Genomic DNA, 256733 nt, shown 5'->3' with positions numbered 1-256733 from the left:
TGAATTATGAATACTTTAAAATGGCCATAACTCCTTAAATATTGAGTTTTCGGCGTTTTTAGCTATTATTTGTGATCACTTTTTTAGGGTTGAATTATTGAATACTTTAAAATGGCCATAACTCCTTAAATATTGAGTTTTCGGCGTTTTAGCTATTATTTGTGATCACTTTTTTAGGGTTGAAGTATTGAATACTTTAAAATGGCCATAAATCCTTAAATATGAGGTTTCGGCGTTTTAGCTATTATTTGTGATCACTTTTTAAAGTATGAATTATTGAATACTTTAAAATGGCCATAACTCCTTAAATATTGAGTTTTCGGCGTTTTTAGCTATATTTGTGATCCCTTTTTAAAGCATGAATTATTGAATACTTTAAAATGGCCATAACTCGTTAAATATTGAGTTTTCGGCGTTTTTTAGCTATTATTTGTGATCCCTTTTTAAAGCATGAATTATTGAATACTTTAAAATGGCCATAACTCCTTAAATATTGAGTTTTCGGCGTTTTTAGCTATTATTTGTGATCCCTTTTTAAAGCATGAATTATTGAATACTTTAAAATGGCCATAACTCGTTAAATATTGAGTTTTCGGCATTTTTAGCTATTATTTGTGATCACTTTTTAAAGCATGAATTATTGAATACTTTAAAATGGCCATAACTCCTTAAATATTGAGTTTTCGGCGTTTTTAGCTATTATTTGTGATCACTTTTTTTAGGGTTGAATTATTGAATACTTTAAAATGACCATAACTCGTTAAATATTGAGTTTTCGGCGTTTTTAGCTATTATTTGTGATCCCTTTTAAAGCATGAATTATTGAATACTTTAAAATGGCCATAACTCCTTAAATATTGAGTTGTTCGGCGTTTTTAGCTATATTTGTGATCCCTTTTAAAGCATGAATTATTGATACTTTAAAATGGCCATAACTCGTTAAATATTGAGTTTTCGGCGTTTTTAGCTATTATTTGTGATCACTTTTTAAAGCATGAATTATTGAATACTTTAAATGGCCATAACTCCTTAAATATTGGGTTTTCGGCGTTTTTTAGCTATTATTTGTGATCACTTTTTTAGGGTTGAATTATTGTATACTTTAAAATGGCCATAACTCCTTAAATATTGAGTTTTCGGCGTTTTTAGCTATTATTTGTGATCACTTTTTTTAGGGTTGAATTATCGAATACTTTAAAATGGCCATAACTCCTTAAATATTGAGTTTTCGGCGTTTTTAGCTATTATTTGTGATCACTTTTTAGGGTTGAATTATTGAATACTTTAAAATGGCCATAACTCCTTAAATATTGAGTTTTCGGCGTTTTAGCTATTATTTGTGATCACTTTTTAGGGTTGAATTATTGAATACTTTAAAATGGCCATAACTCCTTAAATATTGAGTTTCGGCGTTTTTAGCTATTATTTGTGATCACTTTTTTAGGGTTGAATTATTGAATACTTTAAAATGGCCATAACTCCTTAAATATTGAGTTTTCCGGCGTTTTTAGCTATTATTTGTGATCACTTTTTAAAGCATGAATTATTGAATACTTTAAATGGCCATAACTCCTTAAATATTGAGTTTTCGGCGTTTTTAGCTATTATTTGTGATCACTTTTTAGGGTTGAATTATCGAATACTTTAAAATGGCCATAACTCCTTAATATTGAGTTTTCGGCGTTTTTAGCTATTATTTGTGATCACTTTTTTAGGGTTGAATTAGTGAATACTTTAAAATGGCCATAACTCCTTAAATATTGAGTTTTCGGCGTTTTTAGCTATTATTTGTGATCACTTTTTAAAGCATGAATTATTGAATACTTTAAAATGGCCATAACTCCTTAAATATTGAGTTTCGGCGTTTTTAGCTATTATTTGTGATCACTTTTTAGGGTTGAATTATCGAATACTTTAAAATGGCCATAACTCCTTAAATATTGAGTTTTCGGCGTTTTTAGCTATTATTTGTGATCACTTTTTTAGGGTTGAATTATTGAATACTTTAAAATGGCCATAACTCCTTAAATATTGAGTTTTCGGCGTTTTTAGCTATTATTTGTGATCACTTTTTAAAGCATGAATTATTGAATACTTTAAAATGGCCATAACTCCTTAAATATTGAGTTTTCGGCGTTTTTAGCTATTATTTGTGACCATTTTTTTAGGGTTGAATTATTGAATACTTTAAAATGGCCATAACTCCTTAAATATTGAGTTTTCGGCGTTTTTAGCTATTATTTGTGATCACTTTTTTAGGGTTGAATTATTGAATACTTTAAAATGGCCATAACTCCTTAAATATTGAGTTTTTGGCGTTTTTAGCCATTATTTGTGAGTTTTCGGCGTTTTTAGCTATTATTTGTGATCACTTTTTAAAGCATGAATTATTGAATACTTTAAAATGGCCATAACTCCTTAAATATTGAGTTTTCGGCGTTTTTAGCTATTATTTGTGATCACTTTTTTAGGGTTGAATTATTGAGTACTTTAAAATGGCCATAACTCGTTAAATATTTAGTTTTCGGCGGTTTTAGCTATTATTTGTGATCACTTTTTTAGGGTTGAATTATTGAATACTTTAAAATGGCCATAACTCCTTAAATATTGAGTTTTCGGCGTTTTTAGCTATTATTTGTGATCACTTTTTAGGGTTGAATTATTGAATACTTTAAAATGGCCATAACTCCTTAAATATTGAGTTTTCGGCGTTTTTAGCTATTATTTGTGATCACTTTTTAAAGCATGAATTATTGAATACTTTAAAATGGCCATAACTCCTTAAATATTGAGTTTTCGGCGTTTTTAGCTATTATTTGTGATCATTTTTTTAGGGTTGAATTATTGAATACTTTAAAATGGCCATAACTCCTTAAATATTGAGTTTTCGGGGTTTTTAGCTATTATTTGTGATCACTTTTTAGTGTTGAATTATTGAATACTTTAAAATGGCCATAACTCCTTAAATATTGAGTTTTCGGCGTTTTTAGCTATTATTTGTGATCACTTTTTTAGGGTTGAATTATCGAATACTTTAAAATGGCCATAACTCCTTAAATATTGAGTTTTCGGCGTTTTTAGCTATTATTTGTGATCACTTTTTTAGGGTTGAATTATTGAATACTTTAAAATGGCCATAACTCCTTAAATATTGAGTTTTCGGCGTTTTTAGCTATTATTTGTGATCACTTTTTAAAGCATGAATTATTGAATACTTTAAAATGGCCATAACTCCTTAAATATTGAGTTTTCGGCGTTTTTAGCTATTATTTGTGACCATTTTTTTAGGGTTGAATTATTGAATACTTTAAAATGGCCATAACTCCTTAAATATTGAGTTTTCGGCGTTTTTAGCTATTATTTGTGATCACTTTTTTAGGGTTGAATTATTGAATACTTTAAAATGGCCATAACTCCTTAAATATTGAGTTTTTGGCGTTTTTAGCCATTATTTGTGAGTTTTCGGCGTTTTTAGCTATTATTTGTGATCACTTTTTAAAGCATGAATTATTGAATACTTTAAAATGGCCATAACTCCTTAAATATTGAGTTTTCGGCGTTTTTAGCTATTATTTGTGATCACTTTTTTAGGGTTGAATTATTGAATACTTTAAAATGGCCATAACTCCTTAAATATTGAGTTTTCGGCGTTTTTAGCTATTATTTGTAATCACTTTTTAGGGTTGAATTATTGAATACTTTAAAATGGCCATAACTCCTTAAATATTGAGTTTTCGGCGTTTTTAGCTATTATTTGTGATCACTTTTTAAAGCATGAATTATTGAATACTTTAAAATGGCCATAACTCCTTAAATATTGAGTTTTCGGCGTTTTTAGCTATTATTTGTGATCATTTTTTTAGGGTTGAATTATTGAATACTTTAAAATGGCCATAACTCCTTAAATATTGAGTTTTCGGGGTTTTTAGCTATTATTTGTGATCACTTTTTTAGTGTTGAATTATTGAATACTTTAAAATGGCCATAACTCCTTAAATATTGAGTTTTCGGCGTTTTTAGCTATTATTTGTGATCACTTTTTAAAGCATGAATTATTGAATACTTTAAAATGGCCATAACTCCTTAAATATTGAGTTTTCGGCGTTTTTAGCTATTATTTGTGATCACTTTTTAGGGTTGAATTATTGAATACTTTAAAATGGCCATAACTCCTTAAATATTGAGTTTTCGGCGTTTTTAGCTATTATTTGTGATCACTTTTTAAAGCATGAATTATTGAATACTTTAAAATGGCCATAACTCCTTAAATATTGAGTTTTCGGCGTTTTTAGCTATTATTTGTGATCATTTTTTTAGGGTTGAATTATTGAATACTTTAAAATGGCCATAACTCCTTAAATATTGAGTTTTCGGGGTTTTTAGCTATTATTTGTGATCACTTTTTTAGTGTTGAATTATTGAATACTTTAAAATGGCCATAACTCCTTAAATATTGAGTTTTCGGCGTTTTTAGCTATTATTTGTGATCACTTTTTAAAGCATGAATTATTGAATACTTTAAAATGGCCATAACTCCTTAAATATTGAGTTTTCGGCGTTTTTAGCCATTATTTGTGATCACTTTTTAGGGTTGAATTATTGAATACTTTAAAATGGCCATAACTCCTTAAATATTGAGTTTTCGGCGTTTTTAGCTATTATTTGTGATCACTTTTTAAAGCATGAATTATTGAATACTTTAAAATGGCCATAACTCCTTAAATATTGAGTTTTCGGCGTTTTTAGCTATTATTTGTGATCACTTTTTAAAGCATGAATTATTGAATACTTTAAAATGGCCATAACTCCTTAAATATTGAGTTTTCGGCGTTTTTAGCTATTATTTGTGATCACTTTTTAAAGTATGAATTATTGAATACTTTAAAATGGCCATAACTCCTTAAATATTGAGTTTTCGGCGTTTTTAGCTATTATTTGTGATCACTTTTTTAGGGTTGAATTATTGAATACTTTAAAATGGCCATAACTCCTTAAATATTGAGTTTTCGGCGTTTTTAGCTATTATTTGTGATCACTTTTTTAGGGTTGAATTATTGAATACTTTAAAATGGCCATAACTCCTTAAATATTGAGTTTTCGGCGTTTTTAGCTATTATTTGTGATCACTTTTTTAGGGATGAATTATTGAATACTTTAAAATGGCCATAAATCCTTAAATATTGAGTTTTCGGCGTTTTTAGCTATTATTTGTGATCCCTTTTTAAAGCATGAATTATTGAATACTTTAAAATGGCCATAACTCGTTAAATATTGAGTTTTCGGCGTTTTTAGCTATTATTTGTGATCCCTTTTTAAAGCATGAATTATTGAATACTTTAAAATGGCCATAACTCCTTAAATATTGAGTTTTCGGCGTTTTTAGCTATTATTTGTGATCACTTTTTTAGGGTTGAATTATTGAATACTTTAAAATGGCCATAACTCCTTAAATATTGAGTTTTCGGCGTTTTTAGCCATTATTTGTGATCACTTTTTAAAGCATGAATTATTGAATACTTTAAAATGGCCATAACTCCTTAAATATTGAGTTTTCGGCGTTTTTAGCTATTATTTGTGATCACTTTTTAAAGTATGAATTATTGAATACTTTAAAATGGCCATAACTCCTTAAATATTGAGTTTTCGGCGTTTTTAGCTATTATTTGTGATCACTTTTTTAGGGTTGAATTATTGAATACTTTAAAATGGCCATAACTCCTTAAATATTGAGTTTTCGGCGTTTTTAGCCATTATTTGTGATCACTTTTTAAAGTATGAATTATTGAATACTTTAAAATGGCCATAACTCCTTAAATATTGAGTTTTCGGCGTTTTTAGCTATTATTTGTGATCACTTTTTTAGGGTTGAATTATTGAATACTTTAAAATGGCCATAACTCCTTAAATATTGAGTTTTCGGCGTTTTTAGCTATTATTTGTGATCACTTTTTAGGGTTGAATTATTGAATACTTTAAAATGGCCATAACTCCTTAAATATTGAGTTTTCGGCGTTTTTAGCTATTATTTGTGATCACTTTTTAAAGTATGAATTATTGAATACTTTAAAATGGCCATAACTCCTTAAATATTGAGTTTTCGGCGTTTTTAGCTATTATTTGTGATCACTTTTTTAGGGTTGAATTATTGAATACTTTAAAATGGCCATAACTCCTTAAATATTGAGTTTTCGGCGTTTTTAGCCATTATTTGTGATCACTTTTTAAAGTATGAATTATTGAATACTTTAAAATGGCCATAACTCCTTAAATATTGAGTTTTCGGCGTTTTTAGCTATTATTTGTGATCACTTTTTTAGGGTTGAATTATTGAATACTTTAAAATGGCCATAACTCCTTAAATATTGAGTTTTCGGCGTTTTTAGCTATTATTTGTGATCCCTTTTTAAAGCATGAATTATTGAATACTTTAAAATGGCCATAACTCCTTAAATATTGAGTTTTCGGCATTTTTAGCTATTATTGTGATCACTTTTTTAGGGTTGAATTATTGAATACTTTAAAATGGCCATAACTCCTTAAATATTGAGTTTTCGGCGTTTTTAGCTATTATTTGTGATCACTTTTTTAGGGTTGAATTATTGAATACTTTAAAATGGCCATAACTCCTTAAATATTGAGTTTTCGGCGTTTTTAGCTATTATTTGTGATCACTTTTTTAGGGTTGAATTATTGAATACTTTAAAATGGCCATAACTCCTTAAATATTGAGTTTTCGGCGTTTTTAGCTATTATTATACCCTACAACACTATGTGTTGGGGGTATTATAAGTTTGATTGGGCCAGAATTTATGTAACACCTCGAAATATTGGTTTCCCATATAGGAAAGTATATATGGATGTTCCTAGCTCGCCGAGCTGAGTCGATCTAGCTATGTATGTCCGTCCGTCCGTCTGTCCGTCTGTCCGTCTGTCCGTCTGTCCATGTTAATTTGTAATCACTCTACAGGTCGCAATTATGGCCCGATCCTAACGAAATTTTGCACGAAGGTGGGGTTAGGGTCAGAATAGAACCCTATTTCTTTTGGAGATGATCGCCAAATGTTTAGGGGTTGAAATGGACCAAATACTGAAAAATGTCGGATTTTGCAGTAGCTATACAGGTCGCAATTATAAACCAATCGACGGGGAATTTCGCATGTAGCTAGAGTTTAGGGAGGGGAAGAAGCCTACCAATTTGGGTGGTCATCGGATAATATTTAGCAGGTAAAATAGACCATATCTTTTGTGTTGAAAAAATTCAAAATTTTTCATTAGACCGCGAATATTTTAAATCCCGGCGAAATCACAAAGCCATGACAAGGCTACTTCTGACCATTACATTGATGTTAACATCCAACAAATCGGATATATAGCAAAATATGTGCGATATATATGTTTATCAAAGAAGATATGCTTGAAAGATCTCTCATATGTCGAGAACGGCTGAACTGATTTCGACAGTTCTCATTAATTCAGAATGGCCTCTTGGCAGGAAAGAAAAAACGTCTAAAAAATCGCATAAAATTATCTCTCTAAAGATGAAAATATTGATTTTGTAAAATTTTCTCATATTTTTTTTTAATTTTGTCATATTTTTGGCATATTTTCATTTTGAATTAAACATTTGGTAATATTTCTACAGCTAACAAAACTAAGTAGTTGGGATATCAGGATATCATAAACAGATCGCATTTATGGCCCGATCCTTACGAAATTTTGCATGGAGATAAGATGAGGGTCAGAATAGAAGCCTACTCTTTTTGGAGATGATCGCCATATATTTAGGGGTTGAAATGGACCAAAAAAACTGCAAAATTGTCTGCAGGTCGTAATTATTGCCCGATCCTCACGCACAATTGAATGGGGGTTACCGGACATTACAAAAGCCAAGCAGTTTTGGATGGCCATCCAAAAATATTCAATGTGTGAAATAGTTTGCCAATTTTTGTGGACAAAATACGAAAATGTCCATTCCAGTGACTTTTTGGAGAATTCAGAAATACAGGAAAGACGCTCTTCTGACTATTTCGTTAACCCTGATTTCGTTGAAGAATATAGACAAATGTCTGTTTCTCATTTCTTTGGGATATATTGGTTCCAGATCTAGGAAGACCATTTACGTGCAACATCTACCAATAAATTGGAAATGAGCAAATTAGTTTAAGTTGCTATTATTCGAAAATTAGAGAACGGAACCTGACGGTTTTCTTTTATTATTTGTCACAAAATCTTGAGGAATTCTTTCGAGTATGTCGCCTATATAAACTGTATGGTTTATTATAGTGTTGTAGGGTATTCAACGGTCGGCCCCGCTCGACTGTAGCCTTTGCTTACTTGTTTGTGATCACTTTTTTAGGGATGAATTATTGAATACTTTAAAATGGCCATAACTCCTTAAATATTGAGTTTTCGGCGTTTTTAGCTATTATTTGTGATCCCTTTTTAAAGCATGAATTATTGAATACTTTAAAATGGCCATAACTCGTTAAATATTGAGTTTTCGGTGTTTTTAGCTATTATTTGTGATCCCTTTTTAAAGCATGAATTATTGAATACTTTAAAATGGCCATAACTCCTTTAATATTGAGTTTTCGGCGTTTTTAGCTATTATTTGTGATCCCTTTTTAAAGCATGAATTATTGAATACTTTAAAATGGCCATAACTCGTTAAATATTGAGTTTTCGGCGTTTTTAGCTATTATTTGTGATCACTTTTTAAAGCATGAATTATTGAATACTTTAAAATGGCCATAACTCCTTAAATATTGAGTTTTCGGCGTTTTTAGCTATTATTTGTGATCACTTTTTTAGGGTTGAATTATTGAATACTTTAATCCCTTTTTAAAGCATGAATTATTGAATACTTTAAAATGGCCATAACTCCTTAAATATTGAGTTTTCGGCGTTTTTAGCTATTATTTGTGATCCCTTTTTAAAGCATGAATTATTGAATACTTTAAAATGGCCATAACTCGTTAAATATTGAGTTTTCGGCGTTTTTAGCTATTATTTGTGATCACTTTTTAAAGCATGAATTATTGAATACTTTAAAATGGCCATAACTCCTTAAATATTGAGTTTTCGGCGTTTTTAGCTATTATTTGTGATCACTTTTTTAGGGTTGAATTATTGAATACTTTAAAATGGCCATAACTCGTTAAATATTGAGTTTTCGGCGTTTTTAGCTATTATTTGTGATCACTTTTTAAAGCATGAATTATTGAATACTTTAAAATGGCCATAACTCCTTAAATATTGAGTTTTCGGCGTTTTTAGCTATTATTTGTGATCCCTTTTTAAAGCATGAATTATTGAATACTTTAAAATGGCCATAACTCGTTAAATATTGAGTTTTCGGCGTTTTTAGCTATTATTTGTGATCACTTTTTAAAGCATGAATTATTGAATACTTTAAAATGGCCATAACTCCTTAAATATTGAGTTTTCGGCGTTTTTAGCTATTATTTGTGATCACTTTTTTAGGGTTGAATTATTGAATACTTTAAAATGGCCATAACTCGTTAAATATTGAGTTTTCGGCGTTTTTAGCTATTATTTGTGATCACTTTTTAAAGCATGAATTATTGAATACTTTAAAATGGCCATAACTCCTTAAATATTGAGTTTTCGGCGTTTTTAGCTATTATTTGTGATCCCTTTTTAAAGCATGAATTATTGAATACTTTAAAATGGCCATAACTCCTTAAATATTGGGTTTTCGGCGTTTTTAGCTATTATTTGTTATCACTTTTTTAGGGTTGAATTATTGTATACTTTAAAATGGCCATAACTCCTTAAATATTGAGTTTTCGGCGTTTTTAGCTATTATTTGTGATCACTTTTTTAGGGTTGAATTATTGAATACTTTAAAATGGCCATAACTCCTTAAATATTGAGTTTTCGGCGTTTTTAGCTATTATTTGTGATCACTTTTTTAGGGTTGAATTATCGAATACTTTAAAATGGCCATAACTCCTTAAATATTGAGTTTTCGGCGTTTTTAGCTATTATTTGTGATCACTTTTTTAGGGTTGAATTATTGAATACTTTAAAATGGCCATAACTCCTTAAATATTGAGTTTTCGGCGTTTTTAGCTATTATTTGTGATCACTTTTTAAAGCATGAATTATTGAATACTTTAAAATGGCCATAACTCCTTAAATATTGAGTTTTCGGCGTTTTTAGCTATTATTTGTGACCATTTTTTTAGGGTTGAATTATTGAATACTTTAAAATGGCCATAACTCCTTAAATATTGAGTTTTCGGAGTTTTTAGCTATTATTTGTGATCACTTTTTTAGGGTTGAATTATTGAATACTTTAAAATGGCCATAACTCCTTAAATATTGAGTTTTTGGCGTTTTTAGCCATTATTTGTGAGTTTTCGGCGTTTTTAGCTATTATTTGTGATCACTTTTTAAAGCATGAATTATTGAATACTTTAAAATGGCCATAACTCCTTAAATATTGAGTTTTCGGCGTTTTTAGCTATTATTTGTGATCACTTTTTTAGGGTTGAATTATTGAGTACTTTAAAATGGCCATAACTCGTTAAATATTTAGTTTTCGGCGTTTTTAGCTATTATTTGTGATCACTTTTTTAGGGTTGAATTATTGAATACTTTAAAATGGCCATAACTCCTTAAATATTGAGTTTTCGGCGTTTTTAGCTATTATTTGTGATCACTTTTTAGGGTTGAATTATTGAATACTTTAAAATGGCCATAACTCCTTAAATATTGAGTTTTCGGCGTTTTTAGCTATTATTTGTGATCACTTTTTAAAGCATGAATTATTGAATACTTTAAAATGGCCATAACTCCTTAAATATTGAGTTTTCGGCGTTTTTAGCTATTATTTGTGATCATTTTTTTAGGGTTGAATTATTGAATACTTTAAAATGGCCATAACTCCTTAAATATTGAGTTTTCGGCGTTTTTAGCTATTATTTGTGATCACTTTTTTAGTGTTGAATTATTGAATACTTTAAAATGGCCATAACTCCTTAAATATTGAGTTTTCGGCGTTTTTAGCTATTATTTGTGATCACTTTTTAAAGCATGAATTATTGAATACTTTAAAATGGCCATAACTCCTTAAATATTGAGTTTTCGGCGTTTTTAGCTATTATTTGTGATCACTTTTTAGGGTTGAATTATTGAATACTTTAAAATGGCCATAACTCCTTAAATATTGAGTTTTCGGCGTTTTTAGCTATTATTTGTGATCACTTTTTAAAGCATGAATTATTGAATACTTTAAAATGGCCATAACTCCTTAAATATTGAGTTTTCGGCGTTTTTAGCTATTATTTGTGATCACTTTTTAAAGCATGAATTATTGAATACTTTAAAATGGCCATAACTCCTTAAATATTGAGTTTTCGGCGTTTTTAGCTATTATTTGTGATCACTTTTTAAAGTATGAATTATTGAATACTTTAAAATGGCCATAACTCCTTAAATATTGAGTTTTCGGCGTTTTTAGCTATTATTTGTGATCACTTTTTAGGGTTGAATTATTGAATACTTTAAAATGGCCATAACTCCTTAAATATTGAGTTTTCGGCGTTTTTAGCTATTATTTGTGATCACTTTTTAAAGCATGAATTATTGAATACTTTAAAATGGCCATAACTCCTTAAATATTGAGTTTTCGGCGTTTTTAGCTATTATTTGTGATCACTTTTTAAAGCATGAATTATTGAATACTTTAAAATGGCCATAACTCCTTAAATATTGAGTTTTCGGCGTTTTTAGCTATTATTTGTGATCACTTTTTTAGGGTTGAATTATTGAATACTTTAAAATGGCCATAACTCCTTAAATATTGAGTTTTCGGCGTTTTTAGCTATTATTTGTGATCACTTTTTTAGGGATGAATTATTGAATACTTTAAAATGGCCATAACTCCTTAAATATTGAGTTTTCGGCGTTTTTAGCTATTATTTGTGATCCCTTTTTAAAGCATGAATTATTGAATACTTTAAAATGGCCATAACTCGTTAAATATTGAGTTTTCGGCGTTTTTAGCTATTATTTGTGATCCCTTTTTAAAGCAAGAATTATTGAATACTTTAAAATGGCCATAACTCCTTAAATATTGAGTTTTCGGCGTTTTTAGCTATTATTTGTGATCCCTTTTTAAAGCATGAATTATTGAATACTTTAAAATGGCCATAACTCGTTAAATATTGAGTTTTCGGCGTTTTTAGCTATTATTTGTGATCACTTTTTTAGGGTTGAATTATTGAATACTTTAAAATGGCCATAACTCGTTAAATATTGAGTTTTCGGCGTTTTTAGCTATTATTTGTGATCACTTTTTAAAGCATGAATTATTGAATACTTTAAAATGGCCATAACTCCTTAAATATTGAGTTTTCGGCGTTTTTAGCTATTATTTGTGATCCCTTTTTAAAGCATGAATTATTGAATACTTTAAAATGGCCATAACTCCTTAAATATTGAGTTTTCAGCGTTTTTAGCCATTATTTGTGATCACTTTTTAAAGCATGAATTATTGAATACTTTAAAATGGCCATAACTCCTTAAATATTGAGTTTTCGGCGTTTTTAGCTATTATTTGTGATCACTTTTTAAAGTATGAATTATTGAATACTTTAAAATGGCCATAACTATTGATAATATTGAGTTTTCGGCGTTTTTAGCTATTATTTGTGATCACTTTTTTAGGGTTGAATTATTGAATACTTTAAAATGGCCATAACTCCTTAAATATTGAGTTTTCGGCGTTTTTAGCCATTATTTGTGATCACTTTTTAAAGTATGAATTATTGAATACTTTAAAATGGCCATAACTCCTTAAATATTGAGTTTTCGGCGTTTTTAGCTATTATTTGTGATCACTTTTTTAGGGTTGAATTATTGAATACTTTAAAATGGCCATAACTCCTTAAATATTGAGTTTTCGGCGTTTTTAGCTATTATTTGTGATCACTTTTTAAAGTATGAATTATTGAATACTTTAAAATGGCCATAACTCCTTAAATATTGAGTTTTCGGCGTTTTTAGCTATTATTTGTGATCACTTTTTTAGGGTTGAATTATTGAATACTTTAAAATGGCCATAACTCCTTAAATATTGAGTTTTCGGCGTTTTTAGCTATTATTTGTGATCACTTTTTTAGGGTTGAATTATTGAATACTTTAAAATGGCCATAACTCCTTAAATATTGAGTTTTCGGCGTTTTTAGCTATTATTTGTGATCACTTTTTTAGGGTTGAATTATTGAATACTTTAAAATGGCCATAACTCGTTAAATATTGAGTTTTCGGCGTTTTTAGCTATTATTTGTGATCACTTTTTAAAGCATGAATTATTGAATACTTTAAAATGGCCATAACTCGTTAAATATTGAGTTTTCGGCGTTTTTAGCTATTATTTGTGATCACTTTTTAAAGCATGAATTATTGAATACTTTAAAATGGCCATAACTCCTTAAATATTGAGTTTTCGGCGTTTTTAGCTATTATTTGTGATCACTTTTTTAGGGTTGAATTATTGAATACTTTAAAATGGCCATAACTCGTTAAATATTGAGTTTTCGGCGTTTTTAGCTATTATTTGTGATCACTTTTTAAAGCATGAATTATTGAATACTTTAAAATGGCCATAACTCCTTAAATATTGAGTTTTCGGCGTTTTTAGCTATTATTTGTGATCCCTTTTTAAAGCATGAATTATTGAATACTTTAAAATGGCCATAACTCCTTAAATATTGGGTTTTCGGCGTTTTTAGCTATTATTTGTGATCACTTTTTTAGGGTTGAATTATTGTATACTTTAAAATGGCCATAACTCCTTAAATATTGAGTTTTCGGCGTTTTTAGCTATTATTTGTGATCACTTTTTAGGGTTGAATTATTGAATACTTTAAAATGGCCATAACTCCTTAAATATTGAGTTTTCGGCGTTTTTAGCTATTATTTGTGATCACTTTTTTAGGGTTGAATTATTGAATACTTTAAAATGGCCATAACTCCTTAAATATTGAGTTTTCGGCGTTTTTAGCTATTATTTGTGATCACTTTTTTAGGGTTGAATTATTGAATACTTTAAAATGGCCATAACTCCTTAAATATTGAGTTTTCGGCGTTTTTAGCTATTATTTGTGATCACTTTTTTAGGGTTGAATTATTGAATACTTTAAAATGGCCATAACTCGTTAAATATTGAGTTTTCGGCGTTTTTAGCTATTATTTGTGATCACTTTTTAAAGCATGAATTATTGAATACTTTAAAATGGCCATAACTCGTTAAATATTGAGTTTTCGGCGTTTTTAGCTATTATTTGTGATCACTTTTTAAAGCATGAATTATTGAATACTTTAAAATGGCCATAACTCCTTAAATATTGAGTTTTCGGCGTTTTTAGCTATTATTTGTGATCACTTTTTTAGGGTTGAATTATTGAATACTTTAAAATGGCCATAACTCGTTAAATATTGAGTTTTCGGCGTTTTTAGCTATTATTTGTGATCACTTTTTAAAGCATGAATTATTGAATACTTTAAAATGGCCATAACTCCTTAAATATTGAGTTTTCGGCGTTTTTAGCTATTATTTGTGATCCCTTTTTAAAGCATGAATTATTGAATACTTTAAAATGGCCATAACTCCTTAAATATTGGGTTTTCGGCGTTTTTAGCTATTATTTGTGATCACTTTTTTAGGGTTGAATTATTGTATACTTTAAAATGGCCATAACTCCTTAAATATTGAGTTTTCGGCGTTTTTAGCTATTATTTGTGATCACTTTTTTAGGGTTGAATTATTGAATACTTTAAAATGGCCATAACTCCTTAAATATTGAGTTTTCGGCGTTTTTAGCTATTATTTGTGATCACTTTTTTAGGGTTGAATTATTGAATACTTTAAAATGGCCATAACTCCTTAAATATTGAGTTTTCGGCGTTTTTAGCTATTATTTGTGATCACTTTTTAAAGCATGAATTATTGAATACTTTAAAATGGCCATAACTCCTTAAATATTGAGTTTTCGGCGTTTTTAGCTATTATTTGTGACCATTTTTTTAGGGTTGAATTATTGAATACTTTAAAATGGCCATAACTCCTTAAATATTGAGTTTTCGGCGTTTTTAGCTATTATTTGTGATCACTTTTTTAGGGTTGAATTATTGAATACTTTAAAATGGCCATAACTCCTTAAATATTGAGTTTTTGGCGTTTTTAGCCATTATTTGTGAGTTTTCGGCGTTTTTAGCTATTATTTGTGATCACTTTTTAAAGCATGAATTATTGAATACTTTAAAATGGCCATAACTCCTTAAATATTGAGTTTTCGGCGTTTTTAGCTATTATTTGTGATCACTTTTTTAGGGTTGAATTATTGAATACTTTAAAATGGCCATAACTCCTTAAATATTGAGTTTTTGGCGTTTTTAGCCATTATTTGTGAGTTTTCGGCGTTTTTAGCTATTATTTGTGATCACTTTTTAAAGCATGAATTATTGAATACTTTAAAATGGCCATAACTCGTTAAATATTTAGTTTTCGGCGTTTTTAGCTATTATTTGTGATCACTTTTTTAGGGTTGAATTATTGAATACTTTAAAATGGCCATAACTCCTTAAATATTGAGTTTTCGGCGTTTTTAGCTATTATTTGTGATCACTTTTTAAAGCATGAATTATTGAATACTTTAAAATGGCCATAACTCCTTAAATATTGAGTTTTCGGCGTTTTTAGCTATTATTTGTGATCATTTTTTTAGGGTTGAATTATTGAATACTTTAAAATGGCCATAACTCCTTAAATATTGAGTTTTCGGCGTTTTTAGCTATTATTTGTGATCAATTTTTTAGTGTTGAATTATTGAATACTTTAAAATGGCCATAACTCCTTAAATATTGAGTTTTCGGCGTTTTTAGCTATTATTTGTGATCACTTTTTAAAGCATGAATTATTGAATACTTTAAAATGGCCATAACTCGTTAAATATTTAGTTTTCGGCGTTTTTAGCTATTATTTGTGATCACTTTTTTAGCGTTGAATTATTGAATACTTTAAAATGGCCATAACTCCTTAAATATTGAGTTTTCGGCGTTTTTAGCTATTATTTGTGATCACTTTTTAGGGTTGAATTATTGAATACTTTAAAATGGCCATAACTCCTTAAATATTGAGTTTTCGGCGTTTTTAGCTATTATTTGTGATCACTTTTTAAAGCATGAATTATTGAATACTTTAAAATGGCCATAACTCCTTAAATATTGAGTTTTCGGCGTTTTTAGCTATTATTTGTGATCATTTTTTTAGGGTTGAATTATTGAATACTTTAAAATGGCCATAACTCCTTAAATATTGAGTTTTCGGCGTTTTTAGCTATTATTTGTGATCACTTTTTTAGGGTTGAATTATTGAATACTTTAAAATGGCCATAACTCCTTAAATATTGAGTTTTCGGCGTTTTTAGCCATTATTTGTGATCACTTTTTAAAGCATGAATTATTGAATACTTTAAAATGGCCATAACTCCTTAAATATTTAGTTTTCGGCGTTTTTAGCTATTATTTGTGATCACTTTTTTAGGGTTGAATTATTGAATACTTTAAAATGGCCATAACTCCTTAAATATTGAGTTTTCGGCGTTTTTAGTTATTATTTGTGATCCCTTTTTAAAGCATGAATTATTGAATACTTTAAAATGGCCATAACTCGTTAAATATTGAGTTTTCGGCGTTTTTAGCTATTATTTGTGATCCCTTTTTAAAGCATGAATTATTGAATACTTTAAAATGGCCATAACTCCTTAAATATTGAGTTTTCGACGTTTTTAGCTATTATTTGTGATCACTTTTTTAGGGTTGAATTATTGAATACTTTAAAATGGCCATAACTCCTTAAATATTGAGTTTTCGGCGTTTTTAGCCATTATTTGTGATCCCTTTATAAAGCATGAATTATTGAATACTTTAAAATGGCCATAACTCCTTAAATATTGAGTTTTCGGCGTTTTTAGCTATTATTTGTGATCCCTTTTTAAAGCATGAATTATTGAATACTTTAAAATGGCCATAACTCCTTAAATATTGAGTTTTCGGCGTTTTTAGCTATTATTTGTGATCCCTTTTTAAAGCATGAATTATTGAATACTTTAAAATGGCCATAACTCCTTAAATATTGAGTTTTCGGCATTTTTAGCTATTATTTGTGATCACTTTTTTAGGGTTGAATTATTGAATACTTTAAAATGGCCATAACTCCTTAAATATTGAGTTTTCGGCGTTTTTAGGGTTGAATTATTGAATACTTTAAAATGGCCATAACTCCTTAAATATTGAGTTTTCGGCGTTTTTAGCTATTATTTGTGATCACTTTTTAAAGCATGAATTATTGAATACTTTAAAATGGCCATAACTCCTTAAATATTGAGTTTTCGGCGTTTTTAGCTATTATTTGTGACCATTTTTTTAGGGTTGAATTATTGAATACTTTAAAATGGCCATAACTCCTTAAATATTGAGTTTTCGGCGTTTTTAGCTATTATTTGTGATCACTTTTTTAGGGTTGAATTATTGAATACTTTAAAATGGCCATAACTCCTTAAATATTGAGTTTTTGGCGTTTTTAGCCATTATTTGTGAGTTTTCGGCGTTTTTAGCTATTATTTGTGATCACTTTTTAAAGCATGAATTATTGAATACTTTAAAATGGCCATAACTCCTTAAATATTGAGTTTTCGGCGTTTTTAGCTATTATTTGTGATCACTTTTTTAGGGTTGAATTATTGAATACTTTAAAATGGCCATAACTCCTTAAATATTGAGTTTTCGGCGTTTTTAGCTATTATTTGTGATCACTTTTTAAAGCATGAATTATTGAATACTTTAAAATGGCCATAACTCCTTAAATATTGAGTTTTCGGCGTTTTTAGCCATTATTTGTGATCACTTTTTAAAGCATGAATTATTGAATACTTTAAAATGGCCATAACTCCTTAAATATTGAGTTTTCGGCGTTTTTAGCTATTATTTGTGATCACTTTTTTAGGGTTGAATTATTGAATACTTTAAAATGGCCATAACTCCTTAAATATTGAGTTTTCGGCGTTTTTAGCTATTATTTGTGATCACTTTTTAAAGCATGAATTATTGAATACTTTAAAATGGCCATAACTCCTTAAATATTGAGTTTTCGGCGTTTTTAGCCATTATTTGTGATCACTTTTTAAAGCATGAATTATTGAATACTTTAAAATGGCCATAACTCCTTAAATATTGAGTTTTCGGCGTTTTTAGCCATTATTTGTGATCACTTTTTAAAGCATGAATTATTGAATACTTTAAAATGGCCATAACTCCTTAAATATTGAGTTTTCGGCGTTTTTAGCCATTATTTGTGATCACTTTTTAAAGCATGAATTATTGAATACTTTAAAATGGCCATAACTCCTTAAATATTGAGTTTTCGGCGTTTTTAGCCATTATTTGTGATCACTTTTTAAAGCATGAATTATTGAATACTTTAAAATGGCCATAACTCCTTAAATATTGAGTTTTCGGCGTTTTTAGCCATTATTTGTGATCACTTTTTAAAGCATGAATTATTGAATACTTTAAAATGGCCATAACTCCTTAAATATTGAGTTTTCGGCGTTTTTAGCTATTATTTGTGATCACTTTTTTAGGGTTGAATTATTGAATACTTTAAAATGGCCATAACTCCTTAAATATTGAGTTTTCGGCGTTTTTAGCCATTATTTGTGATCACTTTTTAAAGCATGAATTATTGAATACTTTAAAATGGCCATAGCTTCTTAAATATTGAGTTTTCGGCATTTTAGCTATTATTTGTGAACCCTTCTTAAAGCATGAATTATTGTTCAATGTTTAGTATTTTTTGGTCGGAAGGTCCTTAAATAGATTTTCATAAAAGTCATAATTTTTGGTCCATAAACAAATCTTAAACAATTTGATGTCTTGGAAATATTACAAATCATACTTTTTGTTGTCTATTGAAAGAATTTTCTGGGGAAACATTATTTTTTTTAAACAAATGGCATATACCTCCACTTAAGAAGATACCATTGTGAGCTAATAAAACTGCAACCAACTTCAGACTGCTGTCATTTCTACGCTACTCGTCCGACAGTTGCTAAAATTATTCCAGTAACAGCGCACAAAAACATTTTTGTGAGAATTTTCCAGAAAAAATGCTATTCGTGGTGGATGTAAAAATTATGGCGTTTGACATTGTTACAGGTTTTTTATCTCACCCTGTATATACAAATATTGACATTTTTTTAAGATGGTTCTATACCCCAAGTAGACTAAATACAGGTTTCTAGCCAAATAGATTGGAAAATGTAGTCAAGACCCTCGATATATGTAAAATTGGGAAGTAAACTTACAAGGCCGCCCCTCCAAAACAATGTCCTACACTGAAATTTTTTTGACGAAGGGGTTTTCTATCCCCTTAGAAACCAAAATGCTAAATAGGGTCTAAATCAATTGGAAAATGTGATCAAGGTCCTTGAAATAGCTGGACTGATGTATTCCACTTCGCTGACTTGTTTCGCAAGTTATGAGACATAGAAGTATGTAATATGTTTATCCTTTTTAAGCAGAAGAGGTGTTTGGTTGGTGATAACTGGTGATAACTCTAAAGAGGGGATATCCGATTGGGTCCAAACTTGGTAGATCGTAATATTATCATCGAACTTAGAACGAGTTTCGAAATAGGCAATATCGGTCCACTTCCTCTACCAAATTTAAAAAAAAAAAACAAAAAAAAAAAAAAAAGAAACAGGAAGTTCGGCCGGTCCGAACTTTGAATGCCCTCCACCATTTGGAACGAATTTTGCAATTCTCAAAAACAATAAAATCCTTTAAAAATTCTGTTAAAATCTTAAAAATACCGAATGTAGCTGTTACATTAGGGTCTATACGATGACATGGACCTGCATAGGTAACTTTTGTCATAAGCCATTACAATATTCAAATGCGAAACTTAACAATAAAACAAAAACAAAACAAATCGGTTAATAATGTAGCTAAAATCGCCAAAAGACCGAATATCGGGAAGAACCGTTATATGGGGGCTATACGAAGACGTGGACCTGCACAGACAATTTTCTGTATTTGGCTGTAGTATCCATTACGAATTTTAAATGCCAAATTTGAAATAATTCCGGTGAATAATGTCGCTAAAATCATCAAAATACCGAATATCGGGAGTTACCGTTATATGGGGGCTACACCAAAACGTGGACCTACATGACCCATTATCAATACCAAAAGTCCTGCAGACATAACATACATTTGAATGAAATTTTATCAATCTACTTCAATTCGCTCGGAAGCTAGAGTGATTTCTACAGACGGATGGACATCGCTAAATGGACATAGAATCTTATGCTGATCAAGAATATATATATATTTTTCCTCCATTTGACAGTGCCACCTGTTGCCCAATAATTCCCCAACCCCTCCAGATTAGCTTTTCCTAATTTCCTACATGCGTGCTACATTATTTACACATTGTACAAACATTTTTTTCATTTAACCAGCCGATGAACTATTTAATATTACATTTAGCTGTGGCTCGTATTGGCAGTGCTGACATCAATCATCGTACGACCCTAAGGACACGACAATTAAATATTAGTTCAAATTAACAAAGTTAATATTAATTGCACGTAGAGCCCACAAACACACATACACCCGCCCACCCATCAAATAACCTGAGACAACAACGACCATGATTTATAGACACACACATTTTAATGGAGATTCTCGCTCCCAAGGATTCGTGTAATGGGAAAAGCAACTGGTTTCTCTCGGGTTTTTGTGTCTATTGTTTTGTTTGTGGCTGTGTGTGCGTTTTTCATTTATTATCCCAATGTCCTTGTAAACATTTCGTATACATTGGAAATCTGATGCAAGGTATTCTTTTTCACAGTAGTATCCAGCCATGCTTTGGGACTGTTCTCCTTGTCTGTGTGAGTGAGAGTGTGTTAGTTTTTTTTTGGTTTCCTTGGTTTATGGCAACGCACATTTGGAATGTGTAAGAGCACAGGGTATACAAACATTTGTTGTTATTCTTTTTCTTTCCTTTTTTCCTCTTTGTGGTAGTCTCTGGTCTGAGTTGGGCTGTCGTCATCACTGCCATCATCGACAAAAATCATTGTCTTCGATGAATGGCATGGTTCGTTGTTGTTGCTTCACCTTCCTTGCCACCTCCTCTAGCCAGCCAGCCAGTCATCACAACCATCACTTGCCCTGTATATGTGTGTGTGTGTGTGTCTGGGCCTAATACACATTTTCAAGAGACCCGAACCCATCCATGGCCTATCTAACAGCCAGTCATCAGTTTGTTGTGGTCTCTCGCCAAACACTGAACGCATCTGCCGAGTAGTGAGCAAATTCGGTTCGGTTGTCTTTTTGGCGCTGATACGTTTGTTACGAATACGATACTGCGACGTAATTAGTTTTTGTTTTTGGGCACAACAGAAATTGCATTGCAAAAAAATCATTTTGATTTTTCGAAAAATTTTTTTTTTGGCTCGGATACTTGAATTTTCTCTTGTCGTCCGCTTGGCCGATTAAAATACGCTTATAGTTATGTGAGTTTTTTTTGTTTTGTATTGTGTCGCCGTAAATTAGTGTTTTTCACTTTCGTTTCCTTTGGTTCATTGATTTGGGTTTAGGTGTGTGTGTGTGTGGGAGCAGTATGCGTGTATGTGTGTTGGTATGAAAATAAATTTGATTTTAATTCCAAAATTTTGATAAACGGTCAGTTACACTTTTCAAAATGAAAAATCATTACAGGAAAATAAAATACGTTTTAATGTCGCACAGTGGGGTGAGGTCCTCAAAAAATGGAGATTTATTTAGGGAAGCTTTCTATCACTTTGAAATGTTGCTCAGAGATTGTTATTTATTATTATATAGTACCCCTAGTATGTTTGGTATTAAAAATGGGACATATCGGTCCACGTGTCGGTATGGCCCGTACATAGCGTTGCTCCTGATTTTTGCTATTTTGAATGAGTGGGCCGATATATTCCGTCTTCTCACAAGACCTTGCGTCAAAATTTTAACCGTTGTGGTTGAGGTTCCAGAAGAAATGGTCCGATCTGTACCATCTTTAAAACAAATCTTGTGTTGATAGAAGTATTGGGATGTGCCGATTTTCTAAGTATTCGGATGCTCATTTCGCGTTCTATGTGCTTAATGGTTATTCCACATCTTGTCCCATTTTGGGAAAGGAATGACCAGAAGTAATTGCCCGTTCAATCCGTTCTTCATACCAGACCTTGTGTTAGTGAAAATATTATAAAGTTCGAAATTTGAAGATAATGGGACTCTTAGATCAAATTTTATAATTATTCAAAATTTTGTGGGGGAGGTACCAGAAGTAGTGGTCCGATATCTACAATCTTCACACCAGCTCTTCACTAAGTTGAAATATTGAGATGCATGAAATTTCAAAAGAATCGGATGCTCATTTCGCTTTTTACGAGGTTAATGGCTATTCAAAATTTTGACCCCTTGTGAGGGATGTACCAGAAGAAGTGGACCCATACATTCCATGTCCACACCAGATCTTTAAGACAAAAATATTATGTTACGTATAATTTCAAGACAGTCGGACTCTAGCCTCACTGTTTATAACATTTATAATTATTCAAAATGTTGACCCTTTGTGGGGGAGTTTATTGTTGGAGTGGACCGATATTGTCCATTTGCAAACTTGATCTAGAACTGATGGAAATTTTAGAATTTGCAAAGTTTGAGAAAAATCGGATTATCCTCGAATTTTTTAATCGTTTTGGTTATTCAAAATTTGGACCCTTTGTGGGGAAGGTACCAGAAGGAATAATCCGATCTGCACCATCTTTACAACAGATCTTGTGTTGAGGGAAATATTGAGATGTACGAAGTCTGAATGGAATCGGATGTTTAGCGTTTTATTAGCTTCAGGGATAATTAAAAATTTTGACCCTTTGAGGGGGAGGTCCAAGAAAGATTGGACCGATATATTCCATATTTCTGTGGTCACAAGCAATAACCGCCTAAGTCGACTTAAGAAAGATCTGAGATATGTATGCTATCTTATTGAACTAGCAAAACTAAACATGTGCGTGAAATCCCCATTTCTCTAGCAAAATTATTTAAAAAGATATAAGTAAAAACATATTGACATAAATCGTAAAGAAACCCCATTACATATACAATAACCGCCTAAATATACTTCCGACCATGTTTCTATAATATATTAATTTTAATAAATAGCCTATAATGGGTTAAGCTGTTTTTGCATATTTTTTGTAAATCGTACTGCAATAAAGAAGAGAGTTTGCATAAGAGCTTATGTAGAGATAAATGGATATTGCAAATTGAGAATGATTAAGAACACCTTCTATCTCTACATAAAAGATTATTGCATGTAGCTTAGTATGCTAGAAAGAGAGCAATATCTACATAAGCGACAATTGCACATGGCACATGCTCTCAGATTTTGTACAAATTACAGTTAGGCTTTTATAATAAAAGCATTGTGTCAAATTGATTTCAGTTAAGCCATTTGGTCTAAACGTACAGAAGAGGAAATAGTGTTAAAAAAAATATTAAAATATAATTCGGTAAACAATAAAGAAATATAATATGGAGAACAGCGAAAAGAAGCAGAAAGTAGATTATGTAACAAAATAATAAAATGGTGAACAAAAAAAAACTGTATTACTTAGTTGTTTGAATTTTTTAAATAAAAAGATCGTGATGAAGGCAGTCGCATGAGTTTTTTGGGAAACGAAAATTCTTTGCAAGACAACGATGAAAGTCGCATGTCTTTTTCAGAAAGCAGTAATGCTGAATTGCCATTAAATTTTTTTCTACCCAACTACATACTGAAGTTGAAGAAGATAAGTCAACTTATCATGAAGAAGGGCATTTTGGCGGTGATGATATAGTTCAAGATCCTGACTACGAACCTTCAATTCGAGATGATGATAGTAATTGCAATGATATGGAAGACGACGTGGTATTCAACGAAGCTCCAACTACATCCCTAAAAAATTATTCGCGGAAACTCTCATGCAAAAACAGAAACCACGGAAAAACGTATGTAAGTGCACTCGGTAAAGTTGTGCCAGAGAGAAAATTTCAACCTCTGTCCCGTGACTGTCGAATGAAGTGCAAAGCAAAGGTACCGCAGTCATTTCAAGAAAGCATATTTCGAAAATATTGGTCTTTGGGTACTTACAATCAACGAATTTTATATATTGGATATCTGATTGATATCAACAACAAAAAATTCAAAGTTTACAAAATCATCCCGAAAGGCCACGTGAATGAAGATTCCAGTGCAAGTATGCCAAAAATGTTTCCTGCAGTGCTTTGATGAAAGTTTTGTGAAATCTGTTTTGAAGAAGAAACTAGATTATCCTCATAATGAGTTATGCGACAAACGTGGATTAGGTGACGGATGATATAATTCAACTTATTACGGACCACATAAACAGCTTCCCAAGTTATGAAAGTCACTACACAAGGAAAGATACAAATTGCCTACACCATTCTTCAGAAACTCAATAAGTTTTTACAAAAGGCAACTTTGGACGTATAATTTAACCATTCATGACTGCACAACTGGTACCCCACATTGCTTTATGTGGCATGAAGCGTTATCTGCTCGTGGTGGCAACCAAATTGCATCGTGCTTGTTGAAGTTTTTAATCAATCTTGAACAAGTTAATCACACTATTTTTTATAGCGATTCCTGTGTGGGACAAAATAAGAACTCATTCGTATGCGCAATGTTCATATTGGCTCTTAAAATCAATCAAAATTTAGAAACAATAGATCATATCATAACATTTAGAGCCTGGACACACACATATGGAATGCGATGTAGATCATTCTGTAATAGAAAGGAAAAAGAAAAGGACAGACACTCAAATACACCATCCTCACGACTGGTACAATTTTATTAGATGTGTAGGTACTAAACATAAATTTAAAGTCGTTGAAATAAATTCAGAGGATTTTTATCATTTTTCGCTATTATTAAAAACAAAGTTAATGTGGAGAAACACTAATCAAGATGGTGAGAGATTTGTTTGGAAAAATATTAGATGGCTAAGATATAGAAAAACTAATTTTGGAAGAATTGAATATAAAACCACATTATATATAAATGCTTCCTTCCAAATCTTAAATTTGGTAAAACGCGGTATTAATTCAATGAAGAGAGACGACTTATATTTACTAAACGAGTGTGTCAAAATCAAAAAGAAAAAAGATCGGCTTGCTTTACTTCCATTTATAAACACATGTTTTCACCCTTTTTATAAAAGTTTACAAACACAGGACTGTATTGATGTACATCCAGACTTAGTCGAAGATGAGCCAGACATAGAATGAAGTAAATTAATATATTCTTTAACCTTCCAACGGCTTTAGTAGTAATTAGGTTAATTTTTCTTTAAATAAAATTTATGGAAAAATAATGCACTTCTTATGTATGAGCAATTCCTTTTATTTTTTTCAACACGAACTATAAATAATCAAAAGGCCTAAGTTCAGTACGAGGAAATTTTCAATATGCAGTACCCGCCTAATTCGATATATGTCAGGCAACAAATGCAATATTACTTTACAATAAAGACATAAGTCGAGATACTCTTTGCAAATTCCCATTTTCCATTTGCAATAACCATGTATGTTTTTGTTTTTAAAATATCTTCTAAGTATATGAGATTTCCACTACCGTTTTTATTTTTAGCATTGCCTGTTTAATAATCTTTGATTTAGCATAAAATTTGTTCTCATGCTCTTTCTTAAGTTTTTCAGAAACTCATTTGTATATAAAAAGTGATTTTTCTCCAAAGCATGATTTTCGACTTAGGCTGTTATTGCTTGTGACCACAGATTTAATAAAAAATATTGTGATGTGTGTAAATTGAAGAAAGTCGACCTAGTACATCACATTTTATCAGAGTTATAATTATTAAAAATGTTGACACTTTGTGGGGGAGGTATCAGAAGGAGTGTGCCGATATATCCCATATTCATAGCAGATTTTGTGTTAGTAGAAAACATGGAATGTGTGAAATATGAAGAGAACCGGATGCTTATCTCGAATTTTATAATCGTTTTGGTTATTTAAAACTTGGACCCCTTGTGGGGAAGGTACCAGAAGGAATGGTCCGATCTGCACCATCTTTACAACAGATCTTGTGCTGAGGGAAATATTGAGATGTGCGAAGTGTGAATTGAATCGGATGTTCATTTTGCGTTTTATATATTCAAAATTTTGACACTTTGTGGGGGATGTACCAGAAGCAGTGGACCGATAATTCCATCTTTACGACAGACCCACATGGCCCATCTTGACCCCATATAACGTTACCCCCCCTCCCCCCATATTCGGTAATTTGATGATTTTAACGACATTATTTACCGAAATTTTTTCAAATTTTGTATTTAAAATTCGAAATGGATATTACAGCCTATGACAGAAAATTGACTGTGGAGGTCCACGTTTTATAACCCCCATGGTATCTCCCTATATTCGGTATTTTGATGATTTTAGCTACATTATAAACAGATTTTTTTCAAGTTTCGCATTTGAATATTGTAATAGCTTGTGACAAAAGTTGCCTATGCAGGTCCACGTCGTCGTATAGACCTTACCGGCTACATTCATTATTTTTAAGATTTTAACAGAATTTTTAACGGATTTTATTTATTTTTTTTTTAATTGTTAAATTTGTACCAAATGGTGGAGGGTATTCAAAGTTCGGACCGGCCAAACTTACATCTTTGTGATACTTTTTTTTATGTTTTTCTGTTGTGTCTTTCTCTCCAAAAGTGCGCCGAAAAGAGATGACCGTTATTGATAAAGTTGGGACCAAATAGTAAACTCCCACCAACAGCTATTGGGTTCATATGTCAGACAGCCAGGTAGAGGAGAGACTCTGGATTTCATTCAAAGAGAGTTGGGCTCAAGTTCAGGAGTCTGCCCAATTATCCGTTATTTTAATAATGTACCCGTTTTTGATCCTCTCTAAAGCCATAAGTCTATAGGTGTCAAGATGCAAACCATTGTTTGGCGTCACTTTCAAATAATCGTTTACAAACGCCACGTCGTAGTTCAAGGTATGGCAGAGGCTTTGCAAATTGTAATTTTCATTTTTGTTTCTTTTGTCTTTCGTCTTAATCCAATTAATGTTAATTGTCCAAAGAAAATCGCCAAGTAATCATTTTTTTTTCAACTTGTCGGTCAGTCAAGGAAGACCTTCAAGTGTTCATCAAGAAAATGGATGTGGCGATGCTATTAGTGGTTGTTGGTGTTGTTGTTTTTGCTGTTATAATTAACGGATATTATTTAACAATAGCAAGTGGTGGTATTTGTAATCAGAATTAATTTGTTCAATGTCTAGAAAATTTACTAATTTCAATGACATACGAAATTTAATATTTAATTTTCGAATTGTTATTGAATTGATTTTAGGATTGGTTAATTGAAGGAATTTTCGAAATTGTATTAAAATTAATTTTGAAATTGAATAATGAAAAAATTTAGTTGTTTTAAAATATTTGTCACTTTTTCAGTAGAATTTTAATCGATCGAGTAACGTGAATTACTACTGCCAACAAGCTGGAAAAAAATGTTAACGATTCTAGACAGAAAAAAATGCAAAATTTCAATTTTTTCAATATATTTTTATTCATTTATTGCCATAGGTAAATGGTAAAATAATTTTTTTGCAAGCGATGATGGAAGTAAATCCCATCATTTCCCATGTTGTTCACTACAATTTTAAGATACAATTTATACAATTGCAAAATATCGGAATTTAATAACAACACAAGTTAAAAAGTATCATTCGATTTTAACGACAGCATACCATCAGCCTGTGTCAGCTAAAAACATGTTAAAAAGCAGTAAGTTCGTTCCTCCATTATTTGGAACGAATTTGGAAATTTTCAAAAAATAAAATCCTTAAAAATTTCTGTTAAAATTTTAAAAATACCAAATAAAGCCGTCATATTGGGGTCTATACGACGTGGATATACATAGGCATTGTTTGTCATAAGCCATTACCATATTCAAATTCGAAACTTGAAATAAGCGGTGAATAATGTAGCTAAAATTATCAAACTATCGTATATAGGGAGGTACTGATATATGGAACCTGAACATGCATAGGCAATTTTCTGTCACAGACTGTAGTTCCCATAACGAATTCTAAATACGTAATGGTGAATGGTGAATAATGACAATAAAATCACCAAAATACCGAATATAGGGACGTACCGTTTAAGGGGGCTATTTGGAAACGTAGACCTACATGGCTCATTTTCTGTCTTAGGGTGTAGCATCCATTTCGAACTTCAAATACCAAATTTGAAACAATTCCGGTGAGTATTGTACCTAAAATCATTAAAATACCGAATATAGGGAGGTACCGTTATATGGGGGCTATACGAAGACCTGGACTAAGATAGAAAATGTTCTGTCACAGTCTGTAGTTCCCATGACGAACTCTAAATACGTAATTTGAAACAATTCCGGTAAAAAATGTCGCTAAAATTATCCAAACACCGAATATCGGGAGGTAACGTTATATGGGGGCTATACGAAGACGTGGACTTGCACAGACAATTTTCTATCTTAGGCTGTAGTATTCATTTCAAACTTCAAATACCAAATTTGAAATAATTCCGGTGAATGATGGCGCTAAAATCATCAAAATACCGAATATAGAGAGGTACCGTTATATTGGGGCTATACGAAGACGTGGACTTGCACGGTCAATTTTTTGTCTTAGGGTGTAGTATCCATTTCGAACTTCAAATACTAAATTTGAAACAATTCCGGTGAATAATGTCGCTAAAATCATCAAAATACCGAATATAGGGAGGTACCTTTATATGGACCTACATGGCCCATTTACGAAATGAACCTGCCTTCTGGAAAAATAAACATGTGTGCAAAATATTAGTCTTCTATCTCAGTTCATTGGAAAGATAGCGTGATTACAATAGACAGAGAGAGATAAAGACAGACGGACAGACAGAGGGACAGAAAGACGGACATGGACTTAGAATTTTACGCTGATCAAGAATATATATACTTTGTTGGGTCTGACATGAGTATTTCGAGGAGTTACAAACGGAATGACAAAATTAATATACCCTCCATTGTATGGTGGAGGGTATAAAAATGGTTTAACTTTCATTATGGTTATTGAAAAGGTTGACCCTTTATGGAGGAGATTCCGTATAAAAGGTTCCTTTGTGTAAAGGAGACATTTATAATTTTATTTTTTTGGGAATAATTGTTAATCATAATTTTAACTTTTTTGTGGGGTACGTACGAGAAGAAATGAGCCGATAAATTCCATAGTCACCTCAGATGTCTGGTTGACAAAAATATTTAAATATACCAAGTTTTACTAGATCCTTTGCGGTGGAGGTACCAGCAGGGGCAGGTCGTTATCTATAATTTTCACACTAGATCTACACCAGAGAAGACCTGCTGCTCTTCTATGAAAAGGGGTTCTGGTCTTCTATGAGCAGACCTTCTGGTTTTCCATTCCACATTTGGGCAGCGAGTGAAGGTTTCATTGGCCGTTCCTAGCTTTATTTCCAGCGCACAAAATCTCCGGATACCAATCCGTTGGACTATTGTGTCTGGAGTATCTTGGAAAGCAAGGTTGGCACTAAAAAATGCCAAAATGTCGATCATCCCAAGGAAGCGCTTCGCCGGGAATGGACCAAAACACCGCAGGGCAACATTTGGGCAGCGTGTGAGGGTTTCATCGGCCGTTTGATATTATTATCTAAAATGTTGACCCGTTGTGGGGGAGGTACCAGAAGGAGTGGTCCGATATATACTATCTTCACATCTTATTTTGTGTTGGACATAATACTGGGATGTGAGAAATTGGAAGGCCATTGGACTCTCACTTCAAATTTTATATGAGTTGTAATTATTCGAAATTTTGACCCTTTGGGGGAGGTACATGGTGGAGTGGACCGATATTGCCCATTTGCCCATACCTTACCTAACACAGGCTAAAATATTTGGATTTGCAAAGATTTACAAAGTTGGATGGTTCTTTCGTATTCTGTACTGTAAATTATTTTCTTTGAAATTATTTTCTGGCCTTGTATGGGGGAGGTACTAGAAGCAGTGGACCGATATTGCTCATCTCCGAACTCGATCTAAGTTTGACAATAAAAATACGATGTACCAAATATGAATCAAACGGATAGTCTCTTCGAGCGTTATCGTGCGCACCAGCCAGGCTGACAGACGGACATCACTAGATCGACTTGAAATGTCCTGAAATGGCTTTGGCCAAAGCGACCTAGGATCTAAGGCAGTTTCAAATGATATATACCCTCTGTAGCCATTTGGCTGGGGGTATAAAAGACATTATTGCACGAGGTTACTTTCCTAATTCTATATTCTATTCTATTTCATAATTCTATATGAATAAGTAGTAACTCCCCCTAATTAGTTCGTCTGGAATTTTACAAAATAGCCTTTTTTGCGAAATCACAATAACATTGCCTACTACCTCATTTTTGTTACTCTCACACACACAGACGGCTTAACATCACAAGAGTAAAGAGATAATCTCTTGAAAAGCAACCAAAGGAGTTCAATGTGACCTTCATTCATTAGCTGATACAAAATGCTTAGTTTTTTTTTTTAATTTGACCTGAAATGTATTTCCCTGAAACCCGATATAATTAAGACCTTTCTACAACATTTTTCCTAATTTCCCAACAAATTTAACCTCTAACCAACACCTGACATTTAAATTAATTTCCTACATTGCCTATTTAATGCTCAATTACTGCTTCAAATAATTTCTTCCAACATTCCAATAATGGTCTCCCTTTGCCTCCGGCTCGACAAAGGAAACGACGACAGTCATTATTATTATTTTATAATAAAACTTTTCTTTGAATTTGTAGTTGTTGTTGTTGTTTGATGTTGGCATTATGCCATAATTGTTCATTTCTTCCTTTTTCTTTCGTTGCAGTTGTTATTTCGAGTTCATCGGTGAAAGGGATTTATTAATTCGTGGAAAAGAAGGTAAGTTTAGCTCAGATTTCTATTTTCTCAAACAACAATTTTATAATTGGATATTATGAAGGCAGAGGGGGGGCAAAGGGTGGGAAATTGGTCTTATTATTAAAGAGACAAAGTAGAATAATAGTAGAACTTATGTATAAAAAAAGCCATGGGAAAGGGAGAGAGAATGAGATATCCTCTCCTATGAAAGAAATAAACGGAAGTCGGGCAAATAAATACTGTTGGCGTATGAGCAACTTGAGTTAATATAAAATAATAAAATATATATTACGAGGCCAAAAGAATAATTTTTAAGGACCAGAGGCGTGGATTTTTAGAACAATTTTCAAGGACCAGAGGCGTGGATTTTTAGAACAATTTTCAAGGACCAGAGGCGTGGATTTTTAGAACAATTTTCAAGGACCAGAGGCGTGGATTTTTAGAACAATTTTCAAGGACCCGAGGCGTGGATTTTTAGAACAATTTTCAAGGACCAGAGGCGTGGATTTTTAGAACAATTTTCAAGGACCAGAGGCGTGGATTTTTAGAACAATTTTCAAGAACCAGAGGCGTGGATTTTTAGAACAATTTTCAAGGACCAGAGGCGTGGTTTTTTAGAACAATTTTCAAGGACCAGAGGCGTGGATTTTTAGAACAATTTTCAAGGACCAGAGGCGTGGATTTTTAGAACAATTTTCAAGGACCAGAGGCGTGGATTTTTAGAACAATTTTCAAGGACCAGAGGCGTGGATTTTTAGAACAATTTTCAAGGACCAGAGGCGTGGATTTTTAGAACAATTTTCAAGAACCAGAGGCGTGGATTTTTTAGAACAATCAAGGACCAGTGGCGTGGATTTTTAGAACAATCAAGGACCAGAGGCGTGGATTTTTAGAACAATCAAGGACCAGAGGCGTGGATTTTTAGAACAATCAAGGACCAGAGGCGTGGATTTTTAGAACAATCAAGGACCAGAGGCGTGGATTTTTAGAACAATCAAGGACCAGAGGCGTGGATTTTTAGAACAATCAAGGACCAGAGGCGTGGATTTTTGAAGAATATCTTTCGTGGACCAAAAGAATTATTTTTAAGGACCAGACGCGTGGATTTTCAAAGAATATTTTTCTGAGAAAAAAAAACAAAACATTTTTAAGGACCAGAAGCGTGGATTTTCAAAGAATATTTTTCTGAAAAAAAAAAACAGAACATTTTTAAGGACCAGAAGCGGGGATTTTCAAAGAATATTTTTCTGAAAAAAACAGAACATTTTTAAGGACCAGAAGCGTGGATTTTCAAAGAATATTTTTCTGGATTTGCGTGGATTTCCGAAGAATATTTTTCGGGAACGAACAGAACAATTTTAAAGAACCAGAAGCGTGGATTTTCAAAAAATATTTTTCTGCATTTTTAGAGAATATTTTCCTTGAATTTTACACAATATTTTTCTGGGAACCGAATGCCTCTAAAACGTGGATTTTTAAAACCCAGAAACGTGGATTTTTAAAGAATTTTTTTGCGAGACCAAAAGGACAATTTTTATGGCCCAGAAACGTGGATTTTTAAAGAATTTTTTTGCGGGACCAAAAGGACAATTTTTATGACCCAGAAACGTGGATTTTTAAAGAATTTTTTTCCGGGACCAAAAGGACAATTTTTATGGCCCAGAAACGTGGATTTTTAAAGAATTTTTTTCCGGGACCAAAAGGACAATTTTTATGGCCCAGAAACGTGGATTTTTAAAGAATTTTTTCCGGGACCAAAAGGACAATTTTTATGGCCCAGAAACGTGGATTTTTAAAGAATTTTTTCCGGGACCAAAAGGACAATTTTTATGGCCCAGAAACGTGGATTTTTAAAGAATTTTTTCCGGGACCAAAAGGACAATTTTTATGGCCCAGAAACGTGGATTTTTAAAGAATTTTTTCCGGGACCAAAAGGACAATTTTTATGGCCCAGAAACGTGGATTTTTAAAGAATTTTTTCCGGGACCAAAAGGACAATTTTTATGGCCCAGAAACGTGGATTTTTAAAGAATTTTTTCCGGGACCAAAAGGACAATTTTTATGGCCCAGAAACGTGGATTTTTAAAGAATATCGGAAGACCTCTGAAGTGTGGTTATTTTAATAATATTTTATAATATTAGGCATTTATTTTGATGCCACGGTCGATTAATATGGCTGCGACCATCACCATGGCCGGCGCTTGAATTCTGGTGGCCAACCGAAGGTACACATTTTCAGCTGATCTCTTTGGGAAGTAACAACGAATGTTTTCTCATCGGAGTAAACCAAATTCGTCAGTTCACCACTTTCGGCCAACCGAAGCAACTCTTTGAGTCTATTTTCTTTCTGTTGCGGTGCGGCGTAAGTTCTCGAACTTTTTGGAATTTCAATGGCTTTACTCCAAGCTCATTTTTCAATATTTGCCGAATGGAATATTGCGATATTTTCAGCTCACAAGCCATTTTTCCGCCATTTTTCGCTCCTATACTTTTCGCATCATTTCTGCTGATGTTGCTGTTTTCTTTCGTCCACTTCCTTGACATATGTCGGGCTACGCTATCAGTATCACGGTAACGATTGATGATACGAGACGCAAAAGATTTCTTCACATTTAAATTCTGGAGCGCTCTAACGATAGCCACTTGTGGTTTTCCAGCCAAATATAAAGAAATCACACTATCACGCTTGAATTCCATCACGAATAACTTTTTTTCTGGAAAATTCTCACCAATATGATTTTGTACGACCTGTAACTGGTATAATTTTAACAGCTGTCGGACGAGTGGTTTGGAAATCTCACACTTTTTATATACATCCCTTTTTTCTCATTCATTGGGCCCAAAAAGTGTAATATAAGCTGAAATTGAATGAATATTGATGAATATCGGTTCAGACACATATGTCTCCGCAAATTTAGTAGAAATCGATTCAGAGGAGGATATACCTCCCATATATTAGTTGCTTTTGGCTTTAAATTATAACAGCTTTAAATGCAAAACATGATTTATTTTTATGGCTAGCTCTACTAAATGTACAAACTGGTGTATGGTATCATAAAGTCGGCCGGCACAAAGTATATATATTCTTCATCAGCATAAAATTCTATGCCGATTTAGCGATGTCCGTCCGTCTGTCCGTCTGTGGAAATCACTCTAGCTTCCGAACGAAATAAAGTAGGTTGATAAAATTTAACTCAAATGTGTATTATGTCTGCAGGACTTTTTGTATTGAAAATGGGTCATGGACGTGGACGTGGACCTACGTCTTTGTATAGGCCCCATATAAAGGTACCTCCCGATATTCGGTATTTTGATGATTTTAGCGACATTATTTACCGGAATTGTTTCAAATTTTGTATTTGAAGTTCGTAATAGATACTACAGCTTAAGACAGAAAATGGGCCATGTAGGTCCACGTCTTCGTATAGCCCCCATATAACGATACCCCCGATATTCGGTATTTCGATGATTTTACCGACATTATTTACCGGAATTATTTCAAATTTTGTATTTGAAGTGCGTAATGGATACTTCAGCCTATGCCAGAAAATTGTCTATGCAGGTCCACGTTTTATAGCCTCCATGGTACCTCTCGATATTCGGTATTGGGATGATTTTAGCGACATTATTTACCGGAACTGTGTCAAATTTGGTATTTGAAGTTCGAAATGGATGCTACACCCTAAGACAGAAAATTATTTGTGCAGGTCCAGGTCTTCTTATAGCCCCCAGATAGTGGTACCTCCCAATATTCGGTATTTTGATAATTTTAGTGTCATTATTCAATAGAATTGTTTCAAATTACGTATTTAGAGTTCGTTATGGGAACTACAGTCTGTGGCAGAAAATTGTCTATGCAGGTCCAGGTCTTCGTATAGCTCCCATATATTAGTACCTCCCTATTTTCGGTATTTTGACAATTTTATGTACAATACCCATTGGAATTGTTTGAGATGTGGTATTTGAAGTTCGTAATGGATGCTACAGCCTGTGACAGAAAATTGTCTATGCAGGTCCAGGTCTTCGCACAGCTCCGATATAACGGTACCTCCCTATATACGATATTTTGAAGATTTTAGCTACATTATTATTCAAGTTTCGAATTTGAATATGGTGATGGCTTATGACAAACAATGCCTATGTAGGTCCACGTCGCATAGACCCCAATGTAACGGCAATATTTGGCATTTTTAAAATTTTAACAGAATTTTCTAAGGATTTTATTTTTTAAAAATTTCTAAATTTGTTCCAATTGGTGGAGGGTATTCAAAATTCAGTCCGGCCGAACGTACTGCTTTTTAACTTGTTTTGTATTTAATTTAAGAATACTGAAGATCTACAATTGGTATTTCACTCTAAGCCACAACTCCGTATTGCTTACTATTTCATGTGATAGGGTGCGCTCGAAGAGTACGTTTTAAAGTCTACTCTCCTTTTTTATTTTATGACATTTCGATTATTGAAGCATGACACCGACCATATCTCTGATCAACTTTATGATGGAGGTTATAAAAATTAAAATTTCTCCTTGGTACAACATTGCGTATAAGTGCTGACGTTGTTCATACGCCCCTATCCTTGACATGTATTAAAACAATTTCTACGCTTTACTTCCTAACATTGCTATATTGTAACAAAACTTCATTTTCAGGTCCTTCAACAGTCGACACGTGTACCGTTTATCCGACACTTTACCACATTCAATTAATATATCAATCATCATTAATCTGACAATTATTTCAATGGACATTTTATGCGGTTAAATTATTAACCACTTGAGTTAATTATGTCAATAACAGCTCGTATTGGACATCAGAAAACAATAATTGTCAAATGATTTGATAGCCTGCGTCAAGGACTCGTTTCTGTGCCACAAATTACTGTAATTGAAATACTGTAGATATTAATTAAATAAATTGTGGCCTGCAATGGCCTTCATATTCTGGGTGATAAGTCAAAATGGGGAAAAGAATTTCCAGAGGAAACCTAGTCTGCCTCAAATATTTTAGGGAGAGTGTGAGAAGTCCTGTGATTTCAGGGATTTCCTAATTATTTCCTTCTGACCACCCAGATAGCACCCCTGAGAAGTCCTTTCACGCTCATGCCACGTTTTCATGTATGTGGCCCTGACTCTTTTGCAAGGCTTCACTGTCAATTAAATGCCATGACAGCTGTTTTCCCACTTAACATAATTCCATTGCCGGGTAGTAGAGCTGATGGATATGAATGCCAGCCATTGTTGCTGTCATCAACAGTCAATTTGAAAACAAATCAAAACTGGTATCCTTTCATGGATCTCCTCTTCACACAGCTGCATATATTCCTATTCAATTTTGTTGCACTTGATTGTCACCAGGTATGGTAGATACCAATAAATGAGAAAGGGGGGGGGGGAGAGGAATAGACAATATTGTCCTTATCCCCTTCTTTTGCTGTTGACAACTGACAAAAACATCAGCAGCAGCAGCAGCAGCAGCAGCAGCAGCAGCAGGTTAAATCTCAACACATTCTACGGATATCCTGTTTTGGAGTGTCTGCCAGAGCATTCATTGATCCATTATCATTGACATTTTCTGTTTGTCAAGCAAAGGCATGATTGGATGGCTGGGTGGCTGTCCATGGATGATTTGATGCCCTGAAACAATCGAGAATGTTCGGAATAAATAGCAAGTGTCAAACTATTGTTTTAATTGTATTGGCGATTTGTATGTGTGTATGTGTGTGTGTGCATGAGCATATGATTGCTCCAAGCAATTATTGTATGGAGTTTTGTGGACACTGTGGGACAGTGTTGGAAAAATAAAAAAAAAAAAAAAACAGAAGGAAAATGTTTCAGAGATCTCCCTCTCGCAGCATATAAATTGAAAAGCATTTTTATGGACCGTAGACATATAAAAAGGTGTGTATAGACGCTTACAATGGCTTTTAATATAAAGAACTTTCAGTTTTTCTACACAAAGTCCATCCATCTTGTATTCCATACGGGAAGACCTTTTCGACATTCATACAAGAAAACCTTCTAGTCCTGCACAGAAAAATAAATTTCATTCTTCTATAGGAGAAAATCTTCAACTCGAGAATTGCACCCCTTTAGACTCCGAGTCGAAAAGAAGATCTTTTGGTGTTCTAAACCAAAAGACTTTTGATCTTCTGAACCTGAAGCCCTTCTGGCCTCCCACAAAAGAGAACTTCTGTTCTTCTATAGAAAAACACCTGTTTGGTCACCTATAAAAGAAGACATTTTGGTCTTCTATAGGAGAGGGTCTTCCGATCTTCCATAGGAAAAAAACCTTCTGCTCTTCTATGGAAGAAGACCTTCTGCTCTTCTATGGAAGAAGACCTTTTGCTCTTCTATGGAACAAGAAGACCTTCTGCTCTTCTATGGAGCAAGAAGACCTTCTGCTCTTCTATGGAGCAAGAAGACCTTCTGCTCTTCTATGGAAGACCTTCTGCTCTTCTATGGAAGACCTTCTGCTCTTCTATGGAAGACCTTCTGCGCTTCTATGGAAGACCTTCTGCTCTTCTATGGAAGACCTTCTGCTCTTCTATGGAACAAGAAGACCTTCTGCTCTTCTATGGAGCAAGAAGACCTTCTGCTCTTCTATGGAGCAAGAAGACCTTCTGCTCTTCTATGGAGCAAGAAGACCTTCTGCTCTTCTATGGAGCAAGAAGACCTTCTGCTCTTCTATGGAGCAAGAAGACCTTCTGCTCTTCTATGGAACAAGAAGACCTTCTGCTCTTCTATGGAGCAAGAACACCTTCTGCTCTTCTATGGAGCAAGAAGACCTTCTACTCTTCTATGGATGAAGAAGACCTTCTGCTCTTCTATGGAGGAAAAAGACCTTCTGCTCTTCTATGGAGGAAAAAGACCTTCTGCTCTTCTGTGAAAGAAGACCTTTTGCTCTTCTATGGATGAAGAAGACCTTCTGCTCTTCTGTGAAAGAAGACCTTCTGTTCTTCTATGGAAGATGACCTTCTGCTCTTCTATGGAAGATGTCCTTCTGCTCTTCTATGGAAGAAGACCTTCTGCTCTTCTATGGAAGAAGACCTTCTGCTCTTCTATGGAGCAAGAAGACCTTCTGCTCTTCTATGGAGCAAGAAGACCTTCTGCTCTTCTATGGTAGAAGATCTTACGATCTTCTCTAGAAGAAGACCTCCTCTAATTTCCACCCCATTCAATATACTTTTAATGCCCTCCACCATTTGGAAGAAACTTGCAAGATGTGAAAAAAAACTGTCGAAAAAGGGCTATACGAAAACAAGGGCCTGCATACGCAATTTTTTGTCATAGGCTGTAGTATCAATTAAAACCTGAAATACGAAGTTTAAAACAATCCCGTTAAATAGTGTAGCTAATATTACCAAAAAACCGAAAAAAATGAATTGCCGTTATGTGTGGGGTACGAAGACGTTTTTTATACAGGATGTAGTACCCTTACGAACTACAAATACGAAATTGGAAACCATTCCGGTGAACAATGTAGGTTGTATGCGAACAATCAAAATTCCGAATATAGGGAGGAGCAGTTATATGCGGGCTATACCTAAAAGTTGACCTATAGAGCCCATTTTTAATATCAAAAGTCCTGCAAACCAAACACACATTTTAGTAAAATTTTATCCACCTACTTCAATTCGTTCGGAAGCTACAGTGATTCCCACAGACGGACTGAGTGACAAACAGACAGACGGGTATCATTAAATCGACATAGAATTCGATGCTGATCGAGAATATACGTATATACTTTGACAAACTTAATATACCCTCCATACAATGGTGGAGAATATAAAACAACACTTACAGACGAAAAGAACAGCAGCAGTAGCCCAGCATCTCCCCACCCAAGCTCAAAGAGGGGTTTCTCCAAAGAAAATCTCTCAAAACGGCATGACAACGAACAGTTAGTGTCACTGCCGCCGTTATGGTAGTGCCATGGTTGAGAAAAAAAAAAAAACATTCCAAACTTCTCGAACATTTTTCGTTGACTGAATTATTTGAAATTAAATAAACAAACAAAAGGATCGGATTGCCCCGATGCAGTTGACAGCAGCTACAACAACATCAACACCCCACCGCAAAATGATTGTTCAAAGTACAGAGTTGGCTGTGTTGCCAGCGGCTGCATGACAAACCTATTTAAACATGTCAACACACGTACATACAATCGGACATAGCTAGAGAGCCAGTTCACAGCTAAATATAATGTAGAACAAACAATGCAATTAATTCGGTGTAATTATTGTCAATTGATATGTGTGACAGACAGCGTTTAAAAAAAAAACGAAACCGAAACGAAACCGATTGTTTCGAGTTGTTTGTTGTTGTTGTTGTATTACAAATATTGCAGTGAATACGAATATTTATATAAATTTTGAAACTCATATTGACTAAATTTAGGCAAATTTAAACGAGTCAAAAAATCACTGTCGAAATTTTTGGAAATATAAGGAACAAGTTAAAAAGAAGTTAGTTCGGGCCGAACTTCAGACCATTAGGAACGAATTTGGAAATAAAATCCTTAAAAAATTCTGTTAAAATTTTAAAAATACCGAATATAGCCGTTATATTGGTGTCCATACGACGTGGTCCTACATAGGCATTGTTTGTCATAAGTCATAGCCAAATTCAAATTCAGAACTTGAAATAAACTGGGAATAATGTAGCTAAAATCATCAAAATATCGTATATAGGAAGGTACCGTTATATCGGAGCTGGGCGAACACCTGTACCAGCATAGACAATCTTCTGTCACAGGCTGTAGCATCCATTACGAACTTCAAATACAACATGTCAAGCAATTTCGGTGGACCGGCATAGATAATTTGCTGTCACAGACTTTAGTTCCCATTACGAACTTCAAATACCAAATTTGAAAAAATTCCGGTGAATAATGCGTGCAAAATTGTCGCCTTCTATCTCAATTCGATCGAAAGAAAGCGTGATTACAACAGACGGACAGACAGACATCGCTACATCGACTAAGAATTTTACGCTGATCAAGAATATTTATACTTTGTTTGGTCTGACATGAGTATTTCGAGGAGCTACAAACGGAGTGACAAAGTTAATATACCCTCCATAGTATGGTGGAGGGTATAAAAAATTGCTCTGCGGTATTTCGGTCCAATTCCGGCGAAGCGCTTGCTTGAAGTGATCGACACTTTGGTATTTTTAGTGCCAACCTTGCTTTCCAAAATACTCCAGACACAGTAATAGTCCAACGGATTGGTATCCGGAGGTTTTGGTGGCCAATGTGCGCTGGAAATGAAGCGAGGAATCTCATTTTGTAACCATTCTTGGATGGCGCGTGCTGAGTGCGATGGTGATGCATTTCCATCATCACCATCGCAGTCAGCACGCACCACTTAAGAATGGTTACAAAATGAGGTTCCTCGCTTTATTTCCAGCGGTCTGCGGCCAAAATGATTGCGTACCGAAGTCTTTAATACACCCTCTAGAATATTTTCGCGATAATATTCGGCATTTATTCGATTAATACGAGCGAAAAGCGACCATCGGCTGTTTTGGCGGCCCACACCATCACCATGGCCGGCGCTTGAGTTCTGGTGGCCAACCGAAGGTGCACATTTTTAGCTGACCTCTTCGGCAAGTAAACACGATCATGTTGTTTGTCTACAAACTGCTGGACAACGAATGTTTTCTCATCTGAGAAAACCGAATTCGGCACTTCACCACTTTCGACCAAGCGAAGCAACTCTTAAGCTCTTTTGAGTCTATTTTCTTTCTGTTGCGGTGTAAGTTCTTGCACTTTTTGGAATTTCAATGGCTTTACCCCGAGCTCATTTTTTAATATTTTCCGAATGGAGTATTGTGATATGTTCAGCTCACAAGCCATTTTTCGGCTGATGTTGCTGTTTTCTTATGTCCACTTCCTTGACATATGTCGGGGTACGCTAACAGTATTACGGTAACGAGCGATGGTACGAGACACAAAAGATTTATACACATTTAAATGCTGGACAGCCACTTGTGGGTTTCCAGCCAAATATAAAGAAATCACACTATCACGCTTGGACTCTACACGAATAACTTTTTTTCTGGAAAATTCTCATCATAATTAAAATCATCAAAATAACCAATATCGGGAGGTATCGTTACGGAAGGAACTAATATATGGGAGGAATATCCTCCTCTGAATCGATTTCTACTAAATTTGCGAAGGCATTTGTGTCTGAACCGATATTCATCAAATCCGATTCATTCAATCCGATTTGAGCTCATATTACACATTTTAGGCCCAAGAAATGTGAAATCACATGAAGATATATATGGTAGCTATATCCAAATATGAACCAATCTCTATAAAAATTTTCGTCTCCTTGTCTTAAAAAATTTGACGGAGTCTCACGAAAATTGTCTTAACGCCACAGACATTCATTCCTCAATTTGTTAAGGAAAACTTGCTTCTTTCCTCAATAACTTTGTTTTACCAAAAATATCCTCCACCAAACATTCTAGATATTCATATGTTTGTAAATATGTATGGTCACGTGCCACACATCTTCAAGTGGTTGCATGGCTACATGTTGCACATTGCCAGTAATTGAAAAACATCCAGAAACTACTTTAACGAGGTTAAATGACGTTGGTTTTCCAGAATATATCTCTCACGGTTTGGACTTTAAACATTGAACGTCATAAACGGGGAGCGCCATACATGAATGTGAATTAACATTGGATTAATGCGGAACAGTGGAATAAAAAAGAGAGTAAGAGAGAAAGAGAGAAAGAGAGAGCGATGAGGAATGGATGCTGATGGAAGCAGTGGTGATTAAAAAAATTCCACAAACCATGGCAAAATATTAGGAGAAATATTTAATATTTCAATACAGATCATACCACGGCAGGGTAGCGTTTTTAGACCCGTTCAATTGACAGAGTCTTATGTAAAATGCCTCCTCAATATTTTTTATATCCTCTACCATACATAGTATGGAGGGTATATTAAGTTCGTCATTTCGTTTGTAAATCATCGAATTTCAGACCTAACAAAGTGTATATCTTCTTGATCAGCGTAAAATTCTAAGACGATTTAACCCCCGTCTGTCCGTCTGTTGTACTTGTACGCTACAGTCAAAACAAAGAAAGGTAGATAGCTAAAATTTTGCCCAGATCAGTCTTTGGTCTGAAGGCAGGTCAGGCTCGAAGATGGTCCAAGAGGGCCCCCATATAACGATAATTTGATGATTATAGGCAAATTTTTCAATAAAATTTTCTGCAAATCCACAAAAGGAGTTTCTTCTTTAACTCCTGCAAGAATATTTTCTATATACCCACGATATCGTATATCCCCCATATAACCGTACCTCCCTATATTCGGTATTTTGATGATTTTAGCTACAGTTCTCAATGGAATTGTGTACAAATCACTAAAGTTTTTTTTCAGAATGTTACCCTCTGGAAGAGAAATGTCTATATAGGTCCACGTTTATGTATAGTAGGAGTAGTTTCAAATTTCGTATTTAGAGTTCGTAATGCTAATAAATAATTGTCTATGCAGGTTCAGGTCTTCGTATAGCCCTGATATAACGGTACCTCCCTATGTTCGGTATCTTGATGATTTTAGCGACCTTATGTACCAGAATTGTTTCAAATTTCGTATTTAAAGTTCATAATGGATACTTCAATCTATGAAAAAAAAAAAACTTATGCAAGCCCACATCTTCGTATAGCTCCCATACAACAGTACCTCGCACTATTCGGTATTTTTATAATTTTACAGACATTCTAGACCGGAATTGTTTCAAATTTCGCATTTGAAGTTCGTAATGGGTATTACAGCCTATAACAGAAAATTGTCTCTGCAGGTCCACGTCTTTGTATAGCCCCCACATAAGTGTAGCTGCATATATTCGGTATTTTTATGATTTTAGAGACATTTTCGACCGGAATTGTTTTAAATTTAGTTTTTAAAATTCGCATTGGGTACTACAGCCTCTGAGAAATGCGTATATAGGTCCACGTCTTCATATAGACCCAAACAACGGAACCTCCTAATATTCGGTATTTTGATATTAGCGACATTATTCAACGGAATTGTTTTAAATTTCGTAATTGAAGGTTATAATGGGTACTAAAGCCAAAAAAAAAACAAGTAAGCAAAGGCTACAGTCGAGCGGGGCCGACCGTTGAATACCCTACAACACTATAATAAACGATACAGTTTACATAGATACTCGAAAGAATTCCACAAGATATTGTGGGTTTCGTTCTCTAATTTTCGAATAATAGCAACTTAAACTAATTTGCTCATTTCCAATTTATTGGTAGATGTTGCACGTAAATGGTCTTCCTGGATCTGGAACCACTATTTCCCAAAGACCTATAATCTCTCAGAAGTGGCAAAAGACTAACATTTATTATTGGTTTTTGACTGAAACGCATCTATATGAGATACAGACATTTGACTATATTCTTCAACGAAATCAGCGTTAACGAAATAGTCAGAAGTGCGTCTTTCCTGTATTTGTGAATTCTCCAAGAAGTCACTGTAATGGACATTTTCGTATTTTGTCGACAAAAGTTGGCAAACTATTTCACACATTGAATATTTTTGGATGGCCATCCAAAATTGCTTGGCTTTTGCAATGTCCGGTAACCCCCATTCAAATATGCGTGAGGATCGGGCGATAATTACGACCTGCTGAAAATTTTGCAGTTTTTTTGGTCCATTTCAACCCCTAAATATATGGCGATCATCTCCAAAAAGAGTAGGCATCTATTCTGACCCTAATCTTATGCCCATGCAAAATTTCGTAAGGATCGGGCCATAAATGCGATCTGTATATGATATCCTGATATCCTAACTACTTAGTTTTATTAGCTGTAGAAATATTTCCAAATGTTTAATTCAAAATTAAAATATGCCAAAAATATGACAAAATTGAAAAAATATGAGAAATGTTAGAAAATCAATATTTTCATCTTTAGAGAGATATTTTTATGCGATTTTTTTAGACGTTTTTCTTTCCTGTCAAGAGGCCATTCTGAATTAATGAGAACTGTCGAAATCAGTTCAGCCGTTCTCGACATATAAGAGATTTTTCAAGCATATCTTCTTTGATAAACATATATATCGCACAGATTTTGCTATATATCCGATTTGTTGGATGTTAACATCAATGTAAAGGTCAGAAGTAACCTTAACATGGTTTTGTGATTTCGTCGGTATTTAAAATATTCACGGTTTAATGAAAAATTTTGAAAGATATGGTCTATTTACCCGCTAAATATTATCCGATGACCACCCAAATTTGTAGGCTTCTTCCCCGCCCTAAACTCTAGCTACATGCGAAATTCCGTCGATTGGTCTATAATTGCGACCTGTATAGCTACTGCAAAATCCGACATTTTTTCAGTGTTTGGTCCATTTCAACCCCTAAACATTTGGCGATCATCTCCAAAAGAAATAGGCTTCTATTCTGACCCTAACCCCACCTTCGTGCAAAATTTCGTAAGGATCGGACCATAATTGCGACCTGTAGCGTGATTACAAATTAACATGGACAGACGGACAGACGGACGGACGGACGGACATACATAGCTAGATCGACTCAGCTCGGCGAGCTAGGAAGATCCATATATACTTTCCTATATGGGAAACCAATATTTCGAGGTGTTACATAAATTCTGGCCCAATCAAACTTATAATACCCCCAACACATAGTGTTGTAGGGTATAACTACTCATGTATGTCCTCGTCTTCGTAGAGTCACTCTATTTTATTTATTCGCAATTTTTTTCAAAATTTTGAACTTCCTTGCAATTGGTGGAGTGCATTGAAAGTTCGGTCCGGCTAAACTTAGGTGCTTTTTTTAATTTTATTAATTAACATCGGACCACTTTTTCTGGTATCTTCCTCGCAAGAGGCAAACATTTAGAAAACTTTGGATTCCATTTCGATTGACCGATTGAATTAATTATACCCTCAGTCATATGGCTACAGAGGGTATATATCATTTTATACGGCCAAAACGGCCCCATCGAAATAACTTTTTTAGACTCTAGGTCTCTTTGGACAAAATCCGTTCCAGGACATTTGGAGTCGATCTAGGGATGTCCGTTCGTGTGTCTGTCTGGTGTAATAACGAAGGGAGTATACGATTTGGTCCAAACGTGGTACACCGTAATATTATGATCAAACTTAGATCGTGTTCGAAAACGGGCAATATCGACCCACTCTTTCTAGTACCTTCCCCACAAAAGGTCATAATTTTTAAAGAAAATATTTGACGGCACAGAAAAAGAAAAGATCATCCGATTTTGGTCCAATTTTGGAAATCCTAATATTTGTATCAGTGCTAGGTCAGGTGCGAAAATGGACAATATCGGTCCACTCCATCAAGTACCTCCCTCACAAAGGGTCAAAATTTCGAATATTTACAAGTCTTTTAAAAGTGAGATGCAAGTATCCGTTTGTTTTCAAATTAGACACATCACAATATTTTTATTTTCCCAAGATGTGGTGTAAAGGTGGAATATGTCGGACCACTCCTGCTGGTACCTCCCCCACAAAAGGGTCAACATTTTCAATATCCATGAAGCTTATAAAACGCCAAATTAAAATCCGATTTCATTCGGACTTGGCACATCTCAATATTTCCATCAACACAAGATCTGTCATAAAGATGGTAGAGTTCGAACCATTCCTTCTGGTGCCCCCCCCCCCCCCCCCCCCCCCCCCACAACGGGTCAATGTTCTGAATAACTAAAACGATCATGAAAACCGAAATAAGCATCCGGTTCTCTTCATATTTCACACGGCCCATTATTTCTACTTTCAAAGAAGGACCTTCAAGGAAATGCAGATTAACAAACTTGGACTTTTAAAGAATATTTTTTTCAAGGACTCATGACCTAAAAACCTAGATTTTTTTAAGAATATCTTTAAAGGACCTACAAACCAACAAACGTGGATTTTTAAAGAATTTTTCTTTTAAGGACCTACAAACCGACAAACGCGGATTTTTAAAGAATTTTTTTTTCAAGGACTACAAACCGACAATCGCGGGTTTTTAAAGAATTTTTTCAAGGATCTACAAACCGACCAATGCGGATTTTTAAAGAAGGACCTTCAGGGACCTATATGCCAACAAACTTCGACTTTTAAGTAATATTTTTTTCAAGGGCCTAGAGACCAAAAAAACGGATTTTTAAAAATATTTTTCAAAAAATAAAAACCTGGATTTGCTAACAATGTCTTCAAAGGATCTACACACCAACAAAGATTTTTTAAGAATTTTTTTTTTCAAGGACCTACACGTCAACAAACCTGGATTTTTAAAGATTTTTTTTTTAAGGACCTACAAACCGACTATCGCGGATTTTAAAGAAGGACCTTCAGGGACCTACTTGCCATTAAACTTCGACTTTTAAAGAATATTTTTTCAAGCAACTTGAGACTCAAAAACAAACGAATTTTTAAAGAATATTTTTCAAGGACCTACACAACGCCAAAATTGTATTTGCAAATAATTTTTCAAGGATCTATAGACGAAATTATCTGGACCCAGGCAACAGCAAACGTTGATTTTTAAAAATCGATCTTCAAGGACCAACAGACAGAAGATACTGTGAAGATGGAATATATCGGTCTACTCTTTCTGGAACCGACCCACAACAGGTCAAAAGCACAGACTTTTTAAAAATAATGTGGAATGCCTGTAAAATAACATTTTTAAGAAACTCTTGAAAAGGTTGAGGATTTTTAAGATTTTTTTGTTTAGGAATCTCCTCACCAAAAGTCGTCAAGGATCTTTTGCTAACAACTAAAAGATATTTTTAAAAATATTCTTAAGTTTTCCCAGTCAAAATGATGGGGTTTCTGAGGATTTTCCCTAAAAAGCCCAATTTTTTTAAACATTTTTGATTTTTTTAAGGATTTTACGCTCAAAAAATTTTGTTTTTTTTTTATCCTTTTTCATTGAAAAAATATAGTGTTTTAATTTAATTTTAGAACTTTTTGGCCAAATTTTTTTTTTCAATTTTTTTTCGGACTTCCTGTTGTGGTCCTAAATCGTCTTCTATGCGTTTCATGTTTCGAAAATAAAAAACAGTTGTACCATGGTTTTATACATTTTCATATTTTTCCACTTTTCTTTTCAATTCGTTTCAATTGAAGTCAATGTTTGATTTAGATGTCAACAATTGCTGTGTGTGTGTGATTGTCCCCCTTTACGTCCGACTCGAAATGGAAGAATTGAGGAAATGGCTGTCATGCTACTGCGATTGTGTAATTTCACAAAAATAATTAATTCCATAGAAATTATGTAATTCCATATTGTTAATACATTGGAAGAAACTTGGCCACTTCTGGCTGTCATTGGCTTAAGGTTAGGCCGAAATTCTTCGAATTGTCATGTTTTTTGTTTTGTAGGTGTACAAATAGTAAACTTTCATATTTCGTTCTAAGAATGTTATGCGATACTCTGTGTTATGAGACCACTGGGAGGTTGGGGGTTCACAGCACCTTGAATGTAGGCATCAAGGAGATGGGAGAAAAAAACAACAGCAAAACAAAAACACATCGAAAATTATGCGAAACGTTCGGTTGTGTCAACAATCCTCGATAATAGAATCGGTGACATGCTGTGGCTTTTGTTGTTTTCAATTAGTTTTTGTTTTTGTAATTCCAGGTGAACACTTGTGGTGATGTAATTGTTTTTTTTTTCTTTAAGGCATGAGAGGTATTGAAGAGGGAGGGAGATTATTTGGGCAGTGGGCAAATTAAAAAAAAAATAAAAAAACAATACAAGATTTAAATTTAAACAAGTAAAAAGACGGCCCGGGTTGGTCCGAACTTTTAATACCCTCCACTATTTGGAACGAATGTGGCAATTAAAAAAAAACAAAAGAAAATCCGTTAAAATTTCTGTTAAAATCTTAAAAATATCGAATGTAGCCATTATATAAGGGTCTATACGACGACGTGGACCTGCAGAGGCAACTTTTGTCATAAGCTCTATTCAAATGCGAAACTTGAAAATAAATCGGTGAATAATGTAGCTAAAATCACCGAAAATGTCGAATATAGGGAGTTACTATTATGTGTGGACTATACCAAAACGTGGACCTGCAAAGACAATTTTCTGTCATAGGTTGTAGTATCCATTACGAACTTCAAATACCAAATTTGAAACATTTCCGGTGAATAATGTCGTTAAAATCACCAAAATACCGAAAATAGGGAGGTACAATTATGTGGACCAAACGTGTACCTATATGACCTTTTTTTAATACCAGAAGTTCTGCAGACATAATATACAAATTTTATCAACAACCTTAATATATCCCTCATACTATGGTGGAGGGTACACAAATAGTTTCTCAAGGACCTACGCACCAACAAATAGGGATTTTAGAAGAAGGACCTTCAAGGACCTTATCCAACAAACATGGATCTTTAAAGAAGGACCATTTAGGACCTTCAAACCTGGACTTTTAAGGAATATTTTTTCAAGGACCCACACACACACACAAACATGGAATTTTTATAGAAGGACCATCAAGTACTTACACACAAAAAAGGAAGGATCTTCAAGGACCTATTCCAATAAAACCTGGATTCTAAAAAAGTATCTTTCAAGGGTCTACACACCAACAAACGTGGATTTTTAAAAAAGGATCTACAAGGATTTAGAGCAACAAACGTGGATTTTTTTCAAAGACCTATAGACCTAGACTACCTGGATTTTTTGCTCAAAATATGTTTTCCTAAACCTACAGCACAACAAACTTGTATTTTTAAGGAATATTTTTTCAAGGATCTATAGACCCAGAAGAGCTGGATTTTTTCAGAATATGTTTTCCAGAATATACAGACCAACAAACTTGAATTTTTAAGGAATAAATTTTCAAGCACCTAGAGACCAAAAATACAGGATTTTTAGAGAAGGACCTTTAAGGAAATACAGGCTAACAAACCTATTTTTTAAGAAAATTTTTAAGGACCTATAGACCCAAAAACCTGGATTTTTAAAGAATATTTTTCAAGAACCTTCACACAAACCTACGTGGAATTTTAAAGATTATTTTTTCCAACGACCTACACAACACCAAAGCTGGATTTTTATGGATTATTTTTTCAAAGACCTCTAGACCCAAAAAAAATGAATTTATTTGAGAATATTTTTCAACGACCTACACACCAACAAACTTGGATTAAAAAAAACCGGAATTTTAAAGAAGGACCTTCATATTTTTCAAGGAGCTATAGACCTAAAAACCTGGATTTTTTTTAACAATATTTTTCAAGGACTTACTCACCAACAAAAGTGTATTTTTTAAGAATTTTTTTCAAGGACCTACACACCAACAAACGTGGATTTTTAAAGAATTTTTTTTTTCAAGGACTTACACATCAACAGTCGTGGCTTTCCAAAGAAGGGCCTTCAAACACCTACATGCCAACAAACCGTGATTTTTAAAGAATATTTGTTCTAGAACCTGGAGACCAAAAAAAAAAAAGTTTTTTAAAAAATATTTTTCAAGGACCTACCCACCACCAAAATTGAATTTGCAAAGAATATTTCAAGAACCAATACCTAGATTTTTTTAAAAATATTTCTCAAGGACCTACACAACAATAAATGTGGATTTATAAAAAAGGACCTTCAAGGACCAACGGACAGAAGAGCTGGATTTTTAAAAAATATTTTTCAAGGAACATTTTTACAAGCACCTACAGGGTGAGATAAAAAAACTACAACAAAGTCAAATGCCATAATTTGTATATATTGTTTTTTTAAATTTTATTGAATGGAAGCAAAAAATGTCGGAAATAGCAACAAATTTTAGAATAAGTTTAGATTTGTTCGAATTGGCCACCTTTGGCACGAATTATGGCCTTCAAACGGCCAATGAAACCGTCACACGCGGTATTTTGACCCATTCCCGGCGAAGCGCTTGCTTGAGGTGATCGCCACTTGGGTATTGTTTAGTGTCAACCTTGCTTTCCAAAATACTCCAGACACAATAGTCCAATGGATTGGTATCCGGAGATTGTAGTGGCCATTGTACGCTGGTAATGAAGCGAGGAACTTAATTTTGTAGCCATTTTTGAATGGCGCGTGCTGAGTCCTATTGGAATGTCCAAGGTCTGCGGCCAAAATGTTTGCATGCCCAACTACACCCTCTAGAATACTTTCGCGATAATATTCGGCATTTATTCTGATGCCAAGGTCGAGTAATAGGAGCGGAGAGCGACCATCGGTTGTTATGGCGGCCCACACCATAGCCATGGCTAGCGCTTGAATTTTGGTGGCCAATCGAAGGTGCACATTTTCAGCTGACCTCTTTGGCAAGTGAACACGATAATTTTGTTTATTTACAAACTGCTGGACAACGAATGTTTTCTCATCGGAGAAAACCAAATTCGGCAGTTCACCACTTTCGGCCAAGCGATGCAACTCTTTGGCTCTTTTAAGTCTATTTTCTTTCTGTTGCGGTGTAAGTTCTTGCCCCTTTTGGAATTTCAATGGATTTCAATGAATTGCATTTTTCAATATTTGCCGAACGGAATATTGCGATATGTTCAGCTCCCGAACCTTTTTTCGGCCACTGCGACGCGATAATATTTTCTCATCGGAGAAAACCAAATTCGACAGTTCACCACTTTTGGCCAAGCGAAGCAACTCTTAAGCTCTTTTGAGTCTATTTTCTTTCCGTTTGGGGGGTAAGTTCGCGAACTTTTTGGAAATTCAATGGCTTTACCCTGAGCTTTTTTTTCAATGTTTGCCGAATGGAATATTGCGGTACGTTCATCTCTCGAGCCATTTTTCGGCCACTGCGACGAGGTTTCCATTAAGTCGCTTCTTTGCTTTTCGAACCATTTCTGCTGGTGTTGCTGTTTTCATCCGTCCACTTCCTTGACGTCTGGCTACGTTTCCAGTATCATGGTAACTAGCGATGGTATGAGACACAAAAGATTTATTCACATTTAAATGCTGGAGTGGAGTGCCAAATATAAAGAAATCACACTATCACGCTTGAATTCCATCGCGAATAACTCCGTTTCTGGAAAATTCTCACCAAAATGCTTTTGTAGGCTTGTAAACAATATAATGAGCTATCACTGGAGTAATTTGAACAGCTGTCGGACGAGTGGCTTAGAAATCACAGCAGTCTGAAGTGGTTTGCAGTTTTTTTTTTATCACACCCTGTTTAAAATTTTTGGGAAAGTTCTATAGGACAACTTTTTATTATTTTCCAAGAGATTTATAAAAATGCGTTAAATCTATAACCCAGATTGCTTACTTACATTTTTCCCTCCTCCAATACATTTCCGGAAATGTCAATTGCATTCCTTGCATCTTCAAATCCTCCCACACACAGAGGTAAAGTTCAAACCAAAAACCACAATTCTTTGCATTAAAAACACACTTACAACTACAACTACAACAAAAAATTCAATGTTTCCCCATAATTATTTAATGCAATGTAACAAAGCCAAAAATAACAAAAAAAAAAAAAAATTAAATATCAAGTGATAAAAATTATGGTGTCAGCAGAAGGCAGCAACAAAACAGCTGCAAAGAAAACAAACGAAAAAAATCGGAAAACCACGAATTACAAAATCCAGTTCGTCAAACGACCACAAAAATGTAATGAATATTTAATGAAGTGACAAAAAGCAAAAAAAAAAATGATATCAAAAAACAAATGCAATTTTTTAAGAAATTGAATAAAAATAATTCAATTTCAAAGAGTTAAAGAGAGGGAGAGAGAGAGAGAGCGCGTTACAATTTTTTCGTTGAAAACATGGCAGAATTTGAGAGGATGGGCTAAAATATGTTTAAGAGAACATATGTGATTGAAAATATAGCAGCGTTTTAATTAAGTGATGCGAAAGTAATTAATAGATCCTTGAATATAACTTTCTGGAATTTTAATGATTATTTTTAAAATGTGCTTTAAAAAATCTTAAAAGATGCAAAAATTGCGTTCCATGAATAAATTCGAAATAATGCTAATGACAACAAATGATGGTCATTGGAAATTTTTCGAAAGAAACGGTCTTTGAAAAAAAGTCTTAAAAATATATTATTGAAAAAATTCTTAAAAATCCTCGAAAAAAAATTTCTTAAAAACAAACAGATTTATTAAGCAAATCCAACAACAGAGTTCCTGAAAAAATTGAAAAATTTGGAAAAACATCCTAAAAATGCTAATTAAAAATCCACATTGAAAATTGTTTCCAAAAGAAAAAAAAAATCGGTAAAGAAAGTCTTAAAGTCGGGCGGGGCCGACTTTATGATACCCCACACCACTTTGCATATTTAGTAGAGCTTCACATAGCAAATAAAATTTGTGAAAAATAAATCATACCAACTATGATTATAGTAATAATTAAAAGTCCAAAAGAACTAATATATGGGAGGATTATCCTCCTCTGAATCGATTTCTACTGAATTTGTCGAGGCATTTGCGTCTTTTCATACCGGGCTTGTATTATCCATTTGGTACACAATTAACTTGAAATCGGATAGATATATATGACAGCTATATCTAAATCTGGACCGAACTCGATAAAACTTGGCAAAGGTATTTCTGAGCTGTATTTCCTATATTTCCCCAAATATTGTTGTTACAGAGTGCATATTACGGCAGCGGAGGACAAAAATAACAAATCGGATGAACAATATATATGGGAGCTATAGCTATATCTGAACCGATTTCGATCAAATTTGGCATACTTATTTTCAGGCTTTATTAGGTTGTATGTCCAAAATTCCATACTATTACACGAATGGTGCACAATAAACGGCAAATCGGACGAAGATATATATGGGGGCTACATCTAAATTTTTGCCGATTATCTCCAATTTTAATAGGTTTCGTCTTTAGGCCAAACAAATGATCTGTGCAAAATTTCATCTGGATAGGGCGATAAATGCGATCTGTAATTTGTTTACAAAAATACATGGACAGACAGATGGACGGACGGACCTGCATAAATCGACTCAGAATGTGATTCTATGCAGATCATCAAAATGAACTATGGGTCTATCTCGTTTCCTTTTGCCTTCTACAAACAAATGCACAAAGACATAATACCCCGACCACTTTGTGGTGTAGGGTATAAATACACGTATGAGGTCAAAAAAAAAAAAGGAAAAAAATTCTTAAAAATGAAGTTACTACAAACAAATTCTTAAAAAAGATCCAACAACAGGGTTCCTGAAAAGTTCTAAGTAAAAATCCGAAGTAATTAAAAAAAAATTAATTAAAAAAATCCACCAACGAAGACCGTGAAGTAAATGTTTAATCCACGAATGAGATCCTTGAAAAAATCTTAAAATTCTCTTATGAGGTAACTTAAAAAAAATGGTCCCTTATAAAATTCATAAAAATCCACCAATTAAGTTCCTGAAAAGAATAACATTAGGTCATTAAAAGATTTCACAAAAATTCGGGATACTGAAAAAGAAATCCTGAAACGTCTCATTCGATGAAAAAATCTTAAGGAAATAAACAGTCCCGAAAACATAATTAAAAAAGTAAAAAAGCTGTAAGTTCGGCCGGGCCGAACTTTTAATACCCTCCACCATTTGGTACAAATTTGGCAATTTCCAAAAAATAAAACCCGTTAAAAATTCTGCTAAAATCTTTAAAATACCGAATGCTTATATGACGACGTGGGCCTGCATAGGCAACTTTTGTCATAAATTATTACAATATTAAAATGCGAAACTTGAAGAAAAATCTGTTTATAATGTAGCTAAAATCATCAAAATTCCGAATATGGGGGGTACTGTTATATGGGGGCTATACGTAGACGTGGACCTGCACAGACAATTTTCTAGCATGGGCTGAAGTATCCATTACGAACTTCACATACGAAATTTGAAACAATCCCTGTAAATAACGTCGCTAAAATCATTAAAATACCGAATATCGGGGGTACCGTTATATGGGGGCTATATGAAGACGTGGACCTACATGGCTCATTCTTTGACTTTGGATGAAGTATCCATTACGAACTTCAAATACCAAATTTGAAACGATTCCGGTAAACAATGTCGCTAAAATCATCAAAATACCGAATATCGGGGGTACCGTTATTTAGGGGCTACAGGAAGACGTGGACCTGCACAGATAATTTTCTGTCTTAGGCTGTAGCATCCATTACAAACTTCAAATGCCAAATGTGAAATAATTCCGGTGAATAATGTCGCTAAAATCATCAAAATACCGAATATCGGGAGGTACCGTTATATGGGGGCTATATGATAACTTGGACCTACATGGCCCATTTACAAACTTAACCTGCCTACTGGGAAAAAATACATGTGTGCAAAATTTTAGCCTTCTATCTCAATTTGTTCGAAAGATAGCGTGATTACAACAGACAGACAGACAGACATACGGACATGCCTAAATCGTCTTAGAATTTTACGCTGATCAAGAATATATATACTTTGTTGGGTCTGACATGAATATTTCGAGGAGTTACAAACGGAATGACAAAATTAATATACCCTCCATAGTATGGTGGAGGGTATAAAAAAATGAAGAAAGTCTTAAAACAATCCACAAATGAGAAATCTGAAATAAATCTTAAATCCACGAATGGCAACTGAAAAATGTCTTTTAAAAATATTCATAAAAGTCCACCAGTGAGGTTTACCGAAAAAGGATTAAAGCCACCAATGAGATCTTTAACAAAATAAATAAAATTATAGAAAGAGGCTCCGTAATGAATGTACAAAAAGTTCTGCAATGAGATCCCTGAGACAAAAATCGTAAAAAAATCATTAAAAATCAAGTCCTTTGTAAAACACATTTAAAGCATTCATGTTCATTGAAACACAGCTTCGAAAAAACTCCACAAATTTTCCTGAAAGTATGAAAAATTAAAACTCATTAAATATAAGTTACTAGAAAAAAAATCGAATGAATTTAAAACCACTACGAGTATTGCTTTGGAGGTTCTTGTGGAAATCCAAAAATATCCAATGTTATTGGGTTTAAATTTAAAATCAAAAATATCGCTTAAATTTCATTAAAAAATGAAAAAAAAAAACGGATTGGATTGGAAGTCATTAAAATACTCCCAAAAGTCTAAAATTATTGAATAATTGGGTAACATGTTTCTGAAAAAAATATCCCTAAAAATTTTGGAAAAAGAAGACTACAAACAGATATCACAGGTGTACATTAATTCATTTTTATACCCTCCACCATAGTATGGAGGGTATATTAAGTTTGTCATTCCGTTTTTGACACCTCGAAATATACATTTTAGACCTCACAAAGTATATATATTCTTGATCAGCATAAAATTCTATGTCGATTTAGCGATGTCCGTCCGTCTATCCGTCTGTTTAAATCACTCTAGCTTCCGAACGAAATGAAGTAAGTTGATAAAAATTTATCCAAATGTGTATTGTGTCAGCAGGATTTTTGGTATTAAAAATGGGCCATGTAGGTCCACGTTTTCGAATAGCCCCCATATAACGGTACCCTCCGATATTCGGCAATTTGATGATTTTACCGACATTATTTACCGGAATTGTTTAAAATTTGGTATTTGAAGTTCGTAATGAATACCACAGCCTAAAGCAGAAAATGAGTCATGTAGGTCCACGTCTTCGTATAGCCCCCATATAACGGTACCCTCCGATATTCAATATTTTGAAGATTTTAGCAACATTATTTACCGGAATTGTTTCAAATTTGGTATTTGAAGTTCGTAATAGATACTACAGCCTAAGACAGGAAATGGGCCATGCAGATCCACGTCTTCGCATAGCCCCCATATAACGGTACGCTCCGATATTCAGTATTTTGAAGATTTTAGCAACATTATTTACCGGAATTGTTTCAAATTAGGTATTTGAAGTTCGTAATAGATACTACAGCCTATTGTCTTTGCAGGTCCACGTATGGTACCTTCCTATATTCAGTATTTTATTTATTTTAGCTACATTATAAACAGATTTTTTTTTTTCAAGTTAAGCATTTGAATATTATAATATATTATGGCAAAAGTTGCCTATGCAGGTCCACGTCGTCGTATACGTACGGCTACATTCGGTATTTTTAAGATTTTAACAGAATTTTTAATGGATTTTATTTTTTTGAAAATTGCCAAATTTGTACCAAATGGTGGAGGGTATTCAAAGTTCGGCCCGACCGAACTTACAACTTTTTTACTTGTTTACTATAAAATATTTAGTTTTTGTGAAATTTTAATATTTTATTTTATTACCGTCAATAACAGCTGCTAGACGTCTATGCAAGGAAGACATTCAACTTTCAGTTATATCGGGTGTCATTTCAGACCATGCTTGAATTAGTGATGGTATTCGGGTTTTTCATAATGTCATACCCCAAACATAATCTATGGGATTAAGGTCTGGCTACGGGAAAGGTGAATTCATTTGTCTTGGAACATAATAAAGGAGCCAGACTCGGACTACGTGAGCTGAATACTTCCGATCATTTTCTTGTTGGAAGTTCCTTTAAATGTTTCTCTAGTATACTCTTATATAATTATCGGTCCATAGTGATCTTATAAAAATTAAATCTCCCACTCCAAAAGTCGCAAGTGTCGTCAAATTCTCACACTGCCACCAATGGGTTTAACTGTAGTTATTTTATTTTTGGGATCTAGTGGAGTGTTCCCCAAACTTTTGATCGATCATAACTTCCGAAAATGTTGTATTTGCATTCGTCAGGTTTTGTACTGAGTATTAGTCAGAGACTCACGCTGGTTTCGACTTCCCTGTTCCGAACGTTCTTCTCCTCTTGAACTTTCCTTCATATAAGTTCTATTGTTCAAAAGAATTCCTTTAGTTATCAGTGTGTTTTGACTCTCTTATGACACAAAAAACTATATTCCACAGCTATTATTTTCCTCTTCATTGTCAATCTTCGCATGACTAGGCATCGAGTCATGATGAAATCATTGTTTTTGTTTTCTGCAAAACACACCCATTCAATGAGAAAAAAAGGAATTATATGGCAACAAAACCAAACGACCTCAATAGTTCCTCACCCCTTTTTACACAATCCACAGCATATTTGCCATTTGCCAAAAAAAAAAAAAAACAACAATTCAACTCAGAACATTTCTGTGTAGTTTATGTTCATGGAAAATTCTAGACCAAACGACCGCCCGACGAACGGACAGACCGAGGCCATACATAACTTCTGCCTTACATCTGTTCCATTGAGAATCCGATGCTTCTCCACCCCACCCGAAAAATACACTTGTAAACGAAACCGGCAAAAAGTGCATAATCAATTATTCATTTGGCTATGCAGGCTCGGACTCTTTGATAATGAGAGGCCGGGAGAGAGAGAGCGGACTCCCTCTCCCTCTCACACTTTGTTGATTTTTGGATACATAAAAATATAATAGATGTGTGGGGCCAACACACAACATAGCACATGCGCTACTCTTGATATTTCTCTGCAAAGGAATGTGTGTGCGAGAGAGAGAGAGCGAAAGAGGTTATATGAAGGGCTCACAGCTATACCGAACTAAGTCATAAAAACATAATTCCAAGATAGTTAGAGGTAAAGTAAATGTACTGCAATTAATTTCTGGAAGCAATATTTTAGTCTACCAAAAGAAAATGTAAACGTCTATATTCAAAATTAACTAATGATATAAAGTTAAAAGAAAAATAATTTAAATATATTACTAAAAAAATATTCAAAAACAAAAAACCTGCTTTGGTTCGTTATTACTCTGAATAAAATTTGAAGGTTTTACAGCTAAAGCGAACCAAGTCAAAAAAATAAATAAATTGTTCATTTTATGACTAAATATTATTGATGTTTCGCTTGTAATAAGCAACTGATGTTGATAGCTTTGGAAAAGGCAATGCTTTTTGAATGTCGAAAGTACAGAAATAGTGCTCATCAGATGGCACTTCTGTATTCAGTGAGTCTCGAGCTAGCTGTGCTGCTTTTAAGTGAAGTTCCTTTTGCCAAATTAAATTTGTATTTTCGTCTTCATCGAATTTTATTTTCATGTTAAGTTCATCACATATTCGAAAGTTATCCTTATTCGGTCAGTGCTCCAGTGGTCCATTCCAACAAGTACCTCCCCCACAAAGGGTAAACATTTTGAATAATTACAACTCTTATAAAATGTGATGAAATTTTCCGATTGTGTTCAAATTACACAGATCAGAATATTTTTATTAACCCACGCTCTGCTGTGAATATGGAATATATCGCTCCACTACCTCTGGTATCATCCCCACAAAGGGTCAACATTTTGAATATCCATGAAGCTCATAAGATGCGATATTATTCGATTTCATTCAGATTGGGTACATTTCAAAATTTCCTTCAACACAAGATCTGTTATAAAGATGGTAGAGATCGGACCATTTCTTCTGGTACCTTTCCACACAGGGTTCAAGATTTTGAAAAACAAAACTGAAAGAAAACGAAATAATCATCCAACTCCCTTTAGATTTCACACATACAAACATTTTCGCTAACACAATATTTGTTGTGAAGATGGAATATATCTGCGAACCACTTCCGGTACATCACCCACAAGGGGTCACAATTATCAATGCCTTTATCTGTCATAACTTGCGAAACAAGTCGATGATTCTTTACAACTTGCTATATCTAAATATTTCTCTCAACCAGAAACATGAGATGAATATGGAATAATGTAAGATTTTCTTGTAATTGTGCCCATACTATTTTAATGTGTATTAGGAAAAAGTATATCAAATAAAAAGCAGTAAGTTCGGTCGGGCCGAGCTTTGAATACCCTCTACCATTTGGAAAGGATTTGGATATTAAAAAATACTTTTAAAAATCATAAAAATACCGAATATAGAGAGTTATCGTAATATGGGGGTATATACGAAAATGTGGACCTGCACAGCCAAGTTTTGTCATAGTCCATTACAATATTCAAATAGGAAACTTGAAAAAATCCGGTAAATAATATCGCAAAAACATCATAATACCGAATACGAAATATGAAAAAAATTGGTGAATAATGTCATTAAAGTCATCAAAATACCGATCATTTCCAATACCAAAAGCCCTGTAGACCAAACACACATCTGAGTAAATTTTATCAACCTACTACAAACGCCTCGGAAGCTAGAGTGATTTCCACAGATGGACAGACAGACGGATGGACATCACTAAATCAACATTGAATCATTGCTGATATCTATATATACGCTGATTCAAAGTGAAACACACTGACTTGGTTCATTTTTGCTTTGAATAAAAACGAAAATGACAGTCGTGGACTTAGGTTTTTTAACGTTATCTTTGGAACGAAACACTTTTTGACATTGTGCTTTACAGAGTAAACAGAGTTGCCATATGCGGGGACATTGGCACTAGTTTCGGCATTTTTTATTTTTCATGACTTGGTTCGGTATAGCAGTGAGCCCTTCATATTGTTGAGAGGGATACTCTTTGAAAATTAAGCAAACCCGTCTTGGCCACACACTGGGTTAAATCTAAATAATTACCCAGCCATGTGCAAATTTTGCAAAGAAGAATGGGCAAGGAATTTCAATCGAATGTAAAATAAACTGGTTCAAGCAACATCTAGAAGAGATTGATAAAGGGATGGAAAACGTGAAATAAACGTGACAATTTCGTGCCAGCCAAGGAAGAGAGAAAAGACAAGTCGTATTGTGAAATTCAGAAGTAATGCTAATTCAGTGATTTTTTTGCAATTCATACAAAGCAAATCAATTGATTTATATAAAATTTACAGTTGTCAGAAGAAATAAAATAAGATACAAAATATGTACCTTTCCTAACCAAAATAGCAGAGCAGTAAAACGACATTGAAAAACAAAATTTGTAATTTAGAAGCACAGCACCATTATTTCTGAAAAAAAAAGAAATTAGAAAATATATATTTCAATTTAAGTCAACAACATTTTACAAAATCACATAAAATCGAAGAAATATTTGGAAATAATAAAAAATGTATTGGGGCCTATTCCAAAACGGGTACCTCCATAGACAATTTTATACTTCAAGGATTGTCATCTACCAAATCTTCTAAATACCGAATTTGAAACAATTTCGTGGGTAGATGTGACTAGGATTGTTTAGTTTTGTAGAAATTGTATTTGTTATATAAATATTTTGTACTTTGAATGTAGTTCTTTAAATTCTTATCTCTATTTTATTTGTCTTTTTCGAAGAATGTAAATTAATTAAATAAAGAAAATACTTAAGATGTATGTTTTTACCATATGCTAGGCTTATGGTCGGTAATAAATAATGTAATAAATGTCACGGCCATAAATAGAGGATATAAAAGGGTCGATTACAAATAATGTACGTTTCGTTTCTTCCCGCAAATGCATGTGTAAATGCATTAGATGTAAGGTTTAGTGTAAAGAAAATGTTTTAAACAGAGTTCCCTTTCAGCCACGGAACCAGAAACATCATTTCGCGGCGTTTTCCTTTTCGTTTTTTAGTTACACCGTTTTGTAATGAGGTTAGGAGTCGACCTCATGAAAGATTCTCAAAATACCGAATATCGTTAGGTATCGTTATTTATGCGTTATAGCAAACCGTGGACAAAAATTTTCAATGTTCTGCGCTGGAGCTAAAACCCATTATGAACCAAAAATACCAATTTTAAGACAAATCGGTGCAAAAATGTGGCAAAAATCATCAAAATACTGTACGGAGTTAACATTATGTGAGGGCTATATGAAAACATGGAGCTATACATATCATGTTCCGCCACAGGGGTCAGAGTCCATTATGAACTACAAATACCAATTTTTGGACAAATCCGTGGAAAAATCATGAAAACACCGGCAATCGGGAGGTACCGTTATAAGGTGGCTATACGAAAACGTGGACCTATACATACAATGTTTCGCCACCGGAGCTAGAACCCATTTCGAACTACATATATCAATCTGTAGATCATATCGTGGAAAAAATGTGCCAAAAATTTACCAAAACGTGGACCTATAAATACAATGATCCGCCACCAGAGCTAGAACCCATTTCGAACTACAAATACCAATTTTTAGACAGATCCGTGAAAAAAATGTGGCAAAAATCATGAATACACCGAAAATAGGGAGGTACCGTTACATGGTGGCTATTCCAAAACGTGGAACCATATATTCATACCAACCATCCTAGACACAATACAAATTGTTCTGCCAATTAAGCTCTACATCAAATAAGTTGGGCTGTATTGTGATTTCAACAGTCAGACAGACGGACATTGTTAAATCGACGTTGACTTTTATACTGACTATGAATATACACTTGTGCTCGTACAATAAAGACTCTATCTCCAAACGATATATGCAGTAGATTTTTTAAAAATAACTTTTTTGTTAAAAAAAAAAATAAAATAAAAATGGAACAAATTAACGAAAATAATATATTTTCTAGCAAAAAAGTAAAAAATAAACTCAAAACAAAAATGGCACATTAAATTCATTTTAGAGTGCTCACACAAATAAGTCATTGGGACAAAAATATCGCAAACGTAATTTTTTTTAGACTTTATGAAATTCAAGCATTCTTGTGGTAAGTATGTTCTAGGGAATCCTTTTCGTAATATAATCTCTGCACACCTCTTACCCATAGAACTCACAAAGCGGAGTAGTGCTTTGTTTGCAGATTTTTTAGCCGCAGCCGACCGTTTTATGATGCACCAAAGATTTTCAATGGGGCTTAGATCGGGGCTCTGGCGGGCCAATTAACAAATTGTAAACAGTGTTTCGGGTCGTTATCCTGTTGAAATATGTAGACTAAGGGTAAACCATCGGAATAATCCCCTCTTCATTTTCCTATAGGGTATGTCTACGAAGAATATTTAGGGATGTTACAAACGAAATAACAAAGTTAATATGTCCTCCTTTTCACGCTGGAGGGTATATTGAAGATGCCACTGTGAAAAAATGCAGTGGCTACCAATTACATTCACAAAAAGCGTGCTATATATTTTTCGGCCACTGCGACGCGGGTTTTGATCAAGTCGCTTTTTTACTTTTCGAACCATTTCTTCTGATGTTGCTGTTTATTTCGCCAACTTCCTTGACATATGTCGGGCTACGCTACCAGTATCACGGTAACGAGCGATGGTACGAGACACAAAAGATTTTTTCACATTTAATTGCTGGGGTGCTCTAACGATAGCCACTTGTGGTTTCCAGACATATATAAGGAAATCACACTATCACGCTTGAATTCCATCATGAATAACTTTTTTTTTCTGAAAAATTCTCACCAAAATGCTTTTGTGCGCTTGTAAACATTATTACGAACTGTCACCGAAATGATTTTAACAGCTCTCGGACGAGTAGCTTTCAAATGACATCAGTCTTAAGTTGGTTGCAGTTTTTTCATCTCACCCTGTATTAATATCAAGAGCGTCCTAATAAAACACACCATATATAATGTCAATTTTAATGATTATATGCCCAATATATTATATATCGTTAATCGCTAAGGATGGGCGCCACTTCCTTTAGAATATTAAGTTTTAACGCTAACTTTTCTTCATAACCTATTTTCATTACTAATTCGATAAATTTCAACTTTTCCTTCTTTCTAGTTAAAGTGCGATTTTCAACTGTCCACAAGATGACAACACTGGCGGACTTTAACTAAATAACAGTGTAAGAGCAAGAGATTCATTCATGCCATTCATCGAACAAGCAAACAAAACACAAACGAAACTCACATTAAACAACAAAGAGAAGTAATGTTTTGTTGCTCATCCACATACAGTCGGTGTGTGAGCGTAACACCGAGAGAGCGAGACAGAGAGCACATGAACAGTTTTGAATTGCAGCACACATAATTTGTCTGTCAACTTAAGTTTACAATTCAGATACAAATCGTGATTCTTCAACGTAACACAGCAAAACGAAACAAAGCGACGCCATAGCAGCAGCATATTTTACGCCTTAAAAAAATCAAAGAAGCAAAATAAATTGAGAGCAAAAAAAAAAGCAAACACAAAAAAGAAAGAAATATTAAAATATTTGCTTTGATAAAAGCCAAGCGAAAGAAATAAAACAAAATCAAATACGAATACGAAAAGAGAGGGGTGCAGAGAAAACAAAAGCAAAACGAGACAAAAATAAACAAGGCTTTTGTTTAAACCAATTTGGAATTCAAACAAAAATAAAACATTCATGAAAACGTGAATTCATTTAATTTATCGATTATTTGTTGTCGTTGTTGTTCTTCTTCGCCTAACACAAAACGAAAAAAAAAGAAAAATTACGAAAGACCATCCATCCGTTCCAAACAAACGACGCTTTATACGAAGTGAGTGTGTGTGTGCGGCGTGCGTTTGAGTGTGCTTATTATTTTTCGGTCGTCTCTTTTTTTCGCCACTTCGTGCGGTGGGTCGGGCCACTTTGTTGGTTTTGTTTTATACCGATTTTAAACAAATGACAAAGACGTGAATAATACCAATTAAGGTTATGTTGTAAAAACAAAAACACGACACAAGAAACAAGAAAAATTGGCAACAACCGCCTTCAAACGAACGCAGCGAACCTGGGAAAACTACTTCAACTAAATTTTCCTTAAAAGTTACAAAAAAGCTCATAAAAGTGAAAATTTATGCCAAACCGAATAATGACAAATAATTAAATTTGAAATTTAAGTAGCTTGTATCGTTTTTCCTCCGTAGAAGGAAATCTCGGAAAAGGAAATCCCACAAAAACAGCAACATTTTTTCACGAACCTAAACTAAATGGCTGCCTTTTTTAAATCCTTAACGAAAATTTGGACTTTTTAAGTTTCGCTTTTCGTTACCGAACAAAACTTTCGCCTAAAGCGATTTAAACATTTCCATGTTAAGATATCGCCTCGTGTCGACTCATTTCTTAAAACAGCCGTAAATTGTTTAAACTCGGTGAGAACTCCGCACAGAGAAACCAGAGTAGATTAGTAGATATTTGTTACATGGATATATTCAATATTTGTTAACCCGAAACAACAACAACAACTATAAGAACAGCTGCAACAATCAATCAAAAATCTAATACTTTGCCTTGAAAAGCCTAAAAGTTTGCTGGAAACAAGTAGAGAGTTTGTTAAACGGCCTGAAAGTATGCTTCACAACGGAAATAAGTAATAGGAAATAGCATTACAGGCACACCGGAAGGCCAAGAGCAGAGAAAAGGGCAAAGCCAGAGAGAAAGAGAGCCGGTGAGTGAGTGGGCGAGAGAGTGTGGCCGTGTGTGAGTGAATGCTCTGCAAAAGGCATCACCAGTGAAGAGGGAAAGAGCCTTCACTTTTGGAAATCCGCCAGAGCAAGTAAGCCCGAGGCAAGCAATTGTAAGAGATTGGGAAGTGAGAGAGAGAGAAAGAGAGCACATAAAACTCTAAGCAGCTATATAATTTACCAATCGATTGGATCTCCTGCCTATCCCAAGCTAATAGCCTAGCCTTACCCAACGAAACATCTAACGCACTGTTCATTACAGCCATCAACATTGGTCATTAGCAACAAACGCCAGACTAGAACCTGAGCACGGATATTGGCTAGCATTCAATCAACATCATCATTGTCATTGGCTTAACTAATATTTTCCAATTGCGAGTGGAGCACTGTAACCTTTGATCCATACAATTTCAGTGTCATTGTAGGATACGCAACCTCATCTGCATCTCTTGCAAACAACCCCCCGATTGCAAGCCCACAAGACATCCAAGTCATTACTTGCCCTTCGCCAGACTTCTTTCCCAAAAGAGTTTCAATAATTTTGCCACAACGTATTCGTTAAAAGTTTTACACTTTCTCAACGATTATAATTCTCATTTAATTAGCGAAAATGTGCAGAGATCGCGATATGATTTTGCCATAGATCAACGTAATCGCCAATACAAGGTTAAGAAAAAAATCAAAATCAAGTAAAGAAGAGCGTAACCAACCAATACAAATTTCTCCACCTGACATTTACTTCATCGGTTGGTTGGAGAGCTAACCCTAAACTAACTAGGAAATCGAATATTCGAATTCGTTTCTAAGCTGTGAATTAAAGAAGCAACTCCCACCCTCCCCAAAAACCATGTGACTGCAAATCGTAAAATTTGTTCAATACACGAAAAAAAAACGCCATCTAAGCCGCCTTCCAAAGGGAGAAATTTTTGCAACGCCTAAAACTAGGCAACACTATTTTAACACATTTCCCAGAAAAAAGGAGGCAAAGCCGTAAGGAAATTTCACACGTAAAAAAGAACGCCAAACGGCTGCTACATAGAAAAGGTGTGAAAAAAGAAAAATAATCACAAGTGAAGTGAAAAAAAAAAAAAAAATAATTATCATCACTGTGTATTTGTGAGTGGGTGTATCAATGTGTTTGAGTGTGTGTGTTCATGTGCGGCACATATAACGTAATTGAGAGAAAAAAAAAATAATCAAACGGGAGTTACACACACACAAAAGAAAATCTTACCAACGACCAAAAAGTACATACGAATAAGCATAAAAATATTCGTACGAAAACACGAGGACGCAACAACAACAAAAAAGATAAGAGAAGAGATAGAAGTTTCGTTTTCGATACAACGACTTCATCAACTCGATAAAGTGATATAATTTTCTGTTTTAATTTTGTAATTTTTTGAATTACTTGGATTTTTGCCGTTTTTTGTATTTTTTAACACTTTTTTTAAACGGGCAACCCCAATACTCCGATCATCAGTTGGGTCCAGAGAAAAAGCAGCAAAATTGAAGACTTTGTAAGGAATTTGTGGAAGTCTGTTAAGGCTTGCGTTGTAAGTATTTCATCAGAATTTTGTAAATGTTATGTGATAAGTAGTTTTATTTTAGCATTTGGTTTCAGAAGACATTAAATAATATTCTGGAACTTTTTGGAAGTTCTAATCGTTTTCCTAAAAAATTAAAAAAAAAATTAGGAAAATAATTCAAGAAAAATGTAATTAAAATAAATATTGGTGCCACACTCAGATGCGTTATCCATTTTTGCTAAGAATTAAATAAATTATCACCATATTAAAGAAAAAACGTAATTTGGGAAAAACATTTTCAAATCTATCTGGATATTAGTTTTTATACCCTCAGCCATATGGCAAGAGAGGGTATATATCATTTGATACGGCCAGGACGTGTCTCATCGAAATAAAGGTTTTAGATACTAGGTCTCTTTGGACCAAATCCGTATCAGGACATTTGGAGTTGATCTAGCAATGTCCGTCCATCTGTATGGCTGGTGCGCACGATAACTATCGAAGGGAATATTCGATTTAATAAAAACTTGGTATATCATAATATTATTATCAAACATAGATCAAGTTCAGAGATGGGCAATATCGGTCAAATTCTTCTGCCACATCCCTCACAAAAGGTCGACATTTTCAAAAAATATATCTTATCGCAAAGAAAGAAAAAGGATAATTCGATTTTGCTTAAACTTTGCAAATCCAAACATGGGTCAGTGCTAGATCATGTGCGAAAATGCACAATATCGGTACACTCCATCAATCACCTCCACCACAAAGGGTCAAAATGTTGATAATTATAACCATAATAAAATGTAATGTGTCCGATTGTCTATAAATTACACATATCACAATATTTGTATGGTGTGAAGATGGAATATATCGGTCCACTCCTTCTGGTATCTCCCACACTAAGTGTCAAAATTTAGAATATGAAGCTCATAAAACACGAAATTAACACCCAATTCCATTCAGACCTGGCACGTCTCAATATTTTCATCTACAAAAGATCTGTTATAACGATGGTAGAGATCGGGCCATTCATTCTGGTACCTGCCACACAAAGGTTCAAAGTTTCGAATAACAAAAGCGATTATTAAATCCCAAATAACAACCGGTTCCCGTCATATTTCACACATCCCATTATTTCTACTTACACAATATCTGCTGTGAAGATGGGATATATCGGTCCTCTCCATCTGGTACCTCCTCCACAAAGGGTCAGTGGTTCGAATAAGCAAAACGATTATAAAACCCGATGTAAGCTTCCTGTTCTTTTCAAATTGAACACATCACAATATATTTACTAACTCAAGGTCTGGTGTGAAGATGTCATATATCGGTCCACTTCTTCTGGTACCTCCCCCACAAAGGGTCAACATTTTGAATATCCTTGAAGCTCATAAAATACGAAATGAATATCTGATTCCATTCAGACTTGGTAAATCTCAATGTTTTCATCAACACAATGCCTGTTATAAATATGGTAGAAATCGGGCTATTTTTTCTGGTATCTGCCCCAAATAGGGTTCAAGATTTTGATAAACAAAACGCTCAAAAAAAGCGTATTTATCATGACTTGAGAAACAAGTCAGCGTTTCTTTACAAATTGCTGTATCTAAATATTTCTCTCAACCAGACACCTGAGTTGAATATGGAAATTATGATTTCTCATAGCATTGGATATAAATGTTCGGTTTTCTTGTGATTTTGCCCATACCACTATTTTTATCTATATTAGATAAAGTATGAAAATGGAACGCTTCGTTCGACTATATCGTGTACCTCAAGCACATTGTAACATTTTCTAAAAATTATCACATATCTCATATAAAGTGAAGGAAGTAATCCCAACCTGACACGTCGCAATATTTATATTTAGGTGCGAAACCGTCACACGCTGCGCAAATGTTTTTCTGCGGTATTTTGGCTCATTCCTGGCAAAGCACTTGCTTGAGCTGATCGACACTGTGGTATTTTTTAGTGCCAACCTTGCTTTCCAAAATACTCCAAACATAATAGTCCAACGGATTGGTATCCGGAGATTTTGGTGGCTATTGTGCGCTGGAAATGAAGCCAGGTGGCGCGTGTTTTGATTGCGATGGAGCTGAGTCCTGTTGAAATATCCAAGATCTGCGGTCAAAATGTTTGCGTGCCCAAGGCTTTAATATACCATCCAGAATATTTTCGCTTTTACTTGATTCCTCGCCTGTTCCATCACTTTTGTTTTAGGAATTCAACCTCTTACCTTGATATCCCAAATACAAATGTTGCTTTCATATTATGACCAAATTTCAATGGAAATATTTTGTCATTAAATCTCTAATAAAAAAATAATTTACGCTGCAATTTTTGCCTTGAACCAATTTTTCCCCATTTTAATTATTGCCGATACATATAGACAATGACCATATTAATTACATCAATTATTTCTCAAAAATTTCTATAGAAACCTCAAGTGTTGAAGTACAGCAGCAACAACAACAATTGTGTTTATAATTGTCATTGATTTCTGTTTTATTTTTTTTTTTCGCTGACACACAGATAAACCTCAATTTCATCAATTTTAATTATAAACAAATAATTCATGTTTGTTGTGCATGAATCATTAACGCAACACTTGTCACACACAATGAACTAAAAAAAAAAACTTTAGCCATGATCTAATTTCCTTCAAGTTGAATGACCTGAACGATACACGCGCGCTCTGCAACTAAATGCTTGCATTATTAAATATTTAAGCCTAAAAGTAGGCTATTATTTTTGTATGTGACATACCGTGAAAAGTAGGCAATCATTTGCTGTTGTTAATGGCTTAATTTTTAAATAGTTTTGTTGGGTATATTAAGGTGGATTAAATACTTACACTCAAATTTTGAGGAATTTAGATGTGTACAAAATCTTTGGAGAGCGGGTGAGGTGAGTCGCTGGAAAAATCTAACAATTAAAAATAAATATTTAAAAATTATCACTTTCACAGCGGCAATAAAATATCACATGTGTACAATTCGGTGATTTTGTGCGCTCTCGCATAGGATAATGTGTTAGATAATAAAGGTTATGACCCACACACTCAAATATAATGATGCGCTCCGTAGATATGCAAGACCAGATGAATAAAAGGACAATCAGTCCTGAAATGTTCTCCATTCAATATTAGAATAGATAAGAACAAGGAAAGTTTTGGTTTTTCCGACAAGGAAAGTTTCCCAAGCCTTGACTTATGATTATTAAAACAGACGAGCTTTTATGGCGGAGGTTCCGAAGCAGTTGGCCAATATTGACCAATTCGTATCTGACCTAAGACGTATATAAACATTACAACATGTCAGATTAGGACTATAACGACTACTTCCTATACTTTACATGAGATGTGTACAAATTTATGGAAAATGTGGAAAATGTGCACGGTAGCAGATAGATAAGAACAAGGAAAGTAGTTTTTAGTCGGTTTTTCCGACAGATGTATACCCCAAGCCTTGACTTATGATTATTCAAACTAATGAGCTTTTATGGGGAGGTTCCAAAGCAGTTGGCCAATATTGACCAATTCGTATCTGACCTAAGACTTAAATAATTACTACAACATGCCAGATTAGGATTGTACCGATTACTTCCTATACTTTATGCGAGATATGTGCAAATTTTTGGATAATTTGGATAGACATGCGCGCGGTAACAGATAGACGAGAACAAGGAAAGTAGTTTTCAATCGGTTTTTCCCCAAGCCTTGACTTATGATTATTTAAACTGATAAGCTTTTATGGGGGAGGTTCCGTAGCAGTTGGCCAATATTGACCAATTCGTATTTGACCTAAGACTAATATAAATATTACAACATGTCAGATTAGGACTATATCGACTACTTCCAATACTTTATATGAGATATGTGTACATTTTTGGAAAATGTAGAGATGTGCGGGAGATGACAGATATAGCGGCCGAAGCATTCCATTTTCATACATCATCTTATACAGAAAAAATATTAGTATTGGTGCAAAATTTGAAGGAAATCGAACATTAATTTCCAATTTTATGCGAAATCATAAATCCCGATAAATTCCATATTCAGTTCAGGTTAAGAGAAACATTTGGATATGTTTGGATAAGTAATGGCAGATATAAGTATTGAAAATATTGGCCCTTTGTGGGTGAGGTACGAGAAAATATATATAACCTTCATAACAGATCTTGTGTTAGCAAAAATGTTTGTAAGTGGATGAAATTTGAAGAGATTTGGATACGTTTTTCGTTTCCCATGAGGGTTTTGTTTTTGGAAGGTCTTGAACCCTATGAGGAAGAGGTAAAAGAAAAAATTACGCGATATCTACCATATTTTTAACAGATCTTGTGTTGATTGAAATATTGAGATGTACAATGTGTGAATGGAATCGGATGTTAGATCCGCGTTTTATGAGCTTCATGGTTAGTCAGAAATTTGACCCTTTGTGTGGAAGGTACCGGAAGGAGTGGACCGATATATGCCATCTTCAAACCAGACCTTGGTTTTTTTTTAATAAAAATATTGTGGTGTATGTAATTTGAAGATAATAGGATGCTTATTTCGGATTTTATAATCGTTTTGCTTATTCAAAACTTTGACTCTTTGCGGGGGAGGTACCAGAAGGAGAGGACCGATATATCCCATCTTTACAGCAGATATTGTGTTAGTGGAAATAATGGGATGCGTAAAATATAAACGGAACCGGATGTTATTTCGAATTTAATAATCCCTTTTGTTATTCGAAACATTGAAACTTTGTGTGGGAGGTACCAGAAGGAATGGCCCGATCTCTACCATCGTTATAACCGATCTTTTGTAGATGACAATATTGAGACGTGTCAGGTCTGAATGGAATCGGATGTTAATTTCTTGTTTTATGAGCTTAATATTCAAAATTTTGACCCTTAGTGGTGGAGATACCAGAAGGAGTGGACCGATATATTCCATCTTCACACCAGACCTTGCGTTAATACAAATATTGTGATGTGTGTAATATATGGACAATCGGACACTTACATCACATATTATAATAGTTGTATATATCAAAATTTTGACCCTTTGTGGTGGAGGTACTTGATGGAGTGGGCCGATATTGTCCATTTTCGCACATGATCTAGCACTGACGCATGTTTGGATTTGCAAAGTTGAAGAAAAATCGAATTATCTTTTCTCTTTCTGTGCGATAAGATATATTTTATTGAAAATGTCGACCTTTTGTGAGGAATGTCATAGAAGAATTTGACCGATATTGCCCATCTCCGAACTTGATCTAAGTTTGATAATAATAATGTGATATACCAAGTTTTTATTAAATCGAATACTTCCTTCGAGAGTTATCGTGCACACCAGCCAGACAGACGGACGGACATCGCTAGATTGACTCCAAATGACCTGAAACAAATTTGGTCGAAAGAGACCTAAGGTCTAAAACCGTTATTTCGATGAGGCACGCTTTGCCCGTATCAAATGATATATATTCCCTCTAGCCATATGGCTGAGGGTATAGCCAGAATCGATTCAACAATCGAGCCATAAGGTTGTGTCCCCTTTTCTTGCTGTTACATGTGATCCTGTGGAACCGGATAGAGAACCGAATTGATAACCGAAGTGCATGGTTGTATTCCCCTCTCATTTTGTACAAAATGCAATGCCGGAAAGAGATTTTATGGTCCAATAGATACAATAGAAGACTATTGGTGTATAATCCATATTGCAATGCTGAAAAAGCTTCCAATGATTGGTAAGGAATTATAAAACAAGTAAAAACAAGTAAGCAAAGGCTACAGTCGAGCGGGGCCGACCGTTGAATACCCTACAACACTATAATAAACGATACAGTTTATATAGGCGAGATACTCGAAAGAATTCCACAAGATGTTGTGACAAATAATAAAAGAAAACCATCAGGTTCCGTTCTCTAATTTTCGAATAATAGAAACTTGAACTAATTTGCTCATTTCCAATTTATAAGTAGATGTTGCACGTAAATGGTCTTCCTAGATCTGGAACCAATATTTCCCAAAGACCTATAATCTCTCAGAAGTGGCAAAAGATTAACATTTATTGTTGGTTTTTTACTGAAACGCATCTATATGAGATACAGACATTTGGCTATATTCTTCAACGAAATCAGCGTTAACGAAATAGTCAGAAGTGCGTCTTTCCTGTATTCCATCCAAAACTGCTTGGCTTTTGTAATGTCCGGTAACCCCCATTCAAATGTGCGTGAGGATCGGGCGATAATTACGACCTGCAGAAAATCTTGCAGTTTTTTGGTCCATTTCAACCCCTAAATATATGGCGATCATCTCCAAAAAGAGTAGGCTTCTATTCTGACCCTCATCTTATCCCCATGCAAAATTTCGTAAGGATCGGGCCATAAATACGATCTGTATATGATATCCTGATATCTCAACTACTTAGTTTTGTTAGCTATAGAAATATTACCAAATGTTTAATTCAAAATGAAAATATGCCAAAAATATGACAAAATTGAAAAAATATGAGACAATTTTACAAAATCAATATTTTCATCTTTAGAGAGATATCTTTATGCGATTTTTTTAGACGTTTTTTCTTTCCTGCCAAGAGGCCATTCTGAATTAATGAGAACTGTCGAAATCAGTTCAGCCGTTCTCGACATATAAGAGATTTTTCAAGCATATCTTCTTTGATAAACATATATATCGCACATATTTTGCTATATATCCGTTTTGTTGGATGTTAACATCAATGTAAAGATCAGAAGTAACCTTGTCATGGCTTTGTGATTTCGCCGGGATTTAAAATATTCGCGGTTTAATAAAAAATTTTGAATTTTTTCAACACAAAAGATATGGTCTATTTTACCCGCTAAATATTATCCGATGACCACCCAAATTGGTAGGCTTCTTCCCCGCTCTAAACTCTAGCTACATGCGAAATTCCGCGTCGATTGGTCTATAAATGTGACCTGTATAGCTACTGCAAAATCCAACATTTTTTCAGTATTTGGTCCATTTCAACCCCTAAACATTTGGCGATCATCTCCAAAAGAAATAGGGTTCTATTCTGACCCCAGTCCCATCTCCATTCTAAATTTCGTGAAGATCGGGCCATAATTGCGACCTGTAGAGTGATTACAAATTAACATGGACAGACGGACAGACGGACGGACGGACATACATACATAGCTAGATCGACTCAACTCGGCGAGCTAGGAAGATCCATATATACTTTCCTATGTGGGAAATCAATATTTCGAGGTGTTACATAATTTTTGGCCCAATCAAACTTATAATACCCCCAACACATAGTGTTGTAGGGTATAAAAATAGCCTTTATATTGGGGTCTATACGAAGACGTGGCAACTTTTGTCATAAGCCATTACAATAAGCAAAACGACGAATGTTGAAAAATAAAACATCCTGTGAATATTGTAGCTAAAATCATCAAAATACGGAATATAGGGAGGTACCGTTATTTCGCGGCTATACGAAGACCTGGACCTGCATAGACAATTTTCTGTCATAGACTATAGTTCCCATTAGGAACTCTAAATACGAAATTTCAACTCCGGTGAACTATGATCCTAAACTCGTTTAAATTTCGAATAACGGGAGGTACCGCTGTATGTAAGCTATACGATATCGTGGACCCAAATAGACATTTCACTACCAGTGGTAAAGTGCTTAGAACGAACTTCTAGTATGGATTTTTAGACAATTCCATTGAAAAATGTAAGATTATAAAAATACCGAATATCGGAAGGTGTCGTTATATGGGGGATATACGATATCGTGGACCTATAAAGATAATTCTCTTCCAGGGGATAAAGTACTCACAAAGACAATTCCGTTGAAAAATGTTATTTCGATGAGTTAAAAACGGAATGACGAACTTAACATACCCTCCATACTATGCATGGTGGTGGATATAACTAGTGGAGAAGTATATAACCTCTATATCCTTTCATTTGTTTTTAAATTCCAACCGCAAAATTGGGTGTTAAATGCCCGGCTATTAGTCACCTTTTCGTCTTTCTAAAAATATTCATTTAATTTAATTTGATCCGCTTATCGTTTTTGTTTTAATTTTCTAAACTAACAATAACTTCATAAATCACAACAGTTAATTAATTAAATGCCGGCAAACAGTTATAATGCCAATTTAGCGGAACAACTCATTTGTGTTGAGAAACGTGTAAAATGATATTGGAAATTATATGCAAACGATATGCCCGAGCAGCACGAATGGATTTGTTGTTGTTGTGTTTTTTTCATACTTTCCATGCATTTCCATTAACATTGTTAAATTTGCAATGAAAATGCATTCCAGCTAACTAGGCTAATATTGGCGTTAGAACCATTGTTTTGAGAGTCCTGAAGGAAGTGATGCCAGTATTTGACTCTGTGTTTGTTTCTGGCGAATGAAGCGGGTTTTGCAGTTGTGTATTTTTTGCTTAACCAGCTATTTAAGTCCGAATTTCCAAAATACGATTCGGAGTGTTCTAATAACCAATTAATTACCCCCGAGTAAAAAGATCTTGTTAAGTAAGCCAATATTACCTATACCATATGCTACAGGTGATTGTACCAATCTGCCATTAGCTCTCATAACTCTCTTTCTTCCAAAAAAGGATTGAGTGTCAACATTGAACTAGATGGAGAAATTCGAATCTCTTTTCCAAGTAATTCATATTCGTTTGCATAGAAGAATTTCTGAGTCTGATTGTAATGGTATGTAAAGTACCATGTAGGGGAAGTATTCAGATCGAATATCATATTTAGATCGTGTATGCAGATGTGTTATCCATTGCTCGACAGGACAATAGTAATTGAATACCGTTTTTGAGGAATACGTTTTTCCCACCCACTTTATTGTTACGTTTTTTTCCACATTACCCTTAGCCATATGGCTAGAAGGGTATATGTCATTTGATACGGGCAAAACGTGTCAGTTTTAGATCCTAGTAACAGTTTTAGATCCCAGGTCTCTTTGGACCAAATCCGTTTCAGGACATTTGGAGTCGATGTAGTGATGTCCGTCCGTCGGCTTTTCTGTCGGCTGACTATTGCGCAAGATAACTCTCGCAAGGGTCCAAATTTGTTACAGCGTAATATTATTATCAAACTTAGATCGAGTTCGGAGATGGACCCTTCTGCTACCTCCCCCACAAAAGGTCGAGATTTTCAAAAAAAAAAAATGTTTTACTGCACAGAAGGTGAAAGCATAATCCTATTTTGCTTCAATTTTGCAAATCCTAATATTTGCATCAGTGCTACGTCAGATGTGAAAATGGGCAATATCAACTACCTCCCCCCCAAAAAAAAATTTCTGGTACCTCCTCCACAACAAGGGTCAAAGTTTTAAATAACCCAAACGATCATAAAATCCGACATAACATTCGGATCTCTTCATATTTCACACATCAACTTCTTCCTATTAACACAAGATCTGCTGTGAAGATGGGATGTATCGGTCCCCTCCCCCTGGTACATACCCTAAAAGGGTTCAAATTTTGAAAATCATATAGCTCATAAACCGCGAAATTAACATCCGATTCCAAATAGACTTGGTACATCCCAATACTTCCACCAGCACAAGATCTGTTATAAAGATGGTAGAGATCGGACCATTCCTTCTGGTACCTCAACCACATATGCTGAAAATCTTCTGGTTATGGACTAAGATTACGTTATCCATTGCTCAACGGAACAATATTTATAAATGGTGATTATCCTACACGACGACGATTGTGAAAATGGGCAATATCGGCCTACTGCATCAACTATAACCCCCCACCCCCAAAAAAAAAAGGTCAAAATTCTTCTTGTACCTCCTACACAAAAGGGTCAAAGGTTTGAATAACCCAAACGATCATAAAATCCGAAAAAAAAACATTCGGTTCGCTATATATTTCACACATCCCCCTTCTTCCTATTAACACAAGATCTACTGAGAAGATGGGATGTATCGGTCCCCTCCCTCTGGTACATACCCTAAAAAGGGTCCAAATTTTGAAAATCATATAGCTCATAAACCGCGAAATTAACATCCGATTCCAAATAGACTTGGTAGAGATCGGACCATTCCTTCTGGTACCTCCCCCCATGGGGAGGGGTAGATATTTGGAAAATCTTCTGGTTATGTACTCAGATTATGTTATCCATTGCTCAAATCAGGACAATATTTATAAATGGTGATTGTCCTACATATAGCATCATATCCTTCGACCACGATTGAGTGTCAGGTTTAACAGGACAAGCGTTAGAAAAAAGCGATTTTTCTATTTTTTTCAAACCAACAATAAAAATCGCCCTTTAATTTGTTGGTCCTTTCCAAGGCAAGCCAAGTTATTAGATAAAAATTTCGTAGAAAAAAATTTGCAGAAAGGACCCTTGAGATTTGCTTTTCCCCGAGAAAGCTTCTCGTGGTATGTAGACTGGCATTTGAGAGTTTGAATATAAAGAATATTATTTCAGAATCAACCATATTCTGAAATTGTCAGCGTATGAAGAAGACGAGAGTTGTCATTATCAATCTAGTAGTAAATCAAGAAACATTCACCCGAATTTTGCCGAATTTTGAATACCCTCCACCATTTAGAACGAATTTGAAAATTTTCGAAAAAGATAACATTCGCCAAAAATTCTGTTAACATTTTAAAAATACCAAATAAAGGCGTTTTATTAGGGCATGTACGACGTGCAGCTGCATAGGCATTGTTTGTCACAAGCCATTACCATATTAAAATTCGAAACCTGAAATAAACGGTGAATAATGTAGCTAAAATTATGAAAATACCGTTTATAGGGAGGTACCGTTATATAGGAGCTATACGAAGACTTGGACCTGCAAAGACAATTTTCTGTCACAGGCTGTAGCTTCCATTACGAACTTCAAATACGACATCTCAAACAATTTCGGTGAGTATTATACCTAAAATCGTCAAAATTCCGAATATAAGGAGGTACTGATATATGGGGCCTATACGAAGACCTGGACCGGCATAGGTAATTTTCTGTCACGGACTGTAGTTCCCATGACGAATGCTAAATACGTAATTTGAAACTACTACGGTGAATAATGTCGCTAAAAATCATCAAAATACCGAATATTGGGACGTACCGTTATATGGGGGCTATACGAAGACGTGGACCTGCACAGACAATTTTCTGCCTTAGGCTATAGTATCCATTTCGAACTTCAAATGCCAAATATGAGACAATTTCTGTGAATAATGTCGCTTAAATACCGAATATCGTTAGGTACCGTTACATGGGGGCTATATGAAAACGTGGACATACATGGCCCATTTACGAACTTAACCTGTCTACTGGCAAAATAGATATGTGGGCAAAATTTTAGCCTTCTACCCAATTCGTTCGAAAGATAGCGTGATTACAACAGACAGACAGACGGACATGGCTAAATGATCTTAGGTCATTATTTCGATGAGTTACCAACGGAATGACAAAACGAATATACCCTCCATAGTATGGTGGGGGGAATAAAGGAATAATTGGGTGGCTGCGAATAGGTTAAGTTAGATTAGTTTTAATAGTATTTAAGGAACATATTTTAAAAACAAGTAAGCAAAGGCTACAGTCGAGCGGGGCCGACCGTTGAATACCCTACAACACTATAATAAACGATACAGTTTATATAGGCGAGATACTCGAAAGAATTCCACAAGATATTGTGACAAATAATAAAAGAAAACCATCAGGTTTCGTTCTCTAATTTTCGAATAATAGCAACTTTAACTAATTTGCCCATTTCCAATTTATTGGTAGATGTTGCACTTAAATGGTCCTGCTAGATCTGGAACCAATATTTCCCAAAGACCTATAATCTCTCAGAAGTGGCAAAAGATTAACATTTATTATTGGTTTTTGACTGAAACGCATCTATATGAGATACAGACATTTGACTATATTCTTCAAAGAAATAGTCAGAAGTGCGGCTTTCTTGTATTTGTGAATTCTCCAAAAAGCCTCTGGAATGGATATTTTCGTATTTTGTCTACAAAAGTTGGCAAACTATTTCACACATTGAATATTTTTGGATGGCCATTAGAAATTGCTTGGTTTTTGCAATGTGCGGTAACCCCCATTCAAATGTGCGTGAGGATCGGGCGATAATTACGACCTGCCGACAATTTTGCAGTTTTTTGGTCCATTTCAACCCCTAAATATATGGCGATCATCTCAAAAAAGAGTAGGCTCCTATTCTGACCCTCATCTTATCCCCATGCAAAATTTCGTAAGGATCGGGCCATAAATGCGATCTGTATATGATATCCTGATATCCCAACTACTTAGTTTTGTTAGCTGTAGAAATATTACCAAATGTTTAATTCATAATGGAAATATGCCAAAAATATGACAAAATTGAAAAAATATGAGAAAATGTTACAAAATCAATATTTTCATCTTTAGAGAGATATTTTTATGCGATTTTTTTAGACGTTTTTTCTTTCCTACCAAGAGGCCATTCTGAATTTATGAGAACTGTCGAAATCAGTTCAGCCGTTCTCGACATATAAGAGATCTTTCAAGCATATCTTCTTTGATAGACATATATATCGCACATATTTTGCTATATATCCGATTTGTTGGATTTTAACATCAATGTAAAGATCAGAAGTAACCTCGTCATGGCTTTATGATTTCGCCGGGATTTAAAATATTTGCGGTTTAATGAAAAATTTTGAATTTTTTCAACACAAAATATATGGTCTATTTTACCCGCTAAATATTATCCGATGACCACCCAAATTGGTAGGCTTCTTCCCCTCCCTAAACTCCAGCTACATGCGAAATTCCGCGTCGATTGGTCTATAATTGCGACCTGTATAGCTACTGCAAAATCCGACATTTTTTCAGTATTTGGTCCATTTCAACCCCTAAACATTTGGCGATCATCTCCAAAAACAATAGGGTTCTATTCTGGTCCAAGCCCCACCTACATTCTAAATTTTGTGAAGATCGGACCATAATTGCGACCTGTAGAGTGATTACAAATTAACATGGACAGACGGACAGACGGACAGACGGACGGACGGACATACATAGCTAGATCGACTCAGCTCGGCGAGCTAGGAAGATCCATATATACTTTCCTATATGGGAAATCAATATTTCGAGGTGTTACATAAATTCTGGCCCAATCAAACTTATAATACCCCCAACACATAGTGTTGTAGGGTATAATAACAATCCGAATCGAAGCTACATCCAAAGAATAAAGTTCTGCTTTTCTTCTCACTAAAATATTTGGTCCTTCGAGCCGGATAAAGAAATGAATTGGCATCCAAAGAATAAAGTTCTGATTTCCTTCTCACTAAAACATTTGGTCCTTCGAGCCGGATAAAGAAATGAATTGGCAATCGAAGAGCGAAGTTGGACTCCTTTCTGGCCTTTCTAGAGGTGAAATATAATATTGTTTCGATAAAAGTAGTAGGGGAACTTTTTTGGATCAGTCACTGTTACTTTCGTTGAATTAACGGCATGAATGTTATTTTTTTAGGGCGTCAATAGCGTTTCCCACGGGTTTCCCATAATTTACTCAGAATAGTGGTGCAAAATATAGTCTGGCCGTTGTTTCGTCGACCAGGGAAACTGGTATTCGTCGAGGGAATTGATATTCGTGTCCGGCAATATCAGTTCCGATAAAAGTTTCGATAAAAGTAATAGGGGAACTTCTTTGTGACCGATCACCGTTACTTTCATCGAATCACTAAGTCATTAACGACATGAATGATATTTTTTTGTAGGACTTCAATAGCGTTTCTCACGGGTTTCCCATAATTTACTCATAACAGTGGTGCAATGTTATATATAGTCTGGTATTGGTATTCGTCGAGAGAATTGATATTCGTGGCCGGCAATATGAGTTCCCTGGCACAAATATCAAATGAAAAATTGTGGTTCACTTCAGGCTTTCGACCAGCAAATTAATAGCGAAACCCCGTCCTATTCTGACAATTTTTAATTACCAACCTTGGAAACCTTGGAAATATATTGACCAGGAACGAATACTGAAAACTAACTAAATAAAATCAAATCACTGCCAGTTAATATATTGGTTCGGTACGTTAAAAATTTCTCCCAAAAACAAGTTCTTTGTTCGCATTGGATGATGTAATGCCGAAAAGGAATCCCCCAAATAATTTTTTTTTTAAATATTGCAAAAAAAAAATTAAACCCTAACAAAGGGTTTATTTCAAAACTTTTTTTGTTTTGAGATTCTATTTTAAGTCAAGGCCAATGCTCTTGAAAATCATAACAAGATACTTGGTTGCCAAGTTCAAAAGAACAACCACAACAAAAAAAAAAGGAATAAAAAAACATAACCAACCCGTTTAATCAAATAAGTGGAATTCTATATTAAGCCTGATGGGTCTCGGAACTGTCATCTGCAATAAAAAATCGTTTTATTGGTTCTTTGTTAGAAAAAAACAAATGAGAAGAAGAAGCTGCTTCCAGACAGTTCTTGCTCCTTCAATTTATGACAGTTGCAGGCCTCTTGTCATCTTCTGCATTCTTTCTTTCATTTTTTTCTTTTTCAAAATAAACCTCTTTGTGGTCACGACACGACAACTAAAAATAAATCACCTCCATGCTCGGCTAGAAATAATCTTTCTTTGTTTAAACAATTTCTATTTTAATATCTGCAAAGGACACTACAATGACTGATTTTATTTCATTAGTCACCGTTTACATTTTGCTGGCACTAAACTGCTACAAATTTATAAGGGATTACAGGATGACACGAAAAAACTGCAACCCACTTCAGACTGCTGTCATTTCTAAGCCATTCGTCCGACAGCTGTTAAAATTATTCCAGTGACAGCTCATTATATTGTTTACAAGCCTACAAAAGCATTTTGGTGAGAATTTTCCAGAAAAAAAGTTATTCGAGATGGAACTCAAGCGTGATAGTGTGATTTCTTTATATTTGGCTGGAGAACCACAAGTGGCTATGGTTAGGTTATGGTTAAATGTGAATAAATCTTTTGTGTCTCGTACCATCGCTAGTTGCCTTGATACTGGTAGCGTAACCCGACACAAGTCAAGGTATTGGACGGAAGAAAAAAGCAACATCAGCAGAAATGGTTCGAAAAGTAAAGAAGCGACTTTATCGAAGCCCGTGTCGCAGTGGCCGAAAAGGGCTCGTGAACTGAAAATATCGCAATACTCCATTCGGCAAATATTGAAAAACAAGCTCGGGGTAATGCCATTGAAATTCCAAAAGGGGCAAGAACTTACACCGCAACAGAAAGAAAATAGACTTAAAAGAACTAAAGAGTTGCTTCGCTTGGCCGAAAGTGGTGAACTGCCGAATTTGGTTTTCTCCGATGAGAAAACATTCGTTACCCAACAGTTTCTAAACAACCAAAATGATCGTGTTTACTTGCCAAAGAGGTCAGCTGAAAATGTGCACCTTGGGTTGGCCACCAGAACTTAAGCGCCGGTCATTATGATGGTGTGGGCCGTCATAACAGCCGTATTAATCAATAGCTAAAATATTCTGGAGGGTGTATTAAAGCCTTGGGCACGCAAACATTTTGGCCACAGACCTTGGACATTCCAACAGGATTCAGCACCATCGCACTCAGATGCACGCGTCACTCAAGAATGGTTACAAAATGAGGCACTAAAAATGCCAACCTTGCTTTCCAAAATACTCCAGACACAATAGTCCAACGGATTGGTATCCGGAGATTTTGGTGGTCATTGTGCGCTGGAAATGAAGCGAGGAACCTCATTTCGTAACCATTCTTGGGTGACGCGTGCTGAGTCCTTGGAATGTCCAAGGTCTGTGGCCAAAATGTTTGTGTGCCCAAGGCTTTAATACACCCTCCAGAATACTTTAGCGATTGATAAATACGGGTGAATTGGTCGATCACCTCAAGCAAGTGCTTTGCCAGGAATGAGCCAAAATAGCGCAGAGCAACATTCGGGCAGCGTGTGATGGTTTCATAGGCCGTTTGAAGGCCATAATTCGTGCCAAAAGTGGCCAATTCTAACAAATCTAAATTTATTCTAAAATTTGATGCTATTTCCGACATTTTTTGATTCCGTTCAATAATATTTAAAAATTATGGCGTTTTGACTTTGTTGCAGTTCTTTTTTATTTCACCCTGTACACTTGCCTTGCTTTTATCGGAACACTTTCAGCTGTTTTCTTTTTTCAAAATTGTATTTTATTATCATTACTTTGGATATGACCTGACAGACTTTGTTGTTTAGTTCTGCAATAATTGTAAATTGGAATTGTCCTTAAGGACAATGAGGTCATACACATGCCATAAACATTTTTGGTTTCAATTCACTTTTGGCGTCGTCCAAAGACTTTCATTTGTCCTCAGCCATTATTCGAGGCCGCAATATTAGAAGCTCTTCATTAGCATATTGCCATGGTTCTCAAAATACAACAAGAATGTACCATCAAATCTATGAATGTTGTTTGGAACACATCGAAATGTTCGTCGAGGGACATTATATGGTTTGAAGGTCTTAAACGAATAGGGATTAGGTCAGAATTTTGTTGAATGAATTAAGTAAATAATGGAAGGTGGAAGGACCGGTAGAAATTGCAATATTTTGTTCGTCTGGCATTTTTGGCTTAAAAAATTATGTTCGCATTCCAATTTTTTGTACCCCCAGCCATATGGCAAGCAAAACGTGCCTCATTGAAATAACAGTTTTACACCATAGGTCTCTTTGGACCAAATCCATTTCAGGACATTTGGAATCGATCTAGTGATGTCTGTCCATCTGTCTGGGTGGCTGGTGCCCACGATAAGGGAGTATCGTAATATTATTATCAAACATATATTAAGTTCGGAGATGGGCAATATCGGTCCACTCCTTCTGGTACCGCCCCCACAAAAAGTCGAAATTTACCAAACAAAGTTTCACTGCACCGGAAGAGAAGGAATAATCCGATTTTGCTCCAACTTTGCAAATCCTAATATTTGCATCGGTGCTAGGTCAGGTGCAAATATGTATGGACAATATCGGTCGACCCCATCGAATACCTCCCCCACAAAGGGTCAACATTTTGAATACCCATGAAGCTCATAATACGCGAAACTAACATCGGATTCCATTTAGACTTGGTACATCTCTATACTTCCATCACCACAAGATCTGTTATAAAGATGGTCGATATCGGACCATTCCTTCTGATACCTCCCCCAAAGGTCAAAGTTTGGAATAACCAAAACGATCATAAAATCCGAAATAATAATAAAATATAATGTAAGGTCTTCTAGACATAAAAACCCCTTTGGAGGTTGTCAACCTATGGACGTGTGGAAGAATGCAGGGTTTTTAATACCTGAGGAAAATTGGCTATCTATAGAAGATCCCTGGAATTGTCTACATCTTTTGATCTTTGAAATTTCCTCTAGACATAGAAGTAATTTTTTTAAATCCTCTTTTTATAGGATACCTTTAGAAGATCCTATGTCAACAACAGACCTTTGCAAGTTTCTCAATGTTTGAATGACATGGACTTTGGAAGGACCTCTACCAATAAAAGGTCCTTCGAGCTTTCCCTTTTTATGTACGAAATTTGTATGGTCTTCCAGATATAAAAATCCTTTTGAAGCTTTTTAACCTATGGACCTGTGGAAGGAAGCAAGGATTTTCACCGATAGAAAGTCCTTGAAGATTTTCCGTCTTTAGAATATCGGAAGAAAATCGTCTATCTATAGAAGATCCTTGGAAAGGTCCACATCCATAGACATTTGAAAACTTCCTCTAGATCTAGAAGAACTTTGAAATGCCATTAAAAAAAATTCTTCTAATTACAGGAGTCCGTTGGGAGATCCTATGTCTACAACAGACCTATGCAAGTTTCTCAATGTATGAATGACCTTTAGAGAATATGTTATCTTTGGTAGAACTATGGAAGAGCCTTCTAACTTCCCCGTTGTAATTTGTAAGTTCTTCTAGATATAAAAATTCTTTTGGAAATTCTCAACCTATGGACTTGTGGCAGGAAGCTGGAATTTTCACCTAAAGATGGTCCTTGAAGGTCTTTGGAGTGTCTAAGAAAAATCGTCTTTCTTTAGAAGAACCTTGTCCAAATGTCCACATCTTTGAAAATTCCTCTAGACATAGAAGCATTTTTTTAATCTTCTTTTTATGGGAGTCCTTCGGAAGGTACTATGTCTGCAACAGATCTTTGGAAGTTTCTCCGTGTATGGATGTTATGTTAGCTATAGAAGGACTTTGAAAGGACCTCTATCTATAGAAGGTCCTTTCATCTGCCTTAATCTATAAAATTTGTAACATCTTCAAGATATAAAAATTCTTTTGGAATTATTTAACCTATGGATCCGTAGAAGATAGGACGACTATAAAAAAATTCTTCAAAAATGAAAAAATCTCCGAAAGGTGTTATATCTGCACAGTAACTTTGAGTCTTGCAACTTTCTATAACGATAGAAGCCCTATAAAATGAGTCCTGCAGATTTAGACGACCTAGGGAAGATCCGCAGGATTAGAAGACGTTGTATATGGGCCTATCTGAGGACTTATGGAAGGAAGATTATTTTTCTGTAGGTCCTCTGTGAGAAGAAGCCCTGTAGAAAATACTGCGTATTTAGAAAACCTGTTGGAGGCACTCTATCTATAGATCCTTATTGGAAGATTTTTTACCCATAGACAACCTTGTAAAGGTTTTTTAACTAAAGATGACCTTGGAAAGATAATTTATCAATAGGAAATATTTTTAAGATTCTCAAAGTATAAAAAGGAGGTGTCACTGACTTTAGTGAGATTCTCTTTCTATGGGATTCTTCTGATTTTCCAACCCCCTATCCATTAGAAAACCAGTAAAGAAAGTCTTAAAGTCGGTTGGGCCCGACTTTATGACACCCTGCACAACTTTGCTAATTGATTAGGGTTCCGCATAAGAATTAAAAGTTTTTATGGGAGAATTCAATCATACTCGCTATGATTATTATTATAATTTAAAGTTCAAAGGACTAAATATGCCGAAGCATTTTTATCTTTTAAATTCGGAATTGTATTGCCCATTTGGTGCACAATTAATTTGAAATCGGATAAAGATATATATGGGAGCTATATCCAAATCTGAACCGATCTTGATAAAATTTGGCAAAGATATTTCTGAGCTGTATTTGATATATTTCCCTGAATATCGTTGTTAAGGCTGCGGGTAACAAATATAACAAATCGGATGAACAGTATATATGGGAGCTATAGCTATATCTGAACCGATTTTCACCAAATTTAACATACTAGCTTCTAGACTCATTTCGGTCGTAAAGTGTCAAATTCCATCCCATTTGGACAAATATTAGACGTTTGGTGCACAATCAATGATAAATCGGACGTAGTTATATATGGGAGCCATGTCCAAATCTGAACCGATCTCGATAAAATTTTGCAAATGTATTTCTGAGCTGCATTTGATATATTTCCCCAAATATTGATGTCACAGAGTGCATATTACGGCTGCGGAGTACTAAAATAACAAATCGGATGAACAATATATATGGGAGCTATAGCTATATCTGAACCGATTTCAATCAAATATGGCATACTTATTTTCAGGTCCAATCTGATCGTATGTGCAAATTCCATACTATTCGGACTGATATTACACGTTTGGTGCACAATAAAAGGCAAATCGGACGAAGATATATATGGGAGCTATATCTAAATTTTGACCGATTCTCTCCAATTTCAATAGGGTTAGGGAATGGATGGACATGCATAAATCGACTCAGAATGTGATTCTATGCAGATCATCAAAAGAAACTATGGGTCTATCTCGTTTCCTTTTACCTGTTACAAACAAATGCACAAAGACATAATACCCTGACCACCTTGTGGTGTAGGGTATAAAAATGTTAGGCCGTGAACCAAATTTCGAAAATTAAATTCCTAAAAATTTTAAGCTGAAGCGGGATCAAATTTGTTTTGTTGAGTGTGCTTTGTTTACAACTTGTTTTTGTTTTTTTTTGTTTTTGAACAAAAACGGCAAAAAATCATGGGGGTATTCCGCTCATTCTAAACAGCTGCCAACGGGAATGAAGTGTCTTTGGTGATTGTCTAATGTACTAATTCCATCAAATGTGACGAGAGCTCCTTAGCCCGCTCTCTCTCCTCCGCTCCTCCTCTCTCATGACATAAGAATGTCGTCGCACCATAATAGCAGAGCGAAGTGTCAGCCACAGATCACCATATAAGGCGGTTTTAGTGCGACGATATACCATCCAACCATGTCATCATGAATTTCATTTGTTATGGTCGCCTCCCCTGGTGGATAGACGGCCTTGTGAAAGGAAATATAAATAAGGCCGGTCGGTGGTGGTCATGGCTAGGCGAATTTATTGCTTTTGTTGTTTTCTTATGAAGTCCCAAGAATTCCATTCATAAATGAATGAGGCGAGCAAAACAACAAAAAGAGACTGTTTGTTTACATTTTGCATTGTTGGAATAATTTTGAATTGAAGAAAAGGAAGGACAACAACAATATTTTGCTGATCCATGGAATAGCTGAAAAGTTGGTCATACGCAAAAATATTTCTGGATGAAATTCGAAGATGATGCAATGAAATGGATATTTCTTCTTCTTATGTTGTATAATCTAAATGTGGAGCAGAAGAATTCTCATTTGGGTTTCTGTGAGATTTTCAAAAAAGGAGGAGCGTGGAAATGTATGCCGATAGAACAAGTTAAAAAGTGTCAGTCGGCCAAAAGGTGAGATGAAAGAACTGCAACCAACTTCAGACTGCTGTCATTTATTATTCCAGTGACAGTTCATTATATTGTTTACAAGCGTACAAAAGCATTTTGGTGAGACTTTTTCAAAAAAAAAAAAAAAAAATATTCGCGTTGGAATTTAAGCGTGATAGTGTGATTTCTTTAGGTTTAGGCTATCGTTCGAGCACACCAGCATTTAAATGTGAATAAGTCTTTTGTGTCTCATACCATCGCTCGTTACCCTGATACTGGTAGCGTAGCCATAAGTCAAGGAAGTGGAGGGAAGAAATCAGCAACATCAGCAGAAATTGTTCGAAAAGCAAAGAATCGACTTGATCGATACCCATGTCGCAGTAGCCGAAAAATGGCTCGTGAGCTGAACATATCGCAATATTCCATTCAGCAAATATTGAAAAATGAGCTCGGGGTAAAGCCACTGAAATTCCGAAAAGTGCAAGAACTTACACCGCAACAGAAAGAAAATAGACTCAAAAGAGCTAAAGAGTTGCTTCGCTTGGCCGAAAGTGGTGAACGGCCGATGAGAAAACATTCATTGTCCAGCAGTTTGTAAACAAATAATTTGATCGTGTTTACTTCCCAAAGAGGTCAGCTGAAAATGTTGTGCACCTTCGGTTGGCCCCCAGAACTCAAACGCCGGCCATGGTGATTGTGTGGACCGCCATAACAGCCGATGGTCGCTCTCCGCTCGTATTAATCGAACATGGCATCAAAATTAATACCGAATATTAAGGCGAAAATATTCTAAAGGGTGTATTAAAGGCTTGGGTACGCAAACATTTTAGCTGCAGACCTTTTGACATTCCAACAGGACTCAGCACCATCACACTCAGCACGCGCCACCCAAGAATGGTTACAAAATGAGGTTCCTCGCTTCATTTCCAGCGCACAATGGCCACCAAAGTCTCCAGATACCAATCCGTTGGACTATTGTGTCTGGGGAAGCAAGGTTGGCACTAGAAAATACCAAAGTGTCGATCACCTCCAGAAACCGGGCATTCGGGCAGCGTGTGGCGGTTTCATTGGCCGTTTGAAGGCCATAATTCGTGTCAAAGTCGACTAATTCGATCAAATCTAAATTTATTTTAAAATTTGATGCTATTTCCGAATTGTTTTGCTTTCATTCAATAAAATCAAAAAAATACATAAATTATGGCGTTAAACTTTGTTGCAGTTTTTTGTATCTCACCCTGTATATCCCCAGCCTATGTCAGTTTATAAACTAATAGTTGCCCAAAATTATGATTATTCCAAATGTTGACCCTTTGTGGAGGAGATATCGAAGGAATGGACCAACATATTTTATGACATATGTGATACTGATAACAATATTTGGATATAAATTCCATATTCACTTGTCAAGTTAGTTACCCTTTGTGGGGGAGGGTACCACAAGGTGAAGACTGATATCTATTATTTTCACAACAGAACTTGCGTTAGTATTAATATTGGAATATGAGAAGCTTGAAGGGAATCGGATTCTTTTTTTTCGCATTTTTTGAGAGATATAATTATTCCAAATGTTCACTCGTTGTAGGGTAGGTACCAGAAGGAGTGATGCGATACATTCCATCTTCACACCATATCTTAAATTATCAAAAATGTTGGGATGTGTAAATTTTAAGAGAATCGGAAAGTTATTCCGCATTTTATGAGGCATATAATTTGTCAAAATTTTTACCGTTTTTGTGGAGGTACCAGAAGACATGAACCGATATATTCCGTCTTTACACTAGATCTTGTGTTCATAGAAATATTGGGATGTGAGGAATTTGAAGAGAATCTGATGGTTATTTAGGCATTTTATAAGAGTTATAATTTTTCAAAATATTGAACCCTTGTGGGGGAGGTACCAGAAGGAGGGGACCGATATTGTCCCACATCATACCAAATCGTGAGTTATTATAAACATCGGTATATATGGAATTTGAAGAGAATAGGAAGCTTATTTCGCATCTAAAGAGAGAGATAATTATTAAAAATTTGTGACCCGTTGCGGCGGAGATAACAGATGAAGTGGACCGAAATATATATATTTGGACCCTTTTGAGGTGGGAGGTATCAGAAGGAGTGGACCGATATGTTCCACCCTCGAATCTGATTTGAAGACAATCGAATGCATATTTCACATTTTATGAGAAATATAATTATTCAAAATATTGACCCGCTGTGGGGGATGTTCCGGAAGGAGTATATCGATATACCCCATATTCACACCAGAAAAAACTGCAACAAAGTCAAACGCCATAATTTTTACATTTTTTTTAAGTTTTATTGAATGAAAGCAAAAAATGTCGGAAATAGCATCAAATTTTCAAATAAGTTTAGATTCATTCGAATTGGTCACCCTTGGCACAAATTATGGCCTTCCAACGGCCAATGAAACTGTCACATGCTGCTCGAATATTGCTCTGCGAAATTTTGGCCCATTACCGGCGAAGCGGTGCTGAGTGCGATGGTGCTGAGTTCTCTTGAAATGTCCAAGGTCTGCGGCCAAAATGTTTACGTGCCCAAAGCTTTAATACACCCTCCAGAAAATTTTCGCGATAATATTCGACATTTATTCTGATGCTACAGTCGAAAAATACGAGCGTATAGCGTCCATCGGCTGTTATGGCGGCCCACAAAATTACCATGTCCGGCGCTTGAGTTCTGGTGGCCAACCGAAGGTACATTTTTTTTAGCCGACCTCAAGTAAATACGATTTGTTTACAAACCGTGCGAATGTTTTCTCACCGGAGAAAACCAAATTCGGCAGTTCACCACTTTCGGCTAAGCGAAGCAACTCTTTAGCTCTTTTGAGTCTATTTTTTCTGTTGCCGTGTACGTTCTTGCATTCTATGGAGTCTCAATGGCTTTACCCCGAGCTCATTTTTCAATATTTGCCGAATGAAATATTGCGATATGTTCAGCTCACGAGCCTTTTTTCGGCCACTGCGACGTGGGTTTCTGTCAAGTCGCTTCTTTACTTTTCGAACCATTTCTGCTGATGTTGCTGTTTTCCTGATGTCGGTAACGAGCGATGGTAAAAGACACAAACAATGTACTCACATTTAAATGCTGGAGTACTCTAACGATAGCCACTTGTGGTTTTCCAGCCAAATAAAAAGAAATCACACTGTCACGCTTGAATTCCATCACGAATAACTTTTTTTCTGGAAAATTCTCACAAAAATGCTTTTGTACGCTTGTCAACAATATAATGAGTTGTCATTGGAATGAGTGTAAAAGCTGTCGCACGAGTGGCTTAGAAATGACCGCAATCTGATGCAGTTTTGTTTATCTCACCCATATGACTGCAGAGGGTCATATGGCTGAGGATATAACAAGTTCATGAATGAAGTCCTTGAAAAATTCTAATATTTTTTCTCGCGAAAATTCAGAAAGTCCTTAAAAATGTTTATCAAAAATTTTAAATTTTTGGTAGGAAATTTTTTGAAAAAAAAAAAAAAAAAAAAAAAAAAAATCAAAAAAACAAAAAAACATTACAACATTTTATTTTTCAATTTTTTAAATTTTTATAAAAATGGTATCTTTTTTGGACATATGTTAACTGGTCATAGCCTAAAATAATATAAGTGGACGGACCAAATAACACATTTAAACTTTTAAATATTAATAACATTATTTTTTTTTAATTTATTTTAATTTTTTTTAAAATAAAAATAATTTTAACTGAAAATAATTATAAATAAATTAATTTTTTTTTGTTCTTTATTTTAGGTAAGTACATTTATGTTTGGATTCAAGAAGTCATTCATTCGTAAGTAGACATGAATTTATTTTAGAAAAAATCCGTTTGAATTTCCTCGTTTTGGCTAAGGGACTATTTGGCATGGAAGGTTTTTTTATTGGGAGCTTTGTTATGTTCATTTTCGGAATTGTGTCATCTTAAGTTATCTTCTCAGATTCCGTTCCGACACCTTGTGATAAAAAAAAAATTATAAATTATGGGAAATTTACTTACTTTACTTCCAGATGACATCCTTATCTAACAAATTGCGGGGAAGAGATCATAATCTGATGTGATGATGAGGTATTTTTGATCATCTTGTTTTTTTACCCTCGGGCTGGAGAGTCTATATATATCATTTTATACGCCCAAAAAGTGCCTCATAAAAAAAAAAACGGTTGTAGGCCGTAGATCTCTTTGGACCAAATCCGTTTCAGGACATTTGGATTTGATCTAGCGATGTCCGTCCCTTCGTCTGTGTGTCTGTCTCTAGCACACGATAACTCTCGAAGAGAGTGTTCGATTTGGTCCAAACTTTTTAAATTATTATCAAACTTAGATAGAGTTCGGACATGGACAATATCGGTCCACTCCTTCTGGTAACTCCCCCACAAAATGATCAAATTGAAATTTTCAAAGAAAATATTTTACTGCCCAGAGAGAGATAGAGAGAGAGAGAGAAAGAATAATCCCAGTTTGTTCCAATTTTGCAAATCCTAATATTTATATTAGTGTAGGTCAGGTGCGAAAATGGACAATATTGGTCGATTCCATCAAGTACTTCGCCAATAAAAGGTCAACATTTTGATTACTAATAACTCTTATAAAATTTGATGTAGGAGTTCAAATTACACACGTCACAATATTTGTATTAGCCTAAGGTCTGGTGTGGATATATCGGTCCACATTTGGAATAAATCGGTCCAAACCTGCTGGCACCTCCCCCATTAAGTGTGAAAATTCATGCAGCTTATAAAGAGCGAAATTCACATCCGATTGCATTCAGACTTGGTTAATCTCAATATAACCATCAACACAAGATCTGTTATAAAGATGGGAGTGATGGGACTATTTTTCTGGTACCTAACCCCCCCCCCCCCCCCAGGTCTAAATTTTCAATAACCAAAACGATTATAAAATTCGAAATAAGTATTCGATTCTCTTCATATTTCGCATATCCCATTATTTATACTAACACAAGATGTTCTGTGAAGATGGAATGTATCGGTCCACTCCTTCTGCTGGTACCTTCCCCACAAAGGGTCAAAGTTTTGAATGCCCATGAAGATCATAAAACGCGAAAATAACATCCGATTCCATTCCACCTTGGCATATCTTAATATTTCTATCAATACAAGATCTGTTATAAAGATGGTAAAGATCGGACCATTCCTTCTGGTACCTCTCCCACACATGGGGTTCAAGATTTTGAAGAACAAAACGCTCAAGGAAAGCGAAATAAGCAACCAATTCTCTTCAAATTTTCCAAATTCAAACATTTTTGCTAACACAAGATCTGTTGTGGGTGAGATTAAAAAAAACTGCAACCAACTTCAGACTGCTGTCACTTCTAAGCCACTCCTCCGACAGCTGTTAAAATTATTACCGAATTTGGTTTTCTCCGATGAGAAAACATAAAAGTGTTTACTTGCCAGAGTGGTCAGCTGAAAATGTGCACCTTCGGTTGGTCACCAGAATTCAAGCGCCGGCCATGGTGATGGAGTGGGCCGCCATAACAACCGATGGTCGTTCTCCGCTCCTATTAATCGACCGTGGCATGCCACCCAAGCCATCCATAAATGGTTACACAATTAGGTTCCTCGCTTCATTTCCCGCACACGATGACCACCAAAATCTTCGGATTCCAGTCCGTTGGACTATTGTGTCTGGGGGGAACAAGGTTGGCACTAAAAAATACCAAAGTGTCGATTACCACAAGCAAGCGCTTCGCCGGGAATGGGCCAAAATACCGTAGAGCAACATTCGGGCAACGTGTGACGGTTTCATTGGCCGTTTGAAGGTCATAATTCTAAAAATTATCACATATCTCATATGAGGTGAAGGAATTAAGCAATGGAGTCCAAACCAGGCACGTCGCAATATTTATATCATATATATATATTTATGTCCAATACGAAATGGTCAATATTGGCCTATTCCTTTGGAACCTACTCCAAAGAGTGCCAACAATTTTAATAATCATAAGCGTGTAATCAATATTTTAAAATAATCGACCATTTGCTGATTGGGTATACATCTGTCGGCAAATCATTTGATGGAGCTGATAAAAAAATCGCATCTTTCCCTCTTTTTTATGGCAGTAGTCTAACAATGAGTGGGTATGTCCCATCCAAACTAAAATAGAAACATCTGTAAATTTTTTCGGTGATATCACTCAATTGTGCAAACAACAAAAATTTCCACAAAATTAGTTTTGTAAGTAGGTGGTGGCCCTAAAGCACTAACAACCAACCCAAACCACAGAATCTTGAAAACCGATATGGCTTCCACGTGTTGTTGTTTTTGTTTCAATTTCGCTTTTTTGTGTGCCACAAAAATGCTGAAACATTTGTTTTACGATTCGTGATGTCACCGCTGGTACACCAAACTGGAGCTATGCAAATTCATCCCTACAGCTATGCCTACAAACAACCATACATACATACATATATGACTACTTATGTCGTTTCCTTCTCAACCGCACACAACGGATGAGGAAAAATCTGTGAATGGCACGGAATCTAAATTAATAAATGTTTTGTCAATAAAGAAAACAAATGATTTTTCGTTCTTCTTCTTCTTCTAGCTGTTGTTGTTGTTGTTTTTTGTTGTTGCCATTTTCCAATAGTAAAATATTCCACTGGAGAAACAGTTTTTTATTATTGGTTCATTAAAGTGTTGTTTTCTTTCCATCAGCTATTTTGTAGTGGCCACAGTGTCTTTGGGTGGGGAAAACACGAAAACGTTAACTGGGCAGAGGGAAATTTTATAGGTATTTGGTGATGTTATTTTGGGATAGTAGATCTTCTATGTATTACCTGAGTTTCCTTTATGAATATAATACTTTTTATTATAGGATATAAGTCTCTTAACGGTTCTACAATGGATGCAAGAAGAAAGAAGCTCCAGAAAGAAGTCTTTCCAGGGACCACTAATGGTTATATGTACACTGAAGACTTGTCAGGGTCTTGTACAGACAACAGGCCCTTTAAGATCTTCTTCAGACAAAAAAAATTTCTTGGATTCTTAAAAAACGGAAGACCTTTCAAGACAAAAAGAGCCCCATGGCTGGACTGATTTTTTACGATTATTCGACCTTCGATATATATCCGTTACGATAACTCCCAAGTCGGCCTTCAGCTGGTCTATGGAGAGGATGTCTCCCAAGTCGGGAGACGATGTCTCCCTAGGCGACCTTCAGCTGGTCTATGGAGACGATGTCTCCCTAGGCGACCTTCAGCTGGTCTATGGAGACGATGTCTTCCTAGGCGACCTTCAGCTGGTCTATGGAGACGATGTCTCCCTGGGCGACCTTTAGCTGGTCTATGGAGACGATGTCTCCCTAGGCGACCTTCAGCTGGTCTATGGAGACGATGGCTCCCTAGGCGACCTTCAGCTGGTCTATGGAGACGATGTCTCCTAAGTCGGCCTTCAGCTGGTCTATCGAGACGATGACTCCCTAGCCGACCTTCAGCTGGTCTATGGAAACGACGTCTTCCTAGGCGACCTTCAGCTGGTCTATGGAGACGATGTCTCCTAAGTCGGCCTTCAGCTGGTCTATCGAGACGATGTCTCCCTAGGCGACCTTCAGCTGGTCTATGGAGACGATGTCTTCCTAGGCGACCTTCAGCTGGTCTATGGAGACGATGTCTCCCTGGGCGACCTTTAGCTGGTCTATGGAGACGATGTTTCCCTAGGCGACCTTCAGCTGGTTTATGAAGACGATGTCTGCCTAGGCGACCTTCAGCTGGTCTATGGAGACGATGTCTCCCTAGGCCACCTTCAGCTGGTCTATGGAGACGATGTCTCCCTAGGCGACCTTCAGCTGGTCTATGGAGACGATGTCTCCTAAGTCGTCTATGGAGACGATGTCTCCCTAGGCGACCTTCGGCTGGTCTATGGAGACGATGTCTCCCTAGGCGACCTTCAGCTGGTCTATGGAGACGGTGTCTCCCTAGGCGACCTTCAGCTGGTCTATGGAGACGATGTCTCCCTAGGCGACCTTCAGCTGGTTTATGAAGACGATGTCTGCCTAGCCGGCAGCTCGTCTGTGAAGACGACGACTCTCTGGCCGGCCTTCTGCTCGTCTTTTGAAACAACGAGACTCGGGCCGGCCTTCGGCACGTCTTTGGAGCCGACGACTCTGGGTTCGTCTATGGAGAAGACTCCCTGTCCTCCACCTCTTCAAAGGACAAGATTACCTGTCCTCCAACTTGTCAATGAAGAAGACTCCCTGATCTCCAGTTTGTCTATGAAAAAGATTCCCTGCCCACCAGCTCATCTATGGAAAAAACCTCCTGTCCTCCATCTCGTCAAAGGAGAAGGTTCCGTGTCCTTCAGCTCGTCTAAGGGGAGACTCCCTGTCCTCCAGATCGCCTATGGAGAAGACTCCTGTTCTCCAACTCGTCTATGAATTTGAATTTCTGTCCTCTATCCCTACTATATATAAGACTTTCTGTCCTCCAGCTTGTTCATTGGGGAGACTCCCTATTCTTTAGCTCGTTTACGGAGAATACTCCTGTCCTCTAACTCCTGTATGTAAAAGAGTTCCTGTCCTCCAGCTCGTATATGGAGAAGACTCCCTGTCTTCCAGCTCGACTTCAGTTCGTCTAACGACATCCTGGCCTACATCTTACTTCTACAAGTTTACATGAACTACTGCTACTCTAAGACGGGTCCCGAATCTTGTAAAGGATTCTGGGCTTAAGTTTTTCTATTGAGTTATTCAATTTTCTTGTCTTCAACTCATTTATAGAATAATCTACGGTCTTCAGACCATCCATAGAAGACTCCTTCAACCATGGCTATAGAAGAGCTTGCTTTCACAAAAGATCGAAAGGTCGGGGAGTCTTAGTAGAGGAGTAGAAGACCATGTTGTCCGCTATAGGTAAGCTGAAGAGCCTTTGATGCAGCTGGAGGTGAGGTAAAGGAGAAGGAAACGTCACCTCTAGCTGCATGAAAGGCTCCTCAGCTTATCTATAGCAGACATAATGGTCTTCAACTCCTGTATGAGAACTGTCCAACCTCCCGTTCTTCTGCGGAAGCATTTCTAACCTTCAGCTCTTCTTTGAGCTGTCCTTGCTTACATCTCTTTTATAGAGACCATTTCCATTTGGCTCATCTCCCTCTTTCTTTGTTTTATTTCTCTTAATTCTTTTCCACATTCCCCCTCTTATATTCCCTTCCTAAACACTGTGCTTCATTTACTTCCCATGCCGGTAATGAAATCGAACCGCATCGTCAAAACAATTCCGAACATGTCACGTTTGCATTTCTGGTTTTCAAGAATAAAAAAAGAAGCAAAAAAACTGTCTACATTTTTTCCGTTTTGCTGTGTCGAGAAAAAACCAATCATGTTGACTTCATTATTATCATCGTAATCAACGCCTCCGCAACATCATTATCGTTTACGGTCTTCATCATCGTCTCCATGGGTATCTTCATTTATTATCGAATCGAGTTATTGAACGGAAAAATACTGTCTGTAAACATGTCATTAATTTTTAATGGTTTGTGTGACGCAAATCTTCTGCTCTCCGAGTGTTGGTGTGTATGTGTGTAAATGAAGTCATAACCCTCTGTCTCTTTTTATGTCCGTTCATTCGCTTATCCATTGATCTTCTTTTTGTCACTTCCCAGTTTTTTAGTTGCGAAAAATCTATTATAAATTAAGTAAATATTTTGTATTGATTGGAAAATTGTCATGAAGAGTCTGTATTTTATCATGAAACCATCGGGCATGGTCGAATTGTGGGATTCGCTGCAATTAATTGTGTGGTATGCCTGAATATGAGATAAAAATACGGATAAAAAATATCTCAGATGAAGGTGGAAATTTGTCAGAAGTACAGCTCGCTAAACTTAGTTAAGATAGGTCACTATCAATGATAAATATAGAGGGTGCTCCACATCAGTGATAAGTTAAAAATTCACAGAAAAAAATTAAGATGGCGCCCAATGTGGGACAGCCTCAATTAAAAATTTAAAATTCACGTATGTGCCCGATGTGCGCCACCACCAATAAAAAATTGCAAATTCAATAGCTTGAGATGACGTTCGATGTGGAACTTTTTATACCCTACACCACATAGTGGTAAGGGTATTATGTCTTTGTGCATTTGTTTGTAACATGGAGAAGGAAACGAGATAGACCCATAGTTACTTTTGAGAACCTTCATAGAATCACTTTCTGAGTCGATTTATGCATGTCAGTCCGTCTGTCCGTCCGTCCGTCTGTCCATGTATTCTTGTGAACAAAATGCAGGTCGCATTTATTATCCAATTGAGATGAAATTTTCCAAACAATATTTTTTTGGCCCAAGGACGAACTCTATTGAAATTGGTGAGAATCGGATCAAATTTAGATATAGCTCCCATATATATCTTCATCCGATTTCGGGTTAAATGTGCACCAAATATCCACTATCAGTCCAAATTACCTGAATTTTGGCACACCCAACCGAGTTCGGCCTAGAAGCAAGTATATCAAATTTGGAGAAAATCGGTTCAGATATAGCTATAGCTCCCATATATATCTTTCATCCGATTTGATCTTTAAGTCCCTCACATTCCTACTATGCACTCCACAACCGTGATATTTGGTACCAGGTATTAGATGAAGCACAGAAATAGCTGTTTTAAATTTTTATCGAAATCGGTTCAGATTTGGATATAGCTCCCATATATATCTTCATCCGATTTCGGATTAATTGACCACCAAATGGCCAATATCAGCCCAAATGACCCGAATTTTGGCACATGTGGCCGAGATTAGCCTTAAAGCAAATACAACTAATTTGGAGAAAATCAATTCAGAAACAGCTATAGCTCCCATATATATCTTTATCCGATTTCGGGTTAAATGTGTACCAAATGTCCACTATCAGTCCAAATTACCTGAATTTTGGCACACCCAACCGAGTTCGGCCTAGAAGCAAGTATATCAAATTTGGAGAAAATCGGTTCAGATATAGCTATAGCTCCCATATATATCTTTCATCCGATTTGGTGTTTAAGCCTCTCACATTCGTAATATGCACTCCACAAGAATGATATTTGGTACCAGATATAAGATACAGCCCATAAATAGCTGTTTGTAATTTTATCGAAATCGGTTCAGATTTGGATATAGCTCCCATATATATCTTCATCCGATTTCGGGTTAATTGTGCACCAAATGGCCAATATAAGTCCAAATGGACTGAATTTTAGTACATCGGACCAAATTCAGCCTAGAAGCAAGTATAAAAAATTTAGTGAAAATCGGTTCAGATATAGATATAGCAACCATATATATGTTTCATCCGATTTAGAGTTTTAGTCCCATACATTCGTAATATTCACTCTACAACCGTGATATTTGGTACCAGGTATTAGATGGAGCACAGGAATAGCTGTTTCAAATTTTATCGAAATCGGTTCAGATTTGGATATAGCTCTCATATATATCTTCATCCGATTTCGGGTTATATGTGCACTAAATGGTCAATATCAGCCCAAATCACCAGTCTAGAAGCTAATACGTAAAATTTGGAGAAACCCGGTTCAGAGATAGCTATAGTTCGTAAAATGCACGATAGAATTAGATAGATTTTGATTTTGTACCAAATATCTCATAGAGCTCTGAAATGCCCTGTATAAACCTTTTTACGAGAGCTCTACTAAATTTGCATAGTGGTGTAGGGTATCATATAGTCGGCGCCGCCCGACTTTTGAGCTTTCCTTACTGGTTTTATTTTTTCAATAACTTGGCATGGCGCCCAATGTGGGGTAAAATCAATGATATGTTGGAAATTCAAGATTTTTTGTTTTCAAAAAACTTGGGATGTCGCCCGACGTAAGGTACTATCAATGATAAGAAGGAAATTGAATGAACATCTATATTTTTTCAATAAATTGAGATGGCGCCCGATGTGGGGCACCATCAATGATGAATTGAAAATTCAATAGCTTGAGATGACGTTCGATGTGGGGCACTAACAATGATAAATTGAAAACATACGGAATAATTATATTTTTTTTTTCAATTGCTAGGGATGGCGCCCGATGTGGGGTAACATCAATGATAAGATGGAAATTGATAAATTGATAACTTTTCCAATAACTGGCGATGGCGCCCGACGTAAGGTACTATCAATGATAAGAGGAAAATTAAAGGAATATCTCTATTTTTTCAAAAAATTGAGATGGCGCCCAAAGTGGGGCACCCAATGTGTAGCAAATTCTATGAAAAATCAGGAATTCAAAAAACTTTTCAATTTTTTTCAAAAAACTCCGGTTGGCACCCAATGTAGGGCACCATCATTGATAAAACATCTCTATTTTTCCAACAAATTGAGATGACGCTCCGTGGTACTATCAATGATACATAGGGAATTGAAGGACCATCTCTATTTCTTCAATAAAATGAGATGGCGCCCGATGTGGGGCACCATTAATGATAAATTGAAAATTCAGTAATTGAGAATGGTGCCGAATGTAGGACACCATCAATGATAAATTGGAAATTGAAGGACACATCTCTGTTTTCTTAATAGCTTGGGATGGCGCCCGATGTGGGGCACCATTAATGACAAATTGGAAATTCAATAACTGAGGATGGCGCCCAATTAGTTATTGGAAATTCAGGAAATATCTAAAATTGCTAAATAATCGAAAATAAATAAGTTTGTTGTTATTGTTGTCCCTTTGCACATACCCACTCGAACACTATAACACCTAAAAATTTTTCCTTATTAAGTTGTCATGGCATGGCATGATCTTGACTTTATGCTGATATAAATATTCGCAAGTTCATGTAAAATTTCCATTAAGGTGTTAAATATTAATTTGCACATCTCAGTTTTTTGTTGTTGCTCCATTCATTGCACAGCCCAGTTGTGGCTATCGAATAAATGAAATTGTTGTCTCTGCTAATTTCATGTTTATTGAAACATTAACACTTCGACAAAAAAGACTATTTTTGATTGGCAAATTGTGGGAATTTGATACGGGAGAGAAATTTTTCTTTTTTTTTTTCAAATCAAATTCGTAGCTATTAGCAATTGCTGTTATCACCTGATTATGTGCTTGGCTGCCATATTCACATAAATAGCTTAATTAGGCCGCGAATTGAGACCTGGAGCTAATTGGCTTCCATAGAATTCGAGATTAGCTGGTTAAAAATAGTCTGAGGAGACAGACATGTTGTTGATGGATATCAGTTTTTTTTTTTCATTGATTTTATGAATGGAGACTATTTTTGGAATGGCGTAGATATTTTTAGGATATTGAGAGGCGATTTCGTGTTTGGGTCATTAGACATTTTGAGTATATAATATTACTTTACACGTAATGTTTAGACAATATTATGCAACAAATTATTTTTGAAAATTAAAAAAAAGAAGAAATCGGTTCCGAAGCAATAGCATAAATTCCTTAAAAGAATTTCGTGGCAAAAATGTGGGGAGGGGGTTGGGTGTGATGTGAATCACTACTCCGTCTGGAAGAGTGGATTCTGGGGTCACTTCAAATAACAATATCTGATATATTTGGCTTTTTCAGAGCAAAAAAATACATCGAGCTGGTGAGGGGTTTTCCGGATTTTCTTAACATTTTCTAGAAAAAAAGTATCAGTATTTTAAATAAAGATAAAGTAGATAAAGTGGAAATTGAAAAAAAAAAAAAATGTCGTAGATATTCCGAAGCAATTTCGAGAACTTTAATCACAAAGTTGAACGTTTTGAAAATAATTAGAAAAAGAGTTAAGACCCAATAGCGTTGAGTTGCTGATGAATTTCCAGGAAATATATTTAAGCCGAAAGCCTGAAAATTTAATGAACTTCCAGAACAAGTTCCAAGAAATTTCCTGACCAATGGCTTAGTTGATGTGAGGTCACCATCCATGATAAATAGGCATGGTGCTCCAAAGCCTGCGCCACACAGAGATAAGTTGAAAATTCATAGACAATTTTCTATATTTTCAATAACTTCAGATGGCGCCCGATGTGGGGCACAGTGAATTATATATCGAAAATTCAAGGAACATTTTTATTTTTCAATTAGAAGGGGGAGTGGCGCCCAAAGTAGGTCGCTATTAAAGATAAAAAGGGAATTGAAGAAAGAAATTGAGATGGCGCCCGATGTGGGGCAACATCCATAATAATTTGGAAATTCAATGAAACATCTCCATTTTCTTAATAGCTTGGGATGGCGCCCGATGTGGGGCAACATTAACGTAAATAAATTGGAAATTCAATAACTGGGGATGGCGGAGGACTCTCAAACCGTTTTTTAAAAAAGACCAACAGTGTGGTATTTTTGGAAAGCTTCAACATCGATTTGAAAGAACATTCAAATCCATTTTTGAAGAATATCCTACATCAATAGCGTGGACTTTTTTCGATGCTCTTTGGACTAAGGCTTTCAAAAAAGATTTTAATAGACTTTTAAGGCGTTTGAAGGATAACCAACATTTTTTTTATCGCTTTTGAAGGATTTCCAAGACCAACACTGAAGGACATCGTAGCCAAATTTGAAGCACTGATCCTTCGGAGGACTCTCAAACTGTTTGATAAAAATCCTAAACCAATAGCGTGATTTCTTTGGAGAACTTCAAGATCGATTTTGAAGGACTTTCAAAAACTATTTTTGACTACCACGCTACATCAATAGCGTGGACTTTTTTGGATGGCTTTCAAAAACGATTTTTAAAGACTTTCAAGGCCTTTGAAGGATATTCAAAAAAAATTTTAGGCTTTTTAAGGATTTCCAAGACCAAAATTGAAAGACTTCCAACCCAAATTTGAAGGAATTTCAAGACTTTCAAACTGTTTTTGAAAAAAAAAAATTCAAGACCAATAGCGTGGTTTCTATCGTGAGCTTTAAGATTGAGTTTAAAGGACTTTCAAGGCCAATTTTGAAAGAAATCTAAGACCAACTTAGAAGGATATCCAAAACATTTATCGCTTTTGAAGGATTTCTATGACCAGTATCGAAGGACTTCGTTGCTTAGTAATAACCACAACTTTTTATCGCCTTTAAAGGACTTTCTACCCAAATTTGAAGGATTTTTAAGACCAAAAGTCCAATTTTGAAAGAAATCTAAAACCAACTTAGAAGGATATCCACAACATTTTATCGCTTTGGAATTATTTCCAAGACCAGTATCGAAGGACTTCGTAGCTTAACACTACCCACAACTTTTTATCGCTTTGAAAGACTTTAAGACCAAAAGTTTTGATTCCCCCTAGGACTCCCAAAGCGTTTTTTTAAGTATATTCAAGACCAACTTAAAAGGACCACTTTTTAAAAGACTTCCAAGACCACTTTGGAATAACTACCTACGACAATTTTAAAGTACAACTTATTGAATGACTTTCAGGACCCCTTTTAAAGGACTTCCCAGATCAATAGGGTTGGTTTTTCTACTACGAATTTGAAACAACTTTCAAGTTCAACTTTTTGAAGGACTTCCAGGACCCGTTTGAATCGATTTTAAGGATAAATATTACTGTGCGAAAATATGCTGAACCAAGACTAAGCTGTAGAACGTTTTCTTTTAAATTCAAATACCCTGAAGGCATGATTCATTGTTGGACGTATTTTTGTGTTAGCGTGTGATGGATTCGTTGTTGCTAAAGCTACCTTACACCGAATTCAAAAATGCCTGATTGCCTGATTGTATCTTGAGTCTCGTCCCTTCATCTGTGGAAGAAAAAAATGAAAGACTTCTGTCTATAGAAGGCCTTGTTTCCAAAGAATAGCTTCAGAAATTCTACTATCTTTGATATCTTCTGTTAGCTATATCTGAATATTTCTCTCAACCACAAAACTTGAGATGAATATGGAATTTATGATTTCGCATAAAATTGGAGATAAATGTTCCATTTTCTTGTAATTTTGCCCATATCAGTATTTTTATCTGTATTAGATGAAGTGTGAAAATGTAACACTTCGATCGACTATAACTGGTATCTCTCGGACATTTTAACACTTTCCACAAATTATCGCATATCTCATATAAAGTGAAGGAAATAGTTGGTATAGTCCAAACCTGGCATGTCACATATTTATTTAGGTCCGATACCAAATGGACAATGTTGGCCCACTCCTTTGGAACCTGCTCCATAGAGAGTCCGAAATTTGAATACTCATAACAGAAGTCAAAATATATTTAAATAATCGAAAATCTGTCAGCAAATCCTGCTGATACTTTTAAACTTGGTTTTATATTATATAGATATAGGATTAAGTTTGTCATTCCGTTTGTAACACCTCCAAATAGACGTTTTAGACCCCCCAAAGTATATATATTCTTGATCAGCATAAAATTCAAATCGACATTGAAGATGTCCGTCCGATGTGGAAATCAATCTAGCTTTCGAACGAATTGAAGTAGATTGATAAAATGTTGCTCAAATGTATGTTATGTCTGCAGGATTTTTGGTATTGAAAATGGGCCATGTAGGTCCACGTCTTCGTATAGCCCCCATATAACGGTACCTCCCGTAATGCGGTATTTTGATGATTTTAGCTACATTATAAACCGATTTTTTTTTCAATTTCCGCATCTGAATATTGTAATAGCTTATGACAAAAGTTGCCTATGCAGGCACACGTCGTCGTATAGACCCTAATATACGGCTATATTTGGTATTTTTAAGATTTTAACAGAATTTTTAACGAATTGCCAAATTTGTTCCTCCAATTGATGGAGGGTATTCAAAAAATTATCTATAATATTAATAATAGACACCTTTTTTACTTGTTACTTGTTTTATCTGATTTTTTTCATTTTCTCACGTCCCAAAAGATTGCTACAAATTTTCCAGAAAATTACGTTTGCTTGCTATCAATTAACAGACACAAAAAATTAAATTATAAAAATGTCTGTTTATTTCCAATTTAATTTAAAAAGTTGTATTTTGTTTGGTTGAGTTTACCCCCGCCGGCGTGACAGACACAATGGCAGCATTTTATTGGGCTTTTGAAAGTTGTTTGTATGCAGCAGCCAACAGCCGGTAATAAATACCTACAACAACAACCGCAATAAACAAAAAAGCGTTAATTACTACGTCCCATGTACTTAGCATATGGAGAGCAGCAACACCAACACCAACAACCACAACAACACCAGCACCAGCTAAATAGTCACAAACGTGATAAGCAAGCCAAGTTGCGGTTTTACATTTACAAGTCTCCATTTATTTGTTTTAGAAACAAAGTGAAATAAACTGCCTTGACATAATTTTATGCAAAACAAACAAAAAAAGCAATAATTAAAATGCATTGCAGGGGGTTGGTTTGTGGTGGAAAAGGGAGGGTTCTGAATAGAAAACAACTCAGGTGACACTTAGCTCACAGATGACACCAGGGATTGTAAAACTTCTGAAGTTATTCTTTGCATACAAGCCAGAAGTCCTTCATTTTTATACCCTACACCACAAGGTGGTCAGGCTATTATGTCTTTGTGCATTTGTTTGTAACAGGTGATGATCTGCATAGAATCACTTTCTGAGTTGATTTATGCATGTCCGTCCGTCTGTCTATGTATTTTTGTAAACAAAGTACAGTTCGCATTTATTGCCCGATCCAGATGAAATTTTGCAAAAATCATTTGTTTGGCCCAAGGACGAACCCTATTGAAATTGGAGATAATCGATCAAAATATATGTTCGTCCGATTTACCTTTCATTGTGCACCAAACGTGTAATATCAGCCCGAATAGTATGAAATTTTACACATACAACCAAATTAGACCTGATAATAAGTATGCCAAATTTGATCGAAATCGGTTCAGTTATAGCTATAGCTCTCATTTATATTGTTTATCCGATTTGTTATTTTTGTCTTCCTCAACCGTAATATGCACTCTGTAACAACCATATATGAGAAATATGTCAAATACAGCTCAAAAAAATAAAAAAAAAATTATGGAGATCGGTTCAGACTTGGATATAGCTCCCATATATAACTTCGTCCGATTTACCTTTTTTTGTGCACCAAACCTCTAATATTTGTCCAAATGGGATGGAATTTGCACTTACGGTATGTCAAATTTGGTGAAGATCGGTTCAGATATAGCTATAGCTCCCATATATATTGTTCATCGGATTTGTTATATTTGTTACCCACAGCCGTAATATGCAGTCCGTAACAGCGATATTCAGGGAAATATATGAAATACAGCTCAGAAATATCTTTGCCAAATTTTATCAAGATCGGTTCAGATTTGGATATAGCTCCCATATATATTTTTATCCGATTTCAAATTAATTTCGCACCAAATGGGCAATACAAGTCCGAATTTAAAAGACACAAATGCTTCGGCATATTTAGTCCTTCGAACTTTAAATTATAATTATGATCATAGCGTGTATGATTGAATTCTCCCATAAAAAACTTTTAATTGCTATGCGGATTTCTACTAAATTTGCAAAGTGGTGTAGGGTATCATAAAGACGGCCCCACCCGACTTTAAGACTTTCTTTACTGGTTTTTTTCATGGATGATGGGACGAGGCTCAAGAGACCATCAGGGTTTATGAATTCGAAGTAAGGCAGCTTCACCAAGAATGAATCTTGCCTTCAGGGTAGTTTATTAACTCATAAGGGTACATACATTTAAAAGAGAACTTTATACAGATCAGGCTTGGTTGTAAAGAATAGCTTTGCCAAATAAAACTATTGAAAATTGTTACCCTTTGAAGGGGTTCGCAGATATCTGTCATCTTCAAAACAGATCTCGTGTTAGCAAAAATGTTTGTATGTGTGAAATATGAAGAGAACCGGATGCTTATATCGGATTATATAATCGTTTTAGTTATTTAAATCTTTGACCCTTTGTGGGAGAGGTACCAGAAGGAGTGGGCCGATATATTCCATCTTCACACCGGACGTTGGATTAATAAGTATATTCTGATGTCTGAAATTTGAAGACAATCGGATTCTTACATCACATTTTATAAGAGTTATAATTTTTCAAAATTTTGAACCTTTTTTGGGGGGAGGTACCAGAAGGAATGATTCGATTTCTACCATCGTTATAACAGATCCTGTGTTGCCGAAAATATTGAGATGTGCCAAGTCTGAATGGAATTGGAAGTTAATTTCACGTTTTATGAGCTTCATGAATGTTCAAAATGTTGGTCCTTTATGGGGGAGGTACCTTAAGGAGTGCGCCAATATATCTCATCTCCACAGCATATCTTGTGTTAGGTGAAATAATGGGATGGGTGAAATTTTAAGAGAATCGTATGTTTATTTCGGATTTTATGCTCGTTTTGGTTATTGAGCCTTATGTGGGGGAGGTACCAGAAGGAATGGTCCGATCTCTACCATCTTTATAACAGTTCTTGCGTTCAGGGAAATATTGATTTGTACCAAGTCTGAATGTAATTACATGTTAATTTCGCGTTTTATAAGCTTCACGGTTATTCAAAATTTTGACCCGTTGTGAGGAAGGTACCGGAAGAAGTGCACCGATATATCCCATATCCACACCAGATTTTGTGTTAGTAGAAATAATGGGATGTTTATTTCGGATTTTATAATCGTTTTGATTATTAAAAACCTTGACCCTTTGTGGGAGAGGTACCAGAAGGAATGGTCCGATCTCGACCATCTGTATAAAATATCTGGTGTTTATGGAAATATCGAGATGTTGATGATTTTAATTTCGCGTTTTATGAGTTTCTTGGATATTCAAAATGTTGACCCTTTGTGGGAGAGGTACCAGAAGTAGTGGATCGATATATTCCATATTCACACCAGACCTTGGTGTAATAAAAATATTGGGAGGTGTGCAATTGGAAGGCACTCGGACTCTTACATCACATTTTATAAGAGGTATAATTTTTCAAAATTTTTAACCTTTGTGGGGGATGTACCCGTAAAAATGGTCCGATTTCTACCAACTTTACAACAGGTCTTGTGTTGATGGAAATATTGAGATGTGCCAAGTCTGAATGGAATCGGATGTTAATTTCGCGTTTTACGAGTTTCTTGGATATTCAAAATGTTGACCCTTTGTTGGGGAGGTACCGCCGATATATTCCATCTTTACACCAGAACTTGGGTTAATAAAAATATTGTTAGGTGTGTAATTTGAAGACAATCGGACTCGTACATCATATTTTATAAGAGTTAAAATTAATCAAAATGACCCTTTTGTGGGGGAGGTACTTGATGGAGTGGAACGATATTGCCCAATTTCGCACCTGATCTGATGCAAATATTAGGATTTGCAAAGTTAGAGCAAAATCTGATTATCCTTTCCACTTTTGTGCCATAAAGTATTTTTTTGCAAAATTCGACGTTTTGTGGGAGAGGTACCAGAAGGAGTGGACGGATATTGCCCATCTCCGAACTCGATCTAAGTTTGACAAAGATATTACGATGTACCATGTTTGGACCAAATCGGATACTCACCTCGAGAGTTATCGTGCCATCAGCCAGACATATAGGCAGACGGACGGACATCGCTAACGACTCCAAATGCCTTGAGAGAGATTTGGTCCAAATTGACCTGGGGTCTAAAACCGTTTTTTTTTTTTCGATGAGTTACGTTTTGGCCGTATCAAAAGACATATACCCTCTGTAGCCATATGGCTGAGCGTACAACAAATAGACGAATCTTCTCACCTACTTTGAATGCTCTGTTCATTAGAGCCCATATCCTTTTAACATCCTTAGGATATATCATCCAAAATATAAGAAGAAAAAAAATAGAAATTGGTGTATCTCGGAGTAAAAATATTGCAATGTCTGGTTAGACCTAAATTATTTCCACTAGACACACACACACACATGCGATGACAACTTTGTTGACTGACATTGCAGTTGAAAAATAAACAAATGTCAGGATGAGGTCAGCCACAAGTGTTGTTGAGATACAAAAAAAAACAAATATTTGAAATATTCTTTATCTTATCATATTCAATTAAGCCTTGGAAACAGATGGAGGTTGAAAGGACAGTGTCATAAAAATTAGATCATCTTTACTTAACATCACCTTTTCCACAATAAAATAATTTCTTGAGGTATTCTGTGGGCTGAGGAATTCGAGGATGTACTTGTTCAGTGTTTTTTTTTTTCATTACTTATTATAATAGTATTCTAATAAAATGCCACGCAAGTTTATTGAGCCAATGATTTTTGTTTCGGTAATAAATCTCTAATCGCCTAATTAATTTCAGCGAAAACAATTCATAAAAATTATGGAAAAATTATTATTTGTTTTGGGCAGTTATCTCTTCTTCCAATCGATTTGAATTAATGTTTATATCATGGTTGATGGTTAAGCCTTAAGGGTTTTCTGCGGTCATATCATTTTCCAGGACATTTCGGCTGTCAAAGTTGTTTTTTTTTGTCTCCACAGTCTTAGAAAACTTTTTGCCATTTGTTTTTAGTTTTTGTTGTGTGTTTTCTTTTTTTCTTTCCACTTCTAGCCACCAATAACTTTTCACGCCAGTTCAAAGTTCAGCACGTGTTTCCTAAGGCTATGATTGGGAGGAAAATATAGATGGTCATGCCATGTCAAACAAACATTTGCAAAGAGAGGAGGATGAAAGAGTAAGAGAGGAAAGGAGATGAAGAGAGAGAGAGAGAGAGAGAGAGAGGGTGCAGAGGGATTTAAGACTTTGGCAAATATTTTATTGTTATTGTTATTATTGTAAACATCAAAATGAGTTGGGATTTTGGATACAGCGTGGCGCCCAATATAATTTACTGTGCAAAAGAAAAAAAGTTCGCCACCAGGGTTTCAATTGACAAAGACCTTCCAAAAGCCTTCTATTGACAGGGGTTTCCAAGATTTCGTTGGACAAACGACATTCCATAGGCAAATTTTCCTTTAGAGGTATTTTATAGACAATAAACCCTACAAAGTTCTTCTATAAATAAATATCCTTTCAGTCCGCCAAAGAGAACTGATGTTCAAAATATTTTCGTAGAGAGCAGGTTTTTCAAAGGACCTCTATAGACCAAGGAGATTTCATAGTTTTGCTATATAGGGAATAAGTTCGATTGTTCCCATGAGCTTTTTATACAAAGGAGATATTCTTCAGAACAATAATATCTTCTTGTCTCACCTGCAGAGACAAGTGATTCTGCAGTTGCAGAGTTTTTTTATAGCAGAGGTTATCTATAGTAGAGGTTTTCTATAGCTGTATTTTTCTATAGACAGACGACTGTATATAAGTATTCTGTAGGTAGAAGACTTTCCAAAGGCCATCGACATAGAGGGGTTGTATAGGAAGATGACCTTCTTAAAAACATTCCCAAGTTTTTTTCTTAGAAAGAGAGAGAGAAAGTGAACCTACTTAATGTCTCCTTCTGCAGAGATAGGACCTTCTTAAGGTTTTCTTCTCTATAGAGTAGACCATCTGAATACCTTATCCGCTAAGAGGGGACCTCTAATTTGAGGAAACCCCTATTGAGAGAGAATTTCATGGAAGGCAGACTTCTTTTAAGAGAAGATCTCTATGAAGTGGAGACTTCTGAAAACTTTTTCCATAGAGACAAGACCATCAAAGTGTATTTTTCTATAGAAATGAGACTTTCTTCATCTCTGTTTCTGCAGAGAAAAGTCTGCACATTTGCCTGGGGAGAGAATACCTTCACTATTATTTTCTGTAGAGAAGCGATAATCTTAAGGTTCTCAATGAAGAATAGAGATCTTCTCTCTTTAGAGGATCTTTAGGTGATCTTTTCTCCATCAGTCATTCCACTAGACTTTATTCTATGGAGAAAAGATCCCCTAAATATCCTCTAAAGAGAGAAGATTCTCTGTTGACATAAGGTAGCAGACCTTTTACATATCCTCTATGAAAAGAAGGCCTTTAAAAGAAGAGGGAAACGTTGTTGGCTTTCTATGAATATAAAACATACTAATAGCCACCTTTGTAGAGAAGACCTGTTGAAGCTCCTACAAATGACATTTGGAAGGCCTTTTGTAAAGAGAAACCCTTCAGAAGATCTTTTATAGAATTGACCTTCTGCATAGAAAATGTTTCTTAAAAGAGAGAGGGAATTGGAAAAGTCTTCTGTTGAGAGGCCGGTGGCCATCTATAGTGAGGAAACCACTGAAAGACATTCTATGGAGATATAGCTTACAAAAGGGTTAAAGAGAGGTTGAAGAGAGGGGGACTGAAATATCTCCTATAGGGCAATGACCTCCTGAAAGGCTTCTGTAGAGAGATAGGAAGAAGGCCTTCTGGGGGTCTTCGATAGAAAGAAGATTTTTTGGGTAACGTTCTGTAGGGATTCCTTCTTATGGACATCTATGGTGAGAAAACTTCTGAAAGACATTCTATGGAGATATAGCTTCCAAAAGAGTTAAAGAGATAAACAACTGAAAGATCTTCTGAAGAGAGGAGATGACTTAAATATCTCCTATAGGGAAATGACCTCCTAAAAGGCTCTGTAGAGGGATAGGAAGAAGGCCGTCTAGTAATCTTCGATAGAAAGAAATTTTTTGGGGGGATAACCCCTTCTTAAGAATTTCTGTGAGGAGAGGTTTTTGGAGAGGTATTCGCTAGAGGGTACATCTTTAATATGATGACCCCAGGAATTTCTTCAATTGGGAGAAAACAAACTAAACGGCATCTTTAAAGCGAAGACATTCTTAAGGGCGACTATTTTCCTCGAAATATGACATCTGTAGTCGTGACATCTTGTTAAGGCCTACTATAGTAAGAAGTCCTTCTAATTGCGAACATTTTTTTGTTTTGACAAAGATCCTTCAGAAGTTCTGTTAATTTCGTCCGTTATAAGCTTCATTCAAAAGTTTGGCCCTTTGTGGTGTCGGTACCAGAAAGAGATGACTGATTTATTCCATCTACACATTAGACCTTGGGTAAATAAAAATATTGTGATGTGTGTAATTTGAAGAGAAGCGGATGCTTCTTTCGGATTTTATAATCGATTTGTTATTAAAAACGTTGACCCTTTGTGGGGGAGGTACCAGAAGAAGTGGCCCGATCTCTACCATCTTATAAGCATATATTGAGTTGATGGAAATATCGAGATGTGCCAAATCTGAACGGAATCGGATGTTATTTTCGTGTTTTATGAGCTTCATGAATACTCAAAATTTTGACCCTTTGTGGGGGAGGTACCAAAAGAATTGAACCGATATATTTCTTCACACCACACCTTGCGTTAATAAAACTATTGTGACATGTGTAATTTGAAGACAATCGGACTCTTACATCACATTTTATAAGAGTTATATTTATTCAAAATTGTGTTCCTTTCTGGGGGAGGTACTTGATACATTGGACCTGACCTAGCATTCACGTAAAAATATTAGGTTTTGCAAACTTGGAGAAAAATTGGATTTTTCTTTCTCTTTCTGAAATTGATTTGGTCAAAAGAGACTAGGGGTCTAAAACCATTATTTTGATGAAGCACATTTTGTCCATATCAAATAAAACTAAATACCCTTTCCAGACATATGTATGGTTGGGGGTATAAAAATGCATTTTTGAAAAGTTTTCGAAATATCGAAATGGTTTACCTTATTCAAATGCCGCTCAGTGTATTTCCGTATAACACATGTCTGCTAAAAACTTAATTTTTATTGCCCCCCAAGCACATTGTTTTCCTCTCTTTTCGTGTTTGTTGTTATTGATTTTTGTTTCGTTTGCTTTTCTGCAATGCCATTAGATTAGAGATCATGGCTGTGTTGCGCTTGCGCGTGTGACCACTTTATGGTCACCACCCGCACATGGTCGGTGTCATTTGCTCGAGTCTTGTCTCAGACCCAACCGGTTGGTTGCTATGAGGTCTTTTTATTTTGATGATTTGCATGGCTCAAGTTTCTGTTTTTTTTTTCTTTTTGATTTCTCACATTTGTGGGTCAGAAACAACAGCAATAAAACAATGCCGAAAAATAAACAAATCTATGCTTTTGATTTATTAACGTCAACAAAATAAATGATTTTGCATTGGAAACAGAGAAAAAGAGTTTCTTTATGATATCATCTTATCGCGCTGCGAAGCCAGCCATGGCATCAGACATCATCATCAAATGAATGGAGTTCAAAGACCTTTGTAACCATTACATTTTCGGTTTGTATTTTTGGCTATCTTGGATTTTGAAAGTTGTTTTAAAAATAGAAATCTTGAGACAAATTAAATACGCCATGCATAAATTAATTACTTTTATATGGAGCCTTGATTTGTGCCTGTAATGGGCTATGAATTGGGAATCCCCTAGACCCAATTAAAGCTGCAATAAAATTCGGTAATTGTTATTGTCGATTTTGAAAAAAAATAGCAATTTTTGCCGAAGTCGCTTACTTGCTTTCAATTGGAAGCGGGGAAGTTTAAAACAAAAATTCGTTTCAATTTGAGATACTTTAAAACGCGAACTTTTTTGAGTTTTGCCTTGTTAAGGCGAAGATCATATGTTTATGATTGATGTGTTTGTTTCTCTTTCTTTTTTGTTCAAGGGCTTATTTCGATGAATAAGAAACGATTAAAAAATAACTAAAATTTTCCATATTTTCGAAACTAATGGAACATTTTTATGAGGATGGATTGTAACATATGATTGCAGAATGTCGAAAAGGAGCAGTGGATCCCGTGGCACATATTTATATTTAATTTGTCCTGATGAAGGACAAGTGTTTTTTTTTTTTCTTAAAATACAGACCCGGCTACCCTAATACTTGAGTATTTTTTCGTGCCAACCTTGCTTTCCAAAATACTCCAGTGACAATAGTCCAACGGATTGGTATCCGGAGATTTTGGTGGCCATCGTGCGCTATAAATGAAGCGAGGAACCTCATTTTGTAACCATTCTTGGGTGGCGCGTGCTGAGTGCAACACGGCCAAAATGTTTGCGTATCCAAAGCTTTAATACACCCTTCAGAATATTGGGCATTTATTCTGATGCCACGGCCGATTAATACGAGCGGAGAGTGACCATCGGCTGTTATGGCGGTCCACACCATTACCATGGTCGGCGCTTGAGTTCTGGTGGCCGACCGAAGGTGCACATTTCCAGCTGACCTCTTGGGCAAGTAAACACGATCACTTTGTTTGTTTACAAACTGCTGGACAACGAATGTTTTTTCATCGGAGAAATCCAAATTCGACTGTTTACAATTTTCGGCCAAGTGAAGCAACTCTTTAGCTCCTTTGAGTCTCTTTTCTTTCTGTTGCGGCGTTAGTTCTTCCACTTTTTGGAATTTCAATGGCTTAACCCCTAGCTCATTTTTCAATATTTCCGAGTGGAATATTATAATATGTTCAGCTCACGAGCCATTTTCGGTCACTGCGACGCGGGTTTCGATGTTTTCTGATGTTGCTGTTTTCTTCCGTTCACTTCCTTGTTGTCGGGCTATGCTTCCAGTATCACGGTAACGAGCGATCACGCTTCAATTCCATCACGAATAACTTTTTTCTGGAAAATTCTTAAATATTTAAATATTTCAGAAGAAGAGGGTCGATAATCACATTAGATCTCGAGATTTGTCATACTTTTGAGATACACTTGGTTCAACTCTTTAAACTATAAGTACCCAAAATGTTGTTAATGTTTGTTATACGTACCCAATATGTCAAACCTTTGTGAGGAAGGTACCCAAAGGAGTGGACCGACATAACCCATCTTCACTCCAGAATATTGCGGTGTGCCGAGTTTGAAAATCGTTTCGCGTTTTATGAGCTCCATGGTTATTCCAAATGTGGATCACTTTGTGCGGGAGGTACCAGAAAGGGTAGACTGATATATTCCATTTTCACACCAGAACTTGTGTTAGTAGAAATCTTGAGATCTGGGAAGTTTTGAATGAATCGGCGGCTCATTTCGAGTTTTATGAGTTTGATGGTTGTTCAAAATGTTGACACCTTTGTGGGGGAGGTGCCAGAAAGGATGGATCGATATACCCCATCTTCACATCTTCACACCAGAACTTTCGTTAATGGAAATCTTGGGATGTGTGAAACTTTGAATGAATCGTCGGCTTATTTCGCGTTTTATGAGAGATAAAATCATTTAACGTTTTGGCCCGTTGTGGGGGAGGTAGTAGAAGCAGATGTTCGCCATATTCCATCTTTACACCTGATTGTGTCTTGGGAGAAATATTTGGGACTTGACGAGTTTGAAAATAATGCACGTTTCGCGTTTTTTTAATTCGCGGTTACTCAAAATTTTGACATCATTGTGGGAGAGGTACCAGAAAGGGTAGACCAATATATCCCATATTTACAAGAGAACTTGCGTCCCCCGTTGTGGGGGAGGTACCAGAAGGGGTGGTCCAACATATTCCATCTTCACACCTGATTGTGTTTTGGTAAAAAATATTGAGATATGTCAAGCTTGAACACAATCGCATGTTCATTTCTCGTTTTATAAGCTGCATGGTTCTTCAAAATATTGAAACGTGGTGGGGGGTGGTACCAGAAGAAGTGGACCAATACATCCCATCTTCACACCAGATCTTGTGTTATCAAAAATGTTGGAATATGTAAAATTTTAAGACAATTAGACGCTTATTTCGCTTATTATAAAATGTATAATTATTTCGCAATTTTGACCCTTTGTAGGGGTGGTACCACAAGTAGTGGACCGATATTGGCCATCTCCTCGAACTCGATCTGAGTTTTGGATACTCCCTTCAAGAGTTGGCTTTAGAAAAAAGGTACTCAATTTGGTACAAGTTCTGTCTGTTCTATGCTAAACCATTCTATACTATTCTAAAGTCTTCTATTTCTATTCTATTTTTATACACTCCAGCATACTATGGAGGTTATATTAACTTTTTCATTCCGTTTGTAACTCCTCGAAATACTCATGTCAGACCCAACAAAGTATATATATTCTTGATCAGCGTAAAATTCTAAGTCGATTTAGCGATGTCCGTCTGTCTGTTGTAATCGCGCTATCTTTCGAACGAATTGAGACAAAAGGCTAGAATTTTGCACACATGTTTATTTTTCCAGTAGGCAGGTTAAGCTCGTAAATGGACCATGTAGGTCTACGTTTTCATATAGCCCCCATATAACGGTACCTCCCAATATTCGGCGTTTTGATGATTTTATCGACATTATTCACCGGATTTGTTTAAAATTTAGCATTTGAAGTTCGAAATGGATACTAAAGCCTAAGAAAGAAATTTGTCTGTGCAGGTTCACGTCTTCGTATAGCCCCCATATAACGGTACCTTTCGATATTCGGTATTTTGATGATTTTAGCGTCATTATTCCCCGGAATTGTTTCAAATTTGGCATTTTAAGTTTGAAGTGGATATTACAGCCTTAGAAAGAAAATTGTCTGTGCAGGTCCAGGTCTTCGTATAGACCCCATATATCAGTACCTCCCTATAGATGGTATTTTAATGAGTTTAGGTACATTACCCACCGAAATTATTTGAGATGTCGTATTTGAAGTTCGTAATGGATGCCACAGCCTGTGACAGAAAATTGTCTACGCTGGTACAGGTCTTCGCATAGCTCCAATATAGCGGTACCTCCCTATATACGATATTTTGACGATTTTAGCTTATTTCAAGTTTCGAATTTGAATATTGTAGTGGCTTATGACAAACAATGCCTATGTATGTCCACGTCGTATAAACCCCAATATAACGGCTATATTCGGTATTTTTAAAATTTTAACAGATTTTTTTAGGAATTTTATTGTTTGAAAATTTCCAAATTCGTTCCAACTGGTGGAGGGTATTCAAAGTTCGGCCCGGCCGAACTTACTGCTTTTTAACTTGTTTCTATTCTATGCTATTCTATTCTAATATATTTTTATACCCTACATCACATAGTGGTAAGGGTATTATGTCTTTGTGCATTTGTTTGTAACATGGAGAAGGAAGCGAGATAGACCCATAGTTACTTTTGAGGATCTCCATACAATTACTTTCTGAGTTGATTTATGAATGTACGTCCGTCTTTCCGTCCGTCCGTCTGTCCATGTATTCTTGTGAACAAAATGCAGGTCGCATTTATTATCCGCTTAAGATGAAATTTTCCAAAGAACATTTGTTTGGCCCAAGGACGAATCCTATTTAAATTGGAGATAGTCGGTAAAAATTTAGATATAGCTCCCATATACATCTTCGTCCGATTTGCCTTTAATTGCGCACCAAACGTGTAATATCAGCCCGAATAGTATGGAATTTTGTACATACATCTAAATTAGACCTGAAAATAAGTATACCAAATTTGATCGAAATCGGTTCAGATATAGCTATAGCTCCCATATATATTATTCATCCGATTTGTTCTTTTTTTGTCCTCCGCAGCCGTAATATGCAACCTGTAATCACAATATTTGGGGAAATATATCAAATACAGCTCAGAAATACCTTTGCTAAATTTTTATCGAGATCGGTTCAGATTTGGATATAGCTCCCATATAAAACTTCGTCCGATTTACCTTTTATTGTACACCAAACGTCTAATATTTGCCCAAATGGGATGGAATTCGGCACATACGACCGTATTGAGTCTAGAAGGTAGTATGCCAAATTTGGTGAAGATCGGTTCAGATGTAGCTATAGCTCCCATATATACTGTTCATCCGATTTGTTATATTTGTTACCCACAGCCGTATGCACTCCATAACAACGATATTCAGGGAAATATATCAAATACAGCTCAGAAATATCGTTGCCAAATTTTATCAAGATCGGTTCTGATTTTAATATAGTTCCCATATATTTCTTTATCTGATTTCAAATTAATTGTGCACCAAATGGGCAAAACAAGTCCGAATTTAAAAGATACAAATGCTTCGGCATATTTAGTCCTCTGAGCTTTAAATTATAATCATAGCGTGTATGATTGAATTCTCCCATAAAAAAATTTTAATTGTTATGCGGAGCTCTACAAAATTAGCAAAGTGGTCTAGGGTATCATAAAGTCGGCCCGCCCGACTTTGTTTTTCTATCCATCGATTATTGTCCACATTTAGAATATCATTTGATTTTCAATGATTCCGGCAACATAAATGAATAATAAAAACGTGGGCCCCAGTTGAGTTTTCTTCACCTTTACCTTGTTTCGCCTCTACCACCTCAAACTCTAATTAAATTATCAAACACATATTTTTTTCTTCCTATCTCTTCTAGTTGTTTATTTACGTAGCTTGGTTACGGCATATAAAAATAAACCCGAATTTCATTCTATTTTTAACAGAAATGCGTGATTTCAACATTTGACCCTTTCGTTGGGCGTTTGCTTAATTAAATTATATAGTTGGTGTTTTTTTTTTTTTATTTATATCGTTTTTTTGCGTAAATAGTTCTATTTGTTTTTCCTTTGTTTTCCGCTGCCAATAGAACGATGAACGAATGAAGCAACTGGTCCGGTAGTTGTTAGTTTGGCTGAACTCGAATTGCAGTTAAACGCCTAAAATTATATCATTTTCTTGGGGCAAAAAAAAAAAAAAAAAAAAAACGACCAGCCAGAAAGTTGTTTTTTGGCCAACGTTGCCATTCTTCTTTTTTTTCGGAAAAAGGTCAAATAAAAAAATTGGTCGAGATTTTCGGAAAGATTTTCTTAGTTATTTTGAATACACTTCAATTGGAATTTTAAATACATTTGTTATGGGGACTTGTTGTTATTTTTGGGGGTTTTTTCTTTTCGTCGCTTTTCTAAAAAAAAAAAATGAAAGAAAAATTTTAAAGAAAAAAGTCAATTTTAAAGTAGCTCCATGTCCGTTTTGTGTTTTTCAATAATCTTGATATGGCAAAAAACAAGTTAGAACGTATTAGCCGGTTTTGCCGACAGATGTATACCCTCAGCCAATGTTATAATAATTCAAATTGTTGAGTTTCTATGGATTAAGTTAAATTGTCCATTTCGATTCGGGCCTAAAAAAACATGATGTAAATATTGCGACATGCCAGGTTTGGTCTTTATCGACTACTTCTTTTACTTTATATGAGAAAATCTTGAAATGTGAGTGAGGTACCAGATTTCGTCGACCGAAGTTTTCCATTTTTAGACTTCATCTAATAAAGATAAAGCATGTAAAAAAACATTAAGTTCGGCCGGGCCAAACTACAGGGTTGCACATATTCGACGGAGCCATGTTTTTTTTTTGTTTCGACGAGGCTTGTCCGCAGGCAACATTCTTTGCGTCAATTGAATTTTGTACGGGAACAAATGCAAATCAATGCGAATAATCCGTTGTAAAGTGGACCGAGCCATGCCCAACTGCTGAGAACGGCGTTTTTGGGATGTTCTTGGGGTCCTCTCAATACAGGCTTTTATATGGCCTCTTCGGATTAGAAAGAGCCTTACCAGTCGAAATTTTTTCTTATAAACGCTTAATGGTGTTCTTAGAAGGCGCACTTCTCACATTTTTTAATGTTTTAAAAGCACGTTAAGTTTTCACAATTGTCTTCTTCTGTTGAATGTAAATTTCAACTATTTCAGAGCGCTCGCGTGGCGTGCATTGGTTCATGGTAAAAATCTGCTTGGACTGACGCTTCAAACGCGGTATGTCATTAAGCGATGTGACATCTCTGTCAAAAGTTATGGCGTTGCCAGATGGGTCCGTCGAATATGGGCAACCCTGTATTAATACCCTCCAGTTTAGGGTAAAGGAACATTAGTGCCCATTATGACCCACATATACGAATTTTTAGACATATTCATGGGAAAATGTGCCATAAATCATCAAAATACCGAATATCGGGAAATACGGCTATATGGGCCTATACAAAAACGTGGACTTATACATACAGTGTTTCGCCAAAAGAGCTAGCACCCACTAAGACCAACAAATACCAATTTCTAGACAAATCCGCGAAGAAATGTGGCAAAAATCATTAAAATGCCGAATATCGGGAGGTACCGTTATATAGGGGCTATACCAAATAGTGGACCTATTATGACCTACAAATACCAATTTTCAGACAAATCCGTGAAAAAATGTGGCAAAAATTATCAAATTACCGATTATCTGGAGGTATCGTTATATGGGTACTATACCAAAACGTGGACCCTTCCATGCAATGTTTCGCCACCGGAGCTGGAACCCATTATGACCAACAAATTCTAATTTTTAGACAATTCTGTGAAAAAATTTGAAAAAAAATAATCAAAATACCGAATATCTGGAGGTACCTTTATATGGGGGGTAATCCCAAGGCGTGAACCTATACATGCAATGTTTTGCCACACGAACTGGGACACGTTATGACCTACCAATTGCCAATTTTCAGACAAATACCTGTAAAAAAATTTGGCATAAATCATCAAAATACCGAATATCGGGAGATACCGTTATATGGGGAATATACCAAAAAGGTGGACCGATATATCTTATTTTCAATACCAATCATCCTAGACACAATACAAATTGCTCTGACAAATTTTGGCGCTCTACGTCAAATAATGTGGGCTGTATCGTGATTTCAACAGGCAGACAGACAGACAGACACACAGACATTCAGACAGACGGACTTAACGGTGTCTTAAAATAAATTAAAATTTTATGCTGATTATGAATATATATACTTTATGGGGTCAACGACGAATATTTAAGGATGTTACAAACGGAATGACAAAGTTAGGGTATATTAACTTTCCAAGGTGGAGGTTATAAATATTGGTATGGGCAAAATCGCAAGAAAATCGAACATTTATATCCAATTTTATGAGCAGTCATAAATTCCGATTAATTCCATATTCATTGCAGGTTTCTGGTTGAGAGAGATATTTAGATATAGCAAGCTGTAAAGAATAGCTGAATTGTTTTGCAAGTTATGACCGATAAAATTATTGAAAATCGTGGCTCTTTTCGCAGATATAGATGATTTTCATAACAGATTTGGCGTTAGCAAAAATGTTTGTATGTGAGAAATTTGAAGAGAGTTGGATGCCCATTTCGTCTTCTTTGAGTATTAAGTTTTTCAAAATCTTGAACCTGATGTGGGGGAGGTACCAGAAAAAATGATGCGATCTCTTCCATCTCTACAACAGATGTTGTGTCAGTAGAAATATTGAGATATACAAAGGCTGAATGGAATCGGATTTTAGTTTCGCGTTTTTAAGCTTCATGGATATTCAAAGTGTTGACCCTTTGTAAGGGGGTACCAGAGGGAGTGGACCGATATATCCCATCTTCACAGCAGAAATAGAAATTAGTAGAAATTATGGGGTTTCGGAAATATGAAGTTAACCGGATGCTTATTTGGGATTTTATAATCGTTTTGGTTATTCAAAACGTTGACCCTTTGTGGGGGAGGTACCACAAGAAATGGTGCGATCTCTATCATCTTTATAACTGAGCTCTTGTAGATGGGCATGTTGAGATATGACAAGTCTGAATGGAATCTTATGTTAATTTCGCGTTTTATAAGCTTTATGGATATTAAAAATTTTGACCCTTTGTGGAAGAGGTACCAGAAGGAGTGAACCGATTTATTCCATCTTCAACAGACCTTGGGTTAATAAAAATATTGTGATGTGTGCAATTCGAAGACAATCGGACTCTTACATCAAATCTTATAATTATAATTATTCAAAATTTTCACCCTTTGTGGGGTAGGGAGTCGATTGATATATCCCATCTTCACAGCAGATTTTGTATTAGTAGAAATAATGGGATGTGTGAAATATGTAGAGAACAGGATGCTTATTACGGATTTTATGATCATTTTGGTAATTTAAAACCTTGGTCCTTTGTGAGGGGGGTACGGGAAGGAATCATGTCGGTAGAAATATTGAGATGTGTCAAGGCTGAATGGAATCGGATGTTGATTTCGCATTCTATGAGCTTCATGAGTATTCAAAAATTTTACCCTGGACCGATATTGTTCATTTTCTCACCTGACCTAGCACTGATGGAGATATTAGCATTTGCAAAGTTGGAGCAAGATCAGATCATCCTTCCTATTTTTGTGCAGTATTTTTTTTTTTAAATTCGACTTTTTTTGTGGGAGGTACCAGAAGGAGTGGACCGATATTTTTCATCTCCGAACTCGATCTAATTTCGATAATAACATAACGATGTACCAAGTTTGGACCAAATCGGATACCGTGGGCACCAGCCAGCAGACAGACAGACATAGCTGGATCGACTCCAAATGTCCTGAAACGGATATGGTTCAAAGAGACCAAGGGCATGAAATCGTTATTTCGATGAGGCTCGTTTTGGCCGTATCAAATGGTAAATACCCTCTCTAGTCACATGGCTAAGGGTAAAAACAAACTGAGACTCCAAAAAAGGTCGAATAAAAAAATTAGTCGGGATTTTCGAAAAAAAAAAAATCCTAAAATATTTTGGATATTTTAGACTTTTTTGGGTACAAAAAATTGAAAAAAAAAAATGAAAAAATAAGAATATTGAAATTTCTTCTTGTTCTTTTCTGTTTTTTAGTTTTTTTTTTTTTAATTTTTCTAATCAATAATCTCGAAAAAAAATATTTGCATAAATTGTGAAATTTGGCAACCACAACGTCCGTCGTCCATTGCCTACACACAGACACACACACACACACACACATTCTCCGTTATCTAGATATTGACATTAGATAATTGCATATTTGTTTTTTTTTTGTCGGAATGACTGTCTAAAAGTTATTGTAAACTGTCTTCGGACCTTTTATTGTTGTTGTTGTTGTTTTAGTTCGTTTCGACGACAATGTTTCCAAGTGGATGGCATGGCAAAACAATTAAACTCTGTTAGCCAAGTCAATAATGCATGCAACTGAACATCCAAGAGACTTGGCTATTAAGTACAGGGTGGTTATCTCAAAACGTAATCGTGGGTATTTTTCTGGTAATTGGGAAAGCAATTTTTATCATTTCGTAACGTTTTTTATACCCTCCACCATACTATGGAGGGTATATTAATTTTGTCATTCCGTTTGTAACTCCTCGAAATACTCATGTCAGACCCAACAAAGTATATATATTCTTGATCAGCGTAAAATTCTAAGACGATTTAGCCATGTCCGTCTGTCTGTCTGTGTGTCTGTCTGTCCGTCTGTCTGTCTGTCTGTCTGTCTGTCTGTCTGTTGTAATCACGCTATCTTTCGAACAAATTGAGATAGAAGGCTAAAATTTTGCACACATGTATATTTTGCCAGTAGGCAGGTTAAGTTCGTAAATGGGCCATGTAGGTCCAAGTTATCATATAGCCCCCATATAACTGTACCTCCCGATATTCAGTATTTTTATGATTTTAGCGACATTATTCGCCGGAATTGTTTCAAATTTGGCATTTGAAGTTCGTAATGAATACTACAGCCTAAAACAGAAAATTATCTGTGCAGGTCCATGTCTTCGTGTAGCCCCCATATAACGGTACCCCCCGATATTCGGTATTTTTATGATTTTTGCGACATTGTTTACCGGAATCGTTTCAAATTTGGTACTTGAACTTCGTAATGGATACTACATCCTAAGTCAAAAAATGAGCCATGTAGGTCCACTTCTTCATATAGCCCCCATATTACGGTACCCCCGATATTCGGTATTTTGATGATTTTAGCGAAATTATTCAGCGAAATCGTTCCAAATTTGGTGTTTGAAGTTCGTAATAGATACAGCAGCATAAAACAGAAAATGGGCCATATAGGTCCACGTCTTCATATAGCCCCCATATACCGTACCCCCCGATATTCGGTATTTTGATGATTTTAGCGACATTATTTACCGGGATTGTTTTAAATTTCGCATGTGAATTTCGGAATGGATACTTCAGCCCATGCCAGAAAATTGTCTGCGCAGGTCCATGTCTTCGTATAGCCCCCATATAACGGTATCCCCCATATTCGGTATTTTAATGATATTAGCTAGATTATAAACAGATTTTTCTTCAAGTTTCGCATTTAAATAGTGTAATAACTTATGACAAAAGTTGCCTATGCTGGCCCACGTCGTCGTATAAGCATTCAGTATTCTTAAGATTTTAACAGAAATTTTAACGGATTTTATTTATTAGAAAATGCCAAATTTGTACCAAATGGTGGAGGGTATTAAAAGTTCGGCCCGGCCGAACTTACAGCTTTTTTACTTGTTTTTTTTCTTTTGTAAAATTAAGGATTAACTTTGAAGTGTATTTTGGGATTATTTGTGTGGTCGGGGTGTGTGGCTGTGTGATTTGTTAATTATACCCTACACCACAAGGTGGTCAGGGTATTATGACTTTGTGCATTTGTTTGTAACAGGCAAAAGGAAACGAGATAGACCCATAGTTCATTTTGATGATCTACATAGAATCACATTCTGAGTCGATTTATGCATGTCCGTCCGTCCGTTCGTCCGTCTGTCTGTCCATGTATTTTTTGTAAACAAAGTACAGTTCGCATTTATTGCCCTATCCAGATGAAATTTTGCACAAATCATTTGTTTGGCCCAAGGACGAACCCTATTGAAATTGGAGATAATCGGTCAAAATTTAGATATAGCTCCCATATATATCTTCGTCCGATTTACCTTTTATTGTGCACCAAACGTGTAATATCAGTCCGAATGGTATGGAATTTTGCACGTACGATCAGATTGGACCTGGAAATAAGTATGCCAAATTTGATCGAAATCGGTTCTGATATAGCTATAGCTCCCATATATATTGTTCATCCGATTTGTTATTTTTGCCCTCCGCAGCCATAATATGCAACCTGTAATCACAATATTTGGGGAAATATATCAAATGCAGCTTAGAAATACCTTTGCTAAATTTTATCGAGATCGGTTTAGATTTGGATATAGTTCGCATATATAACTTCGTCCGATTTACCTTTGATTGTGCACCAAACGTCTAATATTTGCCCAAATTGGATGAAATTTGGCACTTACGACCGAAATGAGTCTAGAACCTAGTATGTCAAATTTGGTAAAGATCAGTTCAGATATAGCTATACTCCCATATATACTGTTCATCCGATATGTTATATTTGTTACCCACCGCAATAATATGCACTCCGTAACAACGATATTCAGGGAAATATATCAAATACAGCTCAGAAATATCTTTGCCAAATTTTATCGAGATCGGTTCCGATTTGGATATAGTTCTCATATATATTTTTATCCGATTTCAAATTAATTGTGCACCAAATTGGCAATACAAGTCCGCATTTAAAAGATACAAATGCTTCGGCATATTTAGTCCTTTGAACTTTAAATTATAATAATAATCATAGCGTGTATGATTGAATACTCCCATAAAAACTTTTAATTCTTATGCGGAGCTCTACTAAATTAGCAAAGTGGTGTAGGGTATCATAAAGACGGCCCGCCCGACTTTAAGACTTTCTTTACTGGTTTAAGTTATTTATGTTTTGTCTGAAATGTTTATTTGTACAAGTTTATGGGTCATTTACTTTGGATCCAGAGGCAATTGGGGTTTTGAAGTTTCCGCATTGAAAAGATGTATACCTCCAACCAAGGTCCTTCTAACTTTAAAAGAGTAAAAGTGATTTACTGACTGACTTAACGATTCATCAACGCCCAGACGAAACGGTTGAAGCTAGAATCTTGAAATTTTGGATAAGGATCACTCCTGCTCCAAAGGGGTCAAATAAGGCTAGGTTTTTGGAAATTCGTACTAGAAATATGGCACCCTTTGTATTTGAGGAATCAGTAGAGCTAGAACTCTTAAATTTAGAATGAGGGTCACTGATAGAGTGTATGATAGATGTACGAGAGGGTTTTTGGAAATTCGCACTATTAGTGTACGAAAAGTACGAAATTGTACAATATTTGGTATCATTTCGTATCACTTGAACGTTTAAAACTAAAAACTTGAAATTACGATTGGGAATCAAGGTTTAGGAGTAGAGTAGGGGAAGGAGAAAGTTTTGGAAATGCGTACTTATTTACACGAAAAGTACTAATCGGTACTAAATTCAGTACAATTTGAATTTGGGGGAACGGAGGAAGTAGGAAACCTGAAATTTCAAATTAACATTATTAGCGGAGTGTACGATTGGGATATGAAGGAAGTTTTCGAATTTTTGCACGAAAAGTACTAAACGGTACTAAAATTAGTACAATTCGAATTTGGGGGAACGCCTGAAGCTCGAATCCTAAAATTCGAAGTTAACATTACTGGTGGAGTGTAGGATTGGGATATGGAGGTAGTTTTCGAAATGTGTACTTATGTGCCCGAAAAATACTAAATAGTACCAAATTTGGTACAATTTCAATTTCGTTGAACCGATAGGGCTGAAATTCTAAAATTTTAAAATAAGATTACTATTGCATTTTGGGACTGAGGAATGTAGGTGGTTTTGGACATTTATATATATGTGTACTAAATGGTACAAAATTTGGTACAATTTAAATTTTGAATTAATCGGTAGAGTTGGAATCGTGAAATTTGAAAATAAGATTTCTATTGGATTGTAAGAGTAGGTAGTTTTGGGAATTTTTACTTATGTGTCCTAAAAGGTACTAAATTTGGTACAATTTACATTTTCGGTGAACCGGTAGAGCTGGTAGTCTGAAAATTGAAAATAAGATTACTGTCGGAGCGTATGATTGATATATGTAGATAGTTTTGGAAATTTGTACTTATATGTACTTAAATGTACTATATTTGGTACAATTTGGATTTAGGTGAACCGATAGAGCTGAAATCCCGAAATTTGAAATTAAGATTACTGTCAGAGTGTAGAATTGGGTTATGTTGGAAGTACTTGTACTTATGTGTACTAAGTGGTACTAAATTTGGTACATATTGAAATTGTGATGAACCGATAGTGCTGGAATTCAGAAATTTCTAATGAGACACAATGATGGAGTGCGGGTTAGATGTACAAAAGAGTTTCCAGGAAATTCGAAATTAGAGGTTACAAAAAGTTCCTAAAGTTTTAAAATCGTACCATTTGGTAAAAACTTGACATTTGGTATTAGAATCAATGTTGGAAAGTAAATTTGATATACGAAGGAGGTTTTCAAAGTTTGTACTATGTGAGCGTATGTGTACTAAATGGTACTAAATTTGAAACAGGTAAAGGGATAAAGCTGGAATTTTGAAAATTTGTGTTGGCGACCCTGTTGGTGGTTGGTTTGTGATAAAAAAGTGGGTTTGGGAATTGAGTACGAAAAGTACTAAATAGTACTATATTTAGTACAAGCTTGTATTGGATGCACAGATAGTGCATGAAATATGAAATTTGATATAAGGGTCGCTGTTCAGGTGTGGTATGGATATGGTTTCGGGGATGATACTACAATTGTACGAAAAGTACTAAATGGTACTAAATTTAGTATTGGATGAAGGGATAGGGCTGGAATTCTCAAAAATTGGAAATTGAGGCCTCTATTGGTGCCTGGAATTGAGATATGGAGGTAGTTTTGAAATGTGTACCATAATTGTACGAAAACTTGTAAATGGTACTAAATTTGGTATTGGTTGAATGCAAAGGGTTGGAATCCTCAAATTTGATATAGATGTCACTGTTAGCGTCTGTGATTAAGATATGGGGGTGCTGTTGGAAATGTGTACTACAATTGCTCGAAAAGTACTAAATGGTACTAATTTTGGACCATTGTTGGCGTCCAGGATGGAGAGATCCACAAAAGGTCGAAATTTTCAAAAAATGTATTTTCTGCACAGAAAGAGAAACGATAATCCGATCTTGCTACAACTTTGCTAATCCTAATATTTGCATCAGTGCTAGGTCAAGTGCGAAAATGGACAATATCGGTCCACTCTATCAAGTGTCTCCGCCACAAAGGGTCAACATTTTAAATAATTACAATTCTTTTAAAATGTGATGTAAGAGTCCGACCGTCTTCAAATTTCACAAATCTCAATATTTTTATAAACTCAAGATCTAGTATTAAGATGGAATACTTCGGTCCACTGCTTCTAGTACCTCCCCCACAAAAGGTCGAAATATTGAATATCCATTAAGCTCATAAAACGCGAACTTAATATCCGATTCCATTTAGACTTGGCACATCTAAATATTTCTATCAACACAAGATCTGTTATGAAAACTGTAGAGATCGGACCATTCCTTCTGGTACCTCCCCCACAAAGGGTCAACGTTTTCAATAACCAAAACGTTTATAAAATCCGAAATAAACATCAGGTTCTCTTCATATTTCACACATCCCACTATTTCCACTAACAAAAGATCTGTTATGAGGTTGGGATATATCGGTCCACTCTTTCTGGTACCTCCCCCACAAAGGCTGAAAATTTTGAATATCGATGAAGCTCATAATAGCGAAATTAACCATTCAAGACTTGGTACATCCCAATATTTCCATCAACACAAAATCAGCTATAAAGATAATAGAGATCGGACCACTTTTTTTTTGATACTTGTCCCACAAAAGGTTTAAGATTTTGAAAAACAAAACGCTCAAAGAAATCGAAATAGGCATTTAACTCTCCTCAAATTTACAAACATTTATTTATTATCATTTATTATCTGCACATATATCTGCGAACCCCTTTTTGGTACCTCCCTCATAAAGGGTCTCAAAGGTTTATGAAAATGTTGCATTCGTATAAATTTCCTTTGGCATGTTTAAATTTTCGCTTAATTAAGCTAAGAGATTTTATTTCTTCATTACCCATTCGCCGGGGTCGTACTCTGTAGTTTATCTATGAATTTATAGTGAAATACAATTCCACAAAAGATATCTATGACAGACAGCTGGCCTGTGGTTGCCAAGAGACCAAGACTCCCAATGCAATTGATTCATGTCATTGTTGTTGTTCTTGCTGTTGCTAACTTCTTCGTTAAAGAGCAAACAAGTTTTTCAAATCGCATTCCATTCCAAGATCCATTACTTCTGGCCCCAAAGAAAATCACGTATTCTGGCCAATTGATTGGTGGGAGGGGGGGGAGAGTTTAAGGCTTACAATGGCAACAAATTACTAGCCATTGACGTCATTTGATTTGTAATCATTTGCTTCTTTCATTCATTCTGCTGCACAAAATAGAAAATAAGATTGCATTCATAAAGCGATGGAAAAGTAAAATTTCCCAACCACACCTCTCCCGCCACCTCTTTCACCATTTCCCAGCAACTAAATAATTAAATGGATATGTCGATGGTGGTGGTGGTTGGTTGGTCATTTCGCCCGGATTAAAATCAAATCAAATTGTTTGCCATTCTCTAAACGGACTATGGATATATTTCAAGAGGGCTCTCTTTATTATGACGGTATAATTTTGGCCATAAACAATTTGTGGCCATCACATGATTTACAATTGTTTTTTTTTTTTTCTAATATTTTTTTTTTTTGCATTAAAGTCAATGTTAATTACCCCCCAAAGCCCTAATTATTATGACGGCAATAAAAATGGCAGCTCATCGATAATAAAAAAAAAAAAAAAATACCAATAAAATAATTTGAACTAATTGCAGTGGAGTTTTTGAACAGCAAATCTGTTATATAAACAATCAGATTTTTTTGTTTAAAGTTATTTTTATACCCTTCACCACAGCTATAGTTAAGAAAGGTATTTAATTATACCAAGTTTGAACAATATCGCCGAATTATTTCGAAGTTATGAGAGATATAAATATTCAAAATTGTGATCCTATGTGGGGGAGGTACCAAAAGTGTTGGACCGATATGTTCCATCTACACACCAAGTTTGGTGTTGATAAAAATATTGGGATGTGTGAAATTTACAGAGAATCGGATGCTTATTTTCCTTTTATGAGGGTTTTATAGCGTTTTTTGTATCCTCCACTATAGTATGGATTGTCATTCCGTTTGTAACACCTCGAAATATGAATTTTGGACCCTACAAAGTACATATATTCTTGATCAGCATAAAATTCTATATCGATTTAGCAATATCCGTCCGTCTATCCGTCTGTCCGTCTGTGGAAATCACTCTAGCTTTCTAACGAAATGCAGTAGGTTGATAAAATTTTACTCAAATGTGTGTTATGACTGCAGGACTTTATATCGAAAATGGGCCAGCGAAGATGTGGACCTAGTCTTCGTATAGCCCCCATATAACGGTACCTCCCGATATTGGGTATTTTGATGATGTTAGAGACATTATCTACCGGAACTATTTCAAACATAGTATTTGAAGTTCGTAATGGATACTACAGCCCATTATAGAAAATTGTCTGTGCAGGTCCAGTTCTTTGTATAGCGCCCATATAACGGTACCTCCCCATATTCGGTATTTTGATGATTTTAGAGACATTATCTACCGGAACTATTTCAAATATAGTATTTTAAGTTCGTAATGAATACTACAGTCTATGACAGCAAATTGTCTGTGCAGCCCCCATATAACGGTACCCACCGATATTCGGTATTTTGATGATTTTAGCGACGTTATTTACCGGAATTGTTTCAAATTTCGCATTTGAAGTTCGTAATGGATACTACAGCCTATGACAGAAAATTGTCTGTGCGGGTCCACGTCTTCGTATAGCCGCCATATAACGGAACCCCCGATATTTTCATGATTTAAGCGACATTATTTACCGGAATTATTGCACATTTTGTATTTGAAGCTCGTAATGGATACTACAGCCTATACCAGAATTGTACCTCCCTAGATTCGGTATTTCGAAAAAGATTTTTTTGAAGTTTCGCATTTGAATATTCTAATAGCTTGTGACGAAAGTTGCCTATGCAGATCCACGCGTCGTATAGACGACGACTGCATTTGGTATTTTTAAGATTTTAACAGAATTTTAACGGATTTTATTTTTTGAAAATTGCCAAATTTTTACCGAATGGTGGAGGGTATTCGACAGGTTTTTTTACTTGTTTTTATTCAAAATGGTGACCCCTTTGTGTGGGAGGTACCAGAAAAGCTGGGCCACCACAACTGAACTTGTGTTAGTCAAAATATTGGAATGCCTAATGTTTAGAATGAATCAAATGATTTTTTCGAATTTTAAAAGAGATATAATAATTCAAATTGTTGACCCGTTGTGGGGGAGGTACCAGAAGGATTGGTGCAATTTATTCCATCATCACACCAGGCACATTTTTATTACAAATATTGGTATGTGTTGAATTATAAGAGAATTGGATGCTCAATTTGCATTTTATGATCGTTTTGCTGATTCAAAAAATTTACCCTTTATGGCGGAAGTACCGGAAGTTATGCTCCTTTTTCTACCATATCTACAAAAGATCTTGAGTTAATAGAAATATTAAAATGTGACGATTTTCAATAAGATATCGTATTCAATTCATGGCTAATCAAAATTTTGAGCCGCTGTGGGGGAATTACGAGAAGATGTAGACCGACTTATCCAATCTTTACGCGAGATCTTGTGTTAATAAGAATATTAGGATGTTTGAAATTTGAAGATGATCCGTCTCTTATTTTTCATTTATATGGATTATAATTGTTCAAAATTTTGATTCTTTGTTTTGGAGGTACTTAATGGAGTGGGTCGATATTGCCATGTTCCAACTTAAACTAGCACTGAGAAAAATATTAGAAGTTGCAAAGTTTGCACAAAATCGAATAGTCCTTTCTGGTTCTACAGGGTAAATAATTATACCCTCAACTACGTGATCGAAATAACGGTTTGAGACCCTATGTGTCTTTGGACCAAAGCCATTTCAGGATATTTGATGGGGTCCGTCCGCCTGTATGGTAGTATCAGATTTGGTCCAATCTTGGTACAATAATATTATTATATCTATTATTATTATCATATTTAGATCGAGTTCGGCGATTGGCAATATCGCTCCACTCCTTCTGATACCTCCCTCCACAAGATTTCAAAATTTTCAAATAAAATATTTGACTGCACAGAAAGAAAAGCAATAATACGATTTTGCTCCAACTTTGCAAATCCTTATATTTGCATCAGTTTTAGGTCAGGTGCAACAATGAATAAAATCGGGCAACTCCATCAAGTACCTCCCCAACAAAGGGTCAAAATTTGGAATAATTATAACTCTTATAAAATGTGATGTAAGAGTCTGATTGCCTTCGAGTTTCACACAGCGCAATATTTTTATTAACCCAAGATCTGGTGTGAAGATGGAATATATCGGTCCACTCCTCCTGGTAACTCCCCCACAAAAGTTCGAAATATACATGAAGCTAATAAAACGCGAAATTAACATCCGATTCCATTAAGACTTGGCACACCTGAATATTTATATTAACAACAGGATCTGTTATAAAGAATGACCATTACTTCTGGTACCTCCCCCACAAAGGGGCAAAGTTTTGAATAACCAAAACGTTTATAAAATACAAAATAAGCATTAGATTCTCTTTGTATTTAACACATCCCACTATTTCCACTAACACAATATCCGTTGTGAAGATGAGATATACATCTCATCTGAGATATACATCTGTCAACAAAACCGACTGATACATTTTAACTTGTTTTATCAGGTTTTGATGAAGGGGTCCACTCTGTCTGGTACATGGCACGCATTTGAACATTTTCCAAAAATTAGGCCAATATATGGTACCCTGTAATATTTATATTAGCCTCAGGTTAAATAACGTAAAGTCAAAATATATTTTGATAAACGAAGGTTGGCTGAGGGTAGACATCTGTTGGAAAAATTGGCTGTTACTTTTTAACTTGTTGCCATTTAATTAATTTGTCTTAGATAACCTCTAACTTCCAAACCCTCCCCTCCCTACCCTGTTCGATTGCAAAGCAAAATTGACCACACTTGTCGTTTCCATAATTAATTAGGTTTGTATTTTTAAACATTTAACACCATTTTTAGACAGGTAAATAATTTCTTTAAATAGAAAATAAAAAAAAATTAATACATTTCTGGCCTCTATTATCTTGCATTTGGCCGGCAAAATGATGATGTTGTCTGGCACGCGAATATTCTCCTCCTCCTCCCTCTCGCAGACAACAACACACAACAAAATCTTTCCAACAATCCGTCCAACGATTAAAAACAATCGAACAAACAATGGAAGATTTATTAACTTCCCCTTTCACCATTTTAAGAGTTTTTTCTGTGCTGCTACAAAAATAACATTCGGAAGCAAAAAAAAAAAAAAAACAGTAAGCAAAGCTCAAAAGTCGGACGCGGCCGACTATATGATACCCTACACCACTATGTACATTTAGTAGAGCTCTCGTAAAAGAGAGGTTCTGAGCTCTACGTGATATCTGATACAAAATATGACTATGGTAGACTGCATATTCCGAAAGTTGGAGATTTAAACAGCAAATCGGATGAAACATATATATGGGAGGAAATTTGAAATTCTTGCTTTTATGCTAAATTCGGTTGAAGTGCGGAAATCCATTTGGACTAATATTAGCCATTTGGTGGACAATAAACCCAAAATCGGACGAAGATATATAGGGAAGCTAAATCCAAATCTGATCCGATCTTGCTAAAATTTGAATCATATATTGCTAGGCAGAATCAAATATCTGGTATCAAATATAATTTTTATGGGGTGTACAGGGTTGTCCATATTCGACGGACCCATCTGGCAATGCCATAACTTTTGACAGAGATGTCACATCGCTTAATGACATACCGCGTTTGAAGCGTCAGTCCAAGTAGATTTTTACCATGAACCAATACACGCCACGCGAGCGCTCTGAAATAGTTGAAATTTACATTCAACAGAAGAAGTCAATTGTGAAAACTCAACGTGCTTTTAAGACATTAAAAAATATGAGAAGTGCGCCTTCTAAGAACACCATTAAGGGTTTATACGAAAAATTTTCGACTGGTAAGGCTCTTTCTAATCCGAAGAGGCCATATAAAAGTCGACCAAGGCGATCGGCCGAGAATATCGCTGCTGTGCGAGCAAGTGTTGAGAGGTCCCCAAGAACATCCCCAAAACGCCGTTCTCAGCAGTTGGACATGGCTCGGTCCACTTTACAACGGATTATTCGCATTGATTTGCATTTGTTCCCGTACAAAATTCAATTGACTTGTATTGCCATTTGATATATATGGGAGCTATATCCAAATCCGAACCGATCTCGATAAAATTTAGCAAAGGTATTTCTGAGCAGTATTTGTTATATTTCCCCAAACATTGTTGTTACAGAGTGCATATTACGGCTGCGGAGGACTAAAATAACAAATCGGATAAAATATATATTTGGGAGTTATAGCTATATCTGAATCGATTTTCACCAAATTTGAAGCACATGCTTGTAGGCTGAATTCGGTCGTAGATAACAAAATTCACACCATTTAGACTGATATTAGCCATTTGGTGCACAAGAAACCTAAAATCGGATAAAGATATATATGGGAGCTATATCTAAATTTTGACTGATTTTCACCAATTTCAACAGGGTTCGTCCTTCAGCCAAACAAATGTTATTTAGAAATTTTTGTCTCAATCGAATAATAAATGCGACCTGTATTTTGTTTACAAAAATACATGGACAGACGGACGGACGGACGTGCGGACAGACAGACGGACATGCATAAACCGACTCAAAGTGTGCTTCTATGCTGATCGCCAAAAGGAACTATGGGTCCATCTCGTTTCCTTCTCCATGTTACAAACAAAAAAAGCACAAAGACATAATACCCTGACCACCTTGTGGTGTAGGGTATAAACATGAAAATATCGATGTTATCGCACCTTGCCAGCGCACTTGTAATGACAGCTCGATTAGATCGAATTCCAAATATAATGGAGAGGTTTTTTTGTTTGCGAATTCGGGGAATATCAGGGTTTTGTTTGTGATAGTCTCGTTCTCTCTCTCTCTCTCTCTTCGTGTGTGTCTGGAACATTGATGGATTATGTTTTGGCGGGGCGGAAAGTTATGGGTATTTTTCAAGTACTGAAAGGAAAATTTGTGAGATATGAGTCTAAATAGTGTGAGCAAATGTGGTTTGATTGCAAATAAAAGATATTAAAAGATATAAAAAAGTCATACACGTGCCATTCCCAACCCTCACTAAAAATTTCTTTGCAAAATTTGTCCTCCCAAAAAATAATAAATAAATTCTCCACAAATGACATTCTTGTTTTTTGCGTGAAATATTGTTTTTTTTTTCTTCTATTAAATAAAATACATATAAATTAAATTGGGTTCATCACTTTTCGATCAATCTTAATTTAAGACTATAAATAAATGCGTCTTGACAAAAGAATGAAAAAAAAAAAAATAAATGCCAAAATGAATTGCTAATTATAGTGTTCGGAAACATGCCACCCCAAAAAAAAATCCAAAAAATAAATTCTCACCATCTGACTTTGACAAATGATCACAATTGACGTCAGTCAAAATAAAAGATATATTAACCAATTAACTAGGAATTTCGCAATGTCTACATATTTAATTAAAATTTAATTCGATTTCACAAAGGCTTTCGGTAATTATAGTCTACTCAATTTTTATTGATTGATTTGAAATGAATATATTCTTTAAGGATACTCCAGAGCCAAAGGCATGGAATCTTATTTTATTTTATTTTATTTTTTTTTTTTTTGAAGAGCGGTTTTATAAAAAATAAAAAAACCAGCTAAATTCGGCTGGGCTGAACTTCTAATACCCTCCTTCATTTGAAAGAATGAAACAAAAATCCGAAGAAATTAGGTGTGACAGTTATATGGGGCTATACGAAATCTTCGTCCTCTACAGCCAACTATCTATCAGAGAAGGTGGTGCTGGTACGAACCCCCACCCCCCAAGTTTGTGATAATTCTGTTGGAAAACGTAGCTAAAAACCCCAAAATGTCGCATATAATATAGGTATCGTTACATGGGGGCTATACGAAGACGTGCAATTGTAGAGACAATTTTCTGCCATAGGAATCTATTACGAACTCTAAATTTCGAACTTCCAATAATTTCAGTAAAAAATGTGGAGAAAATCATTAAAATATCGACTTTAAAGATATACCGTTGTATAGGGGCTAAACGAAAACGTGAACCACTGTAGGTAATTATTTAGAAAAGGTGGCGATGTCCATTATGATTACAAAATACCAAGCTTGAAATAATTCTTTTGGAAAATGTAGCCATAATCCAAAAAATACGGAATTCCACGGAGATACAGTTATATGGGGACTATACCAAAACCTGAAAAACAAAATGCCAATTTACAGGAAATTATATTCTAAAAAATTTGACTTCAACCGACAAAACACATGTCTAAATCGACAAAGAATTTTATGCTGATCAAGAATTAATATATGTATATTTGATGAAAATCGGTTCAGATATAGCTATAGCTCCCTTATATATACAGGGTGAGATGAAAAAACTGCAACCAACTTCAGACTGCTGTCAATTCTAAGCCACTCGTCCGACATCTGTTAAAATTATTCCAGTGACAGCTCATTATATTGTATACAAGCGTCGAAAAGCATTTTGGCGAGAATTTTCCAGAAAAAAAGTAATTCGTGATGGAATTCAAGTGTGATTTTTTTATATTCGGCTGGAAAACCACAAGTGGCTATCGTTAGAGCACTACAGCATTTAAAAGTTAATTAATTCGTTTGTGTCTCGTACCATCGCTCGTTACCTTGATACTGGCAGCGTAGCCCGACGTCCAGGAAGTGGGCGGAAGAAAACAGCAACATCAGCAGAAATTTTTCGAAAAGTAAACAAGTAAAAAAGCTGCAAGTTCGGCCGGGCCGAACTTTTAATACCCTCCACCATTTGGTACAAATTTGGCGATTTCCAAAAAATAAAATCCGTTAAAAATTCTGTTAAAATCTTAAAAATACCGAATGCGTATACGACGACGTGGGCCTGCATAGGCAACTTTTGTCATAAGTTATTACAATATTTAAATGCGAAACTTGAAGAAAAATCTGTTTATAATGTAGCTAAAATCATCAAAATACCAAATATGGGGGCACCGTTACATTGGGATATATGAAGACGAGGACCTACATGGCACATTTTTTGACTATACGAAGACGTGAACCTCTACAGACAATTTTCTGGCATGGGCTGAAGTATCCATTACGAACTTCACATGCGAAATTTGAAACAATCCAGGTAAATAATGTTGCTAAAATCATCAAAATACCGAATATCGGGGGGTACGGTATATGGGGGCTATATGAAGACGTAGACCTATATGGCCCATTTTCTGTTTTATGCTGCAGTATCTATTACGAACTTAAAATGCCAAATTTGAAACAATTCCGGTAAATAATGTCGCTAAAATCATCAAAATACCAAATATGGGGGCTATATGATAACTTGGACCTACATGGCACATTTTTTGACTTATGATGTAGTATCCATTACGAATACCAAATTTGAAACGATTCCGGTAAACAATGTACTTAAAATTATCAAAATACCGAATATCGGGGGGGGGGGGGGGGGGGGGTACCGTTATATGGGGGCTACACGAAGACGTGGACCTGCACAGATAATTTTTTGTCTTAGGCTGTAGTATCCATTACGAACTTCAAATGCCAAATTTGAAACAATTCCGGTGAATAATGTCGCTAAAATCATCAAAATACCGAATATGGGGCGTACCGTTATATTGGGGCTACATGATAACTTGGACCTACATGGCCCATTTACGAACTTAACCTGCCTACTGGCAAAATATACAAGTGTGCACAATTTTAGCCTTCTATCTCAATTTGTTCGAAAGATAGCGTGATTACAACAGACAGACAGACGGACATGGCTTAATCGACTTAGAATTTTACCCTGATCAAGAATATATATACTTTGTTGGGTCTAACATGAGTATTTCGAGGAGTTACAAACGGAATGACAAAATTAATATACCCTCCATAGTATCGTGGAGGGTATAAAAAGAGACTTGATCGAAATCCGCGTCGCAGTGGCCGAAGAATGGCTCGTGGGCTGAACATATCGCTATATTCCATTCGGCCAATATTGAAAAAGCTCGGGGTTATGCCATATTGAGCTCGGAGTAATGCCATTGAAATTCCAAAAAGTGCAAGAACTTACACCGCAATAGAATAAAATAGACTCAAAATAGCTAGAGAGCTGCTTTGCTTAGCCGAAAGTGGTGAACTGCCGAATTTGGTTTTCTCCGATGAGAAAACATTCGTTGTCCAGCAGTTTGTAAACAAACAAAATTATCGTGTTTACTTGCCAAAGAGTCCAGCTGAAATGTGCACCTTCGGTTGGCCACCTCAACTCAAGCGCCGGCACCATAACAGCCGATGGTCGCTCTCCACTCGTAGTAATCAGAATAAATGTCGAATATCATCGCAAAAATATCCTGTATATATGTTTCAACTACTTTTTTGTTTCTAATAATATTTTTTTTTTAAGTTTTTTAAGTTTTAAGGCAAAGATATTTCCTATTTTTTATATTTTTTTAAACAAAATATAAACGTAAATTAAGTATTCTTGAAGTTAACTTAAACATCTAATTTTAATGGAAGTCCATTTCAATTTTGAAATACCAACTTTTTTAAAATCAAACCATTTTTGCCATATTGAATACTAATTTAATTTTTTCTTCCTTCTTTCTAGGTAAGTACTTTGGCATTTGATGTCCAACAATAACATAAGTTACGTTTCTGTAAGTTTATAAAATATTTTCTAAATTCCTTTTTTTTAATTTATACCCCCAGTGCCACAAGTTAAATTACCCCTTCCATTATGTTTCTCATAACTATACAATTTATCTATGAGATACATGCAAACTGAGTCTGTGTTATGCACTGCATAACAAATTCATTTTCGTTCTCTTTTTGTCTCCCTCCCAAAGAAACATTCTCTGTTGACATGAAAATATGTTTTCGATACTCTTGCTATCGAGGAGAGAATATCGAATGCAAATGAGGCAGATATTTTGTGTACGTGCTAGGAGTCATCTGCGCCAAACAGAAAATTCACAATATTGCCCAGACGATGCGTAAGGCCATGCAGAAGGTTTGTTTCATTGATTGAAATAAATTTATATACAAAAATCGACATTTTATATTTAATTTTTTTTTTCATCAATGAAACCGATTACATGGCCTCAAAGGGGGAATATTAATAACTGAAATTTAGTTTGTACAAGTTAAAAAGTATCCGTCTGGTTTACCCTTGGCCTAGGTCAGTATATTAAAAGATGTTCTGCCATCCATTATCTTGTTTTTCAAAATGTTGACCCTTTATGGAGAAAATACCGACAAGTTAAAAGTTGAATACCCTCCGCCTTTTGGAATGAATTTAGAAATTTTCAAAAAATAAAATCTTTAAAAAATTCTGTTAAAATTTTAAAACTTCCGAATATAGCCGTTATATTGGGGTCTATACGACTTGGACCTACCTAGGCATTGTTTGTCATAAACCATTACCATATTCAAATTCGAAACTTGAAATAAACGTTGAATAATGTAGCTAAAATTATCAAAATATCGTATATAGGGAGGTACCGTTATATCGGAGCTGTGCAGAGACCTGGACCAGCATAGATAATTTTCTGTCACAGTCTGAAGTATCCATTACGATCTTCAAATACTACAACATCTCAAATAATTTCGGTGGGTATTGTACCTAAACTCATTAAAATACCGACTATAGGGAGATGCTGATATATGGGGCATATACGAAGGTCTGGATCTGCATAGTCAATTTTCTGTCACAGACTGTAGTATCCATTACGAACTTCAAATGCCAAATTTGAAACAATCCAGGTTAATAATGGCTCGCAAAAATTATCAAAATACTGAATGTAGAAAGGTACAGTTCTGTCATAGGCTGTAATATCCATACGAAATTCAAATACAAAATTTGAAACAATTCCGATGAATTATCTCGCTAAAGTCATCTGCCTTCCGAATGCCGAATATCGGGAGGTACCGCTATATGGGGGCTATATGAAAACGTGGACCTACATGGCCCATTTACTAACTTAACCTGCCTACTGAAAAAACAAACATCTGCAAAATTTTAGCCTTCTATCTCGATTCGTTCAAAAGATATCGTGATTACAACAGACAGACAGACAGACGGACGTCGCTAAATCGACTCAGAATATTACGCTGATCAAGACAGACAGATAGACGGAAATGGTTAAATCGACTTAGAATTTTACGCTGATCAAGAATATATATACTTTGTTGGGTCTCACATGAGTATTTCGAGGAGTTACAAACGGAATGACAATGTTAATATACCCTCCATAATATGGTGGAGGTTATAAAAATTACAACAAAGTCAAACGACATAATTTTTACATTTTTTTTTTTTAAATTTTACTGAATGAAAGCAAAAAAAGTCGGAAAAAGCATTCAATTTGAGAATAAGTTTAGATTTGTTCGAATTGGTCAACCTTGGCACGGATTATGGCCTTCAAACGGCCAATGAAACCGTCACACGCTGCCCGAATGTTGCTCTGCGGTATTTTGGCCCATTCCCGGCGAAGTGCTTGCTTTAGGTGATCGACACTTTGGTATTTTTTTAGTACCAACCTTGCTTTCCAAAATACTCCAGATACAATAGTCGAAAGGATTGGTATCCGATGATTTTTGTGGCCATTTTGCTGAGTCCTGTTGGAATGTCCAAGGTCTGCGGCCAAAATGTTTGCGTGCCCAAGGCTTTAATACACTCTCCAGAATATTTACATTTATTCTGAAGTCGATTAATACGAGCGGAGAGCGACCATCGACCACAGTTATGCGGCCTACCATGTCCCACACAATTACCATGTCCGGCGCTTGAGTTCTGGTGGCCAACCGAAGGTGCACATTTGCAGCTGACCTCTTTGGCAAGTAAACACGATCGTTTTGTTTGTTTACAAACTGCTGGACAACGAATTTTTTCTCACCGGCAGTTCACCACTTTCGGCCAAACGAAGCAACTCTTTAGGTCTTTTGAGTCTATTTTCTTTCTGTTGCAGTGTAAGTTCTTGAACTTTTTATACCCTCCACCTTGGAAAGGAGGGTATATTAACTTTGTCATTCAGTTTGTAACATCCTTAAATATTCGTCGTGGACGCCATAAAGTATAAATATTCATAATCAGCATAAAATTCTAAGTCGATTGAACGATGTCCGTCTGCTTGTCCGTCTGTCTGTCTGTCTGTCTGTCCGTCTCTCTGTCTGTCTGTTGAAATCACGATACAGCCCACATTATTTGACGTAGAGCGCCAAAATTTAGCTATTTGCATTGTGTCTAGGATGGTTGGTATTGAAAATGATACCTCCCGATATTCGGTATTTTGATGATTTATGCATTTTTTCATGGATTTGACTGAAAATTGGTATTTGTAGGTCCCTGAGCGAGTGGCACGTTGTGGTATAGCATACCGATATTCGGTATTTTAGTTTTTTTTTTGCCACATTTTTTCACGGATTTGTCTAAAAATTGGTATTTGTGGGTCATAATGGTTTCCAGCTCCGGTGGCAAAACATTGCATGTATGGGTCCATGATTTGGTATAGCCTCCATATAACGGTACCTCCCGATATTCGGTAATTTGATGATTTTTGCAACATTTTTTCACGGATTTGTCTGAAAATTGGTATTTGTTGGTCATAATGGGTCCTAGTTCGTGTGGCGAAACATTGTAGTTAAAGGTCCACGTTTTGGTGTAGCCCCCATATAACGGTACCTCCCCATAATGGGCATTTTAAAGGTTTTTGCCACATTTCTTCTAATGTTTCTTTTACCCTAAGGTGGAGGGTATTAAAAGTTTGGCCCGGTCGAACTTAATGTTTTTTTACTTGTTGGAATTTCAATGGCTTTACCCCCCAGCTCATTTTTCAATGTTTGCCGAATGGAATATTGCGATATGATCAGCTCACGAGTCATATTCCGGCTACTGCGACACGGTTTTCGATCCACTCGCTTCTTTACTTTTCGAACCATTTCTGCTAATGTTGCTGTTTTCTTCCATCTACTTCCTTGACGTCGGACTAGGCTACCAGTATCACGGTAACGAGCGATGGTACGAGACACAAAACCTTTATTCACATTTAAATGCTGGAGTGCTCTAACGATAGCCACTTTTGGTTTTCCAGCCAAATATAAAGAAATCACACTATTACGCTTGAATTCCATCGCGAATACTTTTTTTCGCTTGTAAACAATATAATGATCTGTCACTGGAATAAATTTTAACAGCTGTCGGAGGAATGGCTTAGAAATGACAGCAGTCTGAAGTTGGTTGCAGTTTTTTCATCTCTCCCTGTAAATATTGTGGAAAAAGTACCAGAAGGGGTAAGCCGATATCTTTAAGGTTCACACCGGAACATGCGTTAGTAAAAATATTATGATACAGGGTTGCCCATATTCGACGGATCCATCTGGCAACGCCATAACTTTTGACAGAGATGTCACATCGCTTAATGACATACCACGTTTGAAGCGTCAGTCCAAGCAGATTTTTACTATGAACCAAAACACGCCACGCGAGCGCTCTGAAATAGTAGAAATTTACATTCGACAGAAGAAGTCAATTGTGAAAACTCAACGTGCTTTTGAAACATTAAAAAATGTGAGAAGTGCGCCTTCTAAGAACACCATTAAGCATTTATACGAAAAATTTTTGACTGGTAAGGCTCTTTCTAATCCGAAGAGGCCATATAAAAGTCGATCAAGGCGATCGGCCGAGAATATCGCTGCCGTACGAGCCAGTGTTGAGAGGTCCTCAAGAACATCCCAAAAACGCCGTTCTCAGCAGTGGGGCATGGCTCGGTCCACTTTACAACGGATTACTCGCATTGATTTGCATTTGTTCCCGTACAAAATTCAATTGACGCAAAGAATGTTGCCGGCGGACAAGCCTCGTCGATTGGAATGGGCCCAAAGAGTCATGGGTCCGTCGAATATGGGCAACCCTGTATATTAAATTTAAAGAGCATCTTATGCTTATGTCACATTTTGTAGAAGATATAATTATTAAAAATGTTTACCCCGTTGTGGTAGAGGTACCAGAAGGAGTGCTCTGATATATTCCGCCTTCATAACAGATCTTCATAACAGATTCCGCCTTCATAACAGATCATTATTTGATAATAGGTTATCTATCGATTTGGAATGTCTTTTATTCATATAAGTTTTCGGAAAGTTTTCAATTTTTATGAGATAGCAACCAAACAGGATCAAATGTTTGATTCTTCTGATAACAAAAAAAAAAAAAAAAAAATTACTCATCATCAACCAAGTGACAAAATTCTCACGTATTGTCAGCGGAATTAAGATAACAAATTATCATTTAAATGGACTAAACTGGCATGAATATCAATTGAATTATAAATCGAAATGTTCTTCCCCCTTTGGTTTTAGGCCTTTTAAGCAAAAAAAAAAAAAAATTAATAAATAAAAAAATAAAAAAACAAGTAAGCAAAGGCAACAGTCGAGCGGGGCCGTCCGTTGAATACCCTACAACACTATAATAAACGATACTGTTTATATAGACGAGATACTCGAAAGAATTCCGCAAGATATTGTGACAAATAATAAAAGAAAACCATCAGGTTTCGTTCTCTAATTTTCGAATAATAGCAACTTAAACTAATTCGCTCATTTCCAATTTATTGGTAGATGTTGCACGTAAATGGTCTTCCTAGATCTGGAACCAATATTTCCCAAAGACCTCTAATCTCTCAGAAGTGGCAAAAGATTACAGACATTGCACTATATTCTTCCACGAAATCAGCGTTAACGAAATAGTCAGAAGTGCGTCTTTCCTGTATTTGTGAATTCTCCAAAAAGTCACTGGAATGGATATTTTCGTATTTTGTCTACAAAAGTTGGCAAACTATTTCACACATTGAATATTTTTGGATGGCCATCCAAAACTGCTTGGCTTTTGCAATGCCCGGTAACTCCCATTCAAATGTGCATGAGGATCGGGCAATAATTACGACCTGCTGACAATTTTGCAGTTTTTTTGGTCAATTTCAACCCCTAAATATATGGCGATCATCTCCAAAAAGAGTAGGCTTCTATTCTGACCCTCATCTGATCCCCATGCAAAATTTCGTAAGGATCGGGCCATAAATAGGATCTGTATATGATATCCTGATATCCTAACTACTTAGTTTTGTTAGCTGTAGAAATATTACCAAATGTTCAATTCAAAATGAAAATATGCCAAAAAATATGACAAAATTGAAAAAATATCAGAAAATGTTACAAAATCAATATTTTCATCTTTAGAGAGATATTTGTATGCGATTTTTAGACGTTGTTTCTTTCTTGCCAAGAGGCCATTCTGAATTAATGAGAACTGTCGAAATCAGTTCAGCCGTTCTCGACATATAAGAGATCTTTCAACCATATCTTCTTTGATAGACAAATATGTCGCACATATTTATCTATATATCCGATTTGATGGATGTTAACATCAACGTAAAGGTCAGAAGTAACCTTGTGATGGCTTTGTGATTTCGCCGGGATTTAAAATACTCGCGGTTTAATGAAAAATTGTGAATTTTTTTCAACAAAAAATATATGGTCTATTTTACCCGGTAAATATTATCCGATGACCATACAAATTGGTAGGCTTCTTCCCCGCCCTAAACTCTAGCTACATGCGAAGTTCTGCGTCCATTGGTCTATAATTGCGACCTGTATAGCTACTGCAAAATCCGAAATTTTTTCAGTATTTGGTCCATTTCAACCCCTAAACATTTGGCGATCATCTCCAAAAGAAATAGGGTTCTATTCTGACCTTAACCCCACCTACACTCTAAATTTCGTGAAGATCGGGCCATAATTGCGACCTGTAGCGTGATTACAAATTAACATGGACAGACGGACGGGCGGACATACATAGCTAGAACGACTCAGCTCGGCGAGATAGGAAGATCCATATATACTTTCCTATATGGGAAACCAATATTTCGAGGTGTTACATAAATTCTGGCCCAATCAAACTTATAATACCCCCAACACATAGTGTTGTAGGGTGTAAATAATAATATTAATATTTTTTTTTAAATTGTTCTACTCTCTGTGATATGGCTACAGACGATATATATCATATGATACGGCAAAAATGTGCCTCATCGAAATAAAAGTCTCTTTGGACCAAATCAATTTTAGGACATTTCTACTCGATCTAAGAGGGTCCGTCCGTCCGACTGCCTGTCTGGCTGACGAGTACGATAACTTTCGTTTAATCGATATGGTCCAAACCTGGCACGTCACAATAATTATATCAGACACAGTTCGTATGTCAGATAGAAAATATTGACCCACTCCTTCGGTATCATCGCAATGAATAATCAAGTCAAAATATATTTTATTATCAGTCATATGCCGAGGGTATATATCTGTCGACAAAACCGACTGCTACTTTTCAACTTCTTAAGCCATTTCTCATGGTTTTTTTGTGGACTGATATTGACGTCACAAGCCCCTGAAATATAGTGGCATTAAAAATGGACAAATTCATGTCATAACGCTTATGACGTCATATTGTGTGTAAAGAATATGTTGTAAACAAATGTATGTTAGTAACGGTTACGAGGACATCTAGATGGCCCGCCAAATTAGTTTTATTTTCGAAAATCGGGTATAGCTTCGGCTATGTAGCAAATGTGGTCAATATTTTCTTCTTCGTTTTTTGTTTTCTTTTTTTCTTTTTTTGTGAACAAATATTCGTTCAACATGGTCCGATAGCGTAACTGCCATTCCTGGCTAATTTTGGAAGAAAAATGTCCCAATTATTTCTCTGCACAAAAATTCGAATACACAGCCATATTCGTTCAGCGGTTGGATAAAACTAATTATCATTTAACTTTGAAATTAGCTATGTGTTAACTTGAACGGAATAAGTGCTTGTTGGAAAAAAAAACCAAATTGGTGCCTGACAAAATTTCAGATGTATACAAAAAAAAAAAAAATCGTAAAGACTGTTGTTTACTTTTCGAAATGCGTCAGTAATGGAACTTTGGTCTTGTACTTTGATGATAGCATTAAAAGTCGATTAAGTATTAAATCGGAAAAAAGTCCCCATTTCTGCTTTGTCAGGCTACATTTGCAGATGTGTTAAACAAAAAAAAAACGAGTTAAAAAGTATCAAAATTTATGCGAATAATGAATATGTCTCCCTTTTGTGAGGAAGGTACCAGAAGGAGTTGGCCAATCAATTCCATATTCAAATCACATCTCTGGTTCTGAAAAATAATAAAACAAACCAAGTTTGAGAAAAATCGTTGACTTGTATGGCAATTTATGATAGATATAAGTATTGAAAATTGTGACCCTATGTGAAGGAGGTACCAGAAAAGGTGAGCTGACATATATCATCTTCACACCAGATTTTGTGTAAGTATAAATCTTGGAATGTGTGAAATTTGAAGCGAATCGGATGCTTGCTTCGCATTTTGTGAGATTTATAATTATTCAAAATTTTGAGGTACCAGAAGTATTAGTCCGATACCTACCATCTTCACAATATATTTTGGGTTAGTAGAAATTTTTTAAATGTGTAAAATTTAGAATTAATCAGTAGCTTATTTTGCCTTTTACGAGAGATACAATTATTCCAAATGTTGACCCGTTGTAAGGGAGGTATTTTATACCAGAAGTAGTGGCACATCTTCACATCAGATCCTATGCTGATAAAAATATTAGAATGTGAGAAATTTGATGATAATCGGACTATTATTTGACATTTTATAAGGGCTATAATTACTCCGAACTTTGAACCTTTGTAGAGGAGATACCAGAAGGAGTGAACTGATAATGCCCATTTTTGTATCTGGTATAGAACTGATGAAAACATAAGGATTTGCAATATTAGAGCAAAATCGGATGATCCATTCTCTTTGAAAGAAGCAAGATATTTTATTTAAAAAAAAATATCGTCCTTTTGTGGGTGAGGCACCAGAAGAAGCGGATCGATATTGTCCATCCCGAACTCGGTCTATGTTTTATAATAATATTACGATGTACCAAATTTGAGCCAAATCGGATACTCCGATATCATGCGCAACAGCCAGCCCGGTGGACGGACAGACACCCTTAGATTGACTCCAAATGTCCTGAAATGGATTTGAAATCAACGAACTTTACGAAAAGTACTAAAATGTACTAAAAACTCCCTACTTAGTATTGGCCAAACAGAATGATCTAGAATTCTTAAGTTTCAATTGAGGGTCACAGCTGGCGCTCAGGATAGACGTAGCAGGGGTGAGTATGAAAGTTGGAAATTAAGTTTGAGGTGGTTTTGAAAATGTGTACTAAGTTCGCGAACTGTACTAAATGGTACTAAATTTGGAATGAAACAGGTTTAGAGTGAAGCGATGAAGGTGAATTTATGAAATTTTCTATTGGGCTTCTTGTTGGTGTTAGGTTTGTGATAGAGAGGTACAAGAGAGGTACAATTTGGCTTTGGGTGAACAGATAGTGATTGAAATTTGAAATTTGGTATAAGGGTCGCTGTTCAAGCGTAACCTGGACATATAAAGGTGGTTTTGAAAATGTGTACTATGATGGTTCGCTAAGTACTAAGTGGTACTAAATAGGGTATTGGATGAGATAAAATTCTGAAATTTTGATATTTTGGCGAAGAGATAGGGCTGAAATCCTCAAATTTGATAATAAGGGCTGTGTTGGTATCTGTACTTAGTTTTGCAAATACGTACCATAATTGTTCGAAAAGTACTCAATGCTACTGAAGTTCGTATTAGGTGAAGGAATAGCGCTGAGATCCTGAAATTTCACATTGATGTCACTGTGGTTGCGAGAGGGAGCTGGATATGCGTACTATAGTTTTACTAAATAGTACTAAATTTGGTAATTGGGAAATTAAAGAGCTCAAGTCCGGAAATTTGATATTAGAGTCAATTTTGGTCAAAAGATTGTTTTCAAAAGGATGTACTAAAATTGTTCGAGAAGTACTAAATGGTACTATATTTGGTATAGAGTGAAGGAATAGAGCTGGAATCCTGGAATTTAAACATGGATGTCACTGTTGGTGTCTGTGGTCGAGATATGGGTACCATAGTTGTACTAAATGGTACTAAATTTGTGAATGGGGGAATTACAGAGCTTAAACTCTGATTTTTGATTTTGAAGTCACTGTTGGTATCTAGGATTTACAAATGGTGACGTAGAATTAATTGTGGGCAGAAAAAGCGTATGTGGGTCCATTGTGCCACGATTTTACTAATATCCTCCTTGGGTAACTTCAAAATGGAAGTTTTTGAAGACTTTTTTGAGAAAAAGGTTAATATTTTTTATTAAACTTTCCGAAAAAGAAAAAACTTGATGAATATATGAAACCTTAAGATTCTGAAAACTTAGTAGGATGAATGAAATTTTGATCAAAAAAAAGATTTTTTTTTTAATTTAAATACATCTGCTCTATATAAATCCAGATCTCCTCCATTGTATCTCCGATGTCTCGTTTAAGTATTTCAAATATTTTTTTAATTTTTATTTCTTCAAACATTTTCTTTTATATCCCCTATAGAAATCACTTGAGATAATGCTGGTATGGCCGTTGCAATTTGATAGAGCTGGGCCATAAATTACACACCCCCTTTTCGTTGGGCTTATCTTTACACAGTTATTGTTGTTATTATTATTTAATCGCCATGCAATAAAAATAATAAAAAAAAATGTTGCAAATTTTATGGTTGAAATGCACTCAAAAGATCGCTTACAGCTGCTGACTGTGGAGATCTGTAACCCTCGTGATCACATCACTGTGAAGATAAGTGAAAAAAAGAGAAATAGAATTGTGGACAAGAAAAAAAAATCAAAATTTTAACGGTTCGAAATAATTAACATCCTCCCCAGGAGGAGAGAGATTTCACTACTGAGATTAAGTATTTATGACACAAAAACTTATCTGGAATAGAGGGTCGAGGAGGAGTATGACCGTTTGCTGTGGGGATCATGTCAGAAAATTTTTCGGACATAATCCCCACGGAAAGGAAACAAGGCCTAAGTTGCGTTTAGGGGCTTTGCTCGTATTGACCTGAAAGTTTCAATACGGCAAATTAATTTTTCCGTAAGGGAAATACCCGAAAATGGACCCATTGTTGGGTATTAAGATCTACAAACTACATTACAGCCTACACTCTTGCTATTCCAAAATGGTACCAAATGTGCTGTATTCTCTTGTAGTTCCGAAGATATTGACTTTAAATGTCCCATAAGGGGTCCATGTTTGACTTTTTATGGGTTTTTGAAAAAGTTCCTGTACAAAATACCAATTTTGCTCTATTGTTCCGGAACCGGTTCAAACTACCACATCATGTGACCGCCCATGTTACCTATTTTGTACATATCAGTTTTTAAGAACCGGTTAAAACCCGGATTTTGTTTCCGAACTTTCTTATCAAATAACCGGGCAACCGGGTATTTGGACCCTACCCCCATTCTATTATAGGGTTTTTGACCGAAAAAAAGATTAATAATCCCCATAATTTAAATGAGGTATGGCACGGCACCATAAATTTTTCAGGACCCGATACCAAAGACATTTCATAGTTTGTCTGTAGATTAAACTCCCTGCAATGGTCTTCTTTAGAAAATACATCTCTTTAGAAATCACTCCCTTTTTTAGAGAAGAAGTTTTTTTTAGAGGACTTGATTAGACCAACGATGAAGATACCCTATAGACAGAAAGTCATTGATAAAAGAAGACTTCCTGCAGGTACTTGAAAACGGAAAATTTCCTGAATTTTGGTCCTAAATGGGCAGAAGAGCCATAGGGAAGGTAATTTTTACCCCGAAGGCCTTCTGATGGTCAATTTTATACAGAAGAACTTCCAAAGGTAATTTTAAGACAGAAAAAGTTGTTTGTGGTCTTCTATGGACGGAAAGCTTCTTGTAGGTCTAGACAGATGATCTTCTGAAGGCATTTTATTGATAGAAAACCTGCTGAAGCCCCATTTTGAAGAACAGGACCTTCTCAAGACCCTCTTAGACAGAACGAATCATGGACGAAAAGCTTCTTGAAGGTCTTTTATAGACAGATGATCTTCTGAAGGCATTTTATTATTAGAAAACCTGCTGAAGCCCCATTTTGAAGAAAAATACTTTCTCAAGGCCCTCTTAGACAGAAGGCCCTAGGACGTTCCTCAATAGGAAAAAATCATTCTTCTATGGACGAAAAGCTTCTTGAAGGTCTTTTATAGACAGATGATCTTCTGAAGGCATTTTATTATTAGAAAATCATTTTAAGAAAAAGACTTTTTCAAGGCCCTCTTATCGTTCCGAAGTTCCTTTATTGGCAGAAAACCCTCTAATGTCCTTTATGGAGATAACCTTCTGAAGGTCCCTTTTAGATAAAAAAAACCTCCGAAGGCCTTTTTAATGAACTTTTTTATACCGTCAGCCTTTAGACTGCAGAGGGAGGGTATATATCATTTAATATGACCCAAAAGTGCCACATCGAAAAAAGCGGCATTAGACCCTAGGTTTCTTTGGACCAAATCATGTATAGGACAGTTTGAGTCGATCTAGGGGTGTTCATCCATCCGTCTGGCTGGCTGGCGGGTGCGCAGGATAACACTCAAAGGGAGTATCCGATTTTGTCCAAACTTGGTACATCGTAATATTATTAACAGATTTAGGTTGAGCTCGGAGATGGGTAATATCGGTTCACTCCTTCTGGTTCCTCTCCCACAAAAGGTCGACATTTTTAAAGAAAATATTTTTCTTCTTGGAAAGAGAAAAGATCACTCGATTTTGGTCCAACTTTGCAAATCCCAATATTTTTATCCGTGTAAGGTGAGGTGCAAAAATAGAAAATATAGGTTCACTCAACTCAAATACCTTCTCCACAAAGGGTCAAAATTTTGAATTATCGTAACTCTTACAAAATGCGAATTAATAGTCCGATTGTCTTAAGATTTGGCACATCCCAATATCTTTACTAACAAAAGCTCTGGTGTGAAGACGGAATATATCGGACTTGACCTTCTGCTAACTCTCTCCATAACAGGTCAAAATTTTGATTAATAATATGTATCACAATATGCGAAATAAACATTAGATTCTCTTCAAAAATCACATATCCCAAAATCTCTATTAATATTAACTCTGTTGTGAAGGTGGGATATATCGGACCATTCCTTCTGGTACCTCCCCCACAAGGGGGTCAAGATTTTGAATACCTATGAAGCTCATAAAACAGGAAATGTGTATCAGATTACTTTCAACCTCGACATATCCCAATATTTATATTAAGATCTGGTGTGAAGATGGTACTTATCGGCCCACTGCTTCTGAATAAAGCTCATAAAACAAGCTTCCGGTTCTTTTCGAACCAACCATCCATTCTGTTACCGCATCTTAAAAACATATGAAAATCTTACACATTTTAAAGGTCAAGGGACCTCTTAAATAGCAGCGCCTGTAAACAAATATCAGTGATTTACGATTTGCCCTCCATTTTCTCCAAAAAATCGAATCGAATCGAAACAATTCGGTTCATCAGAATTTCTCACAATTTTAAAATTTTTTCTTAACTTGCCCGTATATGACGTATTGCCCACCCTCTTGCAGGAAAACAACGTCATATTGCATTTCGTAAATATTTGCACAGAACGGCCGGACAGCTGGATGGCCTGGGACGTGTATGGCTGCTCTGGGTGGACACACGCCTAGCTCAATGACCAGAAATGAATGCCTTTTTAAGAATAAAGTGTGAATATCCGCACTTAGCTGCTAAAAGGCATTCTCTTCGTTTTAATAAGAGGTTGGCTTTTACATTCCATTTTCAATGGAGGCCCATTGTCTGGGAAAACCAGACACGATCGGTTAGGAACAACAACAACAACAATAATTTCCAAGTATTTGTCAGACTTTTGGAGATCACACCACCGGCGATGGTTGATTACTCATGGCCCCGTTTTGCAGAACTTGTCTTATCCAATTAGTAATGGGTTTAAGCCAGTTAACAAACACCACCCCCCCCCTCCCCTCCACCACAACTACCATCTCCAGCTGTATTTAAGGCAAATAACTAATTACTTGTTGTTTTATTGCACCTCCACTCCGATGCCAATCTAGCGCCGTCTATTATCTTGTTATCGTTTTCGAGTAGAATAAACAAATTAAATTTCCCGCCATCCCCTCTTCCGACTCCTACACCCCCATAATTTGGAGGTACTACTCTCAAAACACTTGAGATGTTTTTTTTTTTTTTTTTGAGGGTGATCCAAACCACCCCAAACCAGATGTTACCAATCTGATCTAGACGGAAATGCGGCTGCGGCTGGTTAACGCTGAAGGTGACGACACCTCGACTTGACTTGATGTGTGAGAAAAAAAGGACTGGAACTTGTGATGTTGCCTGTTTTCTTAAAACACGTTTCGGCTTGTTTACTCTTGACGCTTTACTGCCTTAAAAGGTGGGATTATGGTAATATATCATATGATGATGCTCAACCAACCCAACCCAACCGACCATAAAGTTAACTGGAATAATAGATAAAGTGTTGTAGATGTCAGGCAGATGCTCGAATCTTGAAAACAACAACAACAACAAAAAAATGGGTTTTATTGAATATTATCACATTTGTAGTTGCATTGAGTAAATATTTTGTAAATGTTATGAGGTAGCTATCTCAGCCATTAGAGGCTGGTGAACGGGGTACTTTAAAAGAGTCTAATGGCAATGTACCTGGAAATTATAGTTGTCAACTAGTAAATAGAGATAAGGTGGGGGTATAAACAGCTGGGCTATTTAAGTATGGCCGTGGATATTTTTTTCACATGCTCCAGTTTGCCACTTGATCTAAAACATCAATACTCCGATAAAAATTTGGAAAAACTAATTTTGAAAATTTTGGATTTAAATATCAGGAAGATCTTATAGTTTGGAGACATGGTGTTTTTTATATCCTCAGCTATGTGACTACGGTCAAAACGTGCCTTGTTGAAATAAAGGTTTTAGACCCCAGGTCTCTTTGGACCAAATCCGTTTCAGGACGTTTGGAGTCGATCTAGCGATGTCCGGCCTGGCTGGTGCGCATGATAAGTCTCGAAGGGAGTATCCGATTTGGTCCAAACTAGATACATCCTAATATTACTATCAAACTTAGATCGAGATCGGAAATGGCCAATATCGGTACACTCCTTCTGGTACCTCCCCAAAAAGGTCGGAATTTTCAAGAACAAATATTTTACTGCGCAGAAAGAGAAAGGATAATTTAATAATTTGATCCAATTAATATTTGCATCAGTGCTAGGTCAGGTGCGAAAATGGACAATATCGATCCACAGCATCAAGTACCTCCCCCACAAAGGGTAAAAGTTTTGAATAATTGTAATTTATAAAATGTAGTGTAATGTTCCGATTGTCTTCAAATTTCACACATCCCAATATTTTTATTAGCCCAAGGTTTGGTGTGAAGACCCTTTGTGTGGGAGGTAACAGAAGAAATGGTCCGATCTCTACCATATTTCTTACAGATCTTCTTATTGATGGAAATATTGAGATTTTCCAAGTCAGAATGGAATCAGATGTTAATTTAGCGTTTTATGAGCTTCATGGATATTTAAAATGTTTTGGGGGAGGTACCAGAAGTCCGATATAGTCCATCTTCAAAGCATATCTTGTCTTAGTAGGAATAATGGGATTTGTCAAATATGAAGAGCACCGGATGCTTTTTTTCGGAATTAATATTTGTTTGGTTATTCAAAACGTTGACCCTTTGTTGGGGGAGGTACCAGAAGGAGTAGACCGATATAGTCCATCTTCACAGCATATTTTGTGTTAGTAGAAATAATGGGAGATGTGAAATATGAAGAACATCGGATGTTTATTTCGGAATCTATAATTGTTTTGGTTATTCAAAATGTTGACCCTTTGCTGGGGGAGGTAACAGATGAAATGGACCGATCTCTATTTATTACAGAACTTGTATTGATGGAAATATTGAGATTATCCAAGTCAGAATGGAATCGGATGTTACTTTCGCGTTTTATGAGCTTCATGGATATTCAAAATTGTGGCCCTTTTTGGGGAAGGTACCAGAAGGAGTAGACTGATATAGTCCATCTTCGAAGGATATCTTGTTTTATTAAAAATAATGGGATATGTGAAATATGAAGAGCACCGGATGCTTATTTCGGAATTTAAATTTGTTTTGGTTATTCAAAACGTTGACCCTTTATGGGGGAGGTACCAGAAGGAATGGCCCGATCACTACCATATTTATAACAGATCTTGTGTTGATGGAAATATTGAGATGTTCCAAGTTTGAATGGAATCGGATGTTAATTTCACGTTTTATGAGCCTCATGGATATTCAAAATTTTGACCCCTTGTGGGGGAGTTGGCAGAAGAAGTGGACCGATATAGTCCATCTTCACACCGGACTAGGGATTATTAAAAATATTGTGATTTGAAGACAATTGGTCTCTTACATCACTTTTTATAAGACTTTCAACTTTTCAAAATGTTGACCCTTTGTGGGGGAGATACTTGATGGAGTGAACCGATATTGTCCATTTTTGTACCGGACCTATCACTGATGCAAATATTAGGATTTGCCTCTTTGGCCCAAAATCGAATTATCCTTTCTCTTTCTGTTTAGTAAAATAGTGTATTTGAAAATTTCGACCTGTTGTGGGGTAGGTTGCGGAAGGAGTTCCATTTCCGATCTCGATCTAAGTTTGATAATAATATTACGATGGACCACATCTCTCAACACTCTCTTCGAGAGTTATCGAACGAAAATGTCCTGAAACGGATTTGGTCCAAAGAGACTTGGGGTTTAAAATCATTATTTCGATGAGGCACATTTTGGCCTTATCAAAAGATATATGACCTCTCTAGCCATATGGTTGAGGGTATAAAAATCGTCGTCTATTTTCTAAATAGGTTCTGTGTGACGGCTCTAAAGTAGGTTTTTTTGGGAGAAAAGCCACGAAGGTGAAGGACTATGATATGATCTGCATAGAATATACCTTCTATAAGGTAAGTATCTCTAAACATTTTATTCAACTGGTTCTCCACATAGGGAGAAGACTTTCAACAAGATATCTTCCTTGAAGATTCTAAGTAGATTTTCTATAGAGCGATATCCTTTAGGAGATAATCTTTAGAGATAGTCTTCTTAAAGGAAATACCTTTTGTAAGGTCTTTCATGTAATAATATATTCCTTAAGGGGGTCCATAGTTAATTTGAATTGTCCTATGAAGAGAATTTTTCTATGGAGAGAAGGTATTTTATAAGTCTCCTTTGAAGAGGACTTTTATGAGGCCCTCGTGTGGAGCAAACCTTTATTAGATCTTCTATGTAGCCGTTTTTTGAGAGATCAGTTACAAATTAACTACGAACGTGCCTCCGGAAAATTTGTGAATGTGTTCTAAGGACTAAAGGCTGCTTGAACGTCTTTTTTAGACAGATAATGTGATCTGAAGTTCTTGAATGAGAAAAACAATCATTGAAGTTCCTTTATAAGTGGAAGAATTTTTTGAAGATCCTTTAGGGGTAAAAGACCTCTTGAAGTATTTCTAAACTTCAATGAGCCTCTTGAAGACCCGACCTTCTGAAAGTTATCTATAGACAGAAGACCTTCTGAATGTAATTTTAAGATAGAAGACGACCTTCCTTAAATTCTTAATACACAGACCCTTGCACCGTTAAAAAGTTCTCTATAAATGGAAAATTCTTTTATAAAGAGGAGATTTCTTAAGTCCCCTTTTAGTCACAAAATCTTCTATAAGTTCTTTGTAGGCTGATGTCATTCTGAGGGTCATTTATTAACAGAAAACCTTTGAAATTCTTTTGGATTTTTAGACACGTGACCTGTTAAGGGTCCTCATTTAGCAAATGACCTTATGTATGTTATCTATCTGAAGACCTTCTATAGACAGAACATTTTTGTCTACATACTAAAGATTTTTTAAAGGCTCTCTAAAGGTGGAAGCTTTTATAAACAGAGAATTTGAAGGCTATGATATATAAGGATTTTTGCTTGTGCAGGATACTGCTCTACAAATTATGTTATTTTTCTCTTAATACTCTATGGATAGACGAAATTTTCATTGGATCTTCTATTGTGCAGAACGCACTTTGGCCATATATTTTTATACCCTCCACCATACTATGGAGGGTATATTAACTTTGTCATTCCGTTTGTAACTCCTCGAAATACTCATGCCAGACCCAACAAAGTATATATATTCTTGATCAGCGTAAAATTCTAAGTCGATTTAACCATGTCCGGCTGTCTGTCTGTTGTAATCACGCTATCTTTCGAACGAATTGAGATAGAAGGCTAAAATTTTGCACACGTGTTTATTTTTCCAGTAGGCAGGTTAAGTTCGTAAATGGGCCATGTAGGTCCACGTTTTCACGTCCACGTTTCCCATATATAAATACCTCCCGATATTCGGTATTTTGATGATTTTAGCGACATTATTCATCGGAATTGTTTTAAATTTGGCATTTGAAGTTCGAAATGGATACTACAGCCTTAGACAGAAAATTGTCTGTGTAGGTCCACGTCTTCATATATCCCCCATACCGCGGTACATCCCGATATTCGGTATTTTGATGATTTTAGCGACATTATTTACCGGAATTGTTTCAAATTTGGTATTTGAGATTCGTAATGTATACTATGACAAAAAATTATCGTTGCAGGTCCAGGTCTTCGTACAGCCCCCATATAACGGTACCTCCCAAAATTCGGTATTTTGCTGATTTTAGCGTCATTATTTAACGGAATTGTTTCAAATTACGTATTTAGAGTTCGTTATGGAAACTACAGTCTGTGACTATGCAGGTACAGTACTTCGTATAGGCCCCATATATCAGTACCTCCCTATATTCGGTAGGTACAATACCCACCGAAATTTTTTGAAATGTCGTATTTGACGTTCGTAATGGATGCTATAGCCTGTGACAGAAAATTGTTTCGAATTTGAATATTGTAATGGCTTATGACAAACAAGGCCTATGTAGGTCCACGTCGTATAGACCCCAATACAACGGCTATATTCGGTATTTTTAAAATTTGAACAGATTTTTTTTTTGGACTTTATTTTTTGAAAATTTCCAAATTCGTTCCAAATGATGGAGGGTATTCATAGTTCGGCTGAGCCGAATTTTTTTAATTTTTGCTTTTTAACTTGTTGTTGTTGTTTTTTGCATGTCTTTCTCAAACACAATAACATCTATCATATATTTTTTTTTTTGTAAATTCTCTTCCCATTTGGTATTCCCATCAGGCCATCACGGCTGGGGAACATAAACAAATCATAAACCCGAGTGAATAATGTTGTGCGTCATTTCGGGTTTGTTTTGTTTTGTTTCGTTTCGTATTTTTATGACAAACAAATTAAATTTTTTTCTTTATGCGGACATGTGGCTTCCAGTCATTAGTTTTTGTTGTTGTTGTTGTTGTTGTTGTCTTTTGATGGCTTTTTTGTCTGTTGGTTTAAATTACCTCGTGACGATGAGTGAATGGAGCAATGGGCTAGAGATCAATTGGAGCTGGACGCATAGCCATAAATACATAAATACTTACATACAAACATACATACGTGCACACAGCAGTTATGCTGCTATTGTTGTCATTTATTAGTGAGATCCATGGTTCAATGTCACTTTCTGCATACATACATACATACAAATGAATGTATGTATGTATGTTTGCATGAAAGTCTGAATGAAATGTGGCGCTCTTGTGGGATGTTGACCCATAAAAATTAGTTTGGGTGCAAACTCATTGATCATTTTTTCAAAAGCAAAAAAATCGACGAAGAAGTAGAAGCTCGTTTGACTCAATTACCGCTAAAAGCACAGTTTTTTCTTCTGAGAACCTCTTTATCGAATTACACCCTCAGCCATATGGCGGTATATATCATTTAATACGGCCAAAATGTGCCTCATGAAAAAAAAAAACGGTTTTATAACCTAGGTGTCTTTTGACGAAATCCGTTTGAGGACATTTGTAGTCGGCCTAGCAATGTCCGTCCGTCCGTCCCTCTATATGGATGGTGCGCACGATAACTCTAGAAGAGAGTATCCGATTTGATCCAAACTTGGTACATCCTAATATTGTTGTCAAACTTAGATCAAATTCGGAGATGGGCAATATCGGTGCACTCCTTTTGGTATCTCCCCCACAAAAGGTCGAAATTTTCAAAAAAATAAATTTTCTGCAGAGAAAAAGAAAGGATAATCCGATTTTGCTCCAATTTTGTAAATCCTAATATTTGCGTCTGTGTTAGGTCCGGTGTGAAAATGGAATATATCGATCCACTCCTCTCGGTACCTCCCCCACAAATGGTCAAAATTGTGAATATCCATGAAGCTCATAGAATGCGAAATTAACACCCGATTCCCTTCAGACCTGGTTCATCTTAATATCTCCATTAACACAAGATCTGGCATAAATATGGTAGAGATTGGGCCATTCGTTCTGGTGCCTCCTCCACAAAGGGCCAAAGTTCTGAATAACCAAAACGATCATAAATACCGAAATAAGCATCCGGTTCTCTTCATATTTCACACATGCCATTATTTCCACTTACACAAGGTCTGATGTGAAAATAGTAAATATCGGTTCACTCGTTGAGGTACCTCCCCGACTAATTTTTCAAAATTTGGAAAAATTATAACTCATATAAAATGTTATGTAAAAATCCGATTTTCTTTAAATTACACACATCACAATATTTTTATGGGCCTAAGGTATGGAGTGAAGATGGAATGTATCGTTCTACTCCTTCTGGTACCTCCCCCACAAGGGGTCAAAATTTTTAAAATGTAAGAAGCTCATAAAAAGCAAAATTTATTATCCGATTTCCTTCTGACTTGGCACATCTGTCAACACAAGATCCATTACGAAGATCTGAGAAATCGGGCCATGTCTTCTGGTACCTCCCCCACATAGGGTCAAAATTTTGTATAAGTTTAACTTTAATAAAATGTTCACAATATTTTTATTAACTCAAGATCTGTTGTGAAGATCAGTCCCCTCCTTCTGGTACCTCCCCCAAAAAGGGGTCAAAATATTGAATAACCAAACATATCATAAAATCTGAAAAAAAGCATCCGGTTCTCTCCATATTTTACACATCCTATTATTTCCACTTACACAAGATGTGATGTAAAGAAAGTATATATCGGTCCATTCCTTCTGGTACCTCCCCCACAAAGGGTCAAAATTTTGAATGTGCATGAATCCCATAAAATGCGAAAATAACATGCGACTCTATTCAGACTTAATACACCTCATTATTTCTATCAATACAAGATCTGTTGTAAACATGGGAGGAATCAGAACATTTCTTCTGGTATCTAACCCACCCCCCCCCCCCCCCCCCCATAAAGTTCAAGATTTTAAAAAATAAAACGTTTCACAAATCCAAATATTTTTGCTAACGCAAGATCTGTTGTGAAGATCTGCGAACCCCTTCGGGTACCTTACCCTCAAAGGATCACAATTTTCAATACTTTTATCTGTCATAACTTGCAAAACAAATCAGCGACTCTTTGCAACTTGCTATATCTAAATATTTCCATCAACCAGAAATCTGATCTTATTACGGATTTTATCGAAATTTAATATTATGCCTTAAATTTGATCTAAATGTTCGATTTTATTTTAATTTTTGCCCATACAAATATTTTTTTATCTGTATTAGATGAAGCATAAAAATGGAATACTTCAGTCCACTATATCTGGAACCTAACGCACCTTTTAATATTTTCTAAAAATTATTACATACCTCATAAAAAGTGAAAAAAGTAACCAATGTAGACCACAGCTTGGCACGTCGCAATATTTATTTTATATTTATTTAGGTCCGATACGAAATGGACAATATTGGCCCATTCCATTGGAACCTACTCCATGGAGAGTCCAAAATTGGAATCACCATAACAGAAGTCAAAATATATTTGAATAATCAAACATTAGCTGAGTATATATATCTGTCGGCAAAGGCGACTGATATTTATACCCTACTACCCTGCATTTGTTTGTAACAGTTAGTTCCTTTTGTTGATCTGCACAGAAACACATTCTGAGTCGATTTATGCATGTCTGTCCGTCCGTCTGCACATGTATTTTTGTGAACAAACTACAGTTTGCATTTATTACCCGATCCAGATGAAATTTTGCACAAATCATTTGTTTGGCCCAAGGACGAACCCTATTGAAATTGGAGATAATCGGTAAAAATTTAGATATAGCTTCCATATATATCTTCGTCCGAATTGCCTTTTATTGTGCACCAAACGTGTAATATCAGTCCGAATAGTATGGAATTTTGCACATACAACCAAATTAGACCTGAAAATAAGTGTGCCAAATTTGATTGAAATCGGTTCAGATATAGTTATAGCTCCCATATATATTGTTCATCCGATTTGTTATTTTTGTCCTCCGCGACCGTAATATGCACTCTGTAACAACAATATTTGGGGAAATATATCAAATACAGCCCAGAAATACCCTTACTAAATTTTATCGAGATCGGTTCGGATCTGGATATAGCTCCCATATATAACTTCGTCCGATTTACCTTTTATTGTGCACCAAACGTCTAATATTTACCCAAATGGGATGGAATTCGGCACATGCGATCGAATTAAGTCTAGAAGCTAGTACGTCAAATTTGGTGAAGATCGGTTAAGATTTAGCTATAGCTCCCATATATATTGTTCATCCGATTTGTTATATTTGTTACCCACAGCCGTAATATGCACTCCGTAACAACGATATTCAGGGAAATATATGAAATACAGCTCAGAGATATATTTGCCAAATTTTATCAAGATAGGTTCAGATTTGGATATAGCTCCCATATATATCAAATGGGCAATACAACTTCGAATTTAAAAGATACAAATGCTTCGGCATATTTAGTCTATTGAACTTTAAATTATAATTATAATCATAGCGTGCATGATTGAATTCTCCCATAAAAACTTTTAATTGATATGTGGTGTAGGGTATCATAAAGTCGGCCCCGCCCGACTTTAAGACTTTCTTAACTGGTTTTTTAACTCGTTTTATTGTCAGATCTGGCAGAAAATGTCTAACCTGTATCACCCCTACTTGGTAACAAGTTTTGAAATTTTCTCCTCTAGACAATTTGTCGTCAGAGTATCTAAACGGGCCTAACTAATTCGGTTAATCATAAATACATACGTCTATAGGTATGTTTTTAAAAAAACACGTTTAAACAATAAAAAAAATTCACGCCACTCATTTGTGTACAGCGTTTGAAAAACGTAAACAATTTTTTTATTGGGCTTTTATTTAGTTTTTTTCTTTCTTTTTGTTTATGGATGTAAGCTTCAGACTTATGATGGGATCTTATGATGCGCGATCTATAAAAAGGGATCTAAGAAAAACAAAAACAAGAGACACAGAACAATAAGAAAAAAAAGAGGAATAATAACGTCAACTGAAAAACAACAGCTTGTTTACTTGGTATACACTATTGTTTTTTTAATTTCTTTAAAATGTACTAACGTTCTTCAAATGTACGTGTTTCTTGAATACATACCTATGTTTGTAAATATGTAGAGGTATGAGTACTTCTATAAATCCATATTTAAATATTTGCAAAAAATTATCTAATCCCCGGATGACAAGTGGTAGAATTGATGACCAGTCTGATATACAAAGGAAAAGAGGCTCTTATAAACCCCCTAATCAGACTTCTGTATACACGCACACACACACATATATATTTATATACATACGTACATTTGGGTATGTGTAAACAATTGTTTGACTTTGTTTACCATTGGATTGCCTCAATGCATTTGTGCATACAGCTTAAGGCCCATGGCTCCCCACCCACCCCCTACTAAAATTGTCAATGAGAGAGTACAGAGTACACTATTCTAGATACTCACGCTCATTTTTGGTTTTACTGCTCTATATAATTCTCTTCTTCTCAGATATCATAAATATTCTCTAGACTCCAAGCCAAAAACAAAAGCAAAACATTTATTGTTCTACCTTTGTCAATTTATCAGTTAATGCAAACACACACATACATATCTACATAGATAGGCTGTAGTAAATCAATAAAGACATTTTATGCACTTAATTGGCACTGTGGGTTGTTTTCATTAAAAAAAAAAAAAAAACATTTTTTTTAATTAAAATCGACTTTGACGTAATTTTATATCCTTCACCAAGTGAGGACTTAAAGTTTGGCTAAAATCGCTGTCTTCCCGCACAAGTTGGAGATGGCTAGACAAGGTCGTATTCTATGAGAAGACTTATTCATCTTCTATGAGAAGACCTTCTCGTCATCTATGAGAAGACCTTCTCGTCTTCTCGGAGAAGACTCTCTCGGCATCTATGAGAACACCTTCTCGTCTTCTCGGAGAAGACTCTCTCGGCTTCTGTGAGAAGACCTTATCGTCTTCTATTGAAGATCTTATCGTCTTCTATTGAAGACCTTATCGTCTACTATTGAAGACCTTATCGTCTTCTATTGAAGACCTTATCGTCTTCTATGGAAGACCTTATCGTCTTCTATGGAAGACCTTATCGTCTTCTCTGAGAAGAGGTTCCGTTCTTCTATGAGAAACCAGTTTCGTCTTCTTTGAGAAGACCTTCTTGTCTTACCTGAGACGACCTTCTACTATTCTATGAGAAGACCTTCTCGAGACGACCTTCTCCTATTCTACGAGACGACCTTCTCCTATTCTACTAGACGACCTTCTCCTATTCTACGAGACGACCTTCTCCTATTCTACTAGACGACCTTCTCCTATTCTACGAGACGACCTTCTCCTATTATACGAGACGACCTTCTCCTATTCTACGAGACGACCTTCTCCTATTCTACTAGACGACCTTCTCCTATTCTACGAGACGACCTTCTCCTATTCTACTAGACGACCTTCTCCTATTCTACGAGACGACCTTCTCCTATTATACGAGACGACCTTCTCCTATTCTACGAGACGACCTTCTCCTATTCTACGAGACGACCTTCTCTCATTCTATGAGACGACCTTCTCCCATTCTATGAGACGACCTTCTCGCCTTCTCTGAGAAGACCTTCTCGCCTTCTCTGAGAAGACCTTCTCGTATTCTATGAGAACACCTTCTCGTATTTTATGAGAAGACCTTCTCGTATTCTATGACCTTCTCGTATTCTGTGACCTTTTCGTCATCTATGAGAAGACCTTCTCGTATTCTATGAGAAGACCTTCTCGTATTTTATGAGAAGACCTTCTCGTTATCTCTGAGAAGACCTTCTCGTCCTTACCTTATCTTCTTCTCTGATAAGACCTTCTCGTATTCTCTTAGAAGACCTCCTCGTCTTCTCTGAAAAGACCTTTCCGTCCTCTCTGAGAAGACCTTCTCGTCTTCTCTAAGAAGACCTTCTCGTCTTTTCTGAGAAGATCTTCTCGTCTTCTCTGAGACGACCTTCTCCTATTCTATCAGAAGACCTACTCGCCTTCTCTGGAAGACCTACTCGCCTTCTCTGAGAAGACCTACTCGCCTTCTCTGAGAAGACCTACTCGCCTTCTCTGAGAAGACCTTCTCGCCTTCTCTGAGAAGTCTTTCTCGCCTTATCTGAGAAGACCTTCTCGCCTTCTCTCAGAAGACCTTCTCGCCTTCTCTGAGAAGACCTTCTCGTCTTCTCTGAGAAGACCTTCTCGCCTTATCTAATAAGACCTTCTCGTCTTCTCTAAGAAAACCTTCTCGTCTTCTTTGATAAGACCTTCTGCTCATCCATGAAAAGACCTTCTCGCTCTTCTCTGAGACGCCCTCTCATTTTTCAAAAACATAGAAAATCGGTCATCAAAGAGAAGCCCTTCAACTTTTCTATGAAAAGACCTTCTCGTCTTCTAAGAGAAGACCTTCCAAGACCAGTCTTCTTAGAGAAGACCTTATCGTGATGCTATTGCTCTTCTAAAAGAGGATCTATCTTATCGTCTTCCTTCTGCTCTTCTATGAAAAGACAATTTTCTCTTCTATAATAAGCCATTCTGCCCTTCTGCTCTTCTATAAGAAAACCTTACCTTCTTCTTTGATACGACCTACTGATCTTCTAGGAAAAGACGGAGACTCTCTTGTTTATGAAATTATCTTCTTGGCATCTATGAAAAAATCTTCCGCTTTTTCAGCCTAACTTTAGAACTCGTATTGTATTTTTAACATTTCCATGGAGTTGAAGTCAAAACAACAAGTCTTTCTTACAGTACATGGGGCGTGTGACATTGGCTACCAACCCCCAAAACAAACGATTTATTTCTACAGAATTTTCAGGAAAAAAATCCGGAAAGTCCAGTCCGCATATTAATTATTATTTTCCATTCTATAACTCTTTTAATTAGGTGTGTGTTTGCAGTTGTTTAAACAAAAGACCGAAAAAATATAAACATGTAGCTGCCTGCGTGTGTCTGTTTTGAAACCTATTTTTAATTAAGGAAAAATAATCTATTTTTGTATCGTGGCTTATTTTTGTTTGTCTTCAATATTTTTCGTCAATAAAAGCCAAGCGGCGTCGAGTGGATGAGTGACAGAGTGGCATTGCCATGACAAAGGAAATATCCAAGTTTGGCTTGGCTACCTGCGTTAATTGGCTCGCAGAAGCATTGGAAATTTCCACTCCACTTGGATTTTAAATTTGTTTTGAAAATAAAATGAATTTTGTCGTTTTGTGTTAATCTCAGGCCACTGTGCCTCTCTTTTGGTTGGATGGAATCACGGTAAACAAATCAAAGGCAACAAAAACAAAACCCAACACACACATTCGTACTCACGTACACATGATGTGAGAACATAAGCCGAAGTTTTGTTTACAAAAATTTACCATGCCATGCATGGGTAAATAAACGAAGACAACGACGACTACAGCACAACGAACACGGCCAAAGATTGGGGAGACCGGCTGTCGGCAGGCCTGCCACTAATTTCTTTTACTTGATGATGAGCATTTGAGAACAGGTAGCTAGGCTGGCGTAAGAAAAACAACAACAGCACCGACAAACAAGAATAAAATAAACAATGGCCCAGAGAGGTAGTGTTATGATAAGGCGCCATAGATAGAGAGAGAGGGAGTGAGAGCCAAAGAAAAGAGCTGATATTCCATTTTGTTTGAGAACAATGGAAACTCGTGTTTTTGTTTTCGCATAGGGAGCGGAGAATCTTCGTTTAACATTGGAGAAGTTTCTTGGAAACGGTGGCCGATGGTTGTCGGTGGTTGATTTGCTCTCATTTCGGTGGGTGCGTATGTCTAATGCTCTGTGTGTGTGGCATGTCTCACTAGTGTGCTGTGTGTTATCTTATGGCGATCACTTTTTTCGTAGGCAGGCGCAGTGCAAAAAAGAAAAACAGTTCGGGAGACCGGCAGCTGCAGAGGGTTGGCCGATCTTTTTTTGCATATATTTTGCCTTGACTGGGAGAAAATGTAATTATTTGTGTTTTAGATTTTGCACAGTGAGGAGCACTGTGGCAAGTTGAAAGAGCAAAAATATAAAATTTAATAAAAAAAAAAACAGTGAAGAAAAGATAAAAATTAAAAGCGATTAAATTAAAATTGATTGAATTAAATCAAAAATAAAATAATAATAAAAAGACGGGAAAATCAACTTTTAAATTGATTAAAAAATAAAGAAAAATTGTTATCTCTAAAAGACAAGGCAGAAATCAAGACTTAAGAAAAAATCATGTTGTTAATGGTAATTTTGCAATAGATAAAAATTAAAAAAAAAAACGACACACCTGCTAACTAATCCAAATAACAACTAAAATTTAAAAAACGTAACCAAAAAATAAAAAAAACAAAGAAAACTTATAAAATATCTTTACATAAGTTATAACTGCATGAAATAAGTTTTTTTTCATCTCTTAAATTGAATTTAATTAAATTCAATTGCAAGTGAATGTGAAGCAAAGGCAATTTCAATTTTTTTATCTTTTTTATTAAAACTGACAGTGCCTAATAAAAAAAATCACAAGATAACCGACATTGCTGTTTTGATATTGAAAAAAAAAATGATACAAAAATTACAAATCTGAGTGCATGCTTGAGAAAATAATTGAAAAATTAACAAAATAAAAAATATAAAAAATTGTACATAGCCCTACTAATTGCCCTGTGATAACTGCAACCACAACTACTAACAACAACAAAAACCACAATGACACCAAGGATAATAAGCTATTTTTTGGTATGCACTTTATTTTAATTTGTTATATAAGGATATATTTATATTTGATAAAATTATAGAGGAAAAAATTGAAATTAAGAGAAAATTAAAGAAAATCTATAAAAAAGATATTTATAAAAAAATATACTGATGTATTTTTATTTATTTTTTAAATTTTTTTATATATTTTTTTTAAATTTTTTTAACAAAAAATTAAAAAAATATATATTTAAAAAAAAAATTAAAAAATTTATATAAATTTTTATATATATATTTTTTTTTTAAATGAAAATTTTGTTTTAAAAACAAGTAAACCAAGTTGAAGAGTAGCAGTCGGTGTTCTCGACAAGTGTCTACCTTTAACCAATGTCCGTTTTTATACCCTCAGCCATATGGCTACAGGGGGTGTATATATCATTTGAAACGGCAAAAACGTACCTCATCGAAATAATGTTTTAAGACCCCAGGTCTCTTCGAACCAAATCCGTTTCAGACTCCGTTGGGAGTCGATGTAAGGATGTCTGTCTAACTCTCGAGGGGAGTATCCGATTTGATCAAAACTTAATACATCGAAATATTATTGTCAAATTTAGATCGAGTTTAGAGATTGGAAATATCGGTCCACTCCATCTTGTACCTCCCCCCCTCAAAAAAAAAAAAAAAAAACTCAAAAATTTCACAGAAAATAATTCATCTCATAGAACAAGACAGGGTCATTAAATTTGGTTAAACTTCTGCAAATGACAATATTTGCATCAGTGTTAGGTCTGGTGCGAAAATGGACAAATGGAAGGGTCAAAATTTTGGATAATTTTTAACTCTTAAAAAATGTGATGTAAGAGTCCGATTGCTTTTAAATTACAAACATCGGAATTCTTTTTATAAGTCAAGGTCTGGTGTGAGATTGGTATATATGTGGGTCCACTCTTTCCAGTACCTCCCCCACTACGGGTCAACATTTTTAATATCCACTTAGTTCGTAAACGCGAAATGATCATCGAACACGGCACATCTCAATATTTCAATTCAATTTGAAGAAAATCGGTCTTAAAATTTATATTTTATTAGAGTTATAATTATTTAAAAATTTGACCCTTTGAAGGTCTTTTGAAGTTGCTGTGAAGAAAGATACGTCAAAATGTGGACTTTTACTAGGCATTTTCCACCAGGTGGTCTTTTTTTAAATAAATCTCAAAAATCTCAAATTTCAGTAATTTTTGTTGGAAAAGTTGACTAGGACTTATGGCACAATCTGGGCCTACACGGAAATTTTTTTCTGTGAAGACCTTCTAAAAGTCTTTTAAAAGCTGAGGACCGTTTAAATTGGGGTCTAAAGACCGAAGACCTTTTAAACATCTTCTTTGTTTTTTCGAAGCTCCTTGGAGGACAAAGACATCAAAACGTGGACCCTAAGTAGGCATTTTTCGCCGGTAATAAATCTCTAAAATTTAAAATTACAATCGTATTAGTTGGCAAATTTGACTAGGACTGTAAAAATCGTCAAACCCGTACTATACCTGCTATGATACATATAATCTGGGTCTACACTGAAGTTTTTTTTGAGAAGAATTTATAAAATTAGCAAACCTAAGTTCAATTCTAAAAATCTTGTTGGACCGAAGGCATTTCGAAAATTCAAAAAGACTTTCTACTGGTTCTTAAAAAGGAACATTTTTTCAAAGGTTTTTAAAGGAAGTAGATTTGTTGAAAGATGCCTAAGGACCGAAGGCTTTTTAAAAAATCTTCTGTAGACTGAAGGCCTTTCGAAGTTCATTTGTAGACAGAAGACTCTGCATAGGTCCTTCAAAAAGAAAAGAACATTTTTTCAAATGTTTTTAGAGGAAGCGGAGATCCAACCTTCTTATTTATTTTATGGACCGAAGACCTTTCGCAAATCTTCCATAGACCGAAAATCTTTAGAAAATCTTCTCTTGACATGATTTCGCTTAATTTCTCCTAGCGAAACAGGGAAGAGATTCTTTTATTCACAAGTACTGTTTGGCGGCTACAATGAATACCCTTAGAAGGTCTTCAATATGCTGAAACATTTTCTTCAAGTTTTCGGGAGGTTTTCTTTCTGGAGACTTATTTAAGTTTTTTTTATTGGCCGAATACCACCTAAAGATATGTTCTATGTACTGAAGATATTTTAAATGTTTGCATATGATCTCTAAACGTCTATGGAGATCCTTTAAAGGGGCTGCCGCCAGCGAAAGACTTTCAAAAGAAGAAAATCATATTACGATTGGCGGCAAACCTTCGGATTCTTTGAATACCTTCGTTCACCCCCACAGGCAGCTCTCTTTAAGTTGCCTAAAAAGGCTTATTTGGAAAGGCCTATTGATTTCCCACCTTTAACATCGGTCCTAAATGCTCCTTTTAAGTCGCCTATAAAGGCTCCTTTTAGGACGCCTATAAAGCCTCATTTTAGGAGGCCTGTAAAGGCTCATTTTATGAGGCCTATAAAGGCTAATTTTAGGACGTCTACAAAAGCTCCTTTTGGGACGTCTATAAAGGTCCTTTTAGTACACAAAAAAAACTCCCCTCACGACGCCTATAAAGGCACCTTTTAGGACGTATATAAAGGTCATTTCAGGACACAAAAAAAGGCTAATTTAAAGACGACTATAAAGGCTCCTTTTGAGACGACTACAAAGCTCCTGTAAAGGCGTCTTTCAAGTTTCCTATATTGATCCTTTTACATCGACTATTAAGGGCCATTTTACTTAAAAATATAATGTTTAAGTTGCCTACAAAGACTCTTTTCAAATCTCCCATATAGGCTCTTTTCTAGGTCCATTATACAGCGCCATTTAAATTGCCTAAAAACAAAAAAAAAATCCTCTCAGGTCGCTTAAATACATACCTTTCAATTCACATGTGAGGATGCTTCTTCAGGTCTTCTAAACAAAGACCTTCTTCAGATCTTCTAAACGAAGACCTTCTTCAGGTCTTCTAAAAGAAGCACTCTTTCGGGACTTCTAAATGAAGACGTTCTTCAGGTATTCCTTTTACATAGCCTTTTTAAATATTTTTTTCCGGTAGCGGTGACCTGTAAAAAATCCTTAAGGGCAACCATGTTGTAGCTCCTTAAATCAAAGAAAAATCCTCCTAATCCTAAGAATCTTTTCAGTCTCCCTTCATTCACATGCAAAACCCTATTTGAAGTCTATTTTCAAGTCGTCTTTATTGGCGACTAACCTTAGTTAATTCTAGAAGAACAGTGTCTCGTATACTTAATGACTAAGCTTGCAGATATTACTCATACTCAGTGAAAATACTTAGCGATATGCATATCAATTTCGATTATGGCCAAAAAGTTATCAGTTCCAACACCTCGCTCTATTTCAATAATATTAAATTGATAGAAAATCGAATTTTCCGGTAATTTCTTCTAGAAGTTTTTTAATTTTTTTACAATGTTACACCAGAACATTTTCAAACATCTGTGTAATTATTTATATTTTTTTCTTTCTATTCGTCCACTCTTATTTGCTAATAAACATCACTTGTCTATGACATTAATCATACGTCTCAGCGGACATTTGAAAGTTTCTTAATTCGTCATTAAAAATCTAGAGAATTGTATTGGGAAAATTGAAAAAAAGAAATGCATTCAAACAACGCCCATGTGGGAGGAGGTATTGACAAATGGATGACATGATATTTGGTTGTTGGTTTTTTTTTTTTTGCTTGAAAAATAATTAAATTTTGTTTCGAAACAAACCAGCAGCCTATAATAAAGAAAACTATTCATGTAATGAATGTTTATATTTTTGTATTAATGGCCGGGCCATAATAAGTTGTTGCATTGCCGTTGGCAAGGCATTGCAAATATTTGCTGTAATAAATTATAATGGAGAATAGTATTTTTTTCTCGACATGGCACTTGGGAGAAAGTATTCAAAGAAAAACTGGAATTTGTTTTTTTTTTAATTTTTCCATTTTGAAAAAAAGAAGGGACTTTGAAGAAGACAGTAGGATAGGAAGAAAATAAAATTGTAGGAAAACAAAAGGTATTTCTATAGATGACAGGGGGTCTTCTCGGAGAAGACCACAGGTAAGCAAGAAGAAGGTCTTCTCATAAAAGACCATAGGAAGACCTTCTCACAGAAGATCTGAAGAAGGTGTTCTCATAGAACACCAGAGTATTTTTGTATAGAGTATCAGAAGGTCTTAATATAGGAGAACCAATGGTTTTCACATAAAAGACCAGAGGGTCTCCGTTAGAAGACCAAAGGGTATCCGCCTAGAAGACCAAAGGGTCTCCGCCTAGGAGACCAGAGGGTCACATTTGAGAAAACCAGAGAGTCTTCTCAGAGAAGATTTGAAGAAGGCCTTCGTTTAGAAGACATGAAGACGGTCTTCTTTAAGAAGACCTAAATAAGGTCTTCTTTTAGAAGACCAGAAGAAGGTCTTCTTTAAGAACACTTAAATATGGTCTTCTTTTAGAAGACCAGAAGAAGGTCTTCTTTTAGAAGACCAGAACAAAATCTTTTCATAAAATACCAGAAGCTCTTCTTATAGAAAAACAGAAGAAGGTCTTCTCATAGACGACCTGAACAAGGTCTTGGTTAAGAAAACAAGCAGAACGCCTTTTCAAAGAAGACCAGAAGGTCTTCGTTTAGAAGACCTGATGAAGTTCTTCTCATTGAAGATCAGAAGGCCTTCGTTTCAAAAAGGCAAGAATGTCTTCGTTTAAAAAGACCTGAAGAAGTTCTTCATTTAGAAGACCTGAAAAAGGTCTTAGTTTAGAAGACATGAAAAGGTGTTTGTTTAGAAGACGTGAAGAAGGTCGTTGTTTTGAAGATCTAAAGAGGGACTTTGTTTAGAAGATCTGAAGAAGGTCTTTGTTTAAAATACCTAAAGAAGGCATTCGTTTGTTCCGAAAAGGGCAGAAAGTAATTTCCGAGAAGGGCAAAAGGTCTTCTCAGAGATGGGCAGAAGGTCTTCTCAGAGAAGGGCAGAAGGTCTTCTCATAGAAGACCAGAAGATCTTCTCGGAAGGTCGTCTCAGGACAGAAGGTCTTTTAGAGAAGGGCAGTAGATCTTCAGAGAGAAGGGCAGTAGGTCTTCTCAGAGAAGAGCAGTAGGTCTTCTCAGAGGAGAGCAGTAGGTCTTCTCAGAGAAGAGCAGTAGGTCTTCTCAGAGAAGAGCAGTAGGTCTTCTCAGAGAAGAGCAGTAGGTCTTCTCAGAGAAGAGCAGTAGGTCTTCTCAGAAGAGCAGTAGGTCTTCTCAGTAGGTCTTCTCAGAGAAGAGCAGTAGGTCTTCTCAGAGAAGAGCAGTAGGTCTTCTCAGAGAAGAGCAGTAGGTCTTCTCAGAGAAGAGCAGTAGGTCTTCTCAGAGAAGAACAGAAGGTCTTCTCAGAGAAGAGCAGTAGGTCTTCTCAGAGAAGAGCAGTAGGTCTTCTCAGAGAAGAGCAGTAGGTCTTCTCAGAGAAGAGCAGTAGGTCTTCTCAGAGAAGAGCAGTAGGTCTTCTCAGAGAAGAGCAGTAGGTCTTCTCAGAGAAGAGCAGTAGGTCTTCTCAGAGAAGAGCAGTAGGTCTTCTCAGAGAAGAGCAGTAGGTCTTCTCAGAGAAGAGCAGTAGGTCTTCTCAGAGAAGAGCAGTAGGTCTTCTCAGAGAAGAGCAGTAGGTCTTCTCAGAGAAGAGCAGTAGGTCTTCTCAGAGAAGAGCAGTAGGTCTTCTCAGAGAAGAGCAGTAGGTCTTCTCAGAGAAGAGCAGTAGGTCTTCTCAGAGAAGAACAGAAGGTCTTCTCAGAGAAGAGCAGTAGGTCTTCTCAGAGAAGAGCAGTAGGTCTTCTCAGAGAAGAGCAGTAGGTCTTCTCAGAGAAGAGCAGTAGGTCTTCTCAGAAAAGAGCAGTAGGTCTTCTCAGAGAAGAGCAGTAGGTCTTCTCAGAGAAGAGCAGTAGGTCTTCTCAGAGAAGAGCAGTAGGTCTTCTCAGACAAGAGCAGTAGGTCTTCTCAGACAAGAGCAGTAGGTCTTCTCAGACAAGGGCAGAAGGCCTTCTCTCAGAGAAGGTCAGTAGTTCTGCTCGTTGAAGTATCGTTTTAATGACCAGACATATTCCGGCCTAATTGTACTGAATTTTCCCAGACTAAAAAATATCTGTACCCTTATGTCAGATTTAATAAATCTTTTTTTTTGTAATTTTCTTAATCGCTTCAAACACCCTGTGTTACAAAATTACATTTCTCAAAGTTTCCAATTACAAAATATTCCATATATTTTTTGCTATTTCATAATCGAACAGATGTCACTCAACCTAATTCTTATTCAATACCCTCTTTCCCTCCTCTCCCTCCTTCTCAAACTTGTATAAGATTTCCTCAATTTCACCTCCCTCCCAGCTAATCATTATTGGATAATTTGCAATTGAAATTAAGGAAAGAACAACAAAACAAACAATAAATTAAGAATTGTAAATAAAACAGTGCGTGTTTCTCGCTATAAATTCCGCAATGGCAAAAAAGGCGAAAAACAAATATTCCGCCACTTAAAAAATGAAAATTGGAAACAGTTTCGTTTCAAGTCGCCTCAATTAGTGCCGATTAAATGAAATGATAACAACAAGTCCATTAATATCGTCATTTGCCTCTTAGTCATTAGGGGTTTGGGAATGTGTGTATCGCCCTTTGATAATTCTCATTCTGATAAGGCGTGCGTACCTGTTACCAGCTAACGCACTTTAAATCACAGAGTTGCCATCAAGAAATTGAATTCGATAAGTTTTTTTTTCGTTCTTTTCAATGCTAAAAAATTTAACATTTTTTTTTGAGATAAGATTAAGGGGCAAAGAAAATTCCACAGCCTCGAGTGCCATAAAAATAATGTCTGGCCGAATTAGTCAATTTGTTTTCAATTAAAGTGATTACCATTGCGACAATGACTAATCATGTTTTGCTAGAAATTGGGAATTGTTCTTTTTATTTTTTATTAAAAAGTATTGAATTTAGACTCACTGAAAAAAAAACAAGTTAAATAGCAGCTGAATTCGGCCTGGCCCCCCACAGTTGAAAAAAATTTGAAAAACTACAATTTTTTTCGAAAAATACTAATTGAATAAAAACCGTGGAAAACCATTGCCATAGGCTGTAGTACCCATTAGGTCCTTCAAACACGAAATTTGAAATAATTCCGGTTTAAAATATCTCTAAAATAATAAAAATAGCGAATATTGGGAGGTACCGTTTTATGGGGGTTATATGAAAACGTGGACCTGGACCAGCATGGATAGTTTTCTGTCATAGGTTGCAGTACCCTTTACGAACTTCAAATACGAAATTTGAACCAATTCTGGCAAATAATGTCTCGAAAATCCTCAAAATACCGAATATTGGGAGGTATCCTTATATGGGGGCTATATGAAAACATGGACCTGCATGAATATTTTTTTGTCATAGGTTGCAGTACCCTTTATGAAGTTCAAATACGAAAATCCAAACAATTCTGGCAAATAATGTCCCGAAAATCCTCAAAATACCGAATATTGGGTGGTATCCTTATATGGGGGCTATATGAAAACGTGGACCTGCATGGATAGTTTTTTGACACAGGTTGCAGTACCCTTTACGAACTTGAAATACGAAATTTGAAACAATTCTGGCAAATAATGTCCATAAAATCCTCAAAATACCGAATATCGGGAGGTACCCTTATATGGGGGCTATATGAAAAAGTGGACCTGCATGGATAGTTTTCTGTCATTGGTTGCAGTAGCTTTTACGAACTTAAAATGAGAAATTTGAAACAATTCTGGTGGAAGATGTCTTTAAAATCATAAAAATACCGAATATCGGGAGGTACCCTTATATGGGGGCTATACGAAAACGTGGACCTGCAAGGCCATTTTTTTGTCATGGGTTGAAGTATCCATTACGAACTTCAATTATGAAATTTGAAAAAATTTCATTGAATAATGTCGCTTATATCATCAAAATTCCGAATATTGGGAGGTATCGTTACATGGGGGCTATAGGAAGACATGCACCTACATAGACAATTCTTTTCCAGGAGGTAAAGTACTCAGAAGGAACTCCTTGTGTAGAAGTTCAGATAATTCCATTGAAAAATGTGACTAAAATCGTCACAATACCAAATATCGGGAGGTATCTTTATATGAGGGCTATACGAAGACGTGGACCCGTATAGACAATTTTCCGTCAGAAGTTGAAGTATCCATTACGAACTTCAAATACGAAATTTGAAACAATTCCGTTGAATAATGTCGCCAATATTAAACAAATACCGGAAAAAAGGGAGGTACCTTTGTAGGTGTGCTATACGAAAACGTGGACCTGCAAGGCTATTTTTGTCATAGGTTGAAGTATCCATTACGAACTTAAAATATGAAATTTGAAACAATTCCGGTGGAAAATGTCTTTAAAATCATAAAAATACCGAATATTGGGAGGTACCTTTATATGGGGACTATAAGAAAACATGGACCTGCATAGGTAATTTTTTCTCATCGGTTAAAGTACCCATTACGAACTTCAAATAGAAAATTTCTAGACCGGAAGAACATCTGTAAAATTATAAAAATACCGAATGTTTGGAGATACCATTTTTTGGGGACTATACGAAAACAGGGACCGACATGCCCCATTTACGAACTTAATCTGTTTAGGAGCAAAATACACATGTGTGCAAAATTCTAATTCTTTGTCCGCAAGATAACGTGCTTACAACCGACAGACAGACGTCACTAAATCGTCTTAGAATTTTACGCTGATCCAGAATATTTATACTGTGTAGGGTCTATCCTGAATACTTCGAGGTGTTACAAAGTTAATATGTGCCCCATAGAATGATGGAGGGCATAAAAATATGTAGTCCTACATTGCGTATAAGTAATATTAATAAAGGTGCAAGGTGGGGTATACTTTCTGCATTAATCATACGCACTGTTGCCATTTTTCAGAACTTCGCATGTAGACGTATGATTAATTTGAATATCATTAATGATAGTTACACTATGGCGTATGACTAATATCAATTTAAGTTTCCTTATTTTTTTTTTTTTTTTTATTTTGAAATAAAAATAGTTATCAATAACAACTTTCCTCTTTTTCTTCTCTTTTGCAGTGCGGCATGCGCCATCCTAACACTGGACTAAGTGAAGACGACCTAAGTCGTCTTACCGGTTCATCATCTTCGTCAGCATCTTGTCGTAGTAATAATTGTAATTCCACATCCTCTTCTTCCTCGTCTTCGTCGTCGTCCTCGGCGTCGTCGTCATCAGCGTCGTCGTCTTCATCATCATCGGCTTCGTCGTCCGGTGCCAATACTCCCGAAGAATGCAAACATATCAACAAAAGTAACAAAAAACATAATTCGCCAAGCAAGCATCACCATCATCAGCATCATGTCTCCACCATACCCTCGGAACATTTGGAGAATAACAAAAACACACAACACCATCACCACCACCACACTCACCATCAACAACAATTCAATTCCACCTATCTACCGGAAATCATCAACCCCTTAGAATGGCAGAAATCCCGTAAACGTAAGGAACGCCTGGACAGCACCTCGTCTACGATCCAGGATCGTAAATTACAGCGTTCGAATAGTGAAGAACTCTTGCCACCAGATGGCACTAGGTTGCAAAATAACAATAATGTAGCATCGACACCGGCCGATTTGGGGGTGAATGCCCTCAAGTCGTCGCTGAAGAATGTCGAAAATATTAGGCGTGTCTCATCGGAAGATTTCAAGCGCACTCCCTACGAGGTCTACGAACAGGAGCTGCGCGGCGAGCCCCGAGAGCTGGACGATGGCAACAGTTCCATTGGTCATTTGGGCAAAACTTCCGATGAGAATGATGGCAGTTTGGCTAATCGCCAACAACGGCAACAACAGTCATGGACTGTGGGTGTACCCATCAAGGATATGACCCGTCGTTCTCGGTATGAGACCAGTCCAGCCCGTTCACAGCGTCACTCACCCATCAGGGTGTGTTTCAGCAACGGCAATGGCAGCAAACAGCAGCATCGAGACAGCGATGACAGTGAGTGTGAACATGAACGTCGCCGCAGCAGCGAACGTTTCTGCAAATCCCGGGCCCCACCAGGACGCAAGGCGTCCGGGGTCACCAAGAAATCCACCAGTTCCACCAGTGCCATGAAATATTTGCCTTCCAAGCTGAGCGATGAAAATGTCTACAAATACGATTTGTCAGCACTGAAATACGAGAGGCGTGGCTTCATCTCCAAGAAGTCCTCCCAACCCCCGCAGGAGAAAAGCAACAACAACGACTTGAATGACAATAATTTGATTGATTTCAACAGTGGCTCGTCGGTGACGAGTGCCACCACCAACAAATCTATGAGCAAAAATCTCTCGCCAACGACTTCATCGAATGGGTCCACAGATGATGTTCATCACACGGTGACCGCTCCTCCACCACCTCAACCAATGGCCTTACAGAAGACTTCAACATCGACCTCATCGGCCAACAGCAGCAAGAGCAACAGCCAGAGTAGTCTACACAAAGTTCCCCATACCATCTCAGCACAGGAATCACTGCCATGGGATCGTTCCGTGCCCGAAGACCAAACTCCTGTCTTGAGTCGTCGCTATGCCACTGTGAGGCCCCACTATGTCGACAGCATTGATACAGCGGCCAAGCTATCCAAGGTCAAACCCTATCCCCAGCCGCATTTGAAACAAAATCCCATGACGGCCCAACTGCTGGCCAACGATTTGGACGATGATGATGTCATGGATCCCAGTTTGACCAATTTCCGTGCATTTACCACGTTGGAGAATATCAAGACTCGTGAGCTAATGCAACAGGTCTTGCCAAATGTAATGTCCTTCCAATCGCCCGAGGAACGTATGCGTCAGATAAATAAACGTGTAACGGCTTTAAAGAAAAAATTGGGTCAACTGGAGGATTCGTATGAACAAAAATCGGGTTATAAACCCTCACAGGCTGATCGTTTGAATGACAAATATATGAAGAATATTCTCTCCGAATTGAGTAAGCTGCGCAAGGAACGCCACGAATTGAAGACGGATCCAATGTCAGCCCTGGGCCTTAAGGTCAGCGGTGGCATGGATGCCGAGCAGAAATTGCAGAAAATGAAGGTGACGCTAAGGGAAATCGAACAGGTGAGTTAAATGGGGAAGAAATTGACATAAAATTCGAAAAAGTTTTGGGTTGAAATTGCAAGAACTTTAAATAAAATTACATTTAAGAAATAATGTAGTTGTCCTTGAAGAAAGAGGTCCTTGAAGCAAATATTTTGAAGAAAGTCTGTGTTTTTCGGGGCATGATGGTCAAAAATACCGTTTTTCTTTTGGGAATATACCTCTTTAACTGCTTTATTTTTAAAATATGTCTACATAAGAGCCATTACCTTAAAGAGTGCCCTCAAAGTTACTATATCCTGGAGAATGAATACTTAAAGCAAACTTTACATAATGGAAGAGTCCTTTAAAGTATACTTTCTTAATGAAAGGTCCTCAAAAGTACCTCCCGAAAGGGTTCAAAGGGTTAAACAAAGGCGACTTATGTTTAAGAAAGAGTCTTCAACAGTAAAAGGTTTCCTGAAAATCACACTTTGTATTAAGATGGGCTCTCTCAGGAATCGATTTCTATGGAATGGGTCCTCAACTGGAAAAGGGTCCTTAAAATAACATTTTCTTGGAGAATAGGTTCTCATAAGAACCAATGTTTATGAAAAGGATCTTCAAAATAGGTGAGAAAGAATTCTCAAAAAGTCATTCTAACAAATTCCTTTCACGCTTCGAATTCCGGGAGTGCCTGAGGGAAAGCCCTTTAAAAATTCAAGCTTAAAACTCTAAGGGTGCCTCAGAAAAATTCCTTTAAAAAGTATGCTTAGATTCTGGGGATGTCTTCAAAAATCTCCTTTAAAAATCTACGCTTAAAATCTAGGGGTGTCTTCAAAAAATGCATGTTTAGAGCTCTGGGAGTGGCTCAGAAAATTCCTTTAAAAAATCCACACCTAGAGATCTGCGAGTGGCTCATAAAATTCCTTAAAAAAATCCACACCTAGAGATCTGCAAGTAGATCAAACAAATTCCTTTAAAAATCCACGCTTAGAAATCTGGGAGTGGCTCAGAAGAAATCCTTTAAAAATCCACGCTTGGATCTTTAGGAGTATCTCAGAAAAATTCCTTTAAAAATTTACGCTTCGAAATCTGGGAGTGGCTCAGAAGAAATCCTTTAAAAATCCACGCTTGGATCTTTAGGAGTATCTCAGAAAAATTCATTTAAAATCCACGCTTAAAGGTTTGATAGTCCCTCCAAAAAAAATTACTCTAAAATCCTTGCTTAAAGGTTGAATAGTCCCACCAAAAAATTTCTTTTAAAAATCCACGCTTAGAGCTCAGAAAAAAATCTTTAAAAATCCACGCTTAGAGCTCTGGGAGTGCCTCAGAAAAAAAAAAAACGTTTAAAAAATCCACGTTTAGAGCTGTAGGGGTGCACAAAAAATACCTAAGAAATCCAGTCCTCAAAAAAAAATCCTTTAAAAAAACCCAGCCTAAAAAATCCACGCCTCAAAAAATTCCCTAAAAAATTCACGCCTCAGAAAAATTCCTTAAAAAATCCTTGCGCCGGAAATATTCCTTAAAAAATCTACGCCTCGGAAAAATTCCTTAAAAAATCTACGTATCGGAAAAATTCCTTAAAAAAATCATGCCTCGGAAAAATTCCTTTAAAAAATCCTTGCCTCGAAAATATTCTCTAAAAAATCCAGGCCTCAAAAAATGCCTTATAAAAAATTCCTTAAAAAATCTACGACTCGGAAAAATTCTTTTAAAAATCTACGCTTTGAGCTCTAAGAGTGTATATACCCCCAGAAGGATGCTCCCTTAAAAATCGTTGGAAATGTGACCCGAAAAACACACATATTTAATGAAGTGTTGCTCAAATCCTTAATTGGAGAGAGAGGCTTCATAAGCATCTTCAAAAAATCCCTTTCTTGAAGAAGGGGTTATAAAGTGCACCCATTTCTCCGCCTTTTCCTAATACCAGGCTTCTCAAAAGGGAGCCTTTTAGGAGAAAGAGGTGCAAGTCATATAAATGGGCCTCTCAATAACACTCTTCTAAGCGAAAGGCCTATAAAAGAGTATTTTCGTAGAGAAAGGATCGATAAAAAAACTCAGCTTAAAGATATGATTTTCAGGAGCTAGTCTTCATAGAGAAAGGGTCCTTAAAAATCAGTTTTTAAAATAAGATCTACATAAATCTGGGATTCCTAAAAAGAATCATCTTTTCTGCATAAAAAAGGGTTTTTTAATCCCCTTTCTATAAAGTAGGCATACCTGGGCATGATCTCAACACCTGGATGCCTTACCAATACTTTTCAGCTGCAAAATCGCCATCACGTCACATTGTGATGTAATCTTCCGCATTTCCCTATTTCATTTCTAAAACGCCATTTGTTAAAGTGCATTTTGAAAAACAAAACCAAAAGCAAGAACAACAACAACAGCACAATAAAATCCCAGACTCATTTGGCACATAAAATATGGCACTTCAAATCAACAACAGCAACAACACTAGCTGGCCGCCAAGGTCTTTTGCGTCTTTTGTTGTTGTCCACTCTGCGACCTTAGCAGGTTCGTAGACAATACAATTTCGTTTATTATACCCCTAATATTTTGTATCTTAATCCCCAAAAAAATACATGGTCTCCCCCCTTTCCATCTCCGCCGCACCTCTATAACATGGGATGGTGATTAGAAAACAAATATTGGAACTATGTCAACATGCTTGGAATTACGTTCAAGGCACTTTAAGAGAAGTGCATTAAAAGTGGCGAGGGGGAGGGTAGGAATATTTTTTTCTCGCTTTTCTTATCTGAAATGTTGGAAATGGACGATAAGAACCCAAGGGGTATTACAAAGAAATTTATGAGCTAAACAAACACGCTCGGCCAGAGCAGAATCAAAAAATTGAAAATCAATCACTGCCTTTGGACAATTTATGCAAACAATTAACAAAATGTGATCAGATTTCACACATTTTCAGGGGCCATTAAAAGAGAGCGAAAGAGAGAGAGATAGAAAGGAAAATTGAAAATTCACACACAAATGTCAATCAATCATTGTTTATTTATTTGGTTATTTTGTAGACATGTGTTAATATCCACAAAACACTTAATTAAGGCAAAAAAAAAAAAAAAAAAACACAAAAAAATGGAAGAACATGAAAACAGAGAACTGTCTCATTTTTTCTTCCCATTCTCTGGAATTCCATTGTTGCCGAATTCCGTTTTCATTGCTGTTTTTGTTTAACCCGTAGATATTTTTTGGCAAATTACGCAGTAGCGTCCCCGCTTGACATCTTTGCTCTTTAACCAAATCCCCCTGCGGAACCTCCCAAAAAAAGGTGGCATCTTCATTATCATCAGCATTGGCTGGGCAAGAGATTCCCATACACATATATGTATATGTGTATGTCTGTATATTTACCATGTATATATATTTTGTGTCTGGCCGTAGCACGAGATTGAATAGCCGCCAAATATAAAAATCAAAACAAAATACCAAAAGAATAACAACAACAACTACCCCGTATTGTTTTCTATACATACACTTTGCATATATTATATGCGTACATACATATATTTATATTATTCAAAGTATACAACTGACAAACAAACCTACACGTACTACTCACACGTCGTCCGAGGAATTTGGCCAAACGACGAGGGTCGTGCCATTCATCATCCTCGGCGCACATCTGGCATAATGACATTTTCGATTTTTTTTAAAAGGATGGTTTTAGAACAGATGCATATTTCGATTAGTTACAAACAAAATGACAAACTTAATATACCCTCCATACTATGTCTGATGGAGGGTATAAAAATTTAAATTAAAATTTTTAGGAAGTCCAGGTCATTGGGTAAACACTTGCTTATATGAGAATACTAGCAAGTTGCCCGCTACGTTCACCTTAAAATTGTAGATTCGTTTCAATTGTTTGTGTTAGTAATTTTTCTACCCTGGTAAGGGTATTATGTCTTGGTGCATTTGTTTGTAACATAGAAAAGAAAGCGAGATAGACCCATGGTTACTTTTGAGGATCTTCAAAGAAAAACTTTCTAAGTCGATTTATATTGAGATGAAATTTTCCAAACAATATTTGTTTGGCCCAAAGACGAACCCTATTGAAATTGGTGAGAATCGGTTCAAATTTTTATATACAGCTGCCATATATATCTTTTGGGTTAATGGCCAATATCAGTCCAAATGACCGGAATTTTCGCACATCCAATCGAATTTAGTCTAGAAGCAAGTACAACAAATTTGGTGAAAATCGGTTCAGATATAGCTACCATACCTACAGGGTGGGATAAAAAAAAGTCAAATGCCATAATTTTTACATTTTTTTTATTTCTTTTTAAATTTTTTGATTGAAAGCAAAAATGTCGGAAATAGCATCAAATTATGGTCTCAAACGGTCAATGCAACCGGCACCCGCTGCCTGAACGTTGCTCAGCGGTATTTTGGCCCATTCCCGGCGAAACGCCTGCTTGAGGTGACCGACACTTTGGTCTTTTTATTAGTGCCAACCTTGCTTTCCAAAATACTCCAGACACAATAGACCAATGGATTGGTATCCGGAGATTTTGGTGGCCATTGTGGGCTGGAAATGAAACGAGGAATCCGATTTTGTAACCATTCTTGGGTGGCGCGTGCTGAGTGCCATGGTGCTGAGTCCTGTTGGAATGTCCAAGGTCTGCGGCCAAAATGTTTGTGTGCCCAAGGCTTTAAGACACCCTCCAGAATATTTTCGCGATTATATTATGCATTTATTCTAATGCCACGGTCGATTAATACGAGCGGAGAGCGACCATCGGTTGTTATGGCGGCCCACACCACACCATCACCATGGCCGGCACTTGAGTTCTGGTGGCCAACCGAAGGTGCACCTTTTCAACTGACCTCTTTGGCAAGTGCACACGATCATTTTGTTTGTTTACGAATGTTTTCTCATCGGCGACGGAGAAAACCAAATTCGGCAGTTCACCACTTTCGGCCAAGCGAAGCAACTCTTTAGGTCTTTTGAGTCTATTTTCATTCTGTTGCGGTGTAAGTTCTTGCATTTTTTGGAATTTCAATGACTTTACCCTGAGCTCATTTTTCAATATTTGCCGAATGGAATATTGCGATATGTTCAGCTCACAAGGCATTTTTCGGCCTCTGCGACGCGTCGGTCTCGATCAAGTCGCTTCTTTACTTTTCAAAAAATTTCTGCTGATGTTGCTGGGTTTTCTTCCGTCCACTTTCTTGACGTCGGGCTATGCTACCAGTATCACGGTACGGTAACGGGCGAGGGTACGAGACAGAAAAGATCTATTCACAATTAAATGCTGGAGTGCTCTACCGATAGCCACTTGTGGTTTTCCAGCCAAATAAAAGGAAATCACACTGTCAGGCTTGAATTCCATCACGAATAACTTTTTTTCTGGACAATTCTCATCAAATGAGCTGTCACTGAAAAAAAATTTAACAGCTGTCGGATGGGTGGCTTCAAAATGACATCAGTTTTCAGGATTTCAACTCAATTCCTGAACCCAAAACCAAATTTAGTACTTTTCGCTTAATTATAGCATACATAACTAAAACCATCTTTATATTTAAATTCCAGATGCCAACGGAGACCTCAATAACAAATTAGAGGATTCCAGCTCTATTCCATCATTCAATACCAAATTTAGTACCATTTAGTACTTTTCGTACAATTATATTACACATTTTCAAAACCACGTTCATATCTCTGTCTCAAATACCTTCCACCTCAATTCAATCATACAATACCAAATTTAGTACCATTTAGTACTTTTCGTACAAATATAGAACGCATTTCAAAAACCACCTACCTCCTTATCTTAACCACAAATACCAACAGTGACATCTATATCAACTTTCAGGATTTCAGCCGTATACATTGACTCAATACCCAATTAGGTATCATTAAGTACTTTTCGTACAACTAAAGTCCCGATTTCCAATGAACAGCAAACCAAATACCAAATTTCAGATTTCAAGCATTATCACATCACTTGTTGTAGACAGGTCCTAAACCTCCTCCTTATCACAAACCTGCCGACAACAAGGACCCTAGTACAATATTTCAAAATTCCAGCTTTATCCATTCACCCCAAACCGAACTGTTCTAAATTTAGTACCTCGCACTCTTGGTACACATTACCAGAATCATCGTCATATATCAAACTTATTTTCCAACATTGATTCTTATATAATATCAAGTTTTTAGCTCCATCCGTTCACAAAATGTCAACTGGTAAAAATATAGAACTTTTCGTAATCTTAAAGTTCGAATTTCTTAAATCCCTTTGGTACAGCTGTGACGCTCATTCGAAATTTCAGAGATCCAGCTCATTCCATTTGTCCAATAAAAATATTCACTTTTTAGTATTTTTCATAACCTTTTCGTACGAATTTCCGAAAACTCAGCCTTGGAAGATAGATTCGAAACGTAAGGTTTGGGGATCACTGCTGTGACAAGAGTCCTCAAAATAACAATTTCTTAGGCAAAGGATCCCCACTTCTTGTTATAGAAAGGACCTTCAAAATGCATCCTAAATTATTGCAAAGGACCCTCCCTCCCTTTGTTTAGAAATATTAATAGTTATATTTATGAGAAAAGGAGAACACAGATTTTCTTCAGGGAAGGTTCCTGCTTTATTCCTGTACTTGGAAGCATTCGAACGATATCCCCACTTAGAATATGATCGCTCTAACGCTCTGTGTGCGGCTATCTGATTCCAACAGAAAACCCCTCCACGTAACTGTACACCCCCTATTTTCCTTGACATGGAGTTTCTTTCATGGATCTTGTGTTCCTGGAATATTTTCCTCTATTTGACTTCTAGACAAAGAATATAATTCCATACCATATTTCAAAAAAACACATTTCCAAATATTTAAAAATAATAATTAAAGTATTGTCTTTTGTTAAAACAAATATTTATTTTCACTTAATTATGCCTCTCAATATCGGAATTTAAATTAATAACTCTCCTTTCTAGAGAAAGGAAAACGAAACATGTTTTCTTTCTTCGTTTCTTTATTGACATTTGTCTGTGTTTCTGTTTTAAGTCGTATAGACAAGTTGCTTAATTATACCGGAAATAAAAACAAAAACGAAATGAAAAATATTTTACAATTACATAAATAAAAATTAATTTCGTCAACCTCATATTAAGCCCATCACACCTCCCCCCCCCCCTTATTCACCAAAAAATAAAGCAAACGAAAATGAATAACTTATTTAAATAGACACAAAAGGAGGCTGACAAAAAATTCTGATAAACAACAAAAACTTGTATTGTTGCAAAAAAAACAATAACAACAACAAAATAAACAATTGCAATTTTTGATTGAATCATAAAATTGCCAAATTTATTATTCCGACACACGAAACTCAATGAAATGATAATGATGATGATGATGATGATATAAACAATAATATATTCTACTATCATAGATGAATATTTAAAAAATCCATATATATTTCGAGGAAGGTGTAGAAGAAAGAGGAAGAAGGTATAAATACATAAATCTTTTATTGGCTGCTGGCTGCTGTTTGTTTATAAACGCCAAAGACCTACACCAAAACGTTTGTCTTGCAAAAGTAATTAGAATTCATGAAAACAAAAAACAATATTGAAATGAATAGAAACATGTTTTTCGATTCATTCATAATTTCATATTTTTTTTTTTGTTTTGGAAATTAAATTGGTTTCTGTTGAATTTAAAACAACAAACATAACAATAACACAAATAATAACAAGTGAAAAAGCTGTAAGTTCGGCCGCGCCGATATCTGAATACCCTCCACCATTTGGGACGATTTTGGTCATTTTCGAAGAAAAAAAAAAAAAAAACAATAAAATAAAATAAAATCCGTTAAAAATTCTGTTAAAATCTTAAAAATATGTCTTTACCACGACCTGGACCTGCATAGGTAACTTTTGTCATAATCCATTACAATATTTAAATGCGAAACTTAAATAAAAAAATCGGTAAAAAAAATGTAACTAAAATCATCAAAATACAGAATATCGGGAGGTACCGTAATATGGGTGCTATACGAAGACGTGTATCTGCACAGACAATTTTCTGCCTTAGGCTGCAGTATCCATTACGAATCTCAAATACCAAATTTGAAACAGTTCCGATGAATAATGTCGCTAAAATCATCAAAATGCCGAATTTTGGGAGGTACCGTTATATGGGGGCTATACGAAGACGTAGACCTGCACAGATAATTTTCTGTCATAGGCTGTGGTATCCATTTCGAACTTCAAATATCAAATTTGAAACAATTTCGGTAAATAATGTAGCTGAAATCATCAATATACCGAATTTTGGGAGGTACCGTTATATGGGGGCTATACGAAGACGTGGACTGCACAGATAATTTTCTGTCTTAGGCTGCAGTATCCATTACAAATCTCAAATACCAAATTTGAAACAATTCCGTTAAATAATGACGCTAAAATCATCAAAATACCGAATTTTGGGAGAAACCCTTATATGGGGGCTATACGAAGACGTGAACCTGCACAGATAATTTTCTGTCTTAGGCTGTGGCATCATTACGAACTTCAAATACCAAATTTGAAACAATTTCGGTAAAAAATGTAGCTGAAATCATCAATATACCGAATTTTGGGAGGTACCGTTATATGGGGGCTATACGAAAAAGGGGACCCGCACAGACAATTTTTTGTCATAGGCTGTAGTATCCATTACGAATCTCAAATACCAAATTTGAAACAATTCCGGTGAAAAAGGTCGCTAAAATAATCAAAATACCGAATATCGGGAGGTACCGTTATATGGGGTCTTTACGAAAACGTATACCTGCGCAGACCATTTTTTGTCATAGGCTGTAGTATCCATTACGAACTTCGAATGCCAAATTTGAAACAGTTCCGATGAATAATATCGCTAAAATCATCGGAGTACCGAATATCGAGAGGTGCTATTAATTGGGGGCTATACCAAAACGTGGACCTACATGACCCATTTTCAATACCAAAAGTCCCGCAGACATAATGGAATGAAAAACTTAATATACCCTCCATACTCCATAAAAATACCGAACCACATGTGAACGCAGAGGGTCTAAGTGATCGCCGAGGATGAGAATTATATTTAATTTTTTTTTTATTAAAGCAATTGATATACCAGGCCGAGATTTACCAAATGATAAATTTCGGTTGAATATGAAAAAAATCTATCCAATTTTGGCTGGTATTACATATATGGTGGACAATAACCCTACAATCGGATGAAGATCTATGTCGAAGAGATATAAAAATCTGAACCGATCTCGATGAAATTTGGCATAGGTATTTTTGGAGCTGCATCTGATGTCCGGTAACAAATATAATCGTTGTTTAGTGCACATTATGTATATGACGGACTTTAACACCAAACCTGATGAAACATATATATGGGTGCTATTGCTATATCTGAACCGATTTTCATCATTTTAATGAATTACCTTCTAGACTGAATTTAGTCGTAAGTGGCAAAATTCAGGTCATTAGGACTGTTATCAGAAATATTGGTGCACAATTAACCCGAAACACAATGCACACACAATGCACAATTAACCCGAAATCGGAAAAAAAAAAAAATATATATATATATATATGTATATATATGTAGAAACTATATCTAAATCTGAAACGATCTTGACATAATTTTAGACACTTATTTCTGAGCTGTATCTTTGTGGGGTGCAAATTACGCATTACGCAGACGGACGGATGGACATGTATAAACCGATTCAGAATGTGATTCTCTGCAGATCATCAAAAGGAATTAAAGGTCTATCTCGCTTCCTTCTCCATGTTACAAACAAATGCACAAAGAGGTTTAGGAAGTTGTGGTGAATCGTATCAAACTTATACATCCGAATTTGCAGAAACTTGCCGATATAGGGCCTCGTTTTGGAAAAAAGACCTCCTGATTTGGCTAACTTCAATTCGGTCTAGGTACGATTTTTCAATCAATTTGACTATAACATGATATCATACCTTGCGATTCTATTCCGTATTCAAATTTGTATTTATGTTTGTATGTTGTTGTTGTTTTTGCCTTTTTTCAACCCCCTTATTTCCCATCAATATTCATTTGATAAGAATTGTGAATGAAACATGTTTTGGCCATTTCCCATTCGTTATTTGTTTTGATTATTTGCGTTTTTGTTTTGTTCTTGTGATGAAATTCTCAATAAATTTTGCAACATTAATTATGCTAAGGGATAATTGGGCGAAAGAAAGAAAGAAAGATAAAACAAAACAGAAACGAAAAACAAATGGGCGAAATATTCAATTAGACACGTTTAGATATTGGCGCAAAGGTGCAAATTTGTGGGTAAACAAAATAATTAATCATTTCGATTTAGGGTGAGTAATTTCGTTGAAGCAAAAAAAAAAAAAATGGGGAAATGTCAAAGAGAGAATGAGAAAAAAAACTATTGAAATACGGAATTTGAATAGGTCTTAGATGGCTTTACTTTTGTAAAAAACAATCTGATAATAGGATTAAAACCTATTTTTACTTGGAATATAATCTTTAAATGGAATACGCAAGGATATAAATAATGACTAAAGGCTTTTAAAAGCAATTCTCCTCCCTCGCCTCTCTAACTAATACAGGGTGAGATAAGAAAAAAACTGCAACAAATTCAAAGGCCATAATTTTAAATTTTTTGAAAGCAATAAAAGAAAAAAATGTCAGAAATAGCATCAAATTTTCGAATAAGTTTAGATTTGTTCGAATTGGTCACCTTGAGCACGAATTATAGCCTCCAAACGGCCAATGAAACCGTCACACGCAGCCCGAATGTTGCTCTGCGGTATTTTGGCCCATTCCCGGCGAAGGTGTTTGAGGTGTTTTAGTGTTAACCTTGCTTTCCAAAATACTCCAGATAGTCCAACGGATTGGTATCCGAAGATTTTGGTGGCCATTGTGCGTTGGAAGCGTTGAAGCAAGGAACCTCATTTTGTTGGCGCGTGCAAAGTGCGATGGTGCTGAGTCCTGCTGGAATTTTCAAGGTCTGCGGCAAAATGTTTGCATACCCAAGACTTTAATACACCCTCCAGAATATTTTCGCGATAATATTCGGCATTTATTCTGATGGTCGATTTATACGAGCCGAGAGCGAATATCGGCTGTAATGGCGTCCCTAACCATCACCATGACCGGCGCTTGAGTTCTGGTGGCCAACCGAAGATGCACATTTTCAGCTGACCTCTTTGCCAAGTAAACACGATCATTTTGTTTGTTTACAAACTGCTGGACAACGAATGTTTTGTCATCGGAGAAAACCAAATTCGGCAGTTCACCACTTTCGGGCAAGCAAAGCAACTCTTTAGCTCATTTAAGTCTATTTCCTTTCTGTTGCGGTGTAAGTTCGTGATCTTTTTAGAATTTCAATGGCTTTACCCCAAGCATATTTTTCAATATTTGCCGAATAGAATATTGCGATATGTTCAGCTCACAAGGCATTTTGCGGCCACTGCGACGCGGGTTTCGATCAAGCCGCTTCTTTACTTTTCGAACCATTTCTGATGATGTTGCTGTTTTCTCCACCGTCCAGTTCCTTGACGTCGGGCTACGCTACCAGTATCACGGTACGGTAACGAGCGATGGTACAAGACACAAGAGATTTATTCACATTTAAATGCTGGCGTGCTCTGACGATAGCCACTTGTGGTTTTCCAGCCAAATATAAGGAAATCACACTATCTCCTTGAATTCCATCACGAATAGTTTTTTTTTCTGGAAAATTCTCACCAAAATGCTTTTGTACGCCTGTAAACAATATAATGAGCTGTGGAATAATTTTAACAGCAGTCGGACGAGTGGCTTAGAAATGACAGCAGTCTGAAGTTGGTTGCAGTTTTTTCATCTCACCCTGTAGAATTCATGTCATAAAATCCTATTACAAATCTTTTAGGCAATGTCCATAAGTAAATGGTGGATGAGACTATAAGTACTTCTGGGAAATCTTATTGAAAATCCCCCTCGTTAAACGTTAAGTATCAATACCAAGTACCTCTTATTACCCTGTTTTTTAATAAATGGAATTCCATTTAATAATTTGTATCAGATATTAATAGCAAAAAATGTTCAACATTCCGTCAAGACATGACTCAGCCCTTGGTAAAGCGGCCATAAATTGTTTTTCATTAAAAATTTCGTTTCTCGATGTTGACAGTCACTCATATTTGAACGTAATTATTTTTGGGTGATCCATCCGACCAACGCTTAAAAAAATAATGTAAACAATTACACACACACACACACACACATACTGATATATTTGTTTGTGGTACCCGAATTGCTAATATTTTGAGTATTTTATAAGTGTATTATTTTTTTTGTAGGTTCGTCACATGGTCGGTCGCCAATATTATTTTGTTAATTGAAAACATGCAATTTTTGGCAAAATTTCAAATATTTTTTTAATGTTTTTTTTTTTTTTTTTTTTTTTTTTTTTGCACAAAATTTATGTTTTAAAAATATACATCCAAAAGAATAACAACAAATTGAGCAATAATATTTGTTTTGCCAAGAAGAAGCTTTGGTACGTACACACGATTAGAAAAAAATAATGAAATATTAGATTGTGGTGTGACTGTAAAAATAAACAAGTTAAAAAGCAGTAAGTTCGGCCGGGCCGAACTTTGAATTCCCTCCACCAGTTGTAACGAATTTGGAAATTTAAAAAAAAAATAAAATCCTCAAAAAATTCTGTTAAAATTTTAAAAATACCGAATATAGCCGTTATATTGGGGTCTATACGACGTGGACCTACATAGGCATTGTTTGTCATAAGCCATTACCATATTCAAATTCCAAACTTGAAATAAACGGGGAATGTGGAGGTACCGTTACGAACTTCAAATACGACATATCAAACAATTTCGGTGGGTATTATACTCGTCAAAATACCGAATATAGAGAGGTACTGATATATGGGGCCCATACGAAGACCTGGACCTGCATAGGCAATTTCTGTCACGGACTGTAGTTCCCATTGCGAACTCTAAATACGTAATTTGAAACAATTCCAGTGAATAATGACACTAAAATCATCAAAATACCAAATTTTGGGAGGTACCGTTATATGGGGGCTATACGAAGACGTGGACCTGAACAGATAATTTTCTGTCAAAGGCTGTAGTATCCATTTCGAACTTCAAATAGCAAAGTTGAAATAATTCCGGTGAATAATGTCGCTAAAATCATCAAAATACCGAATATCGGGAGGTACTTATATATGGGGACTATATGAAAACGTGGACCTACATGGCCCATTTACGAACTTAACCTGACTACTGGAAAAATAAACAAGTGTGCAAAATTTTAGCCTTCTATCTCAATTCGTTGGAAAGATAGCGTGATTACAACAGACCGACAGACAGACGGACCTGGCTAAATCGATTTAGAATTCTACGCTGATGAAGAATATATATATTTTGTTGGGTCCGACATGAGTATTGCGAGGAGTTAATATACCCTCCATTGTATGGTGGAGGGTATAAAAAGTAATCCAACCTCGCTCTTCGGTTGTAAATTCAATTCTTTACCCGGCTCGAAGTACCAAATTCTTTAGTGAGAAGGAAAGCACAAACTTATTCTTTGGATGCAATTTCTATTCTGGTTTTTAAAATAGCCTCAGCCATATGGCTAGAGACGTTATATATAATTTGATAAGGTCAAAACGTGCCTCATTAAAATAACGATTTTAAACCCAAAGTCTCTTTGGACCAAATCCATTTCAGGACATTTGGAATCCATCCATCCGTCTGTCTGGCCGGTACCATAGCTCTTTGGTCCAAAATTGGTACATCATAACATTATTATCAAACTTAGATCGAGTTCGGAGATGGGCAATATCGGTCCATTCCTTCTAGTACCTTCCCCACAAAAGGTCGAAATTTTACTGCACAGAAAGAGAAAGCCTAATCCGATTTTGTTCTAACTTTGCAAATCTTAATATTTGTATCAGAGCTAGGTTAGGTGTGAAAATGGAAAATATCGGTCCACTCCATCAAGTACCTCCCCCACAAAGACTCAACAGTTTGAATAATTATAACTCTTGTAAAATGTTATGCAAGAGTCCGATTGTCTCCAAATTTCATACATCCCAATGGTTGTATTAACCGAAGGTCTGGTGGAAGGTGGAACATATTGATTCACTCCTTCTGGTACCTCCCTCATAAAGGGTCAAAATATTGAATATCCATGAAACTCGTAAAACGCGAAATTAACATTCGATTCCATTCAGTCTTGGTTAATCACAATATTTCCATCTTTAGAAGAACTGTTATAATAATGGTAAAAATCGGACCATTCCTTCTGGCATATTTCACACATCCCATTATTTCTACCAGCATAAGATCTGCTGTGAAGTTGGAATATATTGGTCCTCTCCTTCTGATACCTTCCATGAAGCTCATAAAACGCCGCATTAACATTCGATTCCATTCAGATCTGTTATGAAGATGCTAGAGAATGGACCATTCCTACTGGAACTTCTCTCCCACAACATTTTGAAAAACAAAACACACAGAAGAAGCAAAGATGATATATATCTGCGAACTCTCCTTCTGTTCCTCACCCACAAAAGTTCAAAATTTTCAATACTTTTATCTGTCATAACTTGAGAAACAAGTCAGCGATTCTTAACAACTTGCTATTTCAAAATATATTTTTCTCAACCAGAAACCAGGAATGGAGTTCTAAGATCTTTAAAAATTCAAAATATTGACGGTTATAAATCGTATATTTCGTGAAAAAGTCCGGAATTCTAGTTCGGTTAACCCTCAGAAAGAGCAGTAAAAAAGTTCACGATTGTAGTTCTGCTAACTCTTTAATATATCCACGATTTTCGCAAAAAGGGATTTGGAAACACCTGTTACTTTTTCGATTTGTGCCGGTACATTTTTTGAATGCGAAATTGACTACAAATGGCATACTGGTTGTAAGTAGTTAGGTTATGGCGGGACTGTCCACATCTCCAAAAGATGGCAACACAGAACGCCATTGCTGTTAGCGTAGACACTCACACACGACTTGTGTTGCCAAATGGGCCAATGTAATGAATTAGTAGGTGTTGCCAACCTTTAGATTTGGTTATCATGGACATGAATCAGGATGTTTGGCGTATACTTTGCTCAAACAGATGGCGTGTTATAACTTCCTGGATTGTAGTTCTGAAAAAAAATCTAAAAAAAACATTGTTTGAAATTTTAAACAAATGCCATAAAGGAAATGAGAATCACATTGAAAAGTTTTTGAAAATTCCTTTTCAAACTTAAAATTTCCCAAAAAACTTTGGGGCTATTTCAAGTTTTTATCTAAAGTCTTTCATTCAATTCAATGCATATCTCTATTCATATAAACATAAGGCTAATTTTCAATTTATTTTTATAATGTTAGTATTATGTATTTTTCATACCACCCGAATACTCGATTTTCAAATATTTTGTTATTTGCACCAGCCGGCGCGATGATGCACGATTTTGGTACACAATATGTTTTGTCATTTTATAAAACATTGACGTTATTTGGCAAATTGTATGTGTGGCTTTTTGCTTAACACTTTATTGTTGTTAACATATACAATGGGAATTGATCATACAGTGGGTGGCAAAAAATAGTACAGAGCAAAGAATTACAAAACAAATTTTAAATAAAACTGACCTATTTTCTATTTAAATTTGTTTTTAAAACGAAATTCCATAGCCAAAAATAACATCTTCCGTTGCACACCTTTTTATGGCACTTGCGGTTCTATAATTTATAAATAAACACCGGAGATGAGTGTGTAGGAGTCAATGAGACATCAAACATGGCCAAGCAAATAAATGCTAATTTTAATTCATTTGCATTAATTCGGAACGAAATTTTTCCACACCTAAAGTTGGCTAAAAAGACAGATGATCAACTGATCAGAGGTAAGTTTTTCGATGGGACCTTGATTTTGAACAAGGAAAAGGGAATTATTCAAGGCAAAAAAATAACGAGGGTTTGAGTTTAGCTTGAACTCCAAAAATAAAATCTTGTCATAACCAGTACTTCTCCCGTCTTAGTATCAGGAAATTTGTATTCCCTTCCCTTGCTCTACGTTTGCCTCCATGTGGTGGGCGGGTATCATAAGGAGGTTTTTTTTTTATTGGAACGACATTTCCCGCTTCAGGGATTTTTTAGGGATTATTTGGAAAAATAAAATGTTATTCTGGTGGACCATCTCTTACACGGACTGGCACTTCCTAACATTTATTATCGTATAAAGATGAGAAGGAGAATACAACTGCCTAGTTCGACAGTAAATCTTATTTTGTTTAAAAAATATTATCCTCAAGTACTGCAAACATAAATCTAACTTAACCCAATCGCAGCCACATAATTATTCTTATCTTATTCTTATTCTAAGATTGAATGCAGAACACTGCAGGGCACACTGTCCTTTTTAAACCGTCCATCATAGTATGGAGGGTATATTAAGTTTGTCACTGCGTTTGCAACACCTCGAAATATACCTTTTAGACCCCACAAAGTATAAATATGCTTGATCAGCATAAAATTCTATGTCGATTTAGCGATGACCGTCCTTCTATCCGTCTGTAAAAATCACTCTAGCTTCCGAACGAAATGAAATAGGTCTATATAGACTTAATATAACAGCTACAATCGGTATTTTTAAGATTTTAACCGAATTTTTAATTTTTGTTTTTTTTTTTGGAATATTTTTGTTTTAAGGCTTGTTCTTCTTCAGTGGAAAAAATAGTTAAGAAAATATTATTAAGATATTATCTGCCTCAATATAATTTCCACAATATCCTACGACTATTTATTTTTAGAATTATCCCTTTTTCCATTGCCAATCACCACCTCTTACCTATCCCATCCCTTCGCAACCTCACCCCCCCCCCCCCCCTTTTCAAGCCGTGAGAAAATATTTAATTTTTATTTAGCATCTGCCTATACCATAGTTTGTGTGGGCGCTTAACCGACTACTCACACGGCTGTCCATCAGTGTCTAGCTGCAACGATGAGTAGAGGCACGTGATTCAGACTCGTACACTTACGTAGACCATTACGTAGTTAGTTCATTTCTACACAAAAAACATAAACATCTGTGTTCGACTTGTTTTCCGCATAAATATAGAATTGCGATACATAACGAAAGAGAAATAACTCTCTGGTGCTTAACGGAAAAGTATCTTCCTTTTCTGCCATTTAATGTTCATTTCAGGTCAAAGATTTTATTTTTTTGGATATTCTACGAAATCCAAAAAAAAAAAGGAAAAACTAGGTGGTCAAGTACATTGAATGAAGTACGTAAACAAACATCGAAATACATATTGATGTACTTGAAAGTAATTCAATAGGTTTGGTTGGTGGGAGGTGTGACACTCAACGCTGGTATTGAATTGAGGGCACTTTAATTGAAAAACAAATCTATATATAAAGTAATAACAACAAAAATTAACAAACGATCGAAAGGTTTAACGAAAATTTAAAAATTTTAAAAAATAAATTCTTAAAAAATTCCTGATAATAGGTTTAATATTCCTTGAAATAGTTTTTAAAAAATTCATGCATGAATATTTGATAATCGTTGGAATAAAAATTCTTGAAAAACTTCTAAAACATGGTTTAAAAAAATTCAAATTAGTCACAAATTTAGATAAGATAATCCTTGAAAAAATCCGTTAAAAAATATTAATGATAGTAGGTCTTAAAAAAAGATTATTTTGTATGTCAGATAATCCTTGATAAATTGTTTAAAAAAATGACCATTGATAGATGAGTAGGTAGGTTATGCGAGCGCAGCTGTCTTCTGCAAAAATATAAATACAATACGACAGGGGACAGAAGCTACGTAATCGTAGACACACACCTAATGTTTCCAAACGGTCAATATTTTCAACCTAGTTTGATATATATTTTTGCACCCATGTGGCGCATAATGTCAGATCTAATTTTTAATTTTTTTTTATCATTTGCTAAGAAATCTTGCAATCAACCTTTATTTTCCCAAACCAGCTTAATGGCAATGAGTAGGTAGTTTATGGGGCACCAGTATTGTTCACACACAAAAAATGCTGCCAATGTGACTATAGACACAAATCTAGAGTTATGACTATATTTATCTTCAGATCTAATTTTAAAATTTTTCGTTTATTTATACAAGCCTGCTGAGAAAACTTGCAATCAACCACACAATTTTGGATTATCTTTATTCTGGCTTCGCTCAAATTTCTCACAACTGTATCGCACGGGCCAGAATTCACAATGCATAATGTGTGCATAAAACCTCGACTGACCGAGGTTTCGTTACTCAAATCTTTCCGATTTTGAGCCACAAACAAGGTTTGTTTTTTTCCAAACCAACTTAGTGGCAACGAGTAGTTAGTTTATGGGGCACCAGTGGTGTTCACACATAAAAAGTGCTGCCAATGTGACTACAGACACAAATCTAGAGTAATGCCTATATTTATCTCCAGATGACAGGTATCTTAAAAAATCCGTTAAAATATTTATAATTGATTGCTAGATAATCCTTGAAAGAAGTTCTTTAAAAAGCCGGTTGTAAGTCTGATAATTCATGATTTTTTTTTTTGTTTTTTTTTGAGTAGTTCTTCTCCGATAAGCCAAAACTAATGGCTTATTGGCAGTGAGTAGGCAGATAATGCCGTTGTTGTCTGCATTCCACAAAATGTAAATACAGAACATTAGTGTTGGAAATTGATTTAGAGTAGACACAAACCTCATTTTATCAAAAAGACCAATGTTGCCAACCTTCAGAGTTGCTCACCTTGGACACAAATCAAGTGTGGTAGATATTTTTGACAACCAGGTGGCGCGTAATGCCAGATACTTATTTTTGTAAAAACACAAGATTATAGGCCTTGAAAAACTTCTGTAAAACATTAAAATTCATGATCCTCTATTTTATCTCCGATATTTTTTTTAAAAATAAGTTCCGAAGAGAAATATTTTAAAACACAATTATAAATCTGAAATAAATTCTTCACAAATATATTTTTAAAATCTACAATTTTAGATCTAAGATTTCTGTCAAAGTCCACAATGTTAGGTCTGAAAACCCCTAGTAGAATTCTTAAAAAAAGATTACAGTTTTAAAAGAAAAATCTACGTTTTTCGCTCTGAAAAATCTCTAAAAACTCACGGTTGCCTCTGAATTTTTCCTAGTGTTTCTTTTTTTTAATAAAATTAGAAGCAATGAATTATTGGTAGTGAGTAGGTAAGTTATGCCGGTGCAGTCTACATTTCCAAAATTGTAAATACATAACACCAGTACTGTAAATTATGTTACCGTAGACACATACCTTATGTTGCCAAACGGCTAATGCAAAGGAATAGGTCGATATTGCCAACCTTTAGAGTTGGTTACCCTATAAATTTTCACAACTAGGTGGCGCATAATGTCAGATCTTTATTTTCTGTATTTTTCTTTTTTTAATATTAATAAATAAATTATAAATTAGCTCTAAAAAATCTTGAAATTATCTTTGAAAATATTAAAAACTCCAAAAATTTTTTGTTTAATCTATAATTTACAACTCTGGAAAAATATTTAAAAATCCTCTATTAAAGTTGTGAAAATAAACTTCTTTTAAAAATACTTATAATTTAGTACAAAAAAACCTGTACAAATTTTTGAAATTGAAATGTGAAAAATATCAGGATTAAAACTCTGAAATTCGGAATCTTTGGGGAATGTTTTAAAAAAAATTTCCATTGATGATACCATAAAAATTTACAATTGTAGTATTAAAAAATTTTTCAATAAAAAAATCCCCCATTGTAGCTTATGATAATCCTTGAGATATATTTGGAAAAATCTACATTAGCATTTTTCTTAGGGAAAATCTGTAAAAAAAATCTACGATTACAGGTCTGATGATCTTTAATAAAACGTCTTTGAAATATTTAAAAACAATATCCGTTGACGTTAAATATAGTTGATTACATTTGTATGTGGTCCTTGAAAAAAAATTTAAAGCTTGAAAAGGCTTTAAATAAAATTCCTTAAAAATCTGAACTTTATAAGGACTTAGCAATTTCATTAGGACTTTCCCAAAATTATTATTTTCCGAAAATTTGTGTTCCAACAACTAATTTCGGTTATTTTCCTTATTTTCTTCTTTCAGAGTTTGGCTGAAAAACGCAAAGACCACAATCGTCCCGAGATCCTTGAGGAGCTGACAGCCGATCAATTGGTGCAAGAGAAGACCACGGTGCAACACGGTCTACTCTTTTTCGAGTCGCTGTACGGACGTCCGGCCACCAAGGATGAACGTGATGCAGCTCGCCCTCTCTACGATCGCTATCGTCAACTTAAACGCATGGTTTCACGCAGTGTCACCCTGAGTGGCAGCTCCGCGGCTGGAGCCCCCGAATTGCCAACAATTTTGGAACATGAGGCTATGGTCTTTGAATCGACTCCATTGCAGTACTCCTCGGCGAATAGTACGGAGACCACCAATTCGCCAACCGAATCCGCCGTTCCCACGACTAATAGTTCCGACGAATCGACCACCACGACAACAGCTCAATCCTCGGCGCAACAGCAGCAGCCGAAGGAGGAACAAAATGAAACAATTAGCTGTCTGAGCATTGAAAATCTGTGGGAACAGCTGGAAAAGACCCGAGAGGAAAAGAAGCAATTGAAGCGAGTCATCAGGGATTTTGAGACCGTTTTCGAGGAGCAGAATGGTCGCAAAATGTTGAAGAGCGATCGCAAGACCATTGAGGAGACCTATGCCCAGTACAAGGAGAAGAAGGCAAAGACTCGTTTGCTGCAGGCCTTGATTAAAAAGCAAATATCGCGTTGAAGGCGGCCGAAGAGGAGAAAAACAACAATAATGCATGTGTGAAAAGAGAAAGCAGAACATAGACATATAAGAAGAAGAAGAAGAAAAGTAGAGAAATGAGATTTGGAAAAAGGCACAACAGGCACACACACAACCAAACCACCCACCCAGAGGCTTAAAAAATGAATTGGATGGTTGGCTGGTTGTGTGACTCGGTTTGGCTGTTTTTGTATGACAGTCATCTTTGTAGTTTGGCTTTGAGTATAACAGCTTTGTATAAAAGCCCCCCCAGCGAAAGCTTATGGACTTGGAAAAGGCTTTCCCTTTAGTTTGGTTACAAACCTTCCTCCCCCGCCATTTAACACTGAAAAAAAAGCTCCCATTTCTTTTGGGTGTTTTTCCTTCTTAGCTGGTTGTTGGCAGCCATCGACAAAAGCTCCATGAAAAAGCTTTTGTCTATATTGCCACCACCACCATAGAGTAGATTGTTATACCTTACGTTACGTATAGTTTAAGCGTTACGTTACGTATAGTATAAGCCCATTGTTTACAGTTTTAGTTTCACTGGTTTCCACAGTTTCAAAAGCCATGGAAAATTGCAGTTGAAATGAGAGAAGAATAAAAACAAAAAAAAAACTTTATTTGGTTCTAAACCCAAGACAATTGTTTTGTTACCGTGTCCTCCCTCGGGCACGGGTACGTTTCTTAAAGTTTAAAATATATATTTATATTTTTGTTTTGTTACAAGGATGACATTTTTTTTTAATTTTTAAATTTTTGTGGATCTGAGAAGTGTTGGCCAGGTGTTGAGTTTGTTTTTCTTCCTCTCGAGATACCAGGGAATTTTTAAAATGGCACTGATATTTTGGTAGGAGAAATTGTTTTTTTTTTCGGACACCTCTTGACACACTTCCACTTCCAGAGAAGATGAAAACGTGTATTACATTTTAAGGATTATTATGTATTCTCTAAGAATTATATTTACAAAAAAAAAAAAAAAATGCAAAGAAATGAAAAAAATAAAAACTTATAGCATATATATATGAAAGAAAAATTTATATTCATGAAATAAAAAAATCACAATAATTATTTAAAATAAAAAAACACACACCCAAACATTGTTATTGTCATATATTTATATTTTATAATTTATTTTCACAACATTTAATGTTTTATTTTATTATATTTTCCATTTATTTTGTTTTACCCATTGCCGAGCATCATTAACATATTTTTTTTTTTATTATTTAATAATAATGCCATATGTTTAACATATATAGTTTTTTTTGTTTCTTTTAATATTTTCATTATATTTGTTAAAAAAAAATATATACAATAACTTATTACCAACCATTCATATATTATATATTTAAAAATCATGATTTATATATTGTATAAAAGATTTACCCAAAAGAGCAGTAACTATAGCAGCAAAGCAAAAGATATGAAAAAATAAACATTAAAAGCGAATGAAAATTATTAACATAAACAAAATATAAAAACAAAACAAATACAATAAAAATAAATATTTGATATACTTATCTAAAACGAAAAAAAAAATACTATTATTTTTAAATTACATTAGTGGTCTTATTTTCTAAGGATGTATTCAAAATTCAATACCCTTTAAGGTTTCCATATCGAAAATTCCAACAACTCTTGGGGAGTATAGTAAGGACATAGTTTCTTGTATCGAACACTCACTCGATTGGTTTTAGATCCCCAAAGCATATTAACAGATAATTATGAGGCAATAATTTTAAGGCCTAGGGCGTAAAATGTAGGAATTTCAAAAAAAAAAAATGCTATTCGGAATTTGGAATTGTGAGTCATTAGTTTGGTGGGACGAAATTTTCTAAAAACCATACAAATTTTTGTATCCTCAGCCATATGGCTACAGAGGGTATATTTGATTTGGAAAATCGAAATAACGGGTATCTTTCACTCTAGGTCTCTTTGGACAAAATCCGTTTCAGGATATTTGGAGACGATCTAGCGATGTTCGAATCGTAATATTATTATCAAACTAATGGGCAATATCGCTCTACTGCTTCTTGTACATCCCCCAAAAAAGTTCAAAATTTTCAAAAACAAACAAGTATAAAAGCTGTAAGTTCGGTCGGGCCGAACTTTGAATATCCTCCACCATTTGGTACAGATTGAACAATTTTCAAAAAATAAAATCCGTTAAAAATTCTGTTAATAACTTGAAAATACCTAATGTAGCCGTATATTAGAGTCTATACGACAACGTGGACCTGCATAGGAAACTTTTGTCACAAGCAATTACAATATTCAAATGCGAAACTTGAAAAAATCTATTTATCATGTAGCTAAAATCATCAAAATACCGAATATAGGGAGGTACCATGGTGGTTATAAAACGTGGATCTGCACAGACAATTTTCTGTCATAGGCTGTAATATCCATAACGAACTTCAAATGCGAAATTTGAAACGATTCCGGTAAATAATGTCGCTAAAATCATCAAAATACCGAATATTGTTGGCTACCGTTATATAGGGGCTATATGAAGGCGTGGACCAGCGCAGAAAATTTTTTGTCATAGGCTGTAGCATCCATTACGAACTTCAAATACAAAATTTGAAACAATTCCGATAAATAATGTCGCCAAAATCATCAAAATTCCGAATATCGGGAGGTACCGTTATATGGGGGCTATACGAAGACGTGGACCTGCACATACAATTTTCTGTCATAGACTATAGTATTCATTACGAACTTCAAATGCCAGATTTGAAATAGTTCCGATAAATAATGTCGCCAAAATCATCAAAATTCCGAATATCGGGAGGTACCGTTATGTGGGGGCTATACGAAGACGTAGACCTACATGGCCCATTTTCTGTCTTAAGCCGTAGCATCTATTACGAACTTTAAATATTGATTTTGAAACAATTCCGGTAAAAAATGTCGCTAGAATCATCAAAATACCGCATAACGGAAGGTACCATTATATGGGGGCTATACGCAGACGTGGACCTACATGGCCCATTTTAAATACCAAAAGTCCTGCAGACAAAGTACACATTTGAGTGAATTTTATGAACCGACTTCATTTCGTTCGGAAGCTAGAGTGATTTCCACAGACGGACAGACGGACGGACATTGATAAATCGACATAGAATTTTATGCTGTGGGGTCTAAAAGTATATTTCGAGGTGTTACAAACGGAATGACAAACTTAATAAACCCCCTCAACTATGGTGGAGGGTATAAAAATTATATATTTTACTGCACATTACTACCCGATTTTGCTCCAACTTTGCAAATCCCAAAATTTGCATTAATGCCTAGGTCAGGTTCGAAAATGGATAATATCGGTCCACTCCATCAAATACCTCCCCTGCAAAGGTTCGACATTTTGAATAATTATAACTCTTATAAAATGTGATGTAAGTGTCCGACTGTCTTTAAAGTACACACATCACAATATTTTTAGTAACCCAAGGTCTGATGTGAAGATGGGATATATCGGCTAACTCCTTCTGGAACCTCCCCCACAAAGGCACAAAATTTTGAATATTCATGAAGGCCTTAAAACGCGAAATTGACATCCGATTCCATTCAGACTTAACACATTTCAAAATGACTATCAACACAAGATATGCTGTAAAGATGGTAGAGATCGAACCATTTCTGTACCTCCTCCCCCATATAAGGCTTAAGATTTTGAATAACAAAAACGCTCAAAGAGAGAGAAATAAGCCTGAAACTCTTTTTAACTTTCACACACACAAACATTTTTGCTAACCCAAGATATGGTGTGAAGATGATATATATCTATGTACCCCTTCTGGTATCTCATCCACAAAGGGTCACAATTTTCAATACTTTTATCTGTCATAACTTGGCAAAACAAAAGTCAGCGATTCTTTACAACTTGCTATATCTAAATATATTTCTCTCAACCAGAAACCTGAGATGAATATGAAATTTATGATTCCGCATAAAATTGGATAAAAATATTCGATCTTCTTGATCTTACTAATACTTATATCTGTATTATATGAAGTATGAAAATGGAATACTTCGGTTGACTATATCTGGCACCTCACATTGTTACATATCTCACATAGAGTGAAGGAAGTAGTCGATATAGTCCAAACCTGGCACGTAGCAATATTTATATCACATATATTTAGGTCCAATACGAAATGGACAATATTGGATCATGCCTTCGGAATCCACTCCATAGAGGGTAAACAATTTGAATAATCATAATAAAATATATTTCAGTAATCGAAGATTATCTGAGGGTATACATCAATTTCAAATACAGGGTGAGGTAAAAAAAATGCAGCAAAGCCAAACGCCATAATTTTTAAATTATTTTAAATTTTATTGAATTAAAGCAATAAATGTCGGAAATAGCATCAAACTTTAGAATAAGTTTAGATTTTTTCGAATTGGTCACCTTTGGCACGAATTTTGGTCTTCAAACGACCAGTGAAACCGTCTCATGCTGCTGGAATGTTGCTCAGCAGTTTTGTGGCTCATTCCCGGCTAAGCGCTTGCTTGAGGGGATCGACACTTTGATATTTTTTAGTGCCAACCTTGCTTTCCAAAATACTCCAGACACAATAGTCCAACGGATTGGTATCCGGAGATTTTGGTGGCCATTGTGCGCTGTGAATGAAGCGAGGAAGGCTTTAATACACCCTCCAGAATATTTTCGCGATAACATTCGGCATTTAATTTGATGCCACGGTCGATTAATGCGAACGGAGAGCGACCATCGGCTGTTATGGCGGCCCACACCATCACCATGGCCGGCGCTTGAGTTCTGGTGGCCAACTGAAGGTGCACATTTTCAGCTGACCTCTTTGGCAAGAAAACACGATCATTTTGTTTGTTTAAAAACTGCTGGAATTTTATCTCATCGGCGAAAATCAAATTCGGCAGTTCACCACTTTCTGCCAAGCGAAACAACTCTTTAGCTCTTTTGAGTCTATTTTCTTTCTGTTGCGGGCCATTTTTCGGCCACTGCAACGCGTGTTTCGATCAAGTCGTTTCTTTACTTTTCGAACCATTTTTGCTGACGTTGCTGTTTTCTTCCGTCCACTTCCTTGACGTCGGGCTACGCTTCCAGTATCACGGTAACGAGCGATGATACGAGACACAAAATATTTTTTCAGATTTAAATGCTGGAGTACTCTAACGATAACCACTTCTAGTTTTCCAGTCAAATATTGAGAAATCGCACTATCACGCTTGAATTCCGTCACGAATAACTTTTTTTCTGGAAAATTCTCACCAATATGCTTTTGTACGCTTGTAAACAATAGAATGAGCTGTCACTGGAATAATTCGAACAGCTGTCGGAGGAGTGGCTTAGAAATGACAGCAGTCTGAAATTAGTTGTGAATGAAGCGAGGAACCTAATTTTGTAACCATTCTTGGGTGGCGCGTGCTGTGTGTGATGGCGATGAGTACTGTTGGAATGTCCAAGGTCTGCGGCCAAAACGTTTGAGTGCCCAAGGCTTTAATACACCCTCCAGAATAATTTCGCGATAATATTCAGCATTTGATCTGATGCCACGGTCGATTAATACAAGCGGAGAGCGACCATCGGATGTTATGGTGGCCTACACCACACCATCACCATGGCCGGCGCTTGAGTTCTGGTGGCCAACCGACCTCAGCTGACTCCTTGGCAAGTAAACACCATCATTTTGTTTGTTTACAAACAACGAATGTTTTCTCAGCGGAGACAACCAAATTCGGCAGTTTACCACTTTCGGCAAAGCGAAGCCACTCTTTTGCTCTTTTGAGTCTATTTTCTTTCTTTCTGTTGCGGTGTAAGTTCTTGCACTTTTTGGAATTTCAACGACTGTACCACGAGCTCATTTTTCAATATTTGCCGAATGGAATATTGGGATATGTTCAGCTCACGAAGCATTTTTCGGCCACTGCGACGTGGGTTTCGATCATGTCGCTTCTTAACATTTCGAACCATTTCTGCTGATGTTGCTGTTTTCTTCCGTCCACTTCCTTGACGTTGGACTATGCAACCAGTATCACGGTAACGGAAAACACGGTAACACCTCGAAATACAATTTTTAGACCCCACAAAGTATATATATTCTTGATCAGCATAAAATTCTATGTCGATTTAGCGATGTCTGTCCGTCTGAGGAAATCACTCTAGCTTTGGAAAGAAATGAAATAGGTGGATAACATTTTACTCAAATATGTATTATGTCTGTATGGGTCACGTAGGACCACGTTTTGGCATAGCCCCCATATGGTAACTCCCGATATCCGGTACTTTGTTTTTTAGCGACATTATTCAGCGGAATTGTTTCAAATTTGGTATTTGATGTTCCTAATGGATGCTACAGTCTATGACAGGAGATTGTCTGTGCGAGTCCACGTCTTCGTATAGCCCCCATATAACGGTACTTCCCAACATTCGGTATTTTGATTATTTTAGCTACATTATTCTCTAATTTTTTTTAAGTTTCGCATTTAAATATTGTAATGGCTTATGACAAAGGTTGCCTATGTAGGTCCACGTCGTCGTATAGACCCTTAAGTAACGGCTACATTCGGTATTTTTAAGATTTTAATAGAATTTTTAACGGATTTTATTGTTTTTGAGAATTGCCAAATTCGTTCCAAAAGGTGAAGGGTGCTCAAAGATCGGCCCGTCCGAATTTTCAGCTTTTTTACTTGTTAATTTTTAAAGAAATTGACTTAATTTAGCTTCAAAACGGATACCCCCTTCTCGTTATGTTGAAATCAAGATTTTCTTCAAAACTGAGGTCCATTGCTATCCATTTATCTAATTAAGGTAAAAATATTGGAATCATCGAAGTTTGGAAAAATCATTTTCCTTGAAAATGTTTGCTGATTTTATGCGCATGCCAAAAAAAACATGGGTCTTATATTGGCAAAAAAAAAACATTTGGTCGAATATTCTGCCATTTCTGAGCAGGACGAATTTTATAACAAATTCTTGGATGTGCAAAAGTTCAACAAAAATTTCACAATCGTTTTCTTCCAGACGAAGGGCGCTAAAACGACTCATTTTATTAAAAGGGATATGGGATCGCCTGATTAAAGAAAAGCTGAGTTATATGTATTACAATTAAATCGTTGCATACTTTTAGGCTTATATATAATTATATATAAACATGGAAATTCTACCAAAAATCTTCCATGGCTGGAGATGATGCAAATGTGATTTTTTTATTTGGATCTTGTCAAAAAGTTGTAAACGTCGAAAATGTCACAAAAAGTGTATAATATTGATCATAAACTTTAATAAATATGAAAAAAACCTGAAGCGTGTGCCAAGGGTGACGAAATTGTAACTGTTGCAGATTAGAAATATTATCTCACCCTCTAGCACCCTCTAAAGAAAAAAGTTGACATTGGCAAACAACACTGTACGACAAAAAACAAAGTTTTCCATAATTACAGGAAAAGCCGTAGATTATAAAACTATAGCTTAAAATAGAAGACCCGTGTATCGGCGTTTACACCGCAAGGATTTCAATGAATCTTTATCCATTTTTTTTTCAAATGAAAATATAAATAAAAAAGCTGTAAATTTGACCGGGTCGAACTTTTAATACCCTCCACCATTTGGAAGGAATTTGGCAATTTGGCGGGGAACCTCATTCTGTAACCATTATTGGGTGGCGCGTGCTGAGTGTGATGGTGATGAATCCTGTTGGAATGTCCAAGGTCTGCGGCCACAACGTTTGAGTGCCCAAGGCTTTAATACACCCTCCAGAATATTTTCGCGATAACATTCGGCATTTAATTTGATGCCACGGTCGATTAATGCGAGCCGAGAGTGACCATCGGCTGTTACGGTGGCCCACACCATCACCATGGCCGGCGCTTGAGTTCTGGTGGCCAACTGAAGGTGCACATTTTCAGCTGACCTCTTTGGCAAGAAAACACGATATTTTTGTTTGTTTACAAACGCTGGAATTTTATCTCATCGGCGAAAATCAAATTCGGCAGTTCACCACTTTCGGCCAAGCGAAACAACTCTTTAGCTCTTTTGAGTCTATTTTCTTTCTGTGTAAGTTCTTGCGCTTTAAGGAATTTCAATGGCTTTACCCCGAGCTCATTTTTCAATATTTGTCGAATGAAATATTGCTAACGGGCCATTTTTCTGCCACTGCGACGCAGGTTTCGATCAAGTCGCTTCTTTACATTTAGAACCATTTTTGCTGATGTTTCTGTTTTTTTCCGTCCACTTCCTTGACGTCGGGCTACGCTACCAGTATCACGGTAACGAGAGACGATACGAGACACAAAATATTTTTTCAGATTTAAATGCTGGAGTACTCTAACGATAACCACTTCTAGTTTTCCAGCCAAATATAAAGAATCACTTCCATCACGAATAACTTTTTTTCTGGAAAATTCTCAACAAAATGCTTTTGAAGGCTTGTAAACAATAGAAAGACCTGTCACTGGAATAATTTTAACAGCTGTCGGAGGAGTGGCAGTCTGAAGTTGGTTGCAATTTTTTCATCTCACCCTGTAGAATTTTATGCTGATCAAGAATTTATACTTCATGGGGTCTAAAATGTATGTTTTTTGCAGTCTCAGTTTTTTTTTTCGCGTTGTAAGAACATCAACGAGTATTGTCCGAAGTATTGTGACTCACAAACCTACCCTGTCCAGTGTCATTGTGAGGAAACCTAGATTAACATAACTAATAGCTATTTCCTACGAATTTTGGTAATTTTTTTTTTAAATAAATAACAACGTCATCTTTTTCATCTACAACATTTGTATGTATGTGTGCGTGAAGTTCAAAAATAAACATATAACTGAAGCATATAAATAATTTATTATACAGTAAGTAAACAATTTGACTGATGTTAATGTTTAACTAAAACAACAAAAAGCAAGAGGCGAAATTTAGGTAAACGAAACAATAAACAAAATTAACAAAAAAAAATATATATATATTAAAAAATATAAATAATAATGATAATAATAATAATAATAATAATAATAATAATAATAATAATAATAATAATAATAATAATAATAATAATAATAATAATAATAATAATAATAATAATAATAATAATAATAATAATAATAATAATAATAATAATAATAATAATAATAATAATAATAATAATAATAATAATAATAATAATAATAATAATAATAATAATAATAATAATAATAATAATAATAATAATAATAATAATAATAATAATAATAATAATAATAATAATAATAATAATAATAATAATAATAATAATAATAATAATAATAATAATAATAATAATAATAATAATAATAATAATAATAATAATAATAATAATAATAATAATAATAATAATAATAATAATAATAATAATAATAATAATAATAATAATAATAATAATAATAATAATAATAATAATAATAATATAATAATAATAATAATAATAATAATAATAATAATAATAATAATAATAATACTAATAATAAAAATAATAATAATAACAACAATAGTAATTGTTTATCTATTTGTCAAGCAAAACTAAAAAAATATTAAATAAATAAAAACTAAAAATATTTATATATTTATGAATGTTATATTTTTTCACAAAATGAACTAATAACAAAAAATTTAACATTAAATATGAATTTTGAAAAAAATACAAAAAAATAAAACAGAATTTACATATTTTTCTGTGGCAACATACAGGCGTAGACGAAAATATTATTAAAATAAAAATATTGAACTAAAAAAAACACCCCCATAAAACAACCAAGTTAACTGATAATATTTTCATTGAATTTCGAAATTATGAAAATATTATCGCAAAAAAATAGTCAACATTTTTAAGGAAATCTAATAAAAGACTTAAATCCCTATGAAAAAAAAATAAAAAAAAAACCCAAAATTAAAACAAATAACAAAATATTCGCATTTTTTCCAAAAAAAAAAAAAAAAACGAAATTAAAAAAATATCTATAAAATTATTGTATTAAATAATATTATTGGAAAAAAAGAAAACTAAAAGCTGTTTTTTTTTTAAATATATTAAATACGACATTGCAAACGGGAAAAGTATTTTATTTAATTACTTCCCTCTCCCAATAAAACTAATCAAAAATGAAATTACACAAAAACTTGATAGAATAATGTCAACAAATTTATAAATGTATGAGAAAAAAATAAACAAAAATAGAGCAAAGCATTTTCAAAATAAATAAAATATCAATGTTTCCAAAAAAAAAAACTTAAATTTTCTAATAAATATTAAAAATAGGATTTTTAATGAAATGGTAGGTATGTAAATCAAGGGGAGTAAAATCAATGTAGACACATTCAATCAAGATGCTGAAGACAATATTGAAGATGAATTTTCTTTGGATTCTCTTCTAGGAGAGCTGTGGATTTTCTTCTAGAAAACCTGTGGATCTTCTTACAGAAGTTCTTGGATACTTCGAAGAGATCTGTGTCTACTTTTATAGATGACAATCCACCTTTCCTCTCAAATATTGGATATTCTACAAGAAGATCCATCGACCTTCTAGAAAAATATCCACCGGTCTTCTAGAAGAAGGTCACCGATCTTCTAGAATAAGATCCACAGACCTTCCTGGAGAATATCTTCTAGAAGAAGATCTACAGATCTTTTGAAAGAAGATCCACAAATCTTCTAGAAGAAGATCCAAAGATTTTCCAGAAGAAGATCCACATATCTGAAATATTAGAAGAAGGTCCACAAATCTTTTGAAAGAAGATCCACAAATCTTCTAGAAGAAGATCCACATATCTTAAATATTAGGGTCCACAAATCTTATAGAAGAAGATCCACAGATCTTCTAGAAGAAGTTCGCCGATCTTCTAAAAAAGATCCACAGACCTTCCTGGAGAATATTTTCTAGAAGAAGATCCATAGATCTTCTAGAAGAAGATCAACAAATCTTCTAGGAGAAGATCCAAAGATCTTTCAGAAGAAGATCCAACGATCTTCTAGAAGAAAATCCACAAATCTTCTAGAAGAAGATCCACTGATCTTCCAGAAGAAGATCCACCAATCATCTACAAGAATATCCACAAATCTTTTAGAAGAAGATCCACATATCTTAATGAATAAGGTCCACAAATCTTCATGAAGAAGATTCACCTATCTTCTAGAAGAAGATCCACCGATCTTCTAGAAAAAGATCCACAGATCTTCTAGAAGAACATCCACATATCTTAAAGAATAAGGTACACAAATCTTCTAGAATAAGATCCACATATCTTAAAGAATAAGGTACACAAATCTTCTAGAATAAGATTCACATGTCTTGAAGAATAAGGTCCACAGAACTTTATGAAGAAGATCCAACGATCTTTTAGAAGAAGATCTACAGATCTTTTGAAAGAAGATCCACAAATCTTCTAGAAGAAGATCCAAAGATCTTCCAGAAGAAGATCCACCGATCTTCTAGAAGAAAATCCACAAATCTTCTACAAAAAAATCCATAAATATTCTAGAATAAGATCCACATATCTTAAAGAATAAGGTACACAAATCTTCTAGAAGAAGATCCACAGATCTTATAGAAGAACGTCCACAGATCTTAAAAAAATAAGGTCCACAAATCTTCATGAAGAAGATTCGCCGATTTTTTAGAAAAAGATCCACAGATCTTCTAGAAGAACATCCACAGATCTTCCAGAAGAAGATTCACAAATCTTCTAGAATAAGATCCACATATCTTAAAGAATAAGGTACACAAATCTTCTAGAATAAGATTCACATGTCTTGAAGAATAAGGTCCACAGAACTTTATGAAGAAGATCCAACGATCTTTTGGAAGAAGATCTACAGATCTTCTAGAAGAAGATCCAAAGATCTTCCAGTAGAAGATCCACCGATCTTCTAGAAGAAAATCCATAAATCTTCTACAAAAAGATCCATAAATCTTCTAGAATAAGATCCACATATCATAAAGAATAAGGTACACAAATCTTCTAGAAGAAGGTCCACAGATCTTAAAAAAATAAGGTCCACAAATCTTCATGAAGAAGATTCGCCGATCTTCTAGAAAAAGTTCCACATATCTTCTAGAAGAAAATCCACAGATCTTCCAGAAGAAGATCCACAAATCTTCTAGAATAAGATCCACAGAATAAGATTCACATGTCTTGTAGAATAAGGCCCACAAATCTTCTAGAAGAAGTTCCACAGATCTTAAAAAAATAACATCCACAAATCTTCTAGATGACGATCCACAGCTCTTCCTGAAGAGATCTTTTAGAAGAAGATCCACAAATCTTCTAGAAGAATATCCATCGATCTTTCACCAGAAGTTCCTCCGATCTTCTAGAAGAAGATCTGTAGGTCTTTTAAAATATCCAAGAAGAAAATCCACGAAAATCTTATAGAAGAATATCCACGGATCTAGATGATGATCCATAGATATTCCTAAAGAAGATCCGCTAATCTTCTAGAAGAAGATCCACCGACTTTCCAGAAGAAAATGCACAGATCTTTTAGAAAAAGATTCACACATCTTCCTTAAGAAGATTCAACGAGATCCTAATCCCCTCATACATCTAATGTGGCTCTTCTTCTAAAAGATCAGGGCATCCCCTAGAAAACTATTAATCTTCAATCTGATGTTTGGCCTTTGGTCTGATGAAACAATCCAAGAGGTACCATTTGGTATACACATTTCTTTTTCCCATCCCTGACATGAGTGCCATCTCTGTTGCGATCGATTTCGGCACCATTATTAGTACCATGATTTCACAAATTAGTTCAATTAGTAACACATATGTGTGGTATAAAAAAGCTTACCGTCTCCGTGATACACACTCACTCTTCTTATTTTACGCTCTGCTCTCAGTTCAGATTTAATTATCGTGCCATTCGCAACAGACCAACCAACCAACCAGTACGTGCGGGTGTAAAACATTCACACAAACGCTTCTCGAATGTATAAAGTTTTTTTTAAAAATTCCTTTTTTTTTTTTTGCTTCAATTAAATATAGTTGAAAGATGACCTCCAAACCCGTGCTGTACTACACCCCTGGTAGTCCACCCTGCAGCTCGGTTATGCTGTGTGCGGCCGCCTTGGGTCTTGAGCTGGATCTGAAGTGAGTAGTAGTGGATAGTTTGGAGAAAAAAATCGCCTTGTCATCTGAACCATTTTTTCTGTTATCTTCACAAAGGGTCGTAAATCTCAAAGATGGTGACCATCTGACGCCGGAATTCATCAAAATGAATCCCACACACACCATTCCAGTGCTAAACGATGATGGGGTGGTGGTCACAGATTCCCATGTCATTTGCTCCTATCTGGCCGATAAATATGCCGTCGATGATACGCTGTATCCCAAAGATAAGACCCAGCGCATGCAGGTTGATTCGCGTCTCTATTTCGATTGTGGCCATTTGTTTCCCAGGGTGCGTCTCATGGTGGAACCAGTCATATATTTTGGTGAGGCCACAATTTCGGAAGAGAAAATCCGTTATATGCAACGGGCCTATGATGGCCTGGAAAAGGCCTTGACCGGTGGAAAATATTTGTGTGGTGAGAATTTAACAATTGCCGATTTGTGTTGTGCAGCCTCAGTGGCATCGGCCGAGAAGTTTGCCCCCATCGAGGAGGAGAAATATCCCAAAGTGAAGGCATGGCTTCAGTGCCTGTCAGAGTTGCCGTATTATAAGAAATTCAATCAGGAACAGGCGGATATTTTGTATAATTTGGTCCAAACTAAATTCGCAGAGAATAAGAAAGCTTAGGATGATGAAAGCTTAAAAAAATGACAAATATTTTTTTTTGTGGGAATTTTGAGATCTCTTAAGGACGGCCTGCTATAGAGAGAAGGCGTTCAGTTGTTCTTTTATGGACGGAGGGCCCTTTGAAGATTTTCAAAAAAATAGTAAATAAATAAAAAAACGGACCGCCTATTTCAATAGTTTTCTATAGATTGAAATTGTTCCCTGTTCTTTCATGGACGGACGATTTTGAAGGTCTTCTGAACAGCAGGCGCTTAAAAGGTTTTCTTTAGACGGGAGAACTTATAAAGGTCCTGTACAGGCGAAAAGCCTTTGGAATTTTTTTTATAAATAAAAGACCTTTTAAAGTTCCTCTAGAGACAGAATGGTTTTTGGAAGTCTTCCACGGACGGAAGACCTTTCAAAGACATTCTGAATGCCGAAGACCTATCCCACGTCTTCTGTGGAGAAGGGAAGGTCTTTTCAAGACCTTTCGAAGATATTCTGAATGCCGAAGACCTATCCCATGTCTTCTGTGGAGAAGGGAATGTCTTTTCAAGGCTCTTTTGGGCTCTGTAGACCTTCTAGAGGTCTGCTATAGAAGGAAATTCTTTAAAGAATTGTTAAAAGACTTTTTAAAGGTCTTCTATAGAAATAATACCTTGTAAATATTTATTTATTTATTTATTTATTAACTTATATTAATTAAAATATTTAAAAAGGATTTTTAATGAAATGGTGAGTAAGATGTTGGGAAAACCACGAAAAATGAATTTTGTTTCGATTTTCTTCCAGAAGAAGAAGATCTCCAAATTGCCCAGAAGAAGATCCGCCGATGTTCCAGAAGGAGATTCACATATCTTCCAGAAGAATATACACAGATCTTCTTAAAAAAAACTCCGCCGATTGTATAGAAGAAGATACACAGATCATCTAGAAGATCCACAGATCTTAAAGAAGAAGATCCATAGATCTTCCAGAAACTCAAACACAGACGTTTTAGAAGAAATTTCACAGATCATCTAGAAGAAGACTCACCGATCTTCCAGAAGCAGACCCACCGATCTTCTAGAAGAAGATCCACAAATCTTTTTGAAGAAGATCCACAAATCTTATAGAACAATATCCACCGATTCTCTAGAAGAAGATCCACAAATCTTATAAAAGAAGATCCACCCATCTTCTAGAAAAAGATCCACAGATCTCCTACAAGAAGTTTCATAGATCTGTTAGAAAAAGATCCATGGATCATCTTAAAGATAATTCATAGATCTTTTAGAAGGAGATCTACAGCTTTGTAGAAGAAGATCCAGAGTTTCTCTAGAAGAAGATCGACAAATCTTTTCGAAGAAGATCCACAGATCTTCTTTCTATAGATCTTCTAGCAGAAGATCCACAGATCTTCTAGAAGAAGATTCACAGATCCTACCAGAAGAAGATCAACAAATCTTCTAGAAGAAGATCAACAGAGCTTTTAGGAGAAGATCCACCGATCTTCTAGAAAAAGATCCACAAAACCATTACAAAAAATTTTCATAGATCTTTTATAGGAAGATCCACTGATCTTCTTAAAGATAATTCATAGATCTTTTAGAAGGAGATCTTCAGCTCTTATAGAAGAAGATCCACCGATTCTCTAGAAGAAGATCGACAGATCTTGTAGAAGAAGATCCACATATTTTCTATCCATAGATCTTCTAGAAGAAGATCCACAGATCTTCTTTCTATATATCTTCTTGCAGCTTGAAGTAGATCCACAGATCTTTTTGAAGAAGATCCGCATTTCTTCTAGAAAAAGATTCACTTATCTTCAAGAAGAAGATCCACCGATTTTGTAAAACAAGATCTACAGAGCACTTGACGTAGCACTGATGGAAATATTAGGATTTGCATAGTTGCAGCATAATCGGATCATACTTTCTCTTTCTGTAAAATATATTTTTTTTTAAATGTCGAACTTTTGTGGGGGGGTGTTACCAGAAGGATTGCTCCGATATATCCCATTTCCACAGCAAATCTTGTGTTACTAGAAATAATGGTATGTATGAAATATGAAGAGAACCGGATGCTTATTTCGGAATTTAGAATCGTTTTAGTTATTCCACGCGTTAACGTTTTGTGAGTGGAGGTGCCAGAAGATATGGTCCAATCTCTACCATCTTTTTAACAGAGGTTGTCTTGATGGAAAAGTTGAGATGTGCCAATTCTGAATGGAATCAGATGTTAAATTCGCGTTTTATGAGCTTCATGGATATTCAAAATTTTGACCATTTGTGGGGGAGGTACCAGAAGGAGTAGACAGATATATTTTATTTTCACACCAGACCTTGGGGTGATAAAAATATTGTGATTTGTGTAATTTGGAGACAATCGGACTCTTACATCGCATTTTATAAGGGTTATGATTATTTAAGCATTTGACCCTTTGTGGGGGAGTTACGGACCGATATTGTCCATTTTCGCACCTTACTTAGCACTGATAGAAATATTAGGATTTGTATAGTTGCAGCATAATCGGATCATACTTTCTCCTTCTGTGCAGTAAAATATTTTTTTTAAATGTCGAACTTTTGTGGAGATTGCTCCGATATATCCCATTTCCACAGCGAATCATGTGTTATTACAAATAATGGGATGTGTAAAATATAAAGAGAACCGGATGCTTATTTCAGATTCTACAATCGTTTATGTTATTCAAAGCTTTGACCCTTTGTGGGGGAGAGGTACCATACCTTATCTTTTGTTGATAGAAATATTGAGATGTGCCGAGTTTGAAAAGAATCGGTTGCTCATTCCTCAGAATTTTTACCCCCTGTGGGTGAGATACCAGAAGGAGTGGATCGATATATCCCAACTTCACACCACGTCTTGTGTTAGTAAAAATACTGGAATGTGGAAAATTTCGGATTCTTATTTTATTCTAAAGGAGTTATAAGTATTCCAAATTTTGACCCTATGTGAGGTAGGTACCAGAAGGAGTGGTCCGACATATTTCTTCTTCGCAGCAGACCCTGGGTTAGTAAAAATATTTTGGATGTGTGTAATTTGAAGACAATCGTACTCTTACAACACATTTAATAGGAGTTAAAATTAATTATTCAAAGTTGTGATCCTTTGTGGGGGAGGTACTTGATGAAGTTGACCGATATTGCCCATTGAGGGAAACATTAGGACTTGCAAAGTTGAAGCAAGATCGGATCATCATTTCTCTTCCTGTGGAAAAAAAAATTTTTTTGATCTTTTTTTGACCGTATCAAATATATACCCTCTCTAGCCATATGGCAGAGGGTTTAAACAGCTTTCTCACTAAAAAAAATGTGTTCCATCATATTCCCTATAATTTCGTTAAAATGTATGTTCTCTATTCAAATAAAAAAGTTGCAAATGCAATTCATAATTAAATTTGTGCTTGCCGTGCATTTCCTGCCATGGATCCAACCCGCAGCATCCATAAGTTTTCAGCGGCAAAGTTACCATTGCTGCCGTTGGTAGTCCTCGTGCTAGTAACAAGCTTAAGCTGACAGATAAATAAAATTAAATTAAGCGTTAGAAAAAAAAAACATGTAAAAAAGCAGCTAAGTTCGGCCAGGCCGAAATTTCAATATCCTCCACCATTTAGAACGAATTAGGAAATTTTCAAAAAAATAAAATCCATTAAAAATTCTGTTCAAATCTTAAAAATACCGAATATCGGATGGTGCTGATATATTGGGGGATATACGATATTGTGGACCTATATAGACAAATTTATGTCTGGGGTAAAGTATTCACAGAGAACTCTTTGTGTAGAATTTCAGACAATTCTGTTGAAAAATGTGGCTAAAATCATCAAAATACCGAATACCCTGGTGTACCGTTATATGGGGGCTATACGAGATCGTGGACCTATATAGATAATTATCTTCCAGGCGATAAAGTACTCACAAGGAACTCCTCGTGTGGATTTTCAGACAATTCCATTGGACATGTGGCTAAAATCATCAAAATACGAAATAAATTGGAGGGGGGGGGGGTGTGATGGGTACCGTTATATTAGGATATACGATATCGTGCACCTAGATAGACAATTCCCTTTCAGGGGGTAAAATGCCGTGGTTGTAGTACCCATTAAGATCTTCCAATACGAAATTTGAAAAGATTCCGGTAAATAATGTTGCTGAAATCATCAAAATACCGAAAATCGGGAGGTACCGTTATATGAGGGATATACGAAAACGTGAACCTGCATACGATTTTGTTCATAGGTTTTAGTACCCGTACAAACTTTAAATACGAAATTTGTTACAATTCCAGTGAATAATGCCGCAAAAGTCATGAAAATATCGAGTATCGGGAGGTACTGTCATATGGGGGCTATACGAAGACGTGAACCTGTATACAAACATTTTTCTCATAGGCTGTTGTGTCCATGACGAACTTCAAATACGAAATTGGAAACGATTCCGGTAAATAATGTCGCAAAAACTGTGAAAATACCGAAAATCGGGAGGTACCGTTATATGGGGACAATACGAAGACGTGGACCTGCATACAAACATTTTTGTCATAGGTTGTAGTACACACTACGAACTTCAAACACGAAATTTGAAATAATTCCAGAAATTATCGTCGCTAAAATCATGAAATTTAATTTTATGGGGGAAATTACCGAAAATCGGGAGGTACCGTTATATGGGGACTATACGAAGACGTGGACCTGCATACAAACATTTTTGACCATGGCGAACTTCTAATACGAAATTTGAAATAACTCCGATAAATAATGTCGCTAAAATCATGAAAATACCGAAAATCCGGAGGTACCGTTATATGAGGGCTATACGAACGGCTGTAGTATCCCTACGAATTTTGTTACAATTTCGGTGAATAATGCCGCCAAAATCATAAAAATTCCGCGTATCGGGAGGTACCGTTATATGGGGACAATACGAAGACGTGGGCCTGCATACAAACATTTTTGTCATAGGCTGTAGTATCCATGACGAACTTCTACTACGAAATTTGAAATAATCCCGGCAATTAACGTCGCAAAAACCATAAAAATACCGAAAATCGGGAGGTACCGTGGACCGGCATGGTCCATATACGAACTTAACCTGCCTTCTGGTAAACTATGCATGTATGCAACATTTTAGTCCACTATCTCAATTCGATGGAATGATAGCGTACAACAGACATGCAGAAGGACATCGCTACATCGTCTTAGAATTGTACGCTGATCCAGAATACGTATATACGCTTTGTAGGGTCTACTATGAATATTTCGAGGAGTAACAAACGGAATGACAAAGCTAATTTACCCTCCACAGAATGGTGGAGGGTATAAAAACGATTTCGCATATCCATGGTGACACATGTTGCAATCAACACCTTACAGCGCCAATGCGAACCGAATCGAATCATGTATGCGGCGGGTGGCCATTGAAAAGAAAACTAGAATTTCAATAGGTTTCTGGCTCTTCCCACATCTCCGTGCACATGATATACGCAAGTGACATGTTCACGCTCATATGGCTGCTGACACTAACAACAACAACAAACAACAACAGTGTTGTTGGTATGTAAAACATTTCAAGTGAATGATATAACCTCAAGCATCCAACCAACAGCTATGCTGTGGTAACTTCATAAGCACGCCTGTAATGTGTCATTTTTTTATTTGAATAAAAAAAGTAAATATGTGCTTTTATATACATAAATACATGCATGTATGTATATGTATGAACATTTAAACGGGACCAGATTTACACTGTGGTCAGAAGGGGCAGAAAATTAAAATTTGACACTGGGATCTCATTTACGGTATGCTAAGATCTCTCTTTGCAACAACATCCACTCTCGCTTTAGATGTGTGGAAGTCATTCCTTGGCCCCAAGACAACGGTGCAATCTGTGATACTATGTTACATCAACTTGGCTGAAACCACTTACATCTTGAAGGAGAAATGCACAGGACACCAACAACAAAAACAACGGCAGTGCCACTAATTTCATCCGCTTATGAGCTGGGGGCAGGATAATTAAAATGCAAAACAAAACCCTTAAAACCCTTGATGTAAATGCGGGTGTGGGTATGTGTGTGTGTGTGTGTGATAACACAAACTTTCCGGGCTCCTGTACATATGTGGCTGTGTTTGAGTAGATGTATGTCTGTGTGTTAAAAATAAAGTCAAACGTGACAAGGATAACAGCCTGCATTCACTAAACCACAACATCATATGTGAAAGTGTGCGTGGGTGCATGCGTTCGTGTGTGTAATATTATATAATGGGTGTATTTGCATGCTAGGCCACAATGGTTGCTGTAGTCCTGGGAGAGAGGATACAACAACACTTTGCAACATTTTGAAGCATGTCGTCGCTATCATGCCTAAGTGTTCCACAATAAATTTCATACCAAGGTGACAAAATAAGGGGGGGAGTGGGGGAGAGGTCCATCGGTGCCGTGTCGTAAGTAATTTTTTCTTAAGGGAAATTACGGCAATGTAATTTTTTCTTGGGGGAAATACCAGGTTACCCATTTATTCGACCCGAAAGTTCAGATACAAAATCCGGATTTTATCCAATTCTACACAATGGGAATGGATCATTGGTGCCGTGTCATAGGTAATTTTTTCGTGGGGGGAAATTACAGGAGAGTATTTTTTTCTTGGGGGAAACAGCTGGTTACCCGGTTATTCGACCCGAACGTTCGGATAGAAAATCCGGGTTCTATCCGGCGGTACATTGGTGCCGTGTCATATGTAATTTTTGGGGGAAATTACGAGAAAGTACATATTTTTTTTTTGTTAGGGGAAATACCTGGTTATCCGTTTATTCGACCCCAAAGTTTGGACAAAAAATCCGGGTTTTATTCGGTTCTACAAAATGGGAAAGGTTCATTGGTGCCGTGTCATAAGTAATTTTTGGCGGAAATTGCGTGAAAGTATTTTTTTGGGTGAAATATTTCGTTACTCGGTTATTCAACCCGAAAGTTCGGATACAAAATTCAGATTTTATTCGGTTCTACAAAGTTGGAAAGATTCATTGGTGCCATGTCATAAGTAAATTTTTCTTGGGGTAAATTACAGCAAAGTCATTTTTTCTTGGGCAAAATATCTGGTTACCCATTTCATTCGACCTGAAATTTCGGATACAAAATCCAAAAATCCGAAATTTTGTCCGGTTCTACGAAGTGGGAAAGGTCCATCGGTGCCGTGTGATAAGGATTTTTTCTTGGGGAAAATATCTGGTTACTCGGTTATGAGACTCGAAAGTTTGGATACAAAATTCGGATTTTAATTCGGAAAAGTTTCATCATAAGTAATTTTTTGTTGGGAGAAATACCTGGTTACCCGTTTATTCAACCCCAAAGTTCGGATATAAAATCCGGATTTTATCCGGTTCTACAAAATAGGTAAGGTTCATCGGTGCCGTGTCATAAGTCAATATTTCTTGGGGGGAATTTTTTTATTCGACCCGAAAGTTTGGATAAAAAATACGGGTTTTATTCGGTTCTACAAAATGGGAAAGGTTCATCGGTGCCGAGTTATAAGTAATTTTTTCTTGGGGGAAATTACGCAAAATATATATATTTTTTTGGGAAAATACCAAGTTACCCGGTCATTCGACCCGAAATTTCCGATACAAACTCCGGGTTTTGTCCGGTTCTACAGAGTGAGTAATGTGAATCGGTGCCGTGTGATAAAGATTTTTTCTTGGGGAAAATATCTGGTTATGAGACCCGAAAGTTCGGATACAAAATCCGGATTTTATTCGGTTCTACAAAATGGAAAACGTTTATCGAAGCCGTGTCATTAGTAATTTTTTTGGAGGGAAATACGAGGTTAGCCGTTTATTCGGATATAAAATTCGGATTTTATCCGGTTCTACAAAATAGGAAAGGTTAATTTTTGCCGTGTCAATAGTTGCTATAAGTATTATTTTTTTTTATTAAACCCGAAAGTTCGGATACAAAAACCGGACTTTATCCGGTTCTACAAAATGGGAAAGGTTCATCGGAGCCATGTCATAAGTTAACTTTTCTTGTTGGAAATTACGGAAATTATTCGGCCATTCGACCTTATTCGGATACAAAATCCAGGTTTGGATACATAATTCGAGTTTTGGCCGGTTCTACGATGTGGGAAAGGTCCATCGGTGCCGCGAAATAAGGATTTTTTCTTGGGGAAAATATCTGGTTACCCGGTTATTAGACCCGAAAATTTGGGTAAACAATCCGGGTTTTATCTGGTTCTACAAAATGGAAAAGGTTCATCGGAGCCATGTCATAAGTTAACTTTTCTTGTTGGAAATTACGCAAAATCCAGGTTTTGTTGGAGGAAACAACATCAACTTAATTTTTTAAGGGGAAATACCTGGTTACTAAACCGGATTTTGTCCGGTTCTACAAGATTAGAGCACTCCAAATCGATAGAACACTCCAGCATTTAAATGTGAATAAATATTTTGTGTCTCGTACCATCGCTCGTTATCGTACCGTGATACTGGTAGCGTAGCTTGACGTTAGGGAAGTGGACGAAAAAAAAAACAGTAACATCAGCAGATATGGTTCGAAACGTAAAGAAGCGACCTGATCGAAACCCGCGTCGCAGTGGCCGAAAATGATTTTAATGATTTTAGGGACATTATTCACCGGAAACGTTTCAAAATTTCGTATTTGAACATCTTAATGGGTACTACGGCCAATGACAAAATATTACTCTTTCAGGTCCACGTCTTCGTATCGCCCCCCATATAAAAGTCATCATTTATTTGGTATTTTTCGGAATTCGTTGAAATTTTTCAAGTTCCTTCCGAAAGTTTTTAAAAGATCCGCCCGGCCGAACCTAACTGATTTTTTACATGTTTTATTTCAACAGACATTTGTCTGAAATTTTCCAGGTTAAAAATATTTAAACAATTTTCAGTCTTTCGTAGACAATTCGAGATAGAAACTTTAAACTGCAGCTAAATGTCATATGGGACACTTAAGCATTGCAACGACTCTATGAGAGGGTATGTGTGTGGGTGTGTTTACATTGCAACGTAAAATGAACAGCAGCAACCACATACATGGGCAATATACTGAAATACAAAAACAGGAACATTCGTACCAGGCGCTAATAGTTGGCACAACTCTCTCCTCAAAAGCAAAACTCTCCCCACCCCCCTTCTTTACTGTGCTATCAACCAACTAGGTGTGTACGTCAGCATACGTTTTCAATTACACTCCACAATACCGCATCTTTAGTGTGTTTTCAGTTCAGCTTCAAGGATTCTGGTTCGCATTTGTTCATCTGATTTCTAATCGAAACAACAATGGCAATAAATTAATGATGAAGTTCTATTTTGCAATTGGGTTAGCAAGTAATGAATTGAAGTGTATTTGGATTTTGCAGAGCATCCCATATCACTTATGTGGATGTAGGCAGTACAGCATGTACTTGGATTAGCCGACCTGGAAAAAATAGAATAATTTCGATTTTAACAAGTTAACAAGTAATAAGTAAAAAAGCTGTAAGTCCGGCTGTGCCGAACTTTGAATACCCTCCGTCATTTGGAACGAATTTGGCAATTTTTAAAAATAATAAAATCCGTTAAAGTTTATTTTAAAGTCTTAAAATTACTGAATGTAGTCATTTTACTTTTGTCATAAGCCATTACAATATTCAAATGCGAAACTTAAAAAAAAAAAACGATGAATAATGTCGCTAAAATCATCAAAATACCGAATATCGGGAGATACCGTTATATGGGGGCTATACGAAGACGTGGAGCTGCACATACAATTTTCTGTCTTAGGCTGTAGTATCCATTACGAACTTCAAATACCAAATTTGAAACAATTCCGTTGAATAATGTCGCTCAAATCATTAAAATACCGAATATCGGGAGATACCGTTATATGGGGGCTATACGAAGACGTGGAGCTGCACATACAATTTTCTGTCTTAGGCTGTAGTATCCATTACGAACTTCAAATACCAAATTTGAAACAATTCCGTTGAATAATGTCGCTCAAATCATTAAAATACCGAATATCGGGAGATACCGTTATATGGGGGCTATACGAAGACGTGGGCCTAAATGGCCCATTTTCAATACCAAAAGTCCTGCAGACTAAATATACATTTGAGTAAAATTTTATCAATCTACTTCAATTCTTTCGGAAGCTAGACAAACTTAATATACCCTCCATACTATGGTGGAGGGTATAAAACAGCTGTAAGTTCGGCCGGGATGAACTTTGAATACCCTCCACCATTTGCAACGAAGTTGGCAACTTTTCAGAACAATTAAAGTCCGTTGAAAATTCTGTTAAATTCTTAAAAATACCGAATGTAGCCGTTATTTAAGGGTCTATACGACGACGTGAATCTGCAAACGGGAAACTTTGTCATTAGCCATTACAATAGTTAAATGCGAAACTTAAAAAAAAATCATCGGTGAATAATATAACTCATACCGAATATAGGGAGAAACCATTATATGAGAGCTATACGAAGATGTGGATCTGTCCTGACAATTTTCTGTTATAGGCTGTAGTATCCATTACGAATTTTAAATACCAAATTTTAAACAATTCCGGTGAATAATATCGCTAAAATAACCAAAATACCGAAAAAAGGAAGGTGCCATTATATGGGAGCAATACCAAAACGTAGACCTACATAGCCCATTTTCAATACCAAATGTCATTCAGTCATAATATACTGCGTGAGATGAAAAAACTGCATCCAACTTCAGACTGCTGTCATTTCTAAGCCACTCGTCCGACAGATGTTAAAATTATTCCAGTGACAGCTCAGTATATTGTTTACAAGCGTACAAAAGTGTTTTGGTGAGAATTTTCCAGAAAAAAAGTTATTCGTGATGGAGTTCAAGCGTGATAGTGTGATTCCGTACCATCTATCGTTATCGTGATACCGGTTCAAAAAGTAATAAAGCGACTTGATCGACTTGTATCAAAAATTCTCAAAATATCGAATATCCGGAGGTACCGCTCTATGGGGCTACACAAAAACGTACAAAACATACAATGTTTCGCCACCGCAGCCAGAATCCATTATGACCAACAAATGCCAATTTTTAGACAAATCTGTGAAAAAATGTGACAAAAACCATCAAAATACCGAAAATCGTAAGATACCGTTATATGGGGGCTATACCACAACGTGGACCCATTCCTACAATATTTCTCCACACGAACTGAGACCTATTATGAACTACAAATACCAATTTTCAGACAAATCCGTGAAAAAATCATCATAATACCGAATATCGGAGGGTACCGTTATATGGGGTCTATACCAAACCGTGGACCGATGCATCTCATTTTCAATAACAACTATCCTAGACACAATACAAATTGTTCTGCTAAATTTTGACGCTCTACGTCAAATAATGTGGGCTGTATCGTGATTTCAACAGACAGACAGACGGACAAAGGGACATCGTTAAATCGACTTTGAAATTTATGCTGATTATGAATATATATATATATATTATGGGTTCTACGACGAATATTTAGGGATGTTACAAACGGAATGGCAAAGTAGAGGGTATAAAAAGTGCAAAAACTTACACCGCAACAGAAAGAAAATAGACCCAAAAGAGCTAAAGAGTTGTTTCGCATGACCGAAAGTGGTGAACTGCCGAATTTGGTTTTATCCGATGAGAAAACATTCGTTGTCCATCAGTTTGTAAACAAACAAAATGATCGTGTTTACTTGCCAAAGAGGTCAGCTGGAAATGTGCACCTTCGGTGGCCCACCAGAACTCAAGCGCCGGCCATGGTGATGGTGTGGGCCGTCATAACAGTCGATGGTCGCTCTCCGCTCGTATTAATCGACCGTGGCATCAGAAGAAATGCCGAATATTACCGCGAAAATATTCTGGAGGGTGTATTAAAGCCTTGGACACACAACTATTTTGGGCGCAGAACTTGGACATTCCAAGAGGACTCAGTATCATCGCACTCAGCACGCGCCAAGAATGGTTACAAAATGAGGTTCCTCGCTTCATTTCCAGCGCACAATGGCCACCAAAAACTCCGGATACCAATCCATTAGACTATTGTGTCTGGAGTATTTTGAAAAGCAAGGTTTGCCCTAAAAAATACCAAAGTGTCGATCATCTCGCCGGAAATGGGCCAAAATACCGCAGAGCAACATTCGGGCAGCGTGTGACGTTTTCATTGGCCGTTTGAAGGCCATAATTCGTGCCCTAGGTGACCAATTCGAACAAATCTAAACTTATTCTAAAATTTGATGCTATTTCCGACATTTTTTGCTTTCATTAAATTAAATTTAAAAATATGTGTAAAAATTTGAATTTGACTTTGTTGCAGTTTTTTTTTATCTATTATTATTTTTTTTTTTCAAAATTACGATCTTTTGTGGGGGGAGGTTCCAGAAGGAGTAGACCGATATATTTGATCTTAACACCAGTCCTTGGGTAAATAAAAATAATATGTGAAATTTGCGGACAATCGGACTCTTACATCACATTTTATAGAGTTGTAATTATTCAAAATTTTGACCCTTTGCGTGGGAGTTACTTGATGGAGTCGACTGATATTATTCAGTTTTGCACCTGACCTAGAACTGATGCAAATATTAGGATTTGCAAAATTTGGAGGCAAAATCGGATTATCGCTTCTCTTTCTGTGCAGAAAATGTTTGTATACCCTCCACCATAGTATGGTAACTTAATATACCCTAAGTTTGTCATTCCGTAACACCTCGAAATATACATATTAGACCCCACAAGGTGTATATATTATTGATCAGCATAAAATTCTATGTCGATTTAGCGATGTCCGTCCGTCTATCCATCTGTGAAAATGACTCTAACTTCCGAGGTCCACGTCTTTGTATAGCCCCCATATAACTGTACCTCCGCATATTCGATACCCCTCGATATTCGGTATTTTGAAGATTTAAGCGATATTATTCACCGGAATTGTTTCACATTTGGTATTTGAAGTTCTTTATGGATACTACAGTCTAAGACAGAAAATTGTCTGAAGCAGGCCCACGTCTTCGTATAGCCTCCATGTAACGGTACCTCCCGATATTCGGTATTTTGAGGATTTTTGCGACAATATTCATCGGAATTGTTTTAAATTTGGTATTTAAAGTTCGAAATGGATACTACAGCCTAACACAGAAAATTGTTTGTGCAGGTCCACGTCTTCGTATAGCCCTAATATAACGGTACCTCCGGATATTCGGCTCTTTGTTGATTTAAGCGACATTATTCAACGGAATTCTTTGAAATTTGGTATTTGAAGTTCTTAATTTATACTACAGCCTAAGACAAACAAGTAAGCTAAAGCTATAGCCGGGCGGGGCCGACCATGTGATACCCTACAACACTACAATATGTCAGAAGTCGCCTTATGTCCAAATCCATTTTGGAAGATTTCGCTTTTGAAATAATGTCACGGAGCACAGCCCAGATATTACCCTTAACATTTTGACCAGCAATATTTGCCCAATATTTCCTCACTCCGTCATGCTGTTAGTTGTTGTGGTCCATATTACAGCTAAATATAATCCATGGTCATCCAAAATGCTGGAATTCTTCCCTGTCCTTAACTCTCTTCTCAGGCGTGTCGATTGGCTTTAATTGTGTGACTAGGAAAGTTTTTCTGTTTTTGGTTCGTTTGAACCCCTAAATATTTTGCGATCATCACCAATAGCATCATCTAACCAGCTAGAAGTTCGTCTTTTATGCATTTTGGATTTCGCTTGTAAGTTATTTTCAGCGTTTCGGTAGAATGGAAATGTTTGTATTTTTTCACACAAAAGTAGTGGTCTATTCTACCCGCTGTCCTAAACTCTAACCTCATGCGAGATTTATTTATGACCTTTATAACGGCTGCAAAATCTGGAAAATTAGTAGTTGTTGGTCCATTTCAATCCTTAAATATATTGCGGACATCTTTGAAAACAATAGGCCTAACCCTAAACTTTTCGTGATTGTCGGACGATAATTGCAATCTTTATATAATAACCCCCAAGAACTATCAAAATTGGAAGGCTTCTGCCCAGCGCTAAACGCTAGCGCCGTGCTAATTTCCGCTTCGATTGGTCCATAATTGCGACCTGTAGAGAAATTGGAAAATCAGGAAATTTTTCAGTTTTTGGTCCATTTCAACCCCTAAATATTATGTGATCATCTCCAAAAACAATAGGGTTCTATTTTGGCCCTGACCACACCTCCATTTTCAATTTCGTGAAGATCGGGTCATAATTGCGACCTGTAGAGTGATTACAAATTAACATGGACAGACGGACAGACGGACGGACGGACATACATAGCTAGATCGAATCAGCTCGGCGAGCTAGGAAGATCCATATATACTTTCCTATGTGGGAAATTAATATTTCGAGGTATTACATAATTCTTTGCCCAATCAAACTTATAATACCCCCAACACATAGTGATGTAGGGTATAAAAATTGTCTGTGCAGGTCCATGTCTTCGTATAGCCCCCATATAACGGTACCACCGGATATTCGGTTCTTTATTAATTTTAGCGACATTATTCTACGGAATTCTCTCAAATTTGGTATTTGAAGTTCTTAATGAATGAATGTAGCCTATGATAGAAAATTGTCTGTGCAGGTTTACGTCTTCGTATAGCCCCCATATAATGGTACTTCCACATATTCAGTATTTTGATGATTTTAGCTACACTATTCACCGATTTTTTTTAAGTTTCGCATTTGAATATTGTAATGGTTTATGGCAAAAGTTACCTATGTAGGTCCATGCCGTTGTATAGACCCTAATATGGCAGCTACATTCGGTATTTTTAAGATTTTAACAGAATTTTTAACTGATTTTTTTGTTTTTTTTTTAGAATTGCCAAATTCGTCCCAAATAGTGGAGGTTATTCAAAGTGCGGCCCGGCCGAACTTACAGTTTCTTTACTTGTCAAATTATTACTTTTATTATTTTTATGGTATTTTTCTCAATACACGTTGCATAGCAATTTTTGATCCAAAAGCCAACTCATCCCATAAAACACAGTGACTAAGGGACAGAGAGAGAGTGAGAGAGAGAGAGAGAGAGTCATCACAAAAATAACATAATTTAATCCGCTTTAAAGATTTACGTATCAATAAATATCAAAATATGTAAATATAGAATAGCTGCTGTTGTTGAATTATTTATTTACATAAAACATTTCTGAAAACGCTACAAGCGATTTATGTGTAAGTAATATTTTTAAAGCTCACACGATAAGCAAGTACTTTGGCCATATAAGTGTGGATGTATGATGTTGGATGTTGGTGTTGTTGGATGACGGCGACTATGATGATGATGATGATGATACTGAAGGAGAGCACAAACATGTGGAGCAATGTAAATATGTATAGACATACACATTTATGCATGTGTGTTAACATGTATGAGAATTACTGGGGGCCTAAGTGTGTGTGTGTGTCTAATAAAGTAGTCTTTTTTTAGGCGACAGGACGGCTGTTGTTTTTCAAAAAGAGATCCATTTTTTTTTTGATTTTTTTACGGAAAATTTTTTTTCGGGACTAAGAATTGTTATTTTTCTTTAGAAGTCTCGAGGAAAAAAACCTCAACCCAGAAGCCTACTATTTTTCGAATAAGATCCTTAGTCTTTAGGACTATTTTATGTTTCAATTACCTTTCTACGAAAATTTTAATTAGCTGCACCTTTTGGCCAATGTTTTTTCTTAAATCTTCTTCTTTTTCTCCATTTTTCCCAAGAAAATCCCATATCATCATTAGCGTTGAACCAAATAAATACCAAACGGCTGTTTGTTTTTTTTTTTCAGCAATAAAATCGGAAACAGGAAAACTTAACGTAATCTGGTTATAAATATAATCTCCGGTCAAAACAAACGCCTCCCAACGAACCTTATGGCCTTAGGCAAGACCCTGTTGTGCTTCAAATCAAAGCTAAAGAAAAAGAAAACAAACACGAGAATGCATGACCCACGGAGCTGTTGCTGTTGTTTTTGTTGGATTTTCTATTTTTATTTTATTTTCTTCCGCCATCACATCTCATATTAGTTCCTTATGAGATGATACGGTGGTGGGCGGCATGGGAGCATCTTTACAAGGATCCCGATTTAAATTGTCCCAGATTTGCACATGGCATAGATGCTGTGGACAGACCTCTATGTCTGTGTGGTCATTGCTTTTGGAATTTGTGTAAGCTTCTTTGGAATCATGTGTGTGTGCGTGCCACAGACGACTAATGGACTCTTGAGAAAATAATTCTATGTCGGAAGTTATGCAAGAATGGAATGTTGGAATAGGAAGAGAATAGGAGGGGTGTAAAATAACTTAATTATTACCTTATTATGTCATAGAGAGATACAGCGGCATATAACTAAGCATTACCATATAATTTTTTACAGAACTTTAAGAACGGGAGTAGGATCCAGAGACAAGCGGCCCTATGAAATGGCTATTTTTTTCTGGCATGTTTTGTGCATTTTACAAGGAATAGTTAACGGTCCTAAGGACTGAAGAATTTTTTTCTATCCTCAGGACTGAGTCTTTTTTCCATAGGAAAAATCTGGGCCTTAGGTCTGAGGCATTTTTTCCTATGAAAAAAAAAAAAACGATCCCAAGTCTATGGCTTGTTTTTGGGCCTAAGGTCTTAGGTATTTTATTCCTATGTAAAAAAAAGCCAGTCTTCATATCTGAGGCATTTTTTCCCAAAAGAAAAATATGGGGCCGCAGGTCTGAGGCATTTTTTTCATATAGAAAAAAATCGGGCCTCAGGTCTGAGGCATTTCTTTTTCTTATAGAAAAAAAAAAATCCGGCCTTAGGTCTAATGTATTTTTCCTATAGAAAAAAATCGGGCCTCAGGTCTGAAGCATTTTTTTCTATAGACAAAAAATCGGGCCTCAGGTCTGAGGCATTTTTTTCTATAGACAAAAAATCGGGCCTCAGGTCTGAGGCATTTTTTTCATATAGAATAAAATAGGGGCTCAGCTCTGAGGCATTTTTATCCTATAGAAAAAAATCGGGCCTCAGCTCTGAGGCATTTTTTCGTATAGAAAAAAATCGGGCCTCAGCTCTGAGGCATTTTTTTCCTATAGAAAAAAAATCGGGCCTCAGCTCTGAGGCATTTTTTTCCTATAGAAAAAAAATCGGGCCTCAGCTCTGAGGCATTTTTTTCCTATAGAAAAAAAATCGGGCCTCAGCTCTGAGGCATTTTTTTCCTATAGAAAAAAAATCGGGCCTCAGCTCTGAGGCATTTTTTTCCTATAGAAAAAAAATCGGGCCTCAGCTCTGAGGCATTTTTTTCCTATAGAAAAAAAATCGGGCCTCAGCTCTGAGGCATTTTTTTCCTATAGAAAAAAAATCGGGCCTCAGCTCTGAGGCATTTTTTTCCTATAGAAAAAAAATCGGGCCTCAGCTCTGAGGCATTTTTTTCCTATAGAAAAAAAATCGGGCCTCAGCTCTGAGGCATTTTTTTCCTATAGAAAAAAAATCGGGCCTCAGCTCTGAGGCATTTTTTTCCTATAGATAAAAAATCGGGCCTCAGCTCTGAGGCATTTTTTTCCTATAGATAAAAAATCGGGCCTCAGCTCTGAGGCATTTTTTTCCTATAGATAAAAAATCGGGCCTCAGCTCTGAGGCATTTTTTTCCTATAGAAAAAAAATCGGGCCTCAGCTCTGAGGCATTTTTTTCCTATAGAAAAAAAATCGGGCCTCAGCTCTGAGGCATTTTTTTTCCTATAGAAAAAAAATCGGGCCTCAGCTCTGAGGCATTTTTTTTCCTATAGAAAAAAAATCGGGCCTCAGCTCTGAGGCATTTTTTTTCCTATAGAAAAAAAATCGGGCCTCAGCTCTGAGGCATTTTTTTCCTATAGAAAAAAAGTCGGGCCTCAGCTCTGAGGCATTTTTTTCCTATAGAAAAAAAATCGGGCCTCAGCTCTGAGGCATTTTTTTCCTATAGAAAAAAAATCGGGCCTCAGCTCTGAGGCATTTTTTTCCTATAGAAAAAAAATCGGGCCTCAGCTCTGAGGCATTTTTTTCCTATAGAAAAAAAATCGGGCCTCAGCTCTGAGGCATTTTTTTCCTATAGAAAAAAAATCGGGCCTCAGCTCTGAGGCATTTTTTTCCTATAGAAAAAAAATCGGGCCTCAGCTCTGAGGCATTTTTTTCCTATAGAAAAAAAATCGGGCCTCAGCTCTGAGGCATTTTTTTCCTATAGAAAAAAATCGGCGGCTTTTCCTATTTTCTGGACATTTTTTTCCTATAGAAAAAAAATTGGGCCTCAGCTCTGAGGCATTTTTTTCCTATAGAAAAAAAATCGGGCCTCAGCTCTGAGGCATTTTTTTCCTATAGAAAAAAAATCGGGCCTCAGCTCTGAGGCATTTTTTTCCTATAGAAAAAAAGTCGGGCCTCAGCTCTGAGGCATTTTTTTCCTATAGAAAAAAAATCGGGCCTCAGCTCTGAGGCATTTTTTTCCTATAGAAAAAAAATCGGGCCTCAGCTCTGAGGCATTTTTTTCCTATAGAAAAAAAATCGGGCCTCAGCTCTGAGGCATTTTTTTCTATAAAAAAAAATCGGCAGCTTTTCCTATTTTCTGGACATTTTTTTCCTATATAAAAAAATCGGGCCTCAGGTCTGAGGCATTTTTTTCATATAGAAAAAAATAGGGGCTCAGCTCTTAGGCATTTTTATCCTATAGAAAAAAATCGGGCCTCAGCTCTGAGGCATTTTTTTCCTATAGAAAAAAAATCGGGCCTCAGCTCTGAGGCATTTTTTTCCTATAGAAAAAAAATCGGGCCTCAGCTCTGAGGCATTTTTTTCCTATAGAAAAAAAATCGGGCCTCAGCTCTGAGGCATTTTTTTCCTATAGAAAAAAAATCGGGCCTCAGCTCTGAGGCATTTTTTTCTATAGAATAAAATCGGCAGCTTTTCCTATTTTCTGGACATTTTTTTCCTATATAAAAAAATCGGGCCTCAAGTCTGAGGCATTTTTTTTCCTATAGAAAAAAATCCAGCCTCATGTCTGAGGCATGTTTTCCTATAGAAAAAAATTGAGCCTCAGGTCTTTAACATTCAGAAAATCCACATAATATCAGCAAGATATAAAATTAGAGGTTTTTCTTTTCACAAAGAATCTCAGATAATATGAAAATCTCATTATTTTGTAACCCTGACCTATCTCTACAACGATAGGAATAATTTACTATTAACATATTTATAATCCTATCTACAAGATAGAGATTGCACAACATTTTCACTATCAAAATCTGTTGTGCGTGTGTGTCTGTTTGTGTGAGCGATAAAAATGATAATCGGATATTGACATTTTGCTGTTATTTCCGTTTCCAGGAAATGCATTCAATACAATTTCAACTCGATGCGGACTAGCTCTAAGTGAAGTGAATGAGCTGATGTGCAGTGCAGCAGTTTGTCAGATATGGCTGATATGGTCTGGTCGACAAGCATAGCGTAAGGGATATCCATGAGGAGCGTAACAACAAATATGGATTGGAAATACTAAGTGAACGAAAGCAATAACAAAGAGAAGAAGAAGAAAAAAAAAACAAACAACAACAATCACTTGAACGTTACGAAAAACGAAACCATGCAAAGCCAATATGAATATCATTTCAATTACCAATCATCAATGCCACGCCCCATCGCTCCTCCCACCAGTCATCAACTGAACAACATTATCACCGATGCTAGCAATTTTTTCAAGGTTCCAATGCCAGACATCCGCAGCGACAGCCATAATTTGCATTCAATTATTAAATTAAATTATACCATTTGCAAATAACTGCATATCATGGCAATTACGTGGATGAAGAGATATCAATCAATTCCACGGATAAGAGGATAATTGGGTATCCATATCCTGACACATTTTAAAATCTAGTGTTTGCTTTAATGAGATTTTCTGTAGAAAAAATGCAGTCCTTAGATCCGAGACATTTTTTATATTAAAAAAATGGGTCCTCAGATCCGAGACATTTTTTTCTGTAGAAAAAAGTCTGTCATCAGATCCGAGACGTTTCCTATAGAATAAATTGGTCCTCAGGTCTGAGTTTTTTTTTTGCTGTAGAAAAAATCGGTCTGGTCTGAGCCTTTTTTTTGCTATAGAAAAAATTGGTCCTCAGGTTCGACGCATTTTTTTCTATAGGAAACAATCGGTTCTTAAGACTAAGGCATTTTTTCTTTAGAAAAAAATAGGTCCTTAGGTCCGAGATAATTTTTCTATAGAACAAAAATCCGTCCTCTTGTCCGAGATATTTTTTTCTATAAAAAAAATCGATCCTCAGGTCCGAGATATTTCTTCTATAAAAAAATCGGTCCCCAGGTCCGAGATATTTTTTTCCTATAGAAAAATATCGGTCCTCAGGTCCGAGATATTTTTTCCTATAAAAAAAAAATCGGTCCTCAGGTCCGAGATATTTTTTCCTATAGAAAAAAATCGGTCCTCAGGTCCGAGATATTTTTTTCCTAAAAAATCGGTCCTCCGATCCGAGAAATTTTTTTCTATAGAAAAAAAATCGGTCCTCAGGTCCAAGAAATTTTTTTCTATAGAAAAAAATCGGTCCTCAGGTCCAAGAAATTTTTTTTTCTATAAAAAAAATCGGTCCTCAGGTCCAAGATATTTTTTTCTATAGAAAAAATCGGTCCTCAGGTCCGAGAAATTTTTTTCTATAGAAAAAGTCGGTCCTCAGGTCCGAGAAATTTTTTTCTATAGAAAAAATCGGTCTTCAGGTCCAAGATATTTTTTTCTATAGAAAAAAATCGGTCGGAAATCCTCAATACCGAGTATTTAAAGCAATATTTACCTAACGTTACCTCTTAACTCAATATAAAAAAATTGCATTTAAATTTCTTTTGCATTCCAAGCAACAATGTCTGCCATCAGTGTCATCAATTGAAACAAACGAACGTGACATTTTGACAAAGTTAAGTATAAATTGTTGTAAACGACTTGAGCCTAGCTGGGCTGGATGAATGGAGCACATTTCTCCATATTTTATGCCTAGTTTGTGTTTTTCACTCTCGCAACCCCTCTTCCCATAAGCATGTGTCCTCGTTGTCATCGTTGATGTCCTCATCAGCCCAGGATGCAAAAATATTGCGACTAAAAGCATTTTCATGTAATTTCTGCTTCAGCCCTTCATTGTCTCCTTGGCGTTTTTTTTTCATTTTGGTAAAAAAAAAAAAACAAAAATGCATAGCTGCAAAGTAAGAATATTTCAACTTGGCTTAAATGTAGCCATTGTGCACAGAAATGTTGGGGTAGGTGGTTGGGGTGGGAAAAGATGTTGAATATTTATTTGAGAACTTATTTCAGTTGAGAAAAATGCCTCAGAGCTGAGGCTCGAATTTTTTTTTTTTCAATAGAAAAAAACATGCCTCAGAGTTGAGGCTCGAATTTTTTTTCAATAGAAAAAAACATGCCTCAGAGCTGAGGCCCGAATTTTTTCTATAGAAAAAACAAATGCCTCAGACCTGAGGCCCGATTTTTTTTCTATAGAAAAAAAACATGACTCAGAGCTGAGGCCCGAAAAAAAAAACAAATGCCTCAGACCTGAGGCCCGATTTTTTCTATAGAAAAAAAAAAACAAATGCCTCAGACCTGAGGCCCGAATTTGTTTCTATAGAAAAAAGCATGCCTCAGACCTGAGGCCCGAATTTTTTTCTATAGAAAAAAGCATGCCTCAGACCTGAGGCCCGAATTTTTTTCTATAGAAAAAAGCATGCCTCAGACCTGAGGCCCGAATTTTTTTCTATAGAAAAAAGCATGCCTCAGACCTGAGGCCCGAATTTGTTTCTATAGAAAAAAAGCATGCCTCAGACCTGAGGCCCGAATTTGTTTCTATAGAAAAAAGCAGGCCCGAATTTTTTCTATAGAAAAAAATGCCTCAGACCTGAGGCCCGAATTTTTTTCTATAGAAAAAAAAACATGCCTCAGAGATGAGGCCCGAATTTTTTTCTATAGAAAAAAACATGCCTCGGAGCTGAGGCCCGAATTTTTTCTATAGAAAAAAAATGCCTCAGAGCTGAGGCCCGAATTTTTTTTTTAAATAGAAAAAAACATGCCTCAGAGCTGAGGTCCGATTTTTTTTTTTCCTTCTGGTTTTCTATCGAAAAAATGTAATCCCTTACCATTGTATGGAGATAGAAGATTTTTTTTTAAGCTTTTCTGTGGTCAAAAGCTTTGGAAGTCAAATTGTATTTTAAAATATCCTCTCAGATCCTGTTAAAAATTGAAACTTTTCAAAATCAATTCATTTAAATTCAAAACTTGTTTGGCTTTTGTTTAAATTCAGTTTAGAGAAATCGCTATTAAAGCAAATGTTTTGAAATAAAGGTAGTATTTTTATGTTGGGTTTTTATTCCTGCTGTTTTGTATTTGTGGCAAATTGTTCTGTCACACGCACACAAACAAAACAATGGAGTACATCCTTGTGTATGTGTGTGTGTGTTTGAGTGTCTCATTAGAAATGCAAAACATGTCACCAAAACTCAAACACTTCATCATACAGTCAGTCAAGCAACCAAACAACCATGCAGTCTGACAGCCAGGACTCGCCAGCGAAATCGGCTTCATCATCCTTTCTTCTCGAAGCGTAACTTAATGTAAGTTAAAATTTCCTGGTCGCCTTCAGCTGTGGACCCGCCTTCCGAAATGCAAACAATACGGAACAGCAAAGCGTGCCATTTTATCCTTTGGGGGCTTTTCGGTGATACACACGACATATCTACCAGTGTTTGCTGTAGGGTACATGCATACATATGAATGTGTCTCTCTGTCTGTGTGTGAGTGCGACTGGGTGTTTGTGGTTTTCGGCAAAAAGGAAGCCTTGCCAGTAATTTTTTTCGTATGCACGTCGCATTGTGGGTTTCAATATCATCACCAGCATCAACGACACCGCTCCACATAGAATCATGGCAGAGAAAGGGTGTGGGGCAAGGAGACAGAGACCCAGAGAAACTTAAATGATAAGTGGTTGTATTCTGTATTCTGTAGTTTTTTTGTCCTTTGTATTCATGTCTAGGTGCTACTACTGGGCTTAGAAAAGTTCTCCAGCATCGATAAGATACATATTACCATTTGGGACTGGCACGAGGACATTTCTTATTTCAATCAGGAATGCTTTGGGCTTTGCTGAAGTAGGCACAAATTGCAATTAAAGTGGCAATGTGTTCGGCAGTGTTGTTGGACAATGCCAGTGCTTAAATGAGGCTCCATTCAATCTTCGATGGCAGAGGATAGCCGGTGTCCTGTCCTGAATTATAAAGTAGGTAGAGGGCGAAGAAGAAGGAGAAATATTCATTGATCTTTGAGGGAGCCGAAAATGATATGGATTATTGAAATTTTGAATGAAAAAAAAAAAAACTTAAAAAATAGAAGTGGTAGGAGACGGGCTCGAGGCAAGCGAGTAAGGAAAAGCCAAAAGTCGGGCGGGGCCGACCATACTATACCCTACACCACTATGCGTATCTAAACTCTAAATTGATTTTCAATATAATTGGCGGATGCTTTTGTACCTCTAGTACCAAATATATTGGAGCAATAGATATACCGGACCGAGTGTCACCAAAATGGAAAAATTCGGTTAAATGTGAAAAAAAAAATCTATCCAATTTGGGCTGATATTGCACATATGGTGGATAATAACCCCTTAAATCGGATGAAGAAGTATATCGAAGGTATTTCTAGGATGAATTCAATCGGAATTGCCAATATTTAGTTCATTTGGGCTGCTATTAGCCTTTTGGTGCACAATAAACCCAAAATCGGTTGAAGATATACAGGGTGAGATAAAAAAAAACTGCAACAAAGTCAAACGCCATAATTTTTACATTTTTTCTTTAATTTCATTGAATGAAAGCAGAAAATGTCGAAAATAGCATCAAATTTTAGAATAAGTTTAGATTTGTTCGAATTGGTCACCTTTGGCAAGAATTATGGCCTTCAAACGGCCAATGAAACCGTCACACGCTGCCCGAATGTTGCTCTGTGGTATTGTGGCCCATTCCCGGCGAAGCGCTTGTTTGAGATGATCGAGACTTTGGTATTTTTTAGGGCCAACCTTGCCAGCCTTTCCAAATTACTCCAGACACAATAGTCAAACGGATTGGTATCCGGAGATTTAGGTGGCCATTGTGCGCTGGAAATGAAGCGAGGAACCTAATTTTGTAACCATTCTTGGGTGGCACGTGCTTAGTGCGATGGTGCTGAGTCCTGTTGGAATGTCCAAGGTCTGCGGCCAAAATGTTTGCGTGCCCAAGGCTTTAATACACTCTCCAGAATATTTTCGGGATAATATTCGGCATTTTTTTCTGATGCCACCATCGGTTGTTATGGCGGTCTACACCATCAGCATGGTCGGTGCTTGAGTTCTGGTGGCCAACCTAAGGTGCACATTTTCGTCCGACCTTTTTGGCAAGTAAACACGATAAGCGACGGCATTCACTACTGTAGGATCTGTCAAGATGAAGAAGAAATCGAGACAATCGAACACTTACTCTGCCACTGCCCAGCACTCATTAATGTGAGGCATAGGCTAGTGGGAGAACTAGTGTCACATGACTTGTCATCTTTTTCTAACACTGACCCAGTAGTAATACTTCAACTAGCCAGAAGACTCAAGTGGCTAAAGACGACACGGCAAACTCCTCAGCCGTAGATTCTCACTCTACTACACTATCCCTTATCTTCATTTTCTCAATCAATCACTTTTTTCTTCTATCTCTCAAAACTCTTTTCTAGGATGAACACAATGGACCTATAGGTCTCCGAGTGGAGCGGTTGCCATATGGCAATCGCGCGTCCTTTAACCTAACCTAACCTTGTGTTGCGATGTAAGTTTTTGCACTTTTTGGAATTTCAATGGCTTTATCCCGAACTCATTTTTCAATATTTTCCGAATGGAATATTGCGATATGTTCAACTCATCGGCCACTGCGACGCGGGTTTTGCTCAAGTCGCTTCTTTACTTTTCGAAGCATTTCTGCTGATCTTGCTGGGTTTTCTTCCGTCCACTTCCTTGACATATGTCGGGCTATGCTACCAGTATCACGGCAACGAGCGATGGTACAAAACAAAAAATATTTATTCCCATTTAAATGCTGGCGTGCTCTGACGATAGCCACTCGTGGTTTTCCAGCCAAATATAAAGAAATCATACTATCGCGCTTGAATTCCATCAGGAATAACTTTTTTTCTGGAAAATTCTCACCAAAATGCTATTGTACACTTGTGAACAATATAATGAGCTGTCACTGGAATAATTTTAACAGATGTAGGACGAGTGGCTTAGAAATAACAGCATTCTGAAGTTGGTTGCAGTTTTTTCATCTCACCCTGTATACGGGAGCTATATCTAAATTTGAAGCGATTCTCACCAATTTCAATAGTGTTCGTCCTTGGGCCAAAGAAATATTGTTTGGAAAATTCCATTTCAATCGGATAATAAATGCTTTGCATGTTGTTCGAAAGAATACACGGACAGAGGACCGACGGACTGACATCCATAAATCGTCTTAGAAAATTGATTCCCAAAAAGTATCTGTGGGCCTATCTCGCTTCCTTCGCCATGTTACAAACAAATGCACCAATACATAATACCCTTGTCACTCTGTGGTGTAGGGTATAGAGACTAGGAGCTGAGTAGGAGTGGGACAATGATTAAATACCTTTGAATTGAAAACCTTCGTTTTATAGGGGGTATAATTACACTGTGCGACAACAATTTTCTCTAGAATTATTGAAAAAGCCCAATAGATTCAAAAAGAAGCCCTGAAAGCAGAAGGCTCGTGTATCGGCTTTTAAAAAGTCACATGGCAAGTTAACATCTTCGAGTAAGTGTGAATTTAGGGGAAGGGTTGAGTGGTTGGAGTACGATTTCCTCCCTCTTCCACTTTTTGGAAATTTTCCTATTAAGATACCTTGAAGTCCTTGAACCTAAGGTATGTGAAGACTTCGGCAATATTATGGCAAAAAAAATTTGAGGAGATTTTAATCTCAAGGGAGTCAACAATGGGTTCATCGTCAGTATATTTTATAGTCTATGGCCTGAGTAGCAATTTTCCTATAGATTCCTATACGTAGCATACTTTTAGGCTCATAATAAATATCTAAGCTTTAGATTCTAAAGTCTCAAATAAGTTTCAAATTCAGACCAGATGTTTACAATTGGACTTTTTAGTACGATTCCGAATTCCGTCTCCAAACATGAGCAACTTTGTACATCCCTCTACATAAAATAAAAAAGGAAAACTAAAATTATGATCGAGAGAGAGAGAGAGAGAGAGAAATTTGTACTGAGTAATTGTTACTGGGAAAGTATACGAACGAAACGAATTCACACGACCGGTTTAAAGTGGCCCGTCAAAATCCATGACATGCAATTTTGTGATGTTAGTGACATTTCTTTTGTATGCGTTTGCGACGATTTTATACCCTACACCTCAAGGTGGTTAGGGTATCATGTCTTTGTGCATTTCTTTGTAACAGGCAAAAGGAAACGAGTTAGACCCATAGTTCCTTTTGATGATCTGCACAGAATGACATTCTGAGTGGATTTATGCATGATCGTCCGTCTGACTGTCCATGTATTTTTGTGACCAACGTACAGTTCGTATTTATTACCCGATCCAGATGAAATTTTGCACAAATCATTTGTTTGGCCCAAGGACGAACCCTATTGAAATTGGAGATAATCGGTAAAAATTCAGATATAGTTCCCATATATATCTTCGTCCGATTTGCGTTTTATTGTGCACTAAACGTGTATTATCAGCCCGAATAGTATGGAATTTTGCACATACAACCAAATTAGACCTAAAAATAAGTATGCCAAATTTAATAGAAATCGGTTCAGATATAGCCATAGCTCCCAAATATATTGTTCATCCGATTTGTTATTTTAGTCCTCCGCAGCCGTAATATACACTCTGTAACAACAATATTTGGGGAAATATATCAAATACAGCTCAGAAATACCTTTATCTAAATTATATCGAGATCGGTTCAGATTTGGAAATAGCTCCCATTTATAACTTCGTCCGATTTGCCTTTTATTGTACCCCAAACGTCTAATATTTGCCCAAATGGGATGAAATTTGGCACATGCGACCGAATTGAGTCTAGAAGCTAGTATATCAAATTTGGTGAAGATCGGTTCAGATATAGCTATAGCTCCCATATATATTGTTCATCCGATTTGTTATATTTGTTACCCACAGCCGTAATATGCACTCCGTAACAACGATATTCAGGGAAATATATGAAATTCAGCTTAGAAATATCTTTGCCAAATTTTATCAAGATCGGTTCAGATTTGGATATAGCTCCCATATATATCTTTATCTGATTTCAAATTAATTTTGCACCAAATGGTCAATACAAGTCCGAATTTAGAAGATACAAATGCTTCGGCATATTTAGTCCTTTGAACTTTAAATTATAATTATAATCATAGCGTGTATGATTGAATTCTCCCATAAGAAACTTTTAATTGTTATGCGGAGCTCTACTAAATTAGCAAAGTGGTGTAGGGTATCATAAAGTCGTCCCCGCCGTTCTCAGCACTTGGGCATGGCTCGGTCCACTTTACAACGGATTATTCGCATTGATTTGCATTTGTTCCCGTACAAAATTCAATTGACGCAAAGAATGTTGCCTGCGGACAAGCCTCGTCGATTGGAATGGGCCCAAAGGTCCGTCGAATATGGGCAACCCTGTATCTGGTACCAAAAAGATTATTTTTGTAGAGTGCATGCATGGAGACTTAAAACCCCAAATCGCATGAGACATATGTATAGGAGCTATAGCTATGTCTAAACCGATTTTCATCAAATGTGAAGTACACGTTTCTAGGATGAACTCGGTCGGATGAGCCAAAATTCAGGTGAACAATTAACATTTGCACATCTAGTGCACAACTAGCCTGAAATCACTTAAAGCTATATGTGGGAGTTATATCTAAATTTGAACCGATTCTCACCAATTTCAATATGGTACGTCCTTGCGACCTGCATTTTGTTTACAATAATGCATTGACAGATGGACTGCCATGCATAAATCGACTCAGAAAGTGATTCTATGAAGATCCTCAAAAGTAGCTATGGGTCTATCTCGCTTCCTTCCCCATGTTACAACCAAATGCACAAAGACATACTACTAGGTAGCGTAGAATGTAATGAATGCATGAACCATGTGCTCTAAAAGCTTCATGCACACGTACACGATTTTTATGTCATGCATTCTGACGTGTACGGGCCACTTAATGGGCCTTGTGAGCGAGTATCGATGTTAGTATGGGCTCTCACATTTTAGGCCCTCTCACAATGTAACTTACCATAGTCAAGATCATTTGTGTTGGAGACTTGTAATTAGAAGAGACTTCGTGTGCCACATACGTTTAATGTTTCTTCTTCTTGGTGGGGTGTATACCACCATAGTATGAAGGAAAATATCCATTTTATACCCCACAAATTGTAAATATAAAAAAACATTTTTCTATCGATATCTATCGATTTCCTCGTCGGAGGAAATCACTCTAGCTTTCGAACGGACTGGAGAAGGTAGCAAAATGTCGGTATTTTGATGATTTCAGCGACATTATAGAGCCGACGTGTTTCGAGTTTCGGATCTTAATGAATACTTCTACCAATGATGGAAAATTATCTATGCAGGTCCACGTCTTTGTATATCACACACATAACGGTACCTCCCTTTTTACGGTATTTTGATGATATTAGCGATATTTTTCAACGGAATTGTTTTAAGTTTCGTATTGGAAGATCTTAATGGGAATTACAATCAATATTTAAAGTTTAAAATGAATACTTTAGCCTAAGACAGAAAATTGTCTGAGCAGGTCCACGTCTTCGTATAGCCCCCATAAAACGGTACCTCCTGATATTCGGTACTTTGTTGATTTCAGCGACATTATTAACCGGAATTGTTTCAAATTTGGTATTTGAAGTTTGAAATGGATACTTTAGCCTAAGACAGAAAATTGTCTGTGCAGGTCCACGACTTCGTATAGCCCCCCTATAACGGTACCTCCCGATATTCGGTATTTTGATGATTTTAGCGACATTATCACCGGAATTGTTTCAAATTTGGTATTTGAAGTTTGAAATGGATACTTTAGCCTAAGACAGAAAATTGTCTGTGCAGGTTCACGACTTTGTATAGCCCCCCTATAACGTTACCTTCCGATATTCGGTGTTTTGATGATTTTAGCGACATTATCACCGGAATTGTTTCAAATTTGGTATTTGAAGTTTGAAATGGATACTTTAGCCTAAGACAGAAAATTGCAGGTTCACGTCTTCGTATAGCCCTCATAAAACGGTACCTCCCGATATTCGGTATTTTGATGATTTCAGCGACATTATTCACCAGAATTGTTTCAAATTTGGTATTTAAAGTTTGAAATGGATATTACAGCCTAAGACAGAAAATTGTCTGTACAGGTCCACGTCTTCTTCAGTCGATTCCGACATAATATCCAACCAAATCAGCTTAAATCTCACATTTCTTGTGTCCAAAGGTAGAATTTATGTTATTTCGTTTTTTTTTTTTCAATTATAAATATTAAATGTTCTTATTTTGGCCATAGCTTCCATTATTATTGAGTTTTTTTTTGCCTTTTTTAGGTTGTTCTAAATCTTTTTTATTATTACAACTTTCGAATTCAGTATGGCAATGGAAAATATAATATCTCCCTGCAGACAATTTCTAAAATAGATCCATTATTTGTTATTAGACCCATATGATGACACCCCCAGATTCTAGGGATTTTAGAAGTTTCAACAAAATCCAACTCTATATTATTCACCAGACCTTCCATGTAGCAGACTTTTCATAAAAACCTTCCTGAATCAAATCAATGTCCAACATGCACAGACAATTTTCTGTCATAGGCTGTAGTATACATTACGAACTTCAAATACCAAATTTGAAACAATTCCGCTGAATAATATCGCTAAAATCATCAAAGTAATGATTTTCGGTAGGTACCGTTATAAGACCTGCACAGACAATTTTCTGTCATAGACTGTAGTATCTATTAAGAACTTAAAATACCAATCTTGAAAAAATTCCGGGGAGTAATGCGCTAAAATCCTCAAAATGCCGAATATCGGGAGGTACCGTTATATGGAAGATATACGAAGACTTGGACCTGCACGGACAATTTTCGGTCATATACAGTAGTATCCATTTTGAACCTCAAATTCCAAATTTGAAACAAATCCGGTGAATAAATTCGCTAAAATCATCAAAATACCGAATATCGGGAGGTAACGTTATATGGGGGCTATAAGAACACGGGAGCCTGCACAGACAATTGCAGTCTAACGCTGTAGTATCCATTACGAAATTCAAATACCAAACTTGAAACAATTCCGGCGAGTAATGTCGCTAAAATCATCAAAATACCGAATATCGGGAGATGCCGTTATATGGCGGCTATACCACAACGTGAACCTGAATAGATAATTTTCTGTCTTAAACTGTACTACATATTACGAATTTCAAATACCAAATTTGAAACGTTTTCGGTGAATAATGTCGCTTAAATCACCAAAATACCGAATATCGGGAGTACCATCATATGGGGGCTATACTAAAACGTGGACCTACATGGTCCATTTTCAATACCAAAATTCCTATAGACATAATATACATTTGAGTAAAATTTTATCAACCTACATCCATTTGTTCGGAAGCTAGAGTGATTTCCACAGAGGGACAGACGGGTGAACATTGCTATATCGACATAGAATTTTATGCTGATCAGGAATATATATACTTTGTGGGGTCTAAAATGTATATTTCGAGGTGTTACAAACGGAATGACAAACTTAATATACCCTCCATATGGATGGTATACAAATGCAATCGCGATGAAGCCTCTTGTTATCTTAAGTCTTGCGCGAAACAAACAACCAACCAACAAAAACAAATGCATAGATTTATGTTTTTATTTTTACTCATAGTTATGTGTGTGTGTGCGATCTCCATATGTGTATGCCGGCATAACGAGAATGTCAAAAGCAAGTCTCAAATCCACTTCATTTACGACGAACTTTCTTCTTTGGCTTTCTTGTTTTCTGCCATTTTGGCATTGACAAAATTGAACAGAATCTCAGCACCTTCTTGATTGTTTTTCTTGTAGTAGGGCAATTCCGAGAGACGTTCAACCCAATCCTTTAGCTTGGGAAATTTCTCCTCTTCGATGGGGGCAAACAACATGCCAGTCGAGACGGAGGCCACACAACACAAATCGGCAATGGTCAAATGATCACCGCACAAATATTTGGAATTGGCCAAAGCCTTCTCCAGGCCATCGTAGGCTTTTTGCATGTAGGCAACTTTCTGGGGTTCGATTTCATGGTGGCCAAAATAGATGATGGGCTCCACCATAACTCGTACCCTGGGGAACAGATGGCCACAATCGAAATAGAGACGGGCATCCACTTCCATGCGTTTCAATTTGTCTTTGGGATACCAGGTCTCTTCGACGGCATATTTATCGGCCAGATACGAGCAGATGACATGGGAATCGGTAATGACCACACCGTCATCGTCCAAAACGGGAATTGTGTGCAGGGGATTTAATTTTAAAAATTCTGGTGTCAAGTGATCACCATCCTTTAAATTCATGGCCCTGCAAAGTAGACGAGGATTAGTAATTTAGATCGAGACGAATTAGTGTCAAATTTACCTCAATTCCAATTCAACTCCCAATGCGGCAGCTGTCAACAAAACGGCCCGGCATGGTGGACTACGTGGAGTATAGTACAAAACGGGTTTCTTCGACATGGTGTTGATCGGCTCACTAAACTGGAATATTATGCAGAGGGAATATTTATTTTAATATTTAATATTATCTTAGATTTTATTGTTTAATTTCAATTAAATAGTTTGGTGACAACCGGCGTGGTTGCTATTTGAAACATTTATTTTTCGTGTCCCATAAAAAAAAACTTGATTCCACCTAAGCTCTCGAAAGATAAGCCAACGCAGCGCCAGATCAACCAACCTTTCTCTGAGAAGAATAAATTCCAACTGATCGTGGAAACACGATGGCAATGGCATAAATCTCTGGAGCGAGAGAGAGAGAGTGAGAGAAAGAGAGAATAAGTAAGAAACGTTATATGAGCACACCAGAGATGGCAAATTAAAATTCTCAAAAGTACAAAAGCGGTACTTTTTGGATTAGATGGCCAGGCATTAAGCCAGGCATTCCAATAAAAAAAATAAATAAGTTCCACCGAGGGAATTGCCGTGAAAAATGGGATTTTGGGTAACTGGAGGAATTATCCTTAAGAAAGTAAATATCAAGAGGTGGTGTTAGGTCAAATAAAATTACACAGCAATATAGCGCCATAATTTTTACATTTTTATATCCTCAGCCATATGGCTACAGAGGGTATATGTCTTTTGATATGGCCAAAACGTGCCGCATCGAAATAATGGTTTTAGAACCTAGGTCTCTGTGGACCAAATCCATTTCAGGACATTTGGAGTCGATCTAGCGATTTCTGTTTGGCTGGCTGGTGCGCACGATAACTATCGAAGGAAATATCCGATTTGATCCTAAGTTTGTACATCGTTATATTATTATCAAACTTAGATCGAGTTCGGAAATGGACAATCCACTCCTTCTGGTACTTCCTACACAAAATATCGACATTTTCAAAGAAAATTATTTATTGCACAAAAAGAGAAAGGATTATCCGATTTTGCAAATCCTAATATTTTGATCAGTGCTATGCCAGGTGCGAAAATGGACAACATCGGTGCACTCCATCAAGTACCTCCCCCACAAAGGGTGAACATTTTGAATAATTTTAAGTCTTATAAAATGTGATGTAAGAGTCCTATTGTCTTCAAGTTTTACACATCTCAAAAATTTTATTAACCCAAGGTCTTGTGTGAAAATAAAATTTATCGGTCCGCTCTCTCAGGTACCTCCCACAGAAAATATCGAAATTTTCTAAGAATAAATTATCTGCACAGAAAGGCAAAAGATAATTCGATTTTTCTCCAACATTGCAAATCCCATTATTTGCGTCAGTGCTGCGTCAGGTGCGAAAATGGACAATGTCGGTTCACTCCATCAAGTGCCTCCATCACAAAGGGTCAAAATTTTGAATAAATACAACTGTTATAAAACAGCCCGATTGTCTTGAAATTTCATACATCCCAATGTTTTTATCAACCCAAGTTCTGGTATTAAGATGGAATATATCGGTCCGTTCCTTCTGCTACCTCCCCCACAAAAGGTAGAAATTTTCAAAAAAAAATATATATATTTTTGCACAGGAAAAGAAACGATTATCCGATTTTGTTCCAACTTTGCAAATCCTAATATTTCTATCAGCTTTCCAAAATACTCCAGATGCAATAGTCGAACGGATTGGTATCCGGAGATTTTGGTGGCCATTGTGGTCTGAAATTAACCGAAGAACCTCATTTTGTAACCATTCTTGGGTGGCGAGTGCTGAGTGCAGGGGTTACAGTGCTTAGAAGAACATTTAGTATGGATTTTCAGACAATTCCATTGGAAATTGTGGCTAAAATCATAAAAATACCAATTATCTGGGGGTATCGTTATATGGCGGTTATACGATCTGATGGACCGATATAGCGCATTTTCAAACTTGACCTGTCTGAAGACAAAATACTGATTTGTGCAAAATTTTAGCTTCCTATCTTAATTGCTTTTGACTCTAGCGTGATTAAAATAGACACGGGCGGGCGGACAAGGCTACATTTTCTTAGAGTTTTACGCTGATCAATACACTTTGTTGGGTCTAAAATTATTATTTCGACGAGTTCCAAACAGAATGATGAACTTAATATACCTTCAATACTATGTATGTATATATGGTGGAGGGTAAAAAACCTCTTAAAAAGCACCAATGCATTCCCAGCTCATTGCAACAATATTTATAAGAATAACACAAATGCGCCTTAAAGTATGCTATGTAACTATGGCTTAATTTAACAGGGAGACCTAATTTAATTACGTATTCTTTGTTATGATGATACCGTGTATATCTCAATTAATTGGCGTGGCACTTAAAATATTTAATCATATAAAAATCCTTTTCTTTTCCAAGGCAAATATATAACATTATTGATTACATTACTATATTTAAAAAAAATAAATAAATAATTTTGCCTATTTGTTTTGCAAGGCAACTTTGCGTATTTTTTATATTTTATATTTTCCTTGGAATTTAAACCGATTCCCATGCTTAATAATTTTTGAACAAAAATTGGAAGATTTTCAATTTCCTCAAAAATTTTTCCACTTTACCGAATGGCCACACACACACTCCATCAAAGATTGAAAAAAGCGTTGCTTACAATTCCATTGACAATTATTTAATTTTCAAAAGGAAAATTTGATGCGAAGAAAAAACGCAAAAAGAAAAACCCCAACAAGCGGTCGGGCGGTCAAACGTTATGTATGAATTTTCATACTTTCGTCCTTGCACAGAACTTGAGTAAATATATTTCTAATTGGTTTCCAGGATTATTCAAGGATAACAGCAATTGAGTATTCAAGAGTTTTTTTTGTTTGGTTTTCTGCAAAAGATTGTAATCCATCAATTAGTGTCAAGGGGTTAAGATGGGGTGGCAAAGTAGACTGTGAATTGAAACGTAGCAGAAATATTGACGTTGTGTGTGTGTGTGTGTTTGAAAAACAAAGGCCACAATTTAAATCAATGGCCAGAATTCGGTGTGAGTTTAAGGATTGAAAATTAAATTATACAAAAACAAGTAATAAGCTGTAAGTTCGGCCGAGCCGAACTTTGAATACCCTCCACCATTTGGTACAAATTGAACAATTTTTAAAATAAAAAAAATCCGTTAAAAATTCTGTTAAAATCTTAAAAATACCGAATTTAGCCGTATTTTAGGCTCTATACGACGATTTGGACCTGCCTAGGTAACTTTTGTCACAAGCTATTACAATATTCAAATGCGAAACTTGAAAAAAAATCTATATATAATGTTGCTAAAATTATCAAAATATCGAATATAAGGAGGTACCATGGGGGTATAAAACGTGGACCTGCACAGGCAATTTTCTGTCATAGACTGTAGTATCCATTACGAACTTCAAATACAAAATTTAAAATAGTTCTGGTAAACAATGTCTCTAAAATCATCAGAATACCCAATATCGGGAGTTACCGTTATATGGGGGCTACACGAAGGCGTGGACCTACATAGCTCTTTTTCTGTGTTGGGATGTAGTATCCATTTCGAACTTCAAATACCAAAGTTGAAACAATTCCGGTGAAAAATGGTGCTAAAATCATTAAAATACCGAATTTTAGGAGGTGCCGTTATATGGGGGCTATATGAAAACGTGGACCTACATGGCCCATTTACGAACTTAACCTCCCTACTGGAAAAATAAACACGTCGTTCGAAAGATAGCGTGATTACAACAGACAGGCGGACATGGCTAAATCGACTTAGAATTTTACGTGACGGAAAATTATCTGGCCAGGTCTACGTCTTCGTATTGCCCCATATAACGGTACCTCCCTATATTCGGCATTTTGCTGATATTAGCGACATTATTCACCGGAATTGTTTCAAATTTGGTATTTGAGATTCGTAATGGATGCTACAGCCTATGACAGAAAAATGTCTATGCAGGTCCAGGTCATCGTATAGGCCCCATATATCAGTACCTCCCTATATTCGGTATTTTGACGAGTTTAGGTACAATACCCACCGAAATTGTTTGAGATATCGTATTTGACGTTATAATGGATGGTATAGCCTGTAACAGAAAATTGTCTATGCTGGTCCAGGTCTTCCCTCAGCTCCGATATAATGGTACCTCCATATATACGATATTTTGATGATTTTAGCTACATTATTCACCGTTTATTTCAAGTTTCGAATTTGAATATGGTAATGGCTAATGGCAAGCAATGCCTATGTCGGTCCACGTCGTATAGACCCCAATATAACGGCAATATTCGGTATTTTTAAAATTTAACCGAATTTTTTAAGGATTTTATTTTTTTTTTGTTTAAATTTCCAAATTCGTTCCTAATGGTGGATGGTATTCAAAGTTTGGCCCGACCGAACTTACTGCTTTTTAATTTGTTATTGTTAAAACCAAACCCCTTTAAACATCTGCTTAGTAGCCACCTTTCATCGAAAACCTAATCTTTGGGTTTGCCAGCTTTCATTCGATCATTGTTTTACTTTTTTTCAAATCCAATATAAACAAGTAAGCAAAGGCTACAGTCGAGCGGGGTCGACCGTTGAATACCCTACAACACTGTAATAAACGATACAGTTTATATAGGCGAGATACTCGAAAGAATTCCACAAGATATTGTGACAAATAATAAAAGAAAACCATCAGGTTTCGTTCTCTAATTTTCGAATAATAGCAACTTAAACTAATTTGCTCATTTCAAATTTATTGGTAGATGTTGCACATAAATGGTCTTCCTAGATCTGGAACCAATATTTCCCAAAGACCTCTAATCTCTCAGAAGTGGCAAAAGATTAACATTTATTATTGGTTTTTGACTGAAACGCATCTATATGAGATACAGCCATTTGACTATTCTTCAACGAAAATAGGCGTTAACGAAATAGTCAAAAGTGTGTCTTTCCTGTATTTGTGAATTCTCCAAAAAGTCACTGGAATTGTCATTTTCGTATTTTGTCTACAAAAGTTGGCAAACTATTTCACACATTGAATATTTTTGGGATGGCCATCCAAAACTGCTCGGCTTTTGCAATGTCCGGTAACCCCCATACAAATGTGCGTGACGATCGGACGATAATTACGACCTGCTGACAAGTTTGCAGTTTTTTGGTCAATTTCAACCCCTAAATATATGGCGATCATCTCCAAAAAGATTAGGCTTCTATTCTGACCCTCATCTTATACCCAGGATCGGGCCATAAATGCGATCTGTATATGATATCCTGATATCCTAACTGCTTAGTTTTGTTAGCTGTAGAATATTACCAAATGTTTAATTCAAAATGAAAATATGCCAAAAATATGACAAAATTTGAAAAAAAATATGAGAAAAGTTTACAAAATCAATATTTTCATCTTTAGAGAGATATTTTATGCGATTTTTTAGACTTTTATCTTTCCTGCCAAGAGGCCATTCTGAATTAATGAGAACTGTCGAAATCAGTTCAGCCGTTCTCGACATATAAGAGATCTTTCAAGCATATCTCCTTTGATAGACATATATATCGCACATATTTTGCTATATATCCGATTTGTTGGATAATAACATCAATGTAAAGGTCAGAAGTAACCTTGTGATGGCTTTGTGATTTCGTCGGGATTTAAAATATTCACGGTTTAATGAAATTTTTTGATTTTTTTCAACACAAAAGATATGGTATATTTTACCCGCTAAATACTATCCGATGACCACCCAAATTGGTGGGCTTCTTCCCCGCCCTAAACTCTATCTACATGCGAAATTTCGCGTCGATTGGTCTATAATTGCGACCTGTATAGCTACTGCAAAATCCGACATTTTTTCAGTATTTGGTCCATTTCAATCCCGTCGATCATCAAAAGCAATAGGGTTCTATTCTGGTCCAAGCCCCACTTACATTCTAAATTTCGTGATGATCGGGCCATAATTGCGACCTGTAGAGTGATTACAAATTAACATGGACAGACGGACAGACGGACAGACGGACAGACGGACGGACGGACATACATAGCTAGATCGACTCAGCTCGGCGAGCTAGGAAGATCCATATATACTTTCCTATGTGGGAAACCAATATTTCGAGGTGTTACATAATTTTTGGCCCAATCAAACTTATAATACCCCCAACACATAGTGTTGTAGGGTATAAATATTACCTTTCTTTGCTCCGAAAAAAAGGCAATAAATCATCTGTGAATTTAATTTCCAAATACAAACCTGCTGACCCCAATTTTAGGCGAAATGCCACGCACACATGCTTAGCAGCAGTAATTTTTTTTTACATACAAATAGTCCTTACATTATTTATGTTTGTAATACTCTTTACGCACATACGTATATACATGTGTATATTTGCGAAGGTGGGGAACATTTTTACGCACACAATGCGTTGTCGTTACAATTGAATATTTATACGTACTCGTACGACAGACATTTGGCAAACAAGAGCATGAATATTTGCATTTGTTGTTGTTGTTGTTGTTGATACTTGGAGTGTACATACCAACACATATTTGAAATAAATAATAATGAGTTGACATAAAGTCGGTGTTGTTGGCGAACATGTTTTATGCTACTCGACTAGGTAAGTACCAAAGTGGGATGAATATATTGAGCATGAAGAGATTATATCTACGCAGAACTCTAAATGCCGAGTTACACATGATTTGTTTTAATTGTTTGTAGAAAAAACATTCAAAATACCAACCAGTAAAGAAAGTCCTAAAGTCGGGCGGGGCCGATTTTATGATACCCTACACCACTTTGCTAATTTAGTTGACCTCCACTTAATTATTAAAAGTTTTTATGGGAGAATTCAATCATACACGCTATGATTATAATTATAATTTAAAGTTCAAAGGACTAAATATGCCGAAGCATTTGTATCTTTTAAATTCGGACTTGTATTGCCAATTTGGTGCGAAATTAATTTGAAATGGGATAAAAATATGTATGGGAACTATATCCAAATCTGAACCGATCTCGATAAAATTTGGCAAAGATATTTCTGAGCTGTATTTGATATATTTCCCTGAATATCGTTGTTACGGAGTGCATATTACGGCTGTGGGTAACAAATACAATAAATCGGATGAACAATAATATGGGAGCTATAACTATATCTGAACCGATCTTCACCAAATTTGGCATACTACCATCTAGGCTAAATTCAGTCGTATGTGCCAAATTCCATCCCATTTGGACAAATATAAGACGTTTGGTGCACAATAAATGGTAAATCGGACGAAGTTATATATGGAAGCTATATCCAAATCTGAACCGATCTCGATAAAATTTAGCAAAGGTATTTCTGAGCTGCATTTGATATATTTCCCCAAATATTGTTGTTACAGAGTGCATATTACGGCTGCGGAGGACAAAAATAACTAATCGGATGAACAATATATATGGGAGCTATAGCTATATCTGAACCGATTTCGATCAAATTTGGCATACTTATTTTCAGGCCTAATTTGGTTGTATGTGAAAAATTCCGTACTATTCGGGCTGATATTACACGTTTGGCGCACAATAAACGGCAAATCGGACAAAGATATATATGGGAGTTATATCTAAATTTTTACCGATTATCTCCAATTTCAATAGGGTTCGTCCTTGTTGTTTGCAAAATTTCATCTCAATCGGATAATAAATGCGACCTGCATTTTGTTCACAAGAATACATGGACAGACGGACGGACGGACTGACATGCATAAATCAACTCAGAAAGTGATTCTATGCAGATCATCAAAAGGAACTATGGGTCTATCTCGTTTCCTTTTGCCTGTTACAAACAAATGGACAAAGACATAATACCCTGACCACCTTGTGGTGTAGGGTATAAAAATCAGGACGAAACGCTATGTGGCGGCCATAACGAAAAGTGGACCGATATATCCCATTTTTAATACGCTTCATTTTAGGGGTAATATAAAACTCTGAGCAACAACAATTATGGCGATCGAATGCATCTCTGAATTAATCTCCGTTTTTAAGGATCTCACCCCACTGTGCGGCGTCTGGTGACATGTATGATTAATATTTATTTATATTCACAATGTTTGCCCAACCTACCTCCCATTCTACTCAATTTCCATTTGTCCCCCCTCTCCACATGAAAAAATAGCTCATGACTCTTGTTGCATGTTTGCCTTTGATTGTACATGTGTTGTTATTTACCATGTGTTTGTTGTTGTAATTGTTTGCCTTTTTCTGTTATTGTCGTCATTTGCCGTCATCCAGGGGCTGTGTCATTTCGTTATTGTAATATTTCATTTGTTGCCATTTTCATTTCGAACTTTTGTTGTTGCTTGTCTGGATATGGCCCGCAAGAGGATTGAATACCCGAGTAAGTACTGAAAACACAAATACATTTGTGTTTCTTATATGTGTATATCCAGCGAAGAAAATGTCGGACGTCCGATGCGTTTTACCAACGCACAGTGGGGTGAGATGGCCAAAAACGGACATTAATTCAGGGAAGCATTATATCGCTCTGAAATTTTGCTCAGACATTCATATTATCTCTAATATGTTTGGCATTAAAAATGGGACATATCGGCCCACGTTTCGGTAAGGCCCCCATATAGCGTTAGTTCCTGATTTTTGGTATTTTGAAGATTTCGGCCACAATTTCAAACGCAATCATGTGTATCTTGACATTTTGAGTTATGAGCGGACAAAATCTCTCCCTGCTAAATTTTGTGAAGATAAATCCACTATTAAATATCGATCAAATATTATAACGGCACTTCCAAATTTTATGTATTTTGGAAATTTCTCCCTGCAAAATATATAATGGTACTTCCCAATATTAGGTATTTTGAGGGTTTTCCGACAGAGCTTTTTTCAAACTTATTATTTGGTATTTTGTTTCCCAATGGATGGATGTTACAAAAATCGCCTTTATAAATCCAAAATTTGAGTTAAGCCAGAAAAAATAATTTATCCTTTGTAAAACCTTCTTAATCTGAAGACAAAAATACTACATATTTTTATGAGGAAAGGAATAATTATAAAACAAGTTAAAAAGCACTAAGTTCGGCCGGGCCGAACTTTTATTACCCTCCACCATTTGCAACGAATTTGGAAATTTTTAAAAAAATATAATCCTTAAAAAATTCTGTTAAAATGTTAAAAATACCGAATATAGCCGTTATATTGGGGTCTATGCGACGTGGATATACATAGGCATTGTTTGTCATAAGCCATTACCATATTCAAATTGGAAACTTGAAATAAACGATGAATAATGTAGCTAAAATCATCAAAATATCGTACATAGGGAGGTACCGTTGTATCGGAACTGTGCGAAGACCTGGACCAGCATAGACAATTTTCTGTCACAGGCTGTAGCATCCATTACGAACTTCAAATACCACATTTCAAACAATTTCGGTGGGTATTGTACCTAAAATCGTCAAAATACCGAATATGGGGAAGTACTGATATATGGGGCCTATACGAAGACCTGGACCCGTTCAGACAATTTTCTATCTTAGACTGTAGTATTCATTACGAACTTCAAATACCTATTTTGAAACAATTCCGTTGAATTATGTCGCTAAAATCATCAAAATACCGAATATAGGGAGGTACTGATATACGGGGCCTATACGAAGACCTGGACCCGCACAGACAATTTTCTGTCACAGACTGTAGTTCCTATAACGAACTTCAAATACCAAATTTGAAACAATTCCCGTGAATAATGTCGTTAAAATCATCTAAATACCGAATATCGGGAGGTACCGTTATATGGGGCTATACGAAGACGTCGACCTACATGGATCATTTACGAACTTAGCCTGCCTACTGGAAAAATAAACATGTGTGCAAAATTTTAGCCATCTATCTCAATTCATTCGAAAGATAGCGTGATTACAGCAGACGGACAGACAGACAGACGGACAGACAGACAGACGGACATCGCTAAATCGACTTAGAATTTTACGCTGATCAAGAATATATATACTTTGTTGGGTCTGACATGAGTATTTCGAGAAGTTACAAACGGAATGACAAAGTTAATATACCCTCCGTAGTATGGTGGAGGGTATAAAATATATGTACAAAATTGGCTGGTAATTAAGCCTTCCCATCTGAAATAGGGTAAACCTTATAATATATTTAGAAAAAAATATATGTGACTGACACATAAAAAAGCATCCTTATCATCCTCCCTTACATCTCTCTTATTGTCTTAAATTGGATCATCAGTCAACATTGAGGGTGAAAAAAGTAACCTCACCACTGCACAGTGGTCGCTGCCATTGGCCAAAATTCAAAAAATGAAAATCAGATATTTATTGTCAAATGTGTACACATGTACTCTTAAGGGGTTACGCTTTATAGAAAAAATAATAATCTAGGTTTCACTTCGAGAATAGCATAATAAAAGAGAAACTGTAGTTAGTTGCTTTTTTCAGGGGGTTCAGTGAAAAAGTGGAGCAAAAATAGAACTGTATTACAAAATTAATTAATTAATTAATTAAATCTTCTATATATAAAAATCAATTTTTATTTGTTGGTTGGAAACGGCTGGACCGATTTGCATAATTTTTTGTACAAACGTTCGTCATACCCAAAGTTAGGTTTTTAAAGAAAAAAATATTGACCACCTCTCCTTTTACGCCCACTATTACGATTTATCTAAAATCTTTATATTTGCCAAAATAGTGAAGATATCGGTTTGAGAATTATTCCACGAGATGCTGTTGGCTTTCCATCCAACCCTAAGTACTTATTTAGGGGCTGAGGAACGCGCCTACTTTTAAATCTATCTCTCTATATGTAAAAGAAAGTTGTGTTAGTTACTACTCTTAAAACATAAATACCGCCGGTCTGAATTTAACGATTTAGACAAATTCGGAATTGCCTCTTGGCAGAAAGGAATAAAATCCAAAAAAATCGCGTAAAAATGTGAAATTTGAACGTTTTTATTTTGACTTTTAAAATGTACAATAGTAATGTTTTATATTGCATATTTTTTTCATTTTGACTTACTATTTTCGAATGTACATTTGTAGTGTTTTTATACCCTACAACACTATGTGTTGGGGGTATTATAAGTTTGATTGGGCCAAAAATTATGTAACACCACGAAATATTGATTTCCAACATAGGAAAGTATATATGGATCTTCCTATCTCGCCGAGCTGAGTCGATCTAGCTATGTAAGCTATGTATGGTCCGATCTTCAAGAAATTTAAAATGGAGGTGGGGCTAGGGTCAGAATAGAACCCTATTTCTTTTGGTGATGATCGCATAATATTTAGGGGTTGAAATGGACCAAAAACTGAAAAAATTCCTGATTTTGCACTTGTTCTACAGATCGCAATTATAGACCAATCGACGCGGAATTTCGCATGTAGCATGTGGCAAGAAGCCTACCCATTTGGGTGGTCATCGGATAATATTTAGCGGGTAAAATAGACCATATCTTTTTTGTTGAAAAAATTCAAAATTTTTCATTAAATCGCGAATATTTTAAATTCCAGCGAAATCACAAAGCCATGACAAGGTTAATTCTGATCTTTACAGAAAATATGTGCGATATATATGTCTATCAAAGAAGATATGCTTGAAAGATCTCTTATATGTCGAGAACGGCTGAACTGATTTCGACAGTTCTCATTAATTCAGAATGGCCTCTTGGCAGGAAAGAAAAAACGTCTAAAAAATTGCATAAAAATATCTCTCTAAAGATGAAAATATTGATTTTGTAATATTTTCTCATATTTTTTTCCATTTTGTCATATTTTTGGCATATTTTCATTTTGAATTAAACATTTGGTAATATTTCTACAGCTAACAAAACTAAGTAGTTAGGATATCAGGATATCATATACAGATCGCATTTATGGCCCGATCCTTACGAAATTTTGCATGGGGATAAGATGAGGGTCCGAATAGAAGCCTACTCTTTTTGGAGATGATCGCCATATATTTAGGGGTTGAAATTGACCAAAAAACTGCAAAATTGTCAGCAGGTCGTAATTATCGTCCGATCGTCACGCACATTTGTATGGGGGACATTGCAAAAGCCAAGCAATTTTGGATGGCCATCCCAAAAATATTCAATGTGTGAAATAGTTTGCCAACTTTTGTAGACAAAATACGAAAATGTCCATTCCAGTGACTTTTTGGAGTATTCACAAATACAGGAAAGACGCACTTCTGACTATTTCGTTAACGCTGAATTTCGTTGAAGAACATAGTCAAATGTCTGTATCTCATATAGATGCGTTTCAGTCAAAAACCAATAATAAATGTTAATCTTTTGCCACTTCTGAGAGATTATAGGTCTTTGGGAAATATTGGTTCCAGATCTAGGAAGACCATTTACGTGCAACATCTACCAAAAAATTGGAAATGAGCAAATTAGTTTAAGTTGCTATTATTCGAAAGTAAGAGAACGAACCCTGATGGTTTTCTTTTATTATTTGTCACAATATCTTGTGGAATCCTTTCGAGTATCTTGCATATATAAACTGTATCGTTTATTACAGTGTTGTAGGGTATTCAACGGTCGACCCCGCTCGACTGTAGCCTTTGCTTACTTGTTTAGAATTCCAGTTAATAACAGGATAAAAACCCAAAAAAACTTCTTTAGAAAGACCAAAAACAAAAACAAATAAAACAGAGAACAAGATCAAAGTAAATTCACCGCACAATCAGTTGACTATTTTCACCTTTTTTTTAAATTAGACAAAAACGGCAAAACAAGAGCACGAGTTTTTTGTTGATTATGAAAGATGACATTCTATACTAAAATACAAAATTAAAATTTTAAGACCTTCTCGATATTATTTTTTTTTTTAAACTCTACATACTTTTCGGATATGGCGAAAATATGGTAATATTTTGAATTAATTATACCCTACAACACTATGTGTTGGGGGTATTATAAGTTTGATTGGGCCAGAATTTATGTAACACCACGAAATATTGGTTTCCCATATAGGAAAGTATATATGGATCTTCCTAGCTCGCCGAGCTGAGTCGATCTAGCTATGTATGTCCGTCCGTCCGTCTGTCCGTCTGTCCGTCTGTCCATGTTAATTTGTAATCACTCTACAGGTCGCAATTATGGCCTGATCTTCACGAAATTTAGAATGGAGGTGGGGCTAGGGTCAGAATAGAACCCTATTTCTTTTAGAGATGATCGCCAAATGTTTAGGGGTTGAAATGGACCAAATACTGAAAAAATGTCGGATATTGCAGTAGCTATAGAGGTCGCAATTATAGATCAATCGACGCGGAATTTTCAATGTAGCTAGAGTTTAGGGCGGGGAAGAAGCCTACCAATTTGGTTGGTCATCGGATAATATTTAGCGGGTAAAATAGACCATATCTTTTGTGTTGAAAAAATTCAAAATTTTTCATTAAACCGCGAATATTTTAAAGCCCGACGAAATCACGAAGCTATGACAAGGTTCCTTCTGATCTTTACATTGATGTTAACATCCAACAAATCGGATATATAGCAAAATATGTGCGACATATATGTCTATCAAAGAAGATATGCTTGAAAGATCTTTTATATGTCGAGAACGACTGAACTGATTTCGACAGTTCTCATTAATTCAGAATGGCCTCTTGGCAGGAAAGAAAAAACGTCTAAAAAAATCGCATAAAAATATCTCTCTAAAGATGAAAATATTGATTTTGTAAAATTTTCTCATATTTTTCAATTTTGTCATATTTTTGGCATATTTTCATTTTGAATTAAAAATTTTGTAATATTTCTACAGCTAACAAAACTAAGTAGTTAGGATATCAGGATATCATATAGAGATCGCATTTATTGGGAAATATTGGTTCCAGATCTAGGAAGACCATATACGTGAAACATCTACCAATAAATTGGAAATAAGCAAATTATTTTAAGTTGCTATTATTCGAAAATTAGAGAACGAAACCTGGTGGTTTTCTTTTATTATTTGTCACAATATCTTGTGGAATTCGATCGAGTATCTGTATCGTTTATTATAGTGTTGTAGGGTATTCAACGGTCGGCCCCGCTCGACTGTAGCCTTTGCTTATTTGTTTTTAACATATTTTTATATCATTAAATTTAATACTTTTTTATTCTAAAGCACTGATAACTACCTGTATTCGATGTTTCAATTTTAAAATAATAACTTTTAATGAAAAACAAAAAAAAAACAAAGACCTTCTTCTTGCGCAAAAGTGAAATATTTTTTAACTTTGCCTCTGTGTAATTAAAAAACTAAACAACGTATGACTTTGAAATTTTCGGTACTGAAGTAAAATTTAGTGTTCTATAATAGTTTTAAAAAAAAAATTATTCCAAAAGACAAATTTCATTTTTCAGTTAATCTCCGTGTTTTGTGATTCAAATCTCAAATATTGATACCATCAGTAATCTAAATGTTAAATTTCAGAATTTTATCACATTCCCTTCAACCAATATCAAATATGATACTATTTAGTACTTAACGTACGATTATAATACATATTTCCGAAATCAATATCGAATTTTAGGATTCCAACCCTATCCCTTCACCCAATAGCCAATTTTGTACCACTTAGTTCTTTTCAAACACATTTTCAAAACCACCTTCCCTATCTTAACCACAGATACAAATAGTGGCATCTATATCATATTTGAGGATTTCATAACTATTCCTTCACTCAATACCAAATATGATAACATTTAGTACTTTTCGTATAATTTGTTAGTACTCATTTTCAAAACCGTTCCATATCTCAATTCTAGACACCTACTGTTATGGCAATATGAAATGTCAAGGTTTTCAGCTCTATATACCCAATAACAAATTTAGTACCATTTAGCACTATTAGTAAAATATAGGGCGGATTTCCAAACCAACCTCCAAATCTCAACCTCAGAAACCAATAGTTAACTATATCAAATTTCAGAATTTTATCTCAATCTCTTCAGCCAATACCAACTATAGTACCATTCAGTACTTTTCGTACAATTATAGTACATATTTCAAACACTGACCGT

The 256733-nt window shown here is 35.8% G+C and overlaps 4 protein-coding genes across 8 annotated transcripts; 2 read left to right on the top strand and 2 right to left on the bottom strand.

Moving 5' to 3' along the window:
- Positions 1–21399: 21399 nt before the first annotated feature.
- LOC101895781 (protein FAM13A) lies at positions 21400–197028 on the top strand. Of its 3 annotated transcripts, XM_059125790.1 has the most exons (5): positions 21400–21611; positions 31056–31108; positions 62659–65843; positions 173471–175504; positions 195616–197028. In XM_059125790.1, exons 4-5 carry the CDS (start codon positions 173477–173479, stop codon positions 196297–196299), a joined length of 2712 nt encoding a protein of 903 aa, XP_058981773.1. In that variant the 5' UTR covers positions 21400–21611; positions 31056–31108; positions 62659–65843; positions 173471–173476; the 3' UTR covers positions 196300–197028. The 3 variants fall into 3 exon arrangements, with proteins under 3 accessions (XP_058981773.1, XP_005184666.1, XP_005184665.1); XM_005184609.4 differs by lacking the exons at positions 21400–21611; positions 31056–31108; positions 62659–65843 and adding an exon at positions 163651–163915; XM_005184608.3 differs by lacking the exons at positions 21400–21611; positions 31056–31108; positions 62659–65843 and adding an exon at positions 163957–164407.
- On the bottom strand, positions 93664–94799 carry LOC131803870 (antho-RFamide neuropeptides type 2-like). Its single transcript, XM_059125668.1, has 2 exons — positions 94720–94799; positions 93664–94348 (listed from the first exon to the last, which is right to left on the bottom strand). Exons 1-2 carry the CDS (start codon positions 94797–94799, stop codon positions 93664–93666), a joined length of 765 nt encoding a protein of 254 aa, XP_058981651.1.
- Positions 197029–209045: 12017 nt separating the features above from the next.
- On the top strand, positions 209046–210112 carry LOC101895607 (glutathione S-transferase 1). Of its 2 annotated transcripts, XM_005184607.4 has the most exons (3): positions 209046–209172; positions 209270–209374; positions 209450–210110. In XM_005184607.4, the coding sequence occupies exons 2-3, from the start codon at positions 209277–209279 to the stop codon at positions 210021–210023; spliced, it is 672 nt and encodes a 223-aa protein (XP_005184664.1). In that variant the 5' UTR covers positions 209046–209172; positions 209270–209276; the 3' UTR covers positions 210024–210110. The 2 variants fall into 2 exon arrangements, with proteins under 2 accessions (XP_005184664.1, XP_058981718.1); XM_059125735.1 differs by lacking the exon at positions 209046–209172 and having other exon boundaries at positions 209264–209374; positions 209450–210112.
- Positions 210113–240959: 30847 nt separating this feature from the next.
- Positions 240960–242087, bottom strand: LOC101895316 (glutathione S-transferase 1). 2 transcript variants are annotated; one of them, XM_005184605.4, is made up of 3 exons: positions 242035–242087; positions 241717–241835; positions 240960–241659 (listed from the first exon to the last, which is right to left on the bottom strand). In XM_005184605.4, the coding sequence occupies exons 2-3, from the start codon at positions 241812–241814 to the stop codon at positions 241068–241070; spliced, it is 690 nt and encodes a 229-aa protein (XP_005184662.1). In that variant the 5' UTR covers positions 241815–241835; positions 242035–242087; the 3' UTR covers positions 240960–241067. The 2 variants fall into 2 exon arrangements, with proteins under 2 accessions (XP_005184662.1, XP_005184663.1); XM_005184606.4 differs by having other exon boundaries at positions 241990–242062.
- Between the last annotated feature and the right edge of the window lie 14646 nt (positions 242088–256733).

This window comes from Musca domestica, unplaced genomic scaffold (assembly GCF_030504385.1).
Source record: "Musca domestica strain aabys unplaced genomic scaffold, Musca_domestica.polishedcontigs.V.1.1 35, whole genome shotgun sequence".
Lineage (NCBI taxonomy): Eukaryota > Metazoa > Arthropoda > Insecta > Diptera > Muscidae > Musca > Musca domestica.
Note: the sequence above shows the minus strand (reverse complement) of the source record. Positions and strands in the feature narration are given on the sequence as shown.

Coding starts and splice junctions, on each gene's coding strand:
- LOC131803870 (XM_059125668.1), bottom strand. CDS start 94,799: ATGAGCTGGTGGGCAGGGAATCTTTTTCATAGACAAACTGGAGATCAG. Junction 94,349..94,719: donor ATTGACAAGTTGGAGGACAG/GTAATCTTGTCC, acceptor TCGTCTCCATAG/ACCAGCTGAAGGTCGCCTAG.
- LOC101895607 (XM_059125735.1), top strand. CDS start 209,277: ATGACCTCCAAACCCGTGCTGTACTACACCCCTGGTAGTCCACCCTGC. Junction 209,375..209,449: donor GGTCTTGAGCTGGATCTGAA/GTGAGTAGTAGT, acceptor ATCTTCACAAAG/GGTCGTAAATCTCAAAGATG.
- LOC101895781 (XM_005184608.3), top strand. CDS start 164,378: ATGACACCAAGGATAATAAGCTATTTTTTG. Junction 164,408..173,470: donor GGATAATAAGCTATTTTTTG/GTATGCACTTTA, acceptor TCTCTTTTGCAG/TGCGGCATGCGCCATCCTAA. Junction 175,505..195,615: donor CGCTAAGGGAAATCGAACAG/GTGAGTTAAATG, acceptor TTCTTCTTTCAG/AGTTTGGCTGAAAAACGCAA.
- LOC101895316 (XM_005184605.4), bottom strand. CDS start 241,814: ATGTCGAAGAAACCCGTTTTGTACTATACTCCACGTAGTCCACCATGC. Junction 241,660..241,716: donor GGAGTTGAATTGGAATTGAG/GTAAATTTGACA, acceptor TCTACTTTGCAG/GGCCATGAATTTAAAGGATG.